The sequence below is a fragment of the Dendrobates tinctorius genome, unplaced genomic scaffold (assembly GCF_039654945.1).
Source record: "Dendrobates tinctorius isolate UK_male_01 unplaced genomic scaffold, ASM3965494v1 ptg000004l, whole genome shotgun sequence".
Classification (NCBI taxonomy): domain Eukaryota; kingdom Metazoa; phylum Chordata; class Amphibia; order Anura; family Dendrobatidae; genus Dendrobates; species Dendrobates tinctorius.
The window spans coordinates 1,672,133-1,960,490 of NW_027361672.1; the positions used below are offsets into that span (position 1 = coordinate 1,672,133).

Here is a 288,358-nt window from a genome sequence, read left to right on the forward strand (position 1 = left end):
CTGTGCTGCCTCCCCCCCCATGGCCGGGGTCACCACCTACCACACGACACCGTGCGAGTGCCGTTGCCCTGGACAGGTGGGTAGGCCGACTCTTGGGCGCGGGCACTGGCACAGGGTCCCTCATAGTGCAATCAAGTGTCTCTGACGGTGGTGGTGCACACCCGCCGTCAGACACACCGCTGTACTATGAGGTGCCCAGTGCCAGTACCGATGCCCACGAGTGGGCCCCCCTTGCTTGGGCAGGGCCCCAGCATTTGCAATCTTTACCTCTCCCTGCTCCTCCGCTGTGTAATCTGGGCCGTCAAATCCATACTGTGGCTGACACCGTCTGAGCCTGCCTCCTGAGACATATATTTTGAATGTGTACGCTATCCATACATGTTATCCAGGGATACGGTACCCTTTCTAACCTTTGTGCAATCACATGCAATCCATACTGGGCCTAACACCGTCTGAGCCTGCCTCCTGAGACATATATTTTGAATGTGTACGCTATCCATACATGTTATCCAGGGATACGGTACCCTTTCTAACCTTTGTGCAATCACGTGCAATCCATACTGGGCCTAACACCGTCTGAGCCTGCCTCCTGAGACATATATTTTGAATGTGTACGCTATCCATACATGTTATCCAGGGATACGGTACCCTTTCTAACCTTTGTGCAATCACGTGCAATCCATACTGGGCCTAACACCGTCTGAGCCTGCCTCCTGAGACATATATTTTGAATGTGTACGCTATCCATACATGTTATCCAGGGATACGGTACCCTTTCTAACCTTTGTGCAATCACGTGCAATCCATACTGGGCCTAACACCGTCTGAGCCTGCCTCCTGAGACATATATTTTGAATGTGTACGCTATCCATACATGTTATCCAGGGATACGGTACCCTTTCTAACCTTTGTGCAATCACGTGCAATCCATACTGGGCCTAACACCGTCTGAGCCTGCCTCATGCTGTATAGACATATATTTTGAATGTGTATGCTATCCATACATGTTATCCAGGGATACGGTACCCTTTCTAACCTTTGTGCAATCACGTGCAATCCATACTGGGCCTAACACTGTCTGAGCCTGCCTCCTGAGACATATATTTTGAATGTGTACGCTATCCATACATGTTATCCAGGGATACGGTACCCTTTCTAACCTTTGTGCAATCACGTGCAATCCATACTGGGCCTAACACCGTCTGAGCCTGCCTCATGCTGTATAGACATATATTTTGAATGTGTACGCTATCCATACATGTTATCCAGGGATACGGTACCCTTTCTAACCTTTGTGCAATCACGTGCAATCCATACTGGGCCTAACACCGTCTGAGCCTGCCTCCTGAGACATATATTTTGAATGTGTACGCTATCCATACATGTTATCCAGGGATACGGTACCCTTTCTAACCTTTGTGCAATCACGTGCAATCCATACTGGGCCTAACACCGTCTGAGCCTGCCTCCTGAGACATATATTTTGAATGTGTACGCTATCCATACATGTTATCCAGGGATACGGTACCCTTTCTAACCTTTGTGCAATCACGTGCAATCCATACTGGGCCTAACACTGTCTGAGCCTGCCTCCTGAGACATATATTTTGAATGTGTACGCTATCCATACATGTTATCCAGGGATACGGTACCCTTTCTAACCTTTGTGCAATCACGTGTAATCCATACTGGGCGTGAGAACGGCTGGCGAGCTGTTAAGCAAGCTACAGCACCTGTCCAGACAAGTACAGGGATTCCCTAGCGAGGAGACTTATTTGATTGTTTTCAATGTTGGGACAGCAATTTTTGGGGAGCACTATACTCTGGAGAATGATAGATGGGGCCCACCATACACTGGAACATTCCAAAGGTGGACATCAGACACTGGAGCAGCATTTACAGGGCCCATTATACACTAGAGCATTAGAAATGTGGCCCATTATGTTTGGAGCATTATTTGGGCCCATAAGACAGTGGAGCTTCATCCATGGGGACCAACATATACTGTAGCATTATGTGGAGCTCATCATATACTGTTTCAAACATTATATGGGACCAATGATTCTGTATGGAGAAATAGATGGGCCTCGTCATGAGATGTAAAAAGTGAGGTATTTTTCATTGTACTATACCGCTATTTCTCTGCCGTATCGGAGCATGATGAGTTGTGGTATGTGTTAAAGGGGCGCTCTTTCGCCCAGGGCACATGAAAACCTGGAGCCAGCCCTCCCCCCCACAGTTTGTAGCCAAATAACCCCCATTTTCCAGTGCGTAACTTGTATTATGAAGTTAATTAAGGTTGACAAGCTTAAGAAAGAAGAATTGATGCTTTTGGCATTCAAATGGGCACTGTAGGTGTGTTTCCTGTCCTCCTCTCACTGCCGACTTTTATTCCCCATTGACTTACATTGGGTTTCGTGTTTCGGGACGACCCCGACTTTTCCCTATAATCGGACGATCTTGCTCGACCCGACTTTTGGAAAAGTCGGGTTTCACGAAACGAAACGCGACCCTAAAAAACCAAAAGTCGCTCAACTCTACTCACCATTTTTACTTTATTTAAAATAAAAAACAAACTTATTCTCGCTTATGCCGATTCCATTGAAGACCTCGTCCCATGTAAAAAAACAGAAAATAATAAATAATAATATTCACATAATGCCCTTTCCATTGAAACCCTGGTCTCCTGTAAAAAAAAAGCAAAAATAAAAAACAACCATATCCCTCACCTGTCTGACATACAATCCTATGCCATAATCCATGTCTGCGATAAGTAGTTTTCAACCTGGACAGTGCCTGAGAATACCAGCCCCCAGAAATCTGCTTTAGCATAGCTGGTTATCAATAATAGAAGGGAACCTATGCCATTTTTTTTTTTTAAATGTATCTACTTATCAAGCAGGTGCTGGCTGATGAATACTCTCATCAGCCGACACCTGCTCTTGCTGTTATCAGAGACAGCAGGTGTCGGCTGATGGGAGTAGCACTCCCATCAGCCGATTATTGTGACTGAAGGTAAACTTTTTACCACTGGTGACAGCTGCTAGCTAATGCTGTCATCTGACAGTAGTGAAACTGCAGCTCTCTGACCGGCAGTAATAATCTTACAGCTGATCAGAGCCAGTGTTTGCCATGCTGTCGTGCAGAAGACAGCATGGCAAACAATGAATGTTCAGGCCCCCCATGCATCTGAATGGGGTCGGGTACTGTTCTGGTACCCGAATCAAACTTTTTTTTAACTCTTTAGCCAAACCCTCTGGACCCGAACATAAAGGGGTTCACCCATCACTATTTATGAGTGTAGAAGTACCAGAACAACACTATCTTAATTTTTGTAAGAGTCACATCAATTAGTGCCTTCAAGGGTGTATGGCTGACCCTCATGTGATGGCACAGCATTTATTCTTAATTATCCAGATGTATTATTTCAGTAGGCCCAGGAACATGAGCTATGTTCATGTGGGAATAAATGTCAACTCTTATTGTCAATTGAATTAATGTTCAATGACTGCCATTTGTTGAATGGCTGAAGATTAACTATTGTATCTGTCCAAGTATTGCAGTCCTAGTATTGTTCTACAATCCTTAGGAAACAAAGGCACAGGATAATTGAGCAATGTTTTTTAATATGTTGATGACCCATTGGTGCTCTGCAAATATGAAGGACAATCTAAGCATGTTGCTTGAACACTTCAGCAGTGAGGGATGGCCTCCTTCCACCTTCTCCTGAACCTATGGAGGAATGCCTGAATGAGAAGTTGTGAGCTGTAAATACAGAGGATCTGTTTAGGGAGATGCTACATTACATTAATGGCTCCAACTGAAGAAATACAGAGCTGCTTCACTGACCATCACTGAACCTTCAAAGACATTTAGAGAATCCATGTTGGGACAATCAAGTCACCTAGCCTTGCACATCAATGGGCTGTCAGCTTGCTAAGCTTGTCATTGCCTCTAGTGATAGCGAGTTTACTCGTTACTCGAGATTTCCCGAGCATGCTCGGGTGATTTCCGAGTATTTCGATTTGCTCGGACATTTAGTTTCTGTTGCTGTAGCTGCATGATTTGCGGCTGCTAGACAGCCTGAATACATGTGGGGATTGCCTGTTTGTTAGGAAATCCCCACATGTTTTCAAGCTGTCTAGCAGCCGCAAATCGTGCAGCTTCGGCGACAGAAACTAAATCTCCGAACACATCCAAATACTCATAGATCACCCAAGCATGCTCGGGAAATCTCAAGTAACTTGCATAACTCGCAACTGTATACTCGCTCATCACTAGTTACCTCCTCTCGGTGGGTGCCTGACAAAAAGGGATGCCACTCCTGGGAGTAGTCAGCCCTGGAGCCTCCAAAGTTGCAGCTGCTCTAATCCCGGCGAGCCAGCGGAAGAGTGAGACTCTGTAATGTGCACCATCTTGGGTATTTGCTGGGACTGTTCTATATGTTATTGTTTGCAGATGGTTCAATAAATTATTGCCACACTGTTTTACCCTCACCCTCTGTGGTCTGAATGGTATTATGCCTATGCTAAAGGAGAGTAGTGCGTTCAGTGGGACATCTGGTCCATACGGTCTTGAGTCAGCGGACTAGAGCACCCGCTGACCCCCGTGTCTTCACACCTCCTTATAAATTTTTACTGACTTTGCACTGTGGGCAGAGCCTTTATGTGTGTAGAAGTACCAGAACTACACTTTCTTAATATTTGAATGAGGTTCTACAGTTGGTGCCTTCAAGGGTGTATGGATTACCCTGCTTGCAATTTTTGGCAGGCTTTGCACTGTGTGCAGAGGTTTTATGATTGTAGAAATACCACATCTACACTTTGTTCACAATATTTGAATGAGATACTACAGTTAGTGCCTTCATTGGTGTATGGATGACCCTGCTTTTAATTTTTGGCAGCCTTGGCACTTAGTGCATAGTCTTTATGAGTCTAAGAGTACTACTAAAGTACATGAGAACTTGAACAGAATGTTCATGAGGCCCACCTTTATGTCTAATACAGTGTGTATCTGAGTCGCTCTTTCATCACCTTTTTTTGCAGTACTTGCTTCCTTCATAAATTACACTGAAATTTCCAATTTTTTAATAAAGATTTCAATTTTGCTTTACTTAAAGTATTATTTTTTTTAAATCATTTTTCAATTTTGCTTTATATACAAGTCATTTTATAGGAAAGAAAGTTTTCTAACATTTTTTTCCCTATAAACCAATTGATTTTGAATGTTTTATTGTTAGTCCTTATAGTGGAGTAAAAGTGTGACACCATTGTTCTCAGTAGTGATCTGGGAGTTAGAGTTCCTTCCAGGGGTCTTCCCCATGCTATTCTCCTTCCATTCAGCACTTTTCCATCCATTTCAACATTTTCACTGCCCCCTGAGCTCCTTGTAGAGTCTGCCAGAAAAATGCTTGGATTTCCCATCGATTCCCATTATACTTGTTACTCAAAACGAGCATCCGAGCATTAGGAATTGCTCGGTTCAAGTAACAAGCATTTTAGTGCTCGCTCATCCTATTAAATATCTTACAGAGAAAAGGGCCTAATGCTGCTCTCTGTAGTACGCCACTGTAAACCTTGACCCGATCATATATGTTCATGTATGTTCCATTAATGACCACCATCCATTTTCTGCCAATTGATAACCCATTGACATATATTTTCTTCTAATCCCATTGTTCAAATTTTACACACAAACCATTAATGTGGTACTTTATTGAAGCCTTTGCAAAGTCTAAAAACACAACATCCAAGGTGTTACTCTTGTCCAGTCTGGAATTTATCTCTTCATAGAGGTTGAAAAGATAATTTTGACCACCTTGACTACTCATAAACCCATGGTGATAATGTCATATAGGGCTATTATTATTATTAAGATACTTCAAGCTGCCATGTCTTTGAAAACAATTAAATATTTTCCCACAATAGAAGCTAAACTTATATTCCTATTATATTTCCAACTCGCTTTTTGACTGATTTATAAGATTGGCACTTTTGATATTATGCTACAATGACATACTGTTTTTACAAAATCTATAAGTAGTCCATAAAGAAATGTAATATGAGGTCGGCCCAGGCATGTTTCTTCTGTTGATGTATTTAAATACGGCATAAACCACTGAAGGCTCAACAAAATAAAAACATCCTTTCAGGCATATAGGGAAAGCAAAAGATAAAGTATATCAGAGTCCATATGCCTGCGGGCATCTGCTTGTTTTGGATACAACAACCCGTACAGTTCATGAACCCTGTGAGCAACATGGAGTCAAAAAAGACCAAAAACCGTACATATAAAAATGTAACAAAATTTTTTTCACATGAAAATACATACAAAGACATAATAATACAAATGTAAAGAATAAATAATACAACAGGAATAAAGTGATGGCACAGGATGTCACAAAAAATGCTATCTCACAAACAAGAGTGTAGGGGATGGGTCAGTAAAAAAGACCAAATGTTTCTATAGGTAAAATGCACTGGAAGTCCAAAATCCCACCTATAGATCAAAAGCTAACAAAATAACATCACATAATATTGGCAACCATTCAGTAGTCTTATAGTAATATTATTAAATATACTCTGCACATATAAAAATGTAAAAAGGTATATAGTATAATTTCTATTAACCCAGTACAGAGCGATACAATGAAATAATAAGCTACCTGAATAACAATACAGTTGTGGCCAAAAGTATTGACACCCCTGCAATTCTGTCAGATAATACTCAGTTTCTTCCTGAAAATGATTGCAAAAACAAATTCTTTGGTATTATTATCTTCATTTAATTTGTCTTAAATGAAAAAACACAAAAGAGAATGAAGCAAAAAGCAAAACATTGATTATTTCACGCAAAACACCAAAAATGGGCCAGACAAAAGTATTGGCACCCTCAGCCTAATACTTAGTTGCACAACCTTTAGCCAAAATAACTGCGACCAACCGCTTCCGGTAACCATCAATGAGTTTCTTACAATGCTCTGCTGGAATTTTAGACCATTCTTCTTTGGCAAACTGCTGCAGGTCCCTGATATTTGAAGGGTGCCTTCTCCAAACTGCCATTTTTAGATCTCTCCACAGGTGTTCTATGGGATTCAGGTCTGGACTCATTGCTGGCCACCTTAGAAGTCTCCAGTGCTTTCTCTCAAACCATTTTCTAGTGCTTTTTGAAGTGTGTTTTGGGTCATTGTCCTGCTGGAAGACCCATGACCTCTGAGGGAGACCCATCTTTCCCACACTGGGCCCTACATTATGCTGCAAAATTTGTTGGTAGTCTTCTGACTTCATAATGCCTTGCACACGGTCAAGCAGTCCAGTGCCAGAGGCAGCAAAGCAACTCCAAAACATCAGGGAACCTCCGCCATGTCTGACTGTAGGGACCGTGTTCTTTTCTTTGAATGCCTCTTTTTTCTCCTGTAAACTCTATGTTGATGCCTTTGCCCAAAAAGCTCTACTTTTGTTTCATCTGACCAGAGAACATTCTTCCAAAACATTTTAGGCTTTTTCAGGTAAGTTTTGGCAAACTCCAGCCTGGCTTTTTTATGTCTCGGGGTAAGAAGTGGAGTCTTCCTGGGTCTCCTACCATACAGTCCCTTTTCATTCAGACGCCGACGGATAGTACGGGTTGACACTGTTGTACCCTCGGACTGCAGGGCAGCTTGAACTTGTTTGGATGTTAGTCAAGGTTCTTTATCCAACATCTGCACAATCTTGCGTTGAAATCTCTTGTCAATTTTTCTTTTCCGTCCACATCTAGGGAGGTTAGCCACAGTGCCATGGGCTTTAAACTTCTTGATGACACTGTGCATGGTAGACACAGGAACATTCTGGTCTTTGGAGATGGACTTGTAGCCTTGAGATTGCTCATGCTTCCTCACAATTTGGTTTCTCAATTCCTCAGACAGTTCCTTGGTCTTTCTTTTCTCCATGCTCAATGTGGTACACACAAGGACACAGGGCAGAGGTTGAGTCAACTTTAATCCATGTCAACTGGCTGAAAGTGTGATTTAGTTATTGCCAACACCTGTTAGGTGCCACAGGTAAGTTACAGGTGCTGTTAATTACACAAATTAGAGAAGCATCACATGATTTTTCAAACAGTGCCAATACTTTTGTCCACCCTCTTTTTTATGTTTGGTGTGGAATTATATCCAATTTGGCTTTAGGACAATTCTTTTTGTGTTTTTTCATTTAAGACAAATTAAATGAAGATAATAATACCAAAGAATTTGTGTTGGCAATCATTTTCAGGAAGAAACTGAGTATTATCTGACAAAATTGCAGGGGTGTCAATACTTTTGGCCACAACTGTAGGTGATCAGGCCATCTTACCCATAGTAACCCTTGTGAGAGAGCAACGAAATGCAGCCTTTACGTTTTGCGTGGGCTTCCCCGGGAGACTGTAATAACCTGGGTGTCAGATCCACCATATATAGGGACTTTATGCTGCATAGATCCAAATCAGCAGTGTGGAGCCAGGTGTAGTAGCGGTGCATGCGCAGTGATAACCCAGATCGTGTGTGATTTTGCTTTTGGAGCTCACCACAGCGCTGTAGGCATGAGGGAAAATCCCCCGTGACATCAATAACCTGCAACAATCGTCATCACTGAGCGCCATCGGCAACATCAGCGAATGTGGGACACAGAGCTTATGTCCACACCGTACTTGTTTGTGAAAGGCACAAAGAGCGGACGTAAGTATGATGGGAAAAGACATGCTAGGAGCTACATAATCATGTGCAAGCTCTTATAACGTGCATTTATTAAAAGTAAACATGTACCTCTGCAGTGTAAGTGCAAAATGAAGAAGTGCGTACAGATCGCGGCAGTAGTAAAGTGCATTATAAGAATTACTGTACATAAAAATTAACAGAAAGAAGATACAACTAAGTGGATGTGAACTCAATACATATATAGATAAGAGTCACATTACAATGAAAACCTATATCCCACTAAATTACATATGACATTGTATGTAAAATAAACACATAGTGCAATATCAAATATTCAGTATATAAGTATAAGCCCTCATAAAGCACAAAAAGAAGAGAGAATGGAAATGAATTCACAATCAACAATCATATAAAACACAGCCAGAATATGAGCACAAAAAACACATTACTATGTAATTGGGCCAACATAGGTCCATTAAGAGCATATGAACCTCCATGTAGTCTGGATTGACTTATCAGACGAATATTTTCAAATATGTTCAAAAAACAGAATGGTTCCATAATATTTCTTGTCTAATTTGTTTAATTTCAAGAGGATGTACCACTTCATAGTGATTTTTATGTTCAGTAAGAGAAAATTAATGCTAACAAAAAAATTATAAAAATAAAGAAGAAAAGAGAAAAAAAATAAAAACATACAGATTAAAACCAAGTCGAGAGTCACGGAAACTCAACAAGCATAAGGTCAGACATTTACAAAAAAGAGGCAAAACTGACTTGCTCATTCAAACCCGCTGTTGTCATGTTACCAAGTGTAGTGATCCAACGGCCTTCAAGCTGAGCAACGTTCCGTTTTATATATCCCCCCCAAATACCACCACAGACTCTACCTATTCCCCTTTTAGGTCTTTGGGTTTAGATTGATGGTGTCAGGGGATTGTCTTCGGGAGTGCAATGTCTGTCACATGCCTTGCAGCCATAATGTCTCTCACGTGTTTGCGAACACGAATCCGCAATTCACGTGAGGTCAGAACAACATATATAAGATCACAAGTACATGTTGCACAATGTACAACAAACTCTGTACTACATGAATTGTAATTTGTGATACTATATTCTGTCTTGTGGTCCGAAGAACAGAAGGATGTGGAACAGATCATATTCTTGCACGCAAGACAATCCCCTCAAGAGAAAAAGCCCCACTTTTGCTTTCCTGCTCCAAAAAAATTCCTTTGGTTTACTTACATATTGGCTCCTAATGAGAATGTCCCTAAGGTTTTTACCCCTTCAGGCCGTCATTTGTGGTTAATTAGACAAAAAGTTAGAAAGTGTGGGTTCCGTCATCAATACAGGCCAGTGAGTCAATATTTTGCGCATAGTTTCCCATTGGTGATTATTTGTCGAGATGAAGCATATGCCAGTATCATCTCGCTTTTCAGTTTTGGAGACAGTAAGCATATCATTATGCTTGCTATCTTTAGCGCGTCAATATCCCTTATTGATACATCTCCCACTGTACTCCTGTCCACAAACCTCTCCCCAAGGTCTTTGGCCTGCATCTCGAATGCGTGGTCTGAGGAACAAATCCTCTTAGCATGGAGAAATTGTCCAATAGGCACTCAATGGATAGTGGATATTGTATGAGCTGAGGAGGCATGTAAAAGAGCATTTACTGATGTCAGAGGTCAGTGTGGACATATCCATCATCATTAACAGTAAGCTTGATGTCCAAGAAGGAAATTTCCCTAGGATGATATGTATAAGTAAGGGGATATTTAAAATGGAAACTTGCTCAGTTTGAAGGCCATTAGATCACCACACTTGGTACCATCAAACAAAATAGGAAGCACACTGTAGCGCCATAGCATGCAAACATGAAATATTAAAAATTAATTACATTACTGCATTGATAATATGAAAAATTGAGAAAGCTTAGCGAATAAAATGGCCAATTTATGTGTACCTGAAAGCCACGGTAAGGCGTTTGTCGTGTTCCAGGACCCTAACCTTGCCTATCCTCAAGTATTGTATTCATTAACCTTCTGACTGAGCACTCCACCTCTTAGCTGCAGGCATTTTTAATCACAGCAGGGCCACCACCCCTCCACAGAGATATAGACTTCAGTCTAAGGAGAGGATTTACATAGGTTCCCATACAGATGAAGACTTTAGTCTGAGTGAGGATTGGCAGGGTTAAGGTCCTGGAAAACGAGAAACACCTACCGTGGCTTCCAGATACACATAAGTTGACCATTCTATGTGCTAAGCTTTCTCAATTTTTCATATTTCTAATGCAGTAATGCAATTCATTTTTAATATTTCATGCTTGCATGCTATGGCGCTACAGTGTGCTTCCTATTTTGTTTGAGTGTAATGAGTTGGTGACTCTAGGTTAAGCATCTGTTCACATTTTGATTATGCTTGGATGTGATGGTCAGTTTTTTGAAATTTAAATTCACACTTGGTACCATGACATGGCTTGAATGAGCAAGTCAGTTTTGCCTCTTTTTTGTAAGTGTCTCACCTTATGCTTGTTGAGTTGCCGTGACTCTTGACTTGGTTTTAAATTTTTCTTCTTTATTTTTATACCTTTTTTGTTAGTATTACTTTTCTCTTGGTGAACATAAAAAATCACTATAAAGTGGTGCATCTGGACCCTCTTGAAATTAAACAAGAAATATTATGGAACCGTCCGTTTTTTTAACATATTTGAAAATATTTGTCTGATAAGTCAATCCAGACTAAACTTTGGTACTCAAAAAATATGTTGCAGTAAAAAGTTTAATAACAGAAAAATTGACCCAGATGTATTCCAGGTAATCAAAATCTCAACGTTTTCACCTAATATCTGGCCTTTATCGAGAGATATCTGTATTAGAACATGAAGTAAAACAGAAAAAAACATAAATTATCATATATATAATACATGGTGTATATAGCAAATGGTGTAGGTAGTTTTGCAATCTTTATAACTATAAAGGATATAGAGGGTTGCCCTTTAAAATAGATGATATCTTGGCGAGCGCAATTTTAAACATGACCAAATAATGTGTGGTAAATTAGGGCCTAGAAGGGAGAGAGAAAGAGATAGAAAATATGATTAGCATATTCATTGCTGCATTTGCATAAAATGAAATGAAGGGATATTCTAGATATACGCTATGGTAAGTATGCAGGTAGGTAAGTAAAGGAAGGAAAAGGAGAAAGAAAGAAAGGAAAAGTAAAAAGAGGGAAAATGAAAAAAGTAAAAAAATGGAAAAAAGGTGAAAAAAATGAAAAAAAACTGGGAAAAATGAAAATGAAAAAAGAAAGAAGAAATGAAGAAATAAAATGTTGCAAAAAATACCATGAAAAAATAATTTGAACAAAATAATTAAAAAAAGGGGAAATACAGGAATGGAGAGTACAGAACATAAAAAGAATAACAAGTAATGAATCCAAAAACTTAATTATGAATAATGCATTTAGAGTGTTACCTGTGAGGAATAGGGTATCGTAAAAGGCAGTTCAGAGGTGCCTGATAATAATCCAAATGATGAAAGGATAGACCAGATACTAGCCAGAAAAGGAATAAGAAGTTATAAGAAGTTAAAATGATTGGGTGATATGCAGTAGGAAGCCTATAAGTGGGGCCATATATGCAATTGAGAGCCCGCATGAGGGGCCATGTATGTAAAAACAATAGTTTACCTGGTAAGATGGGGTGTCTTATGCGGTCATGCTGTAGCGTGGCGTTGCGGTGATATATGGAGTGCAGGGCATCTTATATATGACTCCAAGTTGCATATAAAGTAGGGTTCATATTCAGTGGAGTGCCCTTGATAACTGGTCGCCTACTCGGCTATCTTCAGTTATTATTCTATTTGTTAATTCTTAAACATGTTTTTTGTTTGGATACCTTTGATTATAACCAGTGCGGTTCAGTACGGTTTAACCCAAAACAATTCTCTGGAGCTGCCAGCTCTAGACACACCAACACCGAATGACTCAGAAGGCTGACTACCTTCTAAACCACACCCTGGGAAGTTGATATGGTGAACAGCCTCCCCTCCCACTTGCTTGTCAGCTGTCACTTAAAAGCCTAGTATTTAAAATGGCTGATTAACCCCTCTCAGCACTTAGTGTGCTGTAGCAATCTTCCAGGTTTGAAATCACTGAAACTAATAGCCTCAGTGAAAAATGGTTGTATATGAATTTGAAAAATGACTGCTTTCTTCTAGGAAGAGTTCTGCACCTAATTCCTAATTAGTGTCTGTTATAGTAATTCAGCTGCTCTGGAATGAATGGGGATGACCTGCAATACCAAACACATCCTCTTAAAGATGTGGCACTCTGTTGTAAAGAAAACAGTCAAGTTCTTACAACCTTACATCTCCCTTGATCAGACTAACCACTACATTGGTAATATTCTGTGGCTATAGCGGTGTAGTAATAAACCCAACTTGTTCTAGAAATGGGAACAGAGTAGTGTTCATCGAGTGTGCTTGTTACTCGAGTTTTCCGAACATGCTCTGGTGTCCTCCGAGTATTTTGAGCTTGCTTAGAGATTATGTTTCAGTTCCCACAGCTGCATGATTTGCGGCTGCTAGACAGCCTGAATACATGTGGGGATTCCCTAACATACAGGCCCATCCCAAAATGTATTTAGGCTGTCTAGCAGCCACAAATCATGCAGCTGCAAAAACTGAAACATAATCCCCGAGCATGCCCAAAACACTCGGAGGACACAAGAGCATACTCGAAAAGCTCGAGTAACGAGCACATTCTCTCATTACTAGGGCAGAGCTCCAAAAGATGATACTCAATAGCCTGTAGACAATAATTCAAAAACCAAGTTATGAAACATTCCAGTGATTTTAGAGTAGCAAACAATGGATAAATATTCTAAAGAATACACTTAACTATAAGGCAAATATGCAAATGATTCACAATGTTTCATTTTGGCTTTGTCTGTTTTAATGCCTTAAATTAAAAAGTTAAACTATAGATTAATAGGTTAAAAGGGTTGTCCACTATTCAGACAACCCCTCTCAATCCTTAGGCTATGTGCACACGCTGCGGATTGGTCTGCGGATTTTCTATCTGCGGAACCGCAGGTAAAACCGCAGGTAAAATGACCTGCGGTTTTACCTTCGGATTGGCCTCCAGTTTTCCCTGCGGTTTATCACCTCTACAATGGAGGAGATGGTAAACCGCAGCAGAATCCGCAGAAAAGAAGTCACATATCATTTCTTTCTGCGGATTCAAAACCACAGCTTTTCCGCAGTTAAAAATCCGCAGCATGTGCACAGAAAATTGTAAATCCCATAGGATAACATGCTACTGTACACTGTCTGCAGAACTGCTGCAGTTCTGCTGCGGCCAAAACCACAGCGGAACCGCAGCAAAAACCTGCAGCGTGTGCACATAGCCTTATAATTCCCCTTGTAAAACAATAGCACCTATACTCACCTTCAGTGCCAGCACCGTTCCAGCCGTGTAGGCACTGTCCGGCCTGGAGATTGCGTGACATTGTCATGTTACGCAATCTCTGCAACCAATCAGCATTGGATTAACACTCTCTGCCTTCAAATTAATCACATACATGTGAAGGATGTGAGAAAGCAGCAGCTCCGAGTGAACGTGATTTGTCCGAAGGGAGATTGAATCTAGAGCTGATTGGTTGCAGGGATTGCAGGACATAACAAAATTCCCGGTTATCAGGCACTGGACGCTGGAACAGCGCCAGCACCGGAGGTGATTATATGTGTTACATGAGAAAAACATAAGGATTGAGAAGGGTTTGCCTAAGTAGTAGACAACCATTTTAGTTACTAAACTGGACTATGTGGCACAACACCTGTAATTTCTCCCTGGTATACCGTATTTATTTTTTAAATTCTACACAGAGCAAATTCAGATTAGTAACTTAAAAGCCAAAAGCAAGGTTTCATTTTGAAAAAAAAGTCAAAATAAATAAGATATGTACAAAAAACTCTCCTTGGCTGAAAGTTTAATGAATTATATTTTTTTAATTATGCTGATTATCATGGCCTAGAGATTCTTCGATATATGACATCCACTTATATTCCCCCTTTAAAATAAAATTGTGAAAAAAGAAGAGGAAAAAAAGCTAATTAGAGAAAAATAAGTGTATAGAAGGCACAAAGGGAAAAAAAGATAGTTTGAACTTTAATGAGACTAGTGTAGGAAGGGTATGTGACAAATATCTTCAAAGGCATTATTGTAGAATGTGTCATTCTTCCATAGATGGCTGGATATACCTTTGAGCCTCATGCTGATAACTAATGATCACCAAGTATAAAAAGACAGCAAACGGTGAGGGGAAAATGGCAGGTGAAAGTAAATTTTAATGAGACCTTATTTGAGACTAGGCTGTGAATCCTAGGAACATTTCTCCAGCTGTCTAACCAGATCTGATAAATACAAAAGTAGAAATTATTTTTCAAGCTTTTATTATTTTTTTCCTTTCCCATTTCTATTTTTTTTGCAAGCACAGAGTGTGAAAGGGCTTTAATTATAAAAATAAGGAAAGATTGATGGAGAAAATAGAGAAAGCTTGTTTATTTCTTTCCTGGTAGCATGCTGAGATCAAGCTATTTTCACACTGTGAAATGTAACAAAGGAATGCAGAGTGATTACACAGCTTCATTTATCAGTATCACTGCCTTGTAAAACTCCATATAGTGCATAAAATGACAATGCATTTCTTGTTGTTGTTTTTTTATTAGTCACATTATAAGACACATTAGTGCTGTTTAGTATACACAGACCATAGAGAAAATGGCTTTCTGAGCTCCAAACGCAGCGTGAATGTCTTGTCATTAAACTTGAATTTGGACTTTTGTTTTCAAATAAATTAGAAACAATGGTTTTAAATGTGCAATCCTTTTGGTTTCATTTTGTCACAGTAGTTTTAATCAGATGCATTGTATTGCATATTGCTGAACAGAATTAAATCTAAGACGTGATGAAAACATCAAGGGTTGAAAAGCAGCGCAAAAGTGACACCTCTACAAATGTTATTATCAGCTCCAAACACAACAAGATTCAGCTGTTCCTGTTAAACAAGTGCAAATTACTCATCTGCAGGCTTTCTCGTTTGGACAGTTCTGCATGCCTAATTTAATGTGTGTTAATTTGTGTTTTTTGTATGTGTTAGTACAACCTATAATATTATTTTAATATGTCTTTAAGATTCCATCTATATATAGTTCTCTTTCACAGCTATCTGATTGCCTGTCTCAAAATTGGTTGATATGGACAAAAATATTGGGATATCTACACATGGTAGGTATACTACATGGGCTTTTATGACATTCCATTCTAAATTCATAGTCATTAATGAGGAGTTTGTCCCCATTTTGCACCTAAAACAGCTTCCACTCTTCTGGGAAGACTTTCTATAAGAATTCAGAGAATGTCTGCGGGAATTTTTGTCCATTTATCCAGATTAGCCTTTGTGACATCAGTCACTGATATCGGGCGAGAGGATCTTTCTCGCATTCTCTGTTCTAAGGTTACGTCCACATTGCGTTAGAGGCCTGCATTTAACACATCCGTTACACAGCGGCACTAACGCTATGTAATGGATGCGTTAACACCCCCATTGGCCACAATAATAGTAACGCATCCTAACGCTTGCTGAAATCGGCATGCGTAGCGATGATGCTTCACTTTAGGACGCACCCTCGAACGCTGACTGCAGCGTTTTCGGGTGCGTCAGGTCTAGTGCACAGCGAATGGATGTGTTCGCTGTGCATAGACCTGTATGGCTAACGCATGGTAGCGAAATGCTGCTATGCGTTAGCACATACCGTTAGCGCTAGGGCACAAAAGATGTAATTAGTGACATCATCGTTAGCGCATCCGTTTATCGGATTCATTAAACGGGATGCCCCTAATGCAATGTGGACCTAGCCTAATTCATTCCACAAATGTTTGATAGGATTGAGATGAGGCACAGTCACACTGGGGCACAGTCACACTAGAACATAAAATGGCCATCCCCAAACTGTTCCCACATGTGATGCTAGCTACTTGTCATGGCCAAGCCGTGAATCAGAGTGGTCAAGGAGTCCAAAGTCAGAAGACAGGAGAGTATGTCATAAACAGAAGGAAGAGAAAAAAGCGTAGTCAGGTAACATTCCAAGGTCAGAGTACGGGGAGGATAACGGATCAGAGCTGAATGGGTTAAACAGGCGGATGGTCAGAACAAAGTCCAAGGTCAGGCAACAGATCAAGCATATAGAACTCAAGGCACAGGAAAGCACAAAGCACAAACCTCACAAGATGAATGTACATCTGGGAATGGTCTGGGAGAAGATGCTCAGTTAAGTAGGCTTGGCAATTACCTAGGATATTGAACACCTGAGACAGCGACACCTCTCAGTCACAGATTGGCTAGTCGAGCTGTCAATAAATACATGGACAGCTCAGCACAACCCTGAACCAGATTGGATGGCCACACTGTCAATCAAAGTACTGACAGCTTCAGCACGCCCCTGTACCGGATTGGATGGCTGAGCTGTCAGTAACTGCATCCCAGACACCCTGAGGGGTGGAACCATGACAGTACCCCCTATTCTAGGGGGGCCACCGGACCCCCAGGATTCCCAGAAAATTTTAGATGGAAGGCCCTGACTAACCGATTGGCCTTCACATCTCGAGCCGGGACCAAGAATCTCTCCTCTGGTCCATATCCCCTCCAGTGGATGAGGTACTGGAGGGAATCTACAACCCTTTGAACCTCATACTCCAGGCCACTGTTTGCTGAAATTGGAGGAGGCGGGGATGAGGGAGACAATGCAGAAGGAACATACTCCTTTAATAGAGATTTATGGAATAAGTTAGTCATGCGAAGGGATGGAGGAAGCTTTAACCTAAATACCACAGGATTGAACATCTCTAGGATCTCATATGGACTAATAAACTTTGGACCCAACTTCGCCGACGGCACTTTAAGTTTAATGTTCCTAGGCGACAACCAAACCTTATCCCCAATCTTAAAAGCAGGACCCACCGACTGTCTTCTATTGGCCTTTTGATTTTAGTGAATCTGGGCAGTCCCAATATTCTTTTGAACCTCCCTCCAGACATCCCCAAATCTCTGCACCGCGACCTCCACCCCAGGACATTCAGAACTAACCCTAGAAAATTCGCCAAAATGGGGATGAAAACCATAATTGCAGAAGAATGGTGAAGTTCTGGTAGATTGGTTTACTCGACTACTGAAAGCAAACTCAGCGAGAGGTAAAAACGAAGACAGTCCTCCTATTGCACTGCCACAGAGCACCCAAAGATTGATTTGCCCTCTCAGTCTGACCATTGGTTTCAGGGTGATCAGCAGATGAAAATGACAAGTCAATCTCTAGTTTATTGCAAAAAGCTCTCCAAAATTTAGAGACAAGTTGAGTCCAAGATCTTGTCTACGTCTTCTGGAGGGGATACAAACCAATGGAGAGATCCTGGGTCCCAGCTCGCGATGTGAAGGCCAATCGGTTAGTCAGGGCCTTCCATCTAAAATTTCCCGGGACGCCTGGAGGTGCTGAAGCTGTCACTACTTTGAATGACAGTACACCCCTGAAACAGATTGGATGGCCATGATGTCAAAGTACTGACACCTTCAGCATGCCCCTGTACCGGGTTGGACAGCCGAGCTTTCAGTAACTGCACCCCAGACACCCTGAGGGGTGGAACCGTGACAGTAGAAATGTTACACCAGTAAGGGATTGAATTACATTTCTGGCATAAATTATGCCACTAATGTAACATGAGTTTTGATAAATTTGGCAAGCAGACCATCATCCCACCGAAGCTCCGACCATGGAGCTGGACTGGACTGATGTAGACAAAACAAGACAAATCTAAGCAACCGTGTCTTCCCCCATTAAATACAAAGAATAAAAAAATAGGAAGCATGTTTGGCATCTCCACATCTGTTAAAATCTGATCTATCAAAATATAAAATTAATTAAACCATACGTTAAGCGCAGTTAAGAGGAAAAAGCTTGAAACACCAAAATTATGATTTTTTTGGTCATCACATCTCCATAAAAAGAAACAATAAAAAGAGATCAGAATAGTTTCGATAAAAATGTGAGCTTGCCACACAAAAAAACAATCCCTCACACTGCTTCATTGATGAAAAAGTGAAAACATTATGGGTTTTCGAAAATGGAGACACAAACCAAATTCTTTTTAAAAGCTCATATTCATCTGCAAAATCGGACGAGTGCAATCTGATAAAAAAATCCAATGTTATTCAGTGATTTAATACTCATCTGCAATTTTTTTCTCAGCTGGAATCTGGATGAGAAAAAAATCATCGCATGCTGCGAGTGGCCGCACATATTGAACGAGACTCACCAATGCAAGTCAATGGGTGCAAGAAAAAAAATGGACAGCACATGGACTATCCATACGCCGTCTACATTTTATGAATACATTACCATTCTGTAGCATAGAGCACTGTAAATGATCCTGTAAATGATTGTAGAGCAACAGTTGCAGAGAAAAAAAAACGCATTGCATAATTGGAATGAGCTGGAGAATCCTGTTTCCAGATAATTTTTACCATACAATGAATGTTGAAAAAACAAAACCCAAAAAACAATGGCAGAATTGTATTCTTTTCATCATTTCATCCCACTTGGAATTTCTTTATCATTTTTCAGTATATTTTATGATACACAGTATAGTTCAAACTAAAACCCATCTAAAGAAAATAAAGCTCTTGTACGGATATGTCAAAGGAAAAGTAAAAAGTTATGAGGAAAAAATGAAAGCACAAAAATCAAAAATGCTGGTCCTGAAGGGATTAAACACTCTACATAGCTACAGATATGTGTGAATTCACAACTTAAAAACAAATGAGTGTCCGAAGCAAAAAAGTGCAGCCAAACTCTAAAGTCATCTATAAGATCCAGACTGAACCAAAACGTAGGTGACTATACAGCTCTAATCACTGATGAACAAGAGAGTATAGTAGGGGGTGTAGTTCCCAGGGGGTCTTTTTCCCTGCCCCTGGGAACTACATTATGACGGGTAATTAATCGTACTTTTGCATATAGTTACTCTTCTTTTATCAGGCTTGTTCTGAGTATGCTGTTAATGACTAGGGTGATTTATACTCTTTGTATTTTATTTTTCCTGCATACAGACAACTGATATAATTTACTAGCATATTTTCTGTCCTATATGTACTTCTACCATCGGTAGGGTATTTGTTACGTTCTAGGGTTTATAGGTCACTACATTGAGGATTGATCCTCGACCCTCGTCTACTTTGTTCTGCTCATGTCTGTTATTATATGTTGCTAGTACTTATGTCTGTACATGTCAACTTTTTTATTAATAAAGAAAATTTGGTATTTTTGTATATTAGCTTAGACTCATCTCTCTCTATCTGTTATAGCTACAGATATGTGTGAATTCACAACTTAAAAACAAATGAGTGTCCGAAGCAAAAAAGTGCAGCCAAACTCTAAAGTCATCAATAAGATCCAGACTGAACCAAAACGTAGGTGACTATACAGCTCTAATCACTGATGAACAAGAGAGTATAATTTATTAAACTGTTTATTCCATAAAGAAAACAATTTTGCATATACAAAAGCATATGGATGTCGTGAAGAATGGCCGACAATTCAATAACCCCTTTATAAACTAGAGTGCACAGATATGCAAAACTATCTGTAGGTCATATGTTAGCATCTGTATTACAGATGTAAGTTACACAGCCCCGTCTGTATGGAACTCAGATAGATCAGTATAGGATAGGACCCACTTAAAGTGTGTGGGCCTTTGGGTTGCATGTGCTAAAATCCCTCTTTTTGTCTCATTGTTTGTTGATTTTGATTATTAAGAATGTATTATGTTCACCTCCTGGCCTTCTTGTGCGTGACAATGCAATATATTGGCGTTACATGTAATTATTGCTACTAATCAGTTCATTTCTAAAGTTATAAAACATTTCATTTCTTGACCTAAACAGACAGCATGTGGAAGGTTACATCATTATCTTTCGAGCGATAGTAAACAGTAAGCTTTTCTGTAAATCTTCATTTTCCCAGCAGGAATATTTAATCCATTGTGTGAATTTGTTTAACTTGAAGAGGCCGGATTGCAACCAGAATAAAAAGAGAAGCCGATAGATAGCAGGAAAGAAGAAAGGCAAATAGATGAGCTCTTTATTAAAACCATCTCGGTACATCTGGCCTGTCTGAGACTGAAAAATGCTTTATTCATTTATAGGGCAAAGTAAAACATTTTAACAGTGTGGTAATGGGAGAGTTACTCTTCGGCTTCCCTGAAGAGTCACAAGCTGTCTTAGGAACACTGGGACCAAACAAATGTTTCATTTTCTGCACTCCTTTTAACAAGATTAGCCAACATTTGCCAGTAATATGACAGAAGAGTTGTTTAGGCTTTATTCTGAAAGCTTCACTGTTGTGCACTTACCGAGAAATCTCCGCAGGTGCAGCCCTTGGGTTGGGTCCAGACGTATTTTGCAATACTCTTTGGCTGCAACCACTTTTAAATAGAAACATGATTGCACTTTATTTTAATATCACTTCTTTCTTTTTCCCCTTTTGTAAATAAATGGCGACGGCACAGACCATGTATTTATCCTTGCCAAGATTCATGCTGATGCATTAATCCCGTTGGAGTTTGCATACAGAGAACACCGTGTAAATGTACTACAAGTTCGTTAAGTCAAGCAAAACCATTAGCTAGATAAAAGTGTAAAATATTACTCAACCCGTATTTCTTAGCTACCACAGAACAGCTGAGGTATACCATGGTAATACAATGAAGGTAATATTTATGGGTGTGTAGACAAAACCTTGACAAGCATCCATAGCAATGATTCATGTTATTTTTTACTAATGGCTATAATTTATACAGATGTTTATTCTTTCATGTTAACTGATGGCTTTAATAGTTTTTTGTGCATATGCTAGGAAGATAGATGATTTATTTTAAATAGCAATTTATCATATTGGATTCGCCTTCAGTAAAAATGCTAAGTTTTGCTTTCTACACTTTCTATTAATGCAGGTGACTTGCAAGCAAAATTTGAATAATGAGAGGAGAACATTGAACTAAAAAAGTTGTACCCAATTGCTGATATTTAGGCTACAGTATCAATTAAAATTCTGATCTCAAGAATATGATGGGTGCATTGCAAGAAGCATTCTCATTGGATAGCCACACCCAGAAGCTAAATTAATGGCAAATTGCTCTGCATTTTTGACATTACACAAATTGTTGACTTTGCTAAAACAAAACTACTAATAGAGCAATACATAAAGAAATATACTGGGAGAAATTGAGTAAAAAGATCAGATGTTCTGCAAAAGGACATGCTGAAAAATGGGGGGTTTAACAAGCTGGTGTCTTATATCCACAAAGTTTGGGGTCTGGGGCAAAACAGTGACTTTGATACAAAAGTATTCTTGCCACATGAAGAATTTAGTGGGACAATTATAATTATAATGATAAGGAAATTCAGTGTATAGCGGCACTAGTGTAAGTGCATTGAGTCAGCTGCAGGTAGAACCCTAAACCACATAGGTAAATATAGGAACTAGAGGAAAGGAATAATATACCCGCGCTATGAGTCAAGGTGCATATAATAAACACTAATTGATGTTAAATACCTGTTAGATAAAGATGATTTTTCAAATGCATACAATAAGTGGACAATGGTGTCAGAAGAAGGGTATGATAGATCAGACTAAAGTGAAGAAAAAAGGGGAATATTTAATATGAATAATGTACTAGGACACTCTATAATGTAAATTACGTTTTGAGTTTGTTGTGCCCCTGAAAAATAAGAATAAGGTTGTCAAGTATTGATAAAAGGCAATACTAAATAAAGATTGGTGCCTATGAGGTTAAAAAAGAAAAATATAAAAAATATAAAAATACTTAGTGACCCTTCAAATCGTGAGTTGTCCAAGTACTAAGATGAAGCTATTGGTGGCAGGACTTCTAGAGTGGAAACTTGGTACCTGTAACAGAGGTACAGCTGTATTTAGTTTAGAATCCTAATGGTGGCAGTAATGGAAGGTTACTTAGCTGATAGTCCTCAATCGTCGACTTCCAAGTGAGTCCAGGAGCGCTGTCCTGGCTGGTGACAGATGCTCACTCAGCCGGTGCTATAGATATCCTTGCAGGGTGCTTTGCAGGACCTAGCAGGACCTTCGTGACGTTTCGGGTCACGTGACTCGATCGGTCACGGTGCCCCAAGAAGAGGTACAGATTGCAGTAGGAGCCAGAAACCAATGCGTTTCGGAGTATTGACGGATTCTTTCATCAGGGTAGGTTCCTACCGAAACTGTAAAAATGTGCAGCATCAAAAACTCATCTTGAGATCGCAGCCTTACACAAATAAATCTGATGCTAGTCATGAAAAATAGTTTTTAGTTCAAATTACACCAATATTTTAAACACTCTGCTTCTACTCTTATCTAATGAAGAATCAAACCTTAACATTGACTGCAACCCACGACTGTGTGATAGATTAAAAAAAGAGCAAACCTTAAGTACTAGCCACTAAACAGCCAATAATTATACTTGATAAAAGTTTTAATATTTTTGACCATACTTGTTATAATGGATGACTCCTACCTTTAAATAAAATATCAATAAAGCTAAGCTATTATCTATCTGTCTAAAAGATACCCTGTGTTTGTTGCCCAGTGTGAGGAGCTGGCATTATTCTAAAGACTATTGTACCAATGCACATAGAGCAGAATCCGCTGCCCTTAAGGATGCAGACTTTTTCCAGTAAAAATCTTATTGTTGTGTTATATTAGAGATTTGCCTGCTGTGTTATATTAGAGATTTGCTTGCTGTGTTTTAGTAGAGATTTGCTTGCTTGTTAGTTCATCCTCAGGAATCAATTTTTCCATTCATTGATGCTAAGCAGAAGATGTGTAGGCTGGATCTTACTACTCCCCCCTTCCCTGGGTGGGGGAAGGGTACAGACAGAGGGTGGATTCAGGAGATAAGGCAAGGTACGTGGCCTTAGCATCTTCACCTTCAGAAGTAACCCAGGGAACAGGGGAAGCTAGGGCACCACCTAGTGTTAGCGGCAGGGAAGGAGCCCCTGGTCCCGGGTTACCAAACAACAGAGTCATGACAGCAGGTGAATTTACGCAGCGTAAAAAAGAGGCATTGTTCTGCCTTCTTCCATGTACGACGCTGTGTGGATTCCAGCATACGGCTAAACCCTTCATCCACTCCCAGTAAGAAGACTGTATGGGTGCTTAAGTCTATGTTTATTGGGATGATATGGACAACAATGGGAGAGGATAACAGATGGTATAGTAGGAGAGTTTGGTGAACACAGTAATAGATGAAATCAGAGGTTGCTGAACACAATTGTGGATGAATCAGAGACTGTCGTACACAATGTGAATGTTTTGAGTAAAAACTATAAGAAGCAGACAATTCAGTATGTCAGTTCTAGCAGATAATATCACAGCAATACACAAGGTGATATCATAACAGTAAAGAGTGCTGTCATATCGGTAGCATGCATTATACAGAGGTTGAGCAATACAACATTAAACAAACAGGCTGCTAGCATTGCATTAGCTGAACAGAAAATGCATATAACTACATGCAGAGCAAGAGCATTACAAGGAACTGAAAATGCATTTCAAATATCATGGGGGGCTCCATTATGGCTACTGACACGAATGCATAGCACATAGCTGCATTAAAACCTTACCGGAATCCACGTAATATAAGCAGTGATTTTGCAGGGGAACTGGGCACATGTGAGTACATCAGAGGTCCGGCAGAAATGGCTACATGTTGCTAACCCAGGAAGGAAGAAGGGGCGGTTCAGAACAGATTAACCATTAGCGGGACAGAGGATTCCAAACTCATGAATAGGAAAAGAAGGGCAACTATGACATCTAAATTTGACAATTTAGATTTGTCTGGAGTTTTGAAACATATTGTTTAATAATATTTTTGCACTAAGCACTTTATATATAAAAATTTTTTTATACAATATTTTTTATGTGCTTTCTCATGTGCCATTAATAATGTATTTTGTCACCAGTTATTCATTGTGTCACCCAGTGTGCTTGTTTTCTGCTATCCTATTTTTGTATGGTTTGCCAAGTCTAATTTTATCTTGTATTTATTTGATTAATAAAATATAAATGTTTTAACCTTCATTGGAGGACCTTTTATCTTGTGTTCTTTGTATCTGGTTTCACGGTCCTCCGTGTTATAACCTATTTTCTGATCACTGATCAGAATAGCTAGAACAGCACTTAAGAAATGTCTTGCTGCACAGAATGGGCAGAACACTCCCCGCTTGGCATCAACAGATGCCACTATTTGGCTCTTTTGGTTGAGTGCGGTATACGCATGCTTGCAGTGATGCCAACCTTTACAAGATCCCTGGCTTGCAGGTGATTCTGACTTGTAGGACTGGGCCACAAGAAGTAGACAAGCAATGGCTCGAACAAGTGATTTCCAGGGTGAGAACCTGCTGAACCGATGAGATTCCAGGTAATAACTTGAAATCTCTGTATGCAGAGCAGACACTTGAGTATGGAGCTCTTCGTCGGCACCTGGATCCACTAATTTGAATGTATAGGGCCTGTCGATGTGGGGCATCAAACGGTACAAGAAAGCAGGGCCTGTGAACCATGTGGAGTCCTTAAGATGACTTGGAGCAACGGATCTAGCCACATGGTCTGCAGGATTGAGGTGAGTAGGTACATAGTGCCAGTGATTAGGGCAGGTGGATCTTCTTATCCTCAGTTTCCGGTTACTGTTGTAGACATAAAAGCGTCACGTTTCATTGCAGATGTATCCTAGTACCACCTTGCTATCGGTGTAGAACTCTGCATCTTTGATCTCCAGATTCATCTCATCTGAGATAAGCTCGGCCAACTCGGCTGCGAGGACAGCAGCACAGAGTTCCAGTCTGGGTATCGTGTGTTCACGGAGTGGTACCAGTTTAGTCCGGCTCATCACAAATCTGATGTGGCTCTGTTCGTCCATGTCTATGGTTTTGAGGTATGCTACTGCTGCGATCGCTTTGACTGATGCATCACAGAAGATACAAAGTCTTTGTGTCTTGACTTCTGTGGATGGCACAGGAGCATACAGTCGTTTCACACGAAGGTTTGTCAAGGACTCGAGAGAACTCCTCCACTCTTCCCACAGGTCTGCCTTTTCTGCTGGAAGTGGATCGTCCCAATCAGACGTGTCTTGGGTGAAGTCTCTTAGCACCATTTTTCCTTGGATAGTTACTGGAGCTACGAATCCCAGGGGGTCATATAGACTATTCACAAAAGAGAGAACTCCTCTGTGCGTGAAGGGTTTCTCTTCTTTGCTGATCTGGAAGGTGAAGGCATCTGTCTTTAGATCCCAAAGCAATCCAAGGCTCCGCTGCATGGGAAGGGAGTTGATGCTTAGTTCTAGGTTCTTTAGATCACTGGAATAGTCTTGAGAGGGAAAGGCTTCCATCAACTCTCGTTTGTTGGAGGAAATCTTGTGTAACCTTAGGTTAGACTGATCGAGCATTTATTGAGCCCTTTTTAGTAGACTGATTGCAGCCTCATTTGTTGGAGTGGACTTCAAACAGTCGTCTATGCAGAAGTCCTTTTCTACTAAGGATCTGACGTCTGACCCATACTTTTCTTTGCCCTCTTTGGTGGCGTTTCGGAGGCCATAGATAGCGACTGCTGGGGAAGGGCTGTTCCTGAAGATGTGCACCCTCATCCGGTATTCTGTGATGTCTTTGTCTGGATTGTTGTCAAGATACCAGAAGAACCTAGTAGTTAAGTCTTTTGTTGAGGTCTGGACCCGACAGTAGGACATCATTCAATGGTGCTTGAGTCGAATACCACTCGTATTTGACCTGGCTTCTTAGGATGGTATACTCCAAAGATGGGCAGGTGCCAACACTCCTCTGAGGGCCGAAGTGCAGGTGCAATCTCTGCGTGGTTGTTCTGGAATATCTTCCCCATGAAGGTAAAGAAGTGTTCCTTCATATCAGGTGACTTCTGAAGCTTGTGCCTGAGGGAGATGAATCTGCTGTAGACCAGTTCCCTGTTGTTGGGTAGGCGCCTTCTCTGAGTTCGAAATGGTAAAGGTGCAACCCATCTGTTCGATTTGTCCCTTGACTATTTGTCTATCCATGATGTCCAGGAACATCCTATGTTCTATGGACAGCGCTACCTTGACGTCTTCCTTTGTCTTGTGGAAGACCATACATCCCATGTGGCCTTGTTCACCTTCACAGGCATGGTCTTTGTTGGTAGATACTGAGAAAGGGCAAGGTAGGGAAGTGCTGTTTGGCAATTCCTTCACCAACAGTCTATTGTGACATGGCCGGAAGAGAGACGGGAGTCCATTTTCTAGTGTGCTGGTAAGCATACTGTTGACTGAGGCTGGCTTGTGTGCTCCTCCTAGGCAGATGTCTTCTATGATGACCCATCCAAGGTTGTGCCTCTGTGCGTACGGTGCGTTCCTGGAGCCGTTTATACATTTTCTAGCCTTGTGGACTCATAGTATGTCTCTTCCCAGAAGTAGAGCTATTGGGGTTCATGGATCCATCTCAGGTATCAGGTGGGCTGTATGCGATGGGGTGATGTGTCTTCACCTCCTGTGAAGGTATCTCTGACCTGTTGTCAGGAATCTAATTGCACTCCATGATGGTTGGTAGTGATACGCAGGTTTGGACATCTATGGACTCCACCTTGAATCTGGTAACTTTTCTCTCCTCTGTCTCAATGGTACCTGAACATGCATAGGCAGCATCAATAGTAAAAAGTTTGTCACACTTGTCAAGCACTATGATTGACATGTGTGACCAACCTGTCAATCACTTTTCCAAGTGATGCTTCAAAATGCTTGGAAAAGTGCAAGCATCCTGCAAGCCAAAAATGCTTGCAAAACGCTTGTGTTTTGCAGGAAAATGCATGCAACTTCTGCATGCCTTTTACCAGCGGCAGGGAGTTGCGGAAATGCTGCGGACAATTCCGCAGCATTTCTGCAACGTGGGCACATAGCCTAATAGGAAAAAATGGACCTTAAAATTTGTTGTGCAATTTCTACTGAGTACCCGATACCCCATATGTGGGGGGAAGGCTACTGTCTGGGCACACGCCAGAGCATGGAGTACTTTTAAAAGCAAAAATGGCTGCAATCGAGATCAGATGCCATGTCACCTTTGGAGAGCGTATCATGTGCCTTAACAGTGGAAACCCCCCCACAATTGACCCCATTTCAGAACCTTAGACCCTTCATGGAATTTAGATGTGTGGTAGCACCTTGAACCCTCAAATGCTTTGCAGAAGTTTATAACATAGAGCCATGAAATAAAAAAATATTTTTTTTCCCACAAAAATGTTCTTTTAGCCTCAAATTTTTATTTTCACAAGGATAACAGGGGAAAATTGACCCAACCATTTGTTGAGCAATTTCTTCTGAGTCCACCAATGCCCCATATGTGGGGGAAAACTACTGTTTGGGTGCATGGCATGGCTTGGAATGGAAGGAACACTGTTTGAATTTTTGAATGCAAAAATGGCTGGAATCGAGAGTGGACGCCATGCTGCATTTGAAGAGCCCCTGATGTGCCTTCAGAGTAGAAACCCCCCTCACAAGTGACACTATTTTGGAAACTAAATCCTATATAGATATGTGGTGAGCACCTTGAACCCCCAGGTGCTTCAGAAAAGTTTATAATGTAGAGCTATGAAAATAAAAAAATCAAATTTTTTCCCCAAAAATGTTCTTTTAGCCTCATTTTTTAATTTGCAGAAGGGTATCAGGAGAAAATGCACCATACAATTTATTGTGCAATTTTTCCTGAGTACGCCCATACTCCATATGTGGTCGAAAACTATTTTGAGGCACAGTGAGAAAAACTCAGATGGAAAGAAGCACATATTGGAGTTCAGATTTTGCTAGAACAGTTTGAGGGTGCCAGGTCACATTGGCAGAGCACTAAAGGTGCCAGAATAGCAAAGAAACCCCAAAAGTTACATTACTTTACAAACTACACCCCTCAATAAATTAATCTAGGGATGCAGTGAGCGTGTTGACCTCACATGTGCCTCACACAAATTTAAATCATTGGACAGTGAAGAAAAAATAATACAATTTTTAACTAAAAAATGTTGTTTTAGCAACAATTTTTTATAAGGGCTAATAGGTTAAAATGTTTGTTGTGCAATGTTTGTTGTGCAATTTCTCCTTGTGGCGCCAATACCCTACATGTAATAGGGAACTACTTTTGAGGCAGAGTGTGTGAAGATCTGAGGTTATGAGATGTAATAATCTCCTGGGCTGGTTAATGATGCAACTATTTTTTATTCCTTATGGCCTCAATTCAATGCCCCCAGTCTAAAAGATTCCCACCCTGGGACCAGTAGATTCACTGCCCCGTCTCAGGCGATACCCACTCTCTTCCAACTTTTCATTCATTGGTCAACAGATTTTGTATCTCTTGCCAGTATAATCTGTATGAAGACCAGAATAATTTGTGGATGTCTCCAGCGCTGCTGTGTACAGAAGACTTCAAATCTCAGCAATTCATTCAAGTGGTTTGAATGAATCACTGAAATTTGATGTCTTCTGTACACAGTAGCATGGGAAATATCCACAAATTATTCTTATCTTCATGCTTTTTGGTTTTATGACGTGAATCCACGGCAGCAGTACAAATGATTTTAAAGCATATATCAGGTTAGTAGAATCTGACTATGAACTTAATTGTATGTCAGATAAGACCCTATTTGCATTACTTTCTACCTAGGATTTTATCCAGTATTATCTGTAGTCACAGTCCATGTTCCTCCAGATGACTGATACCATGAACGTAGAACATGTATCCAGCTTCAGTCAGCAACAATAGTCCTTAGGATAGTTCCTTAAACCCAGGTGACATACCATGCCTGTAGCACATGTATCCAGCTCCATCCAGTAGCAATAGTCCTTAAGATAGTTCCAGAAATCCAGACAACACATAGCATGACCGTAGCACATGTATCCAGCTCCAGCCAGCAACGGCAGTCCTTAGGATAGTTCCTCCAATCCAGATTACAAATACCATGACCCTAGCACATATATCCAGCTCCAGCCAGCAATAACCCCTTAATTTCCTCTTCAGTGTCCTAAATACCTCAAGCTATTGATCCAGCATTGAACCCAGACTTTGGGACTTCTCCCCACATCTATCTGTGCATTGGTGGAGGTATTTTCCTGTGACAAAGCCCCATCACTTAAGACTGCAAATAAGACCAACTTTGTTGATGGCTCCACAGGGTCTACTACCCCATCCACACAATGGGAATAGTGACTAGTATAACAATGGCTTAAATGAGGCTCCTGAGACACTGATGAGAGTAATGAAATGATTGCTTTACCTTTACCAATCTCGTGCCTGGCCTTATGTATACATAAGGTCCAGCCCCTACGTCTTCCTCTGCTTACTGTCACTGAATGTAAACATCAATTCCTGAGGATGAACACATTCCAAGAGAGATTTGTGCACCTTAAACTGACAAGCAAGCAAATCTTTAATAAAACACAACATATACACTCACTGGCCACTTTATTAGGTACACCTGTCCAACTGTGTTTTAAGACTTAATTTCTAATCAGCCAATCACATGGCGGCAACTCAGTGCATTTAAGCATGTAGACATGGTCAAGACAATCTCCTGCAGTTCAAACCGAGCATCAGTATGGGGAAGAAAGGTGATTTGAGTGCCTTTGAACGTGGCATGATTGTTGGTGCCAGAAGGGCTGGTCTGAGTATTTCAGAAACTGCTGATCTACTGGGATTTTCACGCACAACCATCTCTAGGGTTTACAGAGAATGGTCCGAAAAAGAAAAAAAATCCAGTGAGCGGCAGTTCTGTGGCCGGAAATGCCTTGTTGATGCCAGAGGTCAGAGGAGAATGGGCAGACTGGTTCGAGCTGATAGAAAGGCAACAGTGACTCAAATTGCCACCCGTTACAACCAAGGTAGGCAGAAGAGCATCTCTGAACGCACAGTGCGTCGAACTTTGAGGCAGATGGGCTACAGCAGCAGAAGACCACACTGGGTACCACTCCTCTCAGCTAAGAACAGGCATCTGATGGCTACTTTCAGCAGGATAATGCGCCATGTCATAAAGCTCGAATCATCTCAGATTGGTTTCTTGAACATGACAATGAGTTCACTGAACTCCAATGGCCTCCTCAGTCACCAGATCTCAATCCAATAGAGCATCTTTGGGATGTGGTGGAACGGGAGATTCGCATCAGGGATGTGCAGCCGACAAATCTGCGCCAACTGTGTGATGCCATCATGTCAATATGGTCCAAAATCTCTGAGGAATGCTTCCAGCACCTTGTTGAATCTCTGCCACGAAGAATTGAGGCAGTTCTGAAGGCAAAAGGGGGTCCAACCCGTTACTAGCATGGTGTACCTAATAAAGTGGCCAGTGAGTGTATAAGATCGACATAACCGGTACTCAGTGCTGGAAAATGTCTGCATCCCTTAGAGCCGTGAACTCCTCTGTACATCTATTGGTCCAATAGTCTTTGGTCTGTGGCCAACTCCTCACACAGTGCAAGGCTAAGAAGAGAAAGAGCGCCATGATATAGTGCAGATTTTACTGTTATGGTTTTTGGGGGCCATGACCAATTGGAAGAGCCCTTGAGGTGCCAGACCAGCAGAACCCCTCATAAGTGACCCTATTTTAGAAACTACACCTCTCAATAAAGTCATTAAAGGGTGCAGTGATCATATTGACACCATGGGTGCATCACATAATTTTATACCATTGGGCAGTGAAGAAAAAATAATTAAATTTTAACACAAAAAATTAATTTTAGCCACAGATTTTATATTATCACACAGGAAAATGGGTAAAAATGGCACCAAAATTTGTCACACAATTTCTGCTGAACATGGAAGTACCCCATATGTGGCTTTACAGTACAGAGCAGAAGGAGCGTTATTTTCCTCATGGTGCTCAGATTTTTCTATAATAGTTTGCAAACTCCATATACAGAGCCTCTAAGTGCTAGAAGAGCAAAATACCCCCTACTAGTGACCCTATTTTGTAAATAATACCCATCCCAAACATGTGAATGCTATATGTGTTTTTAGCACACTGTGGGGCTTAGAAGGAAGAGGGGCATTTGGATTTGGGAGCGCCAAATTTGCTGGATTTCTTTTGGGGTTGAGGAGCCATAGTGCTTTTCAAGAGCCTTTGTACTACCAGTTATGTGGAAGCCCCCTATATTTCCATTGACAGATGATGGACCTGAGTGGGGGTCTTATTGGGGATTGATGTAAAGCTTTTGTAGGGAGCATTTTACATAACATTTTTATCATGTCTATACTGTGCTCAACATTAAGAAGTAACATTGCCGACTGCCGCAGTGTTTTCTTTGACTGGTCTCCCTGAGGTCAGTTATTGTTTCGTGATGTTGGTCTACTAGGCATTGCTCCCACCTAGCCAGAATCCTACTCCACACTGATGAGGGGCAACACCCTGAAACAGCTGTCTGTGGATGGATACCTGGCCTTGGCATTTCCCCTGTCATATCTGTAAACTCGTAAAGAGCTGGATATTGACTTAAAGGGCCACTTAATATGGTGGTAATGGTGGTTTCCGAAAGGAGCCACTCCTTGGCTGGGTCCTTCACCGGAGGAAGATATTGCTAGTCCCATGTTTGAGACTCTTAACTGAGGCTCCACAGACTTTATTTGCATATTCATATGTGTTTTTAGCACACTGTGGGGCTTAGAAGGAAGAGGGGCATTTGGATTTGGGAGCGCCAAATTTGCTGGATTTCTTTTGGGGTTGAGGAGCCGTAGCGCTTTTCAAGAGCCTTTGTACTACCAGTTACGTGGAAGCCCCCTATATTTCCATTGACAGATGATGGACCTGAGTGGGGGTCTTTTTGGGGATTGATGTAAAGCTTTTGTAGGGAGCATTTTACATAACATTTTTATCATGTCTATACTGTGCTCAACATTAAGAAGTAACATTGGGGTTTCCATCTAAATCTCTGAATAACATTATTCAGATGAAACCCCTGAGGGATCCATTCACTATAATGAAGCAGAGTAGTTACTCTGGACTCCATCTGGCCTCTGTTCAGTGGTGTCATTCTTTTCAGAAGTGTACAAAACTGTGGCCGACTGTGCTTTTGCTTTTATGCATGCCTAAAAAAACAGACAGTGCCGGGTCATAGGCCAGACTACATCCACAGTGTCTTCATCTGCCTCATTATAAGGAATCTTCCACTGCGGGTTCCCTCTGTATCACATATTTCACAGATTTACATGGAAACCCCGATGTAAAAGCTCAACGTAGAGTGCAGGATAAATGTGAGATGAACCTTACTGCTAACTTTGGGAGGCAGAATAAACAAATAAGTAGTAGGTCAATAACTGGTTTTATTTATGTTTTTGCCTTTCCTCATGCAGCGTAAGTGATTAGATGATACAGTGACACCAGATTCATATTTTTTTATGCTTGGCTGCTGTCATACACTAAAAAATGCTTTTTTTGCAAAAAACTAATTTTTGCATTGCCATATTTTGAAAGCTATAAGTCATTGGGGCTTGTTTTTAGCAGGGTGAGTTGACGTTCTTATTGCTACCATTTTCAGGCACATAACATTTTTTGATCACTTTCTATTCCAATTTCTGGGAGGCAGAATTAACAAAAACCAAAACCAGCAATTCAGGAATTGTTTTCTTTGTTTTTTTTGTGCTGTTTGGTATATGGCAAAATTTATAAAGCAGCTTTATTCTTCGCGTCAGTATGATTACAGCAATACCACATTTGTGTCATTTTTCATGTTTCTGGCGCTTTTACAGAATAAATTCTATATAAAAAATAATTATCTTTGAATTGTTGTGTTCTGAAAGCTATAACTTTACTTTTTCCGCTGATGGAGCTGTATGGCAGCTTGTTTTTTGTGGGACAATATGTCATTTTCAGCTATACTATTTTTATTTACTTTTGTTTTTTGATCACTTTTTTTTTCCACTTTTTTACAGCAGTATGATGAAAAACCATAGTTTACCACTTTTGTAACTGTGTTCACTGAAGGGGTTAACTAGCATGACAGTTTTATAGGTCGGATGATTCTTGACACAGCGATACCAAATATGAACGTTTTTGTTTATTTTTTTTTACAAAAAAAGTGTATATATTGGTATAATATGTTTTTTTTAATTATTTTGTCATTTTTAAAACAGAAATATTTTTACATTTTCTTTTACTTTTTTAAAAAACTTTTTTACTTAGTCGCTCTATGGGATTTTCACTTTTTTTTACTTTGATCGTTGGTATAAAGCTTTGCAATGCCCAGCATTACAATGCATTATACTAGAACAGACTCTTCTTAGACCATGCTCTGAGCGTGGACTAAGAAGCTTTCCATAGCTTGGTGATCTGGGAAGTGAAGCAATGTGGAAGGAAAAAATTAACATTTATTTTTTTTCCACAAAAAATTTACTTTAGACCCAAACTTTTTTGTGCAATATCTGCTGAATATGCCAATACCTTATTTGTGGGGGAAGTCTACTGTCTGGGTGAATGGCAGGGCTCAGAAGGAAAGGAGTGCCATTTCACTTTTTTAATGTCAAATTTGCTGGAATAATTAGCCCATGCCATATTGCATTTGCAGAACCCCTGATGTGCCTAAACAGTGGAAACCCCCCACAAGTGACCCCATTTTGGAAATGACACCTCTCTAGGATTTTATCCAGGGGTATAGTGAGCATTTTGAACCCACAGGTACAACACAGAACTTGATAACATTAGGTCGTCATATTGAATACGTTGTCATTAGTGTTGAGCGCAAGTGCTTGATACTCCAGTTTGCATCGGGTGCTCGGATATGCACCGAATATCGCGGATGCTCGAGTGACATGCTCAAGTCCCTGCCCCGCATGCTTTGCGGCTGTTAGACACCCAAAAAAAATGCAGGGATGCGTGATACCAAGTGTATACCTGAGCACTCGATGCAAATTCGAGAAGCGAGCACTCGCGCTCAAAGCTAGTTGTCATATCGTCATTTTTTTACTTTTGAAAAAAATATAATTCTAACCCAAACCCTAGCACACCACATACCCCAACCCCAACACATCTCTAAACCCGACCCTAGCACAGCCCTATCCCCAACCCTAACACAGGCCTAAGCCCAACCCTAACTCCAACTGCAAAGAATGGAAAATATATATATATACAGTTGTGGCCAAAAGTATTGACACCCCTGCAATTCTGTCAGATAATACTCAGTTTCTTCCTGAAAATGATTGCAAACACAAATTCTTTGGTATTATCTTCATTTAATTTGTCTTAAATGAAAAAACACAAAAGAGAGTGAAGCAAACAGCAAAACATTGATCATTTCACACAAAACTCCAAAAATGGGCCAGACAAAAGTATTGGCATCCTCAGCCTATTACTTGGTTGCACAACCTTTAGCCAGGGCCGGCCCGAGAGATTTCGGTGCCCTAGGCGAAACTATTTTGTTGCGCCCCTACTATTCTTGGCAGTAGATGAAAACTTGGGATATAAATTTAGGAGCAAAATAAACCACAACAACAATGATTAATTAACTCTCTCCTAACTCTTTAATCTTCTGAGAAGTTGTATAGGACAAATATATACAAAGTAATCAATAACACAAAACAAAAACGACCATAGGTAATTAAAATTTAAAGTAGAAGAGCTGCGCCTGTCAGATCCATTGTTCCTGACGGAGGGTTAAGTATACGTATTTTTTTCTCTCGGGCGCCCGCTTAGTGTAGTGTGTGCTAAGTGTGCATTTTTGGTTGTTTGCTTTGCCAACATTTGAAAACTTAGGAGCAAAATAAACGCGCGGGATCAAACACCTGTCAGCAGATGATGCAAACGACTCACGTCCGTAGTTTAGCGCCTCCTTTCCGTGCGCAAATTGAAGCTCAACGGTTTTTCTTTTAAATTTATGGTAAAAAAATTTATGTACACTTTTCTTTCCATCCCTAAAACTTTTTGCCTTTTGAAAAGATTTTTTAGAATTTTTTCTATTTTTTCTCTGGCGCCCCTTTTGGGTCGGCACCCTAGGCGGCCGCCTAGTTCGCCTATACGTTCGGGCCGGCCCTGCCTTTAGCCAAAATAACTGCGACCAACCGCTTCCGGTAACCATCAATGAGTTTCTTACAATGCTCTGCTGGAATTTTAGACCATTCTTCTTTGGCAAACTGCTCCAGGTCCCTGATATTTGAAGGGTGCCTTCTCCAAACTGCCATTTTTAGATCTCTCCACAGGTGTTCTATGGGATTCAGGTCTGGACTCATTGCTGGCCACCTTAGAAGTCTCCAGTGCTTTCTCTCAAACAATTTTCTAGTGCTTTTTGAAGTGTGTTTTGGGTCATTGTCCTGCTGGAAGACCCATGACCTTTGAGGGAGACCCAGCTTTCTCACACTGGGCCCTACATTATGCTGCAAAATTTGTTGGTAGTCTTCAGACTTCATAATGCCATGCACACGGTCAAGCAGTCCAGTGCCAGAGGCAGCAAAGCAACCCCAAAACATCAGGGAACCTCCGCTATTATAATTGAGTCACCGTAGGAGGCGAAAACAGAAATGCTAGCTAGTCCTGAAAACCAGAGAAGTTGGCAACTATCAGATTGCAGACCCCTGAACCTATCAACACAACTAGCAGTAGCCGTGGGGGGTTCCTACGATGACCTAGACCCCTCGATCACAGCCGGAGAGATACATAGGCCTAAAGAAGGAAAGGGGAAATCTAACTGCCCCAGAGCAGACCCCAAAGCAAAAGGCAGCCCCCCACATATAATGACGGTGAAGCAAGATGAAAACACTTACACAGACAGAAAGACAGGCTGCGCAAAGACGGGGCCCAAAAACTACCTAGATAGGAACGGATAGGAAGGCTGCTGTCTGCAATCTGCCAAAACCCTATCAGAGACAAAAGCCAACAAGCTGATATAAAAAAAGGCCCTGAAGCAACTAAGCTTCAAAAACTAAATCAGCACTCAGGTACTTTCAGAAGACAGAGCTTTATGAACACTGCACACTCCAGCAGGGAGTGGCAGAATCCAAAAAGCAAGAAAAACAAAAACAAATCTTAGATGCAAAAAGGCAAAACAGAAAACTTAGCTTTAGGAGAGCAGGAATCAGACTGGTGTCCAAGAGTCCACAGAGAAATCACCCGCAGGGCAGAAAGGGCGTAGGCTGCCTTAAATCCAGTCAGTGACTCCACTCAGCCAATCGTCTTCATTAGTCCCAGGTGCCTGATAATCAGGCTCACTACCTTCCTTCACTAGAATAGGGAGTTCACCAGGCCTCAGTGACGAAGGGGAAAATGAACTCACAACAGTACCCCCCCTTGAGGAGGGGTCACCTGACCCTCAACAACGCTACCAGGGTGATCAGGGTGAGCCCGATGAAAGGCACGCACCAATCTTTTGGCATGAATATCAGAGGCAGAGACCCAGGAATTATCCTCCTGACCATAACCCTTCCACTTAACCAAATACTGGAGTCTCCGTCTAGCCAGACGGGAATCCAGAATTTTCTCTACCTCATATTCCAAGTTACCTTCAACCAATACAGGGTCCGGAGGTGCCACCTCAGGCACAACTGGCTCAACAAACCTCTTCAACAAGGACTTATGGAACACATTATGGATCTTAAATGTGACAGGAAGAGCCAAACAAAAAGGGACCCGATTAATAATCTCCAAAATCTTGTAAGGTCCAATAAATCTAGGCTTAAACTTAGGAGAAGCCACCTTCATAGCAATATTTTTTGATGATAACCACACCATATCACCAATCTTAAACTGGGGACCAAAGGTCCTATGTCGATTAGAAAACCGCTGGGCCTTTTCTTGGGAGAGAGATAACTTATCCACCACTTGGTCCCAGATCTGGTGCATTCTCTCCACCACAGTGTCAACACCTGGGCAGGCAGAAGGCTCCACCTGCCCTGAAGAAAATCGAGGGTGAAAACCAAAGTTACAAAAAAAAGGTGACATCAAAGTGGCAGAACTAGCTCTATTATTTAAAGCAAATTCGGCCAAGGGCAAAAATGAAACCCAATCATCCTGATCAGCGGAAATAAAACATCTCAAATACGACTCCAAGGTCTGGTTTGTTCTCTCTGTCTGCCCATTGGTCTGAGGGTGAAAAGCAGAGAAGGACAACTGAATTCCCAACTTGGAACAGAACGTCCTCCAAAATTTAGACACAAATTGAACTCCTCTGTCAGATACAATGTTCTCAGGAATCCCGTGCAAGCGAACCACCTGTTGCAAAAACAGAGGCACCAACTCAGCGGAAGATGGCAACTTAGGGAGTGATACAAGATGAACCATCTTAGAGAACCTATCACAAATCACCCAAATAACAGTCATTCTTTGAGAGACCGGCATATCAGAAATGAAATCCATTGAAATATGGGTCCATGGCCTCCTGGGGACCGGCAAAGGCATCAACAACCCACTAGAGCGAGAACAAGATTTAGACCGGGAGCAAGTCCCACAGGACTGCACAAAATTCCTGACATCATGAGACAAGGTGGGCCACCAAAAAGAGCGACTCACCAGATCTCTAGTACCAAAAATACCTGGATGACCAGCCAATGCAGAGCAATGAACTTCAGACATCACTCTCTTCTTCCACTGGTCAGGAACATACAACTTTCCACTGGGGCAATGCTCAGGTTTGTCCTCCTGGAACTCTTGCAGAGCAAGTCTCCAATCGGGCGAGATGGCAGAAAGAACTACCCCTTCGCCTAAGATGGTGGCAGGCTTGGTCACCACAGGAGAATCAGCAAAGAAACTCCTAGAGAGGGCGTCAGCCTTGACATTCTTAGTTCCAGGAAGGAAAGAGACCACAAAATCAAAACGTGTAAAAAACAAGGCCCACCTAGCCTGTCTAGGGTTCAAGCGTTTAGCCGACTCTAGGTAAATCAAATTTTTGTGGTCAGTGAGGACCACAACTTGATGTTTGGCTCCCTCCAACCAATGTCTCCACTCCTCAAATGCCCATTTCATGGCCAACAGTTCCCGATTCCCCACATCATAGTTACGTTCAGATGAAGAGAACTTACGGGAAAAGAAAGCACAGGGATTCATTTTAGATGTTACCGGATCCTTTTGGGACAACACCGCTCCTGCACCAATCTCAGAAGCATCCACCTCTACCTGGAACGGGAGTGAGACATCAGGCTGCCGCAGAACCGGGGCGGAGGTAAATCTACGCTTCAGCTCCTGAAAGGAAGCAACCGCCTCCGGAGACCAATTCAACACATCCGCACCCTTCCTGGTCAGGTCAGTCAATGGTTTGGCAATACTAGAAAATTTTGCTATAAATTTCCGATAAAAATTAGCAAAACCCAAAAACTTCTGGAGGGCCTTCAAAGAAGTGGGCTGAACCCAATCATAAATGGCCTGTACCTTGGCCGGGTCCATTTCAATAGTTGACGAAGACAAAATAAATCCCAAAAAAGAAATTCTCTGTACTCCAAAAAGGCATTTTGATCCTTTGACATACAGAGAATTCTCTCTCAAGATCCGGAACACAGTCCGAATATGTTCCACATGAGAATCCCAATCCTAGGAGAAGATCAAAATATCATCCAGATAGATAATCAAAAATTTATCGACAAAGTCTCGGAAAATATCGTTCATGAAGCACTGGAAGACAGAAGGGGCATTAGTGAGCCCAAAAGGCATCACCAGGTACTCAAAATGTCCCTCCGGAGTATTAAACGCCGTCTTCCATTCATCCCCCTGCTTAATGCGGATAAGATTATACGCCCCCCTGAGATCAAGCTTGGTAAACCAGCAAGCACCTCTGACTGTAGAGAATAGATCCGAAATCAGGGGTAACGGATACTGATATTTAATAGTAATTTTATTGAGGGCACGATAATCAATACAAGGTGTTAGCACCGCTCCCACCGCTCCCTGCTCCCCGGCTGTACTCACCGCTCCCGCTCCTGGTCCGGCTTCCTCCTCAGTCTCTGCTTTGACGCGCGCCCCCGCTCTGCGCGCTTTCCGGCAGCTGGTCTCCCGACGTCCTCCTCCACTTCCCTCGGCCGCGCGCATGGTACCTCTGCGCACGCGCCGGAGGGTTAGATCGTGCGCCTATGGCAGTCTGTCGGCGTGACCTGCTCGGACCTCCGCCCGACCTATCAGCGCCCTCCACTAGGTATTTCAGGCCGCCCTCCCCTAGGGGAGGCGCCTGACTATTGAGTTATTGTCTCTTGTGTCGAGGCCGTGCTCGCTGCTGTAGCAGCTGCTATCCTTTTAACCCTCTGTGCTGCCTGCCTTTGTGCTCCCTGTCCCTGTGCTCCCCGTCTCTGTGCTTCCTGCTGTGCCATCGTGTTATCGCTGTGTCTCCTGCTCCTGCCCGCTGTTTAACCCTCTGTGTCCTCTCTCCTTTTAGTGTTGCTCCCTTTCCTGCCTCCTGCTGGTCCCGCCGTCCCACCTTCCACTCCTTCCGCCTACGGATCCCGGTGTATCCGTCTCCTCCTCGGATCTCCCACTACTCCTCTTCATCGCTCACCCTCTTGAGCCGACCCCTGGTCCTGGCTGCCGTGGCGCTTGAACTCCCCGAGTCTGTTCCCTAACGATCCCTGTATAGGGGTCGGTCCACTTGGTGTGCTCGCTCGGGGAGGGTTCGGCGTCACGGCCCAGTGGGTCCACTCTCGCTTCCGGCACCCGAAGTGTAACAGAATAGTCAGGCCATGGACCCCGCCGGGGCCGCCGCCCAAAAGGAGTTGGTATTCCTGAGGGAGAACCAGACTCGAATTATGTCTTTTATGAAGACCATGGATTCCCGCCTGTCGGCCTTACAGGCCGCTGACCCTGGCAACGCCTCCCAACTGGCCAGCCTCCAGCAGGAGCTGGTTCAGCAACGAGACACCCAATCCCACATCCTCTCTTACATGGCCTCGGTCGACGATTGTTTGCTGTCCCTGCAGTCGGCTGCCGCGCGCGATCCGTCCCGCGGTTCCGATTCCGTACCTGCCCCGTCACCCAGGCTGGGTAAACCGCCTCGGTACGGCGGCGACCCAAAGTTGTGCAGGGGCTTTCTAAATCAGTGCAGGTTGCATTTCGAACTATTGCCCCAACAGTATCCCACTGATCGGGCCAAGGTGGCCTTTATTGTGTCCCATTTGGAGGGAGAGGCCCTCTCCTGGGTGAATCCTCTGTGGGAGCGGGACGATCCCGTAGTCTCTAGTGTCCAGAACTTCATGGACACTTTCCGTAGAGTCTTTGACGAGCCCGGTCGGGTAGCTTCCGCCACGGAGTCCCTTTTCTGCCTCACTCAGGGTACCCTTACGGTCGGACAATATGCCATCCGGTTCCGTACCTTGGCCTCTGAGTTGGGGTGGAATAACGAGGCTTTGGTCGGGGCCTTCTGGCGTGGTCTCTCCGGCAAAATCAAAGACGAACTGGCAGGGCGTGATACCCCGACCACCTTGGAGGATCTTATTTCTCTGGCCACACGAATTGACCTCCGGTTCCAGGAACGCGCTAGAGAGGCTGCGAGAGAGAGGCGTCCGCTCAGACCATCTGCTTCTTTTCACAGGCCGTCCAGTCCTCGTCCTCCTGGTCCATCCTCCAGTCTGGCACCAGAGCCGATGCAGGTGGATCGAGTCAAGTTGGCTGAACAGCGCCGTAAGGAGAGACTGATGGAGGGTTTATGCCTGTATTGTGGCAGCGCATCCCACTTCCTGTGTTCTTGTCCTGAGAGGCCGGGAAACTCCTCCACCTAGGGCAGGTAAGAGAGGCCGACCTAGGTGTATCTCACTCCTCTCATCCCCTTACCCTTTCGGTTCAGCTGGTTTTTGGTCAGAGACGTGGCTCGGAGGTGGCCTATGTGGACTCGGGCGCGGCGGGGAACTTCATGAGATTGAAGGAGGTGAGGAAGTACCGGATTCCCGTTATTACCCTGAAAACTCCACGTGTTATCGCCTCCGTAGATGGAAGACCCCTACAGGAGTCCGTGTCCCTGGTTACGGAGGAGGTGTGTCTGCAAATCGGGGCCTTGCACCGGGAGCGGATCGCATTCTACGTTCTTCCCGACTTAGGCCATGCCTTGCTACTTGGCCTACCCTGGCTTCGAACACACGAACCCGTCCTGAATTGGCATTCCGGGGAGGTCCTCCGCTGGGGACATCCCTGCCAGGAGAGATGCCTGAGGTCTGTGCGTCCAGTCAGTCCTCCTCCAGTCTCCTCGGGTCCTGGGGGCTTACCAGCCACATACTGGTCATTCTCAGACGTGTTTGATAAGAAGGAGGCGGAGATCCTTCCTCCGCATCGCCCGTATGACTGCCCTATCGAGCTACGACCCGGGACCATTCCGCCCCGTGGGCGAATTTATCTCTTGTCCCCAGCTGAGACTGCGGCCATGTCTGAGTACATTCGTGAGAATTTAGCCAGAATTTTCATACGGAAGTCTTCTTCGCCTGCCGGAGCCGGGTTTTTCTTTGTGAAGAAGAAAGACGGTTCTCTCCGTCCTTGCATCGATTTCCGGGGTTTGAACGACATTACTGTAAAAAACAAGTATCCCTTGCCTCTCATCCCAGAACTCTTTGATCGGCTGCGTGGGGCCCGCATCTTCTCGAAGTTGGATTTACGCGGAGCCTACAACCTCGTCCGCATCCGTCCGGGTGACGAATGGAAGACCGCCTTCAACACCCGGGACGGGCATTACGAATATCTGGTCATGCCCTTCGGTCTCTGCAACGCTCCCGCGGTGTTCCAGGAATTCGTCAACGATATCTTCCGAGATCTATTATACTCCTGCGTGGTGGTGTATCTGGACGACATCCTTATTTTTTCCTCGGATCTGGCTTCTCACAGGAGGAGCGTTCGACTGGTTCTACAACGCCTACGGGAGAATCACCTCTACGCGAAGCTGGAGAAGTGTCTCTTTGAGCAGTCTTCCTTACCCTTTTTGGGGTACATTGTTTCTGATTCTGGTCTGGAGATGGATCCTGGAAAGCTGTCGGCAATTCTTCAGTGGCCCCGGCCAGTGGGAGTCAAGGCGATTCAAAGGTTCCTCGGCTTCGCCAATTATTATCGCCAATTTGTGCCACATTTTTCATCCATCATCAGACCTATCTCCAGTCTCACTCGCAAAGACGTCAGCCCCTCGTCCTGGTCTCCGGAGGCTGAAGAGGCCTTCTCCTGTCTGAAACAAGCCTTTGCAACGGCACCTGTTTTACACCGACCCGAGGCTACCAAGCCATTCATTCTGGAGGTGGATGCCTCTTCCATCGGAGCAGGTGCAGTGCTTTCTCAGAGATCCCCATCCGGCCGACTGGTTACCTGCGGGTTCTTTTCGAAAGCCTTCTCTCCAGCAGAGTGTAACTACTCCATCGGGGATCGTGAACTGCTGGCCATAAAATTGGCGTTGGAGGAGTGGCGCTACCTCCTTGAGGGGTCGGTCCACCCGTTTACCATCTTTACCGATCACAAGAACCTGGCATATCTCCAGTCGGCCCAGAGACTTAATCCTCGACAAGCCAGATGGTCTCTATTCTTCGCTCGGTTCGATTTCAAGCTGCATTTCCGCCCCGGGCCAAAGAACTTCAAGGCGGATGCATTGTCCCGGTCTCTGCAGTCTCCTGATTTGGTGGAGGAACCGACTCACATCATCGATCCTGCCAAGATCATCACGGTGGCCCCGGTGAGACTGATTACTCCTCCCCCAGGCAAGACCTACGTGCCCGAGGCAGACAGGAAAAAGGTACTGCATTGGGGACATTCCTCTAAAGTTTCTGGACATGTCGGAGTCAAAAAGACAATGGAGCTCATTGCTCGTTTTTACTGGTGGCCCTCTCTCCACCAGGATGTGTCTGACTTCATGGCATCCTGTTCCTCTTGTGCCAAGGTCAAGGTTCCTAGGCGATCACCCTCCGGCCTTCTGCTTCCCCTGCCGATTCCCTCAGTCCCTTGGCAACATATCACTTTGGATTTCATTACGGATCTACCTGACTCTTCCGGATATACAACTATCCTGGTAACTGTCGACCGCTTCTCCAAGATGGCCCATTTCACGCCTCTTCCAGCCTTGCCCTCCGCCCCAGAGTTGGCGAAGATTTTTATCCAGCACATCTTTCGCCTCCACGGCTTTCCGAAGCATATTGTGTCTGATCGAGGCGTACAATTCACCTCGCGATTCTGGAGAGCCTTATGTAAGCTTCTGGAGGTAAGGTTGGACTTTTCCTCCGCGTACCATCCTCAGTCCAATGGCCAAGTGGAACGCATTAATCAGGTACAAGCGACATATTTACGGCAGTTCACCAACGCTCATCAGGATAACTGGGTCCATCTCCTCCCCTGGGCAGAGTTCTCCTACAATAATCACCCCAGCGAGTCTTCAGCCATGTCTCCATTCTTCGTGGTGTTTGGGATGCATCCTGGTATCCCGCTACCTATTTCCACTACCTCTGGTGTGCCTTCAGCAGATTCTCTGACCCTGGAGTTCTCTAAGATCTGGTCTGAGACTAAGGAGGCTCTCAAAAAGTCTGGGGAGCGCATGAAAAGACATGCTGACAAAAGACGCTTGGACTCTCCGATCTACCTCCCGGGTCAACAAGTTTAGCTTTCGGCCAAGTACATTAGGCTAAAGCTCCCTTCTCACAAACTGGGACCTCGCTACATTGGACCTTTCAAGATTCTCAAACGCATAAACAACGTATCTTACAAACTGGAGTTACCCGTCTCGCTTCGGATCCCCAACTCCTTCCACGTCTCTCTCCTTAAGCCAGTTGTCTTGAATCGGTTCCACCCGGCTCCCAACCATTCTCCTCTACCTGTCTGTTCTGATGATATCTTTGAGGTAAGAGACATTTTGGCCTCGAAAAAAGTCAGGGGTAAAACTTTTTTCCTAATCGATTGGAAGGGTTTCGGTCCTGAGGAGAGATCTTGGGAGTCACAGGAAAACATCAATGCTCCACGCATTCTTAAGAGGTTTTTAGCCAGACGCAGTGGAGGGGAGGGTAAGAGAGGGGGTACTGTTAGCACCGCTCCCACCGCTCCCCGCTCCCCGGCTGTACTCACTGCTCCCGCTCCTGGTCCGGCTTCCTCAGTCTCTGCCTTGACGCGCGCCCCCGCTCTGCGCGCTTTCCGGCAGCTGGTCTCCCGACGTCCTCCTCCACTTCCCTCGGCCGCGCGCATGGTACCTCTGCGCACGCGCCGGAGGGTTAGATCGTGCGCCTATGGCAGTCTGTCGGCGTGACCTGCTCGGACCTCCGCCCGACCTATCAGCGCCCTCCACTAGGTATTTCAGGCCGCCCTCCCCTAGGGGAGGCGCCTGACTATTGAGTTATTGTCTCTTGTGTCGAGGCCGTGCTCGCTGCTGTAGCAGCTGCTATCCTGTTAACCCTCTGTGCTGCCTGCCTTTGTGCTCCCTGTCCCTGTGCTCCCTGTCTCTGTGCTTCCTGCTGTGCCATCGTGTTATTGCTGTGTCTCCTGCTCCTGCCCGCTGTTTAACCCTCTGTGTCCTCTCTCCTTTTAGTGTTGCTCCCTTTCCTGCCTCCTGCTGGTCCCGCCATCCCACCTTCCACTCCTTCCGCCTACGGATCCCGGTGTACCCGTCTCCTCCTCGGATCTCCCACTACTCCTCTTCATCGCTCACCCTCTTGAGCCGACCCCTGGTCCTGGCTGCCGTGGCGCTTGAACTCCCCGAGTCTGTTCCCTAACGATCCCTGTATAGGGGTCGGTCCACTTGGTGTGCTCGCTCGGGGAGGGTTCGGCGTCACGGCCCAGTGGGTCCACTCTCGCTTCCGGCACCCGAAGTGTAACACAAGGCCTTAAAGAACCATCCTTCTTGGTCACAAAAAAAAACCCGGCACCTAAGGGTGAAGAGGATGGTCTAATATGACCCTTCTCCAACGCCTCCTTAATATAGGACCACATAGCCTCGTGCTCGGGTACAGATAAATTGAAGAGCCGACCCTTAGGAAATTTACACCCCGGGTTTAGTTCAATTGCACAGTCATAACTCCTATGAGGAGGCAAGGACGCAGACTCATTCTCACTAAATACATCATAGTAGTCCGCCAAATAGTCAGGAACCTCATGCGACTGAGGAGAGGTGGAAAAAACCGGAGCCTCACTAAAGGTACACCGGCAACCCCAACTCACCACAGACACAGATTTCCAATCCAAAACTGGATTATGAATCTGCAACCAGGGAAACCCCAGAACAACGGCATCATGCAGACCATGCAACACCAAAAATCTGCAATTTTCTTGGTGGTCTGGGGCGACCCGCATGACCAACTGGGTCCAAAACTGAGGTTTATTTTTCGCCAAAGGAGTAGCATCAATCCCCCTCAAAGGGATAGGCGTCTGCAGAGGTGTCAACGAAAATCCACAACGTTTAGCAAAATCCAAGTCCATTAGGTTTAGCGCTGCTCCCGAATCCACAAAAGCCTTGGCGGAAAATGTGGACAGGGAACAGATCAGAGTAATCGCCAAAAGAAACTTAGGCTGAACCCCACCAACAGAAAACGTGTGTGCAAAGCGTTTCTCACGTTTAGGGCAAACAGAAATAACATGTGAGGCATCTCCACAGAAAAAACACAGCTTATTACACCTTCTGAATTCCTGACGTTGCGCCTTAGACAAAACTCTATCACATTGCATAGGTTCAGACGTCTGTTCAACCGGTGGCAACACCTCTCGTGTAATCCTGCGATCACGTAAACGCCGATCAACCTGAATGGCTAAAGACATAGAATCGTCCAGACCAGAGGGAACAGGAAATCCCACCATAGTATCTTTTACAGCTTCTGACAAACCCTTCCGAAGGAGACCAGCCAAGGCACTATTATTCCAGGTAGTAAGGACCGCCCACTTTCGGAACTTTTGACAGTACAACTCTGCAGATTCTCGACCCTGGTTCAATGCTAACAGGTTCTTTTCAGCCTGATCAATAGCATTAGGTTCATCGTACAGCAACCCCAAGGCTTGAAAAAATGCGTTCACATTAGTCAGAATAGGGTCATCTGGATTCAAAGAAAACGCCCAATCCTGGGGATCGCCGCGCAGCAAAGAGATGACAATTTTAACCTGCTGCGCGGGGCTCCCTGACGAGTTAGGCTTCAAAGCAAAAAATAATTTACAATTATTTTTGAAACTCAAAAATTTAGATCGATCCCCAAAAAATACATCAGGTGTGGGGATCTTTGGTTCAACAGCATGTGAACGAGCAAGATAGGCAGAAATTCCTCGCACTTCAGCAGCGAGCTGCTCCACACGATCAGACACTTGCTTTATCTCCATTGAGAGAAAAAAAAAATCCCCCTACGGCCTCAGAGATATAGAGGAAAGAATATACACACACTTTTTTTTTTTTTAAAACACAATTCTTTCCTGCTATTGAGTACCCCAGGATCTGCGGTTTGGCGGGTGATTCTGTTATGATTGAGTCACCGTAGGAGGCGAAAACAGAAATGCTAGCTCGTCCTGAAAACCAGAGAAGTTGGCAACTATCAGATTGCAGACCACTGAACCTATCAACACAACTAGCAGTAGCCGTGGGGGGTTCCTACGATGACCTAGACCCCTCGATCACAGCCGGAGACATACATAGGCCTAAAGAAGGAAAGGGGAAATCTAACTGCCCCAGAGCAGACCCCAAAGCAAAAGGCAGCCCCCCACATATAATGACGGTGAAGCAAGATGAAAACACTTACACAGACAGAAAGACAGGCTGAGCAAAGACGGGGTCCAAAAACTACCTAGATAGGAACGGATAAGAAGGCTGCTGTCTGCAATCTGCCAAAACCCTATCAGAGACAAAAGCCAACAAGCTGATATAAAAAAAGGCCCTGAAGCAACTAAGCTTCAAAAACTAAATCAGCACTCAGGTACTTTCAGAAGACAGAGCTCTAGGAACACTGCACACTCCAGCAGGGAGTGGCAGAATCCAAAAAGCAAGAAAAACAAAAACAAATCTTAGATGCAAAAAGGCAAAACAGAAAACTTAGCTTTAGGAGAGCAGGAATCAGACTGGTGTCCAAGAGTCCACAGAGAAATCACCTGCAGGGCAGAAAGGGCGTAGGCTGCCTTAAATCCAGTCAGTGACTCGACTCAGCCAATCGTCTTTATTAGTCCCAGGTGCCTGATAATCAGGCTCACTACCTTCCTTCACTAGAATAGGGAGTTCACCAGGCCTCAGTGACGGAGGGGAAAATGAACTCACAACACTCCGCCATGTTTGACTGTAGGGACTGTGTTTTCTTTGAATGCCTCTTTTTTTCTCCTGTAAACTCTATGTTGATGCCTTTGCCCAAAAAGCTCTACTTTTGTCTCATCTGACCAGAGAACATTCTTCCAAAACGTTTTAGGCTTTTTCAGGTAAGTTTTGGCAAACTCCAGCCTGGCTTTTTTATGTCTCAGGGTAAGAAGTGGGGTCTTCCTGGGTCTCCTACCATACCGTCCCTTTTCATTCAGATGCCGACGGATAGTATGGGTTGACACTGTTGTACCCTCGGACTGCAGGGCAGCTTGAACTTGTTTGGATGTTAGTTGAGGTTCTTTATCCAACATCTGCACAATCTTGCGTTGAACTCTCTTGTCAATTTTTCTTTTCCGTCCACATCTAGGGAGGTTAGCCACAGTGCCATGGGCTTTAAACTTCTTGATGACACTGCGCACGGTAGACACAGGAACATTCAGGTCTTTGGAGATGGACTTGTAACCTTGAGATTGCTCATGCTTCCTCACAATTTGGTTTCTCAAGTCCTCAGACAGTTCTTTGGTCTTCTTTCTTTTCTCCATGCTCAATGTGGTACACACAAGGACACAGGACAGAGGTTGAGTCAACTTTAATCCATGTCAACTGGCTGCAAGTGTGATTTAGTTATTGCCAACACCTGTTAGGTGCCACAGGTAAGTTACAGGTGCTGTTAATTACACAAATTAGAGAAGCATCACATGATTTTTCGAACAGTGCTAATACTTTTGTCCACCCTCTTTTTTATGTTTGGTGTGGAATTATATCCAATTTGGCTTTAGGACAATTCTTTTTGTGTTTTTTCATTTAAGACAAATTAAATGAAGATAATAATACCAAAGAATTTGTGTTTGCAATCACTTTCAGGAAGAAACTGAGTATTATCTGACAGAATTGCAGGGGTGTCAATACTTTTGGCCACAACTGTATATATATATATATATATATATACAGTGATCAAAAGGAATCAGATCTCAGCAGGCGCCCTGCACATGCGGCTGTCATTTGTTTTTCCAGGAAGATGACACCGGAACGGGGGACTGGTCAGGAGGAACCAGGGGATGGCGCAGGTAGTGGGGCTCTCGGGGGGGCATCATTTCTCTCTCCTCTGACATGTATATCATGTCAGAAGAGAGAGAAATCATTGAAACAGCAGGCACACTTTTTTTTGTGATCATGTGATTGGATACCGGAAAATCTGGCCCTGATCATGTTTTCTGGGGTCTTATATACCCTAGGTAGCCAAGACCCTGTTAATTTTCCAACTCTGGGGTGCTCTAAAGCTTTATTCCAGATCGCTGTTTTGTAATGGCGATGAGGAAATAAGGACCTTAACGGATGCCATTTACATGCATATCGGCGGTCGCTAAGGGATTAAATAGCCCACCTATATTGATAGAAACACCAATCTAAAAACACCCATTGATGACATTTTGTAGGGAGAAAGGAGCAAAGGATTGTTCCCTTCTCTCAAGCATGTATGTGTATGGTATGTGGCCTCTAGATGTCCGAGATAGAGGCTATAGTATTGCGAAAAGTATTCTGAAAGTATTGCACTCTCCATGGAACATAAGGTGTATACTAAAGGCCAGAATGGAAACTGATGCGTTCCACCCACTGGAACGTAAGTGTAATGCTCCGCCAGCCCAGGGATATAAAGAAAGATGTTGCCTGATAACCAGGGAGCACTAGTGATTTGGACAAACACTATGATCTCATTATAGCCAGAATAGAGTCTGCAATCTCTATTCAATGATCTGACCACACCCACTTGAATAAAGGCTAGATTAATGTACATATTAGTAGTAGAGAGGCACAGGAACAAAAAAAAGAAAACAATGTCAGATTCATGAAAACTGTGTCACTTATTTCAGGGTAAATCTATCAATCTATTTATCTCTAGATATACAGTGCTTGAAAAAGGCTTTTCAAGCCGAAACATTGCACCATGCCATGTGGGCCTAATAAAGTCCACTCATATTTTTTGCTGAACCTGGAGTGCTGCTTCCCATTTTTTATTCCGAGATATACAGTATATAGACATATACCTTTGGCAAGTGACAGATCCTCTTTAAGCATTCATGCACACACTCATACACTTGTTTAATTCTAAAATCAATAGTTTAATACCTTACAGTATATCACAGAATACCAGACATCTAAGAGAATTACCACCCATCATGGGTAAATCTGTATTTTTGTATCTGTTTTGCTACAAAAGGGACAAAAATAAATTTCTGTGGTGCTGACATTTCAGAACATTAAATAAATGAAGGTCTCAGCCTGGCAAGTTTGTCTTTTGGGTTGAATCATTATCCATTGACTTTCCTTGCATCTCCGCTTAGAACATAATTTTACTTTATCTTCGGCATACACATGCACGGACAAACACAAACTACAAGTGAGTGTTTTAATTCTCTGCACCAAGGAGATAAGTGACCTTCTAAACAAAAGAACGGCAGAATTGCTTCACATTTATATTGCCTCACTAATTCCATTTATCCAGCTCTCCACACACTGGTATATGTTTTACATTAGTGAATATATTTATGCATGAATATTATCAGAGTTATTCCAGCATAAACGTGATGCATGCTTACACACATGAGCGCGTAGTCTTCCACTTTTCACTGAAAAGCTGATATCCCCTGCTGATTTTAAATTGTGCCCCTTGGGCTTCATTTGATTGTATGGAAGGTTCTGACCGACATTGAAGAACATTGTATTATAATAATGCCCTTAAAATCCTGCACACGGTCCTACATTATCAGAATCTATTGTTCAAATAATCAGCCTTTCGTTTAATTTATGAGGAGAAATGTAAAAAAAAAAAAATTCTGAATTTCTAGAAGATGGTAGTAATGAAGCTCTAAAGGAATAGTCAAGAGAGTAAGCTAATTAAAATGCAGCAGGGTGTAAAGAAAAAGGTAACAGCAGCACATTATGCTCTGGCTCTGGTTTACCCACACTAATTGACAGGAGGTACAGTGCTACTCGGCACACACACAGAGCTAACACTAATGGAGTCAGCACAAGCTGATCTTACTGCCTGACTTGTCTCATTATCGACCTTGAACTGGCAAAGGTCAGACGATGGCACTGCTTTCATCAACTTGACAGGTGTCTGAGGATCTATCTTTTTGCAGTACAATAACTTGGCAGTTGTCTAATCCTGTATTAGAATTACTGAAGTGATGCCCAGAGTTTTTTTTCTTTATTGAAACCGGAATATAAGAATCTTTGGTGAAACTGGACCTTTAGTAACACTGACCCAAAAAATGCTACAATATTACTAAATAGACCTGAACCTGAAAATTATCCAGAGGGCTGCACAGACTATTATTTTTACATAAAGCACATTGCCCACATAGGGGTTTGGGTTTCTTCCAAAGTTAATAATCATTTGCAAGAAGATATAATTGTGGTGTAGGGAAGGTGAACTGACGGACAGACCTGTCTGTAGTGGGTAGGCGGAGGTGTAGCGCAGTGTAGGTGTGAAACCGCTGAGATAAAGAGAAAGGTTGCAGTATTGTAGTTTGACCATTAGATAGCAGTGGAGAGTGTAAGAGTGGGACTGAATAACTGCCATTGGGCAGGGAAACTTTCAGGTTATGGTGGGCGGAGTTACCAGGAATACTGGAAGTATAAAAGATTGAGGGAAGGTTCTGGAAAAGTCAGTCAGCGAGAGGAGCACAGTAGAGAGGAAGTTCTGCTGAGGAGAAAGAGACAGTAGAAAGGCTCCGGAGGGGACTGACAGTTGAGGCGGTCACGGGGGGTGGCCCAGAGAACAGTAGCCGCAGATGAAGACAGGCTGGGGGTACCAAACGGATGGCGGACTCAGACTGGTGAAGCACTGTGGTGTTTGGGCCTAGGGCAGCCACAGTGAAAAGAGCCACGAAAGATGCCACGACTACAGTAAAAAGAAGTGAAGGTACCCGGGCCTGTGTATGGAGAAATGTGAAGCTGCTGTGGTGAATTGCTGTGGTCGTCAGAAGGGCGGCCAATAAAAACGGACCTGTTGAATACAAATTCTGTCTCAGTCTCGTGTTTGTCTGCGGCAAAAAGTGGGTCACCCCCCCCCAGTCGGCCACCCTTCCTACAGTGGCATGCCATAATATAATCTCAAAAGAAAAAAATAATAGTCACAATGGGTTGTACTTAAGAGTTGAATGACTTTAGGTATAACATAGTGCCTTATTCTCTATAGAGATGCCCCAATATACTACATCCAACAGCCTCTGTGCTACATGACAAGACACTAATATTATAAAAACACATATTAGGTTATATACTGTATTACAGATTTGCTTTAAATTATTGATCTGATTTGGGATTACCTGTCCACTGTCCACATAGTTTTAGCTCTTGTAGTGTATGTTCATTTCACTCTCCATGCAATATTGAGAGACTAGTTTTCTTGTATAGGGTTTGAGGAAGTAGTGCATGATTAAATGAATCAAAGAATACCATAGAAATTGTCCAAATCTAGGTTAGACATAAGTGGAGGATCCCTCTGCAGGGGTTTGAGTTTGAGTGAAATTTCATGGAAATTCAAACATTTTGAGATTTAGTTTGTGGTTTGCAAAAAAACAAGAAAAAACTTATTTGACGCCACTTCCTACACTACTGAAGCTTCAGAGAGTAGGCAAATGTTTGTTTGCAAAGCTTCCCCATAATGCCCTGCAGCTATGACATCTAACGGATTTATATATATACCTTGTACACTGGTGTTCAGTACCTGGGCCATCACAGATCAACGGTTCCCAGCAGAACACTGTTTGCACTGCAGAGTCGTTTTGAATCTCCAGACTTATAGGTAAGTCTCTCACTTCTGTAGTGTGTAAACTCTTATGGTAGGGTGGAGTCCTCTCTTTCTCTCTCTTCTGTAAAGTGTAAGCTCTTATGACCAGTTGAGTCCACTATTTCTCTCTCTCATGTAGAATATATGGCCATTTCTTTCATGTTGAATGTAAGCACTTATGATCAATTGGCTTCTCTATCACTCTCTTGCAGAGTGTAAGCTCTTATGGTAAGCAGGTTCTTCTCTCTCTGTCTCACCTGTAAAGTATAAGCTCTTATGGTCAGTGAGGTCTACTATTGCTCTCTGTTTTGCCATTAGACTGTAAGCTTTTATGATCAGTAAACTTTAATCTCTTCTGATCAATTGGGTACTCTATTTCACTCTCTCCAGTAGCATATAAGCTCTAAGCTCTTATAGTCAGCACGGTCTCTGTCTTTACTGTAGATTATAAGCTTTTATGGTCATTTGGGTTCTCTCTCTTTCCTGTACAGTGTAAGCATTTGTCAGTGGGTTCCTCTCACAAGTAAAGTGTAAGCTCTTGTGGTCAGTGAGGTCCTCTCTTTGTTTACTATAGCATGTAAGTTTTCATAGATACACAGTTACATACAGTCATATGTAAAAGTTTGGGCACCCCTATTAATGTTAACCTTTTTTCTTTATAACAATTTTGGTTTTTGCAACAGGTATTTCAGTTTCATATATCTAATAACTGATGGACTCAGTTATATTTCTGGATTCAAATGAGGTTTATTGTACTAACAGAAAATGTGCAATCTGCATTTAAACAAAATTTGACCGGTGCAAAAGTATGGGCACCCTTATCATTTTCTTGATTTGAACACTCCTAACTACTTTTTACTGACTTCCTGAAGCACTAAATTGGTTTTGTAACCTCATTGAGCTTTGAACTTCATAGCCAGGTGTATCAAATCATGAGAAAAGGTATTTAAGGTAGCCACTTGCAAGTAGTTCTCCTATTTGATTCTCCTATGAAGAGTGGCATCATGGGCTCCTCAAAACAACTCTCAAATGATCTGAAAACAAAGATTATTCAACATAGCTTTTCAGGGGAAGGATACAAAAAGTTGTCTCAGAGATTTAACCAGTCAGTTTCCACTGTGAGGAACATAGTAAGGAAATGGAAGAACACAGGTACAGTTTTTGTTAAGCCCAGAAGTGGCAGGCCAAGAAAAATATCAGAAAGGCAGAGAAGAAGAATGGTGAGAACAGTCAAGGACAATCCACAGACCACCTCCAAAGACCTGCAGCATCATCTTGCTGCAGATGGTGTCACTGTGCATCGGTCAACAATACAGCGCACTTTGCACAAGGAGAAGCTATATGGGAGAGTGATGCGAAAGAAGCCGTTTCTGCAAGCACGCCACAAACAGAGTCGCCTGAGGTATGCAAAAGCACATTTGGACAAGCCAGTTACATTTTGGAAGAAGGTCCTGTGAACTGATGAAACAAAGATTGAGTTGTTTGGTCATACAAAAAGGCGTTATGCATGCGCTGTATTGTTGACCGATGCACAGTGACACCATCTGCAGCAAGATGATGCTGCAGGTCTTTGGAGGTGGTCTGTGGATTGTCCTTGACTGTTCTCACCATTCTTCTTCTCTGCCTTTCTGATATTTTTCTTGGCCTGCCACTTCTGGGCTTAACAAGAACTGTACCTTTGTTCTTCCATTTCCTTACTATGTTCCTCACAGTGGAAACTGACTGGTTAAATCTCTGAGACAACTTTTTGTATCCTTCCCCTGAAAAGCTATGTTGAATAATCTTTGTTTTCAGATCATTTGAGAGTTGTTTTGAGGAGCCCATGATGCCACTCTTCATAGGAGAATCAAATAGGAGAACTACTTGCAAGTGGCCACTTTAAATACCTTTTCTCATGATTTGATACACCTGGCTATGAAGTTCAAAGCTCAATGAGGTAACAAAACCAATTTAGTGCTTCAGGAAGTCAGTAAAAAGTAGTTAGGAGTGTTCAAATCAAGAAAATGATAAGGGTGCCCATACTTTTGCACCGGTCAAATTTTGTTTAAATGCAGATTGCGCATTTTCTGTTAGTACAATAAACCTCATTTGAATCCAGAAATATAACTGAGTCCATCAGTTTTTAGATATATGAAACTGAAATACCTGTTGCAAAAACCAAAATTGTTATAAAGAAAAAAGGTTAACATTAATAGGGGTGCCCAAACGTTTACATATGACTGTAGGTTGAAAAAAGACGTAGGTCCATCACGTTCAACGTTTCTCCACCAATTGTACATTTTTTCACTAAATTAACGATAACCCCCAATATTATGTGTATTGGGAAACTCACTCAGCCCTTTTTTAAAGACTGTTATAGTGTGTGTGTAATTACTACCTCTGGTGATAGGGCATTCTACATTCTGACTGCTTTAGGAACGCTTTTCTATTTAGCTGCCGGTATCGCCTTCCTTCCACCCATAATGAGTGCCCACTGGTCCTTATTATGGTCTTTGGAAGGAATAAGTCATATGCCAGTCCATTGCACTGACCACACATATATTTATGCATGCAAAGGAGATCTCATATGAGGCGTCTTTTTTCTAAGCTAAAAAAGCCCATCTCTTCCAACCTCTCATCATATGAAAGACCTTCCATCCCTAGTAATAATCTAGTTGCCCGTCTTTGAACTGACTCTAATTTTTGAATATCCTTTTTAAATGTGGAGCCGAAAACTGGATCCCATAGTCTAGATGTGACCTCACAAATAATTTAAGAGGGGTAACAATACATTGGGGTTGCCGAATTTTATTACTTTTTATGCATCCTAAAATTTTGTTTGCTTTTGCGGCTGCTGCTTAACACTGAGTACTGCTGCTTAGCTTACTTGTAACCAGAATACCAAAGTCCTTCTCCTGTGCTGTAGTCCCAAGTCTACTCCCATTTAATGCATATGAAGAAATAGGATTACTCCGTCCTATGTGCATTACTCTACATTTATTAACATTAAATCTCATTTGCCATACTTTGGTGTCATCAGCAAAGACTGGCACTTTACTCAATCCCATCTGCAAAGGTCGTTTTTAGTGGTTAAAAAGAACTGGTCCTAGCACAGTTCCCTGCGGTACCCCATTGCTGACTATATCCCATTTAGAGAACGTACCATTTACAAAAACCCTTGTTTTCTGTCTTTCAGCCAATTTCTTACCAGCATATAGTTTCCCCTTGTCCCTGCGTCTGTTGCTTCAGTATAAGACTGTTATGTGGTACAGTATCAAATGCCTTTGCTATGACCAGATAAATCACATGAGCTGCATTACAAACATCTAGATTTGCAAATACCTCCTCATAGAAACCCAGCATGATGGTTAGACATGACCAATCTTTCATGAATCCATGCTGGTTGTCAATTATTATATTAATCTCTGCAATATATGTTTGCAGGTCATCTCTTATAATGCCCTCAAAAGTTTGCGCAGTATTGATGTCAGACTTACTGGACAGTAGCTGCCTTGATCCACCTTCTTACCTTTCTTAAATATTGGTACCATGTCAGACATCCTCCAATCCTGTGGCACCAACCTTGTTACAAGAGAGTCTAAGAAGAAGAGATACATTGGTCTATCAATTACTGAGCTCAATTCTCTCAATTTCGGTGGATGAATGTCATCTGGCTTGGGGTTTGTCAATCTTTAATTTGCTCAGATACAGTCGTACTGCTTCTTGTGTTAAAATGGTTGTATCAGGTGATTAACTTTGATTTTTGCCTTGTTGAATGATCCCTGGAACAGACAGTTGATTGGTGAACACGAATGAAAAATGCTTGTTTAATATCTCAGCCTTTTCGTTGGCCTCTATAATTATCTTTTTATTATCATATTTTAAGGGGCCGATACCATCCGTTTGTTTTTCTTTTTGCCAATGATGTATTTATACATTTTTGGGGGATTTATTTTAATTTCACTGGTGATTTGCTTCTCTGTAGATAATTTTGCTAGCTTGATTTCTTTTTTACATTTCTTAGTGAGATCTTTATACTCCTGAAATGCTATTTCTGTATTCTCGGCCTTCAAGATATCGAATGTCTTTTTTTTTTGTCTTATTAAACTTTGTACTGTCTTATTTATCCATAATGGTTTATTTTTATTCCTGGACAATTTATTACCAGAGGGTATAAGTTTTCTACAGGATTCTAATAGTATATCCTTAAATATGCCCCATTTACGTTCAGCATCCCCTGCTACCATGACATGGTCCCAGTCTACAAGACTAAGCTCTTCCCTTAATTTGCTGAAATCAGCTTTCCTAAAGTTCTAGGTTTTTGCATTTTCCCTTTGGAATGTTTTATTGAAAATTACATTGAAGCTACTACAGTGGGGGAAATAAGTGTTTGATCCCTTGCTGATTTTTTAAGTGTGCCCACTGACAAAGACATGAACAGTCTATAATTTTAAGGGTAAGTTAATTTTAGCATTGAGAGATAGAATACCAAAAATAAAATCCAGAAAATCACATTGTATAAATTTATTTACATTTTACAGTTAGAAACAAGCATTTGATCCCTCTGGCAAACAAAACTTAATACTTGCTGTCAAAACCCTTGTTGGAAAGCATAGCAGTCAGACATTTTTTGTAGTTAATGATGAGTTTTGCGCACATGTCAGGAAGAATTTTGGTCCACTCCTATTGGCAGGTCATCTTTAAATCATTAAGATTTTGAGGCTTGGCACTCAGAGCTTCAACTCCCTCCATAATTTTTCTATGGGATTAAGGTCTGGAGACTGCCTAGGACACTCAATGACCTTAATGTGCTTCTTTTTGTGCCACTCCTTTGTTGCCTTGGCTGTATGTTTTTGGTCATTGTCTTGCTGGAAGACCCAGCCATGACCCATTTTTAATGTCCTGGCGGAGGGAAGGAGGTTGTCACTCAGGATTTTACGGTACATTGCTCCATCCATTCTCCCATTGTTTTGGTGAAGTAATCCTGTGCCCTTAGCAGAGAAACACCCCCAAAGCATAATGTTCCCACCTCTATGCTTGACAGTGGGGATGTTGTTCTTTGGGTCATAGGCAGCAATTCTCTTCCTCCAAAAACGGCCGGTTGAGTTAATGCCAAAAAGCTCATTTTTTTGTCTCATCTGACTACAGCACCTTCTCCCAATAACTCACAGAATCATCTAGGTCTTCATTGACAAACTTCAGGCTGGCCTGCACATGTGCCTTCTTGAGAAGGAGGACCTTGCGGGCACTGCAGGATTTTAAACCTTTATGGTGTAATGTGTTACCAATGATTTTCTTGGTGACTATCGTCCCTGTTGCCTTGAGATCATTAACAAGTTCCCCTGTATAGTTTTAGGCTGATCTCTCACCTTCCTCATGATCAAGGAAAACCCACGAGGAGAGATTTTGCATGGTGCCCTAGATCCATGACGATTGACAGTCATTTTGTATTTCTTCCATTTTCTTACTATTGCACCAACAGTTGTCTCCTTCACACCCAGGATCTTACTTATGGTTTTGAAGACCATTACAGCTTTGTTCAGGTCTATGATCTTGTCCCTGACATCCTTATAAAGTTCTTTAGTCTTGCCCATGATGAAGAGGTTGGAGTCTGATTAATTGAGTCTGTGGACAGGAGTCTTTTATAAAGGTGACTATGTAAGACAGCTGTTTTTAATGCAGGTAACGAGTTGATTAGGAGCATGTAACGGGCTGGGTGGTGGAACCACTGTGCCCAACCCCAAGGAAGACCTGGAGGGGCGTGAATAGGAGTCTCACACAATCTGACCATGGACATGCAGCAGCTAGCGACACTACAGTCTGTGGAGAGACAAGGGAGGTGATGAAGATGCTACTCCAGGACTGACCTTGGGTAGATGGTGGCTGACCCCCTAGGAGTGGAAAGCTTGAATGGCCCAGGGGAATGTCCAACAGATGTAGGCAGGTAAAGAAGATGACAGGAACCACCGATGCAGACAGGACACTCTGATGGAGAGATGAGCACTGGTGCTGGCTCTGCTGCCGTTGAGGTGAGCACTGGCAGATGCAGCTGGCTCTGCTGTCGTTGAGGTGAGCATTGGCGGGTGCAGCTGGCTCTGCTGCCGTTGCGGTGAGCACTGGCAGATGCAGCAGGCTCTGCTGCCATTGAGGTGAGTACTGGAGGGTGTAGCTGGCTCTGCTGCCATTAAGGTGAGCACTGTCGGGTGCAGCTAGCTTTGCTCCTGTTGAAGTGAGTGTTAGCAGGTTCAGCTGGCTGAGATGCTAGTACAGTGACCTGAGAACTGACAAGCATGTTAAGAACAAACTCACAACATTGCACAGGCACCTCCATGTTGGTGGAGGTCGCTTAAATAGTAAGTGACCTCCAGCTATTGACTGGGGAAGCGTTAGAGGAATGCGCACGGCCCCATCAAGAAAGAGGAAATGTGCATGCATGCTCTAAGCACAGTGCCTGGAGACCTGTTAGGAGTGCGTGCACCCAAGGTAGCAGCAGACCTAGAAGGAGCAGGACAGGAGCCTTGGCTGTGAGTATGCTTATGTCTCTGCAGTGAGAGAGGGTCTATAAACAGAGATGCGGGTGCTACAGAACCCCCAATGCGCCCCCTCTTTTTCAAGCCTGACAGAAATTTCTCTAGGAGGAGAGGGACATGGATGTTCTCCCTGGGCTCCCAGGACCTCCCCTCAGGACCAAACCCCTTCCAACCCACAAGAAAGAAGGTCTTTCCTCTTACCTTCTTGGTGGCCAAAATGTTCTCTACCTTGAAAATGTCCTCAGAACTGACAGGAGTTGGAGTGGCACCCGGAACCTTGAAGAAAGAACTGAAGACAACAGGTTTGAGAAGAGACACATGGAAGGAATTGGGGATTTGCCTGGAGGCCGGGAGCTTGAGTTTGTAGGCTACTAGATTAATCCATTTCAACACCTCGAAGGGACCAATGAAGCGAGGACCCAATATATAGGATAGTATCTTGAGGAAGATATAATTAGATGATAGCCAGACCTTATCTCCATATCTCCAGGATGAAACAGAGGTGAATCCAGACGTCTCTTATCCGCCTGTCTTTTTATCCATTCAGAGAATTTTATCAGACACTTTGGTGTCCTCCAAGATCTTATAAAAGTTCCTGATGAGGAAATCAGCAGCTGGAATATCAGAGGTGACAGCCACAGCGAACGACACTTTGAGGTGTTGACCGTAGACCACAAAAAAGGAGATTTGTCTGAAGACTCGCTCACGTGGTTATTGTAAGAGAATTTGGCCCAAGGCAGCATTTCAACCCAGTCACTGTGATGAGCAATAACAAAATGCTGGAGAAAATTAGTCAGGATCTGATTGACTTGTTCCACATGGCTATTTGACTGAGGATGGTAAGAAGATGAGAAATCCAAAGTAACATCCAGTAGCTTACAGTTGGAAGCTGTTTGGGAGTCTTATTTCGGAAACATGAAGAACAAGCAGTGAAGAAATTCGCAACATCTTTGCACAAAGTCAGCCACCAATAGTGTCGAGAGATAAGGAGAGTAGTCTTCTTCTGTCCGGCATGGTCCACCGCCTTAGAAGAATGTCCCCAGAGAAGAACCCGCTTCCTGTCAGGTTCAACCATGTAAGTGTTACTGGAGGGTAGAGGAGATAAGTCTAGCGGAGCGACTGTGAGTATTTTTGAGGGCTCGATGATATGTTTAGGCTCCTCCTCCTGGTCGGAGGCCTGGAAGGACCTGGAGAGCACGTCCGCCTTAACGTTTTTATCAGCCGGATGAAAGTGGAGTGTGAAGTTGAAGCGAGCAAAGAACAAAGACCATCTGGCTTGATAGGGGATAAGCTGCTGAGCAGACTGCAGATAAGCCAGATTCTTGTGGTCAGTGTAGATTACCACAGGGTGCAACGCTCCTTTCAGCAAGTACAGTCACTGCTCCATAGCCGGCTTAATCGTGAGCAGTTCTCTATCGCCAATAGAGTAATTACATTCTGGTGCCGAGAAGAGTTTAGAGAAAAAGCTGCAGGACACCATGCGACTGGATGAAGACTTTTGAGTGAGGACAGCTCCGGCCCCTGTGGAAGATGCATCCACCTCTAAGGAAGAACTGTTTGTCATGGTTTGGGTGATGCAGCATCGGAACCGAGGAAAATGCCTGATTTAGGGATACAAAGGCTTCTTCTGCTTCAGCAGTCCATTCCTTAGGATTGGCTCCTTTGCGGGCCAGAGCAGAAATAGGAGCAGTCCGGGAAGAAAAATGCTAAATAAATTGGTGATAATTCGCCAACCCGAGAATCCGCTGGATAACCTTAAGACCGTCTGGACAGGGCCACTTCATGACAGCGGATACCTTCTCAGGATCCATCTTCAGACCGGTCTCAGAAACGATGTACCCCAGAAACAGAAGGGATGACTGTTCGAAGATGCACTTTTCATATTTGGTGTAGAGACGGTTAGTTCTTAGCCTTAGGAGTACCTGGCAAACATCCCTTCTATGTGTTGGCATATCAGGAGAGAATACCAAGATATCGTCCAGGTATGCTACCACACACACATATAGAGAAGGTCATGGAAGATGTCGTTCACCAGTTCTTGTCAGATAACTGGAGCATTACAGAGACCAAACGGCATAGCGATATACTCGTAATGACTATCGTGGGTGTTGAAGGCCGTCTTCCACTTGTCTCCCTAGCAAATTCGAACCAGGGATGACTGTTCGAAGATGCACTTTTCATATTTGGTGTAGAGACGGTTAGTTCTTAGCCTTAGGAGTACCTGGCAAACATCCCTTCTGTGTGTTGGCATATCAGGAGAGAATACCAAGATATCGTCCAGGTATGCTACCACACACACATATAGAGAAGGTCATGGAAGATGTCGTTCACCAGTTCTTGTCAGATAACTGGAGCATTACAGAGACCAAACGGCATAGCGATATACTCGTAATGACTATCGCGGGTGTTGAAGGCCGTCTTCCACTTGTCTCCCTAGCAAATTCGAACCAGGTTGTATACCCCTCATAGGTCAAGCTTCATGAAGATTCTGGAACCCTTCAGGTGATCAAACAGCTCCAGGGATCAGGGGTAGGGGGAACTTATTTTACTGTGATTTGTTTAAGGCCCCTGTAGTCAATGCAGGGTCACAGAGAGCCATCCTTCTTCTTCACAAATAAAAACCCAGCTCCGGCCGGAGATGAGGATTTCCAGATAAATTCCCTAGCGAGGTTGTCTTCTATATACTCGGATGCAGTGCGAATCTTGGCCTGGGACAAGGGTAGATTCAGCCTCTTTGAGGTGAAGCATCCGGCAAGACGTCAATCGGGCAGTCATACGGCCTATAAGGTAGCAAAGTTTCAGCCATCTTTTTGTCGAAGGGCAGGCCAGGCAAATTAGCAGAAGTAAGAGGTCGGGAAGGATGAATGGGAGCAAGGCACATTTCATGACTTCCTGAGCTCCAACAGAGTACTTCTCCAGACCTCCTTTCCAGAACAGGTTCATGTTTTAGCAGCCACAGGAGACCTAGAAATAGAGGATAACAGAGACCAGACAGCACATGAAGAGAAATATTCTCTGAATGCAGTGTCTCTACCTGAAGATCCATGGACTCCGTGATGAATTGGATGTTCTCAGGAAGAGGCTTTCCCTCCACTGAAGAAATCACCAACGTATCTGGAAATCGTAGGACTGGAATCTTATAACGCTCAACCACACCCTGTTGAACAAAGTTCCCTGTGGAACCGAAGTCCAGGTGGGCCAATTCAGCAAAAACCCTTTGCCGCAGGAGACAGATACAGTCAGGGTCAATGGAGAGGTAGAAATCTTGACCAAGGTAGCCTCTCCTACCTACCCTAGGCACTGGCGTTTCCCGGTCTCTCAGGGAAGGACCGAATAAGGTGCTCGGAGTTGCCGCAGTAGAAGCATGTCTCTTTGGCCCCATGAACCTCTTGGTCGATCTGCATAGGTTCAAACGAAGAAGTCTCAGCAGAAACTTTCTTTCGGTTGTTGGAACGTGGGTGCCATACTGATTTTTTCTCGTGGTTCACCTCTTTAGTCCGTTCCTGGAACCTAATGTCAGTTCTGTTTGCGAGAGACACCAGGTCATCCAGAAAGGTGGGTATCTTCCAGCCTGCCAGTTCATCTTTGATTCGCCCAGGGAGACCTTCGAAGAAGGTTGCCACCAGAGCCTCATTGTTCCAAATGAGTTCCGAAGACAAGGTACGAAAACGGACAATATACTGGCCCATGGAGAGGTTACCTTGGCATAACCAGAGCAGAGAGGAGGCTGCAGAAGATATGCGACCGAGCTCGTCAAATACCTTACGAAAGGCATCCAAGAAGGACTTTCCCACAGAGGATTGAGCCATGCTAGGGCCTCACCAGATAGGTGTGACATGATGAAGGCCACTTTGGCTCGGTCTGAGGTGAACTGATGAGCACGTAATTTGAAGTGCAGTGTGCACTGGTTAATGAACCCCTTAAACTGGGTGGGATCTCCACCAAAATGTGGAGGAGCCGACAGACGAGGTTTGGAACCTGGTGCATAACTGGATGCCTGGTGGGTCACTGTAGTGGAAACTGCCACATAAGAGGATGCGGAAGCGGCCGATACTGCCAGCGTATCAAGGCGAGTATTCACAGACCGTAGATATGATAGAAGTTTGTCCTTCTGATCCTTCTGGTGGAAGACCTCCTGGTATAGGTCTGAGATGGAAGACGCCTAGGAGCCAGCAGATTCCATGGCTTGTGCAAACTGTAATGGGCTGGGTGATGGAGCCACTGTGCCAAAGCCCAAGGAAGACCTGGAGGGGCGTGATTAGGAGGCTCACACAATCCGACCATGGACACGCAGCAGCTAACGACACCACAGTCCATGGAGAGACAAGGGAGAGGATCCAGGTGCTATTCCAGGACTGACCTTGGGTAGATGGTGGCTGACCCCTAGGAGTGGATAGCTGGAATGGCCCAGGGGAATGTCCAACAGATGCAGGCAGGTCTAGAAGATGACAGGAACCGCAGGTGCAGACAGGACACTCTGATGGAGAGATGAGCACTGGCGGATGCAGCTAGCTCTGCTGCTGCTGAGGTGAGCATTGGTGGGTGCAGCTGGCTCTGCTGCCATTGAAGTGAGCACTGGCAGGTTCAGCCGGCTCTGCTGCCATTGAGCTGAGCACTGGCAGATGCAGCTGGCTCTGCTGCCATTGAGGTGAGCATTGGCGGGTGCAGTTGATTCTGCTGCCGCTGAGGTGAACCCTGGCGGGTGCAGCTGGCTAGGATTCTAATACAGGGACCTGAGAACTGACAATTGTGTTAGGAACAAACTCACAACTTTGCACAGGTACCTCTGTGTTGGAGAAGGCAGTTTAAATAGTAAGTGACCTCCAGCTATTGGCTGGGGAAACTTTAGAGGAACGTGCGTGGCCCGATTAGGAAAGAGGAAGTGTGCGCGCACGCGCTCTAAGCACAGTGCCGGGAGACCTGCTAGGAGTGTGTGCAGCCGGGGCAGCAGCAGACCCGGAAGGAGCACAACAGGAGCCTTGGCAGTGAGTACGCTGATGTCTCTGCAGGGAGAGAGGGACTGCAGGCAGATATGCGGCACTACAGAGCGTCTAACTGGTCTGTAGGAGCCAGAACTCTTAATGGTTGGTAGTGGATTAAATACTTATTTCTCATTGAAAAATTCAAATAAATTTATATAATTTATACAATGTGATTTTCTGGATTTTATTTTTGATATTCTATCTCTCAATGTTAAAATTAATCTGCTCTTAAAATGATAGACTGTTCATGTCTTTGTCAGTGGGCAAGCTTACAAAATCAGGAAGGGATCAAATACTTATTTCCCCCACTGTAGCTTTATGCACGACAATACACTTCCTATAAATGTGCATTTGAAAACGCACATTCAGTTAGAAACTACTGAATCTTACCCCTGGGGCTCTGGTTCTTTCACAGAACCTTTCATGGAACCCCTTGCTAATTTAACAAGTATTTCCACAGAACTTGGGAGAACCTCTTGAATCCCACAATTGAATGGGCTCCTCTCTCTCATTTTCTGCTACTCTCTCACTATTGTTCCTGTAAAGTGTAAGCTCTTATGGTCAGCGGGGTCCTCTCACTTTTTCTCTTTCTTGTATAGTTGAAGCTCTTAAGATCAGTGGAGTCCTCTCTTTCTCCTGTAGAATGTAAGATCATATGGTCAGCGGAGTCCAATCTGTCTTTCTCCTGTAGAGTGTAAGCTCTTATGGTCAGTGGGGCCCTTTCTCTCTTTCTCCTGTAAAGTGTAAGCTCTTATGTCAGCTGGGTCCTCTCTCTCTTTCTCCTGACGACTGTAAGCTATTAAGGTTAGTGGAGTCCGCTCTCTCTTTCCATTATCCAATAGAATCTAAGCTCTTATGGTCAGTGGGGTCCTCTCTCTCTTTCTCTCTCTTGTAGAGTTGAAGCTCTTATGGTCAGTGGGGTCCTCTCTGTCTCTTTCCTTTAGAGTCTAACCTCTTATGGTCAGTGTTGTTCTTTTTCTCTCCTCTCACCCATGTGTATTTTTCATGCATTTACAAGCTTTCCAATATTTTGCCGTGATCCATATTTTGGGGGAAATTTGGTAAATCTGGAGAATTTGAATTTCAAAATATCCATTTAGTTTTACTCCATCTTTGGGATGGAGTATTCCTTTAACTGTAAAACCCATTGTTGGGAATATTCAGTGGAAATGACTATTCTGAAATATTTGGTGTGCTTAGAAGTTATTAATATTTTGTCTGTGTGTATCTATCTATCTATATATCTATCTATAAATAATATATACAGTATATACAGTATACATATACATACAGTATATATATATGTGTGTGTGTGTAGAATATCAATTATGTACTCATTAATGTTAAAAACGTAACAAATTTGTATTAAAATGTTCTCATTTAGAATAAGTTAAAATGAGAAATTGTTTATTGTAGGCTGAGGCTATTCATAAAGGTAAAATCATTTTGCAGTATTTAAAGGATAGAAAAAGGCTTACCTTTTATACCTCACATGAATAAAAGCTTCACCACACCATCTGCGTGAAGCACAAGTCATCGTTCTTCAGGTCCATTTCTCTAGGGCACAATCCTGGTATTTGTAGATAGAGCCAGAGAACGCAATCTACAGTCGTGTGTGTCCTTGAGAGTTTTTGTGAGGTGAGACTGAGAGGATTTATCATTCTGGCAGACCACACATAACACATTTATGCTTTATTTATCTTCCTCTGGTTGCAGTAACGCCACAGTTCTGTAATTAGGAATAGTAAACATTTTCATTCCTCATGTATATCCTCATAGGCCACTTCTCTTGTTCTCTTGGCATTATTTTATCACATTCTAGGTTAAGTTTTATAGCTATTATATCACATTGTACATTTGGAATAAAACATTTTATCAGAACGTAAATGAAGGTTTTGAATAATGATGGAAAAGCTATTGTATTGTAATGTATTGATTATATTGATTTCAAACTAATTGTGCGCTTCAGCACCTGTCGTTCTAGACCCTTAGAACAATCTTGTATTCTCTGAATGTGACTGTTCTGGCTTTGGAATGACTAATGCATAAACAGAATAGAATTTACGTGAGCATTCTCTGGTCATTCAAGTCCATAGAGATACACAAAAATGGCTGCATGTGGTCAGTTGTTGAATATAACAATGCAAGCAATGTGAACATGTGAAAAATGATGCTCACCGCTTGTCAGATTAAGGAGACTTGATCTAAGGGTAGCGTCACATTACCGTTTCCTCCACATCCATGAAAAAAGTGACCTATTATTTTGATCAAACTCTGATCAGATTTTGAACAGAGTTTGATCAGAATGACATCAGTTTTTCAGACGTGGAGGAAAAAAAAATAAATCTGATTGCTGCTGGATCTGTTCTAATGGATGATTCCTGGACATGTAAATGCACCATTAAAAAATGACCTAGAAGGTTTTTATGTTAAATGTATTATTTTAATGTTTTTATCATGTTCATTTAGTCCTCTATTATTATCTAGAATAAAAATCATAAATCTTGTAACTTTCATTTTGTCCACTAGGCCTAATATCATATTCATGTTTCTGATGACTATTAAGCAGTCTCTTTATCACACTTATGTTTAATAATAATAATAATAATAATCTTTATATAGCGCTAACATATTCCGCAGCGCTTTACAGTTTGCACACATTTTCATCACTGTCCCCGGTGGGGCTCACAATCTATATTCCCTATCAGTATGTCTTTGGAGTGTGGGAGGAAACCGGAGTACCCGAAGGAAACCCACGCAAACACGGGGAGAACATACAAACTCCTTGCAGATGTTGTCCTTGGTGGGATTTGAACCCAGGACTCCAGCGCTGCAAGGCTGCAGCGCTAACCACTGAGCCACCGTGCTGCCCTATGTTTAGAATGAACTCTTCTGCTCTGTAGATAACAAGTGATCCACCATTCATAACAATTGATGTCACAGCTCACCACCTCCCCCTCACAACGATCATATTAGTGCTTGTCCAGTTTATTCTTGTATACACATAAAAATGCTCTGAGGCTAATTTCACACTTGCTTTTTTTTGCAGCGCGTTTTTCCCGCAAAAAACGCATTGAAAAAACGCATACAAACGCATACAACTGCTGCGTTTTTTTCAAGCATTTTTATGAGCATGCATGAAAAAAACGCAGCGTTTTTATGCGTTTGTATGCGTTTTTAGTGCGTTTTTACCGCGTTTGCGTTTTTTCCAAACATTAGGTGGCCCCTCACACTAACCCAAACCATGACTTTACTAACCCTAACCCTGACCCTAACCCTAACCCTGACCCTAACCCTAACCCTGACCCTAACCCTAACCCTAACCCTGACCCTAACCCTAACCCTTAACCAAACCATACTAACCCTAACCCAAACCCTAAACCCTAACTAACCCTAACCCTGACCCTAACCCTAACCCTAACCCTGACCCTAACCCTAACCCTGACCCTAAACCCCCTTAACTAACCCTAACTCTAACCCAAACCCCTAAATTCCATGGTTAACAAAAAAAACGCATGTGCAAAAAAACGCATACATAAGCATGCCAATGCGCACATATGCGCACCCATAGACTTATAATGGGTGTCTTGCTGTAAAAAAACGCATTGCGCACGCATGCATTTTTTTGAGGCAAGTCGGACGCCCAAAAAATGCAACAGGATGCATTTTGTGCGCCCGAGCGCATACCGCAAAAAAACGCATGCGCGCAAAAACGCATACAAACGCGTGTGTATGTGCACATAAGCGCATCCCATGCAAAGTATAGGAAAAAAAATTGCATGCGTTTTTTAGCGCTAAAATACAGCGAAAAAAAACGCAAGTGTGAAACCAGCCTGAGTCTGTCTATTCCTGCTAATGTCCATGTGAAGAATAGGAAATAAGAGTCTAATATGATATTATTTTATAAAGATAGTGATTAACATTATCAATTTTAATTGAAAAAAAACCATTTACCATAAAAACCTGATTTAAACAATTGGTAATATTATGGGGACATATTCCCATTAATGACTCCTGCAAGCACACATAGGGATCAGAACACTGTGTTATTTGAACATTGCTTTGTATGTACAGGGTGGGCCATTTATATGGATACCCCTAAATAAAATAGGAATGGTTGGTGATATCAACTTCCTGTTTGTGGCAAATTAGTATATGGGAGGGGGAAACTTTTCCAGATTGGTAGTGACCATGATGGCCATTTTGAAGTCAGCCATTTTGGATCCAACTTTATTTTTTTCAATGGGAAGAGGGTCATGTGACACATCAAACTTATTGAGAATTTCACAAGAAAAACAATGGTGTGCTTGGTTTTAACATAATTTTATTCTTTCATGAGTTATTTACAAGTTTCTCTTTGTTTTCAGCCATTGACATGTCGCAGAGGTTAACACGTGAGGAGCGGTTAGAAATTGTGTTGATATCTGGTGAACGTAGTACCCAGGTCATTGCAGCACATTTCAATGCAAGACACCCTACACAAGAAAACTGTCACCATTCCCATTTTATTTAGGTGTATCCATATAAATGGCCCACCCAAAAAAGTTTGCCTCATCACTGAACATAATGTTCTGTGTAAACTGAGGGTCCTGTTCCAATCTTTGTTTTGCCCATTCTGCAAATTCAGCTCACCGATCTGGGTCATCAACCATTCCCATTTTATTTAGGTGTATCCATATAAATGGCCCACTCTGTACAGTATGCATTTTCTTTGCCTTTGCTGAATGTTAATGGTTCACATAAGGATAAAGAACAGAGCTGTTGTGAACTAATAACCCCTGCTTCTTATGTACTTATTTAAGATGGCACAAGAAAACTAACTAATCCCCAGTAGTTATTTGTGGACAGCATCAGGGAGAAGACATTACCTATGGCCAGCAGAAAATAGATATACTGTATGTACCAGGACCAGCTGATGTGCCACTGGTAAATGGAGATTAATATATTTAGATATTTTGAAAATAGCAGGAACTTTTGACTTTCTCAAAAAAATATTTCATGATGTTAAATATCTAAATTTCTGTTTTCCTACAATTGGTAAAATTGTATCAACTATTATAAATAATAGCTTGTATATTTGGGATAAAAGCTTGCCTTGGCTTCGTCTTCGCGTATACTTACATTTCATAAAAAAATGATGTTTTCCTCATTTTCCTCAGACCTGATTGTCTCTGCTTGTTTATGGCTGTCACTAATTTGCTCGTTTGCTGCTGGAAAATAGCTAATTAAAACCCACTTCAGCTAACAAGCTGTCTGGGACCATGCAAATGTCACTCTGTGCTGTCTACTATTTCCGCTTACACTTTTCATTATTAGTGTTGTTTTTCCTACCACCACAGTAATGAATGCTAGGGTAGATTTAGTGTCCTCTTCACAGGTGTGTGCTTGTACATCAGTACATCATCACCATCAAAGTGCTGCTGTGCTATTGCTCTCCTCTGTTTTGAGTGTTATTACCTCTGACAGCAAATGGCTTCAGACTGAAGCGCTTGTTAGCATTACATTCTGAACAGCTTCATCCGTCTTTCTTTACACAGTGACTAGTTGCATTAATTGTACGTGCCTGATATATTAGTGGCTTCTGTTCATTGTGTATGTTGATCAGCAAAATTAGTTCATATTGTCATCCATACACTTCAGCATATCGGCTTGTATCATAATTATGCTGTCATGATTGTGCCGCCACACGTTCCCTAATTTATAGCAGCTAAATTACACCCAATATTAACAATTTTCCAGCTGTTGCCATGGAATGCGCAGGCTCGTTCTCGTGCATTATTCAGTAATTGGGCTTTGAGACCTGCGGTAAGGTTATGAAGCCTAATATGGTTAAATAAAAATCGAAGAGTAAATTCTAATTAAATTTCTTTGTAAACTGTAACATTTATTGTATATCTATTACATCTGTTACTATGCTGAAGAAAAGCAATTAGAGTGGCAGAATGAAGACAATAACGCCTGGCTAAGGAGAAGCGTTTCTTAAAGACTATATCAATACAGCGTTAAACCACATATACCTCGTAAGTGTGTTTTTTTTCCAAAATAAAATAAGAATGCACCCTAAACATGGTCCATTTTTATAATAAAGCTCTGATTTTTATTTTGTTTCCCTTGAATATATGGTACATTATTCCGCAGGCTTATACATTGACCAACATTCACATTATGTTCTGCTGACCATTTAACACTCCATCTGGGCTTTATCTGACTAACAGTAAAACAATAAGTAGACATTGACTTTAGCAAAGTAAATGGGGTTCCAAATATCAAACTTCTTTTGACCTTCTTTATGGCAGTGCCTAGCTTTCTTGCCAGACCCAATAGCTGTAATCCAGCCATTTATTTTTGGAGTAAAACCCAAACACTCAAGTAAATGTTTTCCAGGCTACATAGATACTATGATTGAAAAAAGACAGATGTCCATTGAAATTGACTGAGGTATGTGAAAGGAAGTAGAAAAGGGGCACATGCACAACCACAATGCATGATCCAGTCTAGCCCAAAGGAGCTAATCTTTCCCTCCTGATCCCAGTTGTTGATCCACTGGAAAAAAAATTCAGGAAAGAAATATACACATTTACAAAAGCATGTATGTTATTTTCTTAATATAAAACAATCTAGCTCACTGATCAGGACATCATGAGGCTCGGAGCATGGAACCGCCGTGTCTTGGCGTATAGAATTCCAATGAATGACTAAGGGTGCTGTGACACCTGAAACGTGTTGATAGCGCAACTTTTTATCCATACTATGCTGAATTTTATCCTCTATTTTTGCAAAAATCTGAATGAATAAATAATTGTGCTTTCACTTCATCATTGAGCTGGATTTTCTCTTCATTGGAATGTTATTTTCTTCTCTAAAACTCCATCAAAACCTTTTTGAAAGAATTAATGGTTCCTGCAGAGACTAGCTCTTGAGGTAGACTTTTCCATAGATTAGTAGTTCTTACGGTAAGAAAGGTCTGTCTTCACAGGTGATTGAACCTTACTTTTTTCAAGGTGGAAGGGGTGACCGTTTGTCATTTGAGGTGTTTGGGAAGGGTGGTTACATGAAACAGATTTTGACCATGCTTTTTGTAAAGGCCATTTGGGCACTTCTACAAGTTAGTGATGACCCTCCTTAGACTTTATTGTTCTCAGAAGTAACACTTCCAACCACTGAACTCTGAATGAATGATTGGGTTGCACATTGAATGGTGGAGTTGTACATTGCTCAGCTATGGAATAAATGCTGCATATGAAAAGACTTTAATAAACTGTTATACTTGGTTAGTGACTTCTAATGTGGTCATAGCACTATCTGATGATGTTTAATTGTATTACAAGTTGTTTTTCTGTAAAGTTGTCAATTGCATTGTGTGAAAAAACAATGTATTTTGGGTAAGATGGTCCTGATGAAGCAGTCATTTTGTAAGAAGCAGTCTAGCAGAACAGTTGTGTAAAACGTTCTACTGCATTATGTTGCTAAAACTGCGCTATCCTGGATAAAGTATATCTGGTAAGGGAACTATCTCTGTTCTGTGGTATTGTGAATTCAGAACTTTTTTTAAATCAGATGGTGGTTGTTACTAAGTCATGTGTGCACATGTACAATGACAATCTTGCTGTGTGCTTACACTGTAAATTGTAAATGTCATAGTTATATGATATTCTAAGCTCAATACTTATACCAAGAATTTGTATTTTTGCAGTTTTATCAACCAGATTCATACATTCTAACTCATATACGTCAACCTGTTGATGAATTAACAAGTTAGAGTACAGAGAACATTCTGTTTTTCTGGAAGACAGAGAAGGTTTATGTTGTATATCAGATTGCATGCCGTGAGAATGTGTAAGAAGACAGAACAGTAAAACACATGCTAGTCACAAGAGATAGTGGATTGAACTATACGGAGCCACTATCATCCACACTGTACTGTGTATGGGTATTGCAGCAGTTGCCATACAGTTACAAGTAGCAAAAGTGCAGTCCTCCTTTAAGTGCAACACAATCAGAAAAGGCTGAAGTTTGTTCCTACCTGGAATAACGCCTGCACAGAGACAATCAGCAGTCAGCATACAGACATGCAACGCCTGCTAGCCAACCGTCTTCAGTTATGATGAGGTCCCAAGCAAGCCACTCTAAGAAGTCTTCAATAAGAGAATATATTGCACTTGCTCGTGCAGAAACTGAGGTGGCGAAAATCAGATCGTCCCTTGCTGCACAAGAGATACAGTACATCTAAAGCTAATACAAGCTAACCATGAAACAGAAAGAGTATGCCTGCAAGCAGATCAAGAAGCAGAAAGAGCATGTCTGCAGGCAGATCAAGAAGCAGAGATAACATACCTGCAAGTGACACTGAAAAAACTTTCTGCGGAGAGGAAGCAGCAGCCGCAATAGGCAAGGCAAAGTTCTCAGAAGCCATGGAGTTGACTGAATCTGAAAAAAATGCAGCAAAGTACTCAAACCAAACTTAGATCAACAAGATCTAGCACAACAGGTCTCAGAGTATATCCACCAGCATCCCAGAACAGGTGACAACCCTGATCCACTACATCAACCAGCCAATACAGATTACCAGAGATCCTACCATGATCTGCAGTACTGCAAGCAAGAAAGAGTGCAACAAAATGACATTTGCAACAACTACCATCCTACAGAACAGAAGGCACAGCCTCTATTCCTTTATGTTAGAAGGGTATTATACAGACTACCTTAAGTCAGAAGCACTTAACAGGTATGGTGATATACCACACTAGTAACATAGCATGAGCACACTAGCTCGCATTGGCGCTGACCAAATCACAATTAACACAGTTAAGTTCTTTGTATGGCGAGAGATGATCTTCAAGGGACTTGTAAAGTTCACCGATCGTGCTGCCAGAATGGCATCAGAAATTTAGACCTTTCCAGTAGGAGAAGTTAGATCTTCTGGTAAAGTTTCTTGAAAGAAAGTCTGTTTAATACATCAAAAGAATAAGAGACATTAACATAGAGTATCCGGACACGGGCCTTCGTATGGTGAGTGAAAGACTTAATGAATGTTAGGGGTCAATAGAAGCTATAGAAAATGCTTTATATAAGAGAATTGATCATTTTCCCAAAATAGTGAGTAAAGGTTACCAAAAACTCATGGAACTGGGTGATTTGTTAATTGAGGTACAGGTTAGTTAGGCAGAAGGAGATCTGCCAGGTTTGGCATTCCTGGACACTGCCAGGGGTGTCAACCCAATTGTTAAAAGCTCCCTTATAACTTACAGGAGAAGTGGATCATACATTGTTCTCATTATAAACAGAACCATAGTGTACCCTTTCCTCCCTTCACGGTGTTCGTAGATTTTGTCACTGAACAGACGAGGATTAGAAATGACTCCAGTTTTGACTTCACTCTGTCATGTTTCACTGCCCCTGGTATCAAACCTTTTAAAACAGCGGTGGCAGCCCAGAAAAGTAATGTTGGCTGCGCAGGATTTCCTTATGGAGAGGATAAGTCTTCTCAAGAAGAGACCAAATCCAAGGATCTCAGCAAGCCATGTTCCCTATATAAGAAATCTCATTCTCTGTTAAAATGCAGAGCTTTCAGAGACATTTCTCTAGAAGGCCGCAAGGGTTTCCCCCAAGAAAACAGCATCTGCTTCAGATGCTGTGTAACAACATCACGCTTCTCCAGGAACTGTGAAGCCAGTATTAAATGCGCTTAATGTGTTAGCATAGAACAAAACACAGCCTTACACCCAGGACCACCCTTTCAGGCATCTTTCAGAATGGAGGGACGTGAGGAAAGCAGATGGATACTGGCATAGACACCCAAGTAGCCATCTCTCAATGTACGGAGATCTGAAGAGGACTTGTAGGAGGAAGGTCTTGCTCAAAAATCTGCCTTGTCAAAGTCTATCCAGCAGGACAGCGGGAAAAGGTGATCAAGATGTCAGAGTAGTTTCCTGGTTAAAGATTTGCCACACAGTCCTTTCATCTTCCACAGGAAAAGAGAAGACAACAGGGTCACAATGTAAATAGAAGATAGACTGTTCTTTGTCATCATGGATCAAGAAAATGTAAAGGATAAGTTATAAATTGTGGTGCACCTTTATCATTTAAACCCAAGAGACGGCGCTTACCCAATAACAGAGAACTTGTATACAGTCAAAATTTCTCCCACAAACCTAAAGTTAGGAGGGCACCAGAAACAAGAGAACAAGTCATTGATCATGCTGCTAATGAAGATCTGCAAGGAACCAAAGAATCCCAAATTAAGCAAGAAAATTTTGAAAAGATATCCAGCTACACTTCAAAGATGAAGAAAATAAGATGAGATGTTAAGAATTGGAGGTCGTTGTCATGAAGCCAAAGTTGAATTTATGGAGAAACAGCATGTAATAATTCCTGGACAACATTACATCACAGCTATGCTTGTGCAACATCACCACATTCTAGTGAAACACCAGGGCCAATTGTTTACTGAATTGAATCTATGAGCTGCTGGACTATGAATGGTAGGAGCCAAGGGATGTGTGAATAAACTCATCTTCAACTGTGTTGCCAGACTCAAACTTTGTGGCATGTTTTAGAACCTGAAGATGATCAATTTCTCATCTGATAGACTTAGTACAGATCCTACCTTCACCAATGTCAGTCTGGATGTATTCAGTCCCTGGTGGCTGGGTACATGATGCACTAGAAGAATCCATGCCAACGTAAAATGCTGGGCGGTCATGTTAACCTGTATGTCCATCAGAGCTGTACATATTGAAGTAATTGAATCCATGGACACTTCAAGTTTCATAAATGTACTTCAACATTTCATTGCCATCAGGGGACCAGTGAAGCATATTCACTCTTATAGAGGCACTAATTTTGTTTGAGCAGTAAATGAACTTCAAATTCATTCCAACTTAGAAACTACCAATGTAGAAAGATTCTTAAGGGAGCAAGGATGCACATGGTCATTTTAATTTACCACACTCTTCTCACATGGGAGGTAATTGGGAGAGAATGATAGGAATAGCATGCAGAATCCTGGACTCGATCTTCTTGCAAGCAGGAAGTGCAAGACTTACTCATGAAAGTTTGACTACATTTTTGGCAGAAGTTTCAGCTATCATGAATGCCAGACCGTTGACTGTACTTTCTGGTGACTCTGGAGATCCCGCTATTCTCACTCCTGTCATGTTGCTCACTCAGAAAACCAGAGCTTTGAGTGCTCCGATTAGAGAATTCAGTGACAAAGGCCTCTATAGACGGCAATGGAGGCAGGTGCAGAGTATCTCTAATATTTTCAGGGACAGATGGAGAAATCAGTATATTTCTACCTTACAACCAAGGGAGAAGTGGCAGACCATCAAATCGCACATGAAACCTGCTGATGTTGTACTCATGAAAAACAGCCAGTGCATCAGAATGAGTGGCCACTAGGCATAATCACCAAAATGTTCCCAAGATCGAAAACTGCACAAGGTTGAAGTCAAAGTGTGGAAGTCTGGTGAGAGTAAACTATTCCTCAGTCCAATAGCGGAATTTGTTTTGTTGTTTTCACCAAAGGAGCCTAACTGTGGCAGTTGATGCCAAGCGGGGAATGTTGTGCCCATTAGGGAAAAAGACAAGGTTAAAGTTACTCTTGTCACATTAATAAGCTGTAATACTCTGTTAGTGATGTCTAATGTGGTAATAACACCAATTGGTGACATTTAATTATAAGTTGTTTTTCTGTAAAACTGTTAATTGAATTGTGGAAAAAATAATCCAATTTCGCGTTAGAAAGTCCTGGTGAGGGGGCGTGGCCTAGACTGTCATGGAGTAGGACGTGCAGTCTAAGATCTCCCGGCACATCCACCCTAAATCAACTGAAATCATAGCCCATCCAGGCTAAATCCTCACAGAAATCCTCTCAGAGTCACTCAGGAGTGACACCCCAGGCCTTCGGAGCCCTATTTGCCAGTTCCCACGGACTTTTGAGGTCTGGTACGTGCGAGGCCTAACACTTACTGCGGGGCCTGTTGAGGCCTACGGGCCATACCCGGACTGTATTACTTGGGCTCAGATCCCACCTGAAGAACTGGGGTAGAATCCCCCTCAGCAATCATCCGAACTATCTTCAGCACGTAAAGGAGCTTATATCAGGCTTATTATAGCCCCCTCTAGGGATAGAGGATCCCGGACCTCAGGCTCCCTCCCTCAGCCCTGATTCGACCCCCCACCTGGGCCACGGCTCTCATAGGAGCTCCTAAAGAAGATTACCGACTATTTCTGAGGTAACCGGAGACAAAGACGCTCATATAATAGTTCACAGAAAGATTTATTTCTTCAATTGACTATTAATTTTTGCTGACGGGCACTCAGGTGCTTTTACAGAAGAAAGAAAAAAAAACAAAAAAAAAAAACCCACTGCGCAGGCGCGACATTCCCTGGCCGCGGCTGACACCACCGAGCGGCTTGAGGCAATAGCGCGCGCCTGAAATTCAGACTTCGGCCGCCCGCGGCTGCATCTTCATTGCGGTACGCCTTTCCTTCCCTCCTGCCTCCGCTACCTAACCTCCCGCGGTCAGAACAATTGCCCGAGACCCGCCTGAAAAATCTTGAGGAGCGAATCTGTGGCAGCGGTTCAGAGCCATATTTACAAGCGCCTTGCGCAGGAGCACCTCCCCCGGCTGATAAACCCGACTGCCGTAGCTACAGCGGCACAGGAAGGCATTGCCATTCACCGTCCCCACTGCAAATAGCTCCTGGGGTCCTCGCCACCCCCACCACCACCAGGATATCCTCCTTCAATTGCGTTCTTAGCCCCCTCAGGGCTTATCGGGAGCCGCTCTCTCTTCTCTCAGAGCGGCTTCCTGATTAACAGCTGCGCACTCCACATACGCAATTTGCGTAAAATCCGGCGTATCTTACGTCAAAGGAGCAGCCTTCTAATCTAGCTCCATAGTGCTGCTGGCTTCAACTCCCCACATAACGTAAATCACTGGTGGACTGCACAGACGGTTTTTGCCATACACGAAATCAAACTAAAACAAAAGAGAATTAAAATAATAAACAAATAAAAAAAAAAAAGGGTGACGAAAGTCGCTGCCACCACTTCCCAACTCACCCTCATTGTCTCTGCAGCCTAGTTCTATTCATACCGATAAAATGAATCAAAACAATTCAAACAGCCTCAAACAACCAAAAACTCCCTCCACAACTACTATGTCCGCCAAATCGGATAAAGACAAGAGACAATCATCTCACCCTTCCTCCGATTTGGGGAATACCATCAGTCCTACTAGATCCAGGACGTCCCACAAAATTACTGACTCCATGGATACATCAGCTTCCTCAAAAAGACGGAATCCGGGGGCTTGGAGTGAGAAACTTTCTTTTCTAAATGACCCCAAAAACGACACGGACAATGATTCTTGGGCTTCAACACCAAATACCAGCCCAGACAAATCCAGACCAAAACTGGACTCTCATGTTGAAACGAGCCATGACACCATCGAGGCTTATATGGCCTCACTGGCCGACAAAATTAATAATAACCGGAAGCTCACTCTAGAATCCACATTAGAGTCACAAATGAAAATCTTTAAGTCTACGTTTGAAACGTTTAATCAAAAACTGGAAAATCATGAATCCAGAATGGTGTCGTTAGAAAAACAAACAGAGATGTCTGCAGACGAAAATCAGCAACTGAAGTCTGAACTCATAAGGCTGGAAAGAAAACTAGCAGATTTAGAAGACAGAAGTAGAAGGAATAATGTGAAAATCAGGGGCATCCCGGAATCTGTCAACCCTGCCAAGCTTGAGGAGTATGTTCAAAAAGTCTTCAAGAAAATTGATCCGTCACTTATTCCCCAAGAGACAATTATCGATAGAATCCACAGATTACCAAAGCCGGCCCACCTACCCAAAGATACCCCGAGGGATACCATTCTTAGGATCCACTTCTTTCATATAAAAGAGAGGATTCAAAATGCCATCAGGGACAATGGCGGCTTCCCAGAACCATTTTTCCATCTCAAGATATTTACAGATTTATCCAAAGCTACAATCGAAGGTAGGAAATCCTTCCAAGATATTACCATTCCCTTGAGGGATAATAACATACCATACAAGTGGGGATTTCCCCTTAAATTGTTGGTCCACCACAGTGGTAAAACTACTGCTATACTATCTGCGGAAGAAGGCCACAAGTTTCTCAAATCTATGAACATTAAACCTAGAAACAAGCCTGCGGCGTCTCCGGACTCCAAATCTTCTACTTGATCTTCAGGGACTCATGGGTCTTGTTTAAGCCCAAGGAAATTCAACACAGTAACACTTTATATATTATTATTATAATTATAGTTATGATAACTCTTCCTCCAGGCTCGATCCTTTGGAATACTATCTTTCAACAGGCCTATACTTTAGTAACACATCGAAAATGTTTACCTTATATATTGTTTAGTTATCAGTTGGACTCTAGGTTCGTCCACCTTTTACTTCCCTCAACTATTCTTGGATGAGCGTATTTCTCCCTTCAGAAGATGTCGCCGGGAAATCCTCACACGAACTTTCCCCCGAACTGAGCAGAGTTCGCCTTAGAATTCTGCTCCTGTTGGTCCCTATAAGTTTATTCTGACCAAACTTGTTGCTAATTTGTCTTGTTTTTTCCTTTATTGTGTGTTTCAGTTGCAGCCAATACACCCTTGACCTTATCCATCTGAACCTAAACTTCTCCATCAGCCACAACCTCACCAAGAACAGCAGCATCACAGGTATCTTCTCAGCCACAAAACACCACACTGACAATGAAAATAAACCTGGCCACGTACAACGTCAGGGGCCTGAACAGCCCTAGAAAGCGTCATGTAATATATCATGAGACCAATGGGCTGGGTTCTGATGTTGTGTGTCTTCAGGAAATGAAATTTAAAAGAGGCGCTCACCCTAACTTTTCCCACAAAAACTTCCCCCACATATATGAATCATCGGGATTAAAGAAAAAGGCAGGAGTCCTTACTATGATAAAAAACTCCATCAACTTTAAATTCATTGAAGAACTAAGAGACGAGAAAGGCCATTATCACATCCTAGTTTGTAGCATCAATAACTCAATTTTTACTATTGTAAACGTCTACATCCCCAACACGGGCCAAATTAGATTCTTAAATAAGCTTCTAAAGAAAATCAACCTAATAAAGAAGGGTTCCTTAATATTCGCAGGAGATTTTAACATGGTCCCAAATGGAAAATTGGATTCCTCAGCCCCCAATAGACATAAAACAGAAACGTTAAACAACTGGATTTATTACAACGAATTCTTTGACACTTTTCGTTGTCTAAACACGACCTCAATCGAGTAAAGTCATTATTCGGATGTCCATCACACTGCTTCTCGTATTGACCTAATTTTAACAGATATTTTCTCACTTCCCAAATTTACTTCCATCTCTATCCACCCTAAAACGGTCTCTGACCATGCTCCAGTAGTAGCTACATTCACTGTTGGCCCTGCCACCAACCAACAGTTCCTATGGAAATGCAACTCCTCATTACTCAATATTCCACACTATAATGCAGAGATTACTACAGCCTTACGAAATTACTTCAAAGAAAATGATACTGAACTTTCCAGCCCTTTCACCTATTGGAATGCTCATAAGGCCGTTCTGCGAGGAATCCTAATCAGGATATCCTCGAGACATAAAAGGGCAAACAGGGAAAAAATAACAGATCTGCAGAATCAAATCAAAATCAAAGAAACCATGATAACCGACAATCCCAATTCAGGTATTGACGTACGCTCAGAACTCTCCAGGATAAGACAGGAGCTTAGGGCCTTGATTTTCTCGTTTCATGACTCAGCAGTCAAAAACCACCGCTTTAAACAATACCAGAATCTAAATCGGCCATCTCGCTATATGACTAACATCTTGAAAAATTCTAGACGGAAAAACAGGATTGACACCATTCTCTCCACCAAAAATACCCCCTTGTCCCACCCACAGGACATAGCTAACTCCTTCGCTACATTCTATGAGAATCTCTACAACATCAATCAAAATTCCTCCCTCCCCTCTCCAAGTCATTCAGATATCACTTCTTTTCTAACCAAAATTAATCTCCCGAAACTAGATGAAGTTGACAAATCTACCCTATCATCTCCTTTCACTGAAAAAGAAATTCTAGATGCAATAAACCACCTTAAAACCTATAAAGCTCCCGGCCCTGACGGGTTTACGAATAATTACTATAAAACTTTTGCCGAAATCCTTGCACCCCACTTGACGAAAATTTTTAACACAGCTTCTACTTTGGGCTATTTCCCCAAGGAAATGCTCGAGGCCACCCTTATTCTTATCCCCAAACCCAATTCGGACACAACCCTCATGAAAAACTTTCGGCCAATTTCGTTAATAAATACAGACATCAAACTTTATGCTAAATTATTATCAAACAGACTGAACTCCATACTCCCTAAGCTAATCAACAAAGATCAAATCGGGTTTATAATCAATAGACAATCTACAGACGGCACCAGAAGATTGATCAACCTTATGAAACTCATTAATACACATAAAACCAAATCCATTATAGTTTCTCTTGACGCCAAAAAGGCCTTCGACAGATTAAATTGGGATTACTTGTTCGCCACTCTAGCCAAATTTGGCTTTCATCATGAACTAATCACTAGCATTAGAGCATTATACACTGCACCATCGGCCAAAGTTTACGTTAACAATCACCTTTCAAAAGTCCTCCAAATATCCAATGGTACAAGGCAGGGTTGCCTGCTTTCCCCTCTACTGTTTGCCCTGGCAATTGAACCCCTAGCTCAGTCTATCAGAGATAACCCGGATATTCATGGCATTAAATCAGGCGACAAAGAATATAAAATATGCCTCTTCGCAGACGACGTTATTCTCACCCTGTCAGATCCAATCAAATCAATTGTTAAAGTCCAAGAACTTCTGCTGAAGTTTTCGGACATTTCCTGTTTCAAAGTCAACGTTTCAAAATCCAAGATGCTATCCCTTCATCTAGACAGCGACCAAATTAACTCCATCAGCCGCTCTTGTCCTTGGAGCTGGACTTCAGACTACATTACATATTTGGGACTTAAATTTACCAATAATATCCCTTCCCTCATGCCTCTGAACCTAAAATCCCTTACAGAGACCATCTCAAAAGACCTAAAAATATATGGGGAGAAAAACCTCTCTTGGTGGGGTAAAATTATAACATTTAAAGCCTATATCCTCCCCAAAATAGTATATCTTTTTAGATCACTCCCTTTACCCATTTCCTCCCCCGCCCTTACCAACCTTCAATCCATGACAAACAACTTTGTTTGGAACGGGAAAAAAGCCAGAGTTGCAAAAAATATTTTATATGGCAACAGGAGATTTGGTGGAGCTGGCCTTCCGAATATCTCAGCTTACTATTCCTCACTCCTTGTTAAAAACAGTCTCCCTTGGTGGTCAACCGAGGACCCTCCGGCATGGGTCAACATTGAAAAGGCGTTAAACAACAATAGGTCTCCTTCCCTTCTCATCTTGGAGTCTATCCTCAAAAAGGTACATTCTATCACGCATCCAATCTTCCGCGCAACACTAGAAGCTTGGGGTCTCTTAGCTAAACAACAAAAAGGCCTCACTAATACTGACCCGTTAGGACCTCTATCCCTTAACGTGATTGCGTCTCTTTTTCAGCTAGAACTGCACTCCATCTGGTCCGACCATGGTGTCAAAAAATTAAGGGATCTTTGTGGACACAATCACATCTCTTCCTTTAGCGATATGAAACACAAGTTCAGTATCCCATCATCAGCATTTTATGACTATATTCAACTAAAAGAATTAGCAACTACACTTAGGAAGAAAGACGCAAAACCCTCTGAACCTTTCTTTAATCTCACTAACAACATAAACCATTGCCTTTTCTGGAGGGTTTCGTACATTTATATGTGGTTCAATAAGAGCCACGAATTCATCAAAACAAATAATATAATTAAGTGGGAGACGGAACTTGGGATAAGCCCAGGGGCAGCAGACTGGGAGCAGGCTTGTTCCTCCTCTATGTCCGCCACGTTATCTATGTCTCTTCTGGAAACCCATCAGAAAATCGTCTCCCGTTGGTACTATACCCCAGCCAGACTAGCCAGGATATATCCAGAGATCTCCCCATTATGCTGGAGAGGATGCGGACAACACGGGAACCTTCTTCATATATTGTGGTTTTGTCCGGTGATCAAACCTCTTTGGAGAGATATCTCTCTCCTAATAAACTCCCTTCTCCAAAAACCCATCACCCTCTCACCTCAACTGGCCTTGCTATCTATCACCCCACAAGAACTAAATCAAACTCTTCCCCCTTTAATAATTCATATTCTTCTTATTACCAAAAGTTCCATAGCTTTTCATTGGAAACGACCGGACATTCCAACCATTGAAGATATAAGAGACAAAATCTCCTTACATAAATCTTTTGAACTAAAACTAGCCACTATTAACAATAATATTGGCCATTTCTCCCGCAAATGGTTCAGATGGATTGCATTATTTCCCTCAAGCTAACTCTACAGCAATTGCTGCACTGATACGTTGTTGTTTGTTCTTTTTTCTGTTCCAGAGATAATCTGGCGACTGTTAAACATATAGTTATAGTATTGTTCTGGTTATAAGATAACCCAGTTAATTATACTACACCGCTAATGTCTTGAAAATAAAAACTTGTTCGGACCATTTGGTCCTTCCCCCCCTTTTCCCTTCCCTCCTCACCCTCCCATCCCCTCCCTGAGACCCCTTTTTCCTCACTATTGTAAAACCCCTTAATAAAATTGGTTTGAAAATAAAAAAAAAAAAAAAAAAAAAAAGAAAGTCCTGGTGAAGCTGTGATTTTGTAAGAAGCAATCTAACAGAATAATTGTGTAAAACTTTCTCCGGCATTATGTTAATAAAACTCCACTATCCTGGATAAAGTATATCTGGGAAGGCAGCAATCTCTATTCTGTGGCATTGGGTATTCAGAACTGTTATTAAAGCAGACGTTCATTGCTACTAAGTCATGTGTTCACATGTACAATCGCCATCTTACTTTGTGCTTGCACTGTTAATTGTAAATGCCACAGTTATATTATATTCTAAGCTCAATACTAATACCTGTTAAATGCATTCTTGTAGTTTTACTCTTCTCATTTATACATGCTGATTTATATACTGTGTATGTATATTTTTTTAATATATATATATATATATATATATACATGCAGCTCTTGCAAAAAATAATAGACCACTGCAAAATTTTCAGTTTATCTGATTTCTCTCTATATATTTTTGAGTAAAGCGTAAATTGCTCTTTTATTCTGTAAACTGCTGACAACATGTCTTTGAATTTCCAAGCACTAAATTTTGATTGTTTTTCAGAAAATGAGAAATGATCAAAATAACAAAAAAATTCAGTGCTTGCAGAAAACTATGAATGCTATGGGTGATGTTATCTGACACTATAGCACAAATTAAAAAGGGACAATGGCTAATATTATTCATGCACTATAAAGTTAGGAAATATCACTGATAATATGCTGACACTATTGAGTTAGATACCATGGCAGTCATTATATTGATAATTTGCATGTGGTCTCTAGGCATGGGCCCACAGAAAGCTATATATCATGGTTGTGGACAGGGTTCCCTTCCCTTTCCTCGCAGGATTAATTTTGTATGGCCTCCTTTTGGTTTGGGGAGGGCTATATGTACCCACCTCTATCTGGGGATCCTTGTCAGTGATACATTCATTCTTGGCTGTATGTCTGACCCCCTGGTGTGCTTGCATACTGTTTTGTCTGTTTGCCTCTTAGTGTATGACTCATTCTGTTTCATCGTTCTGTGCTTTGCCTTGTGACTCTGTGCTTATTGTCTGTCTCCGGTTCTGACCTTTGGCTTGATTGCTCTTATTTATCACCTGAATACCCCATTTGTACTGCACTGTTATCTTTGGCTTCCTGACCTTTTGCTACATCCTGACCACTCTTTGTGTCTCACCCTTTGGCACTATATCTACCTCCCGGCTTGATTTCAGCACATTCTTACTACTCTATAGCATCACTGGTCACCGCTGCTACTCGGCATCTGGCTCTGTCTCCGGCCATTCCCCCGGTGGTCATGTGCTTCAGGTCCTGTGCTCCAGCTGGTAAGTTCACTGCAGCTCTCCCCACACATCCTCTGACCACTTGGAATTTGTGCGCAGACTCCTGCTGTAAATCTGCAGCAGGGTTCTTGATATTATCACTGACCTCACAGTACTTTTTCCTTGTCGGGTGTGGAGGTTTTGCTTAGCCATGGACCCGCTGCGTGCACTCTCTGAGCAAGTTAATAGCTTCTCTCAAATGATGCAAAAACTATCTGCGGAGCAGCGAATCCTGGCTCAGTCACATCTTCTGTTGCTCGGGATGAGGATGCCACATATGTTTCCTTAGTTTCCCCTGAGCCACCTGTTAAGTTACCCAATACCTTTTCTGGGGATAAAAAAATTATTCAGGGTGTTCAAAGAGGGGTGTAAATTGTTTTTCTCTTTGCATCCACGCACCTCTGGAAATAAAAGCCAGAGAGTGGGAGTTATTATTTCTTTATTAATGGGGCTCCTCAGGCTTGTGCTTTTTCTCTTTCTCCCTCCGCTCCAGAAAGTATGTCTGTGGATCTGTGTTATGATGAGTCAACCGACTGATAGGAAAAACAGGCCCTTAAGTCGCTAGGCTTCAAAAGACTATATCAGCACTCAGGTATATTCTGAAGACAGAGCAAAATATCAACAGATCAGAGACAAAAATGGAGTTCAGCTCACCCCCGGCCGGGGATGGCAGAACTCCCAAAAAACAAGGCAAAACAAAAACCAAACGGAAGAGTACAAAGCAGAGCAGAAAAACTTAGCTTTGAGATGCAGGAATCAGACTGGTCTCCAAGCATCCAGCAGGAAAATCACCAGCCAGGAAGAAGGGCGTCGGCAGCCTTATATCCAGTCCTCAATTCCAGCCACCCAGTCATCATCTAGCTGCCCATGTGTTTGGTAATCAGCCTCACTACCTTCCTTCACCAGAGGAGGGAGTTCATCAGACCTCAATGGTGAAGGGAAAAATGAACTCACAACAGTACCTCCCCCTTGAGGAGGGGTCACCGAACCCTCATCCATGCCACCAGGGCGATCCGGGTGAGCCCGATGAAAGGCACGCACCAATCTTTCGGCATGAATATCAGAGGCAGAGACCCAGAAATTATCCTCCTGACCATAACCCTTCTACTTAACCAAATACTGGAGTCTCCGTCTAGCCAGACGGGAATCCAGTATCTTCTCTACCTCATATTCCATGTTAACTTCAACCAATATAGGGTCAGGAGGTGCCACCACAGGAACTACTGGTTCAACAAACCTCTTCAACAAGGACTTATGAAACACATTATGAATTTTAAATGTGACAGGAAGAGCCAACCGAAAAGAGACCGGATTAATAATCTCCAAAATCTTGTAAGGTCCAATAAATCTAGGCTTAAACTTAGGAGAAGCCACCTTCATAGCTATATTTTTTGATGACAACCAAACCATATCACCCACCTTAAACTGGGGACCAACGGTCCTACGCCGGTTGGAAAACCACTGGGCCTTTTCCTGGGAGAGAGACAACTTATCCACTACTTGGTCCCAGATCTGGTGCATTCTCTCCACCACAGTGTCAATACCTGGGCAGGCAGAAGGCTCCACCTGCCCTGAAGAAAATCGAGGGTGAAAACCAAAGTTACAAAAAAAAGGTGACATCAAAGTGGCAGAACTAGCTCTATTATTTAAAGCAAATTTGGCCAAGGGCAAAAATGAAACCCAATCATCCTGATCGGCAGAAATAAAACATCTCAAATACGACTCCAAAGTCTGGTTTGTTCTCTCCGTCTTCCCATTGGTCTGAGGGTGAAACGCAGAGGAGAAGGACAACTGAATTCCCAGCTTGGAACAGAAAGTCCTCCAAAATCTAGGCACAAACTGAACTCCTCTGTCAGATACAATGTTCTCAGGAATCCCGTGCAAGCGAACCACCTGTTGCAAAAACAAGGGCACCAACTCAGAGGAAGATGGCAACTTAGGGAGTGGTACAAGATGGACCATCTTAGAGAATCTATCACAAATCACCCAAATAACAGTCATTCTCTGAGAGACAGGCATATCAGAGATAAAATCCATTGAAATATGGGTCCATGGCCTCCTGGGCACCGGCAAAGGCATCAACAAGCCACTAGAGCGAGAACAAGGTTTAGACCGGGAGCAAGTCCCACAGGACTGCACAAAATTCCTGACATCATGAGACAAGGAGGGCCACCAAAAAGACCGACTCACCAGATCTCTAGTACCAAAAATACCTGGATGACCAGCCCATGCAGAGCAATGAACTTCAGACATCACTCTCTTCCTCCACTGGTCAGGAACATACAACTTTCCACTGGGACAACGCTCAGGTTTGTCCTCCTGAAACTCTTCCAGAGCACGTCTCAAATCGGGCAAGATGGCAGAAAGAACTACCCCCTCGCCTAAGATGGTAGCAGGCTTAGTCACAACAGGAGAATCAGCAAGGAAACTCCTAGAGAGGGCGTCTGCCTTGACATTCTTAGTGCCTGGAAGAAAAGAGACCACAAAATCAAAACGTGTGAAAAACAAGGCCCACCTAGCCTGTCTAGGATTCAAGCGCTTGGCCGAATCTAGGTAAATCAAATTCTTGTGGTCAGTAAGGACCACGACTTGGTGTTTGGCTCCCTCCAACCAATGTCTCCACTCCTCAAATGCCCATTTCATGGCCAACAGTTCCCGATTCCCCACATCATAGTTACGTTCGGATGGGGAGAACTTTTGGGAAAAGAAAGCACAAGGATTCATTTTAGATGTCACAGGATCTTTTTGGGACAACACCGCTCCTGCATCATTCTCAGAAGCGTCCACCTCCACCTGAAACGGGAGTGAGACATCAGGTTGCCGCAAAACCGGAGCAGAAGTGAATCTTCGCTTCAGCTCCTGAAAGGAAGAAACAGCCTCCGGAGACCAATTCAGCACATCAGCACCCTTCCTAGTCAAATCTGTCAATGGCTTGGCAATACCAGAAAAATTAGCTATAAATTTCCGATAAAAATTAGCAAAACCCAAAAACTTCTGGAGGGCCTTCAAAGAAGTGGGCTGAACCCAATCATAAATGGCCTGTACCTTGGCCGGGTCCATTTCAATAGTTGACGGAGACAAAATAAATCCCAAAAATGAAATCCTCTGTACCCCAAAAAGGCATTTCGATCCCTTGACATACAGGGAATTCTCCCTCAAAATCCGGAACACAGTCCGAACATGATCCACATGAGAGTCCCAATTCTTGGAGAAGATCAAAATATCATCCAGATAGATAATCAAAAATTTATCCACAAAGTCTCGGAATATATCGTTCATGAAGCACTGGAAGACAGAAGGGGCATTAGTGAGCCCAAAAGGCATCACCAGGTACTCAAAATGTCCCTCCGGAGTATTAAACGCCGTCTTCCATTCATCCCCATGCTTAATGCGAATAAGATTATACGCCCCCCTGAGGTCAAGCTTGGTAAACCAGCAAGCACCTTTAACTCTGGAGAATAGATCAGAAATCAGGGGTAACGGATACTGATATTTAACAGTAATTTTGTTGAGGGCACGATAGTCAATACAAGGCCTTAATGAACCATTCTTTTTAGCCACGAAAAAAAAAACAGCACCTAAGGGTGAAGAGGATGGTCTAATAAGACCCTTCTCCAATGCCTCCTTAATATAGGATCGCATAGCCTCGTGCTCGGGTACAAATAAATTGAAAAGCCGACCCTTGGGGAATTTACACCCCGGGTTCAGCTCAATTGCACAGTCATAACTCCTATGAGGAGGCAAAGACGCAGACTCATTCTCACTAAATACATCATAAAAGTCAGCCAAATAGTCAGGAACATCATGCGACTGGGGAGAGGTGGAGAAAACAGGAGCATCACTAAGGGCACACCGACAACCCCAACTCACCACAGACAAAGATTTCCAATCCAGAACTGGATTATGAATTTGCAACCAGGGAAACCCCAGAACAATGGTATCATGCAAATTATGCAACACCAAAAATCTGCAATTTTCTTGATGGTCTAGGGCGACCCGCATTACCACCTGGGTCCAAAACTGAGGTTTATTCTTCGCCAAAGGAGTAGCATCAATACCCCTCAAAGGGATAGGCGTCCGCAGAGGTGTCATAGGAAATCCACAACGTTTAGCAAAATCCAAGTCCATTAGGTTAAGAGCTGCTCCTGAATCCACAAAATCCTTGGCGGAAAATGTGGACAGGGAGCAGATCAGAGTAATTGCCAGAAGAAACTTGGGTTGAACACCACCCACAGAAAACGTGTGTGCACAACGTTTCTCTCGTTTAGGGCAGACAGAAATAATATGCGAGGCATCTCCACAAAAAAAAACACAGCTTATTACGCCTTCTGAACTACTGACGTTGCGCCCTAGACAAAACTCTATCACATTGCATAGGTTCAGACATTTGTTCAACAGGTGGCAACATCTCTCGTGTAGTTTTGCATTCACATAAACGCCGATCCACCTGAATGGCTAATGACATAGAATCGTCAAGACCAGAGGGAACAGGAAATCTCATCATAGTATCTTTTACAGTTTCTGACAAACTCTTCCGAAAGAGGGCTGCCAAGGCACCATCATTCCAGGTAGTAAGGACCGCCCACTTTCGGAATTTTTGACAGTACAACTCTGCCGAATCCCGACCCTGGCTTAATGCCAACAGGGTCTTTTCAGCCTGATCAATAGCATTAGGTTCATCATACAACCCCAAGGCTTGAAAAAATGCGTTCACATTATTCAGAATAGGATCATCAGGTTTCAAAGAAAACGCCCAATCCTGGGGATCGCCGCGCAGCAAAGAGATGACAATTTTAAACTGCTGCGCGGAGTTCCCCGACGAGTTAGGCTTCAAGGCAAAAAATAATTTACAATTATTCTTGAAATTCAAGAATTTAGACCGATCCCCCAAAAATACATCAGGAGTAGGAATCTTTGGTTCAGCAGCATGTGAATGAGCAAGATATGCGGAAATTCCCCGCACTTCAGCAGCGAGCTGCTCCACATGATCAGACAATTGCTTCATCTCCATTGAGAGAAAAATTCCTCCTACGGCCTCAGAGATATAGAGGAAAAAATATGCACATAAATAAAAAAAAAAAAAATTCTGACACTTTTTTTTTTTTTACAATTCTCTCCTTCTATTGAGTACCCTAGGATCTGCGGTATGGCTGGTGATTCTGTTATGATGAGTCAATCGACTGATAGGACAAACAGGCCCTGAAGTCGCTAGGCTTCAAAAGACTATATCAGCACTCAGGTATATTCTGAAGACAGAGTAAAATATCAACAGATCAGAGACAAAAATGGAGTTCAGCTCACCCCCGGCCGGGGATGGCAGAACTCCCAAAAAACAAGGCAAAACAAAAACCAAACTGAAGAGTACAAAGCAGAGCAGAAAAACTTAGCTTTGAGATGCAGGAATCAGACTGGTCTCCAAGCATCCAGCAGGAAAATCATCAGCCAGGAAGAAGGGCGTCGGCAGCCTTATATCCAGTCCTCAATTCCAGCCACCCAGTCATCATTTAGCTGCCCATGTGTTTGGTAATCAGCCTCACTACCTTCCTTCACCAGAGGAGGGAGTTCATCAGACCTCAATGGTGAAGGGAAAAATGAACTCACAACAGATCTGTTTTTTGAGGCTCTTGGGCATATTTATGATGAGCATGATAGAGTGTGTTTGGCTGAGGATATGGTGATGAGTGTGACACAGGGGAAGCATTTAGCGGAGTGGTTTTGCTCCCAGTTCAGACAACCATTTGTAGGATGCACTGACGTTGCATCCTCCCCTGATTACCTTAAATGACGGCATGACCCACACTGTCCATATGGACCGTAGGCTCCGTGCCAAAATGGTAATGCAGCAGGAATCCCCTTTATACTCCAGCCCAGGGAACACCTCTTCAATTACAGAACCCATGGAGTTGGGAGTCATCTTGGTGAAAGAGAGGAGAAGCTGCAGAGATAACAAACTGTGCTTTAACTGTGGAGCACCGGAAAACACTGGAAAAAAGACTGTCCTTCTTGTCCCTCCTATACACTCACTGGCCACTTTATTAGGTACACCATGCTAGTAATGGGTTGGACCCCCTTTTGCCTTCAGAACTGCCTCAATTCTTCGTGGCAGAGATTCAACAAGGTGCTGGAAGCATTCCTCAGAGATTTTGGACCATATTGACATGATGGCATCACACAGTTGGCGCAGATTTGTCGGCTGCACATCCCTGATGCGAATCTCCCGTTCCACCACATCCCAAAGATGCTCTATTGGATTGAGATCTGGTGACTGAGGAGGCCATTTGAGTACAGTGAACTCATTGTCATGTTCAAGAAACCAATCTGAGATGATTCGAGCTTTATGACATGGCGCATTATCCTGCTGAAAGTAGCCATCAGATGTTGGGTACATTGTGGTCATAAAGGGATGGACATGGTCAGCAACAATACTCAGGTAGGCTGTGGCGTTGCAACGATGCTCAATTGGTACCAAGGGGCCCAAAGAGTGCCAAGAAAAAATTCCCCACACCATGACACCACCACCACCAGCCTGAACCGTTGATACAAGGCAGGATGGATCCATGCTTTCATGTTGTTTACGCCAAATTCTGACCCTACCATCCGAATGTCGCAGCAGAAATCGAGACTCATCAGACCAGGCAACGTTTTTCCAATCTTCTACTGTCCAATTTCGATGAGCTTGTGCAAATTGTAGCCTCAGTTTCCTGTTCTTAGCTGAGAGGAGTGGTACCCGGTGTGGTCTTCTGCTGCTGTAGCCCATCTGCCTCAAAGTTCGACGCACTGTGCGTTCAGAGATGCTCTTCTGCCTACCTTGGTTGTAACGGGTGGCAATTTGAGTCACTGTTGCCTTTCTATCAGCTCGAACCAGTCTGCCCATTCTCCTCTGACCTCTGGCATCAACAAGGCATTTCCGGCCACAGAACTGCCGCTCACTGGATTTTTTTTCTTTTTCGGACCATTCTCTGTAAACCCTAGAGATGGTTGTGCGTGAAAATCCCAGTAGATCAGCAGTTTCTGAAATACTCAGACCAGCCCTTCTGGCACCAACAATCATGCCACGTTCAAAGGCACTCAAATCACCTTTCTTCCCCATACTGATGCTCGGTTTGAACTGCAGGAGATTGTCTTGACCATGTCTACATGCCTAAATGCACTGAGTTGCCGCCATGTGATTGGCAGATTAGAAATTAAGTCTTAACACACAGTTGGACAGGTGTACCTAATAAAGTGGCCAGTGAGTGTATATGTCATGTTCATGATTCATATAATGTATAAAATTTTAGGAAGTGCTCCTTATGGTAAAAGTAGACACAGGAGAATGTAAGCAAATGACGATAGAACTTTATTATGAAGAAGATAAAGCCATCTAACATTCAACTACTAATTTTAATGCAAACATAATCATATATAACATATATATATATATATATATATATATATATATATATAGTATTACAGCTGTGGTAAGTTCATACATACCAGTCTAATGCAGTTTTGTTATGCATTTTCAAGGTGAAGCCAAGGATGGGAACCATTTGAGGAGGAAAAATTTGCACATCTATTTTGCTATTCATTGGCCTTAAAAGTATTCCATCTATAGCTTTGCCTACATAGTGCAACAAAGGTTATTATTACAGAATAAGTTAACTCTTTTGGTAAAGCCTTGTGTATACCTGTTGTACTTGATGTGCCATTTATGGGCTGTCTGCCATGTATATTCTACCTTTCCTTCTGACACAGACTAATCACTCTTGCTCTGATGTAAATCCTTTCTGTGCAAGGAATAATTTAGTGGAATAGAATCTCTGTACATAAAGAGTTTACACCAGTTCTTTATGCTAAAGTGAAAAATTGGTCCTACAAATAAGGAATCATTTATACCTATCTCTTTATACAGTTTGTTACTGGACTCCTCTAACACAATGAGTGATCCTCTTGTGGATTGTAACAGATGAAGCTTCCCACTTTTCTCCTGCCTCCTACTTGTTACAGTTGACTGGGAAAAACTTATATGCCTATCACAAGCAGGAGGCAGATAAGAATTGCTCAAGATTTTAACGTAGAATACTTTGAAGATTCTGTAGTGTAAGTCAGGGGAATTTAAAAACTCCAGCTAATCATTGCTTGGCCGACATTCCAGATTCTTAATATAATCTTGTCAGCAACAATCTTTACGTGGATTATAGAGGAACGAGAAGGGCTGCGCTTGTTGAGTAGAGAAGATCTCTGAGAACTGCTAGAATCGATTTGATGGCTGAATATATAATCCTCTAGTTCACATATAAAGTCCCCACCACAAGAGAAACCTTAACACAAATATAGACCATTCAAATTCTGATATCATGATTATTTTGACTCACACCATCATGTAACTTTACATTATCTGTATTCTCCAAATTAGTATTTGATGTTTTCTAATAAAACTTTCTAGCTTTGTAACAATAAAGAGAAAAATAAAAAAAAACAAGACACTGAAAGCAGTATGAATACATGAGCCATGTACTACTTCTTTTGGTTAGGCTTTGGCCCTCCTGACTTATTCTTTAGCACAATATGCACAGATCTGAAATTCAGAACATAGAAAACCACAATTTAAGAGGCTAGACAGCCACAGTGATTTCGTTTAGTTGAGGCTGGATGCTAATGTCATTTCATAGCCCAATTGGCTGTAATCGCAGTTAGCAGGTTGAGCAGAGATGTGAAAATATTTTCATTATGCAAAAGGAGACGCTGCTCACTTTGTCACAGCAGAAGTTGCTACAGCTAATGTAAAATGACAAGTGCTTTGGCAGTAAAAGTCACATTTAATAGACACACTTTCTATGTGGAATGGGAAAAAGAAGCATACTGTGTGAGATACTCTGTTCTACTCTCCTTTCTAAGTAAACAGATCCAGTTAAAATGAGCTCCTATCACTTCCAGCCAAATGACTGCTGGGAAATGGCCTTTTGTAAGATCAATTTGTTTTTACAGATAGAAGCATCATGGAAATGTTAATCCAAACTATGAAAATGCTTTTACACACCATGCCAAAATGTCTCTAGCTTTCACATAGGGGATTGTGAATTGCTAATAGTTTTTCGGAGGCTAGAAAGACAAAATCGTCCCTTATGTTTCTTAAATTGATTTTTTTCTTTTATTGTACAGTAGATGATATATGTCATATATTTCTGTTTAGCAGGTTTGTAAAAGTGTTGAATAATTATAATAGAAACACAGTCATTTTCATATACTGTACATTCAGCATCTTATGTCTTAAGTTTACAAACCTCTGCCCATCATTTTTTCTCATGATGAGCTTGACCTGTTTGCCAAGGAAGAATGGACAAGAATTTCAGTCTATCGATGTACAAAACTCATAGGCTGGGTTCACATTACGTTTAGGCAGTCTGTTAGAAGGACTGCGTTACATGGTGGTATAACGCGGTGTAACGCAGTCTGTTAACGCTGCTATTCAGCACCATTTTTGGGCGCATCGTGACGCATGCCATAAAGCGGCAATGCGTTCGCGATGTGCCGTCATTCACTGATGGAGCCTCGGACGCGGGCTGCAGCATCTGAGGCTCTGTCACTGCTAGCGCATGATTCATCTGCGCTAGCGGCTATAGCATAACGTGATCGCGTTATGCTATACCATTAACGCAGCCCGTCAACGCTATGCGTTGAACTGGCTGCTTAACGTAATGTGAACCTAGCCATAGAGACATACCTCAAGCGACTTTCATCTGTAATCGCAGCAAAAGGTGGCGCAACAAAATATTAAGTTAAAGGGTTCGAATAATATTGCACGCCCCACTTTTCAGTTTTTGTATTTCCACAAAAATTTAAAATAACCAATAAATTTTGTTCAACTTCACAATTGTGTTCCACTTGTTGTTGATTCTTTACCAAAAATTTACATTTGGTATTTTATGTTTGAAGCATCATATGTGGGAAGAGGTTGAAAAGTTCCAGGGAGCCGAATACTTTCGCAAGGCACTGTACATATATATGTATTCTATGTGTATATATCTTTTCTTTCTATTCTTTATTAAACATGTCAGTGTGATTTTACTGTATCACAAAATGAATTGTCGGCTTTTGTTAAAGGACACCAGTGCGTATTTATCACAAGTCACGCTTGTGGTCAGTGTGTAATCCGATTTTTTTCTCGCACCCATAGACTTGCATTGGCGAGTCAGGGCCGAGAATCAGTGATATTCGCAGCATGTTGCGATTTTCTCAGCCCGATTAAAACGGGCGAGAAAAAAATCGGATGATGGGAGCTGCCCCATAGATTAACATTGGGACGAGTGCAATGCGATTTTTTTATCGCATAGCACTCGTCCGCTTTTCTCGCTAGTGTGACTCCAGTCTAAGGCTGATATCTGAATCCTGGGTGAATGTGGACACCTCTGTCAGCAATTCCTACATTTATGGGTAACTAGGGACCTGCTTTAATTAAAATCACCACCTGGTGGAGGGCAGAGTGCTCGGAAAGTAAGCTAACATACAAAAGACAAAAAACTGACTGGCACATCCAGACTAGTGTGAATAGATGCATACCAGGAGCAGCTACCTCCATATACAATATACAAAAAAAGTTTTGCGATTATTAATTGCAGACAAAAAGAGAAACCAAGGAATACAAAAACACCTTCAGTATAAAATGTATTAAATTTATTAAATATATTCATGAATATTATAACATGATAAAATGTTATCAAGACAAACTAAAAATGTAAAGGACATAGGCCATAAAGTCCGACACAATTACATTAATATATGGATCAGGGATATTGAGATAATATAAAATATCATAATATCAGATGACAATTACTCTTGCAATATAACCACAATATTAGACAATGGTAAAGAATATTAGGATATAAAGAGATAACAATGCCGCTCTGGGTGTACTAAAAAACCTTTTTCTTATTATCATTATAGCGTGTACACCCAAATTGGACCTCCAAATAAAAGTTTAATACTAAGGAAAAAATCTCACCCAAATAGATCCTCGTAACTGGTCACACCATGCAGCCCCATGTCCTATGTCCTTTACATTGTTAGTTTGTCTTGATAACATTTTATCATGTTATAATATTCATGAATATATTTAATAAATTTAATACGTTTTATACTGAAGGTGTTTTTGTACTCCTAAAATATTCAAAAAAGGTTGCACTCTATCATGCTAAAGCATGTCAATGTGGAATACGTGAAATTTGAATAGCAATACTGCTTTAAAGTATTAGGAAAAAATATGAGATGCTTAGCATAACATTTGGCCAAATATTATCTGCCCATCAACCATCTTCAAGGTGGTCTCAATCTGATGGGTCCCTGACCTGTGTGAATACCTCTCTAAGGCTGATGTCTGAATTCCTGGGTGAATGTGGACACCTCTGTCAGCAATGCCTGCATTTAAGGGTAAGTAGGGACCTGCTGTAATTAAAATCACCACCTGGTGGAGGGCGAAGTGCTCAGTCAGTAAGCTAACATACAAAAGACAAACAACTGACAGACACATCCAGACTAGTGTGAATAGGTGCATACCAGGAGCAGCTCCACATTCCACATTGACATGCTTTAGCATGATAAAGTGCACCCTGTTGTGAATTCGCTTTCTGGCCTCCCTCTTGTTACTACTGAAGGTAGTGGAGCTGGTCAAATTGACAGAGGGGTTGCGAGTTCTCTTTCTGGGCTCCCTCTGGTGGTTACTGGAGGTAATGGAGCTGATCTGATTAACAGAGGCTTTCCACCTGATAATGAGGATGACGATTGGAGATCTGGAGTTTTAAACTGGGATTTAAGACAGCCGACTCCCTCTATCCCTGCTGGTGATTTTCTTCCTGCCTCCTGAGGTCTTAGTTTCCAGCTCAGTCCCTGCATTTTCAGCTAAGTGTTCATTTGCTATTCTATTTACATTTGATCTGGTTTTGTCTATCTCAGTTTTGTGTGGTCAGCCAGCTCCGGCTGGGGCTGTGCTGAATCACCATCCATATGTTACTGCTTGTGCCAGTTTGTTTTTGTCCCTTATTAGATTGGCCTCTTTTTGCTCTGCTTTCAGAATATACCAGAGTGCTGATATAATGGGCAAAGTTGTGCGACTTCAGTATTTTTTGCTTCAGACGTGTTGGACTTTTTTGCAGGGTTTTTACGTGATTGCAGACAGTGTCTTTCCTTTCCTGTTCTGTCTAGTCAGTGTGGGCCCCATCATTTGCTCAGTCTATTTTCCTACCTGCGTTTGTGTTTTCATTTTGTCTCACCGACAATATATGTTTGGGGGCTATCTATTCCTTTGGGGTCTGCTCTGGGGCAGTTTAGATTTCCCCTTTCTTGCTTTAGGCTTAGTTAGCTCTCCAGCTGTGCCGAGGCGTCGAGGATCATCGTAGGCACACTCCACGGCTACTGCTAGTTGTGTGGATAGGATCAGGGGTCTGCAATCCACTTAGTTACCAACCTCTCTGGTTTTCTGTGGCTTAGCTTGGGCTTGCTCTCCTCCTCGGTGACCCAATCATAACAGCACCCTTTTTTTGCATATTGTATATGGAGGTAGCTGCTCCTGGTATGCACCTACTCACACTCGTCTGGATGTGCCAGTCAGTTTTTTGTCTTTTGTATGTTAGCTTATTTACCGAACACTCCGCCCTCCACCAGGTAGTGATTTTAATTACAGCAGGTCCCTACTTACCCATAAATGCAGGCATTGCTGACAGTGGTGTCCACATTCACCCAGGAAATCAGACATCAGCCTAGGAGAGGTATTCACACATGTAGGGACCCATCAGACTGAGACCACCTTGACGATGGTTGATGGGCAGATAATAATTGGCCAAATTTCATGCTAAGCGTCTCATATTTTTTCCTTATTCTCCAAAGCCGTATTGCTATGCAAATTTCACGTATTCCACATTGACATGCTTTAGCATGATAGCGTGCAACCTTTTTTTGTATACTATACAGAATTATAGAACCCATATAAAGCTCCAAACAGAATAATGGACCCCACCTGATGCTCCATACCAAATAATGGACCCCATATAATGCTCCATACAGGATAATGGAACTTATATAATGCTCCACACACAGAATAATTGACTCCAAATAAAGCTACATACTGAATGATGGACCCCATAACATGCTCCATAGAGAATAATGGCCTCCATATAGTGCTGCAAGCACAATAATGGACCCCATATAATGCTGCATACAGAACAATGGGCCCCATATGATGCTCCATAGATAATGGGCCCCATATAATGCTCCTATGAGAATGGGCCCCAAATAATACTCCATACAGAATCGACACCATATAATGCTCCATAGAAAATGGGCCTCATATAATCCTCCATACATGAAAAATGGGCACCATAGCGTGCCAGTGGCCCCGACGGTGAGTGCTACCCACCACTTGCTCAGGGCCCAGGCACGTGCCTGGGTGCATTGGATCGTGATGCTGGCCCTGTGTACAAGAACCGGAAGGGCTAGTTGCAATTTTTAGTGTATTACCTATTTTCTCTAATGAATTGCTACACTATCTTAACAGTAACAGAAAGGTGATGTGCTTGGTGACAATAATTTTCATACTTCATGAATGTCCGTGTCATTATATGGTTATATCATTAACACTGGGTTTTTGTTGCTATTTATATTTTTCTGGCATAACTTTTGGTGAATTTGCTGCATGGGCTTTGCCATGCCGAGACTGGGAAACGAGCACCAAAAGTTGCCAAATTTTCAGTTGTGCCAAAAATTGCTAAATTTGAAGTACTTCAAGTGAGAATCCTGGTTAAACACTTATGAATCGGCACATTTATTGTGCCTATAATTTCTCATAAAAATATTTTAGGAGATTTGCTAAGTGGTGTAGACATGCAGTCCGAACCCATTAACTGGGAAGGGAATCCTGAAGAAGATCATTTCAGTGCATGAGGGGGCAAAATTTCGTTTAGTTTGGGGCAGTATGTTTAACCTGTTAGAAGAAGTCCTTATCATAAGAAAAGTAGCATTATGCTGGATCCGTACATGTTAAGGCAAACCGTCCCTGTACTTTTTTTTGCCATAGATGATCTCCTATGGTTGTTGTTTTTCAGTGGATGTATGGAGGTAGTTTGATGCACAGCTTGCAATTTCATCTCCTGGCATGGGATCGTAATTGCTCCACACAGCATTGGACTGGCTGGCTGGGACACCAAACGATCCTCCAGTGGGCTCCTAGTCTTCTGTGGTCCCCTGTGCCAGATACAGTAGAGACCAGCTGGTAACTGTGTTCATTAGAACTGCTATGCAATGCGCACTAAAGTCATCATGCGGCGCATATCAGTGACATTTAAAGGCCGCCAGCTAATCAAAGGCCATGAGCGTCACTGTCATTGAATGTCACTGCTATGCACCGGGTACTGACATCAGTGCATGGCGCATAGCAGTGTTGTTAAATAATTGCTGACCAGAAGTCTTTAAATGTCACTGTCTTTCACTGCGCATGATGTCATTGCGCAGCCTCTGTTGGGTCAGTGCCCATCTTAACAACTACGCCAGATATGAAGCTGCAAGAGGATGTCGTGGGAGTGCAGGGAGGTAATAAGAATTTTTTTCCATTGTGAATGGGCAGAGTAGTGGACATAGGGACCTAGGATGGGGAAGCATATTTGCCCAGAATGGAGTGATACATAGGATCCCAGGATACCCTTTATACATAGAAGCCCAGGAAGGTAAGATACACAGAGGATCAGGATGGGGTGAATATATAGGTGCCCAGGATGGGGGGATAAATAGAGACCCAGGATAGGGCGGACACATAGAAGCTCAGGATGTGGGGACACAAAGAGGCCCAGGATGGGAAGGTATACATAAAGGTCCTAAATGGGGGATGAATAAAGTCCCAAGATGGGGGGATATATAGGGGACCAGGATGGGGGATACATAGAGGTCCGGGATGGGGGGGATACAAAGAGAGCCAGAATAGGGGAGATACATAGAGGCCCAGGATGGTTGGTACATAGAGAATCTGGATGGGGGAATACATAGAGGCCCAGGATGGGGGGTACAAAGAGACCCTTGATGGGGGGATACATAGAGGCCCAGGATAAGAGGGATACCTAGAGGCCCAGGATGGGGGATACATTGAGGCCCAGGATGGGGGGGATACATTGAGGCCCAGGATTGGGGAAATACATAGAGGCCAAGGATGGTAGGAGATACATTGAGATCCAGGATGGAGACATTCATAGAGGCCCAGGATGGGGTGATGCCTAGAGGCCCAGGATGTAGGGGAATACATAGAACTCAGGATGGGTGGTAGTATATAGAGAGGCCCAGGATGGGGTGATGCATATGGATCCAGGATGGAGGGGATATATAGGGGCCCAGGAAGAGGCAACATAGGAGCCTAGGATGGGAGACATTTTTAAATAAAGGGACCAGGATGGGGAATATTTTTAAATAAAGGGGGCCAGGATGGGTGACAATTACTGTATGGGGGCCACAATTAGTAAAAGGGGCCTATTAGGGGACATTACTGCTGTAATATAATTTCCTTTTGAGGATACGGTCTTCCATGGGAAAACAAAATGGAGGTCCTGTTACTGTAGAGAGTGGCACTATGTCACTTTTTTCTTCATCTGACATAGTGGGGAAATTGGAGAAAAAGTGAGAAATGTATTCTAGAAATGATCAGCTACAGATAACTGTTATTTTCTGCAGAGATGAGTCCTGGCTAGAAGAAGTGATAGTGATCTATGCCAGATGAAGTAGAAAAACAAAGATGAAGGACTTCACCTAGAGACGTCACTGATGAGTAAGAGCCCCGTCATACATAGCGACTCACCAGCGATCCCGACAACGATATGAACTTGTCAGGATTGCTGGTGTGTCGCTACATGACCGCTGGTGAGCTGCCAAACAGGCAGCTTCACCAGCAATCAGGACAGCGATGACTCGGGTAACAAGCGATGCACATCGCTTAGTTACCCACTATGTACCTTAGTTACCAGCGCGCTGGTGCAGGGAGCTGGTAACCAAGGTACACATCGGGTTTCTAAGCACCGCGCGGCACTTAGAAACCCGATGTGTACCTTGGTTACCAGCTTCCTGCACCAGCGCGCTGGTAACTAAGGTACACATCGGGTTTCTAAGCACCACCCGGCGCTTAGAAACCCGATGTTTACCTTGTTAACCAGCTCGCTGATCGCTGGTCTCCGGCCTGCCACACGCAGCGGGAGACCAGTGATCAAAAAAATGTCCTGGCCATTCCAGGACGATCAGCGATACCCGGCAGGGAGGGCAGTCGCTGATAAGTGTCACACACAGCGATCTTGTGACTCAGCAGCGATCTCGCTAGCGAGATCGATATGTGTGACGGGGGCTTAAGTGTATTACATGTACATGCGCACTATACACTGACACTACAGTATATACAGAGATCCCGTGTTTAAAGTCACTGGTGATCACTGTATTACCAGTACACTATATACTATATACACGGCACCTGTGTATAATGTCACTAGTGATCACTGTATCACTAGTACACTGTATACTATGTACAGAGCTCCTGTGTATAATGTCACTGGTGATCACTGTATTATCTGTACACTGACAATAAATACAGAGCTCCTGTGTATAATGTTACTGGTTATCACTGCATTACCTGTACACTGACAATATATACAGAGCTTGAGTGTATAATGTCACGAATGGCAATATTCGTGTTATTAGTATTGTGGTTTTTATTCATGATCATTATCGTAGTATTATTTGGTCACTATGTGGTGATATGTGGTCTGGTCATGGTGTGACAATATTTACCCCCTGTATGTGGTGTTATTCGGTCACTGCATGGTGGTAATATGTGATTCGGTCATGGTGTGGTCATATTTCTCCTTGTATGTGGTATGACTCGATTACCACATTGTGGTAATATGTTATGTGTTCATGGTGTGGTGGTATTTTTCCCCTGTACGTGGTATTATTTGGTCACTATGTGGTGTTACTATGTGATCTTTCATGGTGTGGTGGTATTTGTTCCTTGTATGTGGTCTTATTTGGTTACTATATGTTGGTATTATTGGTCTTGGTATAGGGTAGGGGTAGGGAACCTATTTCCAGCCAGAGGCCATTTGGAAATTTCTACCATCATTCGGGGGCCACACAAAAATGATCACCTTGAAAATTACCTCGGTATTTAGTCAAACAATTAATTACGGTAACTCACCCTTAATGTGACGGCTGGAGCTACTTCTCTTTAGTGCAGCTGTGATGTTAGATGATACTGATCTTGTTGCTGCTGTATATACTGTACATCACACAGAAGATGCTGGGACTGCTGAATATATATCACATAGGAGATGCTGGGACTGCTGTACATGCAAAACATAGGCAATATTGACACTGCTGCATATGCATCACAAGAGACCCTTGGGTCATATAAAGTACAGGTGGGACTGGGGGGCATAGACATCATGGAGATGCTGGGACATATTCATCACTGGGGAGGCTGGAGTGAATAGACATCACTGAGGGGCTCTATACATCACTAGGAAGCACAGACAGCACTGGGGGTATATATGCCCCTGGGGAATATAAATCACTGGTGGGGTCATATACGTCAATGGGGCTATACACAGCACTGGGGGCTATATACATCACAGGTGGGGGATATATAGCATTGGGGGCGATATACAGTACTCAGTGGGATATATACAGCACTTCTGGGGCAAATTCAACACTGGGGAATGTACATATGTACATATCACTTGGGGCACATACAGCCCTGGGGGGTATATAGCCCTTGGGGAGGGGGGATATACAGCACTAGGGGGGACATAGATCACTGGGGGGGATACAGATCTCGGGGGGTGGCATGAAGATCACGAGGGGCATAGAGATCACAGGGGGAGCACAAAGATCACAGGGGGGCACATTGCTGGGGGGCACAGAGATCACAGGGGGGTGGCACAAAGATCACAGGGGGGCACAGAAATCACAGGAGGGCACATAGCTGGAGGGGACACAGATCACAGGGGGCACAGAGATCACATGGGAGTACAAATATCACAAGGGGGTACATAGCAGGGAGGCACAGGGATCACAGGGGGACACAAAGATCACAGTGGGGGCAGAAAGCTGGGAGCCACAGAGATCACAGGGGTGCATATAGCTGGGAGGCACATAGCTGAGGGGCAAAAATCACCAGCAAAAAAGTCAAAGAAATCAGCAGGCACAGAAATGTGCTTGTTAAGAACAGAAGGGCCATTAATAATTTTGGACACTAGCATACAGAGACAGTGTGTCTTCATTGATGGTGAAAAGGTCACACCCTAAATTCTCTTTCTAAAAAGTGAGGCAATTAACATCAGTAAGAAATTACAAATGACTTAAATGTAGTAAAAACTTCCCAATAATAATTTTCTCTTTAATTTTTTTTTTAACATATTATGTATTCTAAGAACACATGCAGTGGATTAGAATTAGTATAAAATTGTAATAATAGCGCAGATAATCTTATTTTTAAAAAAGTGCATATACAATTTTCTTATTTCCTTGAGTGCACATTTGAGTCATACTAACTTATGTAATACCTTTGAAGTGTAACATTATAGATTTTATGACAATAATTAGCCACCATAGTAATGAGTGGATTTTGAAAAATCCTGTTCTCAATCGATTTTCCAAAATGCAAGTCTCCCAGATTTATTAGGAATCTCTAAGTTGGCAAATTGATTCTACCATCTTTACCCAGTACTTTATCATTTAGTACTGGACATAGACCACAGTTATTACTATAATGTAATTGAACTTACCATGCATCTTTTAAATATAACTTTGTGCTTGACAAAAAAAAGCTAGGTGAGGCGGGTCAGTGAAATTTAAGGACATTCTGGGTTAGTGCAGCAGCTGGCCTGGCACAATGCCCAGTAAGTGAACTGCTAATGTAACTGATAAAAGCCTGGCAACCGAAATATGGAACCTTTTGTATAAATCCAGGGAAGTGTCATGACCTTAGTTAAACATCTTCATACTAAAGGAAAATGATGCTGTTTCTAAATTAAATTATAATTATTTGGCTAAAGCAAGAGCACTATATTTATTAGAGGACATTTCCATCTTTCGAGGAACATATTAGGACATTCTCTGTTTTATGTAAAAAAGTGGAAACAAGAAGTGGTACTCATGACAACCTATAAGGTTAATTAAACAATACCCATGCGCGAGGTTGACTTTTTTTTAGAAATGGCTTTGGGCATCTTAGGCCATGTTCACATGCAGCCAAAACCTGTTCTCTTGGCAGTAAAAAGGCTGGGTTAAAAAACTTGTGTTTTACGTCATTTTCAAAGTGCTTTTTTGCAACATTTCTTTGGTGCAGATTACATGTGTGCTTTGCCTGCAGTACATTTTTAATAAAGTTAGTTTTATTCACAAAAAACGCACCAAAAATAATCTTTTTTTTGCATTTTTTCACTTTCCTAGTGTTTTCTATTGGTGAAAAATGCAAAAAAACTGCAAAGACGCTGTAAGAATTGACATGTTGCAGATTTAGGCTGTGTGCACACGATGCAGATTTGCAGTGCATCCGCAGCGGATTTTACCGCGCAGAAACAATGCATATCCGCATTGTGATGTACAGTAGCCTTAAAATCAATGAAAAAAAAACCGCTGTGCAGACGCTGCGGATTTTTCCGCACGGTTTTCCTGCGGTACAAAATCCGCAGCATGTTACTTCTTTTGTGCGGTTTTCCATCTTCCCTGTCGCCAAATCCGCAGGGGGAAAACCGCAGTGGAAAACCGCAAAAAAACGCATGGAAAATGGAAGAAATCCGCAGGAAAAATGCAGGTCATTAGACCTGCGGATTTCTTCCATTCGGCGCGGAAAAATCCGCAGGGCCAAAAAGTATGTCTGCACTCAGCCTTAAAAAGCGTTGCAGTTCTCAAATTCAGTCAAGAAAAAAAAAGCTTGTGCATGAGATTTCTGAAATTTCATAACTTTTGCTGGTACTATAAAAACAGCTTCTTTATTTGCATTAAAAATGCTGCAAAATGCTGCATGTGAACATATATTTACTCTCAAATTTAGAAATATTTTGGGGAAAAACAATGTAAACATTTATTCATTACTAGAGATGAATTAATCGATTTGAGGAAAAAAGGATTTGCTTAGAATGTCACAAAATTATGATTCTGCCAGAACCTAAATTTTTATCATTCAATATTAACCCCCTTCTAACATTTGACGTACTATCCCATCCAGGTGACCCGGGCCTGTATGACCATGGACGAGATAGTAAGTCATGTCCTTTAATGGTGATCGCATTAAAATTCCGATGCCATCTTACCTTAGGGAAGATGGTGTCAGCCTCCCGGCCTCTGATCCCGCCCTCCCGGCCAATTCTGAACAGCCAATCGCAGCCTTTCTCATTGTTTCAGCCAATCAGATTGGCTGAAACAATGAGGTCTCAGGCTAGGATCGACTACCGATGTACTCGATCCTAGGCCGGTGCCTGGCAACGCCGGGCATCAGGGAAAACACCCCAGATTGGCCCGATCGCCGATTGCATCGATCGCACCAATCGCAGGGCATAGCGGTGGTATTACCACGCTGTACCCAGCTGGTACCGGCCCAGATCGGTGCTGTAATAGCACCGATCCTAGGTCAGAGCCATGGCTGTGACCTGCCTAGGAATCGGAGCTGCCGATCCTAGGCAGTTGCCATGGTCACCAGGGCCAGCAGTGATTGGTTCATTATTTTCTAACTGGTCTCGTGTAGACACAGTTGAAATGACACAGTTTTGGGGCCTGGTCCTCTACATGTGGATCCTGATGAAGCCAGAACTTCGGTAATATTGGAGTGTTGATATTTTATTTTTGAGTTCATCCAAAAATTCCTGTATTATACCAATAATGCACAGTGTCCCACACTAGATGACCCCAACTTTGACCATCTGTTCAAAGTTTGGCCAGTCATCGAAAACTTCAACAAAAAGTTTGCTGAGGGGTACGCACCCCAAAGGGACATCTGTGTGGATGAGTCCTTGGTTCATTTTAAGGGAAGGCTGCGATTCCATCAGTACCTGTCCAGCAAGAGGGCCAGGTACAGAATCAAACTCTACAAACTGTGTGAGAGTACCTCAGGGTACACCCATAGGTTTAGAGTTTACAAAGGGAAGGAACACAGGATTGAACCCTCTGAGTGTTCCCCTGTCCTGGGAGTGAGTGGGAAAATTGTGTGGGATTTGGTGCACCCACTGCTGGATAAAGATTATCACCTTTACACCGATAACTTTTATACCAGCATCCCACTCTTCAAATCCATCTCTGCGCGATGCACCGCAGCCTGCGGTCCTGTCCGCAAAAATCAGAGAGGCCTCCCAAAAATGCTACTTGGGCAGATGCTCAGAAAAGATGAGAGCAGAGCCCAATGTAGCAACCACCTGCTGGTGGTCAAGTACAAGGACAAGAGGGATGTCCTTCTCTTGACCACCATACACGGTGATGGCAGGGCTCTCAGCACTATATGGGGTACCTCTACACAGGTCAGCAAACCGACCTGTGTACTGGGGTACAACAAAAACATGGGGACATTGATCTCTCCGATCAACTCCTCCAACTGTACAATGCTTTGAGAAAGGCCAGGGTGTGGTACAAAAAGCTGGCAGTGCACATTGTCCAAATGAAAATGCTCAATGCTTTCCTGCTGTCACGATGTGCACATCACACCGATACGTCATACCTTCAGTTCCAGGAGGTAGTGTTTAAGGCCTTGATATTTGGCACTCCGGATGGAGGGTGCCTCAGTACTTCTGGAACAGAAGGTGTTCGTATTGTACCAGGTCAGCATTTTCTGGGAGTGGTCCTGCCAACCATAAGAAAAGGTAAGCCGCAAAAAAGGTGATGAGTGTGTTACAAAAGGGGAATACGCAAGGACACCATTTATCAATGCGACATCTGCCCCGAAAAATCTGTCCTGTGTATGAAGAATTGCTTCAAATTGTACCACAACTCCATGCACTACTAATTTACTTTACCGGAAACAGTAGCACATCTAGACACTTGTGGTTTTTCTTTACTGTTTAGGCACATCAGGGACTCTGCAAACGGAACGTGACGCCCGTCACTACTTCCCTTTCGAGCCCCGATGTGTGCCTAACGTTTTTTTTCCTACATGTGGGGTACCAACATTCACAGAACAAATTGGACAACAACCTTTGGCATCCAATTTCTACTGTTACCCTTGGGAAAATTAAAAATTGGGGACTAAAAGATCATTTTTGTGGGAAAAATAGGATTTTATATTTTCACGCCCGGGCATTGTAATCTTTAGTGAAACACTTGGTTTCAAAGTTCTCACCACACATCTAGGTAAGTTCCTTAGGGGGTCTAGTTTCCAAAATAGAGTAACTTGTTGGGGGTTTCTATTCTTTAGGCACATCAGGGGCTCTGCAAATGGAACATGACACCCTCAGACCATTCCATCAAAGTCTGCATTCCAAAACGTCACTACTTCCCTTTCGAGCCCCTACATGTGTCCATACAGTAGTTTTCTCCCACATGTGGGGTACAAGCATACTCAGGGCAAATTGGACATCAACTTTTGGGGTCCAATTTCTCCAATTACCCATGGGAAAATAAAAAATTTGGGGACTAAGAAATCAATTTTTGTGGAAATTTTTTTTTTTCACGCCCAGGCATTATAAACTTTAGCGAAACACTTGGGGGTTCAAAGTGCTCACCACACTTCTAGATAAGTTCCTTAGGGGGTCTAGTTTCCAAAATGGGGTCACTTGTGGGGGTTTCCACTGTTTAGGCACATGAGGGGCTCGCTAAATGCGACATGGCGTTTGATCTCAATTCCAGCCAATTTTAGTTTGAAAAAGTCCTTCCCTTCTGAGCCTTGCCGTGCACCCAAACAGTGGTCCCCCCCACATATGGGGTATCAGCGTACTCAGGACAAATTGCACAATAACTTTTGGGGTCAATTTTCTCCTTTTAACCTTGGGAAAACAAAAACATTGTTGCTAAAAGATCATTTTTGTGAATAAAAAGTTAAATTTTCATTTTTTCCTTCCACGTTGCTTCTGTTCCTGTGAAACACCTGACGGGTTAATAAACTTCTTGAATGTGGTTTTGATCAGCTTGAGGGGGGTTCAGTTTTTAGAATGGTGTCACTTTTGGGTATTTTCTGCCATATAGACCCCTCAAAGTCACTTCAAATGTGAGGTGGTCCCTAAAAAAATGGTTTTGCAAATTTTGTTGTAAAAATGAGAAATCGCTGGTCAACTTTTAACCCTTATAACTTCCTAACAAAAAAAATGTTGTTTCCAAAATTGTGCAGATGTAAAGTAGACATGTGGGAAATGTTATTTATTAACAATTTTTTGCGACATATTTCTCTGTTTTAAGGGCATAAAAATTCAAAGTTTGAAAATTGCAAAATGCTCAAAATTTTTGCCAAATTTCCATTTTTTACACAAATAAACGCAAGTTATATCGAAGAAATTTTACCACTAATGGGAAGTACAATATGTCATGAAAAAACAATGTCAGAATCGCCAAGAACCATTGAAGTGTTCAAGAGTTATTACCTCATAATGGGACAGTGGTCATTAACGTGCAAACCACCCTTGGGGGTAAAGGGGTTAATTCAAGCAAAATGTCAGACAGACCTGCTGCAATTTTTTTGTGTTTTTTTAGGTCCACAAAGCGGATAAAAACATAGAAAAAATATTATACTTATCTCATGACACTGCAAAACATTTAGCCACCTCTTAGTACCACAACTTCCTCACTGGTCCTCAGCTGGCTTGCTCCCTCTGGTTCCAGTTTTCTCTTCCATCTTAACTCATCATTCTTCCACAGCTTCACACAAACTTATGACATGTTTTACCTTGTGACCAGGGGCGGGCTGGGCCGGGTGGCAGGGAGGAATATGCCCCCCGGGCCGCTCCCCCAGGTGCACACGTGGGCCGGCAGCTTTCTCTGAGCTGTGCATAGCTTACCTTGACAGCTGCGCAGCTCCGGCTCTCTCCCTCCGCCTTCCCTGGACTTCTGGTCATGTGACATGGCTGTAGCTAGAATGTAGGGGCTCCTTGCAGGTCCTGACTACAGCCCATACAGTCTAGCTGCTGAAAGTGATACAATGCATGGCGGGCTCCTTCCAGGTACAGCGTCTGCCATGACAAGAGGAGCTGCAGCTGTGCCTGCTGGGGATCACTGGTGAGGTAAGTATGAAAAACGTTTTCTTTTTCTTTATCAAATGAATTAAATGGGTGAGGGGGCTGCAAATGATGGAGGGGTGCTGGAAATGATGGAGGGGGTGCTGCAAATGATGAAAGGGGGCTGCAAATGATGAAAGGGGGGCTGCAAATGATGAAAGGGGGGCTGCAAATGATGGAGGGGGCTGCAAATGATGGAGGGTGCTGGAAATGATGGAGGGGGCTGCATATGATGGAGGGGGTGCTGGAAATGATGGAGGGGGTGCTGCAAATGATGGAGGGGGTGCTGCAAATGATGGAGGGGGCTGCAAATGATGGAGGGGGTGCTGGAAATGATGGTGCAGGCCAGCAAATGATGGAGGGGGTGCTGTAAATAATGGAGCAGGCCAGCAAATGATGGAGGGGGTGCTGGAAATGATGGAGGGGGTGCTGTAAATGATGGAGGGGGCTGCAAATGATGGAGGGGGTGCTGAAAATGATGGAGGGGGCTGCAAATGATGGAGGGGGTGCTGGAAATGATGGAGGGGGCTGCAAATGATGGAGGGGGTGCTGAAAATGATGGAGGGGGCTGCAAATGATGGAGGGGGTGCTGGAAATGATGGAGCAGGCCAGCAAATGATGGAGGGGGTGCTGGAAATGATGGAGGGGGCTGCAAATGATGGAGGGGGTGCTGGGAATGATGGAGCAGGCCAGCAAATGATGGAGGGGGTGCTGGAAATGATGGAGGGGGCTGCAAATGATGGAGGGGGTGCTGGAAATGATGGAGCAGGCCAGCAAATGATGGAGGGGGTGCTGGAAATGATGGAGGGGGCTGCAAATGATGGAGGGGGTGCTGGAAATGATGGAGCAGGCCAGCAAATGATGGAGGGGTGCTGGAAATGATGGAGGGGGTGCTGGAAATGATGGAGCAGGCCAGCAAATGATGGAGGCGGTGCTGGAAATGATGAAGGGGAGCTGGAAATGATAGTGGGGCTGCAAATGATAGAGGGGGCTGCCAATGATGTAGGGGGCTGCAGTGCAAATGATGGAAAGGGGTGCTGCAGTGCAAATGATGGAGGGGGTGCTGCCAATGATGACAGCGGGGCTGCCAATGATGAAGGGGGGCTACAAATGATGGAGGGGGTGCTGAAAATGATGAAAGGGTGGATGCAAATGATGGAGGGGGGTGCTGCAATTTGCAAATTATGGAATGGGGCCTGCAAATGTTGGAAGGGGCTGCAAATGACGGAGGGGGGGCTGCATATGATGATGTGAGTGAGGGGGATAGGGGACTGCACATGAACGAAAGGGGACTGCACATGAAATGGGGGGAGAATGGGGGACTGCAAATTATGAAGTGAGGGGGTAAGGGGGACTGCAAATGATGAAGAGAGGGGGGAAGGGGGACAGCGAATGATGAAGTGAGGGGGACTGCAAATGATGAAATGAGGGACGGGGACATCAATTGAATTGAAGGTGGGGCATGGGGAGAACAAATAAGGACCTGGGGGGGAGCAAATAATGAATTTTCACGGTGATGGGAGTAAATGATGTATTGAATGTGGGGTAGAACAGTTGATAATGAATAGAGGGTGGGAGAGAAAGACATGACAATGAATTGGGGCGGAAGGGGCATATAAATATAATGAATTGGGGGAGCGGGAGGCACATATTGGGGGACATTGAGGATGCAGTGACTGGTAATGAATTGGAGGAAGAGTACAGGGGCTAATTAATGTATATATTAGGTGGGGAAATTGCTATTTATTGTTGGTGGGGGCGCAGTGTTGAATTATAATTTATATTTGGAATGGTGGATTATTATATATTAATGGTGGGTGCACGTCTGTATTTAGATGTGTAGTGTAGAAGAAAGGGGAAAAATGGGGAATGTGCTCTGGAAGCCCTGCTCTAGGTAACTTTGTGTTATTTTATGCAGAGACGAGTCCTGGCTGAAAGAAATGATGGCGGTCTGCGCTGCATAAAAAAGAAAAGCAAAGATGAGGGACTTCAGCTGGAGACGTCACTGGTGAGTCAGTGTGCTACCTGTACACTGACACTATACACTATAACCTGTTCACTGTGCACTATATACAGAGCTTCTGTGTATAATGTCACAGGTAATCACTGTATTACCTGGACACTGACACTGTATACAGAGCTCCTGTGTATAATGTCACTGATGAGCTCTGTATTACCTGTACACTATATACAAAGCTCCTGTGTATAATGGCATTAGTGTTGTGTAATTTTTTATTAATGATCTGTATTGTAGTCATCGGTCACTATATGGTGGTAGTATGTGATCTGGTTATGGTGTAGCGGTATTTATCCCTGTATGTGGTATTATTTGGCACTATGTGATGGTAATATGTGGTCCGGTCATGGTATGGAGGTATTTGTTCCTTATATATGGTATTATTCGGTCGCTATGTGGTGGTAATATATGGTCTGGTCATGGTGTGACAGTTTTTGTCCCTTGTATGTGGTATTAATGGTCATTCTAAAAAATATATGCCACTCATTCCCTTAAAGAAAAATAAATAGAAATAAACCTAAAAAGAGTATTGGATATTTTAGGAAATGTTTAATAAGTAAGACTAGAATATGGCCCGGCCAAAAGAGTCTACTTTGTTGTGGTGGTGGCTTAAAAATTCTTTTGGCCAAAACAAAAGCTGCTGGTTATGTATGTGATCTGGTGTTTGCCGGGAACTGTTAATAGATTGGTGAGGACATGGTGTAGAAGATGAGTTTTTCCAAGAGCGGGCGGTGGGACTGTGGCAGGCTTGAGGTGTGGAGGCAGAACTGGGGTGGAGCCAGGATGGAGTCTCAAGGGGTCCCGAAAATTTTGCCAGTATGGGGCCCCGAAATTCCTAGTCGCAGCCCTGACTGTAATCATGTGTGTGTTCTGCAGGACTGATATCTACCAATATTGGGTTCCTGTAAGGTGGGACTAGTGCTCTTTTTAGTAGCTTTTGTTTTTTTTATTTATTTAGTAACAGCTTAATGTGGTCATTATGTAGTAGAAGGTGTATGGTGGTATCATTGGTCTGATTAGAGTGCTTTGTTATGTTGAGGTAATGGTCATATTATATTATGTATTCGCGGTGTGGTGGTGATGGTGGTGGGCATTGTGCAGACGTATTGTTTTGGCCTTTTATAGTAGTAATATTGATCATATTGGTCTTTCTTTACATTGTGTGTTTTTGGGTAGCAACAGTGGTATACTGTAATTATATACATGCTATTTTAAATGGATAAAGGTTAGTCTTATGGGGAGACATGCTTTTTGGGGCTTGGGCCCTTGAGCTTTAAGGACCCTGGCAATGCCCCTGCCATATTGTGTGTTTAAATGTTTCTGGAGTTGTATGTTTGTAAGTAAGCTCAGTTATGGTACCATATCTTAGCAGTAACCTTGGTTCTGATACTGTATTGATGTAGTAATCTAGATTCTGGTACAATATGTATGCCATAAGCTTGGTTCTGTTTCTGTATCTTGTAGTAGACATAGTAAGCTCTGTTCTGCTTCCATATCTCTGTAGTAAGCTCTGTTCTGTTTTCTTATCTCCCTAGTAAGCTCGGTTCTGCTCAATATCTCTGGAGTAAGCTTGGTTCTGCTCTCATATCTCTGGAGTAAGCTCCGTTTTGCTTCGATATCTCTGGAGTAAGCTCGGTTCTGCTCCCATATCTCTGTAGTAAGCTCGGTTCTGCTTCCATATCTCTGAAGTAAGCTTGGTTCTGCTCCCATATCTCTGTAGTAAGCTCGATTCTGCTCCCTTATCTCTGTTGTAAACTCGGTTCTGCTCCCTTATCTCTGTAGTAAGCTCGGTTCTACTCCTTTATTTCTGTAGTAAGCTCAGTTCTGCTTCCTTAGCTCTGTAGTAAGCTCGGTTTTGCTTCCATACCTCTGTAGTCAGCTTCCTTCTGTTACAGTATCTATGTAGGCAGCAAGCTTGGTTCTGCTCCCATATCTCTGTAGTAAGCTCGATTCTGCTCCCTTATCTCTGTTGTAAACTCGGTTCTACTCCCTTATCTCTGTAGTAAGCTCGGTTCTACTCCTTTATTTCTGTAGTAAGCTTGGGTCTGCTTCCATAGCTCTGTAGTAAGCTCTGTTCTGTTCCCATATCTCTGTAGTAAGCTCGGTTCTGCTTCCATATCTCTGTAGTCAGCTTGCTTCTGTTACAGTATCTATGTAGGCAGCAAGCTTGGCTCTGCTCCCATATCTCTGTAGTAAGCTCTGTTCTGCTCCCATATCTCTGTAGTAAGCTCCGCTCTTTTCCCATTTCTCTGTAGTTAGCTCGGTTCTGCTCCCATATCTCTGTAGTAAGCTCCAGTCAGTTTCCTTGTCTACGTAGCATTCTTGGTTCCGGTCTCGTGTCTATGTAGTCAGCTTGCTTCTGTTACAGTATCTATGTAGGCAGTAAACTTGGTTCTGCTCCAATATATATGCAGCTAGCTCCATTCTGTTCCCATATCTATGTACCAGCCTGTTATTAAAGCCTGTTATCTCTGCTGCTTTAATGCAGCGGCAAGAGACAAGCAGGGCAAAAGCACCGCAACTGGAGGGCCACTGGCTTGTGATTGCCCCCCAGGCTGAAAAGTGCCAGCCAGCCCCTGCTTGTGACATCATGAATTCACACCATCACTTGAGGCCTAATTGGTGCATATAAAAATGAATAGAAGACTTGAAGGATCCTCTAAACTGTGGTATTTATTTTCAGTATGGGTTGTTTCAGGGAGAGCGAAAGCCAACGATCGATCAACCTTACTTTAAAAAATGAGAACATGACCTGGCAAAACTATTATCCTCTGAGGGTGAAACTAAGATCTTACCCTTAACACACAAGTCTTCCCTATTTGCTTATCACATGAGAAGAATTATGAGATTCTTTCAAGGTAGTACAGGTGTCCAATGATTTTACATGTTTTATTTACCTCTTCATCTGCCCTATGTTGGCAACATATTGGCTCTTATACACAAATATGGAGGTAATGCTTAAAGCGTTTTTTTTATTGCATCGGTGGAGTGATGCTTTAAATGTAAGTCTCTTGCCCCCTGTCTGATGCTCACCTTCCGGAATATTCATCCATTTTTGCCGCAGCTCCTGTTGGTCTACTGTGAAAAGTTACTTGTTGGTAGCTCCAGTGTTTCATGGAGCTGCGTGGAGGTCACTTCACAATACAAGTCTATGACAGCCTTGTTCTGGCTCTCATAGACTTGCACTGCACTCTTGTGATGTAGCTTCTGACCTATGGCAAGTCTAAAGATACGCTCACAAGATCGTGCATGGGGATCGGATTGGCACCGGAAAACCAGTGAAGACGGCGGACAGTGAGTATATAACCAGGGGGCAGGTGCTTTAAATATACCCCCTTCTTTAATTACTGTTTTGATCTATATAACAAAATTTATGCGCTAAGCATTTTCAATTTTTCATATTTCTAATGCAGTAATGCAATTCAATTTTCATGTTTCATGTTTGCATGCTATAGCGCTGCAGAGTGCTACCTTATTTGTTTAAACTACTAACACTGAAATATTAAGCCATCCATAACCTTTCTCCTCCATATATTTCCAAACTAATCTCTCAATATCTTTCCTCACATAATCTCCGGTCTTCCCAAGACCTCCTTCTCTCCTCCACGCTTATTCGCTCCTCACCCAATTGCCTCTAAGATTTCTCCCGAATATTCCCCATCCTCTGGAATTCTGTGCCCCAACACGTCCATTTCACAGGTCTGCGACTAAAAAGCTGTTTGATTATTTTCATCTAACTTCCATGTATTTTGGTGTGCTGAAAACGAAAAAAATATTGAAAAAAATTCTGGATGTCAGGATTTGCCACAAAATGCAAAATTCTCTTCAAATTTAGTAAATTTTTGTCAATTTTTGTTTTTTTTTTATCTTAGGGTCTTGAAAGTCAAAATTACTATTAATTAATTCACATCAATGCATTGAAGATATACAATGCCAAAAAAATATAACTTTCAAAGAAAAGAACTTGCAGAGTGAGCTAATGAAACCAGCATCAGCATGTTGCAAGCTGAACGAGCGGGCTCTGACATGCCCGGGCTTGTTTCAATTGTTTTATCTTGGTTCTCGCCTGTTCACACTTTTTAATCTCAGTTCGTGTTAGCTCGTCATATTCAACTGTGTTTCCGAAAATTAGCATTATGGCTCAGTGGAAGTGTACTAATTCACCTGACAGTTTCTGTTACATTTGTGGTGAATATACAGTGTTGAAGCAACAGCTGAATATTACAGACTTTGTGAAAAAAGTATATTTCGCATATTTCGGACTAAAGATTGGAGATCAAGATAAAGCTTGGGCGCCTCATAAAGTGTGCAAACAGTGTGTTGAGGACCTCTGAAATTGGTTCAAGGGTAAGAAAAAAGCTTTCCGTTATGGGATTCCTATGGTATGGCGAGAGCAAAAGAACCATAGTGACGATTGTTACTTTTGTTCATGCGATGTGAAAGGGTATAATTCGAAATGGAAGCATTCCATTTCATACCCCAATATTTACTCAGCAATTCGTCCCATCCCCCATGGCACAGATATACCAGTACCCAAGGCCCCTGCTGCCTTGGAAGAGATAACTAGCTCCGATGAAGGTGGCGTCATACCTGAACCAGATGATGAATCAAGTTCTGACTTTAAAGATGACACAAGACCAAAATTGTTTTCCCAGAAGGCGATGAATGATTTGGTAAGAGACTTGAATCTTCCCAAAGATGCCGCTGAGTTACTCGGATCAAGGCTCAAAAGCAAGAATTTATTGTTGCCAGGAGTGTCTTTTTCAGACATCGTGAAGACGAGTTCGTGCCTTACTTTGCCCAGGAAGATAAGTTGGCTTATTGTATCGATGTCGAAGGTTTGATGGGTCAATTCAAAATCCAATATGATTCAGCACAATGGCGTCTTTTTATAGATTCTTCAAAAAGAAGTCTCAAAGCAGTTTTACTCCACAATGGTGGTTTTTATGCTTCCATCCCTGTAGGTCATTCCGTACACCTCAAGGAAACCTACGAGAACTTGGAATTGGTTCTTCGTAAACTTAAATATGAAGACCACGGTTGGCAAGTGTGCGGGGATTTGAAAGTCTTGTGCATGCTGCTCGGGCAACAAGCTGGGTATACCAAATACCCTTGTTTTCTGTGTCTATGGGGCAGTCGAGACCAACAAAATTACTGGACCAAGAAGAATTGGCAGCCGAGGGTGCTCACAGTTGGTGAAAAAAATGTCCTCCGAGAAACTTTGGTTCCTCCCCATAAAGTTCTTCTACCACCTCTCCACATCAAATTGGGATTGATGAAGCAATTCGTAAAATCACTTCCAAAAGATGGAGAATGCTTCAAATACTTGGTCACCAAGTTTCCAGGCCTCTCGGAGGCAAAATTGAAGGAAGGTGTGTTCGTCGGACCAGACATTAGAAGGCTTATAGCTGATCATGAGTTTATCAATACCATGACGCATCCTCAATAAGAAGGGTGGATTGCATTTAAAGAGGTCATAGAGAAATTTTTAGGCAATAACAAAGACCCTGACTACAAAAAAATCATCTGACGAATGCTGAAAGCATTTCAAGCTTTAGGTTGCCTGATGAGTTTGAAAGTGCATTTCCTCCATTCCCACCTTGCAACTTTCCTGAAAATTTGGGAGCTGTGAGGGAAGAGCAAGGTGAACGATTCCACCAGGACATTAAAGAGATGGAAAGAAGATACCAGGGAAGATGGAGCATTACAATGATGGCAGACTACTGTTGGACGCTTCAGAGAGACATTACAGATGCTACTCACAAGCGTAAATGTACCAAGAGAAGCCTCACAGGGAAGAAGAATCGATTTTAGTGTGTGTTAGTGAGCTCATTGCAGTTAAAAAAATTATTTTCATGAAACATTTGTAATAAAAAATTAATTTTATGAGTCTATTTTCATTTATTTTGAGGTATTGTCTTATTTAACATAGTTACTTAAATTGTCAGAAAACGTGATGTCCTATGACAAAACGGAGGTCATTTTCGGATTCAGCACACTCAAAAACATAAAGATTACGTGGAATAACCAAAACAGCTCTTGAAAAATTTTTTTTTGCAGACCTGTTCACCATGTTTGGATCCTTCAGACGAAACCTGAAAACCCATCTCTTCTAGGAAGCTTACAACCTGTAATGACCACGCTGCCACCTCAACACCGTCACAGCTACTGCAGCCCCCAACCCGCTGTCTCCTTTCCCATAATCCTGTAGAATGTAAGCCCGCAAGGTCAGGCTGCTCTTCCCTCTGGACCAGTCTGTCATTGTTAGTTTGTTTACTGTAAGTGATATTTGTATTTTGATGGAACCCCTTCTCATGTACAGCACCATGGAATCAAACGTGCTATATAAATAAATAATAATAATAATTATGCTTCATTTGTTGCAAGACCCTTGATCTATGAGTCCTCTAGTTGATGAGCACAATCTCAGAAGTCCATGGTATTCATGAGCTGTGGGCTAACCTTGTACCCTTATCCCTGATAGACAATTGTTTCCCCTTGAGCAGTAATAGGGAGATGGCTGTCAACCAGTGGCAACAACAAAAATTACACCACATGTAGTCATAACAGGCACAGCGCCTAATGTTGCCATCACAGAAGACAGTTTAAATGCAGATGATATTGAACAAATAAAAAGCATAAGCTGTTATTATAATATTAGGTGAGTAAACACCAGGGGGGGAAAATATATGAAAAGATATAATGTCTTCTTTAACTTTTTAATCTTCAACAGTTTTAAATATATTTAAAATATGCGATAAAGCAGAATAGAAATGCATATTAGTCTAAAAAAACCTAGCCCAATCTATTGTGTGTCATATAAGATGTAAAAAGTGAATTAAGCTTGGCTTAATGAAACAATATACATATAAACTACCCATTAAAAATAAAACAGGGAAGTAATTTACAAATTTTCCTACGACATAATAAATTAAGCATGTAGTGCACCCAGAATGCAGTTTGCAGTCATTTATAATGCAGTATTTTATGTTAATAATTTAAAATTGCATGCTATTTGGAGACACTTCTAATTAATGTATTTATGAAATTGTCATCTGTGACTGTTTCGGTTCCATTTAGCTAAACATGTCGACAGAATGTGCCGGTTGATGTTTTGTGTTTGCTTGATAGCATCAGATATACTTTTGGGAATGCTTGTGCATGTGCAAGAAAGGCATGCTTCTATTCTCTTTTATATAGCCTATAGAAAGTTCATCATCACCTTCATCATTTAAGAACTGTATTAAATGGTGCATGAAAAACATTACAAAGAAAACTTGTGTGGATCAATAATTTAGCACAGGAAAGTTCACTATTTTGGTAATGAACCTTTTAAAATATTAAATACATTTCATGGATTAAATTTTCGACAAGATGCCATTTCTATGGAAAATAATTATTATTACATGATTTAATTTTTTATTTAATTTATTATTTGTTCATTGATCTAAACTGACTAGCATAAAAACGATAAGATTAGAATAGATTTAGTTTTCTACGATGAAATCTCCCTATTTATTTCTACTTTTGCATATTTTTATATATGCATGATGCATCTTAACTAGTGATGGGCGTATTCCCCGATGATCGAGATCGGCGGGTGGTTCACCCGAGATTTTTAGTAAAGTTCGAATTCGTGGCTGGAGATGACGTGAACTTGCGCCCGAACCCCGAGCTTGGACTTTACAGATATGGGATGGGGCGGGGGGGCTGTAAAAAAAGCATAAAATAAATAATAAACATTATAATTATACTTACCTGTCCTGCGACGTGTCCTCCCAGTTGTCTTCCAGCCGCATCTGCTTCCGGGACCGCTCATTAAATTCCGGTGGTATTCACTCGGCAGTCTTCGGCTTTTTCCGGCAGTGTTCGGAGGGTGATGACAGGGTTCACCCCAGTTCATGAACCCTGACGTCACCGCACGAACACTGCCAGAAAAAGCCGAAGACTGTCGAGTGCAGTGATTACCGCCGGAAGTTAATGAGCGGCCCTGGAAACAGATGTGGCCGGGAGACAGAGGGGCGGGAGGACTTGTTGCTGGACAGGTAAGTATAATTATAATGTTTATTATTAATTTTATGCTTTTTTTTACAGCCTGCCCTGGACCCAAACTGTAACACGGGTTTCCCATGGAATCCCGTGTTTGGTACCTTGTTTGGAATCCCGTGTTTGGTACGGGTCCAGAACTTTACAGTTCGGGTTCGCCCATCCCTAATCTTAACGAAATAATTAAGCACTATTGCACATAATCTTATAGGGAATCTGTCAGTAGGATCAACCATTGTAAGCCATCTATATTGGCATGCAGGTCATAGGAAATTGAATAATCTAATACCTTGATATTTGTGAGCTGATGTCCTATTCCAGAGAAATTCACATTTTTCTTAATATGTGTCATAAAGAAAAACTCTAAATCCATAAGACATTTTCAGAGACTGGACATCTCACCCTCACATTGAACATATGGGATTAATTACAGCTAGGAAGAAAGAATACTAATTATAACTAGGGAAGTAATAGAGAAAGAGCTGGCATGTCCATATCTGTTGAAATGGAGGCCTCCTGCAGTGACCAGGTAATTACAGCATGGAGATTTGCTGGGAAAAAGACACCAAGTCTGAGATTTGTTTACACCGATTCGGGGAAGTATGCTTCCAAACCAAGAGCTTCCTTTCATCAAAGCACTGAACGCAGACTAGCTGGAACCAGTGGTCAGGCATGAATATTTGGGTTCGCATTAATCCCATTTTTATGAGAGATATATTTTTGATAATGCAGCCAAGGAATCTATAAAACACATGCACTTACATCACTATAAGGCCTACAGAACCCATTCAACTTAATATTGGTCTGATGGTCGGAAACATGCCATGTTTCATCTATATAGACAGATAAAATAGCAATAGGAAACTTGCCAACCACATCTACCACTGTGGACCTGTAGAGGCAAGATATCCCAAATGTAAGGTTTCTCATAAAATTCTAATATACCTATCACATCCCACAAACAGCCCCCCCACATGAACTGACCAAGGGGAGGTATGAGGAAGTTAACCTGATCTAATAAAAAGCAGAATTTGGGTGTCTGTCTTTGCTCATTGGAGAAGACATACAGCTCTGGCAAAAATTAAGAGACCACTGCACAGTTTTATAAAAATCAGCTTCTCTACATGTCTGACAGCTATTACATTACAGTGTCAGTTGAATTCCAACCAGAGGACACCTCATTCTACTTAATTTGCTTCTGATTAGGTGATCATCTGAACCAAATCTTATTTAAAGAAGGAAAGTATAAAAAAAAACTCTGCTGTGGTGTTTACAATCCTCTTGAAATAGGACAAACTGGATGGATGGCAAAACAAGTGCTAGTAATATCTCAAAAGTAATGGGAATGAAAAAATAACTTTTAACCATGCTAAAGGAGTTGAAAAAAATGTCCTGAGTGAGCAAAAGAAGGGCTTAATTCTGGCTTTACTAGCAAAAGGATACAGTGAGCGTCTTGTTGCCTTCATCCTTAAAATTTCTAAGACAGCAGACCATTACAACAAGCTTGCATCAGGACGATGACATGGACGACGAGGTGGTCGATGATGAGACCACCGATCCGACCTGGGCCGTTGGCACACATAGCCAGCACAGCAGCACAGAGGATGAAGGTGGATACGTAGTACCAACAAAGGCACCAAGGGCTACTGGTTTGAGCAGAGTGCGAAGTGTGTCAACTGTTGCCAAGAGCAATCCCTCTGTGCCCCAAGTCAAGGCAAGGGAGCGTTCAGCCGCTGTCTGGAAATTTTTTCCGATAGTCCTTCTGAACCAAATGTTGTCATCTTTAGCATCTGCCATAGGAAGCTGAGCAGAGGCCAGGGCAAATGCAACCAAAGCACCACCAGTATGTGGAAACACATGGCAGCCAAGCACCCTAGTCGGTGGGCTGAACAACAGGCTATCAAATCAGTGTCTGCGACTGTGGGTCAAACCACTGCCATGTCGCCTGTGATACGGCCTCACCAATCTGCTGGGCAGGAAGCAGGTGATCATCATACCTCTTGCTCACAAGCTGCGGTTGCACAGACACAGGCCACAACAAGCTCATCCACTTGTATGTCCCAGGAAAGCGTCCAATTGTCCATGCCCCAGATGTATGAAAGGAGGCGTAAATACCAAGCCACGCACCCACAAGCACAAATACTGAACGCGCACATTGCCAAGTTGCTAGCCATGGAGATGTTGCTGTTTAGGCTTGTGGGGACACAGTCTCTCCATGATCTTTTGGCTGTGGCTGCCCCACGATACTCGGTTCCCAGCTGGCACTTTTTTTCCCGCTGTGCTGTCCCCGCGTTACACCAGCACGTCTTAAACAATCTAAAGCGTGCTCTCACTAACGCCGTAACCGGGAAGGTCCATCTTACAACAGACAATTGGACAAGTACTTGTGGCCACGGACAATAAATCTCTGTCACGGCACACTGGCTAAACCTGGTGGAGGGTGGGACAAAGTCTCAAACTGGACCATCAACACATATCCTACCCATGCCATGAATAGCAGGCCCAACCTCAATCAGGGTTTCCGCCTCATCATATACGTCCAGTCTCCCCTCTTCCTCCTCCTCCACCTCGTCATCCTATGCTGAATTATCCTCCATATCACTCCCAAGTTGGGAGCTGTGCAGCAGCGCATCGGCAAAGCGGAAAAACGCTCTGCTGAAGCTGATCTGCTTAGGTCACACACCACACACTGCAGGAGAGCTTTGGCAATGAATAAACAACAGACCGATCAGTGGCTCTCCCCACTGCATCTCCAACCTGGTCTGGTTGTCTGCGACAATGAGCGTAACCTGGTGGCGGCTTTAAAGCTCGGGAAGCTGGTACACGTTCCATGCATGGCTCACGTGCTGAACCTGGTGGTGCAGAAATTTATAAAAACATACCCTGACTTGCCGTACCTACTTGAGAAGGTGCACTATACATTGTGTTGCAATTTGAATTATCCATTGTGGATATACTGACAATATCATATATAGGTGGACACTTTTTCCATCTGGGTTAGTGGAGGGAACCTTTTTGGGTGTATATTCATCTGTTTTATATTGACACTTCATCATGACTTTGTGCACTTTTTTGTAAAATATTTAATAAATTTTGATAATTTTGCAATCATCGTTTCGCTCCTTTTCTTCTCCGTTGTTCTACAGTACATCACAACCAGCTTAAACATGCCCGTCACAATGACACTCAGCCAAGACACATAACAACTGTCGAGTGGGTGTGGATCACTGATCTTTGTGAGGTGCTTGATAACTTTGAATACTGCACCAAGCTTGTGAGTGGTGATCAGGCTGTTATCAACGTAACCATCCCTATGCTATGTCTGCTAAAAAATTTGCTGTAGAATCCAAATATGGAATCTTTTCATGCCCAGCAGCTGGGTATGGAGCAAGATTTCACAATGGGTGATCCTATCCAGCCCAGCCAATATCATCAGGTAACATTGAGGGGTGAAGAGGATGATGAAAATGAGAAGGGAGAGGACTTCTTTTTCAGTGGTACCGAGGGGACACATCATGCTACAGAGGGGAATCCAAACCCCAGCTTCATGTCTGTCCAGCATGGGTGGGCTGAAGAGGAGGAGGTGGAGGAGGAGAGTCAGTGTGAGGAGAGAATGGGTATTGCTCCTCCTTCAGGGGTCACAGAAAATTTGCCTCTATGCAGCTTGGCACATTGGCACACTTCATATCTGACTTTCTGTGACAATACCCTCACGTAATCCACATTTTCAATAGCAACCTATACTGGTTGGCCACCTTTCTAAACCCACGGTACAAGGACAAATTTCCTTCGCTACTGTTGCGGTCACCAAGGGGTTTCACAATGGAATCCTTCAAGAAGGCCGTTGTCGATAATTTGATGGCAACAGCACCCTCAGACACCACTGCTAGCAGAGATACCAGCTCTGTGTGTGGCGCCCCCAGGAGTATGGTCACCACAGTGGCTTTGCCTTCCTCCAGGGGAGGGTAATGCCAGGCTTGGAGGCAATGATGGGTCTCTCTCACAGTCAATCCATACATGCAACACAGTTCCACTCCAGGCCCGCAGGGGGAACTCTGAACCAGGATTAAGGGGAGGAGTGCTCTCTGAGGGCCAGGAGGAAGGAGTGGTCAGTTAGTCTGCGGAGGGTGAAGTGTGCAGATGTGGAGAGAGAAGCTGGAGGTTTAGCTGCGGAAGGAGAGCTCCCTCAGCTTGAGAGCGCATGAACTGGAGCTTGGTCTCCATGGTTGTACGGATACTAAAGGTCCTGCAACAGATACCAGAGGGGTAGGAGGCTGTCAATGCCCTACTCCCATCTAAGACTTGAGGCACAACAGCAGCTTGGATAGAGAGCCGGGACTCAGAAGAGAGGAGCCCCCGAGATAGGCTACAGCTGTCTGCCATGCAAGTAAGGTTCTTGAGAACATCTGACAGGAGGAACTCTAGAGTAACTAAATACTGGAGTGCTTCACATCACCAGGCACTAAGAAGGAGACTGCACAGCCCGTCTGTGAGAGAGAATCCCTGAGTTGCTTCCAGGCTAGCCTGCTCCGTTACGATCTTTAATCAGGACCCTGGACTTCAATTACCACGTAAAGGTACAGAAATTGCATCCCGCTGTGTCTTGTCTGCTTCCTACCCTGTCGGCACTGCTACATCCGTTGCCAACCACCTCTACACTGCCCTGGGGCTACTGCTTCACCTGTGGGGAGCTACACCATCTAGGCTGCAGCACACCACCAGCCCCAGAGGATCTGCATGCAGCGTCGGCTTCACATCTCACTTGCCAAACATCACAGGTGGCGTCACGAATTATTCCATTAACTACATTCCCCATCACTTGGGTGCCCTTTGCCACGGACCAGGTCACCGCTGCTGTGACACATCCCTCTGATGCGGCCCGATACTGAGTACCCCACAGCCCAGGGAGGGCGACCCAATTTGGCATCACGAACAGGATTACGGAGCCCGGTACCCCCGGGTCCTGTGTGCCATAGACTGTGTTTAAAGACTGTGTGTGAAATTTGGTGCCCATCGCCACCATTGCCGCGCTGCTTGGTGCGCGCGGGAAGAAGGGGCAGGCCTTCGTGGGCAGAGCTTGCCACAGAGCGCGAAGAAGTAAAGTGCTGCACAGGAAGAGAGGACAGCGCGTGAGAAGAGGAGGAGCTGAGGCCTACAGCCCGGAGCATCAGGCCTGTGAAGCGGCCGCTGCTGAGCTCATACAATCCCTGGCCCTGGCTAACGTTAACTAGGGGGGAAGAGGATGTCCGCGCCAAGTAACGATGCAGCGGCGGACGCCGCCGCCAACCCCGCAGCACCACAAGGAGGAGCGCCTGCAGCAGCAGTCGCCATTATGCTGCTGTCCATGCCCTACATACCGGGAGCGGCCTGGCTACCCCAGTACTCGGGTGAGTCACACACCCTGAGTGAATGTAAAGAGAGACTGTACAGTTTGTTTAAAGTTTACCCTCTGTCTGAAAGCCAGAAAGTGAATATCCTGATTGGACAGCTAACGGGTGCAGTGCAGAGAGAAGTGAAAGCCTGACAGGACACTGATAAAGAGACTGTTGCAAAGATCCTGGCCAAGCTGAAGAGCACCTTTGACACTCGCACTGCAGCTGAAATCAAGATGAGGTTCTTTGGCTGTAAGCAGAGAGCACAGGACAGTATCAGGGATTATGCTCTCAACCTGCAGGAGGCGCTGAGAGCAGTTAAGCAAGTTGATCCTGACAGTGTAAAGGAAGAAGATAAACTGTTGAAGGAGCAGTTCATTGAAGGACTCCTGTCCAGTACCCACAGAGGACAGTTGCGTATCATAACCCTGCAAAACCCTGATCTGGACTTTGCTGAATTTAAGGACAGGGATATCCGGGTACTGCAGGAATCCACTGACAGCCGTCCAGCGCCCCCTAGGCGCCCAGCGATCACCTACCACCAGGAAGCCACGTCTTTCCCTTCCATCCCTGTGGAGGCTGATGCCCAGACTCTGGATAAAGATCCAACTGAGGAGCTACGTCTTCAGGTCCAGGAGTTGACCAAAGGAATGGCTGCTCTTACTAAAAATGTGCAGTCCCTGCAGGTGTCTTCCAAGGAAAAGGTCCAGCTTGCTTCCAGTCCAGAGGATGTCCCGTGGCTCCGGAGGAGGGGAACCCCGCCACTTCGAGGAAGGAACAACGATCGCTATGACCAGGACGTACGTCCCATCTGTCGTCGCTGTTACAAGTCAGGTCATCTTGCAAGGTACTGTCCTTTAAACGAGCAACCCCTGGGGCAGAGGGCCAACCCCCAGGAGTAGGATCCCCAGGCCCAAGGAACTGGAGAGCCAAGTATGTTGGAGGGAGACCAATCCTTCCTGTGGTGATTGACGTTATCCCCCTGAACGCTTTGCGGGACTCTGGCTCCCAGGTGACCACTATGCCGTATATTTTGTATAAGAGATATTGGGCTGATTCTGAACTCACCCGTGGCCCAACTGATGAGCTAACAGTAGTTGCCAGTAACGGTCAGACTTTGCCGCAGATTGGATGTAAAGAGGTTACTGTTAAAGTGGGTCGGGTAGAGCTGAAATCTCAGGGCCTGATAGTTGTTGATATTGATCGACGTGAATGTAGTCCCATGATGACTCTTGGTACCAATGTAATTGAAAACTGTCTGTCCGAGGTTATTGTCTTGTTGCAACAGGTGGCTGAGACTGCTGGTTCTGGAGAACAACGAGTCCTGCAGAAGAAGATCCGAGCCCTAATGCAAAGACAGCAGGTAGAACTCTCTGGCGGAGAGATTGGCAGCGTCAGAGTGAGTGATGCTTTCCCCATTGCAATACCCCCAGATGTGAAATGTTGGTATGGTGTCAGGCAGCTATAGGTCTTAGAGGGAGAGATTACCAGGCATTGGTAGAACCAGTATACTCCGAAAGCAGGCCCACTGTCCTGACAGCCAAAGGGGTGGTTGATGTCAGAAAAGGGAGAGTACCTGTACGTCTTTTGAATTGTGGGGAAGAGGAGGCCACAATACCTCGGTACGCCACAGTTGCTAAGCTGCTCACAGTTAATAACAACTCTTTGCAGGCAGCAGAGCCCTTGGTCTCATCCGATCAGGTGGAGGACAATGGCTCCGTGAAGCAGCCAGAGGAGTGGCGCCAGCAACTGCAGGTGGGAACTGACTCTACACCTTCATACCAGAGAAATGGGGTTTACAGAGTGACACAAGAGTATGAGCGGGTATTTAGCAAACACCCACTAGATTTTGGGCAGGCAAAAGGGGTTCAACATCATATCCCCACTGGAGACCATCCACCCATAAAGGAGAGGTACAGACCTATACCCCCAGCACAGTACCAGTGTGCTAAGAGTATGTTGAGGGAGATGAAGGAGGCTGGGGTTATCAGAGATAGTTGTAGCCCCTGGGCAGCTCCAATAGTTTTTGTAAAGAAAAAGGATGGTACCATGAGAATGTGTGTTGATTACAGGAAAATTAACAGCATTACACATAAAGATGCCTACCCATTACCTAGAATTGAAGAGTCCTTAGCTGCACTTAAAACTGCTAACTACTTTTCCACCTTGGATCTCACTAGTGGGTATTGGCAGGTTCCCGTGGCAGAGGCAGACAAGGAGAAAACCGCATTTACCACTCCAATGGGTCTTTGTGAGTTCAATTATATGCCGTTTGGGCTCTGCACTGCTCCCGGAACCTTTCAACGGCTGATCGAGTGCTGCCTGGGAGACATGAACTTTGAGACGGTCCTGTTGTACCTGGATGATGTCATTGTTTTCTCCAAGACCTATGAAGATAATCTGGAGCACCTGGCCAAAGTGTTTGAGGCTCTGTCCAATTTTGGCCTGAAGGTGAAGCCTTCCAAATGCCACCTCCTGAAGCCCAAGGTACAGTACCTCGGTCATGTGGTCAGTGCAGAAGGTGTGGCACCAGATCCTGACAAGGTCACAGTCATCCGTGACTGGCCGAAGCCCAGCAACCTCCATGAAGTACGCCAATTCCTTAGACTGGTAGGCTACTACCGAAGATTCATCAAGGGCTTTACTGAAATAGCCACCCCTATGCAAAATCTTCTGATGGGGCAGTCCAAGAAGAACAAACCGAAGAATTCCACCTTTGAATGGACTGAAGAGTTGGAAAGGTCCTTCACCAGATTGAAGATGGCTCTCACAGGTGACGAAGTTCTGGCCAACCCTGACTATGAGAAACCCTTTGTGCTGTACACCGATGCCAGCAATGTGGGACTAGGAGCAGTACTGTCGCAGGTACAGAATGGAAAAGAAAGAGTGTTCTCCTACGCCAGCAGGAAGCTGCGCCCCACTGAAAGAAACCCGGACAACTACAGCTCTTTCAAGCTGGAGTTCCTTGCCATAGTCTGGGCTGTCACCGAAAGGTTTAAGCATTACCTAGCCTCTGCCAAGTTTACTATCTTCACGGACAAAAATCCGTTGACCCACTTGGACACTGCAAAGCTAGGTGCACTGGAGCAGCGATGGATGGCTCGGCTGTCTAATTACGAGTTCACTATCAAGTACCGAGCAGGGCACAAGAATGCCAATGCTGATGCGCTGTCCAGGATGCCTAACCTACCAGATGCCGGAAAAGACCCTGAGGCTCTTGAAGAAATAGAGCTACCTCCCTTCCACAGGCCACTGGCGGCCCGTGTTCAAGGAGTGAGGAATAGACGGTCTGGCATGAAGGCGGTCACTCTGAATCCGTTGCCCCATCATGATTGGGCAGAAGCACAAGATAGTGACCCTGCAGTCTGCGTGGTGAAGGAGCTACTGTCGCAAGCTGACTCACGCTCAGAGTCGGATGCTCCTGAAGAAACTCAGTAGTTGTGGAAGGAGAGAGGCCGGCTGTTTATCTATGAAGGAAAGCTGTGTCGGAGGAGTATCAATTCCCATACTCATGAGCTGGTTTGGCAGGTGGTAGTCCCGAAGAGAGAGGCATCAATGGTCCTGGAAGCATACCACAATGGAGCTGGACACTTCGGATGGAAAAAGCTGGAAGCATTGCTCCGGGAGAGGTTCTACTGGGCTGGTATGAGGAAAGACATTGAGAGGTGGTGCCGGGAGTGTGGACGGTGTAACCTGCGCAGAAAGGATCGAGACAGCCAGAGAGCTCCTCTACAGCCAATCATCACCAAACAGCCACTTGAGTTGGTAGCCCTGGACCATGTGAAGCTGGTTCCAAGCCGGTCAGGCTACATCTACGCTTTTACCATTGTGGACCACTACTCAAGATTCCTGGTAGTTGTGCCTGTCAAAGATCTAACTGCCAGGACAGCAGCCAGAGCCTTCCAACAACATTTTTGTAGACCACATGGGTATCCTGAGAGAGTGCTTACTGATCAAGGTCCAGCTTTCGAGGCAGAAGTGTTCCATGAATTTTGTAACTTGCATGGTTGTAAGAAGATCCGGACGACACCGTATCACCCACAGACCAACGGCATGCGTGAGAAGATGAACCAGGTGGTGATGGACCTCCTGAAGACTTTGCCCTTGGAGGAGAGAAATCTGTGGCCAGAGAAGTTGCCCGACCTGGTAGACCTCCACAACCATATTCCCGTGAACTCCACCAACTGTACCCCAGCTTATTTAATGAGAGCAAGACCTGGTAAGCTGCCTATTGATCTGGACATGGGAGTCCTGACCCCTGAAGTAACGTCACCAGATGCTGACTGGGACACGGAGAGGCAGCAACAGTACAGAAGAGTTCAAGAATGTGTGGAGAAAAGTCTAGCCCAGGCAAGACAAAAGCAGGAAAGGCTTTACAATCAAAATGCACCTGCCGTTCCTTTGCCGCCGGGAGAGCAAGTCTTGAAAGGAAAGAGAAGATTGCACAAGTTGGATGATCAGTGGGAAGCTGAACCTTATACCATTATGCCCTCGAACTTTGATAATACTAAAGTATGCCTTGTTAGTAAAGATGGAGGACAGACCTCAGCAGCGGTATCCAGGGATCATTTGAAGTTGTGCCCTGACCAGTTGAAAGGAAGAGCGGAAGAATCAGATAACATCCAACCCATAGTGGAAGAAGTGAAGGTCAGCACAGTGCTTGGGGAATTCCCTGCGAATTGGACTAAAGTGAACAATGCCATAGTGGTGCCAGTGCTGATATTTTCCCAAGTGGAAGCACAGGAAGAAGTGACTCAAGAAGATCAGGAAAATCAGGTAGCAGAAGCCACACCAGCAGTGGAGCCACAGAACCCTCGCCCTGCCAGTGGTGAACCTGTTGTGCCCCTGGTGAGTCCAAGAGTTACTAGGCGATCTAGGATCCCTGTGCCCTGCAGAACCCCCTGTAGTGTATCCAGAGCATTACCCACTACACCGGTAGTTAGAACCGGACAGTCGGTAAGGGCCACTACAGCACCAGTGATACACAGATCCATTCGTATCACCCAAGGCATACTACCAGTTAGATTCCACATATAGTTAAGTCAATGTAAATGTTGAAACTGTTGAAATGTAAATAAGTAACTGTTTTCAAGTTTGTGCCTACAGGTAACCTGTAAGAGTTCCCTTTTAACTTTTATGGACATTGAACCACATGACTTGTGTGTGGTCAAAAACTTTATTTGTATATAATTTACCATTTGCCCAGGAATGGACCATGGACATTGATGCTGGACTTATCATCATAGGACCATTTTTGGGAGCATTTGGTTTTTGTAAATTTTTCCTTTTGAATCTTGTACAAATTATTGTTGTTTAAGTATTTGTGTTTTATTCATGTTTTTCATTTGTTCAGACCAGGAGTGCTGACTTTCACAAGGGGGGAATGTGGTGCCCCCAGGAGTATGGTCGCCACAGTGGCTTTGCCTTCCTCCAGGGGAGGGTAATGCCAGGCTTGGAGGCAATGATGGGTCTCTCTCACAGTCAATCCATACATGCAACACAGTTCCACTCCAGGCCCGCAGGGGGAATTCTGAACCATGATTAAGGGGAGGAGTGCTCTCTGAGGGCCAGGAGGAAGGAGTGGTCAGTTAGTCTGCGGAGGGTGAAGTGTGCAGACGTGGAGAGAGAAGCTGGAGGTTGAGCTGCAGAAGGAGAGCTCCCTCAGCTTGAGAGCGCATGAACTGGAGCTTGGTCTCCATGGTTGTACGGATACTAAAGGTCCTGCAACAGATACCAGAGGGGTAGGAGGCTGTAAATGCCCTACTCCCATCTAAGACTTGAGGCACAACAGCAGCTTGGATAGAGAGCCGGGACTCAGAAGAGAGGAGCCCCCGAGATAGGCTACAGCTGTCTGCCGTGCAAGTAAGGTTCTTGAGAACATGACAGGAGGAACTCTAGAGTAACTAAGTACTGGAGTGCTTCACATCACCAGGCGCTAGGAAAGAGACTGCACAGCCCGTCTGTGAGAGAGAATCCTTGAGTTGCTTCCAGGCTAGCCTGCTCCGTTAACATCTGTAATCAGGACCCTGGACTGCAGTTACCAAGTAAAGGTACAGAAATTGCACCCCGCTGTGTCTTGTCTGCTTCCTACCCTGTCGGCACTGCTACATCCGTTGCCAACCACCTCTACACTGCCCTGGGACTACAGCTTCACCTGTGGGGAGCTACACCATCTAGGCTGCAGCACACCACCAGCCCCAGAGGATCTGCATGCAGCGTCGGCTTCATATCTCACTTGCTGAACACCACAGGTGGTGTCACAAATTATTCCATTAACTACATTCCCCATTACTTGGGCTCCCAGGGCCACGGACCGGGTCACCGCTGCTGTGACACATCCCCCTGACACCGGCCCGGTACCGAGTACCCCACAGCCTTGGGAGGGCGACCCATGTGCAACAGCATGCATTAATGGGGAGAGATACGCCAAGCAGGTCCAAAAGAGGTGGTGGTAAAATGTCTACAAACTGGGCCATCTTCAAAAAACCGGCTCATCACCAAGGACTATCTGCAACACATACCTGCATCCTTCCTGACACTTCTGTACCGTTTAATTACTGGGTATCCAAGCTAGCAACTTTTTTTTTGTTTTTTCTTCAGCATTTAAGTACAAATAGGGTGTGGCCTCCTTTCTACTGAGCTGTGTAGTTCACTTATAGTCCCTCTGAAGCTGGGTGTCCGTTTGGTACCCAGAGACTCTGTCACTATTCACACTAGGTAGGTTTTAACCGTTAGTGTAGTTACTGTCTCAAATGGGTACACCTTGCCGTGGTGGGACAGCTTTATACTTTTTTGATTAAAATAGTGTTTACCAAGTACCCTATGTTCTTTAATGCACTTGCTTTTTTACTTATTTATTTTCATTAGGGTATATACACACATTGTTTTTTTCCTTTGGTTTTGCTTGCTTTTATGGCCAGTGTGAACATGCTTTTACATCATGCATGTCATTCAAGTCTACTCCAGTTCAGTTTTTTGTTTTTTCTTCAGCATTTTTGTATTCAGTACAAATAGGGTGTGGCCTCCTTTCTACTGAGCTGTGTAGTTCACTTATAGTCCCTCTGAAGCTGGGTGTCCTTTTGGGACATGCTTTTACATCATGCATGTCATTAAAGTCTACTCCAGTTCAGTTTTTTTGTTTTTTCTTGGGTATCCAAGCTGCATAGTTGGCCCAACCTCTCCTTCTATGCCTTGGAGGAGCTGGCCTGCCCTGCTGCTAGTGTGATTTCAGTGCCGCTGGGGCAATCATCACAGATACATGCACACGGTTGACTACAGAGAATGCAGACAGGCTGACTCTGATAAAATTTACCAAGGACTGGATTTCGCAACAGTATTTAAGCCCTCCAGATGACAGTATTCCAACCTAAAGTCACCCAACACGTTTTTTTAAAAAATTGGTGATCACATCCATCCCATTCCATTCCCATACAAGCCCCTTTTATTCTTCTTACACATGTTTTCAAAACCTGCTTCTGACACATGTACCTCATGGTCAAGAATCTAAAAACAATGTTACGTTAATTAATATTTCCCATCGGAGGCACTTGTGATGAGAGTAAGACCCTTCTTCCTTCATCAACCATGCTATCGTGCCCCTCGGGCTAATTTTTGGAGACACTATTGCTATGCCTGGACACTGGGCACGGCCACCTATATGCTAGTAGTCCGTCGCCTAGCTTCATCATAATTGCTTGGCCCTTCAGACCTGCCTTGCTTCCTTCATGAACTATGATACAGCCCCATGGGCTAATTTTTGGAGACACTATTGCTATGCCTGGACTCTGGGCACGGCCACCTCTATGCTAGTAGTCTGACTCCTAGCTTCATCATAATTGTTTGGCCCTTCAGACCTGCCTTGCTTCCTTCATCAACCATGATACAGCCCCTAGGGCTAATGTTTGGAAGACACTAAATCTATGCCTACACATTGGAAAGTGGCACAACAAAGACAGTAGTCCAAGCTTTATAATTGTGAATCCCTTGTGATGATGATGATGATGGGTGGCTTCTTCCTGCGTTAACCATAACACAGCCCCTACCCCTAGGGCAAATTGCTCTCCTTACACCACTTACACACTTAGGTGTCAGTAGATTGCCTCCATCATCACCCGCTCTTATGGTACTTCTTCTGATATATCACTGGCACTGCGTAAGTGGCGTACGAGTCCCGCTCTTCCGGCAAAAAAACAACGGACTTAAAATAGTGTTTGTACATTCTAGTGAAGCAGTGGGGTAAAAACAATCGTGCAGCCCCTGACCAGGTGCCCCCATGTTACATACATTTGTTTACAGCATACATTTTTTAACATTTACACATTTTTTAGCGTTTTCCTCAGCCCCCAGACCTCTTTGAAGGGTCCAGCAGACATTTACTCGCATTTTCCATTGACTATCATTGGACTCGCTATTCGTACCGAATACCCAAGGATTAGGTTATACTTGGTACGAGTATAGCGAGTTTGAACACTTCAGTACTCACTCATCCTTAGTCATGCCACACAGCTAGCTCAAACAATGTGTGGATTAAGGACCACTACATCAAATCTCTGTCATGGCCAGCCCAATCTCCAGACCTGAACTCCATTGAAAACCTCTGGAATATAATCAAGAGGAAAATGGATAGTCAGAAGCCATCAAACAAAGAGCTGCTTAAGTTTTTGTACCAGGAATGGCATAAGGTCACCCAAAAGCAGTGTGAAAGATTGGTGGCACTCCAAGATGCATGAAAGCTGTCATTAAAAATCATGGTTATTCCACAAAATATTGATTTCTGAACTCTTCCTGAGTTAAAACATTAGTATTATTGTTTCTAAATGATTATGAGCTTGTTTTCTTAGCATTATTTGAGGTCTGCAAGCACTGCAATTTTTTATTTTGATCATTTCTCATTTTCTGAAAATAAATACAAAATTTAGTACTTGGAAATTCGAAGACATGTTGTCAGTAGTTTATAGAATAAAAAAGCAATTTACATTTTACTCAAAAATATACATATAAAGAGAAAAATCAAACTGAAAGTTTTGCAGTGGTCTCTTAATTTTTGCCAGAGCTGTAGTTCGCTGTGAGAGTATTCCATTTTCCTAATCAAAGTGATTCCCTCCAAAAAGATTAGAGCCTTTCCTGCGATATCAGGTTTCAAAATTTTCTTTCAGTATTCCGTATAATTTTATGTAGTTGTACATATTGTATTGTTTTGTTCCCATTTTGTATCATCTTTGTATATTTTTTATAAACACTGATTATAATCAGTGTTTATAAAAAATAATAGAATATAAAGATATAATTATCTTTCTGGATTAAATATATAAAATGAAATAGCTATGTTCCTCTTGCTCTGTAAACCACACCCATGAAGCCATACGTTACCTGTAGCAGGTGTCCAATCGGCCTCAATAAACGATTTGTGGTGGATGCTAATAGTGGTTGTTATTGTGTAGTTGGCAGTGACCGTACTGAGGTAAATATATAAATATTCCATGTGTTGGAATCAGAGGTATATACAGTGGGGAAAAAAAGTATTTAGTCAGTTAGCAATAGTGCAAGTTCCACCACTTAAAAAGATGAGAGGCGTCTGTAATTTACATCATAGGTAGACCTCAACTATGGGAGACAAACTGAGAAAAAAAAATCCAGAAAATCACATTGTCTGTTTTGTTTTCATTTTATTTGCATATTATGGTGGAAAATAAGTATTTGGTCAGAAAGAAAAATTTCATCTCAATACTTTGTGATATATCCTTTGTTGGCAATGACAGAGGTCAAACGTTTTCTGTAAGTCTTCACAAGGTTGCCACACACTGTTGTTGGTATGTTGGCCCATTCCTCCATGCAGATCTCCTCTAGAGCAGTGATGTTTTTGGCTTTTTGCTTGGCAACACGGACTTTCAACTCCCTCCAAAGGTTTTCTATAGGGTTGAGATCTGGAGACTGGCTAGGCCACTCCAGGACCTTGAAATGCTTCTTACGAAGCCACTCCTTCGTTGCCCTGGCGGTGTGCTTTGGATCATTGTCATGTTGAAAGACCCAGCCACGTTTCATCTTCAATGCCCTTGCTGATGGAAGGAGGTTTGCACTCAAAATCTCACGATACATGGCCCCATTCATTCTTTCATGTACCCGGATCAGTCGTCCTGGCCCCTTTGCAGAGAAACAGCCCCAAAGCATGATGTTTCCACCACCATGCTTTACAGTAGGTATGGTGTTTGATGGATGCAACTCAGTATTCTTTTTCCTCCAAACACGACAAGTTGTGTTTCTACCAAACAGTTCCAGTTTGGTTTCATCAGACCATAGGACATTCTCCCAAAACTCCTCTGGATCATCCAAATGCTCTCTAGCAAACTTCAGACGGGCCCGGACATGTACAGGCTTAAGCAGTGGGACACGTCTGGCACTGCAGGATCTGAGTCCATGGTGGCGTAGTGTGTTACTTATGGTAGGCCTTGTTACATTGGTCCCAGCTCTCTGCAGTTCATTCACTAGGTCCCCCCGCGTGGTTCTGGGATTTTTGCTCACCGTTCTTGTGATCATTCTGACCCCACGGGGTGGGATTTTGCGTGGAGCACCAGATCGAGGGAGATTATCAGTGGTCTTGTATGTCTTCCATTTTCTAATTATTGCTCCCACAGTTGATTTCTTCACTCCAAGCTGGTTGGCTATTGTAGATTCAGTCTTCCCAGCCTGGTGCAGGGCTACAATTTTGTTTCTGGTGTCCTTTGACAGCTCTTTGGTCTTCACCATAGTGGAGTTTGGAGTCAGACTGTTTGAGGGTGTGCACAGGTGTCTTTTTATACTGATAACAAGTTTAAACAGGTGCCATTACTACAGGTAATGAGTGGAGGAAAGAGGAGACTCTTAAAGAAGAAGTTACAGGTCTGTGAGAGCCAGAAATCTTGATTGCTTGTTTCTGACCAAATACTTATTTTCCACCATAATATGCAAATAAAATGAAAACAAAACAGACAATGTGATTTTCTGGATTTTTTTTTCTCAGTTTGTCTCCCATAGTTGAGGTCTACCTATGATGTAAATTACAGACGCCTCTCATCTTTTTAAGTGGTGGAACTTGCACTATTGCTGACTGACTAAATACTTTTTTTCCCCACTGTATACCACATGCTCACTGTGAGTTTCCCAATAACTGGCCTAGTAGTGGAAGAAACTGTATCCACGTCAATCACCCGCCGGTCAATTGCATAATTGACCTGACGATTGAAGGTAGCAGATTTGCTTTCCACTGACAAACTGGTGACAGCTGTGGAATCTGTGTGATCTCTCCAGTGTCATCTGTGACAAAAGGGTTACAGTGGGGGGATCTGTTATCCTTGACAATATGTAAGTGAGCTGTTAAGATCCATAGGCCAGACTCAGATCTCTCAGATAATCTGCCTCCTGACATTATTTTAAATGGAAAGGAGCATTACCAGTATGAGACATGAAATGAGGTCAAGCGCATAGATCTTAGCAGCTTATTTACATATAAAAAATTGGGAAGTAAGACATAGAATCACAGATTTCAAGGTATCATCTTATCCAACTTTCTATGACCTGCATGCCCATATAGACGGCTTAGGAGAGCTGGTCCTACTGACAGATTCCCTTTAATAAGTGTGTTAACATCATGTGTGCAGCTCCTATTTGAATCAATATGTACAGTGATTTAACTATGTATTCATTTAACAATCTACCCAGTTCATTTTTATATAAATTTGTGATTGAGGATAATGTCACATTTGCATGTATGTGGAAAGTGGGGCTGTATAGTTGGCTACTGATGGACCCTTGGCACCCTAGTCTTACATTGGCTGCAGAGTATTATGGAGTAACCCGATTGGCTGTTCTTATCATCATAGCCAACTTTGTAACTGTTTAGCAGTGTGTGAAATGGTACCCATCATTTTAGCAGGTTTTTTTGTCAGATCCGTGTGAATTTAATGGCAAACTGTTCAAATTTGCAGGGACCTACGAATTTCAGGAAATTCAACTCCAATTTGATTCGCCTTGGATCCATGTGATCATCTCCACTTACAGGCTATGAGAAAGTTGGCAACGCGCAAAAGAAAAAAGTACTTATTTTGTGCAATAGTCTTCTATCTATATTAAATAACCAGGGAAGCGTATTTAAAGGGGGAGTGAGTCATTCACCAAGTCTACATTTTTAAGTCCATAACAGTTGTAAACAATAATGATGAGCGAGTATACTCGAGTTTCCCTGAGAATTCTCCAGTATTTTGGCGTGCTCGGAGATTTAGTTTTTGTTGCCTCAGCTGCATGATTTGCGGCTGCTAGACAGCCTGAATACATGTGGGGAATTCCTAACAAACAGGCAACCCCCACATGTATTCAGGCTGTCTGGCAGCAGCAAATCATGCAGCTGCGGTGACACAAACTAAATCTCCGAGCACGGCAAAATGCTCAGAGACCACCCGAACATGCTTGCGGAATCCTGAGTAACGAGTATCCTCGCTCATCACTGGTAATCAATAAATGTAACTTTTTCAAACTAAGCTATTTCATTACACTCTTTGTATTTCACAAAAAAATTTAGATGATTTTTTCTTGTTCTGACTTCAAGCTGATGCTACAAAAAGCATCTTCTGTATTTCCTTCATTTTAAAAGTATACTTTGTTTTCCGTTAGGAATGTCATGTCAAGAAAAGCAAAATTGCAGAAAAGGAAAAATAAAATGTGACCTTTAAGTTCTTTTTTTCCTATCTTTCAAGAGCACATCTCACTGCCTAAACTCCATTAGTGTTAAGGTTTATATTACAGTGGAGAGTACTACATCTGCTCAGTCTTTTAAGGGTATTCTTCTCTACTTTCCTTATCTTCTTTTAAATTACGGTACAGAGAGCCAGAGGAATTGCAGAAGCTATTCTGAATTTCCTAGCAGCAAGAACAAAGGTATTGAAATGGGCATAAAAGGGTAAAAGCACAAAGCTGCTGCCAAGAGAAGAGATGGCTATGGTACCATAAGACTTGAGAAATTGCACTTGAGTAATATATTACTCAGCTCTTGCTTAGACACACAGTTCCATTTAGAGTTTTTTTTATTGTATAAGTAAAAAAAGATATTGAAAATTAATTGCTACCTCTTTCAATTTTGCACCTTATCTATCCTTATTAGAGTGACAATGCACCAATACATACAGATCATGCATTGGCAATATTATTTGCATGACACATTGTTTTTAATTGGAGTGCTCATGAATCTACAGCTATATTTATTAAAACTTAATAAGACAGAAAATACATTTATTGCAAAATGAAAAAAGCAAAGTCCCTACAACACTAAGTGAACGATTCATTAAGTCTAATGATGGGCGAACCCGTGGATGTTCGGGTCCAGTGGGTTTAGTCGAACATTTAATAAAAGTTCGATTTTGGTACCAGAACAGTACCTGAACCCAAACCCCAATCAGATGAATGGAGGGCCCGATTATCCGTTGCTTGCCTCGAGGTCATCTGCATGACTGCGCGGAAAGCACAGGCTCTGATTGGCGGTAAGATCATTACCGCCGGTCAGAGAGCTGCAGTTTCCATGCTATCAAATGACATTGTGAGCCAGCAGCTGTGACCAGCGGTAAAAAGACTACCTCCTGTCACACATGTCGACTGATGAGAGAGTACGTTTTCTTCATTTACTTTTTTATTTATTAGCAAGTACAGTAAAATACACACTCAAGGTATCCTTAGTTTACAGCCTCTAGGTGGTCTAGCAGCTGGACACTCCAGTAAGCTTAAAATGTTCCTCAAAGTTTCCCATGAGGTTTCCAGGCCTTGTAGCAGCTTCACAGTGAAGTGAGTCTGGGAATGCACATTCAGTGTATGTAATAGCTCACCATATGATCTAAATCAGTTTTGCATATGGTTTTTGTATATTTGCATAGATTGTCATATCTGTCTATAACACAGAGAGTTAAAACATTATATATTTGTTTATCTACAAATATATAATTCCCTAGGGTCCAATATATAACTGTTTTTGCCAAGATATATACTTATAATTGTATTGGGAATTACAGGTGAGGCAATACAGTAGGGTGATCTATAGTCGCATTATATTTTTTAGCAGATTTTCCATCATGTATACATTATTTATGTTGAAATTTTGAATTAAGAAATAATTTTATATCAAGTTATATTCTTCCTCTTTGTTAGTTTTTCTTTTGGTTTATAACACCTGTAAGTATTATTCTATATGACACCTTTATTATGAGATTTACCTTTTTATCTTCGGTTTTATAATGATTATTTTGGAGGATGTTTAATGCTCAGTTAAATGAGAATTAGGTGTAATACATCTTACCTTCTTTCTAATCTACACTGAAATTTAGCTATTTGTAAGGGTATGGGTAGCTGAATCTATTGTGTTAGCTAACTACCACTATACCACTATGGCTTCTTTAAAGGAGTTGAGATCAAAATGTTTTGCTTTTTATGCCAGACTTTAGCATAAGTTATTGCTCTAAAAGTCGTAAGTATGATATAAAATTTAAAGCATTATTCCTAAAATAAACAAAGTTATCCCCTTTCCATATAATAGGGGATAAATTGATGAAATCACATTAACAATGAGTGGAGCAGCACAGGTCTAGAATTGGCACCTCTCTTGTTGTTCTGCATCCCTTTTATCTTTAAGTTTCAGTCTGACTAATTGTGCATTTAGACATGTAAATTTCAACCCATCAATGCACCAAGCTATACTGTATACACAGATCATTTGGCGCTCAATTACAATGATGGGGGCAAAATAATTGCTAACAAGTTTGTTCTGTCCCCATACAGTATTATGTTTTTTTGCAACACATCACTTGTTTACACAGGGTGATATGTTACAATAAAAAGTGATTGATTTTTTTGCTGACATTAATGATATGTTCACACAGTAAGTAAGAGTTTTTTTACATTCATTTGGTGATTGCTGGAACTTTTATACCAGTGAATTGGGAATGGGCTTTCCTATGAATGCTCATTCACCAATTATACACTGGTGTAAATGCTTTTCCTATATCTCTATTTTTTTCGCTTCTAATCTCTTAGAATAATTGTTATAGGTTTTTCTCAAAAAATGTATGGAGATATTATTCTTGTCAGTCAGAATATTGATATTCTATTTCTTTTGGTCCCTGATTTACCCTTTAGATGCCCTAGTCATAAAGTTCAAGACTTCTGACTTGTTTAATGATTTTTTGGCCCACTGAATTCTGACACATACTGAAACCAAATTGTTATTTAAAGGGGTTGTCCAGTCTTAGCATAAAAGCCTGCAGTCACTCTTTAAGAATTCTCTGGTTCACATACAGTCATGGCCGAAAGTGTTGGCAGCCTAGAAATTGCTCCATTACTTTGCCCAGATAATTGTTGAAATTAGATGTTTTGGTAAACACATGTACAGTATATTTCCATTGAGTGTTTTTTAACAACACTAAAAAACAGGAAAAAAGTCAAACTGGATATAATTTCACACAAAACCCCAAAAATGGTCCAAACAAAATTGTTAGCACCCTCAAATTCATATTTGGTTGCACACCCTTTGGAATAAATAACTGCAATCAATCTGTCATGATCCAGACCGGGTTTAACTTTTCTCAGCCTCAATCTGGTTTCAGGTTTGCAATATAGCTCCTCTGCATCCTGTAGGCTGTGTCAGCTATAATTCTGCCTACGGCATGTGTATCTGACTCTGGTATATCCTGATTTGTCCTGCTGTTATCCCTGATTTGACCCATGTCTATTTACCCCCTCTGTCTGTCCTGACTCAGTGTTTCCCTGTGAGTATGTTGACTCCCTGACTTTTAACTTAGCTTGTATTTAGACCTGCTTCTGTCTCTTGTCTTTGGCTTATCTGCTCCTGACCGGCTCTGACCTCTTCAGCTTGTTTGTGACCTTGACTTTGCTTATTCCTTTGGTACTGTGCTACAGTCTATTTTCTGACCGGGCTAGTCTGCCTATTTTGCTGTCACCTGGTGGTAGCTGTTGCTGCTGCTTCGCAGGCCTGCCCTGGGAGTGTGCAGTCCTTCCTCCACTCTATTTCCATCTAGTGGAGTCTGCATATACCTGCATTGCAGCAGCCTGACACAATAGCTTCATATAACCATGATCAAGCTTATATCTCTCAACTGGAATTTTAGACCACTCTTCTTTTGCAAACTGTTCCAGGTCTCTCATATGTGAAGGGTGCCCTCTCCCAACAACAATTTTAAGATCTCTCCACAGGTGCTCAATGGAATTTAGATCTGGACTTACTGCTGGTCCCGTCAGAACTCTCCAGCGCTTTGTTTCCATCCATTTCCAGGCGCATCTTGAAATATATTTTTAAGGTCATTATCCTGGTGGAAGACCCATGACCTATAATGCAAACTCATGCACTAGGACCCTGGGTACTACATTGCGACCCAAAATCCATTGGTATTCTTCAGATTTCATGATGCCTTGTACACAGTCAAGGCACCAAGTGCCAGAGGCAGAAAATAATCCCAAAACATCTTTAAACCACCACCATATTTGACTGTAGGTACTGTATTCTTTTCTTTGTAGGCCTCATTCTGTTTTTGGTAAACAGTAGAATAATGTGCCTTACCTAAAGGCTCTAACTTGGTCTCATCTGTTCTCTAGATACTTTCCTTGAAGGAATTTGGCTTACTCATGTACACTTTGGCAAACTGTAGTCTAGCTTTTTTATGTCTCCATGTCAGCAGTGGATTCCTCCTGAGTCTCCTGCCATAGCACTTAATTTAATCCAAATGACGATGGATAGTTCGCACTGACACTGAGGCACCCTGAGCATGCTAGACAGCTTGAATGTCTTTGGAACTTTCTTTGGATTGGGGTTGATTACCCATATACGAACTATCCTACATTGCAATCTTTCTTCTATTTTTCCCTGTCATCCATGCCCAGGGAGATAACCTACAGTGCCATGAGCTGTAAACTTCTTGATTATGCTGTGCACACTGGACAAAGGACCATCAAGTTCTCTGGAGATGGACTTGTAACCTTGAGATTGTTGGTATTTTTCATCAATTTTGGTTCTTAAGTCCTCAGATAGTTTTCTTATCCTCTTTCTGCTCTGAGCATTCTCTTACCATGTACAGGAATATGTAAAGAAGAATATCCAGCTCATGGGTTCTTCACATTTCTTTATTCACATCAATGTGTTACACAGGATAAAAACTGGACTTTCATGATAGCGATGGCATCAAAACTTTTTTATTGGCTATCCAAAATAGATACGTGGTATGAACTGTCTCTCTAGCCTTGGAGGTCCTATCCTGCCCTGCCGCTAATGTTTTGTCAGAGTGGGTTTTCAATGCCGCTGGGGTTTTTATAACTGATTGGCGCATCCGCCTGTCAACTAAAAATGCTGACAGGCTGACTCTTATTAAAATGAGCAAGGGTTGGATCACATTTCTTTACACCACCGGATGACAAGAGTGGAACATTACATAATCTCTAATCCAGTGTTTTTTTTGGTCCAGTCACATGCACCCCTTCCCACCCAAACATGGGTATACGCTTCAGGATTTCATCATTTTTGTGTCATCCTAGTCCTCTTCTTCCACCACCACCAACAAGGTGATCAAGCTACCCTTGCTTTAAATTTTTTAATGGTGCTTTTGATGATCACATTAACAATTTTTAGATGCCTACCTCGAACATTCGAGGGGTAAATATTTTTCAGCCCATGCACTTAGTCTCGGATAACCATTCCTTAATAATGGTACAAAATGTTTTCTGAGGCCTTCCACTACAACTCTTCAAAGGCATATTGGAGTGACTCCTTCTAGTTTTTGAAAATAAAAAAACAGTCGTAGGAGCGCTGGAGTAAGACCAGGACAAGGATATTGGTGTTTAACCACAACGCGTTTCGACGGTACCCCGTCTTCATCAGGTGGAAGTTTATTGTTAGCAGACAGGAAGGGGTATTTAAACACAGTGCAACCAATCAGAACTTAAATGCAATCAACAAGTCACATGATGAAAAACACAGCAGTGACGAGACTATGTAAGTAAAAGGGAATGTAATAAAGCCACAAACACCTAATTAAAATAATTTAAAAGCATAAAACACAAGTTAAAAACAACATATAAATTAAATATACTTAATAAAAAGAATACACTTGGTAATGTAAAAGAGCTAAAAATGAAAGAGATAAACATGAAGTTACCTATTAACCTTTTCAATAGTGAGATTTAACCCCTCAGGAGCCAGCATGCTCAACTTAAAAATCCAGAAGCTTTCTCTATTAATAAGACTACCATAGCGATCAGAAACAGTGTCCGGTATAAAATCTATAATAGTTAATTTCAGAGAATCTATATTTTTCTGGGGTGTAGTTAAAAAATGTTTAGACAGACAATGCAGCAAAAAACTATTCCAAATATTTTGGCGATGCTTGTTTAGTCTTGTATGCATAGTTTGTATAGTGCGGCCTACATATTGAAGACCGCAGCTACATTCTATTAAATAGACTACAAATGTGGACTGACAATTGACATGATAATTAAATATGTAGCTAATACGTGTGGTGCTGGATTTAAATTCTTTAGCACCATTTTTAATAGATATGCAACACAGACATTTTGCAGTTCTGCAAGCGAAGCAACCAGGATTTTTCACCACCTGGCCCGCTGACAAATTTCAGGGACTTATGGTAGTATTACTGGGTGCAACCAAGTTTCGGAGTGTACGATTGTGTTTAAATACCCCTTCCTGTCTGCTAACCATAAACTTCCACCTGATGAAGACGGGGTACCGTCGAAACACGTTGTGGTTAAACACCAATAGCACGGTGCTTAAATACCCCTTCCTGTCTGCTAACAATAAACTACACCTGATGAAGGCAGGGTACTGTTGAAATGTGTTGTGTTAAACACCAATAGCACTGTGTTTAAATACCCCTTCCTGTCTGCTAACCATAAACTTCCACCTGAAGAAGACGGGGTACCGTCGAAACATGTTGTGGTTAAACACCAATAGCACTGCGCTTAAATACCGCTTCCTGTCTGCTAACAATAAACTATCACCTGATAAAGGCAGGGTACTGTTGAAACGCGTTGTGTTAATCACCAGTATCACTGTGTTTAAATACTCCTTCCTGTCTGCTAACAAGAAACTTCCACCTGATGAAGACTGGGTATTGTCGAAACGCGTTGTGGTTAAACATCAATATCCTTGTCCTGGTCTTATTCCAGTGCTCCCACCACCGTTTTTTCATTTTCAAGTCTTATCTCATTCCTCTCAGAAGGTATGCAGCTGACGCTGCGGTGTACCTGAATCATTTTTGTACTTCCCTGCTGCCTTCACAAGCGCTCCTATTTGACCGCTATTTCCCTGGCTCCTTCCTTCTAATTTTTGGCACCCCTTGCACTTAGTATGTGTGATTTACCAGTGTAGGAGACCCACTGCTTAGTAATGGGAAAAAATGCTTTTCTGTGGATCCACCTTATTGTTGAGGGAAAATATTTTGAAACCAAAAGAGCTGATGAATTCTATTAGTATCCAGTGCCTTGTGGGCTGTCAGGTGGTCGTCACATAGGGAGTTCTCACACTGCATGCAGGATTTCACAGCTGGCACAGGATAGTTTGTACAGTAAGTACAGAAGATCCTGGTCTCCTCCATATCAGGATGAGTAGATGCGAAACGCTCCACTATATTCCCCAGTAGTGGTTATAATAATAATGCTCTTATCTGCAATTCGTTTACAGTGAGATGTTGCAGTAGGTATAACGTATGACAGGCATCTAGTCAGGGATTATTTGGTTATAAATTCTAGGCCTTGCTGCTGTCACTTTTGTTCATGGACTCATTGACCATTTCATTCTTTTTACAGTAATCTGTTCTCGGAAAGTCATAAAAGCTGCCATTGCTATGTGCATTCCTCCAGACTGCCAAATCTTTTCAGGGTTGGTTCAAATGCCTTCTATAGTCTACAATAATACCTCTCTTATCTGCAATTCATCTATAGTAAGGTGTTGCATTAGGGATAGCATATGACAGGCATCTACTCAGGGATTATTGTCTTATAAATTTTAAACATTGCTGTTTTTTGTGGTCATCTGTGCTCAAAAATTCATCAAAGCTGGCAAGGCTAACTGATTTATTTTGTCTATTCACAGTTTCTCTGTAACATCCGTATGTAAGAAGTAGTGGTGGATACTTTATGCCACAGGAGCTGGAATTACCACTTCTGAACTCTCCAGTGCTTTTATCCATCTGTTTCTGGGTGGTTCTTGAAGTATGTTTGGGGTCATTGTCCTGCTTGAACATCCATGACCTAGGTTGCAAACCCAGCTTTCTGACCCAGGGCACTACATTTCAAAATCCTTTGGGAATATTCACATTTCATGATACTTTGCACACAGTCAAGGCAGCCAGGGCCAGAGGCAGAAAAGCAATTCCAAAATATATTTGAATCTCCACCATATTTGACTGTAAATACTGTGTTCTTTTATTTGCAGGCATCATCCCATTTACAGTAAACAGTAGAATTATGTGCTTTACCAAAAAAAATCTATCTGTCCTCAAGACACCTGCTGGCCCTCTGACAATAGAAAGGGCCACCTGATGGCCCTCTACAAATAATGATGGCCAACTGATGGCCCTGAAAAAAAAATAAAATTGTGACTTTCCATGTGTATGATCATATCTCACACACCACATGACTTGAACACCCGCCCTTCACCATGCTGTGATATTAATTACATCCAGTCACACTTTGTTCTGACCTACCCATAAATATAGGCTTTACAAAGACATTAGCCAGAGGTAAGTGTTCACACTAGGCAGTTAGGTCAGATCCATGAGATTACCTTGACATTGGTGGATGGGCTCACAATTTTTGGCCAGATTTTGTGCTAAGCTTCTCATGTGTCTTTTTGTAAATTTCAAAAGCCACTATACTATTCACACTTCATGTATTTCACATTGACCTTGCTTTAGTTCAATTTAGTGCAACCTTTTTCTTTATTTTTCACATACCACATGGGCAGATAAGGTATTAAATTGATAAAATTACATTTCCTGTTGAATGTTTTTTTCTCCATTGAAAGCAATGCAAACGTGCAAAAATTCAGAAAAAACACTGTTTGTGAACATAGCCCAAGGTGTGGAGGAGCATTTTTTCTCTCTTATTTATTTTGGCTTATATACAATTCATTAACCTGGAAAGAATGTTTCTTAATATTTTTTCCAGTCAAAGCCATTTTAAGTTCGGTTTTGACCTGTGATTCAGAGATGCTTCCAGTGGTCTTCCCCATGCTGTTCCCATGCCATTTCAGCAATGTTTCAGCAATTTTTAGCCCCCCTCCAGATCTCTGGGGAGGGGGAGGGAGCCAGCACTGGAAAAATGCTTGCGTTTCCCATTGACTTCATTATACCCGTTACTCGAGTCAAGCACCTGAGCATTATTATTTGCTTGACTCGAGTATCAAATACCCATGCATTTTAGTACTCGATCATCACAACTGGTTGGGCATCAGTGCACTCAATCTCTTCCAATTGTTGGCCAGGGACAGTTAGATGCCCCCAAAATCACACCAGCAGAGTCATGAAAAAGCAGAAGCGACTGCTGCATAACTCGGGCCTCAGACTGCTTGCCTGATTTGCAAGAGGGTGAAGTGGAAGACAGAAGCTCATGGACTGCAGGTGCAAAATTGGCACTTTCAAAAAGTGAGCGGGTGGAAGATAAAGAAACTGAAGGCACTCTCAGCCAAATAATTTAAAACCACCTTTACTTGCTGTGGCCTCACCATTCATCCAGCACCACTCGGGCCTACAGAATTATGCAGAATGTCCTGTTTCCTGCTTGCACCAGAGGAAGGTGTTTCATTTGGGTGCCTACACCACCACCAGGGACATGGACACATCCCCTTTTTGATGTTCTCCTCATTGTTTTCAATCCAAACAAGTGCAGAGTGTTACATGGCCTGTTTACAGAGAGAGTGGCCAGGAGATTTTTACACTGCCTGTTTTTAGAGTAACCCCCAAAAAATATATAAAAACAAAACACAAAAACAGTGTTGGATACCTCCTCCTTCTATGCCTCTTAAACGTACACTGTCACCTCCTCCTCAACCTCCTTCACAACTTGGACTTCCATGTCCTTGTTCAAGATTGTATTTTTTCTTTGTTTTATTCTATGATAGTTTAAATAATTTCCCTATCCAAATTTGTTTGCAGTGCATTTGTCCTGCTCTTACACACATTTAGCTTAATTTTGCAGCCACCTAACCTCTACTATGACCATTTTACAGTCGTTTTTACCACACTGAAGTTTGGTTTCCCATTGACTTTAATTGGGTTCGGGGTCAAGTTTGTATACCAAACCGAACTTTTAACTCTAGTTCAGCCGAATTCAACGAACCAGAGCATCCGCAGGTCCTCTCATCATGAACTGTAACCCATTTAATCTAAAATTTACCTTTCACCATGAGTTATGATCCACAGAGTCTTTAGATTTAAAATTGACGGGGACACCTTACATGCAATTACCACTTCTACATTTAAGGGGGTTTTACACATAGCGATATCGCTAGCAATATCGCTAAAATGTCACTGAATTTGTGACGTTATAGCGATATTGCTAGCGATATCGCTATGTGTGATACTTACCTCCGACCGGCTCCCCCGCTGTCCGTCGCTGATCGCGCGAGATCGGGCGGCTCCATTTCTCGTCGTCTGCTTCCTGCTGGGCTTCCTGCTGTGTGAGACGAGCAACGCGTGGAGTCGGGCGGGAGGACGCCAGGATCGCTGTGTGTGAAAGGTGAGTATTGTGCACTGCGTCGCTGCTGCATCGCTGTGAGGTCTTTCTGTGTTAAAGTTCACTAGCGATCATTTAGCGATGCACCAGCGATCCTGACTGGGTCGTATCGCTGGTGCATCGCTAAATGTAAAAGGGCCTTTAGAAAAATCACAGCTGGCAACACCATTCTACACGCTAAAAGCCACAATCCTAAACACACAAAAAAAGCCATACCAGTAGGGGAGATAATGAGATCCAAATGGAATTGTATTGCTGAAAAAAATTATTTAGAAGAGGTTGAGGACATCAGAAAAAGATAAAAAAATAGAAGCTATAATTACCTAATGTTTGATAGAGCAGATCATATAGTTAAAAATAAATCACGGTTTAAATAACCATATGCCTCAGATAACGTTAATACAGGTGCAGTTATCCTTATCTTGCAGTACAGCAATCAGTTCTAATAAATTAAAAAAATATTCTACCAGAACTTATCCACTTTGGAAGAACTGAATGGGAGGAGACACAGATTAGATATTAGAAAAAGCTTTTTGACAGTTAGAGTGATCAATGAGTGGAACAAGCTGCCACGAGAAGTGGTGAGTTCTCCTTCAATGGAAGTCTTCAAACAGAGGCTGGACAGACATCTGACTGGAATGATTTCGCGAATCCTGCTTTGAGCAGGGGGTTGGACCAGATGGCCCAGGAGGTCCCTTCCAACTCTATGATTCTATGATTCTATGATTCTAAGTCAAAGAAGTTGCAATGTAATAAAAAAACGTCTGTAGTACAGTATCCAGACGGGCTCCCCAGCTCCTTTAATATGTTTAAAAAAAAATCCCATTAATTGGCTATAACTTAATGGTCATTTTACGTGTAGACTCCTTTCTTGTAAAATTTGTAGGCACACAAAAAATTCCAGTCATATACAGGTTCTGAAGAAAGAAAGCTTTCATATTATAGAATCACAGAATGTTAGCGTTGAAAGGGACCTCGAAGGTCATCGTGTCGAACCCCCTGCTCAATGCAAGGATTCACTGTTCAGCCTCTGTTTAAAGGATTCAATTGAAGGAGAATTCACCACCTCTCATGGCAGCCTATTCCACTCATTGATCACCCTCACTGTCAAACAGTTTTTTCTAATATCTAATCTGTATCTTTTCCCTTTTGGTTTAATTCCATTGTTTCTCTTGTTTCCATGTGCAAATGAGAATAAGAATGATCCCACTACACTATGACATCCCTTCAGATATTTGCAAACAGCAACTAAGACTCCTCTTTTTTAAGCCTTTTTTTTTGCAAGCTAAACATTCCCAGATCCTTTAATTGTTCCTTGTAGGACATAGTTTGCAGTCCACTCACCATCCTTGCAGCTATTCTCTGAACTTGCTCCAGCTTTTTTATGTCTTTTTTAAAATGTGTTGCTCAGAACTGGACATTGCATTCCAAAAGAGGTCAGACCAAGGAAGAGTAGAGGGATATACTGTAATTACTTCATGTGATCTAGACTTCTATGCTTCTCTTAATACATCCCAGAACTGTGTTTGCCTTTTTTGCTGCTGCATTACACTGTTGACTCGTGTACTGTCTGTGATCTATTAGTATACCCAAGTCTTTTTAACATGTGCTGGTGCTTAGTTCTATTCCTCCCATTCTGTAAATGTTATTTTCATTTTTTCTTGCCCAGTTGTAAAATTTAGCATTTATCCCTGTAAAATGCCATTCTATTAATAGCTGTCCATTGTTCAAGCTTATCTAGATCTTTCTGAATCCTTTCTGTATCTTCTCTATTGTTAGTTATCGCTCCTAGCTTTGTATCATATGCAAAATTGATTAGTTCCCTTATCTAGATCAGTTATAAAAATGTGAAACAACACTGGGGCCAGGACAGAGCCTTGTGGTTCACCACTTGAAACTCTCTTCCAATTGGTTGTGACCATTTATTACAATGCATTGAGTACGATCACTGAGCCAGTTATGAATCCACCTAACTAACGTTGTCAATACCATACTTGGTAATTTTTTCAATAAGGATAGTTTGATATACTCTATTAAATGCTTTGCTGAAGTCGAGATGTACTATATCTACCACATTTCCCTGATCTACCCAGTCAGTAATTCCATCATAGAAGGAAATTAGATTAGTGTGGCATAACTTGTTTGCTACAAACCTATGCTGCATCTGATTAAATACTGTATTCTTTTCCAAGTACTCACATACATGCTGTTTAAAAATTTCTTCTAAGGTCTTTCCTGGTATAGAAGCAAGGCTCACTGACCTGTAATTTCATGGTTCTATCTTCTTTCCTTTTTTGATGATAGGGAGAACATTTGCCCTTCTCCAATCTTCTGGGACTTCTCCTGTTCTCCAGGAATTGTCAAAGATTCTGGCTTGTGGTTCTGCAATTTCATCTATCACTTTCAGTGCCTTAGGATGTAATTCATCTGGACGAGATTTAAATTCATTTAAATTAGCTGAGTGTTCCCTCACCATCACTATGCTTATAGTGTGGATTCTTTTATTCCTTCGATAACACAATGAAGATCAGTTGATGTTATCAAATCCTTTGTAAATTCCAAGTCATCCAATGTATTGAACAGTGGCATGGAAAACTTTGGGCATCCTCGTACAAAGTTACTTTTATTGTATATAGTTAAGCAAGTTGAAGATGAAATGATCTCTAAAAGGACTATAGTTCCTTTTTATTTTAGGGAATATATATATATATATACTGTATATATATACATATACATATATTCATCTGTTACATGGTAAATATTACAAAAAGGAATATTCAAAATAACAGTAATTTTGACCAGAGGTGCCAAAACTTTTACATGCAACTGTATATAAAAGAGCCTGAAGACCCACCTCTTCCGACAAGCCTACAACCTGCAGTAACCACCGATCGACCAAACCGCTGCACGACCAGCTCTACCCTCGCCTACTGTATTATCACCCATCCCTTGAAGATTGTGAGCCCTCGCGGGCAGGGTCCTCTCTCCTCCTGTACCAGTTATGACTTGTATTGTTTAAGATTATTGTACTTGTTTTTATGTATACTCCTCCTTACATGTAAAGCGCCATGGAATAAATGGCGCTATAACAATAAATAATAATAATAAATAATAATAATAATATAAAGGAATGCACAGCCTGTTTTCTTAAACATATGGGTAGCACATAATGACAACTAAAGGTCAGGATAAAAGAACATCTCTATGTTAACAATGTCAGAAGCATGTCCCAGATGTCAAGACATTTTGTTAACCTGGAAACTCAGCGTTTATACTAAAGAAAAAAAATATACAAACATGCCAGTGGAGGAGATATAGAAGGCATGGAAGTGCTGTGGATTTTTAAGCTGAACACTAGGGGACCTCCTTTAGGCCTGAATCTAAGAAAAGATATTATGTTACACTACTGATCTCTCACCACCATGCCCCCCTGTCACTGCAATGTAATTTCAATGTATGCTTAGATATATTGATCTAACTCATCATAGACTTTGCGCACTTATATCGCATACATGGGATATATTACCAAAAAGAAATCGTTTACAAAATATATAGTCTCTTTCGAGAAAATACCAATACTAATATACAATAAATAATAAAACATAGAGAAATAAATAAAACAAATTAAACATCAATACGAAATAAAGCAGATAAATTGCACTTTTTTCATCAACGCCTACTATGATCTTGATTCCCATGGTGTTTATTCATTTACAGGCAAAACCTTCATATATACTGTACTAAGGAGGCAGATTCACCTGATTAAAACTGCAAAATGCTATCTACGGCTTAAATTCACCGTGTGCAGATTTTTCACTTTGACTGAATTACTTAAGCAAGCTTGCATATTTAGTTGTCATTGGATTTCTATACGTATTTTTATTACTGCTTATTAATGTACATTTGTCAACGTGCCAGTTTTCACCTGACTAGAATTGTGACGGCGATATGTGGTTTAAAAATATTACACTTAAGTCTCCTATCCTGACCAAACCACTGAAATAACCTTCATTTTATTTACCGTATTTATCTATAAGAACCAGTATGTTTTAACCAATTTCTATGTTCTCTTATCACCTGTTTTTAATATGTGTATTTTAATGATAAGAACTAATCAATTAGCATACCAATGAGTTCACACCCCGGAACTAAGAAGTATTTAATAAACTGTTTGTTAATGTCAAGCATTATTAGTAAGGCTGCCTGGACACCAAAACGCGTTGATGCCATTGCTATCATGAAACTACTGTTTTTATCTTCTGTAATGCATTAAGAAATAATAAAGAAACATTAAGAGCCCATGGGATCTTCTTCACTACATACACGCTAAGAAAGAGCATTTTCCATACTCCAAGCCACAAGGACAAAATAATGGTGAGCTGGATTCTTGTTAACATGGTAAAATATTTTTGGAAATAATGGGGTTATATTGTTCTACTGCAGGAAAATCTAATATATAAAGCTCAATGTGGGTATGTATGTATGTGTGTATGTCCGGGATTGGCATCCGCACCGTCACAGCTACAGCCATAAAATTTGGCACAGTCACACGTCTGGACCCCGAGAGCGTTTTAGGCTATGTTGTGAGGTGAAATTTTAACCCCGCGTGTTCCAGTTCACCAAACAATTTTGCCCCTATCTACATAATGGGGAAAAAGTATATGCATGTAAAAGTGAAAGGAAATGTGTTGGAGGCAAATTGACAGCTGCCAGATGTGAACAAGGGGGACTTAAAGAATGAGAGTGATGGCGCCAAAGAGTATATACCGTACAGTTGCTAAGGTGGGGCCCTGACATGGGATACTCACCAGACACGGGGATATAAACACACACACAAAATGCGCCACACACTACCACGTGCTTCAACACATATACCACCCTCAGCACACATTTCACCACACATACATCAACTTCGCCACATAAAAGTCGAAACTAGAGTTGAGCGATACCGTCCGATACTTCAAAGTATCGGATCGGAATGGATCGGCCGATCTTAAAAAAAAGTATCGGTATCGCCGATTCCGATACCGGAAGTCCCATTCAAGTCTATGGGACTTCCGGTATCGGAATAAGAAAAACCCTGTTTTTGCCTTGTACAGCCTCTCTGGGGTCTGTACGGGCCTTTCGGGGGGCTGTGCCGGCCTGCCAGGGGGTCTGTGCAGGCTCCGGTGGTCTGTGCCAGCCTGCCGGGGGGCTGTGCCGGCCTGCCGGGGGGCTGTGCCGGCCTGCCGGTGGTCTGTGCAGGCCTGCCGGGGGGGCTGTGCCGGCCTGCCGGTGGTCTGTGCAGGCTCCGGTGGGCTGTGCCGGCCTGCCGGGGGGCTGTGCCGGCCTGCCGGTGGTCTGTGCAGGCTCCGGTGGGCTGTGCCGGCCTGCCGGGGGGCTGTGCCGGCCTGCCGGGGGGCTGTGCAGGCTCCGGTGGGCTGTGCCGGCCTGCCGGGGGGCTGTGCCGGCTTGCCGGTGGTCTGTGCAGGCTTCGGGGGTCTGTGCAGGCATCGTCCGATGGGACTAGAAGTCCCATCGGGTGATGCCTGCTACCATGACAGTGATTGACACATTAGCCAATGATGGGACAGTAGTAGTCCCATCATCCGGCTAATGTGTTGAATGTAAAAAAAAAAAAATTACATGCTACATACATGCTACATACATACAACATGCATACTACATACATGCTACATTCATACTAAATACTACATATATACTACATGCATGCAACATGCATACTACATATATACTACATGCAACATACATACTACATATATACTACATGCATGCAACATGCATACTACATATATACTACATGCTACATACATACTACATATATGCTACATACATACTACATATATACTACATGCATGCTACATACATACTACATGCTACATACATACTACATGCTACATATATGCTACATACTACATGCATGCTACATACATACTGCATGCTACATACATACTACATGCTACATACATACCACATATATACTACATACATACTACATGCATGCTACATGCTACATACATACCACATACATACTACATATATACTACATGCATGCTACATACATACTACATGCTACATACATACTACATACATACTACATGCATGCTACATGCATGCTACATGCATACTACATGCATGCTACATGCATACTACATGCATGCTACATACATACTGCATGCTACATACATACTGCATGCTACATGCATGCTACATACATACTACATACATACTACATGCATGCTACATATATACTACATACATACTACATGCATGCTACATATATACTACATACATACTACATACAATACATACATAGACATACAGTACATATAACAGAGTAACATACTTACCAATACTTGTCACATTGTTCCCCGAAGCCATTGTCTTTTACGGAATAAATATTAACATAACAAACCACAAAAATACTCACCCACGATCCGAAGCAGTCCACGAGTGTGTCCCACGACGATCTTGGGTAGAGAACTGCAGCATCAGCTGTTGCTGCCGTTCTCTATGGGCTGCAGGAATCCAATGACGGAAGGTAGGTATGGCATAAAGTGAGACTAGGGACTTTTTTTTTTTTAAGTGGCGGAGGAATACAGTGCGGAAGGATACCTACCTTCCGTCATTGGATTCCTGCAGCCCGTAGAGAACGGCAGCAACAGCTGATGCTGCAGTTCTCTACCCAAGATCGTCGTGGGACACACTCGTGGACTGCTTCGGATCGTGGGTGAGTATTTTTGTGGTTTGTTATGTTAATATTTATTCCGTAAAAGACAATGGCTTCGGGGAACAATGTGACAAGTATTGGTAAGTATGTTACTCTATGTTAAATGTACTGTATGTCTATGTATGTATTGTATGAATGTATTGTATGTAGTATATATGTGGTATGTATGTAGCATGTAGTATGTATGTAACATGCATGTAGCATGCAGTATGTATGTAGTATATATGTAGTATGTATGTAGCATGTATGTAGCATGTATGTGGTATGTATGTAGCATGTAGTATGTATGTAGCATGCATGTAGTATATATGTAGTATGTATGTAGCATGTAGTATGTATGTAGCATGCATGTAGTATGTATGTAGTATGTATGTAGCATGTAGTATGTATGTAGCATGCATGTAGTATATATGTGTTATGTATGTAGCATGCATGTAGTATGTATGTAGTATGTATGTAGCATGCATGTAGTATGTATGTAGTATATATGTGGTATGTATGTAGTATGTATGTAGTATGCAGTATGTATGTAGCATGTATGTAGTATATATGTAGTATGTATGTAGCATGTAGTATGTATGTAGCATGCATGTAGTATATATGTAGTATGTATGTAGCATGTAGTATGTATGTAGCATGCATGTAGTATGTATGTAGTATGTATGTAGTATGTATGTAGCATGTAGTATGTATGTAGCATGTAGTATGTATGTAGCATGCATGTAGTATGTATGTAGTATGTATGTAGCATGCATGTAGTATATATGTGTTATGTATGTAGCATGCATGTAGTATGTATGTAGTATGTATGTAGCATGCATGTAGTATGTATGTAGTATATATGTGGTATGTATGTAGTATGTATGTAGCATGCATGTAGTATGTATGTAGTATATATGTGGTATGTATGTAGTATGTATGTATGTAGTATGTATGTAGTATGTATGTAGCATGCAGTATGTATGTAGCATGCATGTAGTATATATGTAGTATGTATGTAGCATGTAGTATGTATGTAGCATGCATGTAGTATGTATGTAGTATGTATGTAGTATTTTTTTTTTTTTTTAACATTTAACACATTAGCCGGATGATGGGACTACTACTGTCCCATCATTGGCTAATGTGTCAATCACTGTCATGGTAGCAGGCATCGCCAGATGGGACTTGTAGTCCCATCGGACGATGCTTGCACAGACCCCCGGACATCAGCACAGCCCCCCGGCAGGCCGGCACAGCCCCCTGGCAGGCCGGTACAGACCCCCACAGGGTGCACAGACCACCGGCAGGCCGGCACAGCCCCCCGGCAGGCCGGTACAGACCCCGGGCAGTCCACACAGCCCCCCGGTAGGCCGGCAGAGACCCCCGGAAGGCCCAAAATGACGGCGCATCATGATGCGCACACAGCGCGCATCATGATGACGTCATTTCGGCTGTCAATCAACTTTGAACTTCCGATTCTGATGCCGACTTCCGATATTGAAAAAATATCGGAAGTCGGTATCGGAATTCCGATACTTGCGGTATCGGAATGCTCAACACTAGTCGAAACACAAAAGTCGCCACTCAAAACTCGCCACGCTGTCCCCGAGCTGTTTAAAAGATGAAAAATGAGCTGTGATTGGTTGCTATCAGCAACAGTTTTCTTTGTAGACAGTTGTGGTAACTGAGGCCTATTATTCTTATCATTTCTATGGTGTTATCGTCCTTCTGTAAAGCTGGAAATAACACAATTTATTACCGTGCCAACACAGACCACCCTCTGACACAGACTGCAGGGGGAGCTCAGTATCACACAGGATAGGATTAGATACACAGCTCAGCAGTCAGTATCACACAGGATGGGATTAGACATGGCTCAGCAGACAGTATCACACAGGATAGGATTAGATACACAGCTCAGCAGTCAGTATCACACAGGATAGGATTAGATACACAGCTCAGCAGTCAGTATCACACAGAATAGGATTGGATACACAGCTCAGCAGACAGTATCACACAGAATAGAATTAGATACACAGCTCAGCAGTCAGTATCACACAGGATAGGATTAGATGCACGGCTCAGCAGACAGTATCACACAGAATAGGATTAGATACACAGCTCAGCAGACAGTATCATACAGAATAGGATTAGATATACGGCTCAGCAGACAGTATCACACAGGATAGGATTAGATGCACGGCTCAGCAGACAGTATCACACAGAATAGGATTAGATACACAGCTCAGCAGACAGTATCACACAGAATAGGATTAGATACATGGCTCAGCAGTCAGTATCACACAGAATAGGATTAGATGCATGGTTTTTATGTGCAATATAATCATTATACACTCACTGGCCACTTTATTAGGTACACCATGCTAGTAATGGGTTGGACCCCCTTTTGCCTTCAGAACTGCCTCAATTCTTCGTGGCAGAGATTCAACAAGGTGCTGGAAGCATTCCTCAGAGATTTTGGACCATATTGACATGATGGCATCACACAGTTGGCGCAGATTTGTCGGCTGCACATCCCTGATGCGAATCTCCCGTTCCACCACATCCCAAAGATGCTCTATTGGATTGAGATCTGGTGACTGAGGAGGCCATTTGAGTACAGTAAACTCATTGTCATGTTCAAGAAACCAATCTGAGATGATTCGAGCTTTATGACATGGCGCATTATCCTGCTGAAAGTAGCCATCAGATGTTGGGTACATTGTGGTCATAAAGGGATGGACATGGTCAGCAACAATACTCAGGTAGGCTGTGGCGTTGCAACGATGCTCAATTGGTACCAAGGGGCCCAAAGAGTGCCAAGAAAAAATTCCCCACACCATGACACCACCACCACCAGCCTGAACCGTTGATACAAGGCAGGATGGATCCATGCTTTCATGTTGTTTACGCCAAATTCTGACCCTACCATCCGAATGTCGCAGCAGAAATCGAGACTCATCAGACCAGGCAACGTTTTTCCAATCTTCTACTGTCCAATTTCGATGAGCTTGTGCAAATTGTAGCCTCAGTTTCCTGTTCTTAGCTGAGAGGAGTGGTACCCGGTGTGGTCTTCTGCTGCTGTAGCCCATCTGCCTCAAAGTTCGACGCACTGTGCGTTCAGAGATGCTCTTCTGCCTACCTTGGTTGTAACGGGTGGCAATTTGAGTCACTGTTGCCTTTCTATCAGCTCGAACCAGTCTGCCCATTCTCCTCTGACCTCTGGCATCAACAAGGCATTTCCGGCCACAGAACTGCCGCTCACTGGATTTTTTTTCTTTTTCGGACCATTCTCTGTAAACCCTAGAGATGGTTGTGCGTGAAAATCCCAGTAGATCAGCAGTTTCTGAAATACTCAGACCAGCCCTTCTGGCACCAACAATCATGCCACGTTCAAAGGCACTCAAATCACCTTTCTTCCCCATACTGATGCTCGGTTTGAACTGCAGGAGATTGTCTTGACCATGTCTACATGCCTAAATGCACTGAGTTGCCGCCATGTGATTGGCAGATTAGAAATGAAGTCTTAACACACAGTTGGACAGGTGTACCTAATAAAGTGGCCAGTGAGTGTAATTTGGTATAACTAACCACAGTTGGTTACTATGCCCAGGCAACGCCGGGCTCTTCAGCTAGTATAACATAAATTAGAATTATATATTATCTCCCGAGTTCCTTGTGTACCATTAGCCATTCTCCTCTCCTCAATATATATACATCAAACACATCTATAATGTATCAATAATTCAGGTAAATACATTTATGTTGTTTCCCAAGGGCGGAAATCTTGGTGCTTGAACCCACTGATTATGTTCTCAGATCACAGATATATCCATCGATGGTAATGATGTCAGATTATTAGCAATATTGCATGGGAATATTTACAATTCCATTGCCGCGTGATATCCCTGATTGTGGTCTAAAGACGACCAGTTTGTTTTGGGGATAATTATCTTTAACTTTGATGTAGCACCTATTTTCTAATAAAAAAAAAACCGCAATACAAGTTTATTTTACTTTGTCATAATATATTAAATAGACACATTGTAGCACTATACTTGCAGGCCATAGGACAACTTACACAATATAAAGTAATCAGAATTCGTGCAATGCAATTCTTTTTAAGCTAATTATCTGATCATGTCCCTGCAGTTGGCCTATTATTTATGGTATGGAGGTCAGGCTCCATGTTGTTCGAAGAAAAGTAGTGTAGCAAACAGGCAATATCTAACAAAATGTGTCCAAGGATTAAGTGAACTTTAATTAAAACTATAAAAAACAACATAATAAAAAGTATACAAAGTATTTATTTTCAGTCTTGTGCCTTGAATAGTTTCAGGACTTTCGGACTATTCAATTACAATCCCACAATAATTCTCAGGCTTTGAAATAATTATCTTATTTGTCGGCTGTCATAAAATAGATTCTCCACTCTTTCTGAAATACAGATCTGCGTGATGGAACAATGTTTACGAAAAATAGATGCTGGATAAGCCATCTTGTCTCAATTGGATTAAACTATTGATTTTCCAAGCGCTCTTTGTCTTGACACAAGGGAGAAGAGTTGATGCGACTAAGAATTTAACAAACTCTATACCATATGTATCTTATTTAGCTACACTTCAACCTCATCACCTTTCAGCTGATTGCTTCAGACATGTGATCTCATGGGCAGTGAATCTGCAATGCATATAAGGCATCTCGTTGATTTAATAGAATAGAGTCCTAGATGTTGACCTTGTCTTCTTTAGCTAACTTGAAAGGGCTAGAATTAGAAAGACCCTCAGTTCCTTTTCTTAACATTGCTAGCTTTGACTAATTGCTCAAGGCTGAATACTTGATGAAAACACAATCTAATTAGAAGTAGGATCTTGCTGTGTTTCCAACCATTGCACCACGATATTTATGAAGGTTGAAATCCATATTACAGCATGTACTGTTAATGAACAATGGATAACTAGTTTTTCGTAATATTCTGTACATTGATATACACATGTATTTGCCATACTTTGTACAAAATGTCATGAATATGTATTATGTATTTATATACCTGTAGAAATTGGTATATTGATTTGATATTTTAGCATGTACCACACAATATTTAGCCTTTTCAATTTTCTTTTTACTTTAAATGAGTCTGAACACAGAAAACTCAGTCTGGGGCACATTTAACAAAATTGTTAACACTTCATTTATACACATAAAATACAGTATTAAACACAAATAATGCAACAGATGCAAAGAAAATGCAAGCTGGTGAGTAAAGAAAGAATGCATACATTCATAAATACAATGCCAAATGCTTTACAAATCGTGTAACAGCATAGCCGTAATCAAATGTGCAAATTAGGCATAGGAACCAAGACAACTTTGGCCGCTGTAAGGAAGTGGAGATGCTGCTCACAACCCTCTTGAAGCTATGTGTTGTGATATAAAGCATTGCACTGTATTAAAAGTGATTTTATCTGTTTTGTACTTAGTTGCGTACAGATAGCGTTAATAGTTGGAACTAGCCCTGAATGGGAGGGGCTAAGTTGGAAGACAGAAAATGACTTCCTGATAGTGAGTGGGATAGAGCCCAGTGTTCAGGAGAGAAAGTCCTAGGTCTCACAGTTGGCAGACTGTCACATTATAGTGTGTTATGTTTGAAGAGGGAGGACATCAGTTAATGCATCTTAAGGACAGAGGAAACGTAACAAGACATTTGATGGATTGGATTCCAGGCTGGGTAAGTCACCTAAATGGTACATAACTTAACCCATGTGGAAGTAGCAGGCCCACTTAAAGAGTATTGAAAGCAGAGAAAGAATTGTATCAGAAGAATGTTAGTGGACAGTTATCAACAATGAAAGTAAGCTCAATTGTGTATATTGAAAGGAATCAAAGAATGGGAAATCTTGAAAAATGAAATTCTCAAAGCACAATCGTTAACAATTCTGAAAAGAGGGAAGAATAGGAAGCATTTAAGGAAACCAGGATAGATGAACACAGAACTTAAGCACATGCTAAAAAGGAAGAAAGAAATGTTTATAAAATGGAAAGAGGGAGGCATATCTAAAGAAGAATATAATGCTATCTGCAGAACCTGCAGGGCACAAATCAGATTATCTAAAGCTGGCAATGATTTGAGGCTTGCAAGAGACATCAAAAGCAATAAAAAAGGATTTTGGGGATATGTCAAAAGTAAAAGAAAAGTCAAAGATGCTATAGGATTTTTACAGGATGAAAATGATGAAATGGTAAGACAGGATGTTGAGAAGAACTAACTTTTACATTTCTATTTTGCATCTGTTTTCTCTCAGAAAGGAAATGTAACATCAACTGTTCTTCATTGTCCTATTAAGGGAATAGAAGAATCCAGGATATCTATAAACAGAAAGATAGTGAGGAAACACTTAGCTAACCTAAATGAATTCAAGTCTCCAGGTCCAGATGAATTACACCCCAGAGTACTGAAGGAGATAGCAGAAGAAATTTTTGAACCCCTCTCCATAATCTTTGAAAATTCGTGGAGAACAGGAGAAGTCCCAGAAGACTGGAGAAGAGCAAATGTTGTTCCTATCTTCAAAAAAGGGAAGAAGGTGGACCCAGGCAACTATAGGCCAGTGAGTCTGACTTCTATACCAGGAAAGATCTTTGAACAAATTATTAAACAACATGTATGTCAGTACCTGGATAAGAATGAAGTGATTAAATAGAGTCAGTATGGGTTTGTAACTAATAAGTCATGTCAGACTAACTTAATTTCCTTCTATGACAGAGTCACTGATTGGGTGGATCAGGGAAATGCTGTTGATATAGTACATCTTGACTTCAGCAAAGCATTTGACAAAGTATCTCACACAATCCTTATTGAAAAAATGACTAAGTATGGAATGGACAAGGCAACTGTTAGGTGGATTCATAACTGGCTTAGTGATCGGACCCAAAGAGTTGTCGTAAATGGCTGCACATCCAGTTGGAAGAATGTCTCAAGTGGGGTACCACAGGGCTATCTCCTGGGTCCTGTATTGTTCAACATCTTTATCAATGATTTAGATGAAGGAATTGAGGGTAAACTGATTAAATTTGCTGATGACACAAAGCTAGGAGGGATAGCTAATACCAGAGAAGAGAGAGGATTCAACAAACTAGAGCAAGTTCAGAAAAGAGCGACTAGATTGGTGACCGGTCTGCAAACCCTGTCTTATCAGGAAAGGTTGCAGGATTTGGGAATGTTTAGCTTGCAAAAGAGAAGACTGAGAGGAGACTTAATAACTGTCTACAAATATCTCAAGGGCTGTCACATTGTAGAAGGATCATCTTTATTCTCATTTGCGCAAGGAAAGACTAGAAGCAATGGGATGAAACTGAATGGGAGGAGACACAGATTAGACATTAGAAAAAACTTTTTGACAGTTAGAGTGATCAATGAGTGGAACAGGCTGCCACGAGAGGTGGTGAGTTCTCCTTCAATAGAAGTCTTCAATCAGAGGCTGGACAGACATCTGTCTGGGATGATTTAGCGAATCCTGCTTTGAGCAGGGGGTTGGACGAGATGGCTCAGGAGGTCCCTTCCAACTCTACGATTCTATGATTCTATATTTGATCTAACTAATAATGCATACCTTTTAGTTTGGACCTATATGCATGTGCCTAGTTGTGTCTTAGTATGCTGGGTGATTATTATTACCCTTTATACAATTTTTAATTATTGTTCATTTATTGTTAGTTTTACTTAAATATACTTGTATATTGTAAAATATCGCCGATTTAAATACACACATGGTATACTCCATATTAGTATTGATGTGCTGTCGTAGCACAATTCCCTTATACACTAGTGCATTTACCATGGATTATGTGAACAGTGCATATCTATTTTTATAAGTCTTTTTGGTGACTTCACAATATTTGTCCAACAACCATTAGGTATGAACATAACAGTACTTGTCAGGCACATTCCAATAATTGCCGTGGTCCTGCACGCAGGCGTGCTCTGTTCCCGCTATCCCCGCAAGCCTTCTGTGTCTATATGTGGGGACTAACATCAGGTCACATGGTTACCATGAGAGTCTGATGTCACCCACCCCATGACGCGGATGCTGGCTAGCATTGCGGCTGATATGGTAACGAATGCGTCACTTTGCGGCATTGTGTTTTCCGGCTCTCACTTGTTTTGAGCACTTGCACCTCACCATTTCTCAACCTGATGAAGGTTGGTTTCCGAAATGCACATCGGGTCAGACACACAGGCACTGTGAGCCCCTGAATTTATTGGTGCCTTCCCTTTGGTATCACATTTGATGTCCATTTGCCTATCATTTTTTGAGATTCTGATGGTACCTCTGGTGCTATAATTTTCTGCCAACACTATAGGGCTACTGTTCTATCTGTTTGCATTTTTTTGGTAATGGATTGCCTATGTCCATATGATTTGTCTGACATCATAACACTTGGTTAAATTTGCAGGGTTATTTACAATGAGACAAATTATTTTACATATGTCATACTGCCAGTACTCCGTGATGTAGAGCTATGTCACAGCTCCTTTCCCTGTGTGCCCTACACACACCTGTTGTACATGTATATGTGTTCTATGCATTTCCCTGCCTGGATATTACATTTGCTAAATAAAGATTTGTTATATTCTATTCTACATGAGACTTTTTAATTGTTTCTTTCCCCACCCCCACCCCACCTATTCTCATATATGGTTGTGTGGTCAGGGGTGGATTAAGGGTAGCCAGGGCCCGGGGCAGTTCAGACTCTGTGGGCCCCCCTCGTCACGTGACGGGGGTCACGAATCGTAGAGCCACACTCTACATAGAGAATAATGGGGCCTCCAGCACCGACCTCCACCCGCAGAGCCGCACTCCACATAGAGAATAATGGGGCCTCCAGCACCGACCTCCACCCGCAGAGCCGCACTCCACATAGAGAATAATGGGGCCTCCAGCACCGACCTCCACCCGCAGAGCCGCACTCCACATAGAGAATAATGGGGCCTCCAGCACTGACCTCCACCCGCAGAGCCGCACTCCACATAGAGAATAATGGAGCCTCCAGCACCGACCTCCACCCGCAGAGCCGCACTCCACATAGAGAATAATGGAGCCTCCAGCACCGACCTCCACACTCCACATAGAGAATAATGGAGCCTCCAGCACCGACCTCCACCCGCAGAGCCGCACTCCACATAGAGAATAATGGAGCCTCCAGCACCGACCTCCACCCGCAGAGCCGCACTCCACATAGAGAATAATGGAGCCTCCAGCACCGACCTCCACCCGCACTCCACACTCCACATAGAGAATAATGGAGCCTCCAGCACCGACCTCCACCCGCAGAGCCGCACTCCACATAGAGAATAATGGAGCCTCCAGCACCGACCTCCACCCGCAGAGCCACACTCCACATAGAGAATAATGGAGCCTCCAGCACCGACCTCCACCCGCAGAGCCACACTCCACATAGAGAATAATGGAGCCTCCAGCACCGACCTCCACCCACAGAGCCGCACTCCACATAGAGAATAATGGAGCCTCCAGCACCGACCTCCACCCGCAGAGCCGCACTCCACATAGAGAATAATGGAGCCTCCAGCACCGACCTCCACCCGCAGAGCCGCACTCCACATAGAGAATAATGGAGCCTCCAGCACTTACCTCCACCCGCACTCCACATAGAGAATAATGGGGCCTCCGGCATCGACCTCCACCCGCAGAGCCGCACTCCACATAGAGAATAATGGAGTCTCCAGCACCGACCTCCACCCGCAGATCCGCACTCCACATAGAGAATAATGGGGCCTCCAGCACCGACCTCCACCCGCACTCCACACTCCACATAGAGAATAATGGAGCCTCCAGCACCGACCTCCACCCGCAGAGTCGCACTCCACATAGAGAATAATGGAGCCTCCAGCACCGACCTCCACCCGCAGAGCCACACTCCACATAGAGAATAATGGAGCCTCCAGCACCGATCTCCACCCGCAGAGCCACACTCCACATAGAGAATAATGGAGCCTCCAGCACCGACCTCCACCCACAGAGCCGCACTCCACATAGAGAATAATGGAGCCTCCAGCACCGACCTCCACCCGCAGAGCCGCACTCCACATAGAGAATAATGGAGCCTCCAGCACCGACCTCCACCCGCAGAGCCGCACTCCACATAGAGAATAATGGAGCCTCCGGCACCGACCTCCACCCGCAGAGCCGCACTCCACATAGAGAATAATGGGGCCTCCAGCACCGACCTCCACCCGCAGAGCCGCACTCCACATAGAGAATAATGGGGCCTCCAGCACCGACCTCCACCCGCAGAGCCGCACTCCATATAGAGAATAATGGGGCCTCCAGCACCGACCTCCACCCGCAGAGCCGCACTCCACATAGAGAATAATGGGGCCTCCAGCACTGACCTCCACCCGCAGAGCCACACTCCACATAGAGAATAATGGAGCCTCCAGCACCGACCTCCACCCGCAGAGCCACACTCCACATAGAGAATAATGGGGCCTCCAGCACCGACCTCCACCCGCAGAGCCGCACTCCACATAGAGAATAATGGGGCCTCCAGCACTGACCTCCACCCGCAGAGCCACACTCCACATAGAGAATAATGGAGCCTCCAGCACCTACCTCCACCCGCAGAGCCGCACTCCACATAGAGAATAATGGAGCCTCCAGCACCTACCTCCACCCACAGAGCCGCACTCCACATAGAGAATAATGGAGCCTCCAGCACCGACCTCCACCCGCAGAGCCGCACTCCACATACATGGCTGCTCTCAGTGCTCTGTGCTGTGCGCACAGGACCTGTGATGAGGTCACAGGAGGGGAGGAGACAGGGGTCACATGATCGGGGGCCCTGACACCTTACCTCCTGTGATCTCATCACAAGCCTTTGCACGCTACCAGCAGCATCAGCGTTCACGCTACTTGTAGATGCTGCTGGTAGCAGAGCACATAATGCCGCCCCCACGGTCACTCACTTTTAGGTGGGGAGAAGATGGAGTGCCATTGCAGCAGCCAGCAGGAATGTGGTGGGGGCCCCCTTAGAAGCTCTTGTGGTGGGGGCCCCGGGGCTGAAGCCCCGCCTGCCCTGCCTTTAATCCGGCCCTGCGCGGTGGCGGATTATAATGGGGCAATTTACTGGCCTGGGCTGTGGGCCCCTTAACCCCACTGGGCCCGGGGCAACTGCCCAAATTGACCTCATTATAATCTGCCACTGTGTGTGGTACACAACCTTCTCAGTTTAGCATATCCTTTAATACATTAATTTATTTACATTTGTATAACACCATATAGAATAAGACTATGGAAAGGGAAATTAGATTAGCAGCATCACTCTAGCATTACATTAAAACTACTGCTGCAGTGGTGCTTTAAAAAATATTGTGATCAGATGCTCAATGCCCTCTGATACACCAAAAGAAAATTATCCTTGCAATGTGAAGAGCTGCAAAATCTAAATTCATGTAAAGACCACAAACAGGACACAGATCCTCAATGCATAGCAAGACTATAAGATTCTCAAGAGATTCACCTGTTCTTCCAATATTGTGTACTAAATTCTGTGCTCTATATGTCCTAGTGGGGTTCTCTATATTGGAGAAACAGAACAGAAACTGAGATTAAGGATGAGGTGTCATCATCACCAGCCTACAGACAAAAAGATCCAGCTACCTGTGGCTAACCATTTCTAAGATCCAGGACACAACATAAATGATATGTAAGTTGTCATATTAAAGGCAACTTCAAATCACAAAAAAACTGAAAGGTCTGGGAATAGACATTTCTGATAGGTTTTGATACCCTCCACAAATGACTAAATCTGTCACAAGGATTTATGACTTACTACAAAATCTGATTAATCTGCTACAGAAGACTGAGAGAGCACCAGGTCTCTGATTTTACGTGAATATTGGGCCAATAAAACGTTCACACCACTTATCTAAGATAATTAATTATACGCTATACAAGCTCAGTTTTTTTAACCCCTTAAAGTCCAATGACGGGCACAGTTCGTCAATGGACGCCTCCCCCAGTTTGGTGCGGGCTCCGGCAATAAACCTACACCTTTTCCAGCACATGACAGCTGACCTGATCAGCTGACATGTGCTCCTAACAGCCACGGGTGGAATCCTCCTCCCATAGACGCCCGTGTCATATGAACGTGGGTCGCCAATGGGTTGGCATGACAACTCAGGGTCAGGAGGAGACCCCTTTGTTTGTCATAGCCGCTTAGCTTTGAGTGAAGCCCAGCAGTCGACGCTCATAGCAAGTGAGCATATATGTTACATAGAGCAGGGCTGCAGCCCTGCTCTGTGTAGCACAAGCGATCAGCTGATCGCAGCTTCTAGTCTCTTATTGGGACTATTGAAGCAAGTAAAAAGAAATTTATTTTTTTTTTAAATATTACAAAATAAAAATATAAAAGTTCAAATCACCCCCCTTTCGCTCCATTCAAAATAAAACAATAAAGGATCTCAAATATACACATATTTGCTATCGCCGCATTCAGAATCGCCCGATCTATCAATATATAAAAAGAATTAATCCAATCGGTAAATGGCGTAAATGGAAACACGAGAATTACGCTTTTTTTGTCGCTGCAACATTGCATTGCAATAAAAGGCAATAATGAGCGATCAGAAGATCGTATACACCCTAAAATGGTATCCATAGAAGCGTCAGATTGGTGTGCAAAAGTAAGCCCTCACCAGGCTCCAGAAAAAATGGAGATGCTACGGGTCTCAGAAAATGGCAACTTTTTTTTTTTTTTACAAACATTGGATTTTTTTTTTCACCTCTTAAATAAAAAAGAACTAAGACATGTTTGGTGTCAGCGAACTCATAATGACCTGGGGAATTATAATGGCAGGTTAGTTTTCAAATTTAGTGAACATGATAAAAAAAATTCCAAAAAACAATTGTGGAATTGCATCTTTTTTGCAATATCACCGCATTTGGAATTTTTTCCCATTTTCCAGTACATGATATGGTAAAATCAATGTTGCCATTTCAAAGTCCTACAAAAGGCAAGCCCTCACATGGCCATATTGATGGAAAAATAAAAAAGTTATGGCCGTGGGAAGAAGGGAAGCAAAAAATATGAATGCAAAAACAGAAATACCCCTGGTCCTTAAGGGGTTAATGTCCATTTATTATGCAGTGTTTCTGCTCTTTTTTGTGTATATTTGTGAGTAACTTCAGGTACTTTGTTATACCATGACTGATGTAGAGACCTAAGTAATCTCAAAAACATGCTTTGTAACATCATTTATTTTATTTTTGTTAGCCATTTAAAAGTATCATAAATGCATGGTTATTATTCTGTTTTTCCTACTGAGAGTAATCAATACATGCAATACACATGTATTGCACTACAATAAACCTGTCACTGTTATACTGACTGGAGGTCTCTTAGACTTTGTTTATGGAGGGCCTAAAAAGCCACCATACCTAGCAGACTCAGGGGTCATTGTTAGACCCCCAGTTACCATGACAACAATCAGCACTTCACAATTTTAGGGTTGCAAGGTGTTGAAGGGATTAGAGATGAAACCCCCACCCCCTACTCACCACCATCTAGACACAGTGGCTATAGATTGCAGTTTCTAGAGGGTTGAACAACCTGGATTGATGTGGGCACTAACTCTGGCTGTTGCTGCAGGAGCTCTGCTGTCAGTTAAGGCTAAATGCACACGTTGCGGAACTCCCGCGGTAACTTCAGGAATTCCATTCCGCGGGAAAACCGCATTTTAAATTCCCGCGATTTTCCCATGGAAAAACTAGCGATTTGCAAGCGTAATTAGCTTGCAGAATGCTAGCATTTACCAAGCGATCTGTAGCATCGCTTGGAGATCTGATTGACAGGTTGGTCACACTCGTCAAACACAGTGTTTGAGGAGTGTGACCAACTTTTTACTATTGAGGCTGCCTATGCAGCATCAGTAGTAAAAAGATCTAATGTTAAAAATAATAAAAAAATTAAAAATGGTGTTTTTCTCACCTTCCAGCGTCCCCGATCATCACGATGCTGCCGGCAGGTCCCGTTCCCAGTGATGCATTGCGCCAATGACCTTTGACGACGTTGCGGTCTCGCGAGACCACGACGTTATCAAAGGTCATTGCCACAATGCATCACTGGGAACTGGACCTGCCGGCAGCATCGCTAAGGCCTGGTGACGCTGCGAGGGACATCGGAAGGTGAGAATATGATGATTTTTTTATTTTAAATTCCATTTTTTACAGGGATATGGCACCCACAGCCTGGAGGAGAGTCTCCTCTCCAACAGCCCGTGGGTACCATCCGCAAATGTTCTGCTTACTTTTCGCATGGTGGGCACAGCCACATGCGGAAAGTAAGCAGAACAATGCATTCCTATGGGTGCGGGATCTCCGCGATTCCGCAAAATAATGAGCATGCTGCGTATTTTTCCGCAATGCAATTCCACCGCGGGAAAATACGCAGCATTAGCACAGCATTGCGGAATCCCATAGGATTGCATGTGATGTTGTTTTTTTGCGTTTTCGCTGCAAAATCGGGCATTAAAAACCGCCACGAAAGCGCGAAAAAACCACAATGTGTGAACGCAGCCTTAGAAGAGCTTCCAGAGTAAGTGCAACTGGCAGAGCTCCTGTGCCCGTTTGATGATCATAGTATACTGATACATCTATTTGTGGATCTTCTTCCCAAAAACGACATATCACTATGTCCAATATAGAGAATAGGTTAATATAATGGCCTTCACCTGATCCTCTTACACCATTTAACCCAGACTACTTTTGAGGGGCTCAACACTATCATTTTTTTAATCCTGAATTGTCTATCTAGATGAAGAAGCTGATGGGCTCCTGGACTCACTTGATATAGTGTCACCAAATTACTTGTGTACCCAACACTCACAATAGAAGAGGAGCTCAGGTCCAAGAAGTAAGTATGCCATTTTATTTTATATAGCACATTTAGAACATTTAAAAGAGGATGTCCAGTGGGAGACAACTCATATAAATGTGTTGAACTTGTTTTAATAATAACCTACAGGATATAGTTGGTGAAAAATATCTGATTGCTCGCAGTCACAGCAGACAGACCACCATCTGTCAGACATTCCCAACATATCCTGGGAAGTGTTTAATATAAAAAATTACTTACCTTTGAATGCTGCAATATGCAGTGACATGTAAAAGTTTGGGCACCTCTGATCAAAATTACTGCTATTGTGAACAGTTAAGCAAGTTGAAGATGAAATGATCTCTAAAACAGCTAAGGCTAAGGATGACACTTTTTTTGTATTTTAGGCAAAAAAAATGGCATTTTTTAAATTTTAAAGATTACAAAATGGAAAATAAGCCAATGCAAAATTTTGAGCTCCCTTGGAGATTTGTGTGCTCAGATAACTTTGACCAAGGTTTCAGTCCGTAATTAGCATGATAGGGTTATGGCTTGTTCACTATCATAGTTAGCAAAGGCCAGGTGATGAAAATTTCCCAGCTTTATAAAACCCTAGTCTCCTCTGAGGCTATGCCAAAAAGCAGCTGCTAGGAGTTCTTGTAAGCTGCTGACTAGCACTCTGAAAATAAAAATGTTGGAGGCCCACAAAGCAGGAGAAGCCTATAAGAACATAGAAAAGCATTGTTTTTAAGCTGTCCTTTCCTCACTTAGAAATGTAATTAGGAAATGGCTATTAACAGCAATAGCGGAGGTCAAGATAACGTCTGGAAGACCAAGGAAAATTTCAGTGGGAGCTGTTCGTAGGATAGCTATAGCAGCAAATCAGAACCCTCACTTGACTGCAAAAGACCTTCAGAAAGATTTAGCATACTTTGGAGTTGTGGTACATTGATTTATTGTTCAGAGACACCTGCACAAATATGGCTTTCATTGAAGTATCATCAGAAGAGAATCTCTCCTGCATCCTCACCATAAAATTCAGCATCAGAAGTATGTGAAAGAACATCTAAACAAGCCTGATGCATTTTGGAAACATCAGGTTACAATTGAACTCTTTGGCCACAATGATCAAAGATATGTGTGGAGAAAAAATGTCACAGAATTTCAATTTCAGGAAAAGAACATCTCACTAACCATTAAGCATGGAGGTGGATCAATCATGCTTTAGGGTTGTTTTGCAGCCAATTGCACGGGGAACATTTCAAGGGTGGAGGGATGAATGAATTGAATGAATTTTCAACAAATTCATGACGCAAACATAACACCATCTGTAAAAAAGCTGAAGTTGAAAAGAGGATGGCTTCTACAAATGGATAATGATCCTAAACAAGCATCAAAATCCGAAATTACTACATCAAAAGGCGCAAGCACAAGGTTTTACAATGGCCCTCACAGTCCCGTGATCTGAAGATCATTGAAAATCTAAGGCTAGAACTCAAAATAGCACTGCATGCAAGACAACCAAGGAATCTCACAGAACTGGAAGAATTTATCGAGGAACAATGGATGAAAAACCCTCACACAAGAATTGAAAGATGCTTGGCTGGCTGCAAAAGCATTTACAAGCTGTGATACTTGCAAAAGGGGGTGCTGCTAGGTATTAACCATGCAGGGTGCCCAAACTTTTGCATAGGCTCATTTTCCTTTTTGTAATATTTAAAATGTAATAGATGAAAACAAAGAAAAAATATACATATATACACTGCTCAAAAAAATAAAGGGAACACTTAAAGAACAGAATATAACTCCAAGTAAATCAAACTTCTGTGAAATCAAACTGTCCACGTAGGAAGGAACACTGATTGACAATAAATTTCACATGCTGTTGTGCAAATGGAATAGACAACATATGGAAATTATTGGCAATTATCAAGACACCCTCAATAAAGGAGTGCTTCTGCAGGTGGGGACCACAGACCACATCTCAGTACCAATGCTTTCTAGCTGATGTTTTTGTCACTTTTGAATGTTGGTTGTGCTTTCACACTCGTGCTAGCTTGAGACGGACTGTACAACCGACACAGGTGGCTAAGGTAGTGCAGCTCATCCAGGATGGCACATCAATGCGAGCTGTGGCAAGAAGGTTTGCTGTGTCTGTCAGCGTAGTGTCCAGAGGCTGGAGGTGCTACCAGGAGACAGGCCAGTACACCAGGAGACATGGAGGGGGCCGTAGGAGGGCAACAAGCCAGCAGCAGGACCGCTACCTCAGCCTTTGTGCAAGGAGGAACAGGAGGAGCACTGCCAGAGCCCTGCAAAATGACCTCCAGCAGGCCATAAATGTGCATGTGAAATTGTATGAGGTATAGTTGTTTTTTTTATCATGAGACAGCTGTTACAATACCAATTTTATGTGAACATGGTCCATTCGTGCTTTCCTTCTGCCCTTTGTAAGAAAAAAGCGGAAATTTATAGCAAATATAGCAACAAGTTGCAGGATGATTTGCAGCTACCTCAGCCTTTGTGCAAGGAAGAACAGGAGGAGCGCTGCCAGAACCCTGCAAAATTACCTCCGGCAGGCCACAAATGTGCATGTGTCTGCACAAATGATTAGAAACCGACTCCATGAGGATGGTCTGAGGGCCTGACGTCCACAGATGGGGTAGTGCTCACAGCGCAACACCGTGCAGGATGCTTGGCATTTGCCACAGAACACTAGGATTGGCAAATTCAACACTGGCGCCCTGTGCTCTTCACAGATGAAAGCAGGTTCACACTGAGCACATGTGACAGACGTGACAGAGTCTGGAGATGCCGTAGAGAGTGATCTGCTGCCTGCAACATCCTTCAGCATGACCGGTTTGGCAGTGGGTCAGTAAAGGTGTGGGGTGGTATTTCTTTGGAGGGCCACACGGTGTAGGACTGTGAGCACAACCGCCATCTGTGGACATCAGGCACTCAGACCATCCTCATGGAGTCGGTTTCTAACCGTTGGTGTAGACACATGCACATTTGTGACCTGCCGGAGGTCATTTTGCAGGGCTCTGGTAGTACTCCTCCTGTTCCTCCTTGCTGAGGCAGCTTTTTTCTTACAAAACGCAGAAGAAAAGCACGAATGGACCATGGGCACATAAAATTGGTATTGTAACAGTTGTCTCATGATAAAAAACACTATACCTCATAAAATTTCTGAAAATGCTTTTAATTCCACAATTAAAATGGACTTATTGAAAATGTAAACCACAGAAAGAGGAAAGAATCCTCCAATATTTGAGAAAAAAACAAAACAGGCAGAGATGCTTACTTGTATAAACAGGCCTCAATACAAATGCACTACCAGGGTGCAGCGGACCCAAGTAAAATGGCAACTGCACAGGTGCAATAATACCTAATGAAACAGCCAGCCTACAATCAGGGATTGGCCATGTGGTACACCAGTGCAAAAAAATAATCCGTATGTGGCAATGTTCACACAGGGAATGCAGAGCTTCTGGTTCACAGCCTCTTAGTAACACCATATAGGGGGGCTGCCCAGTGCTAACTATAATGCCTCCCGTGTGAACAGAGGCCACAGTTTACAGAACCATTTGGGCCCAACTGCACCCTGAAAAGATAAAAAGTGCACAAAAACATATCAATATCTGTAAGGTATTGGTTAATATTATGGCCATAATATTATATAAGTAAGCATCTCTGCCTGTTTTGCTTATTGAAAATGTGTAGGTTATATAAATAATGAACAATTTATTCAATTATAACCTAAAGCCCTAGAATACTTTGCCATGAATAGGATACTATAAAATAAAATAATATATTTACAAACTATAGTTTCATTCAAATTTTTACATTGGAACAACCCTTGTAATAAAAAATGCAAAACTTGCCCTTGAACATAATCAAGCGACAAAATATGAACAATGACATACCAATTTAATGTACAAAATGCACGGCAGAATAACAATGAGATATTAGCATGCATAAAATCTATATGAACACCGAGCACATCTGGTAAGACCTTAAATACATTAATTTAGAATCAAGTGAGTCTGCAGTGGAGCACATCATTCATGGCATCTTAGAAATATGTACAGCAGATTCCTTAACAAATGAAATACCTCACTTCCTATAGCCTTGGCATGACTAATTTGCACATTAATTAACTTTAAAGCATACATAATATAGCTTTAAGTATCTCATTTATATTACTATGCTTCAATATTAATATATACATAGTATATGAAAGACAGCAGTTAGACTGGTATCACTATGCACACAAAATAAAATGGTGGATATTTCATTAGGACACAGATAACAGCTAAAATGGCCAGAGATGCAAAAAAAATTGCAATATGTACTATATTTTTGTGTGAAATGCCTCTGTTTTTGGCTTATCAAAGAAAAAAGGGGATATGGTTAGAATTTTTTTTTTCTTCACAAATCTATACAGTATATATAAATACATTGGCACCGTATACAGTTGTGCTCAAAAGTTTATATACCTTGGCAGAATTTTTGCTTTCTAGGCCTTTTTTCAGAGAATATGAATGATAACACCAAAACTTTTTCTCCAGTCATGGTTAGTAGTTGGGTGAAGCCATTTATCGTGAAACTACTGTGTTGTCTCTTTTTAAATCATAAGGACAACTCAAAACGTCCAAATGACCCTGATCAAAAGTTTACATACCACATTTCTTAATACCATGTATTACCCCTCTAACATTAATAACAACTTGAAGTCTTTTGTGGCAGTTGTGGATGAGGTTCTTTATTTTCTCAGATGGTAAAGCTGCCCACTACCTCCGGAAGCCAAGACCCCAGAGAAAATCTGACTCTGGGGGTGCTATACACTTTTTCCACAGCACCGTTAATTTACAGTGCTGTGGTTAAAGTCAATTGTCCAAGAGGGTCAACGGGAGAGGAGGAGCAGTGGGTGACAGAGTCGGAAGTCAGCGGCTGCGGCTACAGCCTGTGCCGCTGCTAAAGAGAAATGAATATTCATTTCTCTTACAGCGCACACAGTGACAGCTGTAGCCACAGCCACCGGTTTCCAGAAGACATCATACTCACCCTCCAGCATGCCCTGCATCTCGGTGGTCCTAGCGCCCTCACAGCATCTCGTTGGTGCTGGATTCCGACAGCACTTCTTGTGCTGAGAGATCACGTGGCACCGCTAATTAACGTAATTAATATGCAAGCATTTCCACTCCTATAGGCATGGAGGGAATACTCATCATCTTAATGAGCAATGCCACATGATCCCACAGCACAGGAAGAGCTGCTGGAAGCCGGAAAGAGGTGCTGAAAGGGTACACTGGAGCGTGAGTAGGATGTTTTTTTTTTTATAATAGGAAGCATGCATACCAGGATGAGAGAGGGGAATCCATGCACACCAGGACAACTACGGGGGAGCCACACATACCAGGACAGGACGGGGGAGCCACGCATGCCAGGATAGGGATGAGGGAACAATGCATACCTGGCATATACTTGAGTCAATAAGCTTACACAGTTTTCTGTGGCAAAATTAGGATTATACTCGAATATATACGGTAAGTATTTACATTTGTTGAACTGAAAAGGAGGAGATTTTTGCAAGGAAAGGAAGCTTTTAATTTTTTTTGGCTAAAAAATAAAAATAAATAAAAATAAAATTTGATTCAACCATTTGAATTTAAGTCCAGATACAAACTCCAGTGCCTTAACCCACTGCGGGTCATGTGAACTGAACTAACAACCTACATGGTATATTTGATGATGTTAGTTTGAGTTAGTAGACTTGAAGTCAATTTGGACATCACAGTAAATATACTAACCATGAAACACAGACTTCTGAATTCAGCCTAAATGTCTTTGTTTCATATTTTTCCTTCTTTTAAGATCTACTTCTAGCTTTGGAAAAAAAAACTATAAAACTGTACCAAATTATTTTTCAGAAATCTGCCCATAATAGGTTCCAGAATTATTCGACTAATTAAAAAAATCTAATAAACCTTCAAATCTGCTAATCCTGCATCACCTAATTCTATTTGAAATATTTACTCTAGCTTTGATGAATATTGATGAAACATACACTATTAAATTAAAAACGAAGCATGCATTTACATTTCCTGTCAATAGAAACTGCAAAACACAGAACTACCGTATATACTCGAGTATAAGTTGAGTTTTTCAGCCCACTTTTGGGGCTGAAAAAGACCCCCCTCGACTTATATTCGGGTCACGGTGCCAACTTACCTGGTCCCCATCATCTCCGCGGTCCCAGTCGTCTCCGCGGTCCCCGGTGTTCGTCTGCGGTCCCCTGCAGCGTCCTGGCGGCGGCGGGTGATGATAGGGCAGCGGCGGCGTTCAAAATCTCTGCGCGCCGCTCTCTCCCGTCCTCCGGCAGTGACGTGCAGGGGGCGCGATGACGTGGAAAGCACGCGCCCTCTGCCTGAGTCACTGAAGAGCCGGCGACGCTCAGGAGCAGCTGTCATCAACGTAGGTGAGTATATAGTGTTTTTTTTTTGTTTTTTTTACATTCCAGCAGGGGCAGCGGCAGCAACATGATAGGATTACCAGCAATCCTATCACTTTGGGGGCAGCATTACGGTATTTGGGCCACCATTCACTGTGCAGCATTTATGGGGGCATATGTTGTGCAGCGTTATTTGGGCCACCATTCACTGTGCAGCATTTTGGGGGCATACTGTACGTTGTGCAGCATTATTTGGGCCAGCATTCACTGTGCAGCATTTTGGGGGCATACTGCATGTTGTGCAGCATTAAATTTACCAGTATCTTCGGCAATTCCCACCCTAGACTTATACTCGAGTCAATAAGTTTTCCCAGGTTTTTGAGGCAAATTTAGGGGGGTCGGCTTATACTCAGATCGACTTATACTCGAGTATATATGGTAAATTTATTTTTAAAAATATGTGGGACTTTTCCCTTTGTTTGCTTTTCAGTTGGAATATGTTCCTTATTTTAGTGACTATAAAAAATAAAAAAAAAACCTGTTAGCTCCTTCTTGCATCCTATTTTTCCTGGATAATGAAAGAGTGGGTACCTATAAGAACGTGTAGATTAAGTAAGCATATTATCTCTTCTACTACTTTCTCTTGTCATAATTGATGTCCCTTCATTCAAGCTATTACATCAAGCGTATTTGCATGCTTAAGGTTTATTTACTTGTGATATGTAATTCTGCCAGATAGAAACACTCCAGCAGACAGAAGCTAATTTAGCTATTGAAAAAAAACACTAAATTACTGTATTTCTTTGAGCTACAGGGTGGGCCATGTGTATGGATACACCTAAATAAAATGGGAATGGTTGGTGATATCAACTTCCTGTTTGTGGCACATTAGTATATGGGAGGAGGAAAACTTTTCAAGATGGGTGGTGACCATGGTGGCCATTTTGAAGTCGGCCATTTTGGTTTTAACTTTATTTTTTCCAATAGGAAGAGGGTCATGTGACACATCAAACTTATTGAGAATTTCACAAGAAAAACAATGGTGTGCTTGGTTTTAACGTTACTTTATTCTTTCATGAGTTATTTACAAGTTTCTCTTTGTTTACATCCATTGACATGTCGCAGAGGTTAACACGTGAGGAGTGGATGGAAATTGTGTTGATGTCTGGTGAACGCAGTACCTGGGTCATTTCAGCAGATTTCAATGCAAGACACCATGCGCAAGAAAACTGTCACCATTTCCATTTTATTTAGGTGTATCCATATAAATGGCCCACCCAAAAAAGTTTGCCTCATCACTGAACATATTGTTCTGTGTAAACTGAGGTTTCTGTTCCAATTTTGTTTTGCCCATTCTGCAATTTCAGTGCGCTGATCTGGCATCAGTCAAACATCCCTTCGACGGATATTAGTTACTCACAAATGGCACCCTTACAAAATCCAGCTGCTGCAGCATCTCAACGAGGATGACCCAGATTGGTGCACTGAATTTGCAGCCATCAAATGGGGAGGAGGGCCCCCGCAGAGTGTCTGGGCCAGAACCAAGGGGACCGCCATCTAGGTTCCTAAGGGAACTGTACCCGGGGAGCGAAAGAGGGAGGTGGACGGCTGAGAGTGACAGAACAGCAAGGGGAGGGGCGAGTATAAAAGGGACAGGAAAAGTGCAGGGGAGTCAGTTGGCAACACGGCAGAGACAGAGCAGGAGACTGTGTGAGTTTGAGAAAGCCGGAGCAACGGACACTGACCAGAGAGGAGGCCAGCAGCTTAGGGGACATTTACAGTGGCCTGTCATTAGGAGACGCCGGGATTACCGTCCAGAGACTACCGTTTCACTCCAGTCCAGAGTCGCGGCCTACCCACGGACATCCGCGGCCATTGCCGCTGTACTCCAGCCTGTCACGCACTGTCCGCTGCCTCTCGCGGTGACTAGTGCTCGACTTCAGCCCGCAGTTGCGGCCTACCACGGCCTCCTGTTCATCACCGCCCACAGCTGCCATTCCCCCGCTGCAGTCGGCAGTTGGGGCCTGCTCCTCGCTAGCAGAGAGATTCAGTGCATAGCCCAGGATGTGCACGTGGCCTGTAAACCACCACCCCTGGAAGCTGTGACACAACCCTGCTTGGGGGGACTGGGGTCTCCTTAAAACCCTTGACTAAGCGTGACCCCGCTGTCTTCATTGTGGGTCGCCACCTCAAAGGACCCCTTCAGGGCCTGTTGTGCCCCTACTCTCCTGGGTGCCAGAGCACCCGAAGACGACGCCAGATCCTCAACAACTGGGCCCAGCAACTACAACACCAAAGCATCTTCTTCAGAGACACTGAGGGATGACAGAACGGATAAGTGGCAATATAGACATTAAGGACCCCTAGTCGGCCATACTGCGGCCTTATAGTAGCCAGCCTCTGCCAGGGTAGTCGTAATCCCTTTAATAGTGTTTGGTTGTTTTGAGTCCCTGCATGGACATTTATTGTTATTTTTTCTGGTTGCTTAGTATAGCCCTAGTGGCATTCATTTATAAAAGTTATTTTCAAAAAGTATACTCAGTTTCGCGACTCATCACTGCATCCTGTGTACCTGCTTTACCACAACCATCTCCTTCTATGTTAGTGTAAAAACCTTCTCTCCTCCAGATGCAGAGAATGCCCTCTTGTGACCGTCACCTTCCTTGGTATAAACAGATCCTCTGAGAGATATTTGTATTGTCCCCTTATATACTGTGACAAAAAATAGGTTTACGTCCGAGAGTGGACCCTCTGGTTCGTGGCACTGGAGCTCCCGGGGGTGAGCGCGCCAGGTGGTGCCGACCCCTATACAGGGGCCATTAGGGGCAGGCCCTCGGAAGACAGATGCCACGACTGCTCGAACCAAGAGGGGAGGCTCAAAAGACTGAGTGAAGGGTGCAGGACTGAGAACGGAAAGCAGAGGGGAGCAGGAAGTACCGAGAGGAGTGCAGGACGGAGACACGGAGCACAAGACTGGGTACTGGAGTACAGGACGGAGGCACGGAGTACGGGACTGGGCACTGGAGTACAGGACGGAGGCACAGAGTAGGGACTGGGCACTGGAGTACAGGACGGAGGCACGGAGTACGGGACTGGGCACTGGAGTACAGGACGGAGGCACGGAGTACGGGACTGGGTACTGGAGTACAGAGTGTCTCTGCCGGGGACAGGGGATAGATTCTTCCCCTGGGGGGAATCGCTCCTGGCAACAGCTCAATAGGGCAGTCGTAGGCACGATGCGGCGGTAGCGTCTCAGCCTCCTTCTTACTGAAGACGTCGGCAAACGAGTGGTAAGCCGTAGGAAGCCTAGGAAGATCGATAGGAGCTTGCTGCGGACTAGGGCAAGATACCGGCAACAAACAGCGTTTATGGCAGAAGTGTCCCCAGCGGAGGATCTCCCCGGAATGCCAGTCTAGAACAGAACGAAGCCAGGGTAAGCCGAGGAGCACGGGATGGGACAAACTGGGCAAAACATAAAAGGCAATTTTTTCTCGGTGAAGAGCTCCAACTTGTATCTCCACCTCAAGGGTGACCATGGTGATAGGTTCAGGTAGTGGTTTGCCATCCACAAAAGCGATGGAGTGTGGACTCTCTAACGCAACAACCGGAATTCGGAGCTGGTCCACTTCTTTGAGCCGGATGAAGTTACCAGCCGCACCCGAGTCCACATACGCCTCCACAGATCTGCGCTCCCGACCTGAAATAATTAAAGCTGAAATAGTAAGGGGCAGAGAGGAATCGGTGTCACCTAGGAAGGCCTCTCTTACCTGGCCTAGGCGGAGGCGTTTCCCGGCCACACTGGGCACGTGCGCACAAAATGATTAGCCCCGCCACAATAAAGACAAAGGCCCTGCGTCCTTCTCTCCCTGCGTTCTTGCTCCGACAACCTTACACGGTCTACTTGCATGGGCTCAGCAGTGGAATTACTCGAAGATGCCGGGGTGCGAGGAAAGGGCGCCTGGTATAGCCTAAAAGATCTCTTCTCCCTAACTGACTCCCGGGAGCATTCCTGAAACCGTAAATCTATATGGGTAGTTAGGGATATGAGATCTTCCAGAGTGGTAGGAGTGTCCCGGCCAGCAAGCTCATCCTTTATTTTACCCGAGAGTCCCCTCCAAAAGGCCCCAACCAAAGCCTCGCTATTCTACCCTAGTTCAGAGGACAGTGTCCGGAAGCAGATAGCATAATGTCCTATGGTGAGGGAGCCTTGGCGGAGATTGAATAGAGCCTCAGTGGTGGAGGCCACACGGCCAGGCTCATCAAATACCCTGCGGAAAGTATCCAGGAAGTTGTGGATGCTTGATACCACCGGGTCATCTCTCTCCCAGAGAGGATTAACCCACGCTAAGGCCTCTCCCTCTAAATGGGACACAATGAAAGCTATCTTGGCCCGATCTGAGGGGTATTGCTGAGGCAGGAGCTCAAAGTGTAAGCGGCACTGGTTTAAAAACCCCCGACACAACTTGGGGTCGCCGCTACACCTGGGAGGTTTCCCCAAGCGTGGTGGCGGATGGGATAAGGGAACCTGTGGTAGGACAGAAGCGGCAGCAGAGGATTGTAGGGACTAGAGTCGGTCGTCCACGGACGCCATGTAACTCAGAATGTAGGATTGGGCGTCATGCTGCTGCGCGAGCTCCTGCTGGAGTCCCGCTAGCAACGGGGCATTCCCCGGATCGGTGGTTTGTAAGGCGGAGAGGCGGGTGTCCATGGACTTCATAAAGGACATTATTCTAGTCTGATTTTCCCGCAAAAAGAGCAATTCCTTTTGGGTGGCTGGCGAGGCGCTAGCAGGGTCCATGGCCTGATTATGCTGTGACGTATGCGGTGACAAAAAATAGGTTTACGTCCGAGAGTGGACCCTCTGGATCACGGCACTGGAGCTCCCGGGGGTGAGCGCGCCAGGTGGTGCCGACCCCTATACAGGGGCCGTTAGGGGCAGGCCCTCAGAAGACAGATGCCACGACTGCTAGAACCAAGAGGGGCGGCTCAAAGGACTGAGTGAAGGGTGCAGGACTGAGAACGGAATGCAGAGGGGAGCAGGAAGTACCGAGAGGAGTGCAGGACGGAGACACGGAGCACAAGACTGGGTACTGGAGTACAGGACGGAGGCACGGAGTACAGGACTGGGTACCGGAGTACAGGACGGAGACACGGAGCACAGGACTGGGTACTGGAGTACAGGTCGGAGGCACGGAGTACGGGACTGGGTACTGGAGTACAAGACGGAGACACGGAGTACAGGACTGGGTACTGGAGTACAGGACGGAGACACGGAGCACAGGACTGGGTACTGGAGTACAGGACGGAGGCACGGAGTACGGAACTGGGTACCGGAGTACAGATCGGAGACACGGAGCACAGGACTGGGTACTGGAGTACAGAGTGGAGAGGAAAGAGTGAGAAGGGGAAACCCCTCAACACTTTGGCCAGGATACCGTAGGGAAAGCCACACGATAATCTGGCGTCTCCACCATGTTGGAGACGCCTGATATACCCTGTGCAGCCAGCTGATTGGGCGCTCAGGCCGCTGGGCGGGCGCTGCAGGGTTAAGGGATCTGCAGAGCGCGCACCCGCGGCCTAAGGCACCCGCATGAAGCTGGCACGCGCCGGACGGAGGAGAAGGAAGAGGAGGCGGGCACAGAGCGGCGCGGCGAGCGCTGGTAAGTAAAGTCGGCGGCGGGCCCCGCCGTTGCTTGGACGGCGGCGGCTACCACCGCCGACGTGACATATACTTATACATGGTTATTAGATTGCCCCTCAGTTGTCTTTTTTTCTAGACTAAATAATCCTAGTTTTTCTAGTCTCTCTGGGTATTGTAGTTCCCACATCCCCTTTATTAATTTTTTTGCCCTCATTGTTACTCCATCTAGTTCCATTATTTTTTGGCCAAGAAGAGTATAACATGAGGTTCACAGGAAAGGTAGCAGTACGTAAAGTCAGCCATAGGAGCAGCATGGTGGCTCAGTGGTTAGCACTGCAGTCTTGCAGCGCTGGGGTCCTGGGTTCAAATCCAACAAGGACAACATCTGCAAGGAGTTTGTATGTTCTTCCCGTGTTTGCATGGGTTTCCTCCAGGTGCTCCGGTTTCCTCCCACATTCCAAAGACATATTGGTAGGGAATCTGGATTGTGAGGCCCAATGGGGAAAGTGCCGATAATGTTTGATAAGTGCTGTGGAATTAATAACGCTATATAAATGAGTAAAATAAATGTGCCAAACTCACTACAGCCAACAGTTCCATGGTGACAACTTTTCATCTCCTCGTCCTCCCTCTCTCATTCCTCTCCTAACCCATCCACATAGGAAAGATGGGATGAACCTTCTGTGGGTACTAGCCTCTGTTGCGCTAGCAACCAGCTCCTGTTCCTACTCCTCCTCCTATTTATTATCCAATCTGCATGTAAAGCTTCATATTTAATTGTCAGCAGCGACTGTTTACTGTTTAAGTAAGCTAATCATCACTGTTCACATCTTTGTGGAGTCCTCAAAGTCTTGGAGAATGACATAAATGTCAGACATCCATGCCCATTCTTCAGTTGTTATGTGCGGAGGCTGACCAGAATACTGACGAGCGTGTTGGAGCTGGTATTCCACAACTGGACTGTGCTGCTCACAAAGCCTTGCCAGCATGTGCAGTGTGGAGTTCCAACATGTGGTAATGTCCCACACCAGTTGGTGAGCTGGCACTTGCATGTGCTGCTGCAGCACTGCCAGAGCTGGGCCAGCTGTAGTTGACTTGAGGAAATGGGTGCTGTGGCAGTGTGAGCAGAAGCTTTGACAAATCTTGATAGGTTTTCAGAAAGACCAAGAAGTACCAAGTTGAGCACATGGGCAAATCATGGTATGCGTCTGAGCTTGCCAAGCCTCACAGCCACCACCAGGTTACAGCCATTATCACACACAACCATGTCTTGTTGTAAGATCAGTGATTAAGCCACAGATCTATTGTCTGTTATTGCTTTCAATAACTCAGTCACAGTGTGCGGTTTGTCTCCTAGACAAATTAACTTCAGCCAAGTTCGCTTCACTTAAGCAGTGCTGCAGTGCTTCCAGCTTCCACCTGATGTGGACAATGTACTCTGAGATAACACATTGGAGATAGAGGATGAGGAGAAGAAGGAGGGGGTGCAGGAACTGGAGTAGGAGGTGGTGGAAACCCTGATAGAAGAAGGGCCTGCAATCCTAGACGTCGGCAGCACATGTGCCTTACCAAGGTGGGATAAAGCCTCAGCCTCCACAATGATCACCCATTGTGCAGGCAGGGAAATGTAATATCCCTGGCAACAATCACTTGTCCACGTGTCGGTTGTTAAGTGGAGAATCTCAGTAAGTGCTTTGGTACGGGCATGAATGTTGTTCCTGGACATGTGCTGTTACTATGCGGGGATGCTACACTGGAAGAAAGAGGGTCAACTGATAAGCATGTACCAAGGGACGGCTGCCCCATGGTTTAGTGGCAATTCTCCATGTCTACAAGCCTAAACAGCAAGATTTTCATGACATGCAGCCTGGAAATGTGCCGGATTAGTGTTTGGGTCTAATGGGTGGGTGGCTGTTTACTTTCTTTTTTATTCCAAAGCTTGGGATAGGGACAGCTAAACTCTGTGCTGGAACAAGGATTTAGAAGTGCCTGATGATGGTGCCCTAGAATGTGCAAGGACAGGTGCAGGGCAGAAGACATCTGCACCAGTGTCATGAACAAGGGATTGGCAAGCAACAAACACAGAGGAAGAGGCAGTGACGTTACCTGCTACCACCAATTGTAGACCCAGGCGTTTGGCCCATTGACTTGGATGCTTAGATGACGTGCCTGATCATGCTAGTGTTGGTTAGGCTCTTAGTGGTCAGGCCCCTGCTGATCTTGACATGGATGCAACCTGTAGAACGGTGGTGCAGAGGCTGCGCCCACCACCGTTCTCCAGGCTGCATCTACTAATGCTTTTGCCCAGGCTGAATGAATTTCAGTATAATTGCCCACGGGCATTAACTCCGATATAACCAATCAACCTTTTGGTTGTAGCTGTTTTCTCGTCGTCCCACCACAACTTTAAGTACGCAACTGATGAAGGTCCTTTATGTGACCGAAATGTTTTGTCATACCACTCTCCGGGATTGGATAAATCATCTGTTATACACTATCACAAAGTTGAGTGCCAGGTTCTTTCTTTATGTTGCTATGGTTTGGGAACCTACCTTGGTACCACTACTCAGCTGTGCACACGTCTATTATAAACATGGTTCAGTGACTTCGTCATGCACTATCGTATCATGGTTCTGATGACTTGGTGACTTAACAACAACCTGACTTATCAGCAACTGTCTCATCATCACCTACATCTTTTGGCAAAATTTGCAGTTCCCAACAATCATCTTCCTGTGACCGTAGCTGCTCTAAGTTTTGTGCATCACTAAACAGCATGTCCTCCTCTCTCTCTTGCAACATGTGGGCTGAAAGGCAGTCCTTACGTATTTTCTAATTGCTAGATCTCTGAAAACCAAGTATCCTTTATTAAGCGAAACTACATTTTTTTTTATTAAAAAAAAAATTTTGGTCACCTGTACCAGACCATGTGGTTTTAAAAAATTTCAAATCAACGTGATTTCACACAAAGCATGTTATGGATGACAAAAGTACATTTTTGGAGCAAAAAAATTTGATCAACTGTAGCAGGCCAATCAGTTTTTAAAAAATTTAAGCCACCGTAATTTTACACAAAGCAGTTTAAATTGTATGGATGACAATAGTCAATTTTTAGAACAAAAAAAATTGGTCAACTGTAGGAGGCCAAGCAGTTTTTACAAATGTTAAACCACCATAATTTTACACAAAGCACGATAAACAATATGGATGACAATAATCAAATTTGGGAACAAGAAAATTTGATCACCTCTAGCACTCCAAGCAGTTTTTAAAAATTTCAAGCCGCTGTAATTTTACACAAAGTGCATTAAATTGTATGGATGACAATAGTCAATTTTTGGAACAAATTTGGACAACTGTAGCGGGCCAAGCAGTTTTGAAAAATTTCAAATCACTGTAATTTCACCCAAAGTACTTTAAACTGTATGGATGACAATATAGTCCATTTTTAATCCCCCCAAAATGTTGTATTTTTCAGCAGCTACTGTATATAGTTAGCAACAGACTACAAAGCCCTAAGCCCTGCCTAAAGGCTGTATTCAACCACTCTACCAGCTCCAGCTGTCCCTAGGCTAAATGCAAAATTTATCACATAGAAACAGAAAGCACAAGATTAGCTGTAGTAAAGACTTTTAGTATGATGGTTCAGCAAAGTATCACCACTAGAGGACTCTGATTCCTAAAACTGCGCACACAGGCCTGAACAACTATTCTCTTCTTCCAATAAGAACTGTACCTGAGCTGTACAATGGTATTAATGTGCTGAGCGAGGCAGCGCCAGTCCTTTTATAACCTCTGATGAGGTAATGCGGCCAGCCAATCACAGTAATGCCACCACCAAGATGGCTGCAGCATTACAGTGACTGGCAGGCAATCTTTGCATATTTATTGGTTGTGTAACAAGCGCCAAACATGTGGTTCAGGGACTGGAGCATTCAACGACAAATGCTGAGCATATACGAGTACCAAAATACTCGAGTGACATCCGAGTATCACCGAGCACATTTTTCTCACTTCAATTATCCAATTTAGACTATTTAGTATTGATGCATCACACACAAATCGGATAGCAAAAATATTTAAACACAGGTTGTAATGTAACAAAATAGGTAAAACGCAAAGGGGGAAGGAGTGAATACTTTCACTAGCCAGTATACTTCGCAATGGTGTCTTCATATTGGGGCTGGTCAATGGGATTGGAAAATGGTGCAGTCCTACAGCAATCTGAATCTCCCAGCACTGAACAATGGCAATAATTCAGAATATGCTTTTAACAGATTATAGGAACACCAACATACTTCCGATTAATGACCTCAAGTGGGGGCTGGTCAACGGGATGTGGCTCAGACCCCAAATATTAGGAGATCCCCAACCTTAAAGGGAACCTGACAGGTCCTCCATGCCCCCCAAACCACCAGCATTTGTATCTTCCAGTATAAATTCCCTGCCTAATAGTCCCTTTATTACATTGGACACATAAAAAATTATTTAGGAAAAGTATTTCTAAAGTCTGTTTATCATGTACAAATTAATCTTTTGGCTAGTCGATGGGGTGTTTTTCCCCCAGACTTTTCGTCCCACTCAGCATATTATCACACCCTTGTGGATGTGATAACATGATTTGGAAGAGTTTGGCATCATCGCCAGCTCTCTGCAAAACTTGTGCATGCGCTTGACTTTCTTTCATGTAAGTCATTGTGCCAATGAAGCAGTTTGTATGATTCCTAGCTTCAGAGGCGCATTGCGTATGTCCAGAAGCAAAAAAGAAGCTTCATTTTCGGCTCCTCTGTTGACGTCAGGCTTCTTCTCTACTTCTTAACATGCACAAGTGTGCCTCTGCAGCTGGAAAAAATACACCCTGCTTCAGAGGGGCAATAACTTGTATGAAAGAAAGTCCTGCACATGCGCGAGTTTTGCAGAGAGAGCTGACGATGAGGCCGGCTCTTGCAAATTATGTTAGCATGCCCACAGGCGATTGATAACATGCTGAGTGGGACAACTAGTTTGGGGAAATAAACATACCATCGACTGGTCAAAAGATTAATTTTCATATGATAAATGGACATTAGCAATGCTTTTCCTAAAGATCTGTTTGTATGTCAAATATAATAAAGGGACTTTTAGACAGGGAATTTATACTGGACGATTCAAATCCTGGTGGTTTTGGGTGCATGGGGGACCTGCCATGTTCAATTTAAGGATATCTGCTTCTCACCCCCCTTGCCATATTGCTGATCATGATTTTACTTTTCTATAGATATGAAACATGATCTATATAACATTATCCATCTGGCTGATATTAATTTGGGGCTGATCGTCAAGCGGCAATGCTATGCAAGTATATGCATTGTTTTTGTCTCAAGCCCATGATGCCAAATATGTCTCCCATAACTATTGTAGGTAAGATAAGTATAGGACCTACAACAGTCACATAAAAACAAAATACTGATTTCTATATCTTGTGCCAAAGCATCTGACATCATTGGCTTGTATTGCTTTTGAAGATAGGAAGACTTATCCACACAGGAGAGAAAAGTCTCACCTACCACCCTCTTTTAAAATCTTTAAAGCCCCCGTCACACACAGCAATCTTGCGAGCGAGATCGCTGCTGAGTCACAAGTTTTGTGACGCAACAGCGATCTCACCAGCGAGATCGCTGTGTGTGACACTTACCAGCGACCAGCCCCCCTGCCAGGTATCGCTGATCGTTCCTGGAATGGCCAGGACATTTTTTTGATCGCTGGTCTCCCGCTGGCCAGCACGCATCGCTGCATGTGGCAGGTGGGAGACCAGCGATCAGTGAGCTTGTGCTGGTAACTAAGGTACACATCGGGTTTCTAAGTGGCGCGCAGCGCTTAGAAACCCGATGTGTACCTTAGTTACCAGCGCCCTGGTGCAGGGAGCTGGTAACCAAGGTACAAATCGAGTTTCTAAGTGCCGCGCACCGCTTAGTAACCCGATGTGTATCTTGGTTACCAGCTCCCTGCACCAGCGTGCTGGTAACTAAGGTACACAGTGGGTAACTAAGCGACGTGCATCGCTTGTTACCCGCGTGTCGCTGGTGCTGATTGCTGGTGAAGCTGCCTGTTTGGCAGCTCACCAGCGATCATGTAGCGACACACCAGCGATCCTGACAAGGTCATATCGTTGTCGGGATCGCTGGTGCGCCGCTATGTGTGATGGGACCCTAAGTCTGCTCTCCATCAGATAGCCCATTTTGTTTACATGTCCACAGTGGTAGGAAGGAAATGGTAGTAGAACAAAAAGGGGTCAGAGCTCTTTTTTTCTTTTCCATTTACATTGAGTGTCAGCTGTTTTTTCCATTTACAATTCATGATAAAAACATGCTTCTATGCTCAATTTGAGGGTGACAAGTCCCCTCTTAAGAGGCGGTTTAGTGATTGGTCCTATTTTTCCATTACATTATGACATCTAGTAATAAGTTATATTTAGCCTCATTTTCATATAATTTAATTACGGTAGTGGTTATCTTGAGCAATTTTGGGAATGCTGACCATCAGTGTACTGAATAGAGAAAAAGGCTTCTTTTACACTTGTTGTGGTTTTTGCAGCCCATTTTTGCATGGTATTCCGCAAAAACGGGCCGCAAAAAGCTTCTCGGATCGACGTTTTTCTGGTCTTGAATAGCTTTTGAAAAGTCGGGAAAAAAAAGGAAGTTGTCAATAAAATTTAAAATAAAAAAACAGGAAATTGTCAAGGAACAATAAAGAAAAAAAATTCTCAAAAAAAAGAATCCGCTCTTTCTCCAGTGCCATTTTCTTCTGGTCTTCACAGTGTGCAGAGTTCTGTGTCCTTTGTTTGTTACAAACTTTGGATTTCAGTTTTCTGAACATGTCGAGGCATTTTGAAGATGATGTGATTCTGTGTTGGTTGCTTAACCAGCATTTAGAGCATGAGCGGGAGCAGCACCAGCAGCTGCACTTGCACCAAGGAGGCTGTGGGCGCACCCAATTCTGTTGCAGCATTCGTGGAAGGGTCATTTCCATACGCTGTACGGTGACTTGCGTCAGCACCAGGAGAAATTCTGGACATACTGCCTTATGTCCATGGCAACTTTTGATATGCTGTTGTCCGAGGTGTGGCCCTGGATTACATCCAAGGATACCAGAATGCGTCGCTGCATACTTCCAGAACAGTGTCTTATTGTGACATAGAGGTAATGACAACCTTATTTTAAATAAATAATTTAGGCTTTTAATGTTTCAAAATAGAGTACTAATGTCTACCTCCCTCTTTTTTAAAATTACAGATTCCTTGCAACAGGCAACTCTTTTTCGGCACTTCATTTTGAGTTCCTGTTAGGGATTACTACAGTGTCCAAGATAGTTGCATATACCTGTTTGGTATTGTAGGAGCACCCAAAGGAAATTGTTTTAGCTACACCAAAGCAAGAAGACTGGCTAGCTGTAGCAGCGGACTTCCAAAACAATGCACAGCTTCCACACTGTATCGGTGCGCTGGATGGGAAGCATAGCCGGGTCAAAAAACTGGAATTCTTTGGCACCAAATTTTTCAATTATAAACATTATTTTTCTATTGTACTAATGGCTATTGCAGACAGCAATTACAATTTTGTAATGGTCAGCACTGGGGTTTATAGGAGCACATCTGATGCAAGGATCTGGAGTAGCTCCAGAATTGAGTACCATTTGAAGAACAACCAATTAAATGTCCCTGAACCTGCTGCATTACCGGACTACACCAACCACTAATTTCCATATGTCCTGGTTGCTGATGAGGGTTTTGGACTCTCCCCAAATGTAATGCGGCCATTTCCCCGATGATCTTTAGATCCACGGAAGAGGATCTTTTATTATAGACTTACTAGAGCCCAAAGGTACGTTAAGAGTGCCTTTGGGATCCTGTCGGGAAAGTGGCGTGTACTCATGATCTGCATGGAAGTAGGACCAGAGAGTACAACATATATTGTTAAGGCGTGTGTGGTGTTACACAATTTTGCTTGACAACATGAAGTTAACCAAGAACATTTGCTTTCCGTGGAAACTCCATCGAACAACACCATCAACACCTCGGAACTTCGAATTAATTTTAGTCACCCTGCTGCAGCTGCAATTGCAATTTGAGAGGTTTTTGCTGATTATTTTATGTCTTCCCAGGGAGCCGTCTCCTGGCAACAGGCGGCCATTTCATCAAATGATTATTAAGACCCAAAGTGTAGATTGTCATGGCTGATTTCCCTGCACGTTTTGAAAAACACACAGGGAAATCAGTGTTTTCACCATCCACAAATTTGGTGGGTTTTTTTGGCTACAGACATTTTTGCTTCCAGCCCGTATGCAGCTACGTGCTTACAGACTTGGAAACTGATGTCACTCAGTTCACATGTCACTAATCCAATTTGATCTACTCTACAATTAGCTTTAGTTCTGATCTTGTGTGGCACACTGAAACTAGAGTACTAATCAAGTCTCAGTCTACTACACAAGATCAGAACTAAAGGCTGGACTTACTGATCCCAATCGAAAAACCTTTTCACAAGGTTAGTTTGCTAAACTTTATTTTACAAAACAAATCTTTTTTGCAAAAAAAAAAAAAATGTTTACATGTTAAGAAAGTTGGGGATGTCATGGTCAAGCATCCCTGTCTGGAAATACTCAGAAGATTGAGGAGTGCTAAAAAGACTAGATAAGCCCTGGAACTGCAATGTGCCCCTGGAAGAATGTGGCAGATTTGCACTAGCCTGACGCTGCACACAAGAATCGCATATTCTACGTCTCGTTGACTGCTTAAACCCATCAATAGCCTCTTCCAAATCAATCAGATGGAGTTCATGAGAATATATACAGTATATATAAATGACACTGTTGATCATGCTAATGCAGCGCTGCTTATTTTCCAGGAGCACATTGCAAAAATATGGGCTGAAGCTCCTTAATAGCTCCTCCTCTAGGCCTTCTGTTTTTTTTTTCCTTAAAAACTCAAGGATTTCTTGTGATGTCTCAGACGGAGGCATCATTTCAAGGGTAGCTGCAGCAGCAGAAGCAGTAGCAGCTCTCCACATCCCTCGGGTACCTCCACTTGTGCTTGGCTGCGATGTAATGTCTACAGAGACCACCCTTTCTGCAGGACATTCTGAACTCTCTTCTGCAATGATGCTTTGTTTGCTTGAATCAAAAGAAGTACTTGCACCACTGCTGCTAGACTGCTGCTGCTGTGATTTTGTGGACTCTGCTGGTAGACTTTCTTCAGTTCTGCAAATGAGAACAGACAATTTAAGTAGCTAGACAACAAACATCAACATGGAGGATACATATATATGTATGTATAGTTACTCGTGCATGCCAAGGACAGGAAGCAGAAATTGAAGCTGTTTAGTAAATTTGTACGGCTTCTTCTCTTTACCGCCAGCCTCTCCAGACCTTTCACTTTCAGCTTTGGCCTTTATTTCTCCTTTTGATTGGTCCCTTGCAGATCCCCACTTGGTCTTAATAGATTTCACTGTATTGGAAGAAAACACATAACTCAATTTTGCACTTTTTAAATTGTAATCAACAAGTATATCATGTCATTTGCTGAGTACTTGTGACACCCCAGAGTCCGGTTATCACAGTGACATTACCTCCCTCTAATGGGTAAAGTCATGCTTGGAGGCAGAAAGGGACCCCATGCCAGGCAGCATAGATTTAATTACAAATTTCCTGCTGCAAGTCAGAAAAGGGAGATGCCTTATAAATTCTGGCCAGCAGAGGGGGTGGTGAGTCAGCTAGAAATCAGCTGAGTTGTCATGGAAACAAAACAGCTGTGAGGAGAAATGATAATGACAGTTAAACGTGAGGACGTGAGGTAAAAGGATCTTTCTGGAAGATCCTGTCAGTTCAAGACAGGCAGCTGATCTGACAAGAGGAAAAGGACACGAGCAGAGATAAGAGGCTCTGGGAAAGCTAAAATACTACATATAGCAGACCCCTGAGCGAAGTGCTAATAAGGAGAAAAGGGACATCAGAGACCTGGGTGGACAGGAGCTGTATGTCCTGCCGCCGAATCTGACAGTACAGGGGATTGTAAATTCCTGTGCACATTAATCACTTGAGGGCACGGCAGTGGATAAGGAGCCCGGGGTTGACAGTGAAGAGAACGGTACCCGTGGAATAGGCTCACGCTGACAGCCGTACAGGTTAGTGAAACCATCACGAATAGAGGGTCGCAGCATAGTTATATACAGCGGAGACCCACACACATAGCGCAGAAAGGAAGGTCCTAAATCCCCACCTGGCAAGGTGGATCCCCTGAATGCCTCCAGGCGAGCTGGACTCATTCCATCACCTGTATGTGGTACTCCGGACTACAACCAATTACCAGTAAAAGGTAAAGAAATTGCACCTCTCTGTGTCTTTCTCTCATTTCTCTGCACCCCAACGTTCACAGCCATTTTTACTATTTATTTAACATCTTTGCCCTGGGACTACAGCCCTACCTGTGGAGGGCTACAACATCAAAGCTGCGCCCAACATCCATCCCAGAGAAGCAACACCACAGCGCTGGTCACCTCTGACTAGAATACCACAGGTGGCGTCACGCATTTCACCATCTAATAACTTTATTTTCATTTTACCACATAAATACCACACAACTTTACCCTATTTTATTACTGGACGCCTCTGGACCACGGACCGGGTTGCTGCCACCATGGCACCGTCCCCCATGGAAGTTGACGGGCCAGGTGCCGAGTACCCCCAGGCCCCGCGGGGCGCTCCATACTTACATATCAAGTCTTACTCCTTGACATCTGCACGCTGCCAGTGGTTTGGTATGAGGGATTGGGCCACATCCTCCCAGGCCCGCTCTTTCATGTCCCGGTCATGATAGCTCTCATGCCTGGAATCCCAAATGCAGGGATGATCCTGAAGCAAAAAAAGGGGGGTGATCAGCAATAGCATATTTTGGGAAAGTGAAATAACTTGACTATTCTGCCGCCCCTCTTTTGCACTCTGCCACCCCTCTTTTACACACTCTGCTAACCCTTCTTTTGCACTCTATGCAGCCCATCTTTTGCACTCTGCCACCCCTCTTATGCACACTCTGTCAACCCTTCTTTTGCACTCTATGCAACCCCTCTTTTACACTCTGCTACCCCTCTTTTGCACTCTCTGCCACCCCTATTTATTTTACCTATTTTTCTATCTATTCCACCCCCCTCCCATTTCTGTATGGCCCCAATCACAGCAAAACACAACAGTACCCAAGGTCCCCCATAATAACCTGCAGCCTCCCCTACATTCCTCTAAAACAAAGGAAGGGGAAGGGGAGCTTTTCAGCATCCCTACATATCTGAATGAGAATGATGATTCTCTCCAGATCCATCTTGTATCTTGTGTCTCTGCAGGCATGGAGTGATAAACGTCAAAGTGATAAACAGGAAGTAGATGGCAATGTCCCAGTAAAAATACGGCGTTCCGCAAATACGGTCTTCACAGTGTACCGCAAAATCAACACACTGGGCAAGCTTCCATTGTTTTTGCGGCCCCATTCATTTTAAATTCATTTTAAATGGGCAGTGTCTGTAAGCTGGGAAAAATATAGAGCAAGCTAGATATTTTTTCAAGGCTGTAAATACGGCCCTCACGGCCATACGGCGTACGGCGCTCCTACAATTTATTCCAGCCTGTTTTTGTGGCCCCATAGAAATCTATTGCGGACGCAAAACCGGGCCGCAAAACACAGCAAGTGTAAAAGAACCCTAATGCACAAAGTCAAGCATTTTCCTGAGAAATGTCCTTGACTTCATTGATAAATGGAATATTAAATGAGAGAAGACATTTCTACAAGATTTATTATTTGATATTTTTTCAAGTTGAAAGGTACAAATATGGTAATGCATGTTTTCTTGCAAAAAAAAAAATCACTTCACACAGCTTCATCAATTAAACAAAAGGTTATACTGTAACTGTTATAAAGTGGTGCATCAAAAGCATAAAGAATAGCTGGCAATAACTGTCACTGGGGTATAAAGTAAGCCTCAAAGCTGTTGTCCTTCTTGCCTAGAGGAAAGTGATATTTGTTGGAAAATGAACATGTCACACATTTTGACTAGTGGTGGATTTAAAAAAGTAAGAAAGGTAAAAACAGTAAACAGTAAATGTGGGGCTAAATATGCCAGAATTTGTCATAATTTCAGTCATAAAATAGTTTGCTCAATATTTATGAAATTATTTAATCACTTTTATTTACTTGTCTGATTATACTGTATGGTATGGCCTCACTGAAAACAAGTGTGGTTTGTTAGGAATGGGCACAGACTAGCATTTACAGTATTTATTATGCTTACTTATAAACCGCCATTATGTTCCACAGCGCTTTGCAAACATTGTCATCGCTGTCCCCATTGGGGCTCACAATCAATTTGTCTTTGGAGTGAGGGAGGAAATGAAAATACCCAGAGAAAACCCACCAAACATGGGGAGAACATACAAATTCCTTGCAAATGTTGTCTTTGGTGGAATTTGAATCCAGAAGAACCCCAGTGTTGCAAAAGCAACAATGCTAACCACTGAACCACCATGCAACATAATGCACAAAAAAAAGTATGCCAAAATTCTGATATACAGTTCTGTCACAAAGTAGGTTGACTAATAGTTCATGCAAACTTGTACTAGAATTTAGTGCATTTTAAAAATGTCTAGTCTAAGTTTGCACTGTCAAAAATCTATTGTAGACAGTTTTGATAGACATGTTCCTGTGTAGTAAAAGCACCACAAAAGTATTTATGACTTTGTTAAAATTGCCCAGTTAACTGACCAGATCCTCAATAGGAGGGGAGGAAAATATACACCAAACTCCCTTTTGTTCCACAAAAATAGCTCTAACCTGGCAAGCATGGCATAGATACTAGACGCTCATTGAAAGTGCTCTTTGGTATCTAGCACAAATACCTTCAGAGCAAGCCCTATAATTTTAATTAGTTTGCATCCTTTGATTGGATTTGTATTTTTAGAAAATCCGACAGGAACATGTTGGAGTCACATACTCCCAATTTATTAAAAAGCCTATGCTTCATAATGAATGGGGTGCATCTGAAAGTGGAATGCCCCTTGTCACAAATCTTACTGGAGTAAGATTTCTGGTTTAAGGTACCCCATAGCTCATCATGAATTAGACGAGTTGTGGCTGTCCTGCCCTTGTCTCACAATGGTGATGCCCATTTTGGTGGAGCAGGATGAAAATGGCATATAAATGCCAAAACTTGCAACAGTTTCACACAATTCCGCGTTGTTCAAAAAATGTGCAACTTTTCTAAGCGTTCTACCCCAGAATGTTGGCGTAATCACTTTGAAGAATCAGGACCTATGTTTTTTTACATCTTTCTATCAAAACCTGAATTAACTTTTTTATTATTTTATTCTACATTAGCTTTTTTGCTGGATCAAACCAGATGGGCAAACCTTCATCACAGGTTTACCACGACAGTGAGATTCCAGAAGACCGCAGTGTCTGATTTCACATACTAATGCACTAATTAAAAGCACTTACCATCATATTAAACAGTGCAGGTTTCTGCTAGCAGTGCAGGGATTCATCAGTTCAGTTGAGAGCTCCTGGAGCTTTCCTGCTTTGATGGTCTCAGCTGTTCAGTGTTGGCCACTCTCCTCTGCTTTACATACTTGCCTCTGGCAATCAGGGATTACCATTGTTAGTTTCATACTGCCTAGTTCTGGAGTAGGAGGTGCTGGTTGTTTGAGGAAACGTTTGGAGTCTTGTTCAGAAGACTGTTGCTTGGTGATTTGTCTGTGTGCAAATCCTCATCCACTCCTGTTTGGTTTTTCCTTTCTTTACTTCCCAGTGTTCCACTCTATTGTTTGTGAGTGCATATTTGTTTGATTCGTATCTTCATTTTTCCCTATATGTTTTCCCTTGTTAGTCTGGTTTGTGTATTCTTATACACTACGACGCCCCACTTCCCTGGGTGGGGAAAGGGATGGATAAGGGCTAATTTAGGAGTTCAGCAAGGCACATGGCCCTGGCGTCTTCACCATCAGAAGTAATCCAGGGAACACAGATAGCTAGGGCTAGGGAAGGAGCCCCTATCCCTAGAAAATCCTGCAACAGTGTCATGACATTATAACATTAAATATTGGGCACCTGTAACAATACCACTGCTTCTCTAGATGTGCTTTTTTGAATCACTTTTGGCAGGTATATTACCCAATGCATGCTGCTAGGAAGACTCTGCAAAACCAGCTAGTTTGGATATGCTTTGATCTAGTCGACTAGTTGTTAAAATTGACCCTTGACAAAGTCGCTCTGATTTTTTAGCTTTCCCATATTTTCATCTTCAAACACATCAATTTCAAGAATTGACTTCTGCAAAAAAAATATCCCATCCCATTGTCACAAGTTAATCAAGCTATTTAACCTCTTCGTGACCGCCCACGGTAAATATACGTCGGCGCTAGCTGGGCTTTGTGCAGTGCCGACGTTTGTCTACGGTGGGTGGTCTCGCAGCACTCAGGACCCTCATGGTCCTGCATGCGCTGCGATTCATGTGCAGAGCCGTGGCTCTGACAGGTGACATCATCGGGACCTGATGCGATTGCGGCATTTAGAAGATAGCAGAAGGAGACCACTGCTATACTCACCTCTCCAACACCCCGTGATGAGATCAGCATTGTCCTGGCAACCGGAAGTCACGTGATGTCCTCCGGATCTGTCAGCTACGGTGGCTTGTTAGACTCAGCCTGCAGCTGCAGGCTTGAAAAAGACCACTTGGTGGTTGAAACGTTGCATTTCTTCATGGCTGAATAAATTTATATATTTCTCACCTGGATTGGATGCTGCTCCTCTTCATTTCATTGGGATTCCTGTTGTCCTATTGGGTCTCTGGACGGTGAGCGTGCATCTCTCTGATCCTGCAAGTGCTGTTTGCCATTTTTCTATTTATCAGCCTGCAGCTGAGTCTAACATGCGATCTGCCTGTGCAACACTGGCAGGTCTCTTGCAGTGCAATACATATGCTCAAGGTGCTCAATACACATCTAGATAAGTTAACTAAGGCGTCTAGTTTCCAAAATGGGGTCACTTGTTGGGGGGTTCCACTGTTTAGGCACATCAGGGGCTCTCCAAATGCAACATGGCATCCGCAATTGATTCCAGCCAATTTTGCATTCCAAAAGTCAAATGGCGCTCCTTCCCTTTCAAGCCCTGCCATGCATCTAAACAGTAGTATTCTCCCACATATGGGGTATTGGCATGCTCAGGAGAAATTGCAAAACAAAATGTATAGTCCATTTTCTCCTGTTACCCTTGCGAAAGCAAAAAAAATTAGGTCTAAAGGAAAATTTTTGCGAAAGAAAAGTAAATTTATTTTTTCCTTCCACATTCCATTAATTCATGTAAAGCACCTGAAGGGTTAATAAACTTCTTAAATTTGGTTTTGAGTACCTTGATGGGTGCAGTTTTTAGAATGGTGTCACTTTTGGGTATTTTCTGTCATATTGACCCCCCAAACTCACTTCAAATGTGAGGTGGTCCCTAAAAAAAATGGTTTTCTAAATTTTGTTGTAAAAATGAGAAATAGCTGGTCAAATTTTAACTCTTATAACTTCCTATCCAAAAAAAAATTTGTTTCCAAATTTTGCTGATGTAAAGTAGACATGTGGGAAATGTTATTTATTAACTATTTTGTGCGATATCACTCTCTGATTTAAGGGCATAAAAATTAAATTTTGAAAATTGCAAAATTTTCAAAATTTTTGCCAAATTTCATTTTTTTTAGCAAATAAACGCAAGTCACATCAAATAAATTTTACCCCTATCATGAAATACAATATGTCATGAGAAAACAAAGTCAGAATCACCAGGATCCGTTGTAGCGTTTTAGAGTTATGACCTCATAAATTGACACTGGTCAGAATTGAAAAAAATTGGCCCGGTCACGAAGGCAAAACAGGCTCTGGCGCGAAGGGGTTAATTGTCAGTGGTTTTAACGTTATGGTTGATTGGTGTGAATCATATTAAAAGTTTTGGTTTTTCAGTGATTAATAAAATTCTAAAAACATAATGTATGTCATAATGCGTGCAACTACATATAGCATTGAATACCATACCAGCAATAACAATACTCTCAGAGATCTATAAAATAAAGAGGGATTTTGAGTACAAACTCTTAAGTATAAGTACTTTTTTCATAGATTTTACAAATACGTTTTGTTGGAAGATTTATAAAGTCATCACGTAAATAAGGTCTTTGCTGATTACTTAGTTTTATTATTTTCTGATTTACCTGGTTTATCCAACAAGTGTACATTGTGGACATTTTAATGCTCTGCAGAGGATAATGAATAGCTGGAAATCTTAGATTCAATTTGATCTTGTATTCTATTGTGAGAGATGTGGATAGCTGCACTGTGCTTAAAATTGTTTTCATGATGTGTCTTTGAAATAGAAAATGTCTTAATTAAAATTCAAATACCCGATTCCTTTCTCCTCTCATTTGAGCCTGCCACTTTATAAACAGAGATGAAAAAATATATATTCTGATAACAACAAAGGCTTCCAAAGAATTCTGCATTTTCTTATAAAGAGGAACATCAATGGAAGAACACACTGAGGCACATAATAAGAAAGCAATAGAAAGCGCAATGTAATTCAATAAGAACTATTTTTAATTTTGCCATATATTAGAATTATTCGCACACACACAAAAAAAAAAAAAAAAAAAAAATCGCATTTAGGCTTCTGCATTTCAATGTCAAATCAGCAATTAGCCACAGGGAAATTTCTCAAATGAAGCTTTAACTAAATAAAAGAAAAGTCTTTTCATAATGTACAAAGTAAGCCATATTTCTCAATGCTTTTGGGCATTTCTTTTCTCCCTGCGCTCAGATGTGTAACATTTAACTTTGAATCAGAAAAAAAAAAGAGATATATTCAGTACATTTCCCATAGCTCGCTCACATTTAAACACTTTGTCCTTGAGGACTCCATATGCCATCCAAAAAAGTTATGTTGAAGTAAAAAAAAAAAGAAATACAATCTTTTCCTTTCCATATATTCAAAACCAGCCTGGGATGAGAATGGTGATGAGTCTCTCCGGGAAACATAAACACTTTGTACTCATTAGATGTCTCATTATATCCAAAGTACAGGGAAGGTGCTCTGAGCAGAAGATCATACTCTCGTTGAGAATAGGACAAAGAGCTTTTTAGTAGGGCACTCAGAAAACCTCTCTACTGCAATCATTAATGGCCATTACTGCTTTTACTGACTTCTTGGGAAATGCTTTGCCCTTCTTAAAACTCTCGGTATTATAAGGACATGCCTTTTTTTTCTCAGTTCATCACCAATAAGACAAGCCCTAAATGTCAAAGAAGGGTAAGACACGTTAACAGCACCACTTATGCCCCTCTGATGAAGAATTCTTAGCGAGCAAAATGACTTTGTATGTGCTTTTTTAATATAACACCTGCCCGCGTACAGCACATGCTTCATCTGATCCATTAACCTTTCTGCAGTGCTTTATATAAACAACCATGGCAGGATTGTTCAGCTGCCATCTATCTTTTGTCCTCATTTATCTGTCTTGCTTTCAAGAGGCCTCGTCGAGTAGTTTTACTATACATCGTTCTGCTATATAAATTAAACAATATATTTCAAGCGAGTTCAAATACAGCGTGGAACATAAGCAAATAACATAACTGGTACATATTCGTTCATTTACTTTGAAAACTACATATAACATTATTGTCGTATTGTGTGTCTAATGGATTCTGCGTTTTCATAGAAATGCGCTTCGTATGCTCTGCGGCAATGGTACAATTACTAATGTAGCCCCTTATTCTGGCTCTGTCCTCCTCCATTGACTGAAGAGTACACTGGAAGAAGAGCGGGACATGTTGGAATATCATCTTCTTAATATCTTCTCAATGAAGATTTCTTCATTGAGAAGATATCAACAGGATATTTGAACATTTCCAGCTTTTCCTTCAGCGTACTCTATAACCACAGTATTTTTTTAACGGTAAACTATCATTAGAAAATTACCTATTGTTTAAATATTTTTTTATGGTTTTTTGGTTACATTTTTTTTAGTATATATCACAATCCTTATTGAAACTAAAAATTTGAAATATCTTTTTTTTTATTTTACTCACTTATATAGCGCTAAAAGTTCCATAGTCATAATCACTGTCCCCAAGGGGGCTCACTATCTAAATTTCTTATCAGTATGTCTTTAGGGTGTGGGAGGAAACCCATAGAAACATGGAGAGAACACACAAATTCCTTGCAAATGTTGTCCTTGATGGGAATTCAATTCAAGACCCCATCTTTGCAGTGCTAGCTACTGAACCACCGTGCGTGCTGCCCATGCTATCTATTTTTTGGACTCCAGCTTCTTGTTGTTGTTTTAGGAAACAACATATGCATTAGCCACAATGGTCAGGTCCCAACACCATCTTTTGTATTGAAGTTGAGCCGTGTAAAAGTCACTATGAAGGGAGGAGAGCCAGAGTAAGTTGTGACATTGCCTATCTTGACAGAGGGATCTGCTGTAGTCAGTTGTATCCAAAGATGTTACCTGTCATAGTACTTTTGCCTTTGAACATGGAGCCCTCTTGAAAACACTTCCTGAATGGACAGTGAGAATGAGCCTAAAAAGAATCCCTACTGGTCACTGTGAAAATTGTAAGTTTACACATTTTTGTTTTCTTTTTAAAGAAAGATCATAATATGAAAAAATATATATTTTTTTAATACATGTAACAAAAGCCTGATTTATACAATAGGTCATTTCTAATTATAGCTTTCCTTTAACATTGCAGCTTTTGGACATAACTATGTGCGGAAGGCACTCTGTAAATAGTCCAAAATCACCACTGTGTTTTCTTGGATAAATGGGATCATTTGAAAGGATTGTAAAGTGTCTCTTTTTTTAGAGATGTTTCTGCCAGAAGGGTATAATGTAAGACTGTATAATTCTAAGAAGAACAAAAGCTCTTGCCGTGTAAAAGAGGTGCTTACTAGATCAAGATCCAGGGTGGGCTACACGGTACAGATAAGCTACTGGCCTATCAGGAAATATTAGCACTGCTCAGATTCGTACTCTAATATCCCACACCAGGATGGATTAAATGTCTGCAAATTCTTCATGGAAAACACAGGGACTGATGCTGGTTCTGTGGTGAAACTTACAAAATTCATCTTCACCAACAATTACTTTGAATTTGAGAACAAGATATATCTACAGGTAAGTAAAATCGCTCCACAATATGCAAATCTTTTCATGGCCAAGCTTGAAAGCAACTTTTTGTCCTCATGTCCCATCAGGCCTCTTGCCTACTACCTGTCACGTCGCTGTCAGACTCAGGGCCTGCTGTTCCGGCTTCGGCCACTAGGAGGGGCCGGACTGGCACGTTGCCGCCAGACTCAGGGCCTGCTGTTCTGGCCTCAGCTACTAGGAGGGGCCGGACTGGCACATCGCCGCCAGACTCGGGGCCTGCTGGTCCAGCTTCGGCCACTAGGAGGTGCCGGACTGACACATCGCAGCCAGACTCGGGGATGGCTGTTCCTGCCTCGGCCACTGGGAGGTGCCATGGTTCATCCCTGGGTAAGGGTGGTGACAGAGAAGAGGCTCCTGCTCAGGCATCTGGTGGGTGCAGGCTCCGCCCCTCTGTCAGTCATGTAGGGTTTACTGCATCTCCATCTGGCCTGGTCCTGGGGGCGGTCCTAATTACATCATCTGTCCGGGAACCTGTGAGGGATGACCTGATCCCTCAAATACCTTGGGACTGGTCTTGCAAGCCGCCGGATATATTCTTGGTTCCCCTGCGTGCTACTGTGTGAATTGCTATAGTTAACTCTGACCTCAACCTGGATTTCTGACCATTCTATTGCCTGCCATTTTTGTACCTCTGCCTCTCTTCCGACTTTTTGACGCTGACCTTCGCTTGGATTCCTGACCCTTCTGCTGCCTGCTGATTCTGTACCTTTGCTGCCCTTCTGGTTTTACTGACCTTGACCCGGACTTTTGACACTTCTGCCTGCTGATTTTGCACCTCTGTTGCCCTCCGGCCTCCGACTCCTGCCTCCTGACCATGATTATGGGTTTTAGTTTTAACCCCTTGGCGGCCATCCTGCTCTGATCCACTGCTCCTCCAGGCAGCTACCCCCTGGGCCTTGCTACAATTCCAGATCCCTGTATAGGGGTTAAGGGTCTCGGGGTTACTCAGGGTGCTGTCCCTACTGTAGCCCAGATTCGCAGACGGCCGTCACATTATATCCGGCCAAAAAAACTGCTTTTTGTATAAAGTATATGTCCATCATATAGAAAAGCAGTCTCCTGAACTTTTTTTCCCTTCTTCTCCTGCCTGAGCTGATTTCTGGGCCTAACACCTGCTTCAGTGCACAGCCTGAAGGAACACTCCCATCTTCCTATACCAGCATGCTGCAGCCTGGAGACTTCAAGGGAAATGCTGAGCATCAGAAATCCACATTCCTGGGACATCTGTTATGAATGGGTCACCGAGGAGAAAAAAGCAAAACAAGCAAAGTCACAGAAAACCAGAGAGGTTGGTAACTATGCAGATTGCAGATCCCTGATCCTAACACACAACTAGCAGCAGCCGTGGAGCGTACCTACGATGTTCCTAGACGCTTCATAACAGCCGGAGGACTAAATAAGCCTGAAGCATGAAAAGGGGAAAACTAACTGCCCCAGAGCAGACCCCAAAGGAATAGATAGCTCCCACACATGTATTGACAGTGAAACAAGATGAAGGCACAAACACAGGCAGGAAAATAGGCTGAGCAAACGATGGGGCCCAAACTAACTAGAAAGGAAAGGAAAGGATAGACACTGTCTGCAACCTGCAAAAAACCCTACAAAAATAATGTACAACACTTCTGATAGCAAAATTAACCCTTAAGTCACTAGACTTCTCCCACTATATCAGCACTCTGAAATATTCTGAGACAGAGCAAAAAGAGACAAAACTAGTAAGGGACAAAAAGCAAATTGGCAAAATACTGATAAATAAGAGTGGAAATTCAGCACAGCCCCCAGCCGGGGCAGGCTGACCACACAAAAAACTGAATAGACCAACAAAATCAAGTGTGAACATTAGCAGAAAAACTTAGCTTTAGATGACTGTAACTGAGCTGAAAACCAAGAGCTGACAAGCCAGAAGGAGTCACCAGCAACTGAATAGGGCGTCGGCTGTTTTAAATCCAATCTGAGACTCCTGAGGTCCAATCATCATCCTCATTCTCAGGTGGCAGATCTCCACCGATCAAATCAGCCTCACTACCTCCTGTTACCACCAGAGGGAGTCTGGAAGTAGAACTCCCAACTGGTGAACCAGAGAATGAACTCACAACAGACATCGGCCTCTGGGCAGCTCTGGTCGTGCTGGCCCAGAGGCTCAGGTATTGCCAGCAAATGCGGCTAAACTTTTGCTACCCGTCTCTCTCTCGTTTTCTAAGAAATCTCTCTGTGTGAAGGCTTACGTGGATTGTGGTTCTGCAGGCAACTTCATGGATTTTTTGCTTGCAAAGAATCTTGGTGTACCTTTGCTAAAGCTTAATGCCCTATTCAAACCACTGCAATTAATGGTACATCTATTGTCCAGGGTGGAGTGGAATTTGTTACTACAGAAATTGCTATGTCAGTGGGGGCATTACACACAGAACATATGTCTTTTTTTGTTATTCACAATTTATCACATGCAGTTGTGTCATGCCATGGTTGTGCCAGCATAATCCTGTTATTGACTGGCACCTAGGTGATATCGTGCGCTGGAGTCCACAGTGTCAGAATCACTGTATGTCGCTGTCAGTGAACCAAATTAAAATTAAAACACCCTTTATACCATATGCATTCAGGGACTATGAGGATGTTTTTTCCATAGTGGAGTCTGAGAAATTACCTCCTCATAGAGAGTATGACTGTCCTATAGACTTGGTCCCAGGTGCTCATCTCCCTAAGGGGAGAATATTTAATCTCTCTGGTCCAGAGCGTGTAGCCATGCATGACTACATAGCAGACAGCCTACGAAAAGGCTTTATTAGACCATCCACTTCACCTGTAGGGGCTGGGTTTTTCTTTGTGGAAAAAAAAGATGGTGGACTCAGACATTGTATTGAGTATCGTGAGCTGAACTCTATTACTGTAAAAAATCAGTATCCGCTTCCACTCATCCCTGATCTGTTTAATCAGCTACTGGGGGCCCATTGGTTCACAAAGCTTGATCTCCGGGGAGCTTACAAGCTTGTCCACATATGAGATGGAGATGAGTGGAAAACCGCGTTTAACACACCCCTTGGTCATTTTGGGTATCTTGTTATGCCATTTGGGTTAAGTAACGCACCTGCCGTGTTCCAAAACTTTGTGAATGATATCTTCAGGGATATCTGTGGGGTATATGTAGTGGTTTATTTAGATGACATCCTGATCTACTCTGCTGATGTTCTTACACACGCGCAACATGTCCGTTTTGTGCTCCAGAGACTTAGAGAACATTCTCTATTTGCCAAGCTGGAGAAGTGTGTTTTTATGGCTGAGGAGGTACAATTTTTGGGGTACATGATTTCTGCTAAGGGGTTCCGCATGGATCCTGCCAAGATCTGACCCATTAGAGAATGGGTGCAACCCAAAACTCTAAAAGCGCTGCAGCGATTCTTGGGGTTTACAAACTAGTACCGTAAATTTATCAAAGGCTTCTCTGAGATCGCCAAACCGCTCACGGATCTGACCCGGAAGGGGGCAGACAAGGTTAATTGGAAGCCTGAGGCACTTCAGGCATTTTCTGTTTTAAAGGATTGTTTTTCTGCCAACCCAATATTAATCCAGCCTGATCTAGACCGCCCCTTTGTGGTAGAGGTTGATGCCTCTGAGGTTGTAGTAGGGGCAGTGCTTTCCCAAGGCACAGCCTCCCTCACTCAACTCCGTCCATGTGCCTTCTTTTCCCGAAAATTCTCCCCTACTGAGAAAAATTATGATATAGGGAATCGGGAATTGTTGGCCATAAAGTGGGCCTTCGAGGAATGACGCCACTTCCTCTAAGGTGCTAAACACAAGGTTACAGTGATCACAGATCACAAGAACCTGACTTACTTGGAGTCAGCTAAAAGACTGAATCCTAGGCAGGCTAGGTGGGCTTTGTTCTTCTCAAGGTTTAACTTTGTGATCACGTTTCGTCCAGGGTCTAAAAATGTAAGGGCTGATGCCCTCTCTCGAAGTTTCTGCCCCTCACAGGCTGAGGACTCTGAACCAGTTCCAATACTGGCCAATGGGATCGTTGTGTCGGCAGTGTCTCTGGACCTTCTAGAGGAGATCCGTAAGTCCTCAGAACCAGCCCCAGACACGACGCCCCCCCAGAAATTGTTTCTTCCAGCCCCGTTTCATCTACAAGTTCTGAAGGAGTTGCATGACTCTGTCCTGGCAGGCCATCCTGGTGTCAATAATACAGTCAGACTAGTGACTAGGAATTTTTGGTGGCCAACGGTGGTTAAGGACTGTAAAGATTGCGTACTAGCTTGCGAAACCTGTGCTCGCGCCAAGTCCCCCCGTAATCAGCCTGCCGGCTGGCTCCAGTCCTTGCCCGCCCCTGAGAGTCAATGGACCCACATCTCCATGGACTTCATTACTGACCTGCCGCCCTCAGAAGGGAAGACATGTATCTGGGTGGTGGTGGACAGGTTCAGTAAGCAGTGCCATTTCGTTCCCCTGTCTGGACTACCTAATTCAGAAACTTTGAGTAAGTTGTTAGTCATTCATGTAATACGACTGCATGGCGCTCCGGTGAATATCGTGTCCGACTGAGGTACCCAGTTCGTTTCTAAATTCTGGAAGGAATTCTGCACACGCTGTCATGATCACGTGTGTCAGGACGCAGATGTTTCCGCAAGGCGGAGCCATAACACACGTGACCCTGGATACACCGCCTCCAGTGGGGCGCATTTAAATAATAAAACGTGCAGGTGGATACGCCGCCTCCACCTGGCGAATTTGGGAATTACACGTTATACATAAAATCTGGAAACCCCGCCTCCAGTAAGGCGCATTTAAATAATAAAGGGGAAACCTGGGTAACTTTAACAATGGTGGGCCCTGCGATAGGGAATGGGGGACGTGGAGAGCTCCTAAACTCCCCTGAGCAAGTGTCCCTGCACTCCTCACATTCCCTAAACAGGCTCCGCACCTGTCGCCGCACGCGTACCTTAACGCCCTTGCTCACCCTGACCCTAAACCCTCACTAGGGAATGGGTCGGTGCGGAGACTAATCCCACCACTGCACTAACAACACACATGAGGAAAGAGACAATACAGGGGAAACACCACTTATCTTTGCTCTGTTGCGTGCGCTCCTAGCAACAGAGCCCTCCACCTGAGTGCATCTTCTCCTCCACCTGGATCCATCACCGTAACAGGATCCTTCACCTTAGTGCAGCCTTGGAGCAGGGTCCACCACCAGTTGCAGCTGCTTAGTACCAGAGTCCCAAGGATGAGTTCAGCTGCTGACACGAAGTCGAGCATGCTTGAGTCCAGCTCAGCGGCCAAGTCCCACATGGTGAGTGCCACTCTCCATAGTCGCCACTCCACCAGCCCATGCAGACACTTCCCGCTGACACCATCACTGCGACTCCACCACGCCATGCCAGCCCTTCGTCCAGACACCATAGCAGAAACACATCCCCCCTGGCTAAGCTGCGCAGGACTCCTCACCAGCTCCATCCGTCCTCCAGGCTCTCCAAAAACAGAGTGAACACACTCTCACAATATCACAGGCAGTGAATGAACCCCCTGAGCACACCTTTATAGGGTGTCACACCTGATCCATAATTAAGTGCAAAAAACCCTAAAGTGCAATACCACTCACCACCACCGGGGACAGTCAAGACACCTTGGAACTTTCCAAAGTAAAAAAAGTTCACTTTGTGCTTTTAATACCGCCAAATCCAACACTGGATCATGACAGTACCCCCTCCTTAATGAGGGGCCTCTGGACCCTCAAGACCACCCCTCATTAGGGAAACCCCTACAGCGGGGACGCCCAGATCCTGAGTTCACCCCACCACTACCTGACACTTCAGGTTTATGACAAACACACCGCTGGTATTGGCAATAAAGTTCCTTTTGGAGGCACCACTCATCTCCAGAGCACCGACCTGGGGAACGAAATTATGTATGTGTATGTTTGTTTGTTATGAGCTGATCAGGCTCCACAACACACTTCCACGATGTTTTTTGGTGGCACACATACATGCTCGTTCACACACAGGTCCGGACCTGAACGTTTATTGCATACATTCGTTTGTCATAATTGGTGAAGTCATTCTGAACTAGACAGCAGAGGCGTCCCCCTGCATCACCACACTCACACCCCCGCAAATCACCAAGGGGTCACCACCCTCCAACCCTCTTCACCATGAGGTCTGCACCTCCCAGGGTTGGTTAATGGCGAGGGTTGAGATTTGTCCCTACTCCCCCGCAGCACACCTGCTGCTCACACCAGGAGGAGAGGGAACGCATATGGAGGAAATATACACTCACTGGCCGCCTCCACACGGCCAGGAGGGGCGGCTTCTACGGTGGTATTTGAAGATTTGGCGTAAACCCCGCGGACTCTACATCAGTCTGCTCATCACTGGAATGCACCCCTTCACCTCGGGGAACACCAAGCAGCTCCGTGGGGCACCATTCCTCCCACCTGCCTTGGTACGCCCGCGTGCATGAGCAAGTCCCGCTCCCCAGCAGCGACTCTAGGGGCTTTTAGCCAGATCACAGCCACCATTTTTTTTTTTTTTTTGTTCTGGTTACCTGAGCAGAGGCCCCAGACCCTGATAACTGCTGCTGCAGCGGCTCTAACACACCTTGCCGCTCCCCACTGACATCAGTGAGGCCCGGCAGCAATTACTCAGCGGTCTCCACATGGCCAAAGCTCACCAGAAAAAAAAAAACTGTAGGGCCTGTGATAATGTCATGATCACGTGTGTCAGGACGCAGATGTTTCCGCAAGGCGGAGCCATAACACACGTGACCCTGGATACACCGCCTCCAGTGGGGCGCATTTAAATAATAAAACGTGCAGGTGGATACGCCGCATCCACCTGGCGAAGTTGGGAATTACACGTTATACATAAAATCTGGAAACCCCGCCTCCAGTAAGGCGCATTTAAATAATAAAGGGGAAACCTGGGAAACTTTAACAATGGTGGGCCCTGCGATAGGGAATGGGGGACGTGGAGACCTCCTAAACTCCCCTGAGCAAGTGTCCCTGCACTCCTCACATTCCCTAAACAGGCTCCGCACCTGTCGCCACACGCGTACTTTAACGCCCTTGCTCACCCTGACCCTAAACCCTCACTAGGGAATGGGTCGGTGCGGAGACTAATCCCACCACTGCACTAACAATACACATGAGGAAAGAGACAATACAGGGGAAACACCACTTATCTTTGCTCTGTTGCGTGCGCTCCTAGCAACAGAGCCCTCCACCTGAGTGCATCTTCTCCTCCACCTGGATCCATCACCGTAACAGGATCCTTCACCTTAGTGCAGCCTTGGAGCAGGGTCCACCACCAGCTGCAACTGCTTAGTACCAGAGTCCCAAGGATGAGTTCAGCTGCTGACACGAAGTCGAGCATGCTTGAGTCCAGCTCAGCGGCCAAGTCCCACATGGTGAGTGCCACTCTCCATAGTCGCCACTCCACCAGCCCATGCAGACACTTCCCGCTGACACCATTACTGCGACTCCACCACGCCATGCCAGCCCTTCGTCCAGACACCATAGCAGAAACACATCCCCCCTGGCTAAGCTGCGCAGGACTCCTCACCAGCTCCATCCGTCCTCCAGGCTCTCCAAAAACAGAGTGAACACACTCTCACAATATCACAGGCAGTGAATGAACCCCCTGAGCACACCTTTATAGGGTGTCACACCTGATCCATAATTAAGTGCAAAAATCCCTAAAGTGCAATACCACTCACCACCACCTGGGACAGTCAAGACACCTTGGAACTTTCCAAAGTAAAAAAAGTTCACTTTGTGCTTTTAATACCGCCAGATCCAACACTGGATCATGACACACGCATTGGCGTTGAATTATCCTTCTCCTCCGCTTACCACCCTGAGACCAATGGTCAGACTAAGCCCACCAACCAGGCCCTAGAGCAGTGTCTCCGCTGCTATGTCTCAGAACATCAGTCCGATTGGGTGGAACATCTCCCGTTAGCCGAATTCGCCCTAAATAACCAATACCAAGAATCCATCAAAACCACCCCGTTCTTCTGCAATCATGGTTTGCACCCACGTTTTGGTTCATTTTCGACTAAGATGTCGGAGCTCCCGGGGTAGAGAAATCCATACATCACTTAAGGACCATCTGATCGGAGGTGAACACAAACTTGAAAGGCTCCCAGGTCAAACAGGCTTCGGCCGCAAATAGACGGTGGTCCAAGGGGCCGCACCTGGGAGTTGGGGACAAAGTTTAGCTGTCTACCAAGAACATTAAGCTTAAGGTACCATCTGCCAAACTGGGTCCCAGATTTATTGGTCCCTATGAGATATTAGAGGTAATTAACCCGGTAGCCTTTCGTTTAAAGCTCCCTCAGTCTTTTAAAATACCCAATGTTTTCCACAAATCCCTCCTCAAGATGTACCGCTTCCCAATTCATCCTGTCCAGTCCCCTCCTCCTCCAGTTTTGGTCAAGGGTGCCTTGGAGTACGAAGTCCAGGGTATCCTTGATTCCCATTTGGTGAGAGGGTCCGTGCGATATTTAGTGCATTGGAAGGGCTACGGCCCAGAGGAGAGGTCCTGGATCCCTGCTAGTGACATCCATGCCAAGGGGTTAATTAGAAGGTTTCACCTCCTTCATCCTGACAAACTGGGTTTTGAGGGTTCGGAGGCACCTCTTAGAAGGGGGGGTACTGTCACGTCGCTGTCAGACTCAGGGCCTGCTGTTCCGGCTTCGGCCACTAGGAGGGGCCGGACTGGCACATCGCCGCCAGACTCAGGGCCTGCTGTTCCTGCTTCGGCCACTAGGAGGCGCCGGACTGACATGTCGCCGCCAGACTCGGGGCCTGCTGTTCCGGTCTCGGCCACTAGGAGGCGCCAGACCGGCGCATCGCCGTTGGACTCGGGGATGGCTGTTCCTGCCTCGGCCACTGGGAGGCGCCATGGCTCGCCCCTGGGTGATGGTGGTGACAGAGAAGAGGCTCCTGCGCAGGCATCTGGTGGGAGCAGGCTCCGCCCCTCTGTCAGTCATGTAGGGTTTACTGCATCACCATCTGGCCTGGTCCTGGGGGCGGTCCTAATTACATCATCAGTTTGGGAACCTATGAGGGATGACCTGATCCCTCAAATACCTTGGGACTGGTCTTGCAAGCCGCCGGATATATTCTTGGTTCCCCTGCGTGCTACTGTGTGAATTGCTATAGTTAACTCTGACCTCAGCCTGGATTTCTGACCATTCTATTGCCTGCCATTTTTGTACCTCTGCCTCTCTTCCGATTTTTTGACGCTGACCTTCGCTTGGATTCCTGACCCTTCTGCTGCCTGCTGATTCTGTACCTTTGCTGCCCTTCTGGTTTTACTGACCTTGGCCCGGACTTTTGACACTTCTTCTGCGTGCTGGTTTTGCACCTCTGTTGCCCTCCGGTCTCCGACTCCTGCCTCCTGACCACGATTGCGGGTTTTAGTTTTAACCCCTTGGCGGCAGTCCTGCTCTGGTCCAATGCTCCTCCAGGCAGCTACCCCCTGGGCCTTGCTACAATTCCAGATCCCTGTATAGGGGTTAAGGGTCTCGGGGTTACTCGGGGTGCTGTCCCTACTGCAGCCCAGATTCGCAGACGGCCATCACACTACCGCTACATTGATGATATTTTAATCATCTGGACGGAGTCTGAGCCACAGCTAAAGACGTTCCACGAACAGTTTAATCAATTTCATCCCACCATCATCTTAACACTCAACTACTCCAGCACTGAGATTAACTTTTTGGACACCATCATTAACCTAAAGAACAATGAAATAGAGACACCCCTGTATCAGAAGCCAATCGACCATCCAACATACCTTAAAAGGGACAGTTTCCATCCAAAACACATAAAGAACTCTGTTACCTACAGACAAGCCATCAGATACAATCATATATGTTCCAACCCCATGGATAGAGATGAACACCTTGGTTGCCTCAAAAAGACCTTTTTGAATCATGGCTATCATCCAAGAACAATTCAAAACCAAATTACAAGAGCCACCAGAATGTCAAGGAATCACCTGCTACATTACAAAGCTAAACAAGAAAATAACCGGGTGCCTCTAGTAGTCACCTACAATCAAATCTGGAGGTACTAAAGGGAGCTGCACAGAAATTACAACCTTTACTGCAAAAAGATGCCCGATTACAATCCATATTTCCAGACCCCCCACTGCTGTGTTTAGGCAGCCCCCAAATTTAAGAAGCATAATTGTCAGAAGCTCCCTGTCCTCTCCAACAGCTGCAGGAACCTTTCCTTGCAACCAGAAAAAATGTAAATTCTGTCCATTTATAATGAACACGGACAAGATAAAGATCCTCAACTCACATCAGGACTACAAGATCCCAGGTACTTTCAGCTGCATCACATCTAATGTGGTGTACTTAATTATTTGTACTAAATGTCCAACTGGGGGTCTGTATGTGGGGGAGACCGGGCAAAGACTGAGAACAAGGATGAATTCTCATCACCACACAATAAGAGAAAAAAGAATTGATCTACCTGTGGCAAAACATTTTTGTATGCCTGATCACAGCAAAATGGACATGAAATTACTGGTATTGAAAGGTAACTTCACATCTCAGAAAGACAGAAAAGTCTGGGAGTACAAACTCATGATGACCTTTGACACTCTCAGTGCAGGAATGAATGTGTCGCATGGATTTATGTCTTTTTACATCAATTAAGGAATTTGCTCCTAAGACCTTGTGGGGGCATCACAACACATTACCAGACCCCAGTTAGAGGACAATAAAACTTTCACTCCTTATCTATGAACTAGTCCAATATTTATGGCCATAACTGTCTATCACTCTCCCATAATGATACTTCTGCTTCACGTCACTTGTCTTATCTATTACATTTTTTCTGTGCTGTGTTGTGCATAAATATGTGATTCTTCAGATTTTGTATTAGTCAATGCCTGATGAAGAGACCTGAGTAGTCTCAAAAGCTTGCAATTTGTTACCATCTTTTCAGCTAGCCATTAAAAGCTGTCAACCACTGAGGACTCTCTATTTTTCTATCTACTGGCTAACATGGTACAAAGATATACATCTTCCCTGTAGCACTGCTCAGACACTGAGAAAACTCTCGGTCTCTCTCACCTGTTATTCCTGCATGTGATGAAGCACTCACACACTGATGTCTTCCTATGGAGTGTACACAACCATCCTGTATATGTACCGGGTACTATAGACCTGCCATAAATCTGAGGGAAGTAAAGGGGTTGTGAGGGATTTTATGTAGTTAACCAAATAGGATTTAGTGATAAGAAACATTACTCACATGCATAATCCCCTACTGTTCAGCAGTGATGCCTACATGAATGACACAAGAAGGATGAGGCCAGGGGATGACTGCAGTGGGTACGAGGATGCAAAAGACCTCATTGCTGCAGCAAGACGAAGACCAATGGGGAGCACCAAACCATAAGCCCTGGAGAGAAGGGGGATTTCACTTTTTTTATTTATTTATATTTCTACAATTTCTCAAAACTCAGAAAAGCCTTTAAAAATGTGCTGTATGACATAAGAGTTAAAGGGATAATAAAAGTCATTTGCCCATGAGATATATGCCCAATCATGGAAACCACCACTGTTTTGCTTCACTGCACAACCGCAGTGAGAAGGAATTTAAATGTTGCAGTGATCAGTGAGGAGCGGCCACAATAATCTTTTATACCAAAATTACTAGAAAAGTGACTGTAGAAATGCAATTTTCCTGTTTCAGCCACACGTTTTTAAGAAATCAATTACAAATAAGATTGAGTAACTCAAAACGCAGGACCTTGGACAGAGGTCAGATAAAGAGTCCGTTTTCTACCTGCAGCACCTTGGAGAGCTTCAATCTTTATTTGCTAGGACAGTTATATTCCAGGCAATGTGACATAGGCTATGTGCCCACGTTTAGTAAATGAGTGCAGAAATGTATGCACGATTTCTGCATCTCTTGGCAGAAAAAAATGCAGTACCAAAAACGCGCTTTTTTATGCATTTTTGACTGATTTGAAAGAGGTAAATGGTGGAAAATGCAGGGCAGAAAAGCACAGAGAATTGACATGCTACCGATTATTTTCTGCACCAAATCTACAAGTCAAAAATACTCAACGTGTGCATGACACTTCAGATTTCTCATTCACTTTGCTGGCATCAAGATTGCTTCAGGTTTTGCTGCATGGCAAAAATGCACCAAAAACACACCAAATCTGCAACGTGTGCACAAGTCCATATAGTATCTGTATGGTATTAGCAAATAGGATGGAAGCAAAGCAAAATATAATCAAGATAAAAAATGTGCTGCTAACATTACTTATTAAATAAAGCCCCTATGAGTTCTACATCCATACTAAGATTTTATTTTCATGAAAAAAGCAAATAAAAGATCCATGTCACAAGGCAAAATACTTTTCACCAGTAGATTCAAGTTTTACCTATTGCCTTCTTCAGGACTCCATACACATGCAGCTGTTAGATCAAACCCTTAAAGTCACATGACAGCTATAGGGCTCTTAGTTAGGCTCTGTCTGACAATATATACTATAAATAATGATTTTTTATTATTACTCGCTTAAAGGGACTTGAAAAATTATTCATAGCCTGTGAACTTATCAACATTTCTTCCCATTACACCCACAAAGTTAAATGCATTTTATTGGGATTTTATGTGATAGGCCAGAGTCACACTACCATAGAATACGAATGAGTGCTATGCGAGAAGACATCACATAGCACTCAGCCCAGTGTTAACCCCTTCACGACCTTTGACGCCACGTAGGCGTCATGAAAAGTCGTGCCAGAACGACCCATGACGCCTATGTGGCGTCATGACTTTAAAGCCCCCCTGAGGGTCGGGTGTGTCATGATCACGTGTGTCAGGACGCAGATGTTACCGCAAAGCGGACCCATAACACACGTGACCCTGGATACACCGCCTCCAGTGGGGCGCATTTAAATAATAAAACGTGCAGGTGGATACGCCGCCTCCACCTGGCGAATTTAGGTATTACACGTTATACATACAATAATCAAATAATAAAGGGGGAACCTGGGAAACTTTAACAATGGTGGGCCATGCGATAGGGAATGGGGGAAGTGGAGACCTCCTAAGCTCCCCTGAGCCAGTGTCCCTGCACTCCTTACATTCCCTAAACAGGCTCCGCACCTGTCGCGTACCTTAACGCCCTTGCTCACCCTGATCCTAAACCCTCACTAGGGAATGGGTCGGTGCGGAGACTAATCCCACCACTGCACTAATAACACACATGAGGAAAGAGACAATACAGGGGAAACACCACTTAGCTTTGCTCTGTTGCGTACGCTCCTAGCAACAGAGCCCACCACCTGCGTGCGTCTTCTCCTCCACCCGGATCCATCACCATAACAGGATCCTTCACCCTAGTGCAGCCTTGGAGCCGAGTCCACCACCAGTCGCAGCTGCTCAGCAACAGTGTCCCAAGGATGAGTTCAGCCTCTGACACGAAGTCAAGCATGCTTGAGTCCAGCTCAGCGGCCAAGTCCCACATGGTGAGTGCCACTCTCCATAGTCGCCACTCCACCAGCCCATGCAGACACTTCCCGCTGACACCATCACTGCGACTCCACCACGCCATGCCAGCCCTTCGTCCAGACACCATAGCTGAAACACGTCCCCCCTGGCTAAGCTGCACAGGACTCCTCACCAGCTCCATCCTTCCTCCAGGCTCTCCAACTCAAAGTGAACACAAACTCACAATATCACAGGCAGTGAGTGAACACCCTGAGCACACCTTTATAGGGTGTCACACCTGATCCATAATTAAGTGAACATTTAACCTAAACCTAAGGTGCGATACCATTCCCCACCACCGGGCAACTTAGAATGAACGACACCACGTGTGATAATTCTAATGGCCACCGGGGGCTATCACGACACACTTTGGAACCAAAGGAAAAAAGTTCACTTAATGCATTTAATACCGCCAGATCCAACACTGGATCATGACAGTAACCCCTCCTTAATGAGGGGCCTCTGGACCCTCAAGACCACCCCTCATTAGGCTAACACCTACAGCAGGGACGCCCAGATCCTGAGTTCACCCCACCACTACCTGACACTTCAGGTTTATGACAAACGCACCGCTGGTATTGGCAATAAAGTTCATTTTGGAGGCACCACTCATCTCCACAGCGCCGACCTGGGGAACAAGTTTAAGTATGTGTATGTTTGTTTGTTATGAGCTGATCAGGCTCCACAACACACTTCCACAAGATGTTTTTTGGTGGCACACATACACGCTCGTTCACACACAGGTCCGGACCTGAATGTTTATTACACACATTCGTTTGTCAAAAAATTGGTGAACTCATTCAGGACCTGATCACAGAGGCGTCCCCCTGTGTCACCACACTCACACCCCCGCTATTGACCAAGGGTCACCACCCTCCAACCCTCTTTACCATGAGGTCTGCACCTCCCAGGGTTGAATTAATGGCGAGGGTTGAGATTTGTCCCTACTCCCCCGCAGCACACCTGCTGCTCACACCAGGGGGAGAGGGAACGCATATGGAGGAAATATACACTCACTGGCCGCCTCCACACGGCCAGGAGGGGCGGCTTTTACTGTGGTATTTGAAGATTTGGCGTAAACCCCGCGGACTCTACATCAGTCTGCTCATCACTGGAACGCACCCCTTCACCTCGGGGAACACCAAGCAGCTCCATGGGGCACCATTCCTCCCACCTGCCTGGGTACGCCCACGTGCATGAGCAAGTCCCGCTCCCCAGCAGCGACTCCAGGGGCTTTTGCCAGACCCGCAATTTGCCAAAGCCGCCATTTTGATTTCCTGGTTACCTGAGCAAAGGCCCCAGACCGTGATAACTGCTGCTGCAGCGGCTCTAAACACCTTGCCACTCCCCACTCACCTCAATGAGGCCCGGCAGCAATTACTCAGCGGTCTCCACATGGCCAAAGCTCACCAGAAAAAAACAAAAAAACTTTATGGCCTGTGATAATGTCATGATCACGTGTGTCAGGACGCAGATGTTTCCGCAAGGCGAACCCATATGACACACGTGACCCTGGATACACCGCCTCCAGTGGGGCGCATTTAAATAATAAAACGTGCAGGTGGATACGCCGCCTCCACCTGGCGAATTTGGGTATTACACGTTATATACATAAAATCTGGAAACCCCGCCTCCAGTACGGCGAATTTAAATAATAAAGGGGGAACCTGGGAAACTTTAACAATGGTGGGCCCTGCGATAGGGAATGGGGGACATGGAGACTTCCTAAGCTCCCCTGAGCCAGTGTCCCTGCACTCCTGACATTCCCTATACAGGCTCCGAACCTGTCGCTGCACGCGTACCTTAACGCCCTTGCTCACCCTGACCCTAAACCCTCACTAGGGAATGGGTCGGTGCGGAGACTAATCCCACCACTGCACTAATAACACACATGAGGAAAGAGACAATACAGGGGAAACACCACTTAGCTTTGCTCTGTTGCGTGCGCTCCTAGCAACAGAGCCCTCCACCTGAGTGCATCTTCTCCTCCACCCGGATCCATCACCATAACAGGATCCTTCACCTTAGTGCAGCCTTGGAGCAGAGTCCAACACCAGTTGCAGCTGCTTAGTACCAGAGTCCCAAGGAAGTGTTCAGCTTCTGCCACGAAGTCAAGCATGCTTGAGTCCAGCTCAGCGGCCAAGTCCCACATGGTGAGTGCCACTCTCCATAGTCGCCACTCCACCAGCCCATGCAGACACTTCCCGCTGACACCATCACTGCGACTCCACCACGCCATGCCAGCCCTTCGTCCAGACACCATAGCAGAAACACATCCCCCCTGGCTAAGCTGCGCAGGACTCCTCACCAGCTCCATCCTTCCTCCAGGCTCTCCAAAAACAGAGTGAACACACTCTCACAACATCACAGGCAGTGATTGCACACCTCTAGCACACCTTTATAGGGTGTAACACCTGATACATGATTAAGTGCACAAAACCTAAAGTGCAATATCAAAACCACCACCGGGGACAGTCAAGACACCTTGGAACTTTCCAAAGTAAAAAAAGTTCACCCAGTGATTTAAAACTGTCAGATCACTTCAGATCATGACAGGGTGACCTAGGTCACTGAAAGGTCACCCGACCCGCAGATACAGGGGGCTTTGTTCTTCGCCACAGGGGGCGTGGCTTCGCCCCCACGTGGCTACGATCGCTCTGATTGGCTGTTAAAAGTGAAACAGCCAATCAGAGCGATAGTAATATTTCATCAATGAAAATTGATGAAATATTACAATCCAGCCATGGCCGATGCTGCTGTAGCATCGGACATGGCTGGAGACACCGATTACACCCCCCCACCGGCGATCGCCCCCCCGCAACTGAATGACAGCGGTGATCTGCCGCCGTTGTCATCATCTGCCCCCCTCCCATTCCCTCTGCTCCCCGCCAGATTCCGATAACCCCCTCACCCCATCTCACCTCCCCCGGCACCTTCTAAGTCCCCCTGTCGCTCCCGGTGTCCGGCGGGTCCGGTTCATGGGCGCCGCCATCTTAGAAAATGGCGGGCGCATGCGCAGTGCGCCCGCCCGAATCTGCCTGCTGCAGATTCCATTCTTTCATTTTGATCACTCTCACAGTGATCAAAATGAAAGAAAAAGTAAATAAACCCCCCGATTATCACCCCCATAGGTAGGCACAACTAATAAAATAAAGAAAATATTTTTATTTTTATTTTTCCATTAGGGTTAGGGTTAGGGTTGAAAAGAGGGTTAGGGTTAGGGTTGAAAAGAGGGTTAGGGTTAGGGTTGAAAAGAGGGTTAGGGTTAGGGTTGAAAAGAGGGTTAGGGTTGGAAAGAGGGTTAGGGTTGGAAAGAGGGTTAGGGTTAGGGTTGGAAAGAGGGTTAGGGTTAGGGTTGGAAAGAGGGTTAGGGTTAGGGTTGGAAAGAGGGTTAGGGTTGGAAAGAGGGTTAGGGTTAGGGTTGGAAAGAGGGTTAGGGTTGGAAAGAGGGTTAGGGTTAGGATTGGAAAGAGGGTTAGGGTTGGAAAGAGGGTTAGGGTTAGGGTTGGAATTAGGGTTAGGGTTGGAATTAGGGTTAGAATTAGGGTTAGGGTTGGAATTAGGGTTAGCGTTGGAATTAGGGTTAGGCTTGTGGTTAGGGATGTGTTAGGGTTAGGGCTGTGGTTAGGGGTGTGTTGGGGTTAGGGTTGGAGTTAGAATTGAGGGGTTTCCACTGTTTAGGCACATCAGGGGGTCGCCAAACGCGACATGGTGCAACCATTGATTCCAGCCAATTTTGCGTTCAAAAAGTCAAACGGTGCTCCCTCCCTTCCAAGCCCTGACGTGTGCCCAAACAGTGGTTTACCCCAACATATGAGGTATCAGCGTACTCAGGAAAAATTGCACAACAACTTTTGGGGACTAATTTCTCGTGTTACCCTTGGGAAAATAAAAAATTGGGGGCTAAAAAATTATTTTTGTGGAAAAAAATGATTTTTTCATTTTCACGTCTCTGCATTATAAACTTCTGTGAAGCACTTGGGGGTTCAAAGTGCTCACAACACATCTTACATACGTTCCTTGGAAGGTCTAGTTTCCAAAATGGGGTCACTTGTGGGGGGTTTCCACTGTTTAGGCACATCAGGGGCTCTGCAAACGTAATGACGACCGCAGACTATTCCATCAAAGTCTGCATTTCAAAACGTCACTACTTCCATTCCGAGCCTTGACGTGTGCCCAAACAATGGTTCCCCCCCACATATGGGGTACCAACGTACTCAGGACAAACTGGACAACAACTTTTGGGGTTCAATTTCTCCTGTTACCCTTGTGAAAATAAAAAATTGCGGGCTAAAAAATCATTTTTTGAGGAAAAAAAAGATTTTTTATTTTCATGGCTCTGCGTTACAATCTTCTGTGAAGCACTTCGGGGTTCAAGGTGCTCACTACACATCTAGATAAGTTCCTTGGGGGGTCTAGTTTCCAAAATGGGGTCACTTGTGGGGGGTTTCCACAGTTTAGGTACATCAAGGGCTCTGCAAATGTAACATGATGCCCGCAGACCATTCCATCAAAGTCTGCATACCAAAACGTCACTACTTCCCTTCCGAGCCCTGACGTGTGCCCATACAGTGGTCATCCCCCACATATGGGGTATCAGCGTACTCAGGACAAACTGGACAACAACTTTTGGGGTCCAATTTCTCCTGTTACCATTGTGAAAAAAAAATTGCGTGCTAAAATTCATTTTTTTTGAGGGAAAAAAATGATTTTTTATTTTCACGGCTCTGCATTATAAACTTCTGTGAAGCACTTGGGGGTTCAAGGTGCTCACCACACATCTAGATAAGTTCCTTGGGGGGTCTAGTTTCCAAAATGGGGTCACTTGTGGGGGGTTTCTACTGTTTAGCCACACAGGGGCTCAGCAAATGTAACATGACGCCCGCAGACCATTCCATCAAAGTCAGCATTTCAAAATGTCACTACTTCCCTGCTGAGCCCCAACGTGTGCCCAAACAGTAGTTCCCCCCCACATATGGGGTACCAGCGTACTCAGGACAAACTAGACAACAACTTTTGGGGTCCAATTTATCCTAGTACCCTTGTGAAAATAAAAAATTGCCAACTAAAAAATTTTTTTTTAGGAAAAAAAAAAGATTTTTTATTTTCACTGCTCTGCATTATAAACTTCTGTGAATCACCTGGGGGTTCAAAGTGCTCACTATGCATCTAGATAAGTTCCTTAGGGGGTCTAGTTTCCAAAATGGGGTCATTTGTGGGGGAGCTCCAAAGTTTAGGCACACAGGGGCTCTCCAAACACGACATGGTGTCCGCTAACGATTGGAGCTAATTTTCATTTCAAAAAGTCAAATGGCGCTCATTCCCTTCTGCGCCCTGCCGTGCACCCAAACAGTGCCCCCCCCCACATATGGGGTACCAGCATACTCAGGACAATCTGGACAGCAACTTTTTTGGTTCAATTTCTCCTGTTACCCTTGTGAAAATAAAAAATAGTGTGCTAAAATATCATTTTTGAGGAAAAAAAATGATTTTTTATTTTCACTGCTCTATGTTATAAACTTTTGTGAAGCACTTGGGGGTTCAAAGTGCTCACTACACATCTAGATAAGTTCCTTAAGGGGTCTAGTTTCCAAAATGGTGTCACTTGTGGGGGAGCTCCAATGTTTAGGCACACAGGGGATCTCCAAACGCGACATGGTGTCCGATAACGATTGGAGCTAATTTTCCATTCAAAAAGTCAAATGGCGCTCCTTCCCTTCCGGGCCCTGCCGTGCACCCAAACAGTGGTTTATGACCACATATGAGGTATCGGTGTACTCAGGAGAAATTGCCCAACAAATTTTAGGATCCATTTTATCCTGTTGCCCATGTGAAAATGAAAAAACTGAGGCTAAAAGATAATTTTTGTGAAAAAAAGTACTTTTTTTTTTTTTACGGATCAATTTGAGAAGCACCTGGGGGTTCAAAGTGATCACTATGCATCTAGATAAGTTCCTTGGGGGGTCTAGTTTCCAAAATGGGGTCACTTGTGGGGGAGCTCCAGTGTTTAGGCACACAGCGACTCTCCAAACGCGACATGGCAAGCGTTAAATATTCCAGCATATTTTCCATTCAAAAAGTCAAATGGCACTCCTTCCCTTCTGAGCCCTGCCGTGCGCCCAAGCAGTGGTTTTTGACCACATATGAGGTATCGGTGTACTCAGGGGAAATTGCCCAACAAATTTTAGGATCCATTTTATCCTGTTGCCCATGTGAAAATGAAAAAATTGATGCTGAAAGAAAATTTTTGTTGGAAAAATTAAAATGTCCTTTTTTTCCTTCCATGTTGCTTTAGTTCCTGTGAAACACCTAAAGGGTTAATAATCTTCTTGAATGTAGTTTTGAGTAGCTTGAGGGGTGCAGTTTTTAGAATGGTGTCACTTTTGGGTATATTCTGCCATATAGACCCCTCAAAGTGACTTCAAATGTGAGGTGGTCCCTAAAAAAAATGGTTTTGTAAATTTTGTTGTAAAAATGAGAAATCACTGGTCAACTTTTAACCCTTATAACTTCCTAACAAAAAAATATTTTGCTTCCAAAATTGTGCTGATGTAAAGTAGACATGTGGGAAATGTTATTTAGCAACTATTTTCTGTCACATAACTCTCTAGTTTAACAGAATAAAAATTCAAAATTTGAAAATTGCGAAATTTTCAAAATTTTCGCCAAATTTCTGATTTTTTCACAGATAAGCGCAAAAATTATCGATCTAAATTTACCACTAACATGAAGCCCAATATGTCATGAAAAAACAATCTCAGAGTCGCTAGGATGCGTTGAAGCGTTCCAGAGTTATTACCTCATAAAGGGACACTGGTCAGAATTGCAAAAAATGGCCAGGTCATTAAGGTCAAAATAGGCTGGGTCATGAAGGGGTTAATCTATGGGGCAGCTCACATCACCGTTTATTTTCCCGGGCGTATTTAGCGTGCATGTAAAATCGCAGCACGCTGCGATTGTCACCGAGACTTGGCCAAGACTTGCCAGTGCAAGCCTATGGATGCGAAAAAAATCGCCCAGCACTCAGACCATGCCAGTGCTGTCCGATTTTTACGCACCAGTGTCCTTTGAAAAGCCGGCAATTTATCTGCTGCATACAGTAAAAGCACACTGACAGGTTAGAATAGAAAAGATAGAGTAGATATATACACATAGAATACACAGATACGTAGCTGTCAATGACACACATATACAGTGCCATGCGAAAGTATTGTGCCCCCTTGAAATTTTTCAACCTTTTCCCACATATCAAGCTTCAAACGTAAAGATATCAAATGTAAATTTTTGGTGAAGAATCAACAACAAGTGGGACACAATTGTGAAGTTGAATGAAATTTATTGGTTATTTTAAATTTTTGTGAAAATTCAAATACTGAAAAGTGGGGCGTGCAATATTATTCTGCCCCTTTACTTTCAGTACAACAAACTCACTCCAGAAGTTCATTGTGGATCTCTGAATGCTCCAATGTTGTCCTAAATGACTAATGATGATAAATATAATCCACCTGTGTGTAATCAAGTCTCCGTATAAATGCACCTGCTCTGTGATTGTCTCAGGGTTCTGTATGATGCACAGAGAGCATCATGAAGACCAAGGAACACAACAGGCAGGTCCGTGATACTGTTGTGGAGAAGTTTAAAGCCGGATTTGGATACAAAATGATTTCCAAAACTATAAACATCCCAAGGAGCACTGTGCAAGCGATCATATTGAAATGGAAGGAGTATCATACCACTGCAAATCTACCAAAACCCGGCTGTCCCTCTAAACTTTCATCTCAAACAAGGAGAAGACTGATCAGATAAGCAGCCAAGAGGCCCATGATCACTCTGGATGAACTGCAGAGATCTACAGCTGAGGTGGGACAGTCTATCCATAGGACAACAATCAGTCATACACTGCACAAATCTGGCCTTTATGGAAGAGTGGCAAAAGAGTGGCAAGAAGAAAGCCATTTCTCAAAGATATCCATAAAAAGTGTCATTTAAAGTTTGCAACAAGCCACACACCAAACATGTGGAAGAAGATGCTCTGGTCAGATTAAACCAAAATCGAACTTTTTGGCAACAATGCCAAACGATATGTTTGGTGTAAAGGCAACACAGTTCATCACCCTGAACACACCATCCCCACTGTCAAACATGGTGGTGACGGCATCATGGTTTAGGCATGCTTTTCTTCAGCAGGGACAGGGAAGATAGTTAAAATTCATGGGAAGATGGATGGAGCCAAATACAGGACTGTTGTGAATTCTCTTTCAGGGCTCCCTCTGGTGGTTACTGGACGTAGTGGAGCTGGCCAGATTGACAGAGGTCAGCCACCTGATGTTGGTGACAATTGGAGATCTGGGGTTCCTGATTGGAGTATTTAAGCCAGCAGACTTCCTTCAATCCCTGCTGGTGATTTCTTTCCTGTGCATTCTAAGCTCTGATGTCTCCTGCTCTGATACTGCATTGTTCAGCTAAGTGGTTCATTTGCTAATCCTTTGCATCTGATCTGGTTTTGTCTATCTCTGCTTGTTTTGCGGGTTCAGCTTGCTCCCTGCTGGGGGCTGTGCTGGACCACCGCACCATATGTTACAGCTTGTGTCAGTTTGTTCAGTCCCCTGTTATATTGGTCTCTTTTGCTTTGCTCCCAGTTTATACTGGAGTGCTGATATAGTGGGGGCGAAGTCGTGTGACTTCAGTGTTTTTTTGGACATCAGACGTGTTGGATTTTTCAGGGTTTTTGCGTGATTGCAGAGAGTGTCTTTCCTTTCCTGTCCTATCTAGTCAGTTTGGGGCCCATCATTTGCTCAGTCTATTTTCTGCCTGCGTTTGTGTTTCATCTTGTCTCGCTGACAATATATGTTTGGGTGCTATCTATTCCTTTGGGGTCTGCTCTGGGGCAGTTTAGATTTCACCTTTCTTGCTTTAGGCTTAGTTAGCTCTCCGGCTGTGCCGAAGCATCTAGGGCATCATAGGTACGCTCCACGGCTACTGCTAGTTGTGTGGATAGGATCAGGGGTCTGCAATCTGCTTAGTTACCAACCTCTCTGGTTTTCTGGTGGCTTAGCCTGTTCCTGCCATCCTCCTCGGTGACCCATTCATAACACAGGACCATTCTTGAAGAAAACCTGTTGGAGTCTGCAAAAGACCTGAGACTGGGAATGAGATTTGTCTTCCAAAAAGGCAATGATCCCAAACATAAAGCAAAATCTACAATGGAATGGTTCACAAATAAACGTATCCAGGTGTTAGAATGGCCAAGTCAAAGTCCAGACCTGAATCCAATCGAGAATCTGTGGAAAGAGCTGAAAACTGCTGTTCACAAACGATCTCCATCAAACCTCACTGAGCTCGAGCTGTTTGCCAAGGAAGAATGGGCAAGAATTTCAGTCTCGTTGTACAAAACTGATAGAGACATACCCCAAGCGATTTGCAGCTGTAATTGCAGCAAAAGGTGGCACAACAAAGTATTAAGTTAAAGGGGCCGAATAATATTGCACGCCCCACTTTTCAGTTTTTGAATTTCCACAAAAATTTAAAATATCCAATAAATTTTGTTCAACTTCACAATTGTGTTCCACTTGCTGTTGATTCTTCACCAAAAATTTACATTTGATATTTGGGAAAAGGTTGAAAAGTTCCAGGGGGCTGAATACTTTTGTAAGGCACTGTATATGTATATATGTCTTTATATTGCATAGAAAGATAGAACAAAAGCTGGCATTTCATCTCCCGTGTACAGTCATATCACTGCAGGAGCCGACAGGATAGAAAAAATGGATTACATACAGTAAATACAAATAGAATAGATCAATATATAGATGTCAGTGACAAATACAATTAGTACAGTGTGTGTGCTAATTACTGTACATGTATTTAATTAATAAAAGATTATTTTTTGGAAAAAATGGCGTGAGCTCCCACACAATTTTCGCTACCAGCAGAGGGAAAGCCAACGGCTCAGGGTCGATGTTTATAGCCTGGAAAGGGGGTAATACCCATGGAGCTTCCCAGGCTATTAATATCAGCTCACAACTGTATACTTAGCCTTTACTGGCTATTAAAATGAAGGACCTCCCAAAAAATTGCGTGGGGTCCCCCTATAATTAATAACCAGCAAAAGGCTGTGCAGACAGCTGCAGGCTGATATAATTAGCCTAAGAATGGGCTATGGATCTGCCGCTTGTCTCATCACAAGCGGCGGAAACTGCGTCTAGCCTGACGCCCATCACCACTGACCTCCCATGCCTCATAAGGACCTGTTATACTGTCACACGGCAACTAATATAACTACAGAGAAACTGGTAACAAGCCTCCTTTTCAACGTAATAGGTTCTTTCTACAACTACACTGAATTAATATATGATACTAGGGGGCCGGATAGCTCACCTACAAGTCTTCCATTACAGTAGGAACTCATGCTTGTTCCCCATTTCTCCACAATACTTTTAAGCAGTTGGACTGATGAAGGCCATGTAGGCCGAAACGTTTTGCAGACTGCATAATAAAATTTTCTTCTATGGACCCTTAAGTTGAGTGCCAAGTTACTTTTCAGTATTGAGTTTTGGTTTGGGTAACCTACTTGCGCACCCTGCAGTAGTGCCACGCTATATTATACACTATTTTTATGGACCGTCCTAGAATTTCTGGATGGTTGGCAACCCTGGTCTATGCCACTACATCTTACTGCTCTCAGATAGAGTAGCAAAAACTTGGTGACAGATTCCCATTAAAGCTAGTAGTGCTCACTGTATGAATAATTTGTCAGTTGGCACATATTGCTAGACATGGTTAATTCCTTTTATTGCTCCTTACTCCACTTTTTATTTGACGTAAAAAGAAACTGTCACCAGATTTTTCCCATATTAAAAAGGGCCAACATGTAAGCCCTATGTGACTGCATTGGCAAGCAAAAAGAGAGGAGTTGCCTGACCAAGACCAGCGATGCCCATCTGACCGGACAGACCCATAGGTGAGTTTAATAAAATCTATTTTTTTGCTTTATGGAGCAGGCATTGGGGACATTCTAGAATGCTCTCACATAGGGCTTACATTACAGATGCTGGCTTGACTGTATACGGGAAAAACCTGGTAACAGGCTCCCTTTAGAAAAGCACCCATAATCTTTCATTAGTGCCTAAACCTATGTGTATGTAGTGTAGTGTGTGTTAATATATTTATCGATCGCCATCTTCCATTTTTTCCAGCGTCGTTCCAATCCTCTTCTTACTCACGTAACTTCTGTTTCAACATTACGGCTCACACTGCGCTCAATGAGCTTTTATAATGTAAGTCTATGGATCTTCAGAGCCAGGTTCCACAGGCTCACGTTGTAAAAGTAATTTTCAGCTCACATATAAATCCCAGAGAGAACTAGCAAGTTAGAACAGCTGTCACATGGCTCAGAAGACATCTGGAGCCAGTGAGACAGGTAGTTATACACATCCTTTTGGTAGTTAAAAATAACTTGGCTTTCTTTTGGAAGAAACCTGACCCCCCCAAATTTTCAGACATCCTAGACAAAATCTACCAACATAATGCTATTTAATGGAGGTACGCAGTCACTAATAATAATATTCTCGCCTACACTAATAAGTGGAAGGTCTGGAACAGTAAATTTAGACGAGTTTAAATTTCTTTCATGCACCTCCTTAAGTGGTTGGACAAGACCGCCCTCATGCATCTCCTCTTTAAAGGTTTATTATTATTGTACATCTTAGGCCTCTTTCACACTTCAGTTTTTTGACGTCAGTCAAAATCCGCCACTTTAAAAAAAAAAAACGGATCCGCCCATTTTTCGGCGGATCCGTTTTTTTCCCCCATTGATTTGCATTAGTGGCAGATTTTGACTGATGGTCGTCTGTTGGGTCCGTTTTTTGATGGATCTGTGAGAATTTTCGCGGCTCCCGGGCGGACCAGACGGACACTGCAATGTTTTTTTTGTTTGACGGTCCGCTATTTTCAACTGTGCATGCCCGGAAGGTTTGCTCCGGGAGCAGTTTTAACCATGAAATGCCGTGCTAGGAGCCACAAAAATTCTCTCTCTCTCACCTCGTCCCGCGGCCCGCTCTCTTCTCGTGGCTTGTCCCGTGGCCCCGCTCTCGTCTCGCGGCCCCGCTTTCGTCTCGCGGCCCGGCTACATCGGCGGTCCTTTTTTCAAGCCTGCGGTTCCTTTAAGATTCCTAGATCGGCAGATCCCGTCAAAACAACGTCCGATAGTACACGTTGTTCTCACAATGGAAACGGATCCGTTGGCAGCACTTTTCACGGATTGCAACTGACACCATATAATGTAAGTGTGAAACAGGCCATAGTGGTAAAAGTATATTGTATACTTATTAAGGTATGTGTTGTGTGGTGTAGTGACCACTGTGTCCACTAGGGAGCGCTGTATGGATGTCCCAGGAGAGTGGTTGATTGGCTAGATACTGAATGACCGGTATGTATCTCAAGGTGGGTGGTCTTGAGATGGAGATTTATGTGTGTGTTAATCAGCAGTGACACTGCTGAGGTGCTGGTTCAATGTGTCAGGGACTAGTTACCTACAAACTCACCCAGGGGGTGTGTTTAATAACGCTATTGTAAAGTGTATATGTGTGTGTGTGAAGGACCTGTGATGAGGTCATGGACATGTGACCCAGTGGGCGTGGCTATGGACCATATAGTGTGGCCAGGGTAGGTCACATGAGGTGAATGCTGGGACCTGGTTGGTCCAATGTGGAAGGTCCCGCTAGGAGAAGCATCTCCTGGCTAACAGCCTGTGGAGTGGTTGTGTGTCATGGCTGCCAGCGTCTGAATGTCCCAGAGAAGAGAGTGGATGTCTGCAGCGTGGGGAAACAGCCATGAGGAAACCCTGATGTGGGTGAGATAACTTGGGGCTAGGAAGCCTGCACATTGAACACTGCATAGCTTATATGACTATAGGACATTGCTAACAGAGGGAAACTCTGTAGTGGACGCTATGCTGATTATATGCTGTTAAGTGAACTTTCTGTTGCTGTGATTGTTTATGATGATGAATAAACCGAAGGGACTGTTTAGAGTTTATGGAATACCCGTGCCGGATGTGATTTTGTGGCTGCTGAGTGAGTATCCCCTACTTAAATGACAGCGCTACCTCACAAATGGTGGAGAAGGCTATGGGCAAAATTGTATCCTTGTTGCTAGGGGCAAAGGAAAAGGACTGCAAAGTCGGTTGCTAAGGGCAACGCTGAGCCAGGAGGGCTGACAATATGGAAAGCCGTGTGATATGCTGACTGGAGTCAGTGGAAAAGACTTATAGGATACCTCTGCAGTAGAGGGGTCCGAGAACCTGCGCGGCCAGCAGGTTACGGTCGTGAAAACCGTGTTGTACTGACCAGGGTCAGTGAGAAAGAGACTGGAGATTGATAGGGTGCCTCTGAGGAGAAGAGGTACCCGAGGACCTGTGTGGCCGACACAGGTAACGGACTGGTGTTCGTGTTGTACTGACCTGGGTCAGTGGGAAAGACTGTGTACCTGGAGGGTTCAGTGAGCAAAGGTCCTGGAGGGTCAGTGTTGGGAGATTCTAGAAGAAGAATCGGATCCCTGGAGCACGTGGTATGACCTTGGACCTGGTGAGGCGTAAGTGTTGGACAGTCTCAGGTGGAGACTGATGTCCTGAATAGCACCCGCCGAGCCCCTGGACCTGGTGAGGCCGGTGTGTTGGGAAACCCTGGGAAGAGGGTCGGCTCCCTGAATAGCACCCGGTGTGCCCTGTGTGTTGGACGGTCTCAGGCGGAGACGGTACGTCCTGAATAGCACACAGACAGGACACGTGAGTTTTTTGTGGTGTGTTTTTTTCATTGTTCTTTTCTCAACTCAGCCTGTGGTGGCTCAGTGGGAGTCAAGGGACAAGCAGCTTCTGGTAACTCGGCGGGGTTACGAAGGGGACAAGCGGCTTCCGGTGGATTGGCGGGTCCACGAAGACAGCGCCAGAAGGAACTGGTGTGGTGTCGGTGATCAGTGACAGCAGGAGCTGTGGTGGTGCCAGCAAGGACTTGTGTGGTATCGTAAAAGAGACAAACTATGTTGTGTGAACTGTGGTCTAAGGAGACCAGTATAACAGACATGGGGAGGTCTCGAAAGGGGGCGGTGGCCCAAAAGGGGGTGGAGTCCCAGAAGGGGGTGGTGACACAAATTGGGGTGGTAACCCAAAAAGGGGTGGAGATCCCGGGAGGGGGCGGCAACCCAAATTGGGGTCATTCAGGAAATGGCAGCACTGGTTGCCTCAGTGGGTATGTCTGGGGAACCGCTGTGTGTCTGTATGAGTTTTGAGGAGTGCGGCATGTATTTTCCAGATAATGATGGGCCACAGGTGTGTACCGTGATGCTGCACCAGGAAGGAGTCTCTGGTAGACTGGACTCAGAGAGTCAGGTGACTCTGACATGAATTCGTTTTATCTCGTTTTATCTCTGACCGAGAAAAATGCCAGGGTTCACTGTAAACATGGGGTCACGGTGAACTATGTAGTAGACAGAGTAATGTTTGAGGGGACCAAAGGTGGTGAGTGCCAAGGGGGCGGGATACCACGGGACTTAGCCTATGCCTTGGAAAGGGGCCGGGACTTTGTTTTGTTTGATGATGTATGGTCGGACAACGGAGACATTTCGACTGTGGGGCCAGCAGACACTGAGACAGTGACGGCTCCTGACGTGGACAGGTCAGAGGTAGAACTGACCGGAAGAAGAAGTACATCTGCCCAACTTATGGACCTAACGTTTCGTATTATGACGGATGGTGAGCTGGGAGATGAGACGACTGGTGTGACTGACCCAATGGTACCCTTTGACAATATAATTAAAGAGGTAGAGGTGAGACACGTGCTGGCCAAAAGAGAACAGGATCGTGAGATACAGCTGATAAAAGAGACTGTGGAAGGACACCTCGAATGGGAAAGAGTCCTGAGACAAATGGCCGAGCACAGGGTTGAGGAGCTCGAGAAAGAAGTCTTGGAGCTCAAAGAAACTGTAAGTGGTCTTCTGCGGGAGAAGAACTTTGACAGTGATGAACAGCGGCTGGGTCCGACTGGTGGTGGAACAGAGCTGCTGGTGCCCGTCTTGGCAGACAGTCATGAAGAGATGAGATCTCGTGAAGTTGGGGAGCTAAGAACTGAAGACAGTCACCCGGTCGGGTCAACTGTAGTGAGGGAAGAGTCCGTGGTAAACCCAGAGCCTCCTGGCCAGGAAGAGAGCAAGGCCACGACCTTCAAGTTTGTGATTGATGTACCAAAAGACATGCAAGAAGCCTGTGATGAGGAAGGTGTGCATGAGGCTTTCAAAGAGGCGGTCAAAGCTTGTAAGGTGCACTGGGCGCCTGAGACTCGGCAGTTGGTGATAATGTCAGCAAGGGAAGACACAGCAAAGCGGGTGGCTGTCCTGAAAAACATGCATCTGCGGTGTCTCCATGTCAAACAGTTGGTTAGGCGGAGTAATATGAAAGCTGCTCGACGCCTAGAGTTAGCAAGAGAGGCTATGGATCGGTTGGGTTTGCGGAAAGAGGTAGTTCCGGTTCCCAAAGGTCTGATTGGGAGAATCATTGGAAGATCCGGGAAGGTAATGCAAGACCTTGTGAATATCTCCGGTGTGGTGAGGGTGAGAATCCCTCCTGATGATGAAGACCAGGTATAGAGTGAAGAGGGTAGAATTCCCATCCTGGTGGTTGGCTCCGTGGAAAGCCTGAGAAACTTTCTGAGGCACTTGGAGTATCGAGTGGGGTACCTGCAAGAGATTGAGCAGTTGAGGCTGCACCGCCGGCAAATTAATAAAGAAGTACGGAATACCAGGTGGCGGCCGCCTCCAACCCAACATGTAAGGACCCGAAGGGTTCCTCCAAGTAGTGACATGGCAAGTGGCCGAAGAATGTCAGCAAGTGGCAGTTCGACGGGCCGTACGAGGCTGAGAGACATTAGTTCCTGTGAGACGCTGAATGGGTCAGACTCAGGCCAGACAGTAGGCCCAACTAAGACTGATGACCGTACCAACCGGGGGAGCTGGTCGGGGAATGGAACAAACAGGGAGAGGAATGTGGTGACTAGACAGTGTCTGAAGACGCAGACAGACTGTAACTGGAGGGTCAAAGATCAGGGCCGATATTCTGACGGCTGGGGGAGGCCTAACGTAGAGATGAGGCCATATGATAGTAGGAGACGGTTCTCTCGACCTGTGGGGCAAGGTGTAATGAGTGCCCGGTCTCGAGAGCCTGATGTAAGGTTGTGTGTTCAACCCCACAAGTTTGAACAGAAGGGGGAGGTATGTGGTGTAGTGACCACTGTGTCCACTAGGGGGCGCTGTATGGATGTCCCAGGAGAGTGGATGAATGGCAAGATACTGAATGACCGTTATGTATCTCAAGGTGGGTGGCCTTGAGATGGAGATTTATGTGTGTGTTAATCAGCAGTGACACTGCTGAGGTGCTGGTTCAATGTGTCAGGGACAAGTTACCTACAAATCCACCCAGGGGGTGGGTTTAATGACGCTATTGTAAAGTGTATATGGGTGTGTGAAGGACCTGTGATGAGGTCATGGACATGTGACCCGGTGGGCATGGCTATGGACCATATAGTGTGGCCAGGGTAGGTCACATGAGGTGAATGCTGGGACCCGGTTGGTCCAGTGTGGAAGGTCCCGCTAGGAGAAGCATCTCCTGGCTAACAGCCTGTGGAGTGGCTGTGTGTCATGGCTGCTAGTGTCTGAGTGTCCCAGAGAAGAGAGTGGATGTCTGCAGCGTGGGGAAACAGCCATGAGGAAACCCTGACGTGGGTGAGAGAACTTGGGCTAGGAAGCCTGCACTTTGAACACTGCATAGCTTATATGACTATAGGACATTGCTAACAGAGGGAAACTCTGTAATGGACGCTATGCTGATTATATGCTGTTAAGTGAACTTTCTGTTGCTGTGATGGTTTATGATGATGAATAAACCGAAGGGACTGTTATGAGTTTATGGAATACCCGTGCCGGATGTGATTTTGTGACTGCTGAGCGAGTATCCCCTACTTAAATGATAGCGCTACCTCACAGTTGTTATAAGGGTTCTCTATTTTTTTATGACCCTCTCCCATCCTATCTGGAGCAGCGCTAGAAGCTGAGTTTATGGTGGTTGGTAATTTAGACCAATATCTTACATTTTATTTATTTTACTCACTTACATAGTGCCATTGATTACAGACATTATCGGCATTGTCTCCATTGAGGCTCACAACTTAATTTTCCTATCTGTATGTCTTACATTAAAAATTTGGTATAATTTAGTACATTTTAAGCAATTGTACTTCTTTCTTTGCCACATTTTTAGCACCATGCCGGATCCAGGCAGGGTCTTCGGCGTGTCTCTTCACTCACCCGTGCTGCAGTCAGTTCTTCCCTTCCCCATGCTCTGCTTGCTTCCAGCTGCACATCCAGCCATGTCCTTAGGACACGTGTGAGCACTCCCACCCTCTCAAAAGGCCACCGTGTGCAATTCCTTCCCAGCCAATGGCTGTTGGACATTATGTATATTTTGCTTCCTCCCCACTGGGGAGGTGCCTGAGCAACCTTCCTGTTTGCTGTCTATGTAGTGTAAGGTTGCATACCAGTCTCTACCGCAATTTGGTGTAAATCTCTGCCTGCTGACATCTGGTGCAAATCCTGCTTGCTGCACTCTGGTCCAAATTCTGCCTGCTGCACTCTTATGCAGACCCTTCCTGCTACATTCTGATGCAGACCCTGCCTGCTGCTCTCTGATACAATCTGCCTGCTGCACTCTGATACAAACTCTGCCTGCTGCACTCTGGTGCAAACTCTGCCTGCTGCACTCTGGTGCAAACTCTGCCTGCTGCACTCTGATGCAAACTCTGCCTGCTGCACTCTGGTGCGAACTCTGTCTGCTGCACTCTGGTGCGAACTCTGCTGCACTCTGATGCAAACTCTGTCTGCTGCATTCTAATACAAACTCTGCCTGCTACTCCATCCAATCTGTCTTTTGGGTCCAGCTGCTGTGCATCTGTTGATCTGCCCTGGAGTGGCACCTGGTGTTCATCAGGAGCCAAGTCTAACCTCACCATCAGAGGCTCTAGTGAACAGTGAGTTGCTCACTTAGTCACGCCCCTCCAGGCTCTCCACGGTCCATGGCATAGTGGTTCCACAAACCACGCCCGTGACAGTTTGCTCAGGCCATGGACCTCGCTAGACCCCAGATCCTGCCTGTTTGGACCATGTACCAGAAGTTCTGCTGACAGAAAGATGCACAGGAAGAGCTGACCATACAGTTGCAGTCCATAACCACCAAGTTGTAGGCCTTAAACATCTCTCCAGAGTTCCCACATGTTGAAGCAGCTATGTCTCCTCCGGAGACTTCCCAGATAGTTTGCTTAGTTTGAGATCCAGGTCTCCGACTCACAGCTCCACCACGCTTTGACGGCAATCCAAAGCTCTGGTTCATCAATCAGTGCTGGCTACACTTTGAACTCCTTCCTCATCACTTCCCATCAGACCGAACTAAGGTGGCATTTCTTATGTCTTATTTTGGAGGTGAGGCCCTGGTGTAGTTGAATCCATTATGGGAGAGAGAGGACCCTATCATCTCCAATTTATCCATATTGTTGGATGCCTTTTGTAAAGTATTTAATGAAGATGGGCAAATCGCCTGTGCGGCTTCTGCTCTTCTTTGCTTACACCAGTCCAACTCGTCTGTGGGACATTATGCGGTAAGCTTCCATACTCTGGCGTCCAAACCCGGCTGGAATAATGAAGCGTTGGTGGCAACATTCTGGGACGGCCTCTCTAGAAACATAAAGGATGAGCTAGCTGATCGAGACTTACCAACTACCTTCAACGACTTGATCTCCCTCGCCATCCGTATAGACCTTTGTTTCCGTGAGCGTGCTTGTGAGGTGGCACGTGAAAGAGGACCGCGGCGCCTGGCTCCATCTTTTCAAAGGCCGCTTGTTCCTTTGCCCTCCTTTGCTGAGGACTTATCTGAACCCATGCAGATTGACCACCTTGCCCTTGCTAGATAGCCACTGAGGGATTGACGTGCTAAAGGCCAGTACCTGTATTGGAAACATGGGTCACTCCATCCGAGTCTGTCCAGTAAAGCCAGAGAAGCTCTGGCATATAGAGTTGGTAGGAGAGGCCTCCCTAGATGGAAAAGACATGTGCCTACCCCTGACCCTGACTCCCAGTTTGTTGAGTCGGCATATTTATTTATTTATTTCGGGGCAGCCAGAAATGTTATCCTCCAGGCTGTAGTGGATCAGTTTCAAATCCCAGTTCATCCGCTCAAGAACCCCCTGTCAATAACATCTGTTGATGGGAGAACTCTTCGGGAGATCGTTTGTCTGGCTACTGAGCCACTTGAGGTCTATATTGGGATACTTCATACTGAGAGAATTGTCTTCTGTGTTCTTTACCACTTGTCTCACGCCATTCTCGTAGGCTTACCATGTCTACGACAGCACGAACCTTTGCTGGACTGGAGATGTGTTCTGCTGGGGACATTCCTGTCGTGAGAAGTGTCTGGCTCTAGTGTGTCCAGCTAAGGCCCCGTCTTGTCTGGCATTGCTGCCTGGTCTGCCATCTGCCTATTGGTCCTTTGCCAATGTATTTGACAAGAAGGAAGCAGAGACATTGCCACCCCACAGGCCGTATGATTTCCCTATCGACTTGATTCCCGGATCTAAACACCCTAGAGGCCAAATTTACTCTCTGTCCCCAGCTGAAACTCAAGCTATATTTGACTACATTTAGGAGAATTAAGCCAGGGGGTTCATTCAGAAGTCCTCCTCTCCTGCTGGGGCGAGTTTTTCTTAGTTAAATGGAAGGACAGATCATTCTGACCCTGTTTAGACTATTGGGGCCTCAAACAGATCATGGTAAAAAATAAATACCCTATCTCATTTATCCCTGAGTTCTTTGACCAATTAAGAGGCGCCAGGATATTTACCAAATTATATTTGAGGGGCACAAGCAATCTAGTCAGCATTCGCCAGGGAGACAAATGGAAGATGTCTTTCAACACCAGGGATGGACATTATTAATACCAAGTGATGCCCTTCGGCCTCAATAATGCACCGGCAGTTTTTCAAGAGTTTGTTAATGATATCTTCTGGGACCTGCTTTATTCCTGTGTTGTTGTGTATCTAGACGATATTCTGGTATTTTCCTCTGATCTTGCCTCCCACAGATGAGCAGTTAGGCAAGTTCTCCGCATCTTAAGGAGAATCGAATTTATGAGAATGTATGAGAAATGCATTTTTGAACAGTCCTCCCTTCCTTTCTTGGGTTACATTATCTCAGATACCGGACTCAGGATCGATCCTGAGAAAGTCTTCCATCCTTAAATGGCCACTGCCCATGGGAGTCAAAGCAATACAGTGATTCCTTGGCCTAGCTTACTATTATCGACAATTCATTCCTCACTGACCACTCCCATCTCTGCTTTGCTATGACCTGAAAGGGAGCCAATCCAAAGAACTGGTCCTCCGAGGCTGAAGAGGCCTTCCGCTCTCTTAAACAGTCCTTCTCCACCACTCCCGTTCTTCATCATCCAGATTTGAACAAACAGTTCTTCCTAGAGGTGGATGCATCCTCATTAGGGGCTGGAGCTGTGCTCAATCAGAAATCCTCCTCAGGTTGCCGCGTGTCCCACGGTTTCTTCTCTAAGGCCTTCTCCGCTCCAGAGCGTAACTACTCCATTGGGGACCGGGAGTTACTCACTGTTATGATGGCTTTGGAGGAGTGGCGATACCTGCTGGAGGGCGCAGTCTCTCCAGTGGTCATCTACACAGACCATAAGAACCTGGCATATCTCCAGACCACTCAGAGACTTAATTCACGCCAATCTAGGTGGTCTTTTTTTTTTGCTTGCTTTAACTTTCTTTTACACTTCAGGTCTGGTGACAAGAATGTCAGAGCTGATGCCCTCTCTTGCTCATTTATGTCCGGGGACCAAGAGGAGGACCCTCAATTTATCATCGAACCACCCGAGATGGTTACTGTCACTCCAGTCAGCCTGTCGCAAATTCCCCCCCCCCCCCGTAAAGACCCTTGTGGCTGAATCTGAGAAGGAGCGAGTTTTGTCATAGGGCCAATTGTCCAAGATGGCTGGTCACGCGGGACAAAGGAAGACTCTACAATTGATTTCTCGCCATTACTGATGGCCATGCATGAGGAGGGAGATCTATGCTTATGTGGCTGCCAGTCTGATTTGTGCCTGCAATAATGTCTCCAGAAGACTTCCTACCAGTTCTCTCCTGCAGTTACCCATACCATCTAGTCCTTGGCAGCACATAGCAATGGACTTCATTACAGATTTGCGAGTATCCGAGGGTTGCACTGTCATCTGTGTAGTCGTGGATTACTTCTCCAAAATGACGTATTTTACCCCATTGTCTGCTCTTCTGTCCGCTCCTGAACTGGCTGACAGCTTCATCAAACATATTTTCCATCTGCATGGATTTCTTTGTCACATTGTGTCCAATCGAGGCTCGCAGTTCACTTCCAGATTCTGGCGAGCTCCCTGTAAACATTTGGATATCGTCTTGGATTTCTCCTTGGCCTATCACCCTCAGTCCAATGGGCAAGTGGAACATGTCAAGCAGGTCCTGGGCAACTACCTGCAACACTTCGTCAATGCCCACCATTATGATTGGGTGAAATTACTTCTCTGGGCTGAGTTGTCATGCAACAATCACGTTGGTGAAGCCTCGGGAAAGTCTCCGTTCTACATTGTGTTTGGTCTGCAATCCGAGGTTCCCCTCTAGGTGACGGTTCCTTCTGATGTCCCTGCGGCAGATGTCCTCTCAAAGGATTTTGTAAAGTTATGGGAGGATACCAAAGCCATTTTAGAAGCATCCTCCGCCCGTATGAAGAGACATGCAGACAAAAGGCACCTGGATCCTTCGTGCTTCCGCCCTTGTGACAAGGTACGGCTCTCGTTCAGGTATGTCCGACTGAAGGTTCTCTCTTACAAGTTGGGTCCTCCTTTTATCGGGCCTTTCAAGGTGCTGAGGCGGACCAACAAGGTCTCCTCTAAATTGAAATTGCCTCCTTCATTACGGATTTCAAATTCCTTTCACGTGTCTGCTGAAGCCAGTCATCCTGAGCCACTTCATCAAGGATCCCAGTACCCCACCCATGCCAACTGCCTTGGATGATGTTTTTGATGTGGAGAACATCTTGGCCATGGAGAAGGTGAGAGGTAAGACCTTCTTTCTGGTTGACTGGAAGGGATTTGTTCCCAAAGAGAGATCTTGGGAGCCTAAGTAGAGTATTCATGCTCCAATTCTCCTACGGGACTTCCTAGATGGCCTGAAGAAGAGGGAGCATAAAGGGGGGTAGTGTTAGCACCACACTGGGTCCCTGCTCTGACAGGCAGGGTCTTCAGCATGTCTCTTCACTCACCCCTGCTGCAGTCGGTTGTTTCCTTTCCCATGCTGTGCTTGCTTCCATCAGGACCACCAGCCGTGTCCTTAAAGGGCCAGCACGTGCACTTACTATTTCCTCCGCAACCAATAGCTGTGGAACATTATGTATATATTGCTTCCTCCCCACTGGGGAGGTGCCTGAGCAACCTTCCTGTTTGCTGTCTATGTAGTGTAAGGTTGAATACCAGTCTCTGATGCACTCAGGTGCAAATCCCTGCCTGCTGCACCTGGTGCAAATCCTGTCTGCTACACTCTAGTGCAGACCCTGCCTGCTGCACTCTGATGCAGACCCTGCCTGCTGCACTCTGATGCAGACCCTGCCTGCTGCACTCTGATACAAACTCTGCCTGCTGCACTCTGATGCAAACTCTGCCTGCTGCACTCTGCAGCGAACTCTGCTGCACTCTGGTGCGAACTCTGTCTGCTCCATTCTAATACAAACTCTGCCTGCTGCTCCATCCAGTCTTACCTCTGGGTTCAGCTGCTGTGCATCCATTGGTCTGCCCTAGAGTGGCACCTGGAGTTCATTGGGAGCCAAGTTTACCATCATCATCAGAGACTCTAGGGAACGGTTAGGTGCTCGCTTAGTCATGCCCCTCCAGGCTCTCCACGGTCCATGGCAACGTGGTCCCACAAACCACGTCCGCGACACACATTACCTTTTCTAGTCACATTTTCAAGCTCTGTGGCACAAAAAGATGTCTGAAACAAATAATACAGTACATTTGGCACGAGGCATGTTTGCTACTTTTGATTATATTGAAATAGAATTCTGCTGCAATTTACTCTTTCTCTTCTCTCCACCAATTAAAATCATGCATGCTACCCGAAGTACACGAAGGCTAGTGTATAAGATGGATTGTTTACAATAGTAGGGTGTCTGATTCGGGAAGCCAAGTCTACAGCATGTACCCCTCAATATGGGAGATTATGTAAACAATTCACTTTACCCCTTCGTCTGCACAAAGCAACTATGGTCCCTCACGTCAGTATTTAGGAATGAGAAGCAGTATTAGGAAACAATTTAAGTTTTTATATATGTGATCTCCAAGAACCAATTTAAGAAGGTGTGTGTTTTATGTAAGTTTTATTTATGGTAAGACAATATCCTACTCTAGTATGTTATGCATGTAGACTGATGGAAATATGAATGTTTTTGTTTAGTAATGTGAGCACTCGTAGATTTGTAACTGGTAGCATTCCAGCAGGATTGCTGCCAAGAAATTATGGTATACAGAGGTAATGCTTGTGAAAAATTAATCTGTGCTCTTTATGTTTTCTTGTCAGCCCTGACATGGGGCTTGTATCTTGGCAATACGCCAAAACTCCGTGAATCTACAGAGACTTTTCAACCCTTCGGGGGATGCAATCTGTTGTCAGCCACCAGCAGTGTCTCTGTTTAACTATCTCCTTCTGGGATGTTAACAAGGTCTCACTGAGCACAATTACAGCACCGCCATGGCAAAAAAGCATGGCTGCAACTAAAGTAAATGTTTGTGCTTCACAGCTGTAGTGTTCCAATCTTAGTTTCTCAGAATGCATTGACCTTTCTTGCCTTTTCATGCATCATAGGAGCAAATACAACCCATTTGTCTTCCAGGGATGTACATAGATGGATATTAAATTAATATTGCTTGGTTAGCTCTTTTAAATAGAGGTTATTGTAAATAAATTCATCTTTTACTCTATATGGATGCCATCATGATGTGCATGAGAATAAAAAATGTCTATACGTATCAGCGCTAGATTTAATTAGTAACTGTAATTTAAGGAAATTTCTCATGAAAGGAACAAAATAATGTTATGGAGGTAGAGCTTGAGGTGGTGGGCATTTGCTTGGTATTCCCCTCTATAATCCAGAGCAGAGTCGTTCTAGCCAATTTTACCCTGCCATGTATTACAAGTAGGACAGTGGTTACACAATGAATTTTTAGGCAAAACATTGTAAAATCATGGAGATTTATATTTGGAAAATGGCTGCAAAAATGCATAAAGGAACCTGAAGACCCACCTCTTCCGACAAGCCTACAACCTGCAGTAACCACCGATCCACCAAACCACTGCACGACCAGCTCTGACCTCGCCTACTGTATTCACACTCATCCCTCGTAGACTGTGAGCCCTGCTGGCAGGGTCCTCTCTCCTCCTGTACCAGTCGGTGACTAGTATTGTTGAAGATTATTGTACTTGTTTTTTATTATATATACAAAGCACCATGGAATAAATGGCACAATAATAAGAAAGAATAATAACATTTAAAAATGTGTTGTCTGTATGAGATAATCCTTTTAATTTCAGTAAGGGCAGGCCATCTTTGGAGTAACCTTAGCCAATACTATTGATAAAGACCTGTATCAAAATAATCTTTACACATTACTTTGGGGCTTACAATAAAAATATATCTTGGAAAGCCAAAAACCTGGAACTTTCAGGTGTGATTAATAGGGATACACTTTATTGCTTAAGTCCTGTAATTGCAATTAACATTATTAAACTCTATATTTACTTTCTCACACCCTAAAGTGCACATCTCTTATAGCGCTTTATGTCTGTAATAGTCAGAAATAAGGAAAATTGCTCAAACATAGTAACCTAGTTTATGAAGAAGGCAATGATGTATGTATGTGCTATGTGATTATTGCCATTATAGACATCTGTAATTGTAAGTGAAGAGGTAGATGCTATCAATAGGATTAGATGAAAGAAAAAATAGCAGGCGAGAAACACACCTGCAACAACTATGATGGGGAAAAAAGAGTGACGCGTAAGTGAAAGCCTTTTCAAATAGCATACGACAGCAAAATACAAAAAATAGCAGTGTAAGGGATTCTCTAACATGTGCCACAGCTGCTGGATATTATACTGTAGAAAATAAGGTACAGAACTGCAGAGCTGATTTTTGGGGGAATATAAAAACTAGTTGTTTCAAGACTAGTCCTATACTGCTTTAACCCCTTAGCGATCGCCGATACGCCTTTTAACGGCGGTAATTAAGTGTACATAAACCACAGCGCTGCTAATTCACAGCACTGTGGAGAAAGTGAATAGCGCCCCCCAGTGTCGGATTTTCTCCGGGGTCTCGGCAGCCGGGGGTAGCCGAGACCCCAGAGAACATGAATCGGTCGGTTTTTACCGACCCCGCTTTTGCGATCGCCGTTATTACCCCTATAACGGCGACTGCAAAAAAAAACGCCATTTTGCATTACATTTCTCTTTCCCCTGATGTGATCGCACATCAGAGGAGAGAGAACTAGGGTCCCCGATCCCCCTCGGTACCTCTCTGTGGTCCCGCATCCCGCCGGTGTCCTCCGGTGGGCGCCACCATCTTGGATCCGGAAGAAAATGGTGGGCGCATGCGCAGTGCGCCCGCCTGGAATCTGCCGGCTCCGGCTGGCAGATTCCATTCATTAATTTTGATCACTATGATAAACTATCATAGTGATCAAAATAAAAAAAATAGTACATAACCCCCCGTTTATCACCCCCTTAGTTAGGCCAACATAATGAAATAAAGAAAATATTTCTTTTTTCAGTTTTCCATTAGGGTTAGGGCTAGGGTTAGGGGTTAGGGCTAGGGTTAAGGTTAGGGTTAGGGCTAGGGTTAGAATTAGGGTTAGGGCGAACTAGGATTAGGGTTAGAATTATGATTAAGGATTAGGGTTGGGATTAGGCTTAGGGTTGGGATTAGGGTTAGGGGTGTGTTGGGGTTAGGAGCAAGAATTGAGGGGTTTCCACTATTTACCAACTTTGGGGGTCTAAAAATTGGGGTCTAAAAAAAATCACTTTTGTGGAAATAAAAAAGACTTTTTATTTTCACGCCTCTGCATTTATAAACTTCTGTAACGTGCTTGGGGGTTCAAAGTGCTCACCACACATCTACATAAGCTCCTTAGGGGGTCTAATTTCCAAAATGGGGTCACTTGTGGGGGGTTTCCACTGTTTAGGCCCATCAGGGGCTCTGCAAGCGCAACATGACGCCCGCAGACCATTACATCTAAGTCTGCATTCCAAAATGGCATTCCTTCCCTTCCAAGCTCTCCCATGCACCCAAACAGTGGTTCGCTCCCACATATGGGGTATCAGCATGCTCAGGACAAATCGCACAACAACTGTGGGGGTATGATTTCTCCTGTTACCCTTGTAAAAATAAAAATTTGGGGGCGAAAAGATCATTTTTGTGGAAAAAAAAATGATTTTTTATTTTCACGGCTCTACGCTATAAACTTCTGTGAAGCACTTGAAGGTTCAAAGTGCTCACCACTAGAGTTGAGAGACTTTTGGTTTTTTAGGGTCGCGTTTCGTTTCGTGAAACCCGACTTTTCCAAAAGTCGGGTCGAGCAAGATCGTCCGATTATAGGGAAAAGTCGGGGTCGTCCCGAAACACGAAAACCCAATGTAAGTCAATGGGGAATAAAAGTCGGCAGTGAGAGGAGGACAGGAAACACACCTACAGTGCCCATTTGAATGCCAAAAGCATCAATTCTTCTTACTTAAGCTTGTCAACCTTAATTAACTTCATAATACAAGTTACGCACTGAAAAATGGGGGTTATTTGGCTAAAGTTGTGGGGGGGGAGGGCTGGCTGCAGGTTTTCATGTGCCCTGGGCGAAAGAGCGCCCCTTTAACACATACCACAACTCATCATGCTCCGATACGGCAGATAAATAGCGGTATAGTACAATGAAAAATACCTCACTTTTTACATCTCATGACGAGGCCCATCTATTTCTCCATACAGAATCATTGGTCCCATATAATGTTTGAAACAGTATATGATGAGCTCCACATAATGCTACAGTATATGTTGGTCCCCATGGATGAAGCTCCACTGTCTTATGGGCCCAAATAATGCTCCAAACATAATGGGCCCCATTTCTAATGCTCTAGTGTATAATGGGCCCTGTAAATGCTGCTCCAGTGTCTGATATCCACCTTTGGAATGTTCCAGTGTATGGTGGGCCCCATCTATCATTCTCCAGAGTATAGTGCTCCCCAAAAATTGCTGTCCCAACATTGAAAACAATCAAATAAGTCTCCTCGCTAGGGAATCCCTGTACTTGTCTGGACAGGTGCTGTAGCTTGCTTAACAGCTCGCCAGCCGTTCTCACGCCCAGTATGGATTGCACGTGATTGCACAAAGGTTAGAAAGGGTACCGTATCCCTGGATAACATGTATGGATAGCGTACACATTCAAAATATATGTCTCAGGAGGCAGGCTCAGACGGTGTCAGGCCCAGTATGGATTGCACGTGATTGCACAAAGGTTAGAAAGGGTACCGTATCCCCGGATAACATGTATGGATAGCGTACACATTCAAAATATATGTCTCAGGAGGCAGGCTCAGACGGTGTTAGGCCCAGTATGGATTGCACGTGATTGCACAAAGGTTAGAAAGGGTACCATATCCCCGGATAACATGTATGGATAGCGTACACATTCAAAATATATGTCTCAGGAGGCAGGCTCAGACTGTGTTAGGCCCAGTATGGATTGCACGTGATTGCACAAAGGTTAGAAAGGGTACCGTATCCCCGGATAACATGTATGGATAGCGTACACATTCAAAATATATGTATCAGGAGGCAGGCTCAGACAGTGTTAGGCCCAGTATGGATTGCACGTGATTGCACAAAGGTTAGAAAGGGTACCGTATCCCCGGATAACATGTATGGATAACGTACACATTCAAAATATATGTCTCAGGAGGCAGGCTCAGACGGTGTTAGGCCCAGTATGGATTGCACGTGATTGCACAAAGGTTAGAAAGGGTACCGTATCCCCGGATAACATGTATGGATAGCGTACACATTCAAAATATATGTCTCAGGAGGTAGGCTCAGACGGTGTCAGGCACAGTATGGATTGCACGTGATTGCACAAAGGTTAGAAAGGGTACCGTATCCCCGGATAACATGTATGGATAGCGTACACATTCAAAATATATGTCTCAGGAGGCAGGCTCAGACGGTGTTATGCCCAGTATGGATTGCACGTGATTGCACAAAGGTTAGAAAGGGTACCGTATCCCCGGATAACATGTATGGATAGCGTACACATTCAAAATATGTCTCAGGAGGCAGGCTCAGACGGTGTTAGGCCCAGTATGGATTGCACGTGATTGCACAAAGGTTAGAAATGGTACCGTATCCCCGGATAACATGTATGGATAGCGTACGCATTCAAAATATATGTCTCAGGAGGCAGGCTCAGACGGTGTTAGGCCCAGTATGGATTGCACGTGATTGCACAAAGGTTAGAAAGGGTACCGTATCCCTGGATAACATGTATGGATAGCGTACACATTCAAAATATATGTCTCAGGAGGCAGGCTCAGACGGTGTCAGGCCCAGTATGGATTGCACGTGATTGCACAAAGGTTAGAAAGGGTACCGTATCCCTGGATAACATGTATGGATAGCGTACACATTCAAAATATATGTCTCAGGAGGCAGGCTCAGACGGTGTCAGGCACAGTATGGATTGCACGTGATTGCACAAAGGTTAGAAAGGGTACCGTATCCCCGGATAACATGTATGGATAGCGTACACATTCAAAATATGTCTCAGGAGGCAGGCTCAGACGGTGTTAGGCCCAGTATGGATTGCACGTGATTGCACAAAGGTTAGAAAGGGTACCGTATCCCCAGATAACATGTATGGATAGCGTACACATTCAAAATATATGTCTCAGGAGGCAGGCTCAGACGGTGTTAGGCCCAGTATGGATTGCACGTGATTGCACAAAGGTTAGAAAGGGTACCGTATCCCCGGATAACATGTATGGATAGCGTACACATTCAAAATATATGTCTCAGGAGGCAGGCTCAGACGGTGTCAGGCACAGTATGGATTTGACGGCCCAGATTACACAGCGGAGGAGCAGGGAGAGGTAAAGATTGCAAATGCTGGGGCCCTGCCCAAGCAAGGGGGGCCCACTCGTGGGCGTCGGTACTGGCACTGGGCCCCTCATAGTACAGCGGTGTGTCTGACGGCGGGTGTGCACCACCACCGTCAGAGACACTTGATTGCACTATGAGGGACCCTGTGCCAGTGCCCGCGCCCAAGAGTCGGCCTACCCACCTGTTCAGGGCAACGGCACTCGCACGGTGTCGTGCAGTAGGTGGTGACCCCGGCCATGGGGGGGGGGCAGCACAGTTAGGGAGTTTTAGAAAGTGGCATATGTTGATGTTGGACATTCAGCTGATGCAAAAGGCGAAATAGGTGAAGTACCAGGAAGAGGTGGACCAAAGCAAGCCATTTTTCTGTCACCCTATGTGTCATCAGGGGAAGGTGGGACAAAATCCTTGGAAACCCATGCGTGGTTCATTTTAATGAAGGTTAGATCATCCACATTTTGGGTTGACAGACGGGTCCTTTTTTCTGTCAGGATTGATCCAGCTGCACTGAAGACTCTTTCCGATAGCACACTTGCAGCTGGGCAAGCGAGCTCCTGTAAGGCATATTGGGCCAATTCAGGCCAGGTGTCCAGTTTAGCGGCCCAATAGTCAAAGGGGAATGACCTGTGTGGGAGAACATCGATATGGGAGGAAAAGTAGTTTGTAACCATAGTTGACAACTGCTGTCTCCTGTCACTTTCCATCGATGCAGTATTACCAGTTGTGTGAGCGGTATTTGAAAAATCAGTCCACAACATTGTCATGAAACCCCTGTCTCCAACGCCACTTCTGCTGTGTGCACCACGAACACCTCTGCCAAGCTGCCCCCGGCCCGTACGGCTCATGTGAGAACCATCACCGCTGCTGTGTGCTGGGAATGCCTCAAGCAATCGATTTACCAGAGTTGCTTGTTTATTAGCCAATATTAGGTCAAGGTTCTCCTGTGGCATGATGTTTTGTAATTTGCCTTTATAGCGTGGATCCAGGATGCTGGCCAACCAGTAGTCGTCATCGTTCATCATTTTGGCAATGCGGGGGTCCCTTTTTAGGATCCGCAAGGCATAATCTGACATGTGGGCCAATGTTCCCGGTGTCAATGATGCACTGCGAGTGCTGGGTGGAGGAGCACTTTCTGGCAAATCCACATCCCTCCAGTCACGCACAAACCCTGTACCAGACCTTGCCATGCCAACATTTTCACTTGCCCCACGAGATGCATCCTCCTCCCCTAAGTAATCATCCCCATCATCCTCCTCCTCCTCCTCTTCTTCCTCCACCTCGTCCAGGAGAGGTCCCTGAGCAGACAATGGCTGAATGTCATCAAGGATTCCCTCCTCCTCTTCCTCCTCATCAACATTGGCTGCAGACGCCTGCTCCTTAAGGTGCGTCAAAGTTTGCATGAGCAGACGCATAAGTGGGATGCTCATGCTTAGGATGGCGTCGTCTGCGCTTACCAGCCGTGTGCATTCCTCAAAACACTGAAGGACTTTACAAAGGTCTTTCAGCTTCGACCACTGCACGCCTGTCAACTCCATGTCTCCTCTCAAAGTGCCTAGCCGTGTATCCTCCCACAAATGCATTATGGCCTGCCTCTGCTCGCACAGCCGCTCCACCATGTGCAGGGTGGAGTTCCACCTTGTTGCAATGTCGATAATGAGGCGGTGGTTGGGAAGGTGGAGCAATCGCTGCAGCTTCTGCATACGAACGGAGTGTACAGGCGACCGGCGGATGTGCGCGCACAGTCTTCGCACCTTCTGGAGCAGGGCTGTTAACTCCGGATAATTTTTGAGGAAGCACTGCACCACCAGGTTCAAGGTGTGAGCCAAGCAAGGTATGTGGCTGAGTTTTGAAAGGGCTATGGCTGCCACAAAATTACGGCCGTTATCACTAACTACCTTGCCTGCCTCAAGATGTACACTGCCCAGCCATGACTCAGTTTGTCGCTTCAAGTACTCGGCCAGCACCTCGGCGGTGTGTCTGTCGACCAAACACATCATCTGCAACACAGCCTGCTGACGCTTTCCACTAGCTGCTCGATAGGGGGACACATCGTGTGCAACAGTGGCAGCTGCAGATGGAGTGCTCGTACGACTGCACTCTGTGGACGAGCTTTCGCTTCTGGAGGAGGAGGAGGAGGAGGGTCGAACGCCTACAGCCAACTGTTTCCTATACCGTGGGCTAGGCAGCACTGTCCCACCACCGCTGTCCCCTGTGGACCCTGCATCCACCACATTAACCCAGTGCGCAGTGATGGACACGTAACGGCCCTGGCCATGCCGACTGGACCATGCATCAGTTGTGAGGTGCACCTTTCCGCTCACTGACTGCTTGAGTGCATGGACAATGCGGTCTTTCACATGATGGTGGAGGGCTGGGATGGCTTTGCGAGAGAAGAAGTGGTGACTGGGTAGGTCATAGCGTGGTACTGCATAGGCCATGAGTTCGCGGAAAGCTGTGCTTTCCACCAACCGAAAGGGCATCATCTCAAACGAGATTAGTTTGGCAATGTGGGCGTTCAAACCCAGTGTACGCGGATGAGAGACTGAGTACTTTCTTGACCTACTCATAGTGTCTGGGAGGGTGAGCTGGACTTGAGAGCTGCATATGGTGGAAGTAGCGGTGGACAGGGCGGACTGAGAGAGGGTTGATGATGGTGATGGAGTTGGTGTTCTTTCTGATGGCCTAGAATCAGTCTTTCATTGATATAACAGTGGGATTCCCTGACTGCTGTGGTCTTGCAACGACACCTCAACATTTGCTGCTGTGCTAACCGGTGGGCTTACAGTGGGGGAAACAATGTAGCATTGCTGACTACCTTCGTTGTGATCAGTTGCACATGTGGCACTTGAGGTTTGGTGTTGTGTCCACGCTTGCAAGTGCATGCTGGTTAAATGTCTAAGCATGCAACTGGTATTCAAATTTTTCAGATTTTTCCCTCGGCTAAAGGTCTTTGCGCACTTCTTACAGATAACCTTGGCCTGATCATGAGGATTTTGTTCAAAAAAGTGCCACACTGCACTCTTCCTACTTTGGCAGACATTTTGCGGCCTAGCACGCTGTGATCTTTTGACCCTCTGGACAAGCTGTCCAGCAACTCTTTTGATGTTTGGAACCTGTCTATGGAGTGCTCCGGGCCTGCCAGATAACAGCTGTTGCGATGTCGATGTCTGCTGTGGATGCTCCTCATCTGAGCTATTGGAAGCAGCACCCTCTTCCCCCAATGGATGCCAATCTGGGTCAACAACTGGGTCATCCATCACCTCCTCTTCTATGTCATGTGCACCTTTCTCTGTGTCACCGTGTATGGTGGTATAGTGTGCGGGAAGGGGCACCTGAGTCTCATCAGGGTCAAAATCTGGCTCTGTACACTGCGAGGACAATGTAGTGCTCTGAGTGAATGTACCAGCAGAATCATCCATCAGCGGCTGTGCATCAGTGCACTCCATGTCAGATTCATCTTGGCCTGGGTAATTCACCATTTCACTTGATAATCCAGGCATGGTATGTGAAAACAGCTCCATGGAGTAATCAGTAGTATGGCCTGCGTCATCCTTCAATCTTGGTTGGGGTGAAGGACACAAGGAAAGGTGTGGTTCATGAACATGAGCCTCCAATGACGACTCAGTGCTTTTACTTTTTACAACTGAAGAAGAGGAGGCGATAGAGCTGGAGGCTGAGTCAGCAATGTAATACAAAACTTTTTCCTGATGCTCTGCCTTTAAAAGCGGTTTGCCAACTCCTAGAAAACTAAGCGTTCGAGGCCTTATGTAGCCAGACGATGACGCAGGGTCAGCACCTCCTGCATTCGGTCCTATTTTGCTCTTGCCACTACCATCAGATCCACCACCAACACCATCATTACCAGCTGCCAACCCCCGCCCAATTCCACGGCCTCTTCCACCAGCCTTCCTCATTTTTGGTAGAAATGTAGACAAAATCCAACAAACTATATAGTAATGTAAAACAAGGTACAAGGTGTCTATAGGACAGGGGAAATTTAGAATTTCTGCACACACTTGTGGACAGTGGACACTTTTGGATTGTGTGAGGCCCACTGATATCTGAGCACTATGTGACAGGCTCAATGGCACAGCTGCCTGTGACCAAAGTGACGAGAGGATAATGGAGATTTTGAATCTCTGCGCACACTTTTGGACACTGGACACTTGTGGATTGTGTGAGGCCCACTGATATCTGAGCGCTATGTGACAGGCTCGATAGCACAGCTGCCTGTGACCAAAGTGACGAGAGGATAATGGAGATTTTGAATCTCTGCGCACACTTTTGGACACTGGACACTTGTGGATTGTGTGAGGCCCACTGATATCTGAGCGCTATGTGACAGGCTCGATGGCACAGCTGCCTGTGACCAAAGTGACGAGAGGATAATGGAGATTTTGAATCTCTGCGCTCACTTTTGGACACTGGACACTTGTGGATTGTGTGAGGCCCACTGATATCTGAGCGCTATGTGACAGGCTCGATGGCACAGCTGCCTGTGACCAAAGTGAAGAGAGGATAATGGAGATTTTGAATCTCTGCGCACACTTTTGGACACTGGACACTTGTGGATTGTGTGAGGCCCACTGATATCTGAGCGCTATGTGACACGCTCGATGGCACAGCTGCCTGTGACCAAAGTGACGAGAGGATAATGGAGATTTTGAATCTCTGCGCACACTTTTGGACACTGGACACTTGTGGATTGTGTGAGGCCCACTGATATCTGAGCGCTATGTGACACGCTCGATGGCACAGCTGCCTGTGACCAAAGTGACGAGAGGATAATGGAGATTTTGAATCTCTGCGCACACTTTTGGACACTGGACACTTGTGGATTGTGTGAGGCCCACTGATATCTGAGCGCTATGTGACACGCTCGATGGCACAGCTGCCTGTGACCAAAGTGACGAGAGGATAATGGAGATTTTGAATCTCTGCGCACACTTTTGGACACTGGACACTTATGGATTGTGTGAGGCCCACTGATATCTGAGCGCTATGTGACACGCTCGATGGCACAGCTGCCTGTGACCAAAGTGACGAGAGGATAATAGAGATTTTGAATCTCTGCGCACACTTTTGGACACTGGACACTTGTGGATTGTGTGAGGCCCACTGATATCTGAGCGCTATGTGACACGCTCGATGGCACAGCTGCCTGTGACCAAAGTGACGAGAGGATAATGGAGATTTTGAATCTCTGCGCACACTTTTGGACACTGGACACTTGTGGATTGTGTGAGGCCCACTGATATCTGAGCGCTATGTGACACGCTCGATGGCACAGCTGCCTGTGACCAAAGTGACGAGAGGATAATGGAGATTTTGAATCTCTGCGCACACTTTTGGACACTGGACACTTGTGGATTGTGTGAGGCCCACTGATATCTGAGCGCTATGTGACACGCTCGATGGCACAGCTGCCTGTGACCAAAGTGACGAGAGGATAATGGAGATTTTGAATCTCTGCGCACACTTTTGGACACTGGACACTTGTGGATTGTGTGAGGCCCACTGATATCTGAGCGCTATGTGACAGGCTCGATGGCACAGCTGTGACCAAAGTGACGAGAGGATAATGGAGATTTTGAATCTCTGCGCACACTTTTGGACACTGGACACTTGTGGATTGTGTGAGGCCCACTGATATCTGAGCGCTATGTGACACGCTCGATGGCACAGCTGCCTGTGACCAAAGTGACGAGAGGATAATGGAGATTTTGAATCTCTGCGCACACTTTTGGACACTGGACACTTGTGGATTGTGTGAGGCCCACTGATATCTGAGCGCTATGTGACAGGCTCGATGGCACAGCTGCCTGTGACCAAAGTGACGAGAGGATAATGGAGATTTTGAATCTCTGCGCACACTTTTGGACACTGGACACTTGTGGATTGTGTGAGGCCCACTGATATCTGAGCGCTATGTGACACGCTCGATGGCACAGCTGCCTGTGACCAAAGTGACGAGAGGATAATGGAGATTTTGAATCTCTGCGCACACTTTTGGACACTGGACACTTGTGGATTGTGTGAGGCCCACTGATATCTGAGCGCTATGTGACACGCTCGATGGCACAGCTGCCTGTGACCAAAGTGACGAGAGGATAATGGAGATTTTGAATCTCTGCGCACACTTTTGGACACTGGACACTTGTGGATTGTGTGAGGCCCACTGATATCTGAGCGCTATGTGACAGGCTCGATGGCACAGCTGTGACAAAAGTGACTAGAGGATAAGGGAGATTGGATTGCTTTTAAAAAAGCAGTTTGCGGAGCTGTGGGTAAACAGCAATGCCAGCGTGTCAGGAAGCCTTAAAAGCAGCCCAACAACCAACACCACTGATACACCACAATATAGCCTCCCCTTGCACTGCACACACAGTGACTTGTGTGTTGTGCAGGCCAAATCGCTAGCAGCAGAAGCAGGTTTTTTGTCTTCTTCCCTGCCTAACGCTCTCCCTACAGAATCAGCAGCAACCTCTCCCTATACTAAGATCGGCAGAAGTAAGATGGCGGTCGGCGTGCACGTCCTTTTAAACCCCCTGTGACGCCCACCAAAGCAAGCCAATCACTTGCATGCCCTTCTGAAAGATGGTGGTGACCCGTGCCTAGGTCATCACGTTGCGCACAGTGTCCGTGGATCCTGATTGGCTGAAAAAGAGCGCAAAACAAACTTTTGAAACGCGACTTTGGCGCGTAAGTCGCCGACCTCGTGGCCGACCTCATCCTAGGGTCGGGTTTCGTTTCATGAAACCCGACTTTGCCAAAAGTCGGCGACTTTTGAATTTTTTCGACCCGTTTCGCTCAACTCTACTCACCACACATCTAGATAAGTTCCTTAAGGGGTCTAGTTTCCAAAATGGGGTCATTTGTTGGAGGTTTCCACTATTTAGGCACATTAAGGGCTCTCCGAACGCAACATGGCATCCGATCTCAATTCCAGCCAATTCTGCGTTGAAAAAGTCAAACAGCGCTTCATCCCTTGCGAGCTCTGCCATGTGCTGAAAAAGTGGTTTACCCCCACATATGGGGTATCGGCATATTCAGGAGCAATTGTACAACAAATTTTGTGGTTGATTTTCTCTTTTAACACTTGTGAAAATAAAAAAAATTGGTTCTGAAGTACATTTTTTGCAAAAAAAAGTTAAATGTTAATTTTTTTCCTTCCACATTGCTTTAGTTCCTGTGAAGTACATAAAGGGTTAATAAACTTCTTGAATGTGGTTTTGAGCACCTTGGGGGGTCTAGTTTTTAGAATGGTACCACTTTTGGGTATTTTCTGTCATGTACACCCCTCAAAATGACTTTAAATATGATGTGGTCACTAAAAAAATGGTTTTGTAAATTTTGTTGTAAAAATGAGAAATCGCTGGTCAACTTTTAACCCTTAACTTCCTAACAAAAAAAAGTTGCTTCCAAAATTGTGCTGATGTAAAGTAGACATGTGGTAAATGTTATTTATTAAGAAATTTGTGTGACACATCTCTCTGATTTAACGGCATAAAAATTTAAAGTTTTAAAATTGCAAAATTTTCAAAATTTTCGCCATATTTCCGTTTTTTTCATAAATAAAGACAAGACTTATCGAAGAAATTTTACCACTAACATGAAGTACAATATGTCACGAAAAAACTTTCTCAGAATCAGCGGGATCCATTAAAGCGTTCCAGAATTATTACCTCATAAAGTGACAGTGGTCAGAATTGTAAAAATTGGCGTGGTCATTAAGCTGCAAACTGGCTCTGTCGTTAAGGGGTTAAAGAAGTTCATCTGGCATTTGCATGCTTTTGTGACAATTTTTTCAAGGCGATAGTGATGAGCAATGAACTGTAGGTCTATATGGATCCTAAAAAGGGCTACTTTTTTCGTAAAAGCAACAATGCAGTGGTCTAGGATCCCTCTGTAACAAATCATGTTATATTTGGCACAAGGGATTTTGCTTCAGTCACTGTAAAGAAGTACATCCAAGTGATCGGAAGTAAGCTTGGGCCAGGGGGCATAAATGATGCACAAACTGGTGGGCATAGGGAATTTTTGGCAGGAATGAAATCTTTGCACTAGGCTCCTTCAATTTGTTAAAAACATATGGCACTTACAGCAGTGATCAAATAGATGATTAAAAAGTAGCTTATAGTAGATAATTTTAAAACAGCAGCTAAATTAATAAATAGCCATCTGAACAAATACAAAACATATATATAAAGTGCAAAAGGGAACTAGTGCAATAATAAAAATAGTACTGTCTCACCACTTGTAGTTTTGTGAAGAGGCCATCCATACATTCAGGAGGGGGCATGGATATATGGGCACCCTAATTTTCCTATCTTGCCCCGAGCATGTCTACCATACTGACACGGACATTACCCAAGTGTGGTCTGTCCCGCTAATAATGTCCCTATATAAACCCTCCATATGCATTTCATCCACCAGTGATGAAGGATTCCTAAGGGGAGATGGGTGTATATGTGGACCAAAAATAGATAAAAAGGAGGTCCCAAATTAAGGTTACCTAGGAATGTTTCCATAAAAGATTCATCTTTTTTATTTAAATGATGCACAGCACTCTGTCAGCAAACAAGGCCACTTGCTGAGCAAGACCAAGTAACTCCCTAAATTGTCCCTTTGGAAATATTCTTAAGAAACCTTAACTTGGGAACCTGTTTTTTTTATCTATTTTTGGTCTACATATGCACCAATTGTCCTTTGAGGAGTCCTGCATCATTGGTGGATGAAACGCATAAGGAGAATTTATATAGGGACATTACTAGCGAGATAGACCACACATTGGTACTGTCCTTGTCAGGATAGGAGATATGCTCGAGGCACGACAGGGAAACTAGGGTGCCCGTTTATCCATGCCCTCTCCTGAATGTATAGATGGCCTCTTCAGAAGACTACAAGAGGTGAGATCATACCATTTTTATTATTTCACTGGCTCACTTTTACACTTTATATACATGTTTTGTGTCTGGTTAGATGGATATTTGTTGGTTTAGCTGCAGTTTTTAAATTATCCATTGAAAGTAATTTAAACCCTTTTACCCCAAGGGTGGTTTGCATATTAATGACCGGGCCAATTTAAACAATTCTGACCACTGTCCCTTTATGAGGTAATAACTCTGGAATGCTTCCATGGATCGTGGTGATTCTGACACTGTTTTCTCTTGACATATTGTACTTCATGATAGTGGTAAAATTTCTTTGATATTACTTGCATTTATCTGTGAAAAAAATGGAAATTCGGCAAAAATTTTGCAATTTTCCAACTTTGAATTTTCATTCCCTTAAATCACAGAGATATGGCACACAAAATAGTTAATAAGTAACATCTCCCACATGTTTGCTTCACATCAGCAAAATTTTGGAACCAAAAGGTTTTTGTTAGGAAGTTATAAGGGGTAAAAGCTAGACAGTGATTTTTCATTTTTACAACACCAATTTATTTTAGAGACCACATCACATTTGAAGTCACTTTGAGGGGTCTATATGATAGAAAATACCCCAAAGTAACACCATTCTAAAAATTGCACCCCTGAAGGTGCTCAAAACCACATTCAAGAAGTATATTAACCCTTCAGGTGCTTCACAGGAATTTTTGTAATTTTTTAAAAAAATGAACATTTAACTTTTTTTTCACAAAAAAATTACTTCAGATCCATTTTTTTTATTTTACCAAGAGTAACAGGAAAAATTGGGCACCAAAAGTTGTGAAATTTCTCCTGAGTATTCTGATACCCCATATATGCAGGTAAACCACTGTTTGGGTGCATGGCAGATCTCGGAACGGAAAGAGCACAGTTTGACTTTTTGATTTTATCAATGCAAATTTTGCTGGAATTAAAATCCGACACCAAGTTGCGTTTGCAGAGCCCCTGATGTGCCTAAAAAGTGGAAACCCCCACAAGTGACATCATTTTGGAAACTAGACCCCCAAATGAACTTATCTAAATGTGTGGTGAGCACTTTGAACCCCCAAGTGCTTCACAGAAGTTTATAATGTAGAGCCGTAAAAATAAAAAATCATATTTCTTCCACAAAAATTTTCTTTTTGCCCCCAATGTTTTATTTTCCCAAGGGTAACAGAAGAAATTGGACCCCTACAGTTATTGTTAAATTTGTCCTTAGTATGCTGATACCCCATATATGGGGGTAAACCACTGTTTGGACACATGGCAGAGCTCAGAAGGGAAGGATTGCCAGATTTTACTGTTTTGGTTTGCAGGAGACATGACCCACTGGGAGAGCCCATGAGGTGCCAAAACAGCAGAACCACCATAAGTGACCTCATTTTATGAGCTGCACCTCTCAATGAATTCATCAAGGGGTGCAGTGATCATATTGACACTATGGGTGTGTCACAGAATTTTTTACCATTGGGCAGCCACCCGGAGAGACTCGGGAGGAACGAGAGCTATTTGCCTATTCAAGTGAATTGGTCTGTGCATATGACAGTGTGTTTCCACGGACCATGTGTCCGTGGGTAAAACATGCTGACATGTCCATTTTTTTAATGTCAGCATGAGCCACAAAACATCCAGCACGCGTCCATATGCATAACACACATGGATTTCATCCATGTGACATGCATTGGCACCGAGGAAGATACATTACAGTAGGCTCTGTTTCCTGGTGCCGGGTGCTGAACAGGGCTCTCATCATTCTCCCCTGCTTGTGCTAATCACCGGCAGAGGAGGGGAGAATGATGAGAGCCGTGTTCAGCACCCGGTGCTGGGGAACAGTGCTTACTGTAACACTTCTTCCCTGGCTCCCATCCTTATGGTACTGATGTGGCACACACATGCTACACATATGCTGCAAGTATAACACACAAGGTCACTGACATCTCCGGTAACGGAAATATTGGGACGTGTGAAAGAGGTGTTATATTGAGTTTTTCTGTTTGGCTGCTGTCACACACTAAAAGACGATTTTATTGCAAAAAATAGTTTTGGCATCACCACATTTTGAGAGCTATAATTTTTTCATATTTTGTTCCATAGAGTCATGTGAGGCCTTGTTTTTTGCGGGACGAGTTGACGTTTTTATTGGTACCACTTTCGGGCCCATGACATTTTTTTGATCACTTTTTATTCCGAATTTTGGGAGGTGGAATGAACAAAAACCAGCAATTCATTAATTTATTTTCTTTGGGGGTGGGGGGTGGGGGTGTTTATACCGTTCCGCATGTGGTAAAATTGATAAAGCAGTTTTATTCTTTGTGTTAGTTTGATTTCAGCTGTACCTCATTTATATCTTTTATTGTTTGGAGCTTTAATAAAATAAAAACTATTTTATATAAAAAATAATTATTTTTGCATCATTTTATTCTGAGAGCTATACCGTTTTATTTTTCCCATGATGGAGCTGTATAGGGGCTTGTTTTTTGCATGACAAGATGACGTTTTCAGAGGTACCATTTTTTTATATCCATCTTTTTGATTGCGTGTTATTCCAGTTTTTGTTTGACGGTATGATGATAAAGCATTGCTCTTTCTCTTGTTTTTTTATGGTGTTTACCAAAGGGGTTAACTAGTGGGACAGTTTTACAGGTCGGGTCATTACGGACATGGTGATACCAAACGTGTACTCTTTTTGCTTAGATTTTTTTGCATTCAAATATTTATTTAGTGATAGAACAAATATTGATTTTTTTAATTATTTTTTTAAAAATATTTTTGTCATGCTACTACAGTTCAGTATAGCGCAACCTCCACCAGGGGTGCTGGTGAGAGAAGAGAGGATGCACACACAGCATAGCAATACTGAGCAGTAGCACAAGCACCATCAGGTGATGAAAGAGTAGTCAGACAAGCCATCAGAAAAAGTCAGGAACAGAAGTAGCAGAGGTCACAGCAGTACACATGGTCAGAAACAAGCCAGGGGATCAGCAACGGTCGGAAGCAGATAAGACAAAGAAAAAATACAGAAGAAGGTCTAAAAGCAAGCATAGTCAAAACAAGGGAGTAAATAAACCTACAGGGAAACACTGAGTCAGGACAGACAGAGGAAATAAACAGACACCGGGCAAGTCAGGGATCACAGCAGGACAAATCATGGTATAATAGACTAAGATACACACGCCAAAGGCAGAACTATAGCTGACCGCCAGCAGGATGCAGCGGAGCTAATAAGCAAACCTGAGACCAGACTGAGGCTAAGAAAAGATAACCCCTGAAATGACCAGACCGGGAACATGGAAAGACAGGACTCAAAACCCGGTCTGGATCATGAAAATTTTCACAATTATTTTAATTTTATTCTAACTTTTATACTTTGTCCCACTATGGGACTATCATTTTTTGCAGGCTGATCGCTTCTATAGCATGCAGATGAAGCAGCATCTACATGCTATAGAAGCTGTCAGTGCTACCATCCAATCTGGTACAAGGGTGTGCTGAAGCTGTCAGTATTTTGATGGACAGCATGGTCATCCATTCTGGTACTGTGGCATGTTGAGCTGTCACTATGTTGATTGACAGCTCGACTAGCAAATCTGTGCCTGGGAGGTGTCAGCTGTCTCAGGTGTTCACTATCCCGGGTAATTGAAATGCCTACTTAACTGAGCAGCTTCTCCCAGACCACTGCCAGATATATATTCATCTTGTGAGGTTTGTGCTCTGTGCTCTCTTGTGCCTTGTGTTCTGTTTGCTTGAACTGTTGCCTGACTTTGGACTTCGTTCTGACCATCCGCCTGTTTAACCCCATCAGAATCCGCTAACCTTCCAGTACTCTGACCTCAGAACACTACCTGACTATGCTTTTGTCTCTTCTGTCTGTTTATGATGTACCCTCCTGGCTTCTGACCTTGGACTCCTTGACCACTCTGACTCACAGCTTGGCCGTGAGAAGTGACTAGTTTCACTCGATCGCTATGACGTACTATTCCGTCCATGTTCAGACAGGCCCAGGTCACATGGATGGAATAGTATGTCGGCTGTCAAAAAGGGGTTAATTATATATTGGCTCCCTGCTGCTAGTGATTTACCTTGATTGGATCATTGTGCTCCTTGTGGGTTATTGTTTCTAAAAAGGTATAGTTTCTGTCAGGTCACTTAATACCTTTAAAAGGGAACCTGTCACCACTTTTCTGTCCTGCCAACTAAAAATATTTTATTCAGTGTTAGCTATGCGTTCCCCAATTACTTATGTAACCCCCTGACTCCCCATGTATCACCCATAAAAACCTTTTACATTTCTCCCGTGATGTATGCTAATAGGGTCTGTCCTTTCCCATGGGTGTGGCTTCAGTTCACTCACTCCACCCCTCTCCTCGGCTGCTGCACGCAGTCATTGACATGGATGATGCAGATTGCTGTGAGATATCTCACTTGCGCAGTCAAATGGTTTCTGACATGTGCGCAATTCTGCTTTTCGGCTTTGGCCGTATTTGTGCAAACCATAACGGGCGCTCGCAAGAAACCATTTGACTGCTCGGGTGCAATATCTCACAGTGACCGGCATCATCCACGTTAAGGACTGTGTGCAGCAGCCGAGGAGAGGGGTGCAATGAGTGAACTGAAGCCATGCCCATCAGAAAGGATGGACCCTATTAGCATAAATCATGTGAGAAATGTAACAGGTTTTTATGCGTGATACATGGGGAGTCAGGAGGTTACATAAGAATTTAGGGAATGCATAGCTGACACTGAATAAAATGATATTTTTAGCTTGTAGGACAGAAAAGTGGTGGCAGGTTCCCTTTAAATGTGACAAAGAAATGGAAAGTGGTAGACTAAGGATCATTTTATGGGGATATTAGAAATGCATAGATGACACAAATTAAAGTCACGTGAGATTTCAAAACTGTTAAATTAATTTTAGACACGTAGCTTGATATAATCTTAAGGCTGTGTTCACACGTCACATTTTTTTCGCGTTTTCGTGTCGGTTTTTAACGCGCGATTTTGCTGCGAAAAAGCAAAAAAAACAGCATCCCATGCAATCCTATGGGATTCCGCAATGCTGTGCTAATGCTGCAGATTTTACCGCGGCAGAATCGCATCGCAGAAAAATCTGCAGCATGCTCATTATTTTGCGGAATTGCGGCTGTGCCCACCATGCGAAAAGTAAGCAGAACATTTGTGGATGGTACCCACGGTCCGGAGGAGAGGAGACTGTCCTCCGGGCTGTGGGTACCATATCCCTGTAAAACATAGAATTAAAATAAAAAAATCGGGTTATATTCACCTTCCGAGGTCCCACGCAGAGTCCCCATGCTTCAGCGATACATGCGGCAGGTCCTGTTCCCAGTAATGCATTGCGATAATGACCTTTGCTGACGTCGCTGTCTTGTGATACTGCGATATCATCAAAGGTCATTGCCACAATGCATCACTGGGAACTGGACCTGCCGGAGCATCGCGGAGGCCTGGGGACACTGCGAGGGACGTCGGAAGGTGAATATAACCCGATTTTTTTATTTTTTTTTGTCATGTCGGCGGTCACGGCTGCACCCGCTCCCGCCCCTCCTCCAGCGGCAACCGCCGCCACCTCCTCCTACCGGCGTCCTCGCCGCAGCGCGCTCCCACGCTCTGCCTCCCCTCCTGTGACGGCACCGCGCTCCTTCCTTAGGGCGCATGCACCAGCGTCCCCTCTTCTGCCTACGGGGGTGGCCCGCCCGCTTCCGGACCCTAGGGTATTTCTGGCGCGCTCTCTATTGAGAGAGTTGCTGTGTGCTCGCCACGCTGCACTTTGGCCCCTTTCCGGTTCCTATAGTGCCGCCTGTGTCCTGTCTGTCTTCCCCGTGGCTACCAGCCCCCGGCTCTGCTTCCTTGTTCCCGGTGTTCTCTCACCCTGCATGACCGCCCTTTTCTCCCTCCTGGTACCTCCTTGTGTGCTTCCTCCCGGTCCTCTCCCCTCTAGTACCTGCTCCCTGTCTGTCTACCCATCCTGTAGTCCTGTTAAGGTCCTCTACCTCTCAGTCCAGTACTCCTGCCTACGGGCGCCTCTTGTCCTTGAGCCGCCCCTCCTGGTACCGGCTGTCACGGTTCTGTCCTCGGTAGTCTTGCCCCAAACGATCCCTGTATAGGGGTCGGTCTTCACCTGGAGCGCTCGACCCCCGAGGCTCCAGATCCGCGACCCAGAGGGTCCACTCTCGGACGTCCGTTTTCGAAAAACGTCACATTTTTATTATTTTTAACATTAGATCTTTTTACTACTGATGCTGCATAGGCAGCCTGAATAGTAAAAAGTTGGTCACACTCGTCAAACAGTAGTGACCAACCTGTCAATCAGTTCTCCAAGCAATGCTACAGATCGCTTGGAAAACGCTAGCATTCTGCAAGCTAATTACGCTTGCAAATCGCTAGTTTTTCCATGGTAAAATCGCTGGAATTTAAAATGCTATTTTCTCGTGGAATGGAATTCCGGAATTCTCGCGGTAACTTCCGCGGGAGTTCCGCTACGTGTGAACCCAGCCTACAGGTTATGTTGAATAATAGAATTCTTCAAGGCTATACACATTTTCACAGATATCTGATTTATTGTTTTGCTTATATTTAAATTTATTTAAAAAGTTTGCCACTTCTAAATGTTAAAAACTATCGTACCTATTCATGTTGATGAAACAGAACTCCAAAAAAAATGACAAACCGTAATGTTGACCTCACTGTTAGATATTGTATGTTTATATTATATAGGACATTTATCTCTTGCCATCTACAAATATATACTGACACACATACACTCTATGCCGTGTAGAGTTTTACTGGGTTAAATTCATATTAGATCAATTCAGATTTTAGCATTCAATGCCCTATAAGGTTGAAAATGTTGATCTGTGCCATAATAAATAAACTCAGAAGAAATTATCTTTGAGGCATAACAACTCACTAATGCTTTTAATATTTGACATGCCTTTTTGCATCTGACCAAGTCTTTTACATCATCTGTGTGTTTCTTGGGGCATACCCTACAGCAAAATGGATTTTTGCAGTTGTTTTTTTCATACATCCCTTGGTCCTGTCACCATGTTCCTTTCAATATCCATCTAAAGTGTTTGGTTATTTCCTCCTCACAAAGTATGAATTTTGATGAATGCACTTGCAGTAGTATTTGAAAGCACTGTTGTTCATTATACAACTTGCTGTTTTTTTTTAACAATTATTAATAAAAAATCCATATCCAAAAATATATATATAATGAGACAAACCATAAATAAATATATTTGAAAATGTGTATTTACTCTTATAGCATAAAGAATGTGTAGTAATTGCAGGCACGTGGGATGCAGTGACGAGACGGGAGCCGGAGTAACCTTTAACTGTAACTTTTATATAGATATATATGTATTTCCGTTTAGGGCTATCTCAAGTAACCAGCAAACTAACAATGGTTATCCTCGCAGGAATCAGAACAACAATACACAAGTAACACACTAATAACTGCCCGGTCTAGAACCGGTACCTATAAGGCCGCGGTGCGGGCGACTATGGATCCAGAAACTATGATTGTACAACTACGGCGTGTCACTTATTCTCCTCTGAAGTCCGGCAGAGTGGTGATCGATGACTAGTCGACATCCCAGCTGCTGGGCCCAGCCGACGAGGAACTGTCACAGGCTTTTGGCGTTCCTAAGCCCAGGTGTAGCGAGGGAACAACAGGCCCCTGTAGAGTTCCTCTGCGTGGCGCCTCCCGGTGATGGCGATGTGACGATGGTCGGGGCCCGAAGCGTGTAGGCCCAGCCGCGGGCTGGAGTAGAACAGCGAGCAGGCCGCAGTTGTGGTCTGCAGTGGACGAGCCGCAGCCGCAGGTTGGAGTCGGGTAGTGGCGGCCGCGGGTGGGCCGCGTCCGCGGACTGGAGTTGGGCAGTGGCTGCTGCGGACGGCAGCGGGTAGGCCGCGACCGCAGGCTGTAGTTGGGCAGTGGTGGCCGCGGATGGCAGCAAGTAGGCCTCGGGCTGGAGTGACGGGAGTGGGTGCGCGGTCGTTTGGTCAGCGTCCCCCTCCTGGACCGCTCGGGGCTGTCGTCTCCCTCCTGGCAGTCATGGATTTCCCTTCATCCTCTCTGGCTGTCGTTCACTCCTGCAGCTTCTAGCTCTCTGGCGCTGCCTAGACCTCCTGCTCCTTCTCTCCTGTTCTGTCGAGTGCCCCCTGCTGGCGTCCTCAGCTCCTTTTATATTGGCTCCGCCCCCACTTCTTCTGGAACTGTCTCTGGCCCGTCCTCTCAATATGTCCCCTGGAAACAGTCTCCCTGGAAACCTTGGTGACAGTCCCCTTGGTTCCAGTCCGGCCACACAGCGGGGACTCTCCCTCCTACACTCCCCCATCCTGTATGCTCGCCAGTCCTCGGGCGAGGGCTTAGAAGGGCTTGGGCCTGCTTCTTGATGTGAAATTCTTTTTTGCCACATGAACTGGTCTTGTTCGGGGGGTTTGCCAGCGGTGGACCACTTGGAGTGGCGTGGTTCGCCTACGGAGGAGTCTTCTGGAGTGGTGGAAGGTGGTGGATCGACTGGGGTTGCTGGATCGACTGGGATTGCTGGGGTATCAGTTCTTGAAGTGTCCGTTTGTACCGCTGGAGGATCTTCCTCGTCATCCTCATTCCACACTGGCAGCGGAGGTTCTGGGACCTGAGGAGGGGCTTCGGGTCGTTCAGAGTCCGTGGAAGCGCAGGGCTGCAACATATTGCAGTGCACAGTTCGGGTAGGATGGTCCCCTTCTTGCTCAGTTTGTATTTCGTACACCGGTCCATCTGGGCTTATTCGGTGCAGTATTCGATAGGGACTTTCTTCCCAGACGTGCCCTAATTTATTCTGGGGGTGCTGGTCTCGTACGAGTACACGATCTCCGGCCTGAATTTCAGTGAGTTGGGACGAAGTCTTCCCTGGGTGTTCCAGGTCCTGAAGTTTTGTGTGGATGATTCGGTGCAGGGTAAGCAGCCGATTTCGGTGATTCTGGACCCACGAGGAGACTCCCATCCATGGTAGTTCTTCTTCCGGGTTTAACTCCACTTCAGTGATTCCTTTGCCCTCCTGGCCGAACAGTAGCTAGTATGGGGTATAGCCGGTGACTCGGTGTACCCGGTTCTTACAGACCTAGACCAGTTTGGGGATGTATTCGGGCCAGCGGGCTTTCCGGTCACTCTCCAGGGTGCGTAGCATCTGAATTAGTGTCCGAATAAATTGTTCACAAGCCCCATTTCCTTAAGGATGGTATGGTGTCGTTCAGGATTTATCAATCCCGTATAAGCGATGTAAGACGTAATTCTTCCATTACTTTTACCAGGAAGCACGCACCCTGGTCTGAATGAATACGCTGGGGGCAGCTGTACACTTGAATAAAGTTCTTACAGATCACATAGGCATCCTACTCCGCTGTCTGATCTCGAGTAGGGGTTACCACGGCGAATTTGGTAAAATGGTCCACCATGACTAGGCAATGCTCGTACCCCTGGTGAGCGGGGCCAATGGTTAAATAGTCTATTATTAGGAGTTCGAGGGGTGCTGCCTGTTACTATTGTTTGCACTGGGGCCTGTTGTTCAGGTGGTTTAGTTAATTTGCACAGGCGGCATGCGCGGCAAACTTCTTCCACTGCGGCTTGCAAACAGGGGTGGTAGGCCATTTGTTGTAGCCACTGGAAAGTCTTTTGTGCCTCGAAGTGAGTCCCCTTTTCATGGGCCTCACGAGCAAGTTCAGTGAGCCGAGCTCCTGGAATCACGACCTGCCAGGCGGTCGACGATGTTGTGCGCAGCACTGCCTCACGGTACAATAGTCCTCCTTTGATAACCAGTTTTTCCCACTGGTGTAGCATTAGTAGAGTGTCTCGAGTCAATGTCCTTCTTTGGGTGTCGCTGGGTAGCTGCTTCGTGGCCACCCATTGACGCAGGGGGCCTATCTCCCCATCTTCTTGTTGCTGTTGTGTCCATTCGTCTCGGGATTGTTCTAGTATGCCCCTAGCGTGTCCTGTGTGAGATTGCTCCTGGGCTACAGCCGTGATCCCAGCGGGGGCCAGAGCAAATGGCGTCTCTTCTCCTTCCAGCTTGTCGTCTTGGCTTTGCCCAGGGGTTGCACGTCGAATTCAGGAGAGGGCGTCGTCATGTACATTTTCCGCTCCCCTTTTGTAAATGATTTTATATTTGAATTTGGCCATCTGGGCCACCCATCGCTGTTCGAGAGCTCCCAATTTGGCATTGTCGAGGTGGGCCAGTGGGTTGTTGTCAGTCCATACCACAACCTCAGAGCCTGCCAGGTACTCCGCAAACTGCTCCATCATGACCCACACTACCGCGAGGAGCTTGAGTTTAAAGGAGCTGCAATTGTCAGGATTGCGTTCAGAGTCATGGAGTGATCGGCTACCATAAGCGATCACTCTTTCCTGACAGTCTTGGACTTGTGACAATACAGCTCCCAGCCTGTGTAAGCTCCTGTCGGTATGCAGTATGAATGACTGCGAGAAATCCACGTAGGCTAACACTGGGGCTTCCGAGAGTGCGGTTTTAAGATCTTGAAAGGCCTCTTCCTGCGGTTCTCGCCACTGGATTTTCCACCCATTGGCCCCAGCAGGGGCCCCCTTCAACTGGTCTTGTAGGGTTCGGGCCCGGCGGGCAAGTTTTTTATGAAACAACGGTAATATCCGGCTAATCCCAGAAAAGCTTGTACATCTTTTACTGTCTCGGGAGTAGGCCACCCCTGTATCGCGGCGATCTTCTCCACGGAGGGTCTGACGCCCTCGGATGAGACGGTATGCCCTAGGTATTCGATCTGAGTATGAACAGGTGGCATTTCTGGGGTTTTACCTTCAACCTGTACTTTTGCAGCTGGCCAAGCACCTGCCCCAACCGCTGCAAGTGGTCTTCAAACGTGGCAGCGTAGATGATGATATCGTCTAGGTATATCAAGGTGGCCTCGAAATTGAGATCTCCTAGACATCGCTCCATTAGCTGTTGGAAGGTCCCAGGGGCATTGGCTAGTCCAAACGGCATACGATTAAACTCAAACAGTCCCATGGGTAGAATGAACGCGGTCTTGGCACGGTCCTCCTCTGACATTGGCACCTGCCAGTACCCGCTGGCCAAATCTAAAGTAGAAAAGTACTTAGCCTTCCCCAAGGCGGATAGGGATTCCTCTATACGGGGCAGCGGGTACGAGTCTTTAATGGTACAGGCATTCAACTTTCGATAATCCACACAGAACCGCAAGGTACCGTCTTTCTTTTGGACCAACACAATGGGGGCCGCCCAAGGACTCTGGCTTTCCCGGATAACCCCTTTTCACAGCATTTGGCCCAGCAGTGTTTTTACTTCTTGGTACAGCTGCTGCGGAATCTGCCGATATCGCTCTCTGATAGGGGCCGTCCCTTCGGTGGGAATGCCGTGCGTGATGGCCGTGGTGCATCCGAAGTCGTCTTCATGGTTAGTGAATACCTCATGGTACTGGCCCAGGAGTGCTTCTACTTGCTGTATTTGGGCTGGGGTTATGCCAGAGAGTTCTGCCCACATTTTCTCTAGGATAGTTCGGCCCTTCTCTCCGGGCGAGGCCCCGGCGGTTTGGATGGAACGAATAGTCACTGCCCATGGGTCCCCCGTCTGCACTTTTATCTGTAATGCCGGGGTCAGAAGCACCCCCTCCAAAGATTTAACCAGTTTTGCCATTTCGGCGCGTGATTTTAGGACAACATCTTGATCTTCCAGGTTGACTCAGCGCACAAGAACGGCCCCCTTTCTCACGGTGACCAAGGCGCCGGCCACTAGGACTCCAGGGGGTTGGCGCTCCGAGAAACACGGCTCCACCTGCACCTCTACTCCCTCCAGAGGCATATGGACCCGGATGGGCAGGGCTACCACCGTCTGCCCTGGCGGCAATGTGAGCTGAGGGGTTGCCGATGCGATCACTCTCCCCAGCACCTCTCCCTCCTGGCAATCGTGTAGGACCCATGCCCCCCGCACCAGCTGTTGGAAGACCTGTCCTTGGGGCCCCATTGTCTCAGAGTCTCTTGTGTAGTTTCACTAGGGAGTAGGCTGCCGAACTCTCTCAATATGTTCATCCCCAGGGTGACAGGGTGTTTTTCGTTTTCATCTCCCTGGGTCAGGATCACCCCGCGGTGGCCGAGTTGTTTGCTGCACAATGACATTTGCATCCAGGCTACTCCAACGACAGGGACTGGTAGCTAGTTGGCGGCTAGTAACTTTATCACAGACCCCCACTGGGGCCTCACAGCTTTGGGAAAGTGCTGTCGGAAATAAGTTGCTGGCATGTTTGTAACTTTGACCCCGTACCTACCAGGCAGTGCACTGCACGTCCTTCGAACTCTGCCCATATCACCGGACACTTTGCAATCAGGTCTTCGGGACTTCCACCACCCTGTGTTGTGGGTTCTGGCTCTGAGCGGTGTTCCCCCAGCTCAGAGCCCTTTAGTTTAATGGCCGCCGGGGTGGGTATCTCCCACGCTGTGGTCACTCTCGGGCAAAGTGGCCCAGCTCGCCACATCCAAAGCATTCCCAAGGCCGTAGGGTCCCACTGCCCCTGGGATTACGAGGGCCCCAGGGCACTGGGCCCGGTCCAGGCTGTCCACTTGTGGTCTCGGCCCTTCTCTTTACCTTGGCCAATTCGCCTCTGATGCTCTTCAGCTCCTGCTTCATTTCTTCAACCCATTGCGGCGCTCCGATGGTGTTCACGGAGACTTCAGTGCTCCGGACCTTTTCCATGGGGACTGTCAGCCCCTGTTCTTGCTCCCGGGTGCGTGCCTGGCTCCCTACCTCAGAGAAAGCTGTACGTGGGTTTACCCGGACCCATTCCTGTAATGCTTGCTTATTCAGGGGGTTCTCAGAGCCCGGTCACTAAGAGGTCGCGTAGGGTTATGTCAACTACACCTACACCTACACCGTCTTTTCGTTCAATCGCCGTATATAACTCCTGAATGACATTCAATGCCATTAGGGCCACTTCTGCCTCTAGTTCAGGGGTCATTGGATGCATCCTAAATAGCCCTTGCATCCGTTCCATCCATGGTGTTGCTGCCAGAGAATCAGGGCAGGTTACTCAGCGTAGCCCCCAAGGTTAACCTGGACCAGGGAACGCTGTCGCCCCCCCTCTTCCACAGCATCGCTCAGCCGACTATGGGTCCAGAAACTATGATTATACAACTACTGCGTGTCACTTATCCTCCTCTAATGTCCAGCAGAGTGGTGATCGATGACTAGTTGATGTCTCAGCTGCTGGGCCCAGCCGATGAGGAGCTGTCGCAGGCTTCTGGCGTTTCTATACCCAGGTGTAGCGAGGGCACAACAGGCCCCTGTAGAGTTCCTCTGCATGGCGCCTCCCGGCGATGGCGATGTGACAATGGTCGGGGCCCAGAGCGTGTAGGCCCCAGCCGCAGGCTGGAGTCGAATGGCTCCAGCCGCGGGCGGCAGCGGGCAGGCTGCAACTGCAGGCTGAAGTTGGCTGGCAGTGGCCGCGGTCTGCAGTGGATGGGCCGCAGCCACAGGCTGGAGTCGGGCAGTGGCGACCGCGGGTAGGCCATGTCCGCGGACTGTAGTTGGGCAGTGGTGGCCATGGACGGCAGCGGGTAGGCCGCGACCAGAGGCTGTAGTTGGGCAGTGGCGGCCGTGGACGGCAGTGGGTAGGCTGCAACCGCGGGCTGGAGTTGGGCAGTGGCAGCCGCAGACGGCAGCGGGTAGGCTACGGACTGGAGTGACAGGAGCGGGTGTGCGGTCGTTTGGTCGGTGTCCCCCTCCTGAACCGCCCAGGTCTGTCTCCCTCCTGGTACTCGTGGATCTCCCTTCCTCCTCTCTGGCTGTCGTTCACTCCTGCGGGCTCTGGCTCTTTGGCGCCACCTAGACCTCCTGCTCATTCTCTCCTGCTCTGTCGAGTGCCCTCTGCTGGCGTCCTCAGCTCCTTTTATATTGGCTCTGCCCCCACTCCTTCTGGGACTGTCTCTTGCCCATCCTCTCAATATGTCCCCCGGAAACAGTTTCCCTGGGAACCTTGGTGAATGTCCCCTTGGTTCCGGTCCGGCCACACAGCGGGGACTCTCCCTCCTACGAATGCATTATCAAAAAAATATAATACCTTTATACGGAGTATAATAATAATAATAATAATAATAATAATAATAATAGTAATAACTGCTATATGTTACACCAAAATGTGTCTGTTTGTATGATTTACCACTGATTTTCATTACGAGAAAGAGACAGAGAGCGACAGAGAGGAGAGAGAGTTTTTTTTTCTTTATATAGAATTTCATGTACTGTTCTGTTCCAAATTTTTTAAAAAGTTTGGATCAGGTACCCGAACCCAAACTTCCACCAGTCGGCCCATCCCTACTGACCACCTATTTTCCCAAATTATTTATAATAAATATATTAATTAAGTTGTCCACTTTTCCAAGTCAGTTACTGGTTTTTCCATAAATGCCTAAGAATAATGCCATTAAAGAACCCCATATTCCTTTTCTGGCAATTGTTGTACCATGCCTTTCCGCTTCCCTTCTTGTGCCCTGGCACTAGCTCAGCTGTCACAGCCATCACTTCTTACTCAGGAACACTTGCTCTGTTCTTACTACATTTCCCATCATCTTTGTGCTAAGCTGCATCCCCTCCACTCCTCCCTTAACTTCACACATGGCCTCATAATATCCTGTCCAGGACTCTGCAGGCAAGTTACTGATAAATGTATAGCAGTAACACAAAGCACCAGAACACCAGCCCTGGCAATAAAGTTTAGCCCCTTCTCCTCCTCACTGACTAATCATGTTCTACAGTACTGTAAACGGATGGATGGCCAGATGACTTAATGGAAGGATGGATGAAGAGAAAGATGTATGAATTTTTGCATATAACAGAGAGCATACGGTATGGTCTATATATATTGCACAGCGTGTAGAGCAATGTTTGTACATATATATATATATATACACTGCTCAAAAAAATAAAGGGAACACTTAAACAACAGAATATAACTCCAAGTAAATCAAACTTCTGTGAAATCAAACTGTCTACTTAGGAAGCAACACTGTTTCACATGCTATTGTGCAAATGGAATAGACAACACATGGAAATTATTGGCAATTATCAAGACACCCTCAATAAGGGAGTGGTTCTGCAAGTGGAGACCACAGACCACATCTCAGTACCAGTGTTTTCTGGCTGATGTTTTGGTCACTTTTGAATGTTGGCTGTGCTTTCACACTTGTGGTAGCATGATACGGACTCTACAACCCACACAAGTGGCTCAGGTAGTGCAGCTCATCCAGGATGGCACATCAATGTGAGCTGTGGCAAGAAGGTTTGCTGTGTCTGTCAGCATAGTTTCCAGAGGCTGGATGCGATACCAGGAGACAGGCCAGTACACCAGGGGACATGGAGGGGGCAGTAGAAGGGCAACCACCCAGCAGCAGGACCGCTACCTCAGTCTTTGTGCAAGGAGGAACACGAGGAGCACTACCAGAGCCCTGCAAAATAACCTCAAGCAGGCCATAAATGTGCATGTGTCTGCTCAAACGGTTATAAACAGACTCCATGAGGATGGTCTGAAGGCCCGAAGTCCACAAATGGGGGTTGTGCTCACAACCCAACACCATGCAGAATGCTTGGCATTTGCCACAGAACACCAGGATTGGCAAATTCGCCACTGGCGCCCTGTGCTCTTCACAGATGAAAGCAGGTTCAAACTGAGCACATGTGACAGATGTGACATAGTCTGGAGAAGCCGTGGAGAGCGATCTGCTGCCTGCAACATCCTTCAGCATGACCGGTTTGGCAGTGGGCCAGTAATGGTGTGGGGTGGCATTTCTTTGGAAGGCTGCACAGTCCTCCATGTGCTCACCAGAGTTAGCCTGACTGCCATTAGGTACAGAGATGAGATCCTCAGACCCCTTGTGAGACCATATGCTGGTGCGGTTGGCCCTGGGTTCCTCCTAATGCAGGACAATGCCAGACCTCATGTGGCTGGAGTGTGTCAGCAGTTCCTGCAAAATGAAGGCATTGAAGCTATGGACTGGTCTGCCCGTTCCCCAGACCTGAATCCGGCTGAACACATCTGAAACATCATGTCTCGCTCCATCCACCAACGTCACGTTGCACCACAGACTGTCCAGGAGTTGGCGAAAGCTTTAGTCCAGGCCTGGGAGATCCCTCAGGAGACCATCCGCCGCCTCATCAGGAGAATGCCCAGGCATTGTAGGGAGGTCATACAGGCACGTGGAGGCCACACACACACTACTGAGCATAATTTCCTTGTCTTGAAGCATTTCCACTGAAGTTGGATCAGCCTGTAATTTGATTTTCCACTTTGATTTTGAGCATCATTCCACATGCAGATCTTCATGGGATATTAATTTTGACTTATATTGATCATTTTCATGTTTTATTGTTCTCAATGAATTCCACAATGTAATGAATAAAGATTTGCAATTGGAATATTTCATTCAGTGATATCTAGGATGTGATATTTTAATGTTCCCTTTATTTTTTGAGCAGTGTATATATATTTTTATATATATATATATATATATATATATATATATATATATATATATATACACTCTGCGGTAGACATACATATACAATGGAGATCTCTGGAGATAGAAATGTGCAGAATAGAGCCCCACTCACCCACAGAATATAAGTCACATGATTGTGATATCACATCAGATTTCATAGTCAGAAAGTCAGGGAGAAATTGATGTGACATCACAGGAAGTCAGGATATTCTCAGCCAGAGAACATGGGTCCAAGCGAGCAGCTCAGCAAGATATTTATGAAAAAGCTTATAAATGGCAGTTAATGTATAGGGAAGGAACTTATAAAATAGTCGCCAACCACTTTAAGCAACAATGATATTGTATAGGTGCATTAGTTGTAGCCAGAAGCTTATTATTGACTGGAGGCCAAAGTGAACTGGCTCTCCAAAAAGACACTAATGTGGCAAAGCACCTTCTTAATGATAGCTTGAATTTTTTACAAGATATTTCAATATGGAGTTGTAATTCATGAATCATTTTAATGGAACAAACAACTTCTGTAGCACTCTTATTTTTAATGACAGACCCAGTTCTTCCCTTGTGAAGCGCAGTGCGCTGAGTTTTACTACTCCTTACATGCTTCTTTGTTGCACTGATCATGGTCATAACCACTGAGGACTACTCGACTCACTTCTAGGATTCTCCCACATACTACACAATGCACCACATGTTCTACCTGTTCATGACAGTCACATTAGCACCTCTTCTGGTTGCTGTTATCCTAATCTGCTATTTGCCCTGCAGGTATTGACCTTGTTACGTTTTCATATACCTGCCAGTCAGACACCACCTTGCATCACTCAGCTATCAACAGTACAGTATTCACAGTCAAGTGGGTAAAATTACTTATTTGGGGTTAGAGTCATGAACATTGGTACCTCTCTCACATCTCTTTCACTCTGTTCATCCTCTTCCTGAGGTAACAGCAGGGTGTAAGAATTCTTTAACTTAGCATCATGCCAGTGGCTCTCTGTTTGCTTTCCCTTCAGTGTTCTTCCAACATGATCATAGTAACATACTGTATGCTTAAAAGTGTAACTCAGTATGCAAATTATATAGAATATAATGTATTACTTGTGGTATCGATCCTGCCTCAGAAAAATAAATTCAAGAGCAAAACAAAACACAATGCTGTTGTAAAGAGAGCATTACAACAACCTCCTTACCGCCACTGTTACAGAGGCAGCATGTCTGGGATATCCCTATGTCTACATCAAGGTACACAACAATATTTTAAAAGTATGATGTGGATGACTTTTTAAACTTTTATTTATTACCTCTATTAGGGTTTTTTTTACAAGAATAGCATCACTGATAAAATTCAAACTGCAGCTCGTCCTAGTCTTGTATCACGACAGGCTGCAGACTGAAGACATACAGCTCCCGAGTTGAGTTTCTCAACTGACAAGAGCTGTATCACACATAACCCATAGATTGCCGGGAGCACGGTTGCAATATGTGAAGAAATATGTCTTAACCCACGTCATGCTCGGAGAGGAGATCTCTAGTTTCATCCTCCTCCTTCACACAGACAGTTTTATAGCGGTGCGCTGAGACTGACTGTACCCAACTAGAAAGTAAACATTGAGGAGGATGAAGCAGAAAGTAACCCACTTCCGGCTCTGCGAGGAAGAGATAGAGTTCTTCACATTTGACATCTGTGCTGCTGGCCTCTGACTGAAGTATGTGTAATACAGCTCTTGTGAGTTGAGACATAGTTCTCAGGGGGCTGTATTTCTTCAGTCTGCAGCCCATACTAGCACATGACTATGGTGGGCTGCTGTTTGAATTATATCAGAGATTTTTTCTCATTCCTGGAGAACCCATTTCATGAATGCAATTCTGGGAAACTGTGCTCAATTTTGAATTTCAAGTCATCCATTGTTATAGTGCAACATTCTAAACTATGTTATCTCATTTTAAGAGAAAAGAAACATGATAATTGATAAACCAATTTCAGATCAAAAGCACAGTTCCTGCAATACTCGTGCAATTAGAGCAAAGCTTGGAGAAATAGTAACAACCCTCCCAATCATTTTACACACCCTCTAAGAGGTGAAGATGGTTGTGCATCCCCACATGCGGACATAAATTATAACCTTATAATTTGTGCCCTTAATAAAAGTCTACTTGTAAGTAATTGAGTAAAATTGTGACCTGTAATAAACGAGTAGAGCTCTAATTCTGTGCTAAATCAGCTACAAATAGAGGACATTTGTAAGGAGAAGAAGCAAGCCAGGCTTGTCTCATCCGTAATGAGCCCAGAACCATTACGGATGAGAAGCGTCCTCGAGACAAATTAGATCACCGATGGGAAAAAACACTGTACCGTGTACATTGAAGAGTCAATTCTGAAGGACCTATTTACGAGGTCCAGCTTGACAGAGACGACGATGCTACTACTCGTGTTGTGCATCAAAACATGTTACGCCCCTGCGTGTCTAGAGATCCCCTGTGAATATAGGAAAAAGAGTCCGATGCTCTTTAGGATCCTCTACCCATTTCTAGTGATGAAGAAGATGACGAGGAATCTGAGTCTACATGGATAGAATCTGGAAAAGAACAAAGATCTGAGACCTCAGGTACTACTGAGATTCCTACAAGGGATGTTTCTCCAGGGCGAAGCGAACCCTCACCTTTGCTTATTCACCCAGATTCGGGTATCCAAGCAGAACCAACTGAAATCCCCTGTTTACAGCATTCCGAACGTTCAACAGCAGGAAAACCCCCTAACCGATTTGATCAGGATAATTTTATTTGGCAACAAGTTGTTCGAAACATGAAAGAATGTCAACGCATATTGTAAGAACTCTCGCCATGGAAAGGTGAGCACAAAGAGAGGGAATGTAAGAAGAAGAAGCAAGCCAGGTTTGTCTCAACCATAACGGGCTCAGAATAGTCAGGTCTGTCACCTCAGTTACAGGGGGGAGTGCTTAGAGTAACAGGATGTTCCCTGTGCTTGAGAAAAGGGGACGTGGCTAAGCAGACAGAAAATGCACACGCAGAAATTCAAACTGTGGAGGCGGGAACGCTGAGCGCGCGTCAGTCGTGTGAGGTAATTTGAGCTATGAGGTGAGGTGAGGGGGTGGAGCTAAGGGAGACCAGAGACGAGGGGATGCGCTGACAGGAGCTGACCAACAGGGTCCCGCTGATAGGCTGCATGTACCGCTGTCCCTGCTAACATCGCTGTCCCTGCCTACATTAAGGACCGTGACGAGACTGCAAACTCGGCCGACGACGCTGACACAACTGCCTCGGATGACGGTACTGACTGGGGAAGGCAAGGCCTGTGTGAGGGATACCGGTGCTCAACGGTACAACTCAGCAGACCGAACAGGCCACCGTGATCTGTTTCAGGACCATGTCCCAAGCCCCGATAGTACAAGGATTCTCACTGCAGCGGGAACAATCTGCCCCTCCTTCTGCCCTGCATTCGTTAGGGCCAGTGCCCATGCTAGAACTCAGGGGAATCACCGTCAGAGATAGGATTGAAAAGAAGACACCATCAGGACCACAAGAGGACATTCTCAATGCCAGAAAAGCTTCCCCATTTTCCACATAACTGTAACAGACCCCCGTTGTGGCTCATTCCAAGTGGCCCCAGTTAAAGAGAGGGGCACATCTGTGACTGGAGCGCAAAGTGATAAGTGTATAGTTTACATTATCTTCCCCTATTAGTTAAAACCCCCTTAGAAGTGTACTTTGTATTAGGGAAGAACTCTCCCCCTCATTTAAATATCTCCCTGCGAGGAGTATCCTCCTGTAAATTAAACCCCTTGTTAACTCTTGGTCTGCTTCTTGTCCGTTACTGCATCCTGTTACCTGCTCACACATTCATAATCATAATGACAAAATTTTGTTTGAATCGACTAAATCTAGTTAAAACTAAGTGTACAATAAAATTATACAAACAGCAATATAGCCACTAATGCTGCCATATACTGACTATGTATTTATTACATAGCTCCCGCAGCAAAACACATGTGGTGCCATATATTGATCTTTTATTGGATTATACTGAATATCACATCTACAGATATGTTGTGCAGAGTATTATCATGCTGCAGACTATACAGGAGACTTCCCTTGCTTTTGAGTGACCGCTGTAGTATCTGTCCAAGAAAATACTACAGATGTCACTTAAGAACAGAGGGAAGAGACAGTTGAGGCTTCATTGTAGAGAATGATGGAGACTTTAAATGAAGGAAACACTCCATGACATTTCCCAGGCAGCCGATTGATACTTACAACTAGAGTTGAGCGAAACGGGTTGGTCAAATTCAAAAGTCGCCGACTTTCGCTAAATTCGGGTTTCGCTGATCGAAACCCAACCATAGCGTGAGATCGGCCATGCGGTCGCCAACTTGAGCGCCAAAGTCACGTTTTCCATAATGCTCCCAGCGCCTTTTCTCGGCCAATGATCAAGGACGCACACTGTGGGCAACGCGATGACATAGGCTGCGGCCACCATCATCTTAGAGAAGGGCATTGCAGTGATTGGCTTGCTTCGTGTGGTGTCACAGTGGCTATAAAAGCCCTGAACGCCGACCGCCATCTTACGTCTGCCGATCTTAGGATAGGGAGAGGTTGCTGCTGTTTGCTCTCAATAGGGAGAGTGTTTAGGCAGGAAAGAAAAAAAAAATCTGTGCTTCTGCTGATAGCGATTTTCACTGTACACTACAGTTAGTGTGCAGTGACATGGGAGGATTTTTTTTGTGTGCAGCAGCGCTGGTGGTTATTAGGCTGCCTTATAAGGCTACCTGATAGCTGCATTGCTGTGTGCACACTGCTGTGCAGACTGCTTTTTTCAAAGCAAAAATACTTTTATTCCTTTTTTCTGCACAGTTACTGAGCTTTCATTTTTTCACACACCGTATAGAGGTGTACGCTCCTCACACACTACCATGTATCAGCTGGTATCACGGACAAATACATGCTATATGTGTGTGACTCCATAAAAAAATACACTGAGATTTACATTTTTCCATACATGCACCGTATAGAGGTGTCCGCTTCTCAAACAGTATCGTATATCTGATGTTTGCGGATTACGGTCACATCTATACAGAGACAGCGTGTGTGTGTGTGACTCCAGAAAAAAATAGACGGAGATTTAAAATTTTCCATACATACACTGTACAGAGCTGTCTGCTTATCAAGCAATATCGTATATATGCTGTTTGGATTACGGTCACATCTATACAAAGACAGCGTGTGTGTGTGACTCCAGAAAAAAATAGACGGAGATTTAAAATTTTCCATACATACACCGTACAGAGCTGTCCGCTTCTCAAACAGTATCATATATATGCTGTTTGGATTACGGTCACATCTATACAAAGACAGCGTGTGTGTGTGTGACTCCGGAAAAAAATAGACGGAGATTTAAAATTTTCCATACATACACCGTACAGAGCTGTCCGTTTCTCAAACAGTATCACATATATGCTGTTTGGATTACGGTCACATCTATAAAGACACATGTTTGAGACTCCTGAAATACATATAATGACATTTTCATTTTTCCATACACCGTGTAGAGCTGTCCGCTTCTCAAACAGTATAATATATCTGCTGTTTGGATTACTGTCACATCTATACAGAGCCAGCGTGTGTGTGTGAGACTCCGGAAATACATATACGGACATTTCCATTTTTCCATACACCGTATAGAGCTGTCCACTCCTCATACAGTACCATATATCTGCTGGTTGTATTTCGATCAAATACATACTGGCAGAGCGTCTGTATGGGACTCCGGAAACAAATATACGGAGATTGACATTTTCCCCAAAAATGTATACAGCTGTACACTTCTGATACAGTACCGTATATCTGCTGGTTGGATTACTGTCAAATACATACTGGGGGAGCATCTGTGACTAAGGAAATATATACATGTCATGATCCAGGATGGGATTTCGCTTTAGCCCATCCTGGTCAGACTGTGGGTTAATTGTGCTGCCTCTCTCTGGCAGAGGGCAGTTATTTAATGCTCACTGGACCTAGGTCCGGTGTCAGTTATACTCCTGCCCTCGGCTGAGTTAGTTGACCTCTTGTATACGTGTGCCTTGTGCCTGATAACTTGTTGCTTGTTTGGTTGTGATCTGGTTCTGTCCCTGTTATGAGTTCTGCCTGCCCCTCTTGTACCGCACCGCTCTCTCATGTATGACTCTCTGCTTGTGACCTGACTACTCTCTGCTCGTCTCTTTGGTACCGCACCGCCCTCTTGTGTATGACCTTTGGCTTTGTCTGACCTCCTGTCTGTTTATCCCTCCTGTACCTCGTTTGCCGTACTGTGTATAACCTCCGTTTTGCCCGACTTTGAGTTTTCTACCATATCTAATAGCAGGACGCTAAGCCCCGCCCCTTGCTGTCACATGACCATAGGTCCTGTGCCTGCTTGCTAAAGCTTCAGCGTTCAGGTCCTGTACATCTGTACTTCCTGGCTATTCCAGTCCCCGGGGCCCCTAGAGTACAGGTGAGTCCCTGCTCAGCAGAGGCTGTACGCCGGCACTGTCAGGAACCTGATATTACGGAGATTTAAATTTTTCCATACACCTTATACAGCTGTACACTCCTCATACAGTACCATATCTCTGCTGGTATTATTGGTACATTTTCCCCAACATGAGGAAGTATGGTGGAAGAGGCCTCGTACGTGGGCAGGGGGGTGCAGCTGGTACTGATGCTGGTAGTGGTGCATCTGCTGGTTATGGCAAAAGCGCAATAGCAGCTGAGGCAGGAGGTGTTGATCCTGCGTCATCGTCTGACACAAGAAGGCCTTTAAGGTTCCCTTTTCTGGGAGTAGGTAAACCGATTTTAAAGCCGGAGCATCAGGAACAGGTTTTGGCTTACATTGCCGAATCAGCCTCCAGCTCTATTGCCTCCTCTTCTGAAGTTTCAAAAACTGCAAGCACTGAGTCGTCAGTGCAGACATCTGGTCAGGAACAACACCTTTCCTTGTGTCCTTCACCCACACCAAAAGTGAAGGATGTGGCAGGTCACACTTCAGATTACTCCATGGAGCTCTTTTCACATACCATGCCTGGGTTATCAAGTCAAATCCTGAATTCCCCAGTCCAAGAGGAATCTGACATGGAGTGCACTGATGCACGGCCACTGCTAGATGATTCTGCTGGTACATTGACCCAGAGCAATACATTTCCCTTGCAGTCTACTGAGCCAGAATCAGACCCTGATGAAGCTCAGGTGCGCCTTCCTGCATACTATACCACCTTACACGGTGACACAGAGGAAGGTGCAGATGAAATTGAAGAGGAGGTGATGGATGACCCAGTTGTTGACCCGGATTGGCATCCATTGGGAGAAGAGGGTGCCGCTGGCAATAGAAGAGGAGAAGGATCCGCAGCAGGCATCAACATCACAGCAGCGGTTATCTGGCAGGCCCGTAGCTGTATCAAAACTTGTTAAAAAAAACAAAAAGAGTTGCAGGACAGCTTAGCCAGACGGTCAAATTTGCACACCGTGCAAGCCCTGAAAATTTATACCATAGTAGGAAGAGTGCAGTGTGGCACTTTTTTGACCAAAATCCTATTGATGAGGCAAAGGTTATCTGTAAGAAGTGCGGAAGGACCTTTAGCCGAGGTAAATATCTCCGTAATTTGAACACCAGTTGCATGCTTAGACATTTAACCACCATGCACTTGCAAGCGTGGACGGACTAAAAAACCTCAGGTAGCACATGTGCACCTGCTCCAACTGAAGGTAGCCAGCAATGCTCCATCGCTTCCCCCACTGAAAGCCCACCGGTAAGCACACCACCAGCAAGAAATGTTGTGGTGTCGTCGCAATGCCAAAGCAGTAAGGGAATCTCCCTAATTTGAACACCAGTTGCATGCTTAGACATTTAACTATCATGCACTTGCAAGTGTGGACGGACTACAAAACCTCAGGTAGCACATGTGCACCTGCTCCAACTGAAGGTAGTCAGCAACGCTCTATCGCTTCCCCCACTGAAAGCCCACCGGTAAGCACACCACCAGCAAGAAATGTTGTGGTGTCGTCGCAAGGCAAAAGCAGTAAGGGAATCACAATGTTTTTGCAACAAAAGACTGAATCTAGGCCATCACCACCATCACCATCATCAACCTCCTCTCAGTCCATCAGGTCCACTGCTAGTTCCCCCATATGCAGCTCTCAAGTCCAGCTCACCCTACCAGACACTTTGAGTAGGACAAGAAAGTACTCATCCTCTCATCCACGTACACTGGCTTTGAACGCCTACATTGCTAAACTGATCTCATTAGAGATGATGCCCTTCCGTTTTGGTTGAAAGCGAAGCGTTCCGAGAGCTCATGGCCTACACTGTCCCACATTATGACCTACCCAGTCATCACTTTTTTTCTCGAAAAGCCATCCCTGCCCTCCACCTGCATGTGAAAGACCGCATTGTTTATGCACTCAAACAATCAGTGAGTGGAAAGGTGCACCTCACAACAGATGCATGGGCCAGTAGGCATGGCCAGGGCCGTTACATGTCCATCACTGCGCACTGGGTTAATGTGGTGGATGCAGGCTCCACAGGGGACAGCGGCGGTGGAAGAGTGCTGCCTAGCCCACGGTATAGGAAACAGTTGGCTGTAGGCGTTCAACCCTCCTACTCCTCCAGACGTGAAAGCTCGTCGACACAGCGAAGTCACATGAGCACTCCATCCACAGCTGCCAGTGTTGTACATGAGGTGTCCCACTATCGGACTGCTAGTGGTAAGCAGCAGCAGCAGGCTGTTTTAAAGATGATGTCTTTGGGCAACAACAGACACACCGCGGAGGTACTGGGCGACTACTTGCAGCGACAAACTGAGTCATGGCTGGGCAGTCTACATCTTGAGCCAGGCAAGGTAGTCTGTTATGAATGAGTCACCGTAGGAGGCAAAAACAGAAATGCTAGCTAAGTCCAGAAAACCAGAGCAGTTGGCAACTATCAGATTGCAGACCCCTGAACCTATCAACACAACTAGCAGTAGCCGTGGGGGGTTCCTACGATGACCTAGACCCCTCGATCACAGCCGGAGAGATACATAGGCCTAAAGAAGGAAAGGGGAAATCTAACTGCCCCAGAGCAGACCCCAAAGCAATAGGCAGCCCCCCACATATAATGACGGTGAAGCAAGATGAAAACACTTACACAGACAGAAAGACAGGCTGAGCAAAGACGGGGCCCAAAAACTACCTAGATAGGAACGGATAGGAAGGCTGCTGTCTGCAATCTGCCAAAACCCTATCAGAGACAAAATCCAACAAGCTGATATAAAAATGGCCCTGAAGCAACTAAGCTTCAAAAACTAAATCAGCACTCAAGTACTTTCAGAAGACAGAGCTAACGGAACACTGCACACTCCAGCAGGGAGTGGCAGAATCCAAAAAGCAAGAAAAACAAAAACAAATCTTAAATGCAAAAAGGCAAAACAGAAAACTTAGCTTGAGGAGAGCAGGAATCAGACTGGTGTCCAAGAGTCCACAGAGAAATCACCCGCAGGGCAGAAAGGGCGTAGGCTGCCTTAAATCCAGTCAGTGACTCCACTCAGCGAATCGTCTTCATTAGTCCCAGGTGCCTGATAATCAGGCTCACTACCTTCCTACACTAGAACAGGGAGTTCACCAGGCCTCAGTGACGGAGGGGAAAATGAACTCACAACAGTACCCAACCCTTGAGGAGGGGTCACCGAACCCTCAACAACGCTACCAGGGCGATCAGGGTGAGCCCGATGAAAGGCACGCACCAATCTTTTGGCATGAATATCAGAGGCAGAGACCCAGGAATTATCCTCCTGACCATAACCCTTCCACTTAACCAAATACTGGAGTCTCCGTCTAGCCAGACGGGAATCCAGAATTTTCTCTACCTCATATTCCAAGTTACCTTCAACCAATACAGGGTCCGGAGGTGCCACCTCAGGCACAACTGGCTCAACAAACCTCTTCAACAAGGACTTATGGAACACATTATGGATCTTAAATGTGACAGGAAGAGCCAAACGAAAAGAGACCGGATTAATAATCTCCAAAATCTTGTAAGGTCCAATAAATCTAGGCTTAAACTTAGGAGAAGCCACCTTCATAGCAATATTTTTTGATGATAACCACACCATATCACCAATCTTAAACTGGGGACCAATGGTCCTATGTCGATTGGAAAACCGCTGGGCCTTTTCCTGGGAGAGAGATAACTTATCCACCACTTGGTCCCAGATCTGGTGCATTCTCTCCACCACAGTGTCAACACCTGGGCAGGCAGAGGGCTCCACCTGCCCTGAAGAAAATCGAGGCTGAAACCCAAAGTTACAAAAAAAAGGTGACATCAAAGTGGCAGAACTAGCTCTATTATTTAAAGCAAATTCGGCCAAGGGCAAAAATGAAACCCAATCTTCCTGATCAGCGGAAATAAAACATCTCAAATACGACTCCAAGGTCTGGTTTGTTCTCTCTGTCTGCCCATTGGTCTGAGGGTGAAAAGCAGAGGAGAAGGACAACTGAATTCCCAACTTGGAACAGAACGTCCTCCAAAATTTAGACACAAATTGAACTCCTCTGTCAGATACAATGTTCTCAGGAATCCCGTGCAAGCGAACCACCTGTTGCAAAAACAGGGGCACCAACTCAGAGGAAGATGGCAACTTAGGGAGTGGTACCAGATGAACCATCTTAGAGAACCTATCACAAATCACCCAAATAACAGTCATTCTTTGAGAGACCGGCATATCAGAGATGAAATCCATTGAAATATGGGTCCATGGCCTCCTGGGGACCGGCAAAGGCATCAACAACCCACTAGAGCGAGAACAAGATTTAGACCGGGAGCAAGTCCCACAGGACTGCACAAAATTCCTGACATCATGAGACAAGGTGGGCCACCAAAAAGAACGACTCACCAGATCTCTAGTACCAAAAATACCCGGATGACCAGCCAATGCAGAGCAATGAACTTCAGACATCACTCTCTTCTTCCACTGGTCAGGAACATACAACTTTCCACTGGGACAATGCTCAGGTTTGTCCTCCTGGAACTCTTGCAGAGCAAGTCTCAAATCGGGCGAGATGGCGGAAAGAACTACCCCTTCGCCTAAGATGGTAGCAGGTTTGGTCACCACAGGAGAATCAGCAAAGAAACTCCTAGAGAGGGCGTCTGCCTTGACATTCTTAGTTCCAGGAAGGAAAGAGACCACAAAATCAAAACGTGTAAAAAACAAGGCCCACCTAGCCTGTCTAGGGTTCAAGCGTTTAGCCGACTCTAGGTAAATCAAATTTTTGTGGTCAGTGAGGACCACAACTTGATGTTTGGCTCCCTCCAACCAATGTCTCCACTCCTCAAATGCCCATTTCATGGCCAACAGTTCCCGATTCCCCACATCATAGTTATGTTCAGATGAAGAGAACTTTCAGGAAAAAAAAGCACAGGGATTCATTTTAGATGTTACCGGATCCTTTTGGGGCAACACTGCTCCTGCACCAATCTCAGAAGCATCCACCTTTACCTGAAACGGGAGTGAGACATCAGGTTGCCGCAGAATCGGGGCGGAGGCAAGTCTACGCTTCAGCTCCTGAAAGGAAGCAACCGCCTCCGGAGACCAATTCAACACATCCGCACCCTATCTGGTCAGGTCAGTCAATGGTTTGGCAATACTAGAAAATTTTGCTATAAATTTCCGATAAAAATTAGCAAAACCCCAAAACTTCTGGAGGGCCTTCAAAGAAGTGGGCTGAACCCAATCATAAATGGCCTGTACCTTGGCCGGGTCCATTTCAATAGTTGACGGAGACAAAATAAATCCCAAAAAAGAAATCCTCTGTACTCAAAAAAGGCATTTTGATCCTTTGACATACAGAGAATTCTCTCTCAAGATCCGGAACACAGTCCGAATATGTTCCACATGAGCATCCCAATCCTTGGAGAAGATCAAAATATCGTCCAGATAGATAATCAAAAATTTATCGACAAAGTCTCGGAAAATATCGTTCATGAAGCACTGGAAGACAGAAGGGGCATTAGTGAGCCCAAAAGGCATCACCAGGTACTCAAAATGTCCCTCCGGAGTATTAAACGCCGTCTTCCATTCATTCCCCTGCTTAATGCGGATAAGATTATACGCCCCCCTGAGGTCAAGCTTGGTAAACCAGCAAGCACCTCTGACTCTCGAGAATAGATCCGAAATCAGGGGTAACGGATACTGATATTTAATAGTAATTTTATTGAGGGCACGATAATCAATACAAGGCCTTAAAGAACCATCCTTCTTGGCCACAAAAAAAAAACCGGCACCTAAGGGTGAAGAGGATGGTCTAATATGACCCTTTTCCAATGCCTCCTTAATATAAGACCGCATAGCCTCGTGCTCGGGTACAGATAAATTGAAGAGCCGACCCTTAGGAAATTTACACCCCGGGCTTAGTTCAATTGCACAGTCATAACTCCTATGAGGAGGCAAGGACGCAGACTCATTCTCACTAAATACATCATAGAAGTCCACCAAATAGTCAGGAACCTCATGCAACTGAGGAGAGGTGGAAAAAACCGGAGCCTCACTAAAGGTACACCGGCAACCCCAACTCACCACAGACACAGACTTCCAATCCAAAACTGGATTATGAATCTGCAACCAGGGAAACACCAGAACAACGGCATCATGCAGACCATGCAACACCAAAAATCTGCAATTTTCTTGGTGGTCTGGGGCGACCCGCATGACCAACTGGGTCCAAAACTGAGGTTTATTTTTAGCCAGAGGGGTAGCATCAATCCCCCTCAAAGGGATAGGCGTCTGCAGAGGTGTCAATGGAAATCCACAACAATTAGCAAAATCCAAGTCCATTAGGTTTAGCGCTGCTCCCGAATCCACAAAAGCCTTGGCGGAAAATGTGGACAGGGAACAGATCAGAGTAATCGCCAAAAGAAACTTAGGCTGAACCCCACCAACAGAAAACGTGTGTGCAAAGCGTTTCTCACGTTTAGGACAAACAGAAATAATATGTGAGGCATCTCCACAGAAAAAACACAGCTTATTGCGCCTTCTGAATTCCTGACGTTGCGCCTTAGACAAAACTCTATCACATTGCATAGGTTCAGACCTCTGTTCAACCGGTGGCAACACCTCTCGTGTAATCCTGCGTTCACGTAAACGCCGATCAACCTGAATGGCTAAAGACATAGAATCGTCCAGACCAGAGGGAATAGGAAATCCCACCATAGTATCTTTTACGGCTTCTGACAAACCCTTCCGAAAGAGAGCAGCCAAGGCTCTATCATTCCAGGTAGTAAGGACCGCCCACTTTCGGAACTTTTGACAGTACAACTCTGCAGATTCTCGACCCTGGTTCAATGCTAACAGGGTCTTTTCAGCCTGATCAATAGCATTAGGTTCGTCGTACAGCAACCCCAAAGCTTGAAAAAATGCGTTCACATTAGTCAGAATAGGGTCATCTGGTTTCAAAGAAAACGCCCAATCCTGGGGATCGCCGCGCAGCAAAGAGATGACAATTTTAACCTGCTGCGCGGGGCTCCCTGACGAGTTAGGCTTCAAAGCAAAAAATAATTTACAATTATTTTTGAAACTCAAAAATTTAGATCGATCCCCAAAAAATACATCAGGTGTGGGGATCTTTGGTTCAACAGCATGCAAACGAGCAAGATAGGCGGAAATTCCTCGCACTTCAGCAGCGAGCTGCTCCACACGATCAAACACTTGCTTTATCTCCATTGAGAGAAAAAAAAAAAAAAAAAATTCCCCCTACGGCCTCAGAGATATAGAGGAAAGAATATACACACTCTTTTTTTTTTTTTTTAACACAATTCTTTCCTGCTATTGAGTACCCCAGGATCTGCGGTTGGGCAGGTGATTCTGTTATGAATGAGTCACCGTAGGAGGCAAAAACAGAAATGCTAGCTAAGTCCAGAAAACCAGAGCAGTTGGCAACTATCAGATTGCAGACCCCTGAACCTATCAACACTACTAGCAGTAGCCGTGGGGGGTTCCTACGATGACCTAGACCCCTCGATCACAGCCGGAGAGATACATAGGCCTAAAGAAGGAAAGGGGAAATCTAACTGCCCCAGAGCAGACCCCAAAGCAATAGGCAGCCCCCCACATATAATGACGGTGAAGCAAGATGAAAACACTTACACAGACAGAAAGACAGGCTGAGCAAAGACGGGGCCCAAAAACTACCTAGATAGGAACGGATAGGAAGGCTGCTGTCTGCAATCTGCCAAAACCCTATCAGAGACAAAAGCCAACAAGCTGATATAAAAATGGCCCTGAAGCAACTAAGCTTCAAAAACTAAATCAGCACTCAAGTACTTTCAGAAGACAGAGCTAACGGAACACTGCACACTCCAGCAGGGAGTGGCAGAATCCAAAAAGCAAGAAAAACAAAAAGAAATCTTAAATGCAAAAAGGCAAAACAGAAAACTTAGCTTGAGGAGAGCAGGAATCAGACTGGTGTCCAAGAGTCCACAGAGAAATCACCCGCAGGGCAGAAAGGGCGTAGGCTGCCTTAAATCCAGTCAGTGACTCCACTCAGCCAATCGTCTTCATTAGTCCCAGGTGCCTGATAATCAGGCTCACTACCTTCCTTCACTAGAACAGGGAGTTCACCAGGCCTCAGTGATGGAGGGGAAAATGAACTCACAACAGTAGTCAGTGATAACGGACAGAATTTTGTTGCAGCCATAGCCATTGCAAAACTCAGACACATACCTTGCCTGGCTCACACCTTGAACCAGGTGGTGCAATGCTTCCTAAATAATTATCCGGAGTTAACAGCCCTGCTCCATAAGGTGCGATGACTGTGCTCGCACATCCGTCGCTCGCCCATACACCCCTGTTGTATACAGAAGCTGCATCGATCGCTCCACCTCCCAAGCACCACCTAATCATAGACGTTGCAACAAGGTGGAACTCCACCATGCACATGCTTGAGAGGCTGTGCGAACTGAGGCAGGCTGTAATGCATTTGTGGGAGGATACATGGGCAGGCAGTTTGAGGGCAGACATGGAGTTGTCGGGTGTGCAGTGGTCAAAGCTGAAAGACCTCTGAAAGTCCTTCAGTGTTTATGCGCCTGCTCATGCAAACTTTGATGCACATTAAGAATCAGGCATCTGCAACAGAGGAGGATAAGGAAGAGGAGGAGGGAAGCCTTGATGACAGTCAGCCATTGTCAAAGAGGGCAACTGACCTGGACTAAGTGGAGGAAGAAGATGAGAATGAGGGGGATGATTATTTTGGGTAGGATGCTTCTCTGGGGGCAAGAGAAAATGTTAGTGTGCCAAGGTCAGGTACAGGGTTTTTGCGTGACTGGAGGGATGTGGATTTGCCTGAAAGTGCTCCTCCACCCACCACTGGCAGTGCATCATTTACACCTGGAACATTGGCCCACATGTGTGATTATGCCTTGCGGATCCTAAAAACTGACCACCGCATTGCCAAAATGATGAAGGATGACGACTACTGGTTGGCCAGCATCCTCGATCCAAGCTATAAAGGCAAATTACAGAGCATCATGCCACAGGAGAACCTAGAGATAATATTGGCTGACAAACAAGCAACTCTGGTAAACCATTTGTTGGAGGCATTCCCAGCACACAGCAGCGGTGATTGTTCTCACATGAGCCCTAGAGGGCAAAATGGAAGAGGTGTTCGTGGTGCACACAGCCGAAGTGACGTTGAAGACAGGGGTTTCATGACCATGTTGTGGACTGATTTCTCAAGTACCACTCACACAACTGGTAATACTGAATCGATTGCAAGTGACAGGAGACAGCAGTTGTCAACTATGGTTACAAACTACTTCTCCTCCCATATCAATGTTCTCCCTCACAGGTCATTCCCCTTTGACTATTGTGCCAGTAAACTGGACACCTGGCCTGAATTGGCACAATATGCCTTACAGGAGCTCGCTTGCCCTGCTGGTAGTGTGCTATCTGAAAGAGTCTTCAGTGCTGTTGGATCAATCCTGACTGAAAAAAGGACCTGTCTGTCGACCCAAAATGTTGATGATATAACCTTCATTAAAGTGAACCATGCTTGGGTTTCAAAGGATTTTGTCCCACCTTCCCCTTATGACACATAGGTGGCAATAAAAATGGCTCGCTTTTGTCCTCCTCTTCCTTGGACTTCTCCACTTCCTCCATTTGCAGCTGCTGAAAGTCCAGTCTACACATCAACATATGCCATTTTTTCAACCTCCCTAACTGGGCTGCCCCCACCTGGCGCACCCGGGCAAGTGCCATTGCCCTGAACAGGTGGGTGGGCCCACTCTTGGGCGACGGCACTGGCACAGGGCCCCTCATAGTACAATAAAGGGTCTCTGATGGTGAGGGGGCCCACTCGCCGTCAGACACACCGGCGTACTATGAGGGGCCCTGTGACAGTGCCGATGCCCACAAGTGGGCCCCCCCTGCTTGCTCAGGGCCCCAGTACTTGCAATACTTACCTCTCCTTGCTTCACCTCTGTGTAGTCTGGGCCGTTAAATCCTTCACAGGGACGGGCACTGCAAATTTGGTGATCTGATCGATGATGGTTAAGACGTAGCTATGGCCTGTCCGGCTGGGCTCTACCTTCAGATGATCAATGGCTACCATTTGTAATGGATGTCGACTCACAATCGGATGCAGTGGTGCTTTATGATCAGCTTTCACAGTTTTCCTAGTCACAGACGTGTGACATTCCTGCCACCATTTTTCAATGTCTCCTCTCATGCCAATCCAATAGAATCACCTACGGCCTGTGGCTTATATCTTTTGCACTCCAAAAAGACCAGACACATCATGATAGGCAGTGAGGACCATGTCTACATCTCTCCCTGTGATCACAATTTGATGGAGATGAGCAATGGTGATGGGATCCACGCTACTGCGATACAGCAACCCTTTCTTCACAAAGAACCGTTTTCGCAGTCTCCACAAACAAAGTAATTGAGGGTCAGCATCGCCTCTGTGAATTCTCCCGGGAGGTTTTCCCGTGATTAGTAATTACAAAAATTTCTTCAATCACTCCACTTTCCATCTGTACTTGTATGTTAGGCATCAGGTTTCTGCATCTTCTCTGCAGGAATCCAGAGCCTCACATTCTGCGGTCTCCTGCTGTCTATCTACCGCAGAGGAGATTGCTTTGCAGCAGATCGCTCCAGAGACCCTCTGTTCTCCTACTGGGCATGCTCATGAGACCATTGCAGAGCGGGAGTCATGTGCCCAGGTCCTGCTCCAGATCTCATTGGTCCATCTCGGTGATCTGGAAGCTTCCGGAAGGTCTCGGCTATAAAAAGCCTGCATGACCGTTCGGCCATGCGCTAGTATAGTCTCTAGTTGCTACTGTGTGAATGATAATGGATGTATGAACCTGCGAATGACTCATTAAGATCCCCTCCCTCTGATATTATGAATGTGTACAGGGACTTAGATTAGAGTCAGCACCAGCGTGTGGCAAGCCTCAAGCCACTACAGCATCATCCACAGTGCTAGTGTCCGACATTGCACCTGCTTCTTTGCTTTGTCGACTAGCGGCAGTGTCCTACGCTGCGCTGCAGTTGCAGCCCTCCTTGGCGTCCGCAGTAGTGACGCCGCACACACGGTAGGTCTAGACGGACGCAGCTCCTCTGCCTTAGGTCCTGCTCCTGTGACCAGATGCCGTGTGTGCATTTACCTGAGGCCTGTGACACTAACAGGCTCAGCTTTTTGTATGCTTATGTTACAGCGCCTCTGTGAGTTAACAGAGTCCGCTTTGCGCACTTCGGGTGAAGTTTAACCCGTGCGCATTATACCGCCATATAGCATGTCTGCCATTACTCAGCAGCAGTTATAACACCTTCTGCATGGTGGACCCCGAGCGGCGAACGCTTTTCTTTAGTGCGTTTTGCCGTTCCTAACACTTGTATAAATCTAGTTTCCTGTAGCGGAGAGTCTGGACTGGTTTACTGACACTGAAATATATACGAAGATTTAAAAGTACCCCAACACTGCATACTGCTGTACGCTTGTAATATATTACCCTTTTTGGACTTTTTATATTCTTGTCTAATCCATACTGAGTCTGTGAGTGTCTTTGTCTGACCCCGGAAATATAGACGGAGATTTACAATTACCCCTGGACTGGATACACCTGGTATCTGCTGATACAGTACCTTTTTTCAACATTTTTGAGTACGGTTAAATCCATACTGACTGAGTGAGTGTGTGAGGGTGACTCCTGAAATCCGGTGGTTGGAAAAAATAATGGAAACACCTGGAAAAATCAACAAAAGTTAGGTTAATATGGTGTAGGTCCACCTTTTGCGGCAATTACAGCCTTGATTATCCGAGGTATGGATTCATACAAGGTGTGAATTGTTTCCAAAGGAATTGTAGCCCATTCTTCAGTTAAAACACCCTCCAGTTCTTTGAGCGACGATGGCGGCGGAAATCGACGTCTAACTTGAATCTCTAAAATCGGCCATAAATGCTCAATAATGTTGAGGTCTGGGGATTGTGGGGGACAGATGAGATGCTCAACTTCATTACAATGTTCCTCGTGCCATGCTTTAACAATTCTAGCTGTCTGAATTGGTGCATTATCATCCTGAAAGATGGCGTTCCCCTCCGGGAACAGTGCTTGAACCATAGGATGCACTTGGTTGCCCAAAATGCCTAAATAATTGCGGCTGTTAATTCTTCCATGAAGGGATATCATTGGTCCAGCGCATCTCCACGAAATAGCACACCAGATCATCACAGAACATCCGCCATGTTTTACGGTTGGGAGAAGGCAGTCTGTATGGAATGCTTCTTTCGGCTGTCTCCAAACGTACACTCGGCCGGAGGTCGGAAATAGGGTAAACGATGATTCATCTGAAAATATCACGTTTCCACTGCTCGAGGGACCTATTCTGGAGGTTTCTACACCACTCTAAACACTTGGAAACATTTGTCATTGAGAGCAGCATTTTTAAAATTGCAGCTCTTCCGTGGAATCCAGATTTGTGCAGCTCCCGTCGAACGTTTTTCGTGGAAACTGTGTTCTGTTGGTGTTCATTGAGCTCTGCATTGATTTTCCGAGTGGTCTTGCGATCCTCTCTCACAATTTGCTTTACAGTCCGACAGTGTGCTTGTGTGTCCGTCCCGTGTATGACCCCAGGCTTTGTCATGACCTCCCTGTGATCGCCCCTCTGGTACTTCTGCCGCCATCCGTGTGTGACCCTCTGCTACACCTGACTATTCTCTGACTCACGATTCTGTACTTCGTTTGTCCGGACTGTGTATGACCTCCGTTTTGCCCGACTCTGCGTTTTCTACCATCTCTGAAAGCAGGACGCTAAGCCCCGCCCCCTTGCTGTCACATGACCATAAAGCTTCAGCGTTCAGGTCCTGTGCATCTGTACTTTCCGGCTATTCCTGTCCCTGGGGCCCCTACAGTACGGGTGAGTCCCTGTTCAGTGGAGTCTGCACGCCGGTACTGACAGGAGCCTGATAGTATGGAATGATATACTGTTCGTCGTTTTTTGAGCTATTGTAGAATTTAAAATAGATATCAGTCATGTCATGTAAGAAGTGAAGTATTTTTCATTGCACTATACCAGTATTTCTCTGCCGTATAGGAGCATCATGAATTGTGGTATCATGTGTTAAAGGGGCCCACTGGCACTCTTTGGCCCGGGGCACACGAAAACCTGGAGCCAGCCCTACCCCCCCACAACTTTAGCCAAATAACCCCCAGTAACTATTATTATAAAGTAAATTAAGGTTGACAAGCTTAAGTAATAAGAATTGATGTTGTTGGCATTGAAATGGGCACTGTAGGTGTGTTTACTGTCCTCAACTCCCTGTCGACTTTGCTTCCCCATTGACTTGCATTGGGTTTCGTGTTTCAGTCGGACTCCCGACTTTTCCCGATAGTCGGCCGATTTCGTTCGACTCGACTTTTGAGAAAGTCGGGTTTCATGAAACCCGACTCGACCCTAAAAAAGGCAAAGTCGCTCATCTCTACTTACAACCCAATTCATTAAGACTGATGTTTTATACACCAGTCCTAATGAGAGGCGTGCAGCAATAAGATGTGCCAAATTCGCATATGCCACTAAATGAGTTCAGCAGATCTTCTCTGTAAGATGCGCCTCAGTGCAACTTGCCAAAAAAGTTACTCTGGTTGGGAACTGGTGTATAGGCATAACCACACATCTTCCAACCGCAACTCCTCCCAACTCCACCCACTTTGGCAGAGCTGCCAAAAACTGATGTGTAAATGCCAAAAGTTGCAAAATATTTGCACAACTCATTCTCATGAACAGTAATTTTACAACTTTTCAAAGTGTTTTATGCCAACTTTCTGGTGTAAACACTTTAATGAATTGAGA

At 44.1% G+C, this 288,358-nt stretch overlaps 1 long non-coding RNA gene across 1 annotated transcript; it reads right to left on the reverse strand.

The window, feature by feature from the left end:
• Positions 1 to 20,235: 20,235 nt before the first annotated feature.
• Positions 20,236 to 163,128, reverse strand: LOC141080698 (uncharacterized). Its single transcript, XR_012229006.1, has 4 exons — positions 162,963 to 163,128; positions 65,727 to 65,977; positions 56,266 to 56,334; positions 20,236 to 23,015 (listed from the first exon to the last, which is right to left on the reverse strand). It is a non-coding gene; the product is annotated as an uncharacterized lncRNA (long non-coding RNA).
• Positions 163,129 to 288,358: the final 125,230 nt, after the last annotated feature.